The sequence below is a fragment of the Erinaceus europaeus genome, chromosome 6, assembly GCF_950295315.1.
Source record: "Erinaceus europaeus chromosome 6, mEriEur2.1, whole genome shotgun sequence".
Taxonomy (NCBI): domain Eukaryota; kingdom Metazoa; phylum Chordata; class Mammalia; order Eulipotyphla; family Erinaceidae; genus Erinaceus; species Erinaceus europaeus.
In genome coordinates, this window is record NC_080167.1 from 46,057,372 (window position 1) to 46,345,729 (window position 288,358).

Below are 288,358 nucleotides of genomic sequence, written 5' to 3' on the forward strand. Positions count from 1 at the left end.
CATGGGAAACCAATGCTAACAACAGAAACCAGAAATGGGAGCCAGCTATGATCCAGAGAGTGAAACAGCATAGTGCCTGCTTCCCCACTTCAATATCTTGGTGCACCCCCAGACGCGATCCCTTTTCAGCAGAAGGGCTAATGTGTGTGTGCTCTGGTCAAACCTGTCTTCTGCTCTCCTGCACAATCTTCCTTAAAATGATTATCATAGGTGCAGAAAAAAAATAGCATCCATACTCATTTGCCTGTGTTCACGAACATCTCTGCCAATGGGGTGTACCTTCACCGCTATGCAAACAGTCGGGTTAGTGCTCTGTTTGGTTTCAGAAAGAATCAAGACTCTTTCCCCCTCTCTACAGAGTTTATACTTTAAAGATGAAGCACCTGGGAAGAGACCCAGACATGACATAACAGCCTCAGGTGTGTAGACAGGCACATCCTGACAGGAGTCCCTGCTGGGCAGGAGAGAGGAGGGGCAGGTATGAGTTCAGCAGTGGAGCAGCTGGAGTGGAGGGAGTTAGTGCCTGGGGGGAGGGGAGAACAAACTCCTTCCTCCCTCCCCAAGCTCCTTGCCTTCCTAGAAGGCACTGTCCTCCACAGGTGTGTCTTTCCTGTCAAGGCTGACCCTGTAAGGAGCCAGAATAGATCATTTCTCCGGGACCCTAGGAAATCTTTTCTTTCTCTCTCTCTCTCTCTTTTTCTTTCTTTCTTTCTTTCTTTTTTTCTTTGCCTCCAGGGTTATTGCTGGGCTCTGTGCCTGCACTACGAATCCACTGCTCCTCCTGGCGGCTATTTTTCCTCCCATTTTGTTGTTGTTGTTGTTGGATAGGGCAGAGAGAAATCGTGTGAGGAGGGGAAGACAGAGAGGGGGAGAGAAAAGATAGACACCTGCAGACCTGCTGCACCACTTGTGAAGCGACCCCCCCCCCCCATGGGTGGGGAGCCAGGGCTCAAACCAGAATCCTTACAGCCAGTCCTTGTGCTTTGCCACATGTGTGCTTAACCTATTGTGCCACCACCAGGCCCCCTGACCCTGGGAAATCTTACACAGCATGCAAACTTAAAAAGGAAGATTATCAAACAATATAAAGCAGTTTCACGATTTTATTGACCATGGCAAGCAGGTAAAAAAAAAATTAAAAGTGTGGCTAACATTAATAGTGGTTATTTCTAGGCAATGGAGGTATGAATAAGTTTTAGTTTGTTATATTTTGAAACACGATACTCTATTTTCTCATATATAAGTTTTCTGCCATTGCAATGTTACATTTATCTGCCGATGAGCATCCAATAAATTAAAAAAAAACTGTTTCAAAATAAGCTAAAAATTTGTAAAGCAAAATCAAAGCTTTTAATTCCAGAACAGAAGTTAATTCCAAAATGACTGTGCCCTCATAAGTTAGCTTTTAAAGAACTGAGCACCATTTCAAAAAGCAGTTCATTATAGGGAAAAACTTTCTTTGCTGTTTCTCAGCCTGAAAGGGCTTTTGTGTGTGAATGAGAGAGAGAGGAGAGAGAGAGAGAGAGAGAGAGAGAGAGAAAGAGAGAGAGATGGTATATATACACATACACACACACACACACACACACACATATGTTTTGTCCTGGTAAGAGATGATTTTATTTTTACTGATTTATTTATTTATTTTTGCCTCCATAGTTATAGCTGGGGGCTCAGTGCTGGCACTATGAATCCAGTGCTCTTTTGGTAGCCATTTTCCCCCACTTTATTGGGTAGGACAGAGAGAAATTTAGAGAGAAGAGGGAGATAGAGAAAGAGAAAAAGAGACACCTACAGACCTGTTTTACCACATGTGAAGAGTTCCCCCCAGCCAGTAGGGAGCTGGGGACTCGAACCCTGATCCTTACGCGAGTCCTTCGCTTAGTATTATGTGTGCTTAACTGGGTGCACCGCCACCTGACTCCCTAAAATTCCCTGTAGAGACTTTGGAAGTTGTTTTTCTAAGTCAAGAGTAACAGTGAACACTTTGGGATAGAGTGGAGAAATATAAGGGAAGGAAGATGGAAATGTAAGGGAAAAGTTTAAGCACCCCCAAGTTGCAGTTGTTTGTGGGGCTCACTTGCTTTAGCCCTGGTGCAGAAAGTGGCTGGCTCATAAAATGCCAGGGATTGAATTTAGGACTTCATACCTGAGGGTTCGACATTTAACCCACTATGCCACCTTCCAGGCTTGTTTTCCAATTTTCTTTTTTTTTCAGGTTTTATTGTTTATTTTTTTAGTTCTTTCTTTTTTATTTATATATTTTTATTTATAAAATGGAAATATTGACAAGACCATAGGATAAGAGGAGTACATTTCCACACAACTCCCACCACTGGAACTCCATATCCCATCCCCTCCCTTGATAGTTCTTTCTTAGCGGTGAGTGGAAAATAGTCTTCCAAAAAAAAAAAAAAAATCCCACCACCTTTGTATAATGTTTGTTATACCACACACAGTTTAAGTTCTGAGTATTAGCTGTATGTGTAGATTTGCTAATAACACGTAAATGGAATTATAGGAAGTCTAGATAATATGATCATTCAGTTCTGTAAGAACTGTAACTTAATAGTAGTAAGTTTTCAACACTTTTTTTGCAATAGTAACTTTCCATATCCAATTTCAGGGAATTCCATTTATCAGAGCCACCTCATATGACTCCAGTCAAAGTTTAACACAATAGTTATTATTTCATAACGAAATATATAGGCATTACTTTAGATTGGCTACTAGCTGATGTTTAGTAAGACAGCTTTACTGTATGCATGTTAACATTTACTTGATGCTTTCTTTCTAAGTTTACTTATTTTTCTTTTATTCTTATTTTGCCATCACCTGGGTTTCACCACTCTGTGATGACATTTCTAGATAGATAGAGAGAGAGAGAGAGAGAGAAAAAAGGAAAGACCAAAGCACCAAAGCTTCCCCCAGTGTGGTGGGGGCTGGGTTTGAACTTGCGTCGGTCGTATGGTAAAGCAGATACCCTCCCAGGTGAGATATCTTGCTGGCCCTGTTTGTTTGTTTGTTTTTGTGGAATGAGGATATGAGTTCACGACTCTGGGCCAATTTTTTTATTCAGAAGGACAGAGATAGAGAGACACAGAAAGAGGGAGGGACAGCACAGCACAAAAGCTTCCTCCATTGCACAGAACTTCCCAGCCAGGTTAGAACCTGGGTCCCTGTAGGTTCATGGCAAGGGACAACCCATGCCAGCAATCTAGCTCTGGTCCCTTCACTTGGCACTTTATTTAGTTATTTTTATTTAATTTATTTATTTATTAAAACTTTTAAAGTTTTTTTTTAATTTATTTCCTTTTTTGTTGCCCTTGTTTTATTGTTGTAGTTATTATTGATGTCATTGTTGTTGCATAGGACAGAGAGAAGTGGAGAGAGGAGGGGAAGACAGAGAAGGGGAGAGAAAGACAGACACCTGCAGAACTTCCTCACTGCTTGTGAAGTGACTCCTCTGCAGGGGGGGAACTGGGAGCTCTAACTGGGATCCTTACTCTGTTCCTTGCACTTTGTGCCAAATGCGCTTAACCCCGACTGCTGTGCTACTGACTCCCTATTTTTTTAAATTTTTAATAAATACTTGTTTTATTTCAATGAGAGAGAGGGAGAGAGAGGAAGAGAGAGAGAGAGAGACACCAGAGAGTACTGCTCTGTTCTAGTTGTGGGTGGTGCTGGGGATTGAACTTGGAACTTTGGAGCCTCCAGCTTGAAAGTCTTTTGCAGAACCATTGTGTTGTCTCTCCAGCCCTTTACTTGGCATTTTATATACACTTACAGACCCAACACTCGAAAACTAAATTAGTTGCAGTTGGAATAAATAAAGCTGTGATGGGTTATTACTGAGTTTCTTATATTTTAAAATTTAGTGTTTCCTTCTCAGCTGTGCATTTTACTATCCATAACCATTATCTTACTTTTAAAATACTTCAAGGCTTTTTGTTCTGCATTCTTTCACTAAAATCAAAGGCACATTTGAAGACTACAGCAAAAAGTTAATGCTAGCATATAGGCCCCACACCAGCTAAGTTTAAGCATGACTTAGCATGAGTTGGGAGACTTACATATAAAAGAAAAGGGAAGGCCAGGGACTCTGGTCATCCTGAGGAGCTCAGACAAGATTTTCCGGAAGGTTCTGAGTTGAAGAAGCCTTTTGATTCTCACTATTCTTCAAGCAGATACAGCTGAGGGAAGATGGTTAAGGAATGACACAAATCGCTCACCTGTTCTCAGTTTTATTCTGGCTATCCTGTCTCTTCTCTCAAGCAGCAGAGAGATGTGTGCATGTGTCTACATGTGTATGCACACACACACACACACACACACACACACACACATACACACACTACCCTGGTTCTGGAAAGCCCCTGAGAATGAGTGTTCTTACAGATGGCCCCCAGAGAATAAACTCTGCCCATGCAGAGGAGATAGTCAGGGTATGTGACATACATATAGCCCAGCCATTCTGAGCAATGAGCTGGAATGAGTAGAAAGGTGACAGGAAGCCTGCTCCCTGGGGAAGGCCCTGGCATAGAGCCCTGCAATGGGACCCCAGGCAGAAATGACAATCTGGGCTGCCATTGGGAATGGTTCATCTAACTCCCTCCTGTCCCTACAAAATGGACTGCTTCCCACATCGATGGCCCAGCTAACCATCATAACTATGTGCTCGCAGAGCATGGCCACTGTTTTCTTTCACACAATGGAAAGTGAAAAAGAACTCTAAGAGGAATTGCAGCCTGATATAGAGCCAAAGCTGGTCCACAGGAAACAAACAGAAATGAAAACTACCAGGCTAGAGACACATGCGCGCGTGAGAGAGATGACTCAGGAGCCAAGCTCGTGGCAGCAAGGCTGTTCAAATCTTTATTCATTGAGCACCCCAGAGTCAGGTGGTAGCATACCTGGTTAAGCCACATGGTGCGAACCACAATGGTCAGCATCTGCCTCCTGGTCCCCAAGCGTGAGCTCCTCAAGGGCGGAAACCGGAAGCCCCCTAATCAGAAACAGAAGTGGCTTGACAATACCAGACATGGTTAGGAAAGGGGCAGAGAAAGGTAAAAGGGGCTGGGAAAGATAGGGACTTCCTTAGCAACTGTTGCTAGGGGTTTAACTGGTAAGATTAATAAAACCCTGTGGGGAAATAAGGAGGAGACTTTTCAGGCAAAACAATGATTATGTAGATACTAAGGGAGCAGGCCATAGTATCAGGAATGCAGGGTGCTTTGTGAGGCAGGGAGTCTAATAAGACAAGGCAAATCTTGGGGGGGTCGTGTCCCTCCTCACTTGACCTCTCAGTAGAGAGAGAGAGAGAGAGAGGGACTGACAGGATGGACATGCCCCTCGGATCAAGCTCTGCCAAGCTCAACCACATCCTCACAATTTCCCTACAGAAAACCAGATTCCTGGAGAAGCCAGTCCAAAGCACAGTCCCCAACCCAGGTTTACACGAGTACACCCCAAACCAGCTCAACAAAGAAACAGGGTGTGAGGGGGTTGGGGGGGAGAAGCTAGCCACCTAAGAGTGCAGGCAGGCCTGAGCAGACCACCACACATGTATGTTTGTCTTTCCTGTTTTTAAAAGTGTCATCAGAAATAGAAACAGACTTGGGGGGCACTTCAACTGTCCTTTGCTCTGTTCATTGCAGGTTTTGTGTAACCTCCAAAGAGGGGCACAGACCCAGTGTTTGTCCCCAAGCAGATGATTTGAATTTGCACTGACTTCCAGTGTGCTTAGGAAGAGGACCTGGAGAAGAGGGAGCACCTTTGTGTGGTCTTTTTCTCCCCCATCTCCCCCTACCCTTTCAATTTCTCACTATTCTATGAAGAAAAAAAGAAGGGAGGGAAGGAGGGAAGGGAGCAATTGATTTGTCATGTAGGCACTGAGCCCAGAGATAAACTTGGTTGTGAGAGAGAGTGTGAGAGAAAGAGAGAGAGAAGGAGAAAAGAGAGAAAGGGCCCAGTTATCTCAGCTCTGGCATAAGGTGGAGCCAGAGATAGAATCTGCAATGTTTGGGGCCTCAAGCACACAAGCATGTGTTCTCACAGGCTGAGCTATCCCAACGCTGGTCATTTTTATTCAGGAAGAAAACCCATTAGCTCTCTCTAAAAATCAGCAAAATTTATCCATAGAAAGTAGTGACTATGACTTACATTCATTTGCTTACTTCTCTGAGCCAAGTGTCTACAAATAGCAGTCAGCCACTCTAAGAAGCAGGCCAGAGGACTCCTTTTTTCTTTCAGAGTGCAGATAGGTTCAGTAACTTGCCTAAAACTGCACAGCTAAATCAAAGGAGATGCTGGAATGACATGAAGTATGGATGGCAGGATTTGGACAGGAAGAAAAGGAAAGGAAAAGAAAGGAAAGGAAAGGGAAGGGAAGGGAAGGGAAGGGAAGGGAAGGGAAGGGAAGGGAAGGGAAGGGAAGGAAAGGAAAGGAAAGGAAAGGAAAGGAAAGGAAAGGAAAGGAAAGGAAAGGAAAGGAAAGGAAAGGAAAGGAAAGGAAAGGAAAGGAAAGGAAAGGAAAGGAAAGGAAAGGAAAGGAAATAAATGTAGAGAAGAGGGAGTTGGGAGGTAGCGCAGCGGGTTAAGCGCAGGTGGCGCAAAGCACAAGGACCGGCATAAGGATCCCGGTTCGAACCTCGGCTCCCCACCTGCAGAGGAGTCGCTTCACAGGCGGTGAAGCAGGTCTGCAGGTGTCTATCTTTCTCTCCCCCTCTCTGTCTTCCCTTCCTCTCTCCATTTCTCTCTGTCCTATCTAACAACGATGACAGCAATAACAACAACAACAACAATTTAAAAAAGGGCAACAAAAGGGAATAAATAAATATTAAAAAAATAAAAAAAGAATTGTAGAGAAGAGAAGAGGAAGAATAGGAAGAAAGAAAGAAAAGAAAGGAAAAGAAAAGAATCAAAGACTCTAAGGGCGGAGAGGTCGTGCCAAGGGCCCTGGGGTGTTAGCAAATGAGTCCCATTTCAGATAATGAAACTGAGACCCAGAAAAGGCCCACAACTTCCCCAAGTCACTTGTCTAATTAAAAACTGAACTGGGACTGTACATCATGTTTTAAAAAAGTTAATTGAAGGGCAGAGAGCTAGCTCATCAGAGAAGGCATGTGCATAGCTATGCGTGCAGCCTAGGCTTGAGCCCAGCTCTCAGGCAACTGGGGAAATTTTTGGTGGTGTCTTTCCCTCTCTCCGTCTTGGTCTCTCAAAAAGAAAAAAAAAAAAATCACATCCAGAGCAGTGATGCCCTGGTAATGCAAAAGAAAAAAATTAAAGTTAATTGAATTTTTTTCTCATCATGTCCAATTGGGAAGACTCTCCCCAAAGGGTTTGTTGGTTAGATAATTGTGGGATCATAGAGCGCAAACACTGGGCCTGGTCCAGGGATCCTCCCTCACCTCCTGCACACTCGCACCCCGCCCCCAATTCCTGCCATCGGCCCCTGATGGAAACAGCATCACACCTCATCTATCCGGCCAGAGGAGGCCAGAGTTTAAAACCTTCCAGATGTCCATTCCCGGGGTTCTTCAGGATTTCCTGGAGGGAAGGAACAGAGTTGGCGAGACAGCCTGGGGTGCCTAAGCACTAAGCTGCATCCCAACCCCAAGACTCAGCTCAAGCTTGGTGGGACAGAAGCTGAGCAATGATAGTCGTATGCCCATTGGCCTGGGAGAGTGACTTCCAGCAGTAATGCCACCACGGGTCACCATCATGTGTACTCTGAGTTCATCTAGGCAGGCAGTCCCCAAGCTCAGAACCTTGTTCATGACCAAAGGGAACTTCCCTGCCCCAGCCAATAACTTACACTCTTGGTTTCCAAACATCCTGAAATGTGACGCTGTGGATGGTTAGAGTTTCATGCTTTTCTTCTCCCTTAGACGGTTGTCTTTTTTTTTTTTTTTTTTCCACTAGGGTTATTGCTAGGGCTTGGTGCCTACACAATGAATCCACTGCTGTCGTAACTTTTTTTTTCCTTTTGGATAGAGACAGAAAGAAATTGAGGGGGGAGATGGAGGGGTGGAGATACCTGTGGGTTTGCTTCACAGAAATCTGCCCCCTACAGGTGGGGAATCCAAGCTTGAACCCTGGTCCTCAGGCATGATAATATGTGAGTTCTATCATTGTACCACTGCCTGCCCCCCACTTCCTTAGTTTTTAATTATTTATACACAGAAAAAGGGTTTCTTTCACTGTAAGGTGCATTCTATCCATGTTAAGCTGCTGGGAGTAAAGAGTTGAGAAAAGACCTCACAGGAGTCAATCTGTAAAATAATCACTTTTAAAAAGTATCCAGAGGGAGTCGGGCTGTAGCGCAGCGGGTTAAGCGTAAGCGGCGCAAAGCACAAGGACTGGCATAAGGATCCCGGTTCGAACCCCGGCTCCCCACCTGCAGGGGAGTCGCTTCACAGGCGGTGAAGCAGGTCTGCAGGTGTCTATCTTTCTCTCCTCCTCTCTGTCTTCCCCTCCTCTCTCCATTTCTCTCTGTCCTATCCGACAATGACAACAACAACAATAATAACTACAACAATAAAGCAACAAGGGCAACAAAAGGGAATAAATAAATAAAATAAAATATTTTTAAAAATGTATCCAGATTAGCCAAATAGCTCACTTGGATAGTATGCTGTTTTGGATAGTACTCAGGTTTGAGCCCTGTTCCTACTGCCTTGGAGGAAGCTTTAATGGTATGTTCTCTCTCACTGTCTCATTCTCTATCAATAAATAAACAAGTAAATAAATAGTACCAATATACTTAAAAGCCTAACCAGTACAGGCAAAACAATTTTAACAAAACAAAACTTGGATAAGTAGGCCCACTTTATATACTGTTGGGTTGTCAGAAAGGTCATATCATATTTTTCTGTTTTTCTATGTAATACAACAATCTTAGAAACTGCAATCATGACAGCTCTTATTTTTTCTCTTCAAATTTCTTTATTGGGGGATTAGAGAGCTGGAAATGTCACTGCTACAGCTCTACAAGACCCTAGCAGTAAATATCACACCTTAGTAGAAACTTTAAAATTGCATGGACAGAGGTACCACCACAAGGTCCACTCATACACTTGAGGTCAAATGTGCTAGAACTTCAATATCCAGAGCTGAGTGGTGCTCTGGTCAAAAAGTTAAAAATGGAAATATAAAACGAAGTCCTTTCTGCAGGTCCCCAACTACTATACCTGTAGCATCTTCCCTATGCTCATTGGTGCTTAATTCATCCATCAACCAGCTCTGCGCCTGCCGATGAGGCCCTTTCCAGAGACAGAAACCAAGCATCTAAATGTACTGCCAATGTGCTGTTTCTATGGTTCATGCTCCAGTCGTTTTATGTCTCTATATCACTGAGGAAACAGAGAAGGACCTTGAGAGCTTGTTTGGAGGTTCTAGTAGGGGAGCGCAGCTACTCTTATACCCTCGAAGACCAGTCCATCTCTACTCAGGGAAGGCCGTCCTCTTCGACCCAGCACGCAGCTTCAGGAGAGACACACATGGAGCAGTGAGGGAGGAAGGGGAAACCCGCCTAGCCAGCCAGATCAGCCGAATCAACCCTGGCGATCAATGGGATGACAGATGTCTCAGCCAGATCGCCCTCACATCCAAGGAAACAGAGAAGGAATGACTCCACAGAATTCAAATCCAGTTTCTAATTCAGTAGCCAATAACTTCCTTTGATTATCTTATCATACATTTTTTGTATCATTTGCGATTTTCCAAAAGAATTTTTTTTCAGATGGAGACTAAGAAGCAGAGAGAGAGAGAGAGAGAAAGGGAGAAAGGAAGGAAGGGAGGGAGGAAGGAAGGAAGGAAGGAGGGAAGAAGGGAAGGAAGGAAAAGGCCACCAGGAGTGGTGGAGTTATCAGATAGGTACTGAACCCCAGTGATAATCCTGGTGTGGGAAACAAAGAGGGAGAGAGAGAGAGAGAGAGAGAGAGAGAGAGAGAGAGAGAGAGACTTTAGAACTCTAGATTACATATGAGGTTATTCTCAAAATCAAAAGATTGACTTTTTGCTGGGTGAGGGGGTAATCTATAACAAACACCCCATGAGACCCACTGGTTTGGGCTCCTAGAGAAGTCCATATTGAGATGGGCAGTGATCAGGAGAAACATTTGCTGAATCACCCCCATATTTCTAATACCCCCAAGTGGTCCCTGGTTTGATGTCTCTAGCAACTGGGTAAGAAGTGAAATCTATTAAGTCTCATCAGTGTTGGAGAGACTGATTTTCAGATCCTCTTGTGCTGGCCTTGCTCTTCTGTTGCAGGTGTGAGTGGGCTGGGGCCATACCATCACTCTGTGTGTGAGGGGTGGGGGTGGGGGGAGGTCGGACAGATTTTCTGAGTCTGCTTGTAGTATCTCCTTGGCGTGCACCTGAACACCAGCTTCATGTCAGTGTCAGCACCTGCTCTTTCCAAATTCATTCATCAGATGGGATGGGCACGAACACGTCATTAACCAGCATATTTCTGAAGCAACTAGCACATTTCTAAGAGTGAGATAACTGTATTCTGTGTTACCACTGCACAGAAAACAGGCTGTGAATGCTGTGTGGTGAGGGGGAAAGAGGCAGCCATGGCCAACAGCCTTAGCTTTGGAGAGGGAATGCTGGAGAGAAGTGGAACTTAGAAGAGAGCTAGTTTATATTTGTTTGTTTGTTAGTTTAGTTTAACCAATTAGTTGCTTATTTAGCACAGCTCCAAGAAATAAACACAAAGCCTCATCTCTGGGTTGAGCGCACATGTTATAATTCACAAGGACATGGTTCAAGCTCCCGGTCCCCACCTGCAGAGAATGCAGAGGACGCTTCATGGGTTGTGAAGCAGGGATGCAGATGTCTCTGTCTCTTTCCCTCTCTGTATCCTCCTTTCTCTCAATTTCTGGCTATCTCTATCAAATACAATGAAAAAAAAAACTTCCGCTCTGTACAATACCGCAAAGTGACCTCCCAGGTCAATATTTTCCTTTAGTTTCTTTAGAGAGTGAGAGGAGAGACACCACAGCACCACAGCACCACAGCACCACAGCACCATCCATGGAGCTGCCCCACCCCAATCCAGTGCTGTCTGTGGTGCTTCCATGTGGTGCTGGGACTTAAACTAGGAACTTGTGCGTGGTGAGGTGCCAGACTCTAGCTGCTGAACTATCTCTTGGCACCAACACTTTGTTTTTCCACATATAAGGGGATGAGGGGGGACTAGAGCCTCCCTCTGGCATATGTGGTGCCAAGAACCACACTGGAGACCCAGCTGAGAACCAAGCAGAAAGACTTGAATCCCAAGCAGAAAATGTCTCTGCTGAAACAGACAGAAAATGTAAGCAATTAGCGAGTGTGAGGTTTGGCCTTTGATGTCTCTCCCCTTTGGTCTAGGGCCATCACTACCCACAGCAGCTGTGAATTTTATTAACCTAAGGTGCCATTAGTTGAAAAAAAAAATTACACAGTTCCCCCAGAATCAATTCATTTGGACAACTGAAAGGACATTTCCAGTCTTTGAAATGTAAATATGTCAGAATTGGGCTGCATTCTGCAAGTCCCTCACATCAGCCTGCCAAGGACAGAGTAATTCTATCACTGAAGAAGGAACTGGAGGCTTACTTGTTGAAAGCGACCTCCAAAGGGAATTGTGTGAAAGGCAGGCGAACAACATCTGCGGAGGCATCGTGTTTGTTTGCTGCTGTGAGATCCTCATCCTTTCGAAGTGGGAGCATAAGTAATATCTCAAAGCAATATGACACTTTTTCTTTGATGTGATGGAAGATATTTATACTGCTCCAAAGATGAACTCAGCTTATTAGGCAATACATAATCCAGATCTGGCTAAGTCATCTTCCCCATAAGTCACTGGTGAGAACATCTCCTGACTTGAAAAGTGCCTCAGGATGTCTTCTTTTGACACACACACACGTACACACACACACACACACACACACACACACACTCACTCATGCACTTAAGATGTGAGTGATGGAGATGCAGTCTCTCTCCCTCTCTCTCTCTCCTTTTCTGTCTGTCTCACCAGAGCACTGCTTTCCTCTGGTTTATAGTGTAGGGAATTGAACCTCAGATTTGTAGGGCCTCAGGTATGAAAGTCTTTCTACATAACCATTATGCTCTCTCTCACCCTCAATTTCATTGTATAGATAAGGAAATGAAAATCCCAAATTAAAGAGGTGTGAGAGATTTCCAGAACATAGGGACTGCTCTGGGGACACAGTTTTCTTTTATTTCACCTTTACTTATAATTTAACTATTAAATTATAAGTAAAGGTGAAATAAAAGAAAAAACTATATATACAGTTTGTTTTAACTGTAGATAATAGTTTTAAATATATATACATAGACACACATACAGAGAGAGACAGAGAGAGAGACAGACAGACAGAGAGATAATGAGCCCAGGGGCCAGGCAGTGGCACACCTGGGTAAGCCCACACATTACAGTGCACAAGGACCCAGGTTCAAGCCCCTGGTTTCCATCTGCAGGTGGAAAGCTTCATGAGTGGTGAAGCAGAGCTTCATGTGGCTCTCTGTTTCTCTCCCTCTCTCTATCTCCTCCTCCCCTCTCAACTTCTGTCTGTCTCTATCCGATAATAATAAAATATATTTAAGAGAGAGAATGAGCCCAAAGCACTGGTCTGGACTATGTAATGTCAGGGATTGAATTTGCAACCTCAGGTTTGCATAGTATGAGCTCTACTCACTGAACCAACCCCTCCTTGGCTGCTGTGCACACACTCTCCCCATAACCAGCAGGTGACAAGTGCATCCAACCTGAACCCTGTATAGAAGGCAGCTGCTTCCCTGACTTTACAACCTGACTCCATTTGCTCAGCCACTGGCCAGAAGCTGGGCCCAGGAATTGGGAAGCAAACTTCCCGCTCCCTGCTCTATCTCCCCTATGGACTAGACCTGGGAGAAACCCAGACCCTCTCTGAGTCTCCCACTGCCAAGAGTGACGCTTGGGCTAGAGTGATGGATCTAACCAGGGACCATTCACTCAAGAAGCGCGCTTCTTCTTTCCAACCCAACGAGATGGACCCCAGTATCTCATCTTCACTGGGAAGCTGGCTGGCTCTGGCATGTGGAGTGGAGTCTCCTGGGAGGTGCCCAGGTCAGTGGGTTCACACATGGAGGCCTAAAGGAGAAATTCTCAACCAATGGACAAAATGCCAGGGAAGTTCTTCTCATGTCCTTAGCTCCCACCCCAGCCTTCGCAGGTGGGCAGCTTTACAGGCCACATCATTTACAAGGGAGGAGAGGACAGCCTTACTATTTCCATTTTAAAAGCCCTTCCGTGCAAACAAACAGAATTGCAGTTAAGGGGTGATTAAAACGGAATGGGGTATGCATGGTACTTGCCAGCATGTAATCTAAGCGCGCTATTCATTTAGCCAGCAGTCCAATTACTAGCTCTAATTACACTCCTCCAGAAAATTGTTTTAGTGATGGTCTTATTAAACTAACTTGAGACAATTTCTGTGCCAATGTGAGCAGAACAAATGGAGTTCCATTTCCAAGTGGGGGGCAGAGAAAGGTTACCCCAGAGAAGCAGGCTTCAAGAACTGGACAGAGGGGAACTTGAAGGGACACAGCTGGCAAAGGGATGGGCTGGCAGTGCAAGGGAGAGGTGACAGAGTAGATCTGCTTTTAATATTCTGCAAGACAAATGAGGAAGCAAGACTATTCTCCCACATGTCAAACTGGAGTGAGTGCCATTCATCCTTACACTGGTCCTTGCACTTTGCGCCATGTGTGCTTAACCCACTGTGCTGCCACCCTACTATTTATATTTTTTAATATTAGTGACAGAGAGATACAGAGAGAATGATACTGAGAAAGAATGAGAGAAGGGGGGGCAGGTCTTGGCACAACTGGCTGAGCTCATGTTACAATGTGCAAGGACCCAGGTTTGAGCCCCCAGTCCTCACCTGCAGCAGAAAGCTTTGCAAGTGGTGAAGCAGGGCTACAGGTGTATCCCTTTCTCTCTCCCTCTCTCTCTCTCCCCCTACCCTCTCAATTTCTGGCTGTCTCTATCCAATAAATAAAGATAATGAAAAGGAGAAAAGAGACGTCATTTAGAATTTCTCCTTCTTTAAAAAAAAAGGAAGGAGAGAAGGGAAGGGTAGGCAGTGGTACACCTAATTGAGTGCACATATTACCATGCACAAGGACCCAGGTTCAAGCCCCCAGCCCCTGTTGGGCAGTACACCGGCTCCCCCTGCTTAACTCTGCGGTCTATTTACATAACCACTAGAACCGCCCTGCCTGCAGGGCATTGGTTTAATCCCCACTGGTTCATACTCCCTTTTTGCTCCACCCCCTCTCCTAGACACACCCTGATTTCCACCAGTCTCTTTTCTCCACCCTCTCTACGTCACATCCTGTTTCCACTTTATACTTGGCGAGTATATATACAGCTGCTCTTCTGATTGAACACACTTGGGATTGCCTTCTGGCTCTGAGAGTCCCAGAGTCTTTCTCCTGCAATGCTAGCCCAGCACGAATTCCTGATCCCTCTCCCACGAAGCAGCCTAGGTTGGATCCAGTCGAGTTCTCTCCAACCTAGAGAGCACTTACTCAGGAAGAAGCACCCTCAGGCTATCCCCGGCAAGTCCCTACCTGCAAAGGGGAAACGTCATGAGCAGTGTTGCAGGTGTTTCTTTCTCTCCCTCTCTATCTTCTTCCCCTACCCTCAATTTCTCTCTATCTCTACCCAAAAGAAAGAAAGTACTAAAAAGAGAGAGGGAAAAAGAGAGAAAGAAGAGAGAGAGAGAGAGAGAGAGAGAGAGAGACTCTAAAGCACTGCTCAGCTCTGGCTTGTAGTGGTGCTGGGGATTGGACTTGGGACCTTGGAGCCCCATCCCTGGAAGTCTTTTTGCATAACCATGGTGCTAACTCCACCATCTTGAAGTTCCATTCTCCTCCCACCATATCCAGGCACATGTCAGTTGCACCTGTCAGTCTTACTCACACAGCTGTCACTTACTCTCTTTAAATCATTCTTTGTGAAGAGACAACCTAGATCTTACAGTGTAAGCACCCTCACTCATTCAGGTTATAATCTACTCAATCAAATTTGGACTTTTGTCTGCTTGTTTTGTTTTTCTCTCCCCTCCCCTTTTTTTATTGCCACCAGGGTTATCACTGGAGCTTGTTATCTGCACAAAGAATCCACAGGTCCCAGTGGCCATCCCCCCTTTTTCTTTATTTGATAGGACAGAGAGATATTGAGAGGGGAGGGAAGACAGAGAGACAGAAAGATGCCTGCAGTACTTGCTTCACTGTTTATGAAGTGTCCCCCCTGCAGGTGGAGAGCAGGGGCTTGATCCTGAGTCCTTATACATGCTCAGCCAGATGCACCACCACCCTGCCTCATTTTTTCTTCTTCATTACCTTGATTCTTTAATTTTTATTCAGTGGGGTGGAGACTATTCCAGCTATGTTATATTTCCTGTATACATGGTGAATTTCCTTTGATATACAGCTAGGTTAGCTAGGTCTCCCTAAGGAGATGTTAACTATTATTATGACAACAATAAACTTTCTTTGTAATTTTTTTTTAGGTAGGGAAATACAGAACTAGCCTCTTTATGTTAGAGAGCATCTAGATTAGAGGCTGTCTCTCATGTGCTGGGTACTGATAGGCACATGGCAGCTCTTTGAACAGTGGGCTGGTGTTCTAGGGCACATTCAGATCCTTCAGGATCCCACTATGTAATTATTAGTGCTGCTTCCCTCTTGAAATCTAACCTTACATTCTTAGACCAGCTATAAAGGTGAGGTGGACAGTCATCAAACTGATTTAGTAATAGCTGCAATTGTTCCTGGTGCCTTCACATCACTCATTCTTTCATGAGTCAGATAAGCCTAACAACATGCAGATTTGAGGGCTGTGCATATGATGTGGTAATTAAACATGGACCTTTGGAATTCCAGGTGATTTGGTGCTCTGCTTTGGGAACTGTCACTGCACTCTGACGGCAGTCACTTCCTCTCAGGATCCTTTAAGCCTGAACATGGAAGACCCCCCCCACCAACTTGCTAAGGTATGGAAGCCTCAGTCCTCCTCACTGAGGGTGCCGAAGCTAGGTATTTGTGTTTTTTTCCCTTTTATATGTAGACTTTTGAAATCTGAGCAGTGAATTAGGGATTATAAATCAAATGCCTTACTGGAGGAAACATGCCCCCTGAGTGTTTGGGAGAAAGATAGTTTTGGGAATGTGGAGGCAGATGTGCAAACTAGAACAATCTGAAGAATTTAGAATGTTTTCAAACTCACTCTCTTGTAGGGACTTGTACACATAAGGTCCTGAGATCAATTCCCAGTTCTGCACATGCCCAAGTGATGTCCTGGTTCTCTTGCAGTCTCCCTCTGTTTTTCTTGTTAATAAATTGGTGTTTAAAAAGTAATAGTAGGGCGTCGGGTGGTAGCATATATGGTTGAGCACACATGCTACAACATTCAAGGACCCAGGTTTGAGCCTCCAGTCTCTACCTGCAGGGAGTAAAGCTTTGCGAGTGGTGAAACAGTGTTTCAGGCAACTCTGTGTCTTTCTGCCTCTCTATCACCCCCTTCCCTCTTTCTGACTGTCTCTATCCAATAAATAAATAAAGATAATACTTTTTTAAAGTAGTAGTAAACTTAAATAAAAGGTAAATAAATAAAACCACATCCTTTAAAAGGATGACCAACTCAGCTGGACAAGTGAAACCTGTGTTTGTTTTTACCAGAGCACTGCTCAACTCTGGCTTCTGGCAGTGCTAACTTAACATGATTCCTTCTAGCTCCATCCAAGATGGGTCAGAGAAGGTGGGTTCATTATTCTTAATAGTTGAGTGGTATTCCACCACAACTTTCTCAGCCATTCATCTGTTGTTGGGCACATGGGTTGCTTCAAGGTTTTGACTATTACAATCATTTATCTGGAACCAGAAAACACCTATAATCACCAAGACAATCTTAAGGAAATGAAACAGAAATGGTGGCATCACACTCCCAGATCTCAAACTATATTATAAAGTCATCATAGTCAAAACAGCCTGATAATGGAACAAAAAATAGATACACAGACCAGTGGAACAGAATTGAAATCCCAGAAATAAACCCCCACAACTATGGACACCTAATTTTTGATAAGGGGCTCAAACTATGAAATGGAAAAAGGAGGCTCTCTTCAATAAATGGTGCTGGGAAAACTGGGTTGAAACATGCAGAGGAATGAAACTGAACCATTCTATCTCACCAGAAACAATAATCAACTCCAAATGGATCGAGGACCTGGATGTTAGACCAGAAACTATCAGATACTTATAGGAAAATATTGGCAGAACACTCTCCCACTTAAACCTCAAAGACATCTTTGATGACAGAAACCCAATTGCAAGGAAGACTAAATCAAAAACAAATCCATGGGACTACATCAAATTGAAAAGCTTCTGCACAGCAAAAGAAACCATCACTGAAACAAGGAGAACTCTCACAGAATGGGAAAAAATCTTCACATGCCATACATCAGACAAGAGCCTAGTAATCAATATATATAAAGAGCTCACCAAACTCAGCATCAAAAAAGCAAATGACCCAACCCAAAAGTGGGGAGAGGATATGAACAGAATATTCATTACAGAAGAGATACAAAAGGCCAACAGACATGAAGAATTGCTCCAGATCATTGATTTCAAAGAAATTCAAATAAAGACAACAGTGAGATACCACTTCACCCCTGTAAGAATGTCATACATCAAAAACAACAGTATCAATAAATGCAGGAGAGGCTGTGGGGACTAAGGAACCCTCCTGCACTGCTGGTGGGAATGAATCAGTCCAACCCCTGTGGAGAGTGGTCTGGAGAACTTTCAGAAAACTAGAAGTGGACCTTCCCTATGACCTTGCAATTCTGGAGAACCCTCAGAAGGCTTGAAATGGAAATGTTTTACATTCAACAGTAAATACAATAGGTTGTACAAACATCAATGCCATTTTAAATATGAACTTTGTGCTATGTACTCTTTTATAGGAACTTTCATTTGTCATCACCGGGACTTCATCATTCTGAGTTGACTTTTTCAGATAGGGAGATGCAGTCAGAGAGAGAGAGATACCACAACACTGAGACTTCCTCCAGTGTGATGAGGTCCCTTGTTGTAGGATCTTAGGAAGGGCAACCAGGTCTATTGTGGGTCTCAGAGAGAGAAAGAGAGACAGAGAGATGCCTGTAGTACTTGCTTCATGGCTCATGAAGTATCCCCACTGCAGGTGGGGACCAGGGGCTTTATTCTAAGTCTTTATACTTGCTCAGCCAGGTGCACCACCTGCCTCCTTTTTTCTTCTTCTTTACCTTGCTTCTTTTATTTTTATTTTGCAGAGTAGGGACTATCTCAGCTATGTTATATTTCCTGTATACACTCTGGCAGTGGAAATTGTGTGGAATTACCCCTCTTATCCTATTGTCTTGCTGGTATTTTTAATTTTATAAATAGAGAAAGAGAGAGAGAATAGAAAAACAAAAGTAACAAAACAAAAAAAAAAGAAGAAAAGGAAAAAAATGGCACCAAGGGCAGTGTATTCATTGTGTGGGCACATTGATAATCTTGGTGGCAATGCAAGAGAGAAAGAGAGTGGAAGGAAGGAAAGGAGGAAGGAAGGAAGGAAGGAAGGAAGGAAGGAAGGAAGGAAGGAAGGGAGGAAAAGAAGGGGTCAATTTCTGTGCTGAGGACTGTAACCTCAAGCCTGTTGCTGTGACTCTGAAGCCTGGGCACAGTGTGTGATACTTAAGGCCTGAGTCTGGAACATGTGGACCAATTTATGGGAGAGAGCTGGGCAGGGGCACCTGTTGGTGGCGAGACTATCACAGTTCAGATCTTCATTAGGCTCAAGGCTCAAGTTGGCTCATTAAGCAAATGCAAGGCCTTTAAGAATTCCCCCCACCTCCCCCCACACACACATCTCCAGTGGGGGTGCTGGAAAGGTGGATGGGGGTGCTATGGGTTCCCTGCCTTTAGAGCAGGAAAGGATGAAAGGGAAATGGTGGTGAAATACAGAGGTTCTGTAGAACACACTTCTGGTAGCTCTCTTTGTATCTACCTCCCAAGCCAGAAGAGTAACTTATCAGGAAGAGCTAGGACAGCAGGGGTGTTCCTGGTTTTTGAATGTGGAATGGCCTACAGAGAGGCCCTTGGCGTGCTTCCTAGATAGCAAACAGCTCTTACAAAACCAGTCTGATGAGCTCAGTGCAAGTGACTCAGAAACATAGGGGTTCCATCGCCCTGGGAGCACAAGGGCTCTAACAACTAGACACCCAGGAGACCATCAGGGAACAGAGCATGAGAGAGCCCAGACTGTCCAAAAATCCAGAGCCCCAAATCCTGTCCAAGCGCTTTCCTGAGTTACCAGGGGAGCCTTCCTTGGGGAACACAGGGCTTCCTGTAGCCCTGGTGACAGGAAATAAAGCATCTTTTTCTAATTGTAACAGGTGGGACATTAGCAGTTACTCTAGCTCTGGAGGCAGAGGTGGCTTTTTTCCAGTTCTGTGGTTGGCCTCCCCCACCCCCACACACCTCTCTCTCTTATTCTCTATAACTGAATGAAAAAGTCAGCCTACTGGGCGGGGAAGGCAAAGAGAAACTTCACCAAGTAGGGTGTCTGCTTTGCCAAATGTGAGGCCCAGATTTGAATCCCAGCACCACATGGGAGTACCTCAGCACCAAGGGAAGCTCCAGGATTCCAGTCCTGTGGTTGGCCTCCTATACCCACCACCCCACACACCTCTCTTTCATCCTCTATAACTGAATAAAGAAGTCGTCAGCCAGAAGCAGTGGATCACTTATGTCACACCCCCCCGCAAAAAAAAAACACCAACCTGATAAGTGGTGGAATGGCCAAGAAATAGTGGGTAGAGTAAATGACTTAGTGTGTGAGGCCCTGGGTTCAAACCCCAGCACTTCATGAGAGCACCATGGATAGTACGGGTGGCAGGGGTGGGGAGGAGGGAGAAGGCAGCTCCCTGGATGGAGGTGTGTTGCTAACTCTCTCCTTTCCTCCTCCCTCAGGTATGTAGAATACAAAACTGGGCCCTGAGAGATTGCTCAGTAGTTCATTCCTGGGGGCTACTCTAGGTTCATCATCCAAAGCACACATAGTATAAATAAATTATTCATGCATAAGGACCCAGGTTCAACACCCCAGACCCCACCTGCAGGGGGAAGCTTCATGAGTGGTGGGAAGTGCCATAAGGTCTTTTTTTCTTTCTCTTCTTCTCTGTTTCTCTGTCTCTGTCAGAGAAAAAGGAGGGAATTTATACCAAATAAATAAATATTGAGGGGGCTGAGTGGTGGCACACCTAGTTAATCACACATAGTACTATACATAAGGACCTGGGTTCGAGCCCCCACTCCCCACCTACAGGGGGGCACTTCTCAAGTGGTCTTCTTCTTCTAGCGTTTGCCCTTCTTCCGTAGCCAGTCAACAGCGTCAGGTTGAGCCTGATGTAAAGTTTCGAGACCTCCTTTGAATCTGGAGAGGTGGCAGTCGTTGACTATGTGGGTCATAGTCTGTCTGGAGCCTCAGGGGCAGTGGTAAAGCAGGTCCTCTCTATCTATCCTACTGCTCGCAATTTCTCTCTGTCCTATCAAGTAAAATAGAGAAAAGAAAGAGAAAGAGAGGAGAAGGAGGGGGAGGAGGAGGGGGAGGAGGAGGGGGAGGAGAGGGAGGAGGAGAGGGAGGAGGAGAAGAAGAAGAAAAAAAGGAAGAAGAAGGAGGAGGAGATGGAGAAAATAAAAATGGCTGCCAGGAGCAGTGAATTCGTAGTATAGACACCAAGCCCAAGTGATAGCCATGGAGGCAAAATAAATAAACAAATATTATTATTGATATTTCTTTGCAAACAACTCACTTTTTTTCTCTTAAGAACATAAGTTACAGTATAGTGTCAAGCTAAGTCCCTTCTGTTGTTTTTTTTTTTTCTTTTTATTTGCTTCAACAGAAAGAAATTAAGAGGGGAGGCAAGGGAGAAAGAGAGACACCTGCAGCACTGCTTCACCAGTTGTGAAGCTTCCCCCTGTGAGGAGTGAAGACTCAGACCCAGGTCTTCATTTATGGTAACGTGCACTCAGCCGGATGAGTGACCACCAGGCCTCCTTCTCTCCTTCTGTCTTACTCTCCATTCATTCAACAGTAACTGAGCTTGACTCCATGCCAGACTCAAACCATGGCTCCAGGAATATCACACAGAAAAATCTAGATCTCATTTGCGAACTGCCCTTTTCAAAGCCCAGCTTTGAAAATAGATCTGTTAGTAAGACTTCATCACAGCCACCATTCACCCTCACAGCTGCGCTAATATAATTTTACACCCCTGTATCTGCTCATGTTTCATTAGTTCATTATAAATACAATTAGCTAGACCATGTCTCTTCAAGAAAACACTCTTCAAAGTCCAATTATTGAACTGCTGGAAGGTCAGACATAGATGTCTGAGAACAAAGAGAGCTTTGGGGTAGATGTAAGAAGATTTGTGGGGCTGGGGATGGAGTGAAGTGGGAGAGCACAGGACTTGCAAGAGCAGGGGTTCTGACTTGGAGTACTGGCTCTATATATACCAGAGTAATGCTCTGATTCTCTCTCTGTCTCTGTTAATACTAGCTTATTGGAAAAGTCATGACACATTTTATTTTATTTTTTTCCTGTTCAAAAGAAATAATCTTCTATAAGAAAATGTAAGTCTGTTCAATAACAATCAACATATTTCAGGGTCAGACATTGACAAAAAGATTTTTTGAAGTAGGTGTATTTATTAACAAGAGAAGAGGGACATCACTCTGGCACATGCAGTGCTAGGGAAAACCTTGGCATGCCAGTTCTGTGCTGTGCCACGGAGCCACTTTCTGGATGGTGGTGTACCTGGTTGAGCACACATGTTACAGTGTACAAGGACCCAAGTTCGAGCCCCCATTCCTCACCTGAAGGGGAAAAGCTTTGCAAGTGGTGAAGCAGTGCTATGTTTGTCTCTCCCCCTACCACTGGGTTTGTAGTGTAGGTACCAAGCCCAGGTGATAACCCTGTTGGCAAAAAAAAGGAAAGAAAAAAATAGAAAGTTATGTCATGACTTTTCCTACAATGTGCTATACAAACAAATCTTTAAAAGATTAAAGAATTTCACCAAAACAAAGGATGCTGGATTAGGAAAGGAAGATAAGGAGTGGGAAAGGAGTTGAAGGAGTTCTGGAGCATGATGGTGAAGGGGAGCCTAGCTTGGGGGAGAGAGCTCTGCAGGCTCCTATCAGGGAGAGATGAGAGATTATAACCATGCATTCACAATTGTACTGTAAACCATTCACCCCTCAATATAGTGATTAAACAAGAGATTAAAGACTATTCTAGCAGCCGAGAAAGTGGCTCTGTGGCACAGCACAGAACTGGCATGCCTGAGGTTCCCAAGGTTTATCCCTAATACTGCATGTGCCAGAGTGATGTCCCTGTTCTCTTGTTAATAAATACACCTACTTCAAAAAATCTTTTTGTCAAATGTCTGACCCTGAAATGTGTTGATTGTTATTGAACAGACTTACATTTTCTTCTAGAGGATTGTTTCTTTTGAACAGGAAAAAAAAAACACATATGTATCAGATGAAGTGAGAGCTACCCACAGCATTAGAACAATACCCACCTTCATAGCAAGATGCAATTTTGACACTTTTCTTAGGAGTTGCTGTTCCATTGTGAGTGGGTTGGCATGGAACATTTATCTGATTTGTGTTCATGGCTGTCTCCATTCTCTTCATCGCCACACAGATAACCAGTGAACCTGGTCTAGTGATGTGTGTGATCTTTGCTGAAATGTTTTGTTGACCTTTCTTCTCTTTTCTCCAAGCACTCACCCTGCCTGCTCTTCACACATCTAAGAGTGTGTTTAACCTACCCAATGCGAGAGTCCTTAAGGCTTCTTGTAAGCAGTGACCACCAAGCTGTAGTATGTTCATATAGGCACTTTGCAAGTATTGGGGTGTGATTTATTTGATTTTATTAGTGATTTAATATTGACTTACAAAATTATGAGATAACAGGGATATAATTCCACACCTTTCCCGATGGTCCACACTCCCAGAGGGATAAAGAATAGGGAAACTTCCAATGGAGGGGATGGGATATGGAACTCTGGTGGTGGGAATTGTATGGAATTGCATCTCTCTTATCCCACAATCTTGTTGATCATTATTAAATCACAAAAAAAAAAGGGAAAGAAAAGGGGAGGAGAGGAGAGGAAAGGAGAGGAGAAGAGGGGAGAGGAGGGGAGAGGAGGGGTGAGGAGAGGAGAGGGGAAGAGAGGAGGGGAAAGGAAAGGAAAAGAAAGGAAAGGAAAGAAAAGAAAACTGCAGTAGTTCTCCCAACGTCACAAATATGAGTTGACTGTTATTTCTATAACTATCTGTATTTATATATTTGCCTATTTTTTCTGCCTTCTTTTCCTTTATAAGTCATATCTACACCTGTTACTACTTCTAAATGTCTTTCTTTTTTTTTTCCTCTTCTCTCTCTGGGTCCTGATGGAATTGGAGTTCAGAGCCCTCTGGTCATCTTTCCCTAATACTTCTCCCCCTCTAGGAGTATGGACCAAAATTCTTTTTATATTTAATTTTTTATTTATAAAAAGGAAACATTGATTAAACCATAGGATAAGAGGGGTACAACTTCACACAATTCCCACCACCAGAACTCTGTATCCCATCCCCTCCCCTAATAGCTTTCCTATTCTTTAACCCTCTGGAAGTATGGATTCAAGATCATTGTGGGATGCAGAAGGTGGAAGGTCTGGCTTCTGTAATTGCTTCCCCACTGAACATGGGCATTGACAGGTCGATCCATACTCCCAGCCTATCTTTCTCTTTCCCTAGTGGGGAAGGGCTCTGAGGAAGTGGAGCTCCAGGACACATTGGTGGGGTTGTCTGTCCAGGGAAGTCTGGTTGGCATTATGCTAGCAACTGGAACCTGGACCAAAATTCTTTATGGTGTGCAGAAAGTAGGAGTTACGACTTCTGTAATTACTTCTCCACTGGACATGGACATAGGCAGGTTGATCCATACCCCCAGCCTGTTTCTATCTTTCCCTAGTAGGGTAGGGCTCTGGAGAGGTGAGGTTCCAGGACATATTGGTGAGGTCGTCTATCCAGGAACATCAAGATGAAATTATAGTAGAATCTGCAATTTGGTAGCTGAAAGGCAATAAGATATAAAATAGGATAAAATATTTAATAAACAGGAACCAAAAGGTAGGAATAGAGCAGATGAGAATAGGGACGTTAGGGGTGGAAAGAAGCTAGGAAGTTTATTTTAGGAATATTTCAAGAGGTCTGTGACTTTGGTAATTTTCACCTGATCCTGACAGCTAATATGGAGGTGGATTAAAAATATTGTCTGGAAAGATGGTGTCAGAGTTGAGAATAGGGCTAGAAAGTTGGATTAGGACAGACAGTAGCTCCTAAAACTGAAGAAAGTATATAAATACAATTAAAAGTTAACCCCATCGATCTGACCTAGGCCTCAGAGGTTACACAGACTCCTGTGTTAAATATGAATAAAGTATGGTCAAATTTACCTTTTTAACAAAAAATTATTTGTTTTTATTTTATTCAGTAGGAACAAAAAAATCAAGAGGGAAAGGGGAGAGAAGCATCAGCAGCACTGATCATCACTTGTGAAGCTTCCCCCTTGCAGGTGGGAACTGGGGGCTTGAACTCAGGTCCTTGAGTATGGTAATAAGTGTGCTCAACCAGATGCACCATTGCCTGGTCCCAGCAAGGTATGATTTTCATATGCTCCCAGAAGTTTGCTCTCATTGTGCGTGTGAGATCATAAAACTGGAAATTCTACCTAGTGGGACCCAAGAGAAACACACACCACCATGGGTTTTTGTTGTTGTTGTTTGCTTGCTTGGTTTTTTTTTTTTTTTTTCACTAGGATGCATATTAACAAGCCCATAGTCATGTTTGCAGGAGCTGTGTATGTAGACTTGCAGCTTTGGTTAAATGAACTAGCTCTGGGCTTGCAGAGTCTATCAGTCAAATGGAAATATTCATTTAAGATATAGAGAAATGAAGAGAGTTCAGCACAGTGAGGTGAGGTTAGCATGTCAATCTGCTAACCTTCTCTGCTTCACACCTTCCTATTGCTTCCAGCTGAATGGTGGAGTTAGTGAAATAGCTCTTGGTGCCATATTCAAGAACCTGTGTATGAGGCCCAGATTCAAGCCCCCCCCCCCCACACACACTGCATTGAAAGAAGCTTCAGTTCTGTGGTCTCTTAAACTCTCCCTAGCTGTCCTTATCTTAAAACATAAAGATAAAAAGATGTGGCTGGCTCAGCTTCAGTGTCCTTGCATTTAAAAATGAGGATTCTATAATAAGAAGCTAACACCACAGGGCACTGTGAATGCTTGTTTCTATCGTCTTTCTTTCTTCAAGGGGGAAAGGAAACATGTGTTTAAAATATGTGCTATCCACCCCCCCAGGAGACAGGAATGATTTGAAATATCAAAATCAAGGCTGATCTCTTGCGGGGCTGGGAGAGAATGAAGATTATTAAATGTTCTTATCTGGAGCAAATATGATCAATATGATCTGCTTGGAATGCTCATCAGGCCAGATTCACTTCCTGGCCCTGAAATAATGTGTGAATTACTGGTAAATTGTCTTATGTCGATGCTTAATAAAAAAGAAAGTGGTGTTTTCCTGGTGCTTAGATGCTTCTCAAGCTCAATGTGTGCCCTTCCCTTTGACCCTCAGCACCACATGCTCCAGAAGGGTACACTGATCTCCATATACCTCCTTTTTGTCCCATGCAAAACACCCTCTTTTTTAAAATTTATTTTTATTTATTTTTCCTTTTGTTGCCCTTTTTTTAATTGTTGTTGTAGTTATTATCGTTATTGTTATTGATATCGTCATTGTTAGGACAGAGAGAAATGGAGAGTGGAGGGGGCAGACAGAGAAGGAGAGAGAAAGATAGACACCTGCAGACCTGCTTCACCTCCTGTGAAGCGACTCCCCTACAGGTGGGGAGCCAGGGCTCAAACCGGGATCCTTAACTGGTCCCTGCACTTTGTGCGCAAAACACCCTCTTATGTAATAAGTGCAAAATAAATATTTAAAAGAATCCAACAATACATCAGATTAAAAAAAGCTTCTGCACAGCAAAAGAAACCACAACCCAAACAAAGAGACCCTTCACAGAATGGGAAAAGATCTTTATAAGCCACACATTAGACAAGAGGCTAATAAACAAAATATATAAAAAGCTCACAAAAGTCAGCAACAACAACAAAAAAATGATCCCATCCAAAAATGAGGAAATCATTGAATAGAATATTCACAACAGAGGAAATTCAAAAGGCCAACAAACATATGAAAAAATGTTCGAAGTCATTGATTGTCGTCAGAGAAATGCAAATAAAGACAGCAATGAGATACCACTTCACTCCTGTGAGAATGTCATGCACTAGAAATGTAGCAGCAACAAATGCTGGAGAGGGTGTGGGGACAAAGGAAGCTTCCTGTACTCCTGGTAGGAATGTAAATTAGACTGCTCTGTGAAGAGCAGTCTGGTGAACTCTCAGAAGGCTAGAAGTTGACCTTCACAGACCCTGCAAATCTTCCCCTGGGGATATATCCCAACAAACCAAACATACCCATCCAAAAAGACTTCTGTATACCTATGTTCATAGCAGCACAATTTGTAATAGCCAAAATCTGGAATCAACCCAGGTGTCCAACAACAGATGAGTGGTTGAACAAATTGTGGTGTATATATACACACAATGAAATACTAGTTAGGTGTTAAAAATGGCAAATTCACCTTCTTCACCTCATCTTGGATGGAGCTTGAAGGAATCATGTTAAGTAAGATCAACCAGAAAGAGAAGGAAGATTATGGGATGATCTCACTCATAGAGAGAAGTTGAAAAACAAGAACAGAGGGAAAACACTAAGCAGAACTTGAACTAGAGTTGATGTATTGCACCAAAGTAAAAGACTCTGGGGTTGGGGGGAAAAGTTCAGGTCCTGGAACATAATGGCAGAGGAAGAGGTAGTGGAAGTTGAATTGTGTGGAAAACTGAAAAATGTTACAAGTGTATAAACTATTGTATTTTACTGTGGACTGCAAACCACTAATCCCCCAATAAAGAAATAATTTTTTTAAAAGCCAACAAAACAAGGCCATTAGTCCAAGCTCTTATAGATTGTTCCAGTGACCTCCAATGCCTCAGGGCATTTTGTTTGTTTACATGGTTGTCTGTTTTACAGCCATGCCAACAGCTTGTTAGGTGACACTGCAGACCCTCCCAGAGATGCCACGGTGATATATATATATATTTTTTAGATGACAAAGTTATCTTTGTGGAAACCTCAGAGGAATATTTATTTTGCTATGCTGACAAACAGTTGCTACAATGACCAGTATTATGTGAATGAGTGTTTACAGTAAACAACTTGACTTTATGCATTACTACTCAAGGAAACTAACTCTTCAAAACTCAGGTCTGTATTTTCCTTTCCCTTTTCTTTTTTTTTTAATTTTTATTTATAAAAAGGTGATATTTATGGGTCATTCCTTTTTTGAACAGCTCAAGTCCCCAGGGATTGACGAGATTCCCCTATACAACTGTGTGGAAGTGTGGAGAAACACAGGCTTTATATGTATGGGGCACTGGGTCCAATCCCAAGCATCCTGCCCTCAAATAGTACCTCTCTATAGTAAAAATTATATTTAACCCTAGTGAAGTAGATATCCATGAAAGAAGACATAGAAATAGCCAGAATCTCATGAAAAGATGTCCAGTGTCACTAGCCATCAGACACCACAAAATTCAACCACGGTTTGCCAAGTAAACAACATCAGAGGAGAGTACACCTTGTGTGATTTTGTTACATGTAACTGAAGATTAAGCAAAAGGAGTGTCCTAGTGACAGCAGACAGAGTAGGGAACAAGGGAGCACAAGGCTAGGGACCACCCTCACCCAGTGAACTAGGCTTTAAAAGCTGCTTCCGGGAGAGCAGCCAGCATGATTGATGACAGGCTATGAAACTGGGGCTGTGGCACCTTCATCTCTTAGCACACAAACAATACCTCCTCGGTATTTAAACACAAGGAAGGGAGAAGTTATATGCTGTCAAATGGCAGCTTCTGACAATTTCACCAGGAAGTACAGAGTCTGGTCAGGCTAGGTGCCCAGTGAGCAGTGGGGACCGGAAGTCATCACAATGGGACACCCGTGAGTGGAATTCCTGGAGACTCTTCCAGAGGCCCCTTGGCCACAGGCCCACCAGGCATTCTCGAAGTAACAGGAGCATTTAGCTCTGCAGATCAAGGTGCAAATGAAGCATGGCAGCTATACAAGGAAGGTTCAAAGAACTGGGTTAATTCACTTGGTGAGAAGAGAATTTAATAGCTGTCTTGAAGAATTAGGAAGCTTATTGTAAATAGGCTGTTTCCCAGCTGTTCACAGTACCCAGAGGGGGAAGCTTTCCATGCCGTAAGAAGAGACTGAAAAAGACATGCTTGAGAACGTCTTGATTCAACACTGGTTATGGGGAAATCCTCCTTCCTGGGAACCTTTCCAAGGAGGGCAGAGCAGTCACAGTTGATTACCTGCATTCAGTCCAGCTGAACCGAAGAGCAAACTGAATACTCCTTTACCTCCTTCCAGATAGGGGTGCCATTCTTCCACTTCAACCAGCAGGTGTGCAAGAAACTCAGAGTGGCGCACAAAGTGCCTATGTTGATTTTTTTCGAAGTGTGAAGTGGATGGATGACACGAATCAGACTTAGAGCTCTAGTCATTGAGTGTGTGTGTGGGAGGGGTGCTATTATATTTAACAAACATGGCCAATCGAAACCCTTTCTATTGCAAATCATGCCTCACCACCACCACCACCACCCAGTACAGGGGCCTCACATAAGTGTGATTTCTTCTTCCTATACATAGATCACCAGAGCTTCCTCCATTGCCACGGCACCACACATGTGATACTGGAGCTTCAAACCTAAGCAGTACTCATGGTAAACCACACATGCCCCCTTTTTGGTGTGCAAAAAATTAGAAACAAAAACAAACAAACAAACAAACAACACCAAACTATCATACATGCTTTTACCCTGTAAGATTTCTGAGTACACTCTCACCCACTGCCACCCAACACCAAGCACACAAGCAGCTAAATAGTTGTCAACCACAGGCAATAAATCAGGTGAGTTTGTGCACCATTCAGGAGAAACGTGTTTTTCTCTTATTCTGGCCCCAAACAACAAAAAGGAAAAAAAGAATTGGGGAAAAAAGAAAGACTTGGGAAATGTATTGATATTCCCCCTGAAACCATTTGAAAATGTCACTCTTTGCTTGGATTTATTCCAAGACCTCAGGAGCAGTGAGGGCCCAATAGTTAAAGCACTCCACAACCAAACTTGCAGTGATTGGGGTATTAAGCAGGCCCTGTGACATTATTCATCTGTGGAAACAGGCTGGCAGCCCTTTCAATGAAAACAGCCTCCCCGTTATTTAAGACTCAGTTCCCGCCAGAGTCCCCCAGGCTTCAGCTGTGAATGGCTTCCTTGTGCAGTATCCCAGACTGTGGCCTCAGGGTCCCCAAACACTCTGCCACAAGGCACCAGAGTTGAGGGAACAGGCTCAGGGGGCCAGCGGCTTGTTTGTTTTTCTGCAGCGGAGTCTTGAGGAAAGCCAGCTGCCAGCAGACCTTTATACCCAGTCCGTTTCCAGGCTCCCAGAGCCGTAATTACCAATTAGCCTTGGCACTGAAATAAAGCACCCGTGTCTTTTGGCAAAGCGGCAGCCACAGCAAGGAAGGCATTTAGCATCCATTAATGCACAATTATTAATTAATCAACCCGCAAGTAAATAGCCATCTTCAGTTTTGTCGGAGACAAGTTACTTCCAGAACCTTCCCTCCCTGGCAGTAATGAATGACCGATTCAAGGCTGTCTTATTGAATGAGTTGTGCTAGTGTCACACTGGAACGGGCACGATGACAATCAAATGGTGCAAAGACATTAAAAGAGTTCTCCTGTTTGTTAACAATAGGTTCCTGACATATTTTCGCGGCGTTTTTTTTTCTTACTAGAACACTGCTCAGCTCTTGCTTATGGTGTTGCTGAGAGTCTTTTTGCATAACCGTGTTGCTTTTTCCCCAGCCCTGATTTTAAATTTCTATGGCTTTGACATTAGTGCCCTGCTTATAGGACTTGCAGTGAGGAAGCTATCACTCCTAACTCTTCTCAGCATAAAGACAAATACCACCACCACCACCTGCATCTCGAAAGGGCATCAGAACACGTTAAATTACCATTGTAAGTGAGCAAGCTTTGCAAACTCCATCTTGTTTTCCAGAAACCTGTCATGTAGGTCTCCAGGGACAGATGAACCTGTTATGCAGACTTCAGGGAGGAGGGATTGCATAATGATTCTGTCTCAGAATTTAACAGACCACTAAGCTTCCTGAGATCCATTCCCTGTACAGGACTTCCGCCAGCCAGATAGACAGGCTGTGTGTGACAGGACTATTGGGGGAGGAAAGGACACCTAGGAGTCTCTCCCCCATGGTGTCTCATTCATCACAGGATGTTCCATAAAGAATCGGGAAGACCACGGTCTGAGGCATTATAAACTTTATTTAGAAAAATTAAAGCATGCATACAGAGATACATGGTAACTTGGGCAAAATGGCATATGTTGGTTTAAGCTTAGCTCTTTACACACTTGTAAAGGCCCCCGTCTTCTCTCTAAGCTGCACTTACATCTATTACTACTACCAGTATTCTTCCTTTTTCTTCCCTCTAGATAGGGGATACAAATGGCCTGATTTTCTCCTTAAGTGTTCTCTAAATTCTCTTCCCTCTTAGTGACAAGGCCAAAAACAAAGTTTCCTTGTCACAAAGGTTCCAGGTCCTAATCTTCCCCTAACAGGACCTTTACATCAATCAGCCAGATGGTTATGTGACTGAATCCCTTCTTCTCCCCACTGATGCACTACCTTGATAAGCCCTCAACCCTAGCCTCAGATGGCCTGAGTCTGCCATCTTCCAGGCAACCTGAAATAGGCTCATTTCCGTTGATTAATTAATTGGTATTTTAAGTGGATTCAGTAACACTGTTACCAAATATTCATTATGATGTGCTAACTTGCTTAATCATCCATCTCTTTCTCTGCATGGTCTGTGGATCTTCTTGAAAGGGGATCGAGACACTGCCTTTTGGTTTATTTTTTCCAAGTTTGGTTCTTTTTTTGGTTCTTTAAATTTTAATTGTTTATTGACTAGAAACGGATAGAAATCAAGAAGGAAGACAGAGATAGAGAAGCCAGAAAGACACTCCTCCCCCGACAATGGTGGTGACCACAGATGTTCCCAGATAGGTCTGTCCAAGTATCTCCAGGGGACAGTGTTGTCACTTGAAAAATCACTAAATCTCATACTTTTAAATTGCAGAGTAGTGTTCCACTGTGTGTGTGTGTGTGTGTGTGTGTGTGTGTGTGTGTGTGTGTGTGTGTATCCATCCTACAACTTCTTTATCCAGTTGTCTGTTGTTGGACATTTAGGCTGTTTCCATGCTTTTGGCTATTGTAAATAATGCACTTGGAAGGGCTAGGGGGTACAGAACCTGTGTGTGTGTGTGTGTGTGTGTGTGTGTGTGTGTGTGTGTGTGTGTGTGTGTGTATAATTATTTGCACACATTATGTTTAGGTATGAAAATACTCCTGAGTTCTGTTTTGTAAAATAATGTTTAAAAAAAGAAAGAAAAGAAAACCACAGGAGGTTGGGTGGTGACACATCTTGGTTGAGTACACAAATTATACTATGCACAAGGGCCCGGGTTCAAACCCCCAAGGCATCTTCACAAGTGGTGAAGCAGGTATCTCTCCTTCTTGTTCCTTATTGCCCCCACCCCTTCAATTTCTGTCTTATAGAAAGAAAGATAGAGAAAGACATGGAAGGAAGGACAGGACAAAGGGAGGAAGGGAGGGAGGAAAGGAGGGGGGAGGAGGGAAGGAGGAGGAAGAAAGGAAACCACTGAGCAGCTACTTTCTAGAGAGACAGACCAAATTCTGTCAGAACCATGACAATGGGTTTAGTCAACTTGGAGAGCAAAGCCAGCTAGTACACAGGCCAAGTCCTCACAGGCCCAGGCTGCCTACTACCACCATCTTCTGAACCCTCAGATGCTGTCTTAGGGGGCAAATAGAGGCCTCAGCTAAATGGGTGATGCAGGAAAGAATTCCCAAAGGACCACATAGCACACACACACACCCAAGACACTGAAGCAAGTCATAGCATCCACCAAGTGGCACCAAGTGAGGGCATGTTAAAGTGGCTTCACAGACTACCATACCTGACTGTAACTTTGTCACCTGTTCAGAGAACCTCTCTGCCAGACACTGAGGGACACTTTCAGCTTAGAAAGTTCTATCCTGAGGCATACACAAAACTGTGCACCACACTTGGAATATGCAAGTTCATAAACCCAGGAGCCCTGAACTTAGCAGATCTCAGCAAATGGGCAGCTCACTTCCTTCTCCCTTCTCCACACTCTCTCAGCCAGAGGGGCCTTGTAGTCTTCACCTTCCTTCTGTAAGAGGCGGCTGAGAGGAGGCCAGGTGGTACCACACTGGGCTAAGCACACATAGTGTGAAGCACAAGGATCCCAGTTCGAGCCCCCGGTTCCCCACCTACAGAGGGTTTGCTTTGCAAGCAATGAAGCAGGCCTGCAGGTGTCTATCTTTCTCTTCCCCCTCTCTGTCTTGTCCTCCTCTCTCAATTTCTCTGTGTCCTATCCAACAACAACAGTAGCAACACAACAACAGTTACAGCAACAACAGCAATGGAAAAAAGTGGCTGCCAGGAGCAGTGGGTTCATAGTGCAGGCATCGAGCCCCAATGATAACCCTGAAGACAAAAAAAAAAAAGAAAGAAAGAGAAAGGAAGAAAGAAAGAGAAAGAGGAAAGAAAGAAAGAAAGAAAGAAAGGAAGGAAGAAAGAAAGGAAGAAAGAAAGAGGAGCCTGAGAAGACCACACTAGAGGTACTGAGTGAACATGTGTCATAAGCTGCCCAGCACTGTAAAAATCTGCGTCATAAGTGCTGTGTCCAGCATACCCTGGATTCTAAATGGATCCTCAATAGTAAATAAGAGATCATGCTGCCTTTTGATTCTGTGGGCTTTTTCAAAATGGAGCTTGTCGTGGTAGAGAAAATGGAGACAGTCCTGAGAGAAGAGGTGGGATGCTGTTTCTGTGTTTCAATATCTGAAGCCTTTAAACACAGTGGCCAGGCCTCACATACCAGAGCTGAAAAAAAAATCACAGAGACGTCACCCGAGCTCATTTTCAAGGTCAGCACCATGTGTGTGTTTTCCTGCTCCAGTGGCCTCTCAAACACTTTTTTTTTTTTTAAGTTTCAGAGATTTATTATGAGAAAAGATGAGGGGTGTGTGAAATTGACCATAGCACTACTCAACTCTAGTATAAAACGGTGCCAGGGCTTGAAGCAGGGACCTCTGGACCTCAGGCATGCAAGCTGGTGCTCTACCAGGCTGAGCCAGTTCCTGGCCCACAATGTCATTTTATCAGGCCCTTTCAGAGAGAAAACTAAACACCTATAAGCCATCGAGCATTGACCTTCATGGAATCCAAATGCATTCTTGTTGTGTTATCTCATCTGGTCCTGCACAATGTGGAGGAAACTTTATGACCAGCCAGGAAATTAGGTTCAAATACATATGCAAGAGGGTGTGGCATGTTCAGGGAAGGGAAAATCACGCTGTGAGGCTCTATCTCTAGCGCTTGAATGTTACTGAAGAAGTCTACAGTTCTCAGTAAGAAAGCAGGTGGGGACACTCATTTTACAGCTTTCCTCAAAGACCAGACATCGTAAAAAGGGTCTGGAGAAAAAAGAAGAAAAAAAAAAGTGAGGTGCTTCCAGGGGCATGGCCATGGAGTAGCAGCAGACTTGCTTTGCTTTCCTCGGTCAACTAGGAGAATAACAAAAATCACCTGAAAATTCAATAAAATATGACCAGGATTTCTTCAGAAACTCACCAAGCCACAGGTGAGTACAGATACATGTGGCTTGTGGACAGAAAGGGGTGAGAAAGCTATTCCCAGGCTAAACTGTAGTGTTCAAGGACAGCTGGCACCAAACTGGGAGATCGGCCAGTGGCTGAGCCACAGCTCTTCCAGTTCCAAATTAAGAAACAAAAAGGGGGCTAGGCAGTGGTGCACCAGGTTAAGTGCACATAGTTCGAGGTGTAAGGACCCGTGCAAAGATCCCAATTGAAGCCCCTGGCTCCCCACCTGCAGAGGGCTCACTTCACAACTGGTGAAGCAGGTCTGCAAGTGTCAACTTATCTTTCTCTCTCCCTCTCTTCCCCTCCTCTCTCAATTTCTCTGTCCTATCCAAAAAAAAAAAAAAATGGCCATAGAAGCAGTGGATTCGTAGTGCAGGCACTGACTGAACCCCAGCGATAACCCTGGAGGCAAAAATAAATAAATAAATAAATAAACAAACAAACAAACAAAAATGGTTAAAAAGAAAAAAAATCACCTAAAAACTCACCAATTTACAACTATGACTTCTTGAGTTTCCAATACTGTTGCCCCACAGAGGCTGGAACAACAGCAGGGGGACCCTATATTGACATGAAGGACACCGACCCAGCCTGATGACTCAGGATAAAATCTCCCCTCCCACACCAAGATGTATAAACAGGGAAATCAAACATCTTAGCCACAGTGCATCCTGCTGGCACAACGACAAAAGACACTAAATGCAGAGACAGAAATACACAGACAACAATGACAGAAAACCTAAATGACCAGTCAGGCGCAGATCTAGAAAAAAAAAAAGTTCAGAAAACTCATTATGAAATTAATTCAAGAAAATAAATTTAAGATTCAAGAACTCAGCGATCATTATAGCAATGAATTACGAAGTACAGAAAAAAATTCAACCAGAATTGCAGGACCTAAAGGCATTTTGAATGCAGTTCAGATTGGGGTAAGAGACCTCAGAACTAGACTTAATAAGGTAGAGAGAGAACATCAATACTAGAAGACACATCCAGCACACTCTGAAAACACAGAGGAAAGGGTTAGAAAAAATGAGCACTTATCTATGAAATATCAGATTCCATAAAAATATGAACATCAGAGTTATTGGTATCCCTGAGCAAGAAGAGAGAGAGAGAGAGATGAATAGAAAACATAGTCAAAGAAATTTTAGCAGAAATTTTTCCATACCTGTGCAATGTTCAAAATATAGAAATCCAAGAAGGTGAATGTACACCTAAATTTTTGAATCCAAAATGACACTAACACACACACACACACACACACACACACACACACCACATCATTATAACTCTATCCAAAGCCAGGAACCAAGAAAAAATATTGCAGGCTGCTAGGGAAAGGAAGAAAGTCACATACAAAGGCAGAACCATCTGGCCAGAAAAAGACATGTGAGACTTTCTGATGTGAATTGAGGCTACCCATGGGTGCCAAAGAGATGAGCCAAGCCTTGAATCCAGTCCCCAGCACTGTATTAAAGTGCACTGGATTTTCCCCCTTTCTTTTTCTTTGATTAAGGGTTAGAGACAGAAAGAGAGGAAAGACACTGTAGAACTGTTCCATCACATGTGAAACTTCTACTCCTTTCACCCCCCATCCTCCACTCCCCACACACAGACACCATTCAGGTGGGAACTATGGGCTTGACCCTGAGTCTTCGGGCATGAGAAAGGTTCATTCTACCAGCTGTGCCACCAGATTATGCCCGCACTGGTTTATTTTAAAAGCCTCTTCTACCTAAGAGAGTCCATGGTTTTAGGGTTTACAGGGTATAAGCAAGAGAGATGTTCTCACTGACAAATTACAATAGAATAGTGCGTATGAGAATGAAGCAGGCCTGATCATGGGTGAGGGGCCAGGCAGGGGAGGGACGGCACTTTCATAAAGTCAGCATTGTGCAAGCAGTTTCCACTTTATTTGTGTGGTGCCTTTCCTTTTGGTTTTCTCTTTTCTCCATGCTGGTTTAGTGGTAATGGGTGAACTTAGCTCTCTTTCAAGCCCTTGTGGACCATCCCAGGAACTCTAACAGTGAGGGAGAGAAAGGCTTGGTGAGAGATGAATCTCAATCTCTCTCTCAGGCCCTCTGGCTCCATGCTGGCTTTCTCTCTGTTCCTCTGCTGGTTTTTTCAAAAGTTCAGCTCTGAGCATCAAGATTGTGCATGTGCCAACAGCTGCCTGTAGGTGGCAGCAGACTTCTGAAACAGCTGCCAGGGAAAGGGATTTCAACCTGTTCTGGGGCTTTGTGGCCAAGAAGGAGGCATTTCCCTCTCCAAAGAAAGGAGAAGACACTGTGCTGCTCTGTAAGAATAGACTGGGTAGTGGGCGGGGCAGTAGAGGACTGGGTTAAGCGCACATAGTGCAAAGCAGTTTGAACGCCCCCACCCCCAACTGAAGGGGGGTTGCCTCACAAGTAGTGAGGCAGGTCTATAGGTGTCTGTCTTTCTCTCCATCTCTGTCTTCTCCTCCTCTCTCAATTTCTCTCTATCCTAGCCAACAACAACGATAACAAGGGCAAAAAAAAAATGGAAAAAAATGGCCTCCAGGAGCAGTGGATTTGTGGTGCAGGCACCGTGCCCCAGCAATAACCCTGGAGGCAAAAAAAAAAAAAAAAAAAGGAATAGAACGGGTAGGGCCTGGGCAGTGGTGAACCCAGTTGAGCACGCACATCACCTGGGTTCAAGTCCCCACACCCACCTGCAAGGGGGAAAGCTTCACAAGCAGAGGAGCAGTACACAGGTGTCTCTCCCTCTCTTTCCACCTTTCCTTTCAATTTTCCTCTATCAAAAAGAAAAGAATAAGAAAAAGAAAAAAGAAGGGGAAAAAATGGCTGCTGGGAGCAGTGAATTCATCATGAAGGCACCAGCCCCAGTGACAGCCCTGGTGATAGTTAATTTTAAAATAAATGAGTAGGGGCCAGGCAGGCGGTAATGCAGCGGGTTAAGCACACATGGTGCAAAGCACTAGGACCAGCATAAGGATCTGGGTTTGAGCCCCTGGCTCGGGTAACTTCACAGCAGTGAAGCAGGTCTGCAGATGTCTATCTTTCTCTGTCTTCTCTCCTCTATTTCTCAATGGCAGCAATGACAACAATAACAATAACAACAACAACAAGGGCAATAAAAAAGGGGAAAAAAGGCCTCCAAGAGCAGTGGATTTGTAGTGCAGGCACTGAGCACCAGTATAACCCTGGAGGCAAATAAATAAATAAATAAAAAGTGACTAAATTGGCATGCCATACATCAGACAAGAAACTAATCACCAAAATATATAAAGAGCTCAGCAAACTTAGCACCAAAAAAGCAAATGACCCCATCCAAAAATGGGCAGAGGATATGAACAAAACATTCACCTCAGAGGAGATCCAAAAGGTTAACAAACATATGAAAAACTGCTCTAGGTCACTGATTGTCAGAGAAATGCAAATTAAGACAACACTAAGATACCACCTCACTCCTGTAAGAATGGCATACATCAAAAAGGACAGCAGCAACAAATGCTGGAGAGGTTGTGGGGACAGAGGAACCCTTTTACATTGCTGGTGGGAATGTAAATTGGTACAGCCTCTGTGGAGAGCAGTCTGGAAAACTCTCACAAGGCTAGACATGGACCTTCCATATGATCCAGTAATTCCTCTCCTGGGGTTATACCCCAAGGACTCCATAACACCCAACCAAAAAGAGGTGTGTACTCCTATGTTCATAGCAGCACAAATCATAATAGCTAAAACCTGGAAGCAACCCAGGTGTCCAACAACAGATGAGTGGCTGAGAAAGCTGTGGTATATATACACAATGGAATACTATACAGCTATCAAGAACAATGAACCCACCTTCTCTGACCCATCTTGGACAGAGCTAGAAGGAATTATATTAAGTGAGCTAAGTCAGAAAGATAAAGATGAGTATGGGATGATCCCACTCATCAACAGAAGTTGAGTAAGAAGATCTGAAAGAGAAACTAAAAGCAGGACCTGAGCAAATTGTAAGTAGGGCACCAAAGTAATAACCCTGAGGTGAGGGGTAGACATGCAGCTTCCTGGGCCAGTGGGGGGTGGGAGTGGGTTGGGAGGGATGGGTCACAGTCTTTTGGTGGCGGGAATGGTGTTTATGTACCTAGCAAAATGTAGACATATAAATCACTAGTTAATTAATATGAGAGGGGGAAAATCAATTGTATGTCTCAAAGTTTTTCAAAACACAAACTGAATCTTTTTAATATATAGGCTGTGTATTTGATATGCAGACTCTCTCAAAAGCCTAGACCAAGTAGATTAGAAGCATCCAATAGCACAGCTATACACAAGATACTGGATACTGTACAGCAAACCATAACAAAAGGACTTTTCAAAGTTAACCCAATTACCAAATAATGTGATGATAACATTAACTATTGATTGTCTTTTTGAACCCTAAGACAGCAGGAACCTCACATCTCCACTATAGAGCCCCTACTTCCCCCAGTCCTGAAACCCTTGGATAGGGCCCACTTTCCCGTATGCCTCTCCCAATCCATATCAAATAATATTGCATCCGCCGACCACAACCTAATCAACGCAATGATTGCCACCTCAACATGCTTCACTTCAGACTGTGTCCAGAGACTTCACGTGTGGAATGACAACCCTTCAGCTTCATTACTCGGGTGAGACCTTTCCTTTCATAGTATACTCTAATTTCATCTCAGGTGGTTCACTTTCTAACAAAGTCCCAAAACCTAGATATACACCAGTTTCTGTGAGAGAGAGCATATGTTCACACGTATCTATAAACTATTGCAAAATATATACCTGAAAGCAGAAGTACACTAGAGTTTGCAGTGAGTACCTCCCTCCCTAACACTTCCTCTCCACTATTCCAAGCTTTGGGTCCATGATTGCTCAACAATTTGTTTGGCTTCATATGTTAACTCTCTTTTCAGTCACCAGGTTCCAGATGCCATCAGGATGCTGGCCAGGCTTCCCTGGATTGAAGACCCCACCAATGTGTCCTGGAGCTCAGCTTCCCCAGAGACACACCCTACTAGGGAAAGAGAGAGGCAGACTGGGAGTATGGACCAACCAGTCAACGCCCATGTTCAGCGGGGAAGCAATTACAGAAGCCAGACCTTCTATCTTCGGCAACCCACAATGACCCTGGGTCCATGCTCCCAGAGGGATGGAGAATGGGAAAGCTATCAGGGGAGGGGGTGGGATATGGAGATTGGGTGGTGGGAATTGTGTGGAGTTGTACCCCTCCTACCCTATGGTTTTGTTAATTAATCCTTTCTTAAAAAAAAAAAAGAATCACCTTTAACACTTCTCCAAAAAAAAAAAGTGAGTAAATATTATATTGAAAGAATAAATTCTAAGTTAAATAAGTTATGGAGAACTGGTTTAGTGGATTTTTTTCCTTAAATTTTTATTTTCATTTTTTGGATGGATAATTCATGCAATTAATTGAAAAATCTGAACGTATGCTAAGAGGAATACAATTAGAAGGCTCCCTCAAATATCTGCTCCCCCTGTGGAGGTTACCCCAGGTGGTAAATTTTTGGTGGAGCCCTACAGGCAGGAGTGCATACAAAGAAATGGAAATAGAGAGCTTACTTCCTTCATTTTTTAACACACAAAGAAAACTCTCTTCACATCACTGTAGCTTGGCAATCTTAATCATGCCAACGTGTAGCAAGATCCTTTATTCAAGCTTACAGCTACCTAAAACATTTTCTGTAAATCAAAGTAGGTGCCAAATTCCTTCAATCACTTCTCCCTCTGCTAGTGTTTGGGTTATTTCCCATCTTCTGCCATTACAGTCAATGTTGTATGAGTGATCACGTGATACATCTGTTTAATGTCTGCCTGGACATTCATTGCTGGAATAAACAGCAGACAGGGCTTTGCTGGGTCTAAAAGTCAACGCCTTCTTTGGTGTGTGTATAATGGACTAAGTGTCTGTATCCTCCCATTGAATGATATGGTGCCATCACATAATGTCATTCTAAACTTCCACATCCAGAGCTGTTTTTGCAGTGATCTGTTATGATTGAAAGAAATGAATTGAAACTTTTTAGTGCTTTTGTTACAAGGAGACTTCACATCCCACCCCCCCAAATTAACCTGAGCCTTTTGCCTCTTTTAGTGTAAACATGAATATTAGAGGCCATCAATTGCTAGGGGATACCATAAAACTGATTGATTGAAACTAGCATATTGATTAATTGAACGAAAATGGGGTCTTATTGTCTTCAGTTAGAAATAAATATCCGTGGTATCAATCCCGCCTCCCACCTCCAATCATTGCTTCTTCCTTACTAGTCCAGAGCAGGTCCATGCTCTAAGTTCTGTTTAAGTCTCTCCTTCTCAAGCTCTTCCTCCTTGCTGCTTCTCTCCCTCACTTTGTCTCCTGGTATTTATGGTCCTGAGTTCAAGGTCAAATTCCAGGTTTCTCTCCTGTCCAATCATTTACCTTGCATTCTTTAGCCACCCTTTTTCCTTTCTTTGTCACTCTGCACCAGGAATTCTGGGAAATGTAGTTTTTCTATATGGAGTTAGTTACACAACTTATTTTTTTAATTATCATTAGTGATTTACAAGATTATAAAGTAATAGGGGTATAATTTCACACTACTCCTATACCAAAGTTCTGTGCCCCTACCCCATTCCAGTGGTAATATAATTTTTTGCTCATTTTTATTCACTTAAACAGCACTGCCTTCACTTCCTTTATAAACCACACCTATTGCGACTTCTGGGTGTTTTCTTCCTTCTCAGATAAGAAAAGCAGCACCTGACTTCTTCAAGTGTTCTCCAGAGTCTCTTCCCTCTCAGTGATGGTATAAAAACAAAGGTACCTGTTCACAAATGTTCTGGGTCCCAGTGGAACTGGGTTCAGAGCCCTCTGGTCATCATCTCATTACACACCCCCTCAACCCAGGAGTATGCACCAAAATTCTTTTTGGGATGTAGAAGGAAGGAATTCTGACTTTTGTAATTGTGTATCTGCTGGACATGGTACAAAGGCCAATCAACCCATACCAACCAGCCCGTCTCTATTTTTCCATAGGAGGGTAGGGCTCTGGAGAGGTGAGCATGTTGGCAAGGTCATCTTCTTAGGGAAATCAGGATGGGACCTTAGTAGCATCTGCAACTTCACACTTTAACTCTTTTTTAAAAAAATATTTTATTTATTTATCAATGAGAGGGATAGGAAGAGAGAGAAAGAACCAGACATCACTCTGGTACATGTGCTGCCGGGGATCGAACTCAGGACCTCATGCTTGAGAGTCGCTCTATCTACTGCGCCTCCTCCCAGATCACCACACCGTAATTCTTTAGGTAAGTTTCAGTGTTATCTGCATGAGTTAACATCTGGAAGGGCCCTGCCTCCTGATCTGACCTAGATTCTACCTCGCTGGGTATTCAGTGTGGAAAACTGAATTCCACTGGCACACCTCCCTGTGCTCTGGCTCTCTTCCCCCCCCCCCATCCTTTCCTAAGCACTGCTTTGAGTGTCATTTTATTGAAAATGGCATTGTTTATATTAGCAGATGAGTTGCATTTCTTCATACTCATTAATAAGAAAGATGCTTCTGGCTTTGGTTATACTTATTATTTTAGGTTTCTTTGTTTATGACTTTTTTATTGTTGTAGTTTATTATGTAGTTTTATTGTTGTTTGTTGTATGCTTTACATTGGGTTCTAGTTCTCCCCCGCCAAGAGAATTAGATCAGTCCTGTTAATTTCGCCACCCGCTTGGCCACGCCCCTAGGAACCCCGCCAGAGGGTCAGAGTTCCAGAGTGACAGAGTTGCAGAGTTCGAGAGTGAGAGAGGGTTCCTGAGTTCGAGAGTGCCAGAGTTGCAGAGTTCGAGAGTAAGAGAGGGTTCCTGAGTTCCATAGTAAGAGTGAGTGCTTGTGCCGCCGCAAAGAGACAGCAGAGTTCTGTTTGGTGATTAGTTTGTCTTAGTTTATGAATCGTTGTTCCTGAATAAAGAAATACAGCTTCCCTGCCCAGCCGTTGTCTCCGCGTCTCTGTTACCCGCCGGTGAAGCTAGCCCGCCCGGCAGGAGCCGTCCGAATTTTAACAACAGTTGTTGTTATTGATGTTGCCATTGTTGAATAGGACAGAAAGAAATGGAGAGAAGAGGGGAAAACAGAAAGACACCTGCAGACCTGCTTCACCGCTTGTGAAGCAATTTCCCTGCAGGTGGGGAGTCAGGGGCTTGACTCGGGATCCTTACGCCAGTCCTTGCACTTTGCACCACCTGTGCTTAACCCGCTGCACTACCACTCAACTTCCGGTTTATGATTTTGTAAAGGTCTTTTACTCTGGTCTGTTGACCTCATCTGTGAGTAGCACTTCCTTCATGTCCAGAACCATAATATTGTTTTTATGTTAGTCAGGCTGCCTATATAATTGCAACTTTGTATCTTATGAGGAGACTTCCAGGCCCTGCTATCACGGCCACTTTGCTTTTCATGAGTCCATTTTAGTTAATGTTGTGAAGTTGTAAAGTTCATGTTACCCTTCTTAGGATTTAACTGTGTACTATTAAATGTGCTAATGTTCCCAGTTCCTGGTTTGTGAGCTAAACGATATTTTTGATTTCTGACTAGAATCAATACTGAGATCCACAAACCCACTCCATCCTTCCCCTCTCCCACTGCTGTTTCTGTTTGTAGCATGCGTGCCATGTCTGAGACAGGCTGCCTGACATATTATCCTGTCCATTTAGACCAAAGGGAAACAGGATAAATGTAAATCTCACAGCAGTGCAGTCCTAGTGACCATTGCTCTCAGTGGCACTGTTTCTATGATGAAATATTTCACACTCCCTGCAATACTTTGCAGATATTACTCCACTTTCTTATTGGTAATATCCTTTTTTATTTTTACTAGTCATCATTCAGAAGTTGACTTTTCCTGACCAACAATTAGCAGACTATTTCTCAAAGTGCAAGCGGGAAGAGGAGCTATGTGAAGGCTCCCCATGACAGTCCCACCTCCCCTCTGTCACAGAGATTGGCTTCTGCTGGGAAGGTCTCTTTCCTCAGTGATCTTATGTTTCCATTTCTCCGCTCACAACTAAACTGTCCGTGTCCACCGTGTCTTCTACTATCCTGCTCTACGTGGCGTCACATACCCCTCCTGCTACAACAGGAGCTCTCAGCTGGCACTCAGCAATAGCTCTTTGCATGGTTCTTCCTAAAATAGACTTTTTTCCCGTTTTTTTGTTGTTGTTGTTGCTCTTGTTGTTTATTACTGTTGTTGTTGCTGTCATTGTTGGATAGGACAGAGAGAAATGTAGAGAGGAGGGAAAGACAGATAGGGAAAGAGAAAGACAACTGCAGACCTGTTTCACTGCTTGTGAAGCGACCCCCCTGCAGGTGGGGAGCCTGGGGCGCCAGCCGGGATCCTTCCGCGTGTCCTTGCGCTTCACACGCCATGTGCTCTTAACCCATTGCGCTACCACCTGGCCCCCCTAAAACAGACTTTTGATGGCTCTGATCCTGCTCAGTGCTTTCATTTCCACTTTACCCCATCTGCTTGGGGACTAATTCTGGGTGTCCAAAAGGCCAGCAGGTGTTTTGAAACCCACAGACTACCTGCTTGTCAGTTCAGTTTCATCTGCAGGGTTGAAAGCATTTTCTTGGTTGCTTCTATTTTCTTCCTCAGGAGAAGAGATGGGGAGCACTGGTGCACTGAGTCCTGCTTGTAAGAGATCTCTGATGGCTTTTCCTGAGCCTTTGACACTGCCTTGATGGGCTGTCTTCTTGGGAACGTTTTTCCCCCTGAAAACCATGTGTCTGTCCTCTGACATCTCTGCTTGGCAAGAATGTGCCTCTGTTTTATTCTGTCACAAGTATGAAAACCCACCACAGGTGGACTGTCTGGTAACTTAGTCCCCACCATCTGCCCGGAGCCCAGCATTGGTGGCCACTGACTCTACTCAGTGCGTTGCGTGTTCCCAGCCTCCCCCGACACATTCGTGCTCAGTGGGCAGAAACAGAGGTTCCTTGACTACAAGGATATCTGTGATCTGCTGAAGCCACCTGCCTCCTCCCATCATCAAGTAACATATCAAACAATGGAGTGAAAAATGGCGGTAGGCCATTTTGAAGCTAGCTTGAAAATGGCAAAGCACCTCTAAACAAGTGACTACTTCTCTGCCATGAGACACAGTGGTTCCTCCATTTGTGACAACATGGGTGGAACTATAGGGGGTGAAGAAATCATCCTCATCAGTGAAATAAGTCAGACAGAGAGCACAAACACTGTGGATTTACTTGGTAGTTAAAGAAACAAACCATTGAACCAAACAGAAGAGCAGACTCTCAGACTATATGAACAAATGTTGGTCACCAGAGGGAGAGAAGGGAGGGGACTGGGAATGTCATGTAAAAGGGTCTGTTGTGGGGCCCATCGATGGCACACGTGGCTGAGCACTATTACCATATGCGAGGACCTGGGTTCAATCCCATGCTTCCCCCTCCCTGCAGGGAGGTGGGGAGCTTCACAATCAGTGGAGCAGAGCTGCAGGCGTCTCTCTCTTTCTTCTTCTCTATCCCCCTACTCTCTCAAAAATATATAAAAAATTATGTAAAAAAAATTTAAAGGGTCCATTGTGAGGTGAAGGATGGAATTAGACTTTTGGTGGTGACCACAAGGAGTCTTTGCAGGTGGTGATGTATTATGGGATGTGTCTGAGGCTCTGTGATGTCAGAAACCAATGCTGTTTCCACTAAAACTCCAAAAAAGAAAAGAAAGCACACAGCACACCAGCCTGCAGCTGTTTTCATCCAGACAGTCAGGAAGACAGAAGGCAGTCATGGCTCCAGTTCTCCTTTCCTGCAAGAGCTCACATGAGTCATCTGCCCTTACTGCCTCCACTTCTCCAAGGGAAGCATGACTCCCACCCACCCAATGAGCTATTTCTCCAGCCCACAAGGGTATTAGAAGTTGAGGGGATGAGTGGGAAAGTCTACTGCCACTGGAATTGGGGACAGGCAGGAAGGGCTCCAAGGCCTTCAGATCTCCCTGTCTCAATGAACATCTTTGACCAAAGGCCATCACCAGTCCTAACTATTTTTAATAGTTTTAAAAGGCCTGCATGAGTGGGGTGGAGACTTAAACTCTTGATGCTATCACTTTCCTCTCTCTCTCTCTCTCTCTCTCTCTCTCTCTCTGCCACCAGCATTATTGCTTGGACTTGGCACTTGGATGATGAATCCACCACTCCTGTCAGCCATTTTGTTGTTGTCAATTTTGATAGAGACAGAGAGAAATTGAGAGGAGATGGGGTAGAAAGGGAGAAAGGATGAAAGACAACTGTACCACTGTTTCACCACTTGTGAAGCTTCTCTATTGCAGGAAGGGACTGGGGGCTTGAACCTGGGTCCTTACTTGTGGCAATGTGTATGTGCTACCAGGTGTGCTGCTACCCAGCCCCTTTTCAGTTCACAAACTGTGTTTTAGCAGACAGTTAAATTTAAGCCCATTTAACAATTTCAGATCATCTCTTCCTTAACCCCCAGAGTCTGATCCTACACCCTTGGCCTTTGGGCCCTGGGTTTCACCTCTCTCTCTCTCTCTCTCTCTCTCTCCATCTCCCCTCACTAACCCCTCCCCCACCACACACACACAGAAGCTGATACTTGTCCCGCCTACCCTCCAGAAGCAGAGGTCTGAGATGCATTTGCTTCTGAGATTCCTCCACCAGGAAATATGTGTGCACACCCCACCCCAACACCTGTCTCCTCCTCACCTTTTGCAGGTACAAGTCACTAACCTGCAGAAGTCAGAGCCCTCCAGGCAGGAGAGTGCATCTCCATGGCAACCAGGATGCCTGGATGCTCTTCCAGCTGAGTGGGTTTCCTTCACTCCGCTTCATGGACAAAACAAAGTTCAAAGGACAGCTTCCAACACCCCGCAACTCGATGTTCATGGGGCCAATGTTAGGATGTGAGGCACCCTAGTTTGGATTCTCTGGGCTTCAGGTCCCCAAGACCTGGGGCCTCTAGGTTGGGTTGTCTTTACAATACACGTTATTGGGGCTTTTAAGAGAGTTGAGGACTACTAAGAGCCCCACTGCCCAGCAGCTAGCTGTAAGGTTTACAGATTCATTTCTTCTTTTATATGAGTTTTCTTATGGAGGAATCTAGAAATTCTACCTCAAGAGATCATGTGAGACAAATTACCCAGGGTACCAGACTCCGGGAGGGGTTCGGACCTACCCCCCTCCCTCCTGCTTAGTCTCTCCCCCGCTGGCTTCAGGTCAGGGTTGCCCCTGCCTCCTTGGTCCCCAGAGGGGAAGTGTCAACACGAGGGACATTTGGACCTCTTGTTCGTTGGTGACCTGTGTGTACCTTTAGCACAGAGAAACCTAGGGTTCAGGCAGTGGCGAACCAGGTTGAGTGTACACATTATCATGCATAAGGACCCGGGTTCGAACTCCTTCTCTACACCTACAGGGAGGAAGCTTCATAAGTAGTGAAGCAGTTCTGCACATGTCTCTCTTTCTCTCTCCCTCTTTATCCCCCCTTCCATCTCAACTTCTCTGTGCTCAATCTAAGTTAAAAAGAAAGAGAAAGAAAGCAAGGAAGGAAGGAAGGAAGGAAGGAAGGAAGGAAGGAAGGAAGGAAGAAAGAAATGACTGCCAGGAGTATACACTGAGCCACAAGGAGAACTCTGGTGGTAATAAAATAAAATTTTAAAAGAGAGAGAAAAACCTATCTTCCCTGAGCGAGGAAGGCAAGTGCACAGAAGAACCTGCTGGCTTCAGACCTTGACTTCATGTTGTGGGAAGAAAATCTACACTTTCTACAAAGGAGGCTCCCTCTCATGTCTGGGAGGCATGGGTGAAATGGAGTGGAGTGGAGCTGCCTGTGGACCAGAGTTTCGACCAAACACCCGATAGGGGCATCTTTCCAGCAAGTTCTCCACCCTGAGAGTGACTAAGAGCCTGGACCAGCTGCCCAGTGCCACAGGAAAGCAAACTGTATCCCATCAGAATTTCCCTCCTGTGATTTCCACTGCTTCCTATGGACTCCTTCCCTCACTCTTTTTAATTTGAGAGGGACAGAGGGGAGTGAGGAAAAGGAAGAGGTGGAGGATGACAATGACGACATCAATGAAGAGACGACAGCACCACTTCGCCATTCATGGAGCTTCCTCTGGTGTCATGTATAGTTCCTTTGTGGTGTTGGAACTCGAACCCAGAGCCCCAAGTGTGGTAAAATGTGTCCTTATCACCAGTATTCTGCCTTGGACCAATGAAATCCCAAAAGAACAGAGCAGGGTAGCTGCTCCCAGGAAGGAGTTGCCACACCCTCCCATCTACCAAACTCAGGCCTGTTGGAGCTTGCTTTTTTTGTTTTTAACCCCAGAGAGTCCATCTCTGCTTCACTGGAGGGGGAAACAAGGAAGGGCACACATTTACAGAAAGTTTTGATGGTTTGATTATATGAGGACCCCACTTCTTTTCTCCCCCACTTTTCTTTTCTCAGATCCCTCTACACACTCCCACAGCACTTGTTCTTGACTCAGGAAATTCTACTGAAGTAGCTGTCTAACTATGACCTGGGAGATGGGGAAAGCATTAAACTCTCCAGCATAAGGTCCTGAATTCAACCCTTAGCACTGCATGTGTCAGAGCAATGCTCTGTTTCTCTCTTTCATAAGTAAATAAACAAATCTTTTTCTTGTACAGAAGTCTGTCCAGGTGCTAAAGCAGGAAGAGGCTAGAATTTCTACTTCATGTTAGCTTCATATGGTAGTTTCCCATTTGTCTTTTTTCCTGGTTGAATTGATTGACTGTGGTACTTTAGAAATAGATGACTTCTTTTCAGTTCTGATCCACAGCTCAACTCAAACCCCTCTACGGGAATTCCCAGAGATGTTCTTTACCTTAGAACTTCAGGAAATGCTCTTAAATGTGAATAGTTTTCAGAGCTAATTAATCCACTTGTCCAATTCTCCCCGGAACACTTTACTCTCCCACTGTCCAATCTTCTTTAATTTGTGTTCTAATTTCTATTTCTTCTTACTGACCCACAACTCATGTGAAGAGCTCAAGCCCACATACGTTGTCCAGGAAACCACCATTTGGGAAATCTCTGACCTTTCTGTATTCACTTACTCACTATTCGATTAAAAGAGAGGTTCAGTCCTTCCCTTGTCATTAGAATTTAGGATTTAATTGCATTCTTAAGGGACAGAGTTGGAAATTCTGTAGTGTATCACAAGAATTGACTCACCTAAAGAAATGAAGCACGTTAAGAATTTAATTAGGGCATGGGGGGTGCTAAAAGGCATGCCAGTCTAGAAATTCAGTTCAAGGTAAAATGTGATTTCATAAAGGAATGCCCCCTTTACACACATACCACCATCACAACCACTACTGCCACCACTGCCACTTCTTGTAATTCCTCATGCTGGGACAAGATAAACTAAGCCTGGTACATAATCCACCTAAGCTAGGTGTTCAGAATTTACCCAGTATTTAATTTGGTCCTTCAGTGTGTATCCCCCTTCCTTTCTCTCTCTCTCTCTCTCTCTTTCTCTCTCTCTCTCTCTCTCTCTCTTCCTCTCTCTCATACTCTGCTAAGAGATTAAATTAGGTCTAATCTTGAATCAGTTCTGTGGTCATAGAAATATTTTTGTGTCTGTGTTATCCCATGTAGTAATCATTATCAAGTATATGAAAGACATGAAGGCAGTTAGATTTTAACTTTGATACTGATGGTGCTAATGGCCACCATATTAAATATCTCAGCTATAGGCAGACAAGTGCAAATAAGGAAAGATTCCTGGCCAAGAAATCTGTGAGTAGACACCTTTGTGAACTTGCTGTGTTTGTTGTAACAGAGTGGTGTGAAACAGGTGGAGTAATCAACAGAAAATAACTTTTTCTTTGTTTTAAAATCTAAACTTCAAGGGGGCTGGGTGGTGGTACACCTGGTTGAGTGCACGTTACAGTGCGCAAGGACACAGGTTCGAGTCCCCAGTCCCCACCTGCAGGGGGAAAGCTTTGCGAGTGGGGAGGCAGGGCTGCAGGTGTCTCTGTCTATCTCCTTCTCTATCTCCCTCTCCCCTTTCAATTTCTGGCTGTCTCTACCCAATAAATAAATAAATAAAGGTAATTAAAAATTTTTTAAAAAATCTAAAAGTCAGGGCTGGGTGGTGGCACACCAGTTGGGCACACATGTTAAAATGCCCAAGGACCTGGGTTCAAGCCCCCGGTCTCCACTTGCAGGGGGAATATTTTGTGAGTAGTAAAGAAATGCTGCAGGTGTTTCTCTGTCTTTCTCCCTCTCTATCATTCCTTTCCATCTCAATTTCTGGCTGTTTCTATCCAATAAGTAAAGATAAAAAAAAATAACTAGGGAGTCGGAAGGTAGTGCAGTGGGTTAAGCGCACATGACATGAAGCACAAGGACCTGCCTAAGGATCCCAGTTCAAGCTCCCAGCTCCCCACCTACAGGGGAGTCACTTCACAAGCAGTGAAGCAAGTCTGCAGGTGTCTATCTTTCTCTCCCCCTCTCTGTCTCCCCCTCCTCTCTCCATTTCTCTCTGTCCTATCCAACAATGATGGCATCAATAACAACAACAGTAATAACTACAACAACAGTAAAAAACAAGGGCAACAAAAGGGAATAAATAAATTTAAAATATTTTTTTTAAAAATAAAATAAAATTACTTTAATTGATGAGATAATTTTCCATCACTGATACTTGTTAAGCTTGTTCCCAATTTATTTTCTCTGTAAAAAGAGACCTATCAAAGAGAGAGAGAGAGAGAGAAGAATAATAATAAATAATGTGAGGACTAAGCAACACTCTCTGAAACAGACTATGGGTTAAGGAAGAAATGAAAAATAAAATAAAAAGATATCTTGAGACAAATAAAAACGGAAGCACAACATGCCAAAACCTATGAGATGCAGTAAAAGTCAGTTTTAAGAGGGGTATTTGTAGCAATACAGACATACACTAATAAAAAGGAATGATCCCAAGAAAATATATTTGATATTTCAAGGAACTAGAAAAAGAAGAACAAACTGAGTCTAAAGGTGGTAGAAGGGAGAAAATAGCTGAAATAAAGAACACAACAGAAGGGTCAGCAAGATAACTTCTCCAGGAGCACACCTGCTGGGTGTGCAGCTCAGGGTGAAACCCTTGTTTCCGAAGCCCTGGGGGAAATAACATACTTGGTGGCTGTCTTTTTTTCTGTCTTGGTCTCTCTTTTCCTAGCTAAAAAAATAAAAAATAAAAAAGGCTGAATATCAGTTCTTCTCAAACTCTACTAAAAAAATAATAATAATAAAAGGAAACACTCCCAAATTGATTTTATGAGGTCAGCATTACCTTATCCCAAAACCAAGCAAGAACATACATACACACACACAAAACAGTATCCTGAGGAGCACTGATGCAAAAATCCTCAATAAATAGTAACAACTCCAATTTAACAAAGCATTGCAAAAATTCAACATTATGATTCAATGAGAGTTATTCCTGAGATATATACCATATTAACAGAATAAGCAGATATTATTATAAATTATTATTTTTTGTACATGTGTAACATTTCTCAGTTTTCCATATAACAATACAACCCCCACTAGGTCCTCTGTCATCCTTCTTGGACCTGTGCCCCCCCCCCCCCCCCCCCCGCCCAGAGTCTTTTACTTTGGTGCAATATGACAATTCCAGTTCAGGTTCTACTTGTGTTTTCTCTTCTGATCTTGTTTTTCAACTTCTGCCTGAGAGTGAGATCATCCCATATAAATTACCCCTTTAGATGCAAACAAATGATTTGACAAAATGCAACATTCTTTCATGGTAAAAATTTTCAACAAACTAAGAATGGAGGGAACATACCTCAGCACAAATGACAAGCCCACAGTTCACATAACAATCCTGTAATGCCTGTGTGCTCTCACTCTGTCACATTTCCATTAAGTGCATTGAAATTGTATGATAGAAAATCTAAAATTAATTTGATTAGATGCAAAAGGACATATGGAATGGGCATGGGCTCTGGAACTAAATATATTCCCCTGGCATCCATTCCCTTCAAATTAAAAAAGGGGGAAAAAACCCACTTTAATTCTAATACTTTATAAAACAGACTTCAGAAAAAAAGGTTTGGGTCCAGCCCACAGCAGCCACAGAGCACAGGACTTGTATGTGAGAGGCCTCAGGTTTAAACCATCAGTAGCCTGGATTGAGTGGTGCTCTGATTTAGGAAAAAAAAAATTCTTCGCATTAGCTAAGAGAAGACATGCAAATTGCTCAGCATTGTAGCTGCCACTTGAATACTATTTAGATGTTAGCTATAATTTGTTTTTTGTCTTAGATATCTTTGCTGGTAGACAAATAAGAGAGGAAAGTTGCATAGTGAGGTCAGACACACCGAAGGAGGAGGGTTATATAAGAAGAGATCATCTGAAAGACCTTTTAACAAGACCTGTCATGTTTTTAAAGGCCACCATCCCTTCACCTCACCATTGGCTGAGTGGTGATAGAATCATAGCTTCAGAAACACTGCTCTTGGGAGAAATGGCATTCCAAAAGCATTTTTAATTTCCTAGCAGGTATTCTTTTCTAGAAGTCTCCAAGCACCTGTGCATCCAGCATTTCTTTCAAGAGAGCAATTTGGTGTCGCTGAGGCAAATCCTTCTACACCAAGACTGCCACAGCGATTTTTGCCTGATCCCACCATATTTTCTCATGCCGTGTCTCATTTAAGAAAATTATAAGCAGCGATCAGCCCAGCTCCCACCTGGATTTTTCATAATTTATATCACTGTGTCAGGCATTAGATGTTTTTGCACTCTCGGCTTTTAAAAATATTTCTGATGACCATTTCTGACTCGCCAAAGCCAAAGATTGCTTGTTTTCCAAATCTTTCTCTTTTCCTAAATTGTTGCTAATGTTCCATGAAATGACTTTCCCAATGTCCATCTCCTCACAGACTTAAGATCTATCAGGCAAATTCCAAGTCTGCATTATTTGCCACTGTCACCCTCAAGTGATGCCTGAGATGAACTCACCCTCAAGTGAGTTCATCTCAGGCACTTCTAGTGACCTGTTAAATTTCTTTGAACTGCTTGAGGAAAAGCAATGTGAGCAGTCACAGGCAGAAGAACCAACAAAGACTAAGACCCTCCAGTCCTCCTACATGGGCTAGTAGACCCTACTGCTGTGATTACATCAGCCCCACAACCACCCCATGACTCTACAGAGGGCATCTGGCATGATCAAATAAAGCAACTGATATGCTCAGCTGAGATGGGAAAGTCCAAAGTACTAGGGTGATTTTCTTCCTACACATCTATCCTTCTCATAGCCTAATGTGAAACAGTGTGGGAAAAGGGCCCACTGTCTGTGAAGTCCAAGCCATTATTTCCATGAGAGTCTGAGCGGGTTGACCCAGAGCCCCCTCCCTGAGGGTTAAGCACACGTAGTGTGAAGTGCAAGGACCTGTGCAAGGATCCTGGTTTGAGCCTCTAGCTCCCCACCTGCAAGGAGGTCACTTCACAAGCAGTAAAGGAGTCTGAAGGTGTTTGTCTTCCTCTCTCCCTCTCTATCTTTCCCTCCTCTCTCAATTTCTCTCTGTCCTATGCAACAACAACCATAACGGCAACAACAATGGAATAAAGATGGCTGCCAAGAGCAATGGCTTCGTAGCATAAGCACCTCATCCCAGTGATAATCCTGGAGGCAAATATATCCCATGCTCAGTTGCAAAGTGGAGCAAATACTTGTAGAGAAAGAAAAAAAATTTCTCTTTAGCCTGAAGCTCTGCTCCAAACTCTAATTGCAGGTACAGTAGCAGGTGTGTGGGTGTGATCACTAACTAAGAAAACCAATTCCTTGCTTGTACTGTTAAGCTCTCTGCAGGAATATGACATGTCAGTCTCTGTCACTACTAAGGACATTAATCTCCGCTTCAGGGCCCCACCCTTATGACCTCTTTTTAACCTAATCCTTGCCTATGCAGGCCTCAGATGCTAGTATTTTGGGGAAGTTAGGGTTGCAATGTAAGAATCAGGAAAGGGTACCTTCCGTTCATAACATTAGCTAGATTTGCAATCTTGTGTAGTGAGGCTCTCCAACAGTCTATCAGGATTGTAGACAGAAATGGGCCTTTGATTTCTCTTTGTAGTGATTCCTTTCTTCTTCCTCTCCTTGGAGGTTTGGGCAGGAAATGAGTGAGCAAAAAAGAAGCTGGAAGAGCATTTGTGGCTGAAAGGCAGGGAGAAAACAGACCCAACCAACTTGCTCGGGGCCCCACCAGCTGACAGCTGACCTCCAGACTAAATCAGGATTGGCTCTAGTGGCAAACTCATTGTAGACTCAGAATTCCAGTTCCTTTATAATGACATTAAATGACCTTGAGGCCCCCTTACACAAACACACACCCTACACACATGTACACATGCTATGTACATACGCACATAGAAACACACAGATAACTTTTGTTGCCAGAGCATTGCTTCCTGGGTTCTTTATATTTTATACTGTCATGTGATATTTAGGAACACGATAAAATAAAGATCAAATGGAGGGGCTGGATGGTGGCGGCACACTGGTTGACTGCACATGATACAATGACCTGGGTTTGAGCCTCCAGTCCCCACCTGCAGAGGGAAAGCTTTTCAAGTGGTGAAGTAGCGTTATAAGTGTCTCTTTGTTTCTCTCCCTCTCTAGCACCCCCTTCCCTCTCAATTTCTGACTCTCTATCCAATAAATAAATAAATTTATATAAAAATTTGAAAAGATCAAATGGAAACCTTAAAACTTGCAGAGATGAACATGTTTCCATGACAAAAACACAAGCAAGAAAGGACAAAATTGTTTAAAGGGGAAAGGAAAAAAAAAAGACATCAAAACAGACCTGTGGCACTTCATTTGGCATCAGGGTGAAAAGAATCATTGAACATCAGAAAATTCCCCAACTATCATCTCACCCATTCTGCACAGTCCTCCTCCTCCTTCTTTTTAAATTAGTGACTTAATAGTGGTTTACAAGATTATAAGATTATAGGAGTATAATTCCACATCACACACCCCACCAAAGTTCTGTGCCCCTGTCACCCCAAACCCACCCCACCCCACCCAATGATAGCTGTTATAGTTTTCACAAAGTCTGAGAGAAAGCTTGGTTATTCTTGTTTGTTTGTTAAGTAGTAAGTCTCAAATCTCTATATTCCACATATGAGTAAAGCCATCCAGTAATTGTCTTTCACTTTCTTACTTTCCTCACTAAGTATAATCACCTCCAGTTTCATCCATTTTGTCCCAAAGGGCACTATATGAAATGGTCTATTTGAATCTTCTGCCCACTTTCTAACTGGGTTATTGGTTTCGGTGTTATTGAGCTATATGAGTTCTTTGTAAACGTTTGCTATCAATCCCTTGTCAAATAAGCTATGTGCAAGCATCTTCTCCCAGTTGCTGGGTTGCCTTTCTAGCCTTGTGAATTTTTTTCTAACTACTGGATCTGCTTTCCGAGAAGGATAAATGTAATATCATCTTCTCTTTCTACCCCCAACAAGACAACATTCTGAGAGCTGTTAAATTCATCTTATTGGTGTGCTTTTTTTTTTTTTTTTTACTGTATTTGGTGTACTTTTTATTCCAAATACTTTTACATAGTGGAGAATGCAAGCTTCATATTCACTCAGAAGAGGAAGTATGAGATGCTGACCATGGGGTATCAGCAGCTGCTGTAGGCCATGGTGTTTCATGTCTGCTAGGCTCTGAATTTGTAATCTTCTGAGATAAAGTTAGAAATGCATTCTCCAGGAGAGCAAGAGGGCTGGGGGTGGGCACTCATATAATTCCTTACCTAGAAGACAGGAGAAGAACAGAGATCTTTACACCGGTCCTTGGGCTTCCCACCATGTGTGCTTAATCTGTTGCGCTACCTACCACCTGGCCCCCAATCTTTGAAACACACATGCACATCTGGTAGAGTCTTCTACAAGCTGCCTTTTCACTATAATACATGTATATGACTTTTGACCCACTAGTAAAATATATGGCTACATAAACAAAAAACAAATTAAATAAATAAATAAATCCAACGTGATGGACTGTAAAAGCACAGGACAATCTAAATGTTCATCTATTCAAGAACACTCAGGTCAGCTTATTACAGACAAGGGATGTCCAAATATCGCTCAGAGGTACATGTGCTGAGAACAAAAAGGGTGACTTTGTGGTTCTCTGTTATTTCCACATTCTGAGTCAGAGGGAAATTTACACACACACACACACAAACACACACCACACACACACACACACACACACACACACACACACCATCACTAGCCTTCCAGACAAAAGAAATAAGCCTTGCTCAGCATCTAGAGTTTTGAGGCCATGTACACAGCTGTTGCTAGAAATTGCCTCTTAAGCAGTAATTCAGAAATTTCCTTTTGCTGACAGTAAAATTAGTTCAATGCACAGAGGAAAGTGACTTCCAGGAGCAGAAGTGCCTCAGCCTAACAGGTACAAAGCAGACTTTAGGATGAGGCCGGGGAGAGACAGGGACAGAGAAGTGACTAGCACCATCCTCTTTAGCTTAGGTTTCTGGCATGCACCTGGCATAGAAGGGATAAACTCAGGAGCATGCACAGCTCGAGCTAATAAGCAGAGGTGTTGTGTGCTTCAAGCAGGCAAGCACACCTCTTGTCAAACCTCACATCCCCCTGCCACAGAGATCAAAAAAGCCTCATAGCTCAGACTCCCAAGCTGATAAGCCTGCATTGGAGAAGGTTGGCCCTGTGGATGAATGCAATAGTCCTGTCTCTCTTTTTCGTGTCCCCTTTTCCTAGCTTGGCTCCCATTGCCACTCTGGTTTGTTTGTTTGTTTGTTTGTTTGTTTTTAATAATTTTTGCCACCAGAGTTATCACTAGGGCTTGGTGCCTGCATTATGAATCCCTCCCCCCCCCACACCTTTTTGTATAGAAACAGAAATTGAGAAGGAATCGGAGGAGATAAAGAACAAGAGAGATTTGTAGCACTGCTTCACCACTGTGAAGCTTCCCCGCTTGCGGGTGGGGCTTAAACCTGTGTTCTTACACATAGTAACATGTGCTGTACGCACCACCCAGGCCCAGCAGCCCTGGTGTGATCTGGAGGCTTTCTCCTCTCTGTAAGGAAGACCCTACCTGGGCAGGAGAGCACGCTCTGAGCCACCTTCCTGCAAAGTCATTTTCTCATGGAAATGGGATGCCAAAACTTGATGGAGCTTAACTCCTCCTGCTTGAAGCCCAGGGCTAGCAGGGTCTAGAGCCAGGCTGGGTACAGGCCTCCCTGGTGCACTTGCAGGGGTCAGAAAAGGGGTTCAAAGCTATGTGGCATCAAAGGGCCCTATCCCAAGCGCAAACGTGGGCGGGGCACTGTGTACCGGAAGGCTGCCTGAGCACATGCTTCCTTCTAACTTTTCTCTTTCTTTCCTTTACTCTTCTTCCTTCCTTCCTTCCTTTTTTTTTTCTTTGTTGATTGTTTATAGCAATTTTTTTTTTTGCCACTAGGTTTATCACTGGTGCTTGGTGCCAGCAGTATGAACACACCATTCCCGGTGGTCATTTTTTTCCCCTCTTTTTGTCCTTCTATATTTAGAGAAATTGAGAGGGGAGACAGAGAAAAGGAAAGAAAAATAGACACCTGCAAGGCTGCTTTACCACTCATGAAATATTTCCTCTACAGATGAGGAGTGGGTGTTTGAACCCAGGTCCTTGCCACCATCCACCCCCCTCCCCCTTCCTTCTACCCTTTAAGCAGGGGGAGGGCTTTGTCATCCTCCACAATGACAGATGTTTGTGCAGAAGGAGGAAACCCTTTGTAAAATCCAGGCAACTCAAACCACCCTACTAGCTGCTTGGGAAAGGCTTCCATTAACCCCTCAGTTTGCCATCAACTCTGCCTTGTGGGAGCTGGACTGATTTATTAGTCTCAGTGTTTGTTCAAATGCAGAGCAAAACAGCACAGAGCCTGAGCCTGACCCCAGCTAACCTCTGGACTTGCAGCTTCACTTAGGGTGTGGGGGTAGGGGAAGTTTGTGGGAGTTGTTTTGTCCTTAGCAGAGAACTCAGGGACCCTGACTCCTCTCTCAGTCCTCACTTGGCTCTACTCACATCAGCGTCACAAGCATCTTCTAAAATATTCCTGGCATTAGTCAAGTGTGAACTGTGTGGAGTTGTACCCCTCTTATCCTCTGGTTTTGTCAATGTTTCCTTTCTATAAATAAAATAAAATAAAATAAAATAAAATAAAATAAAATAGCAAATGTAACTGGGAACCTAGGATCTATCTATGTTGAGTGAACAAATGAATGAATGAACAACTGAGTGAACAAACAAATGAAACAGTGAACAAACTTTCTCTGGGGTGTGGTGCTCAGCAGTGGAAACAGGTGGTGGGAGGAGTTGAAGGTGACTCCTTCCTCCAAACAAAAGATCTTGAAACTAGTGTCCCCCACCCCACCCCACCCCTCATGATTTGGGTTTTATTGCTCCTATTTCATCCTCTTTTGCTTCATCCTGGGATTGAGCTAGGTTTGTGAAAACCACATTTTTAAAACCGTATTATCCTATATTTTAGACATCTAATCCCTAACATGGAAAAAGTTACTGATTCGGGAAAACAGGCAAGTTCATCTTTCTAGTACTCACTACGTTAGGCGTGTTTAAAAATCAGTTTTCTTGGGTGGTGGGAACTGTGTGGAGTTGTACCCCTCCTACCCTATGGTTTTGTTAATTTACCTTTCTTAAATAAAAAATAAATTTTAAAAAAATCAGTTTTCTTCATAAGGATCCCGGTTCAAGTCTCCGGCTCCCCACCTGCAGGGGAGTCGCTTCACAAGTGGTAAAAACAGGTCTGCAGGTGTCTATCTTTCTCTCCCCTTCTCTGTCTTAAGCTTCCTCTCTCAATTTCTCTCTGTCTTATCCAACAACAACGACAACATCAATAATAATAATGACCACAACAATAAAACAATAAGGGCAATGAAAGGGAATAGATAAATAATTATTTTTTAAAAATCAGTTTTCTGGACTAAGCAGAACCTGGATGGGAGTTGGTGTGTTGCACCAAACTAGAAGACTCTGGGGTGTGTGGGGGGAAGAGTACAGGTCCTGGAAAAGGATGACGGAGGACCTAGTGGGGGTTGTATTGTTATGTGGAAAACAGAAATGTTATGCATGTACAAACTATTGTATTTACTGTTGACTGTAAAACATTAATCCCTCAATAAAGGAAAAAATAATCAGTTTTCTGGGAAAGCAGAAAGCACCACAGCAGACGGAGCCATCTCTAATCACCAGAATATCCGATTATTAGAAACTAATGCCCTTCCTCTGGTGGCTGTCATTTCTTTACCATGGTGTCACTGAGTCTTATTCTCCAGACTGTAAACCACACACTGAGTTTATGCACCGCTGAGAAGAAAACAATCTGCAGATGCAGAGTTTTCTGACTGCCTAGAAGTTTCACGTCAGACTTCTCAAAAGAGCTCTTTTTGGTTGATCTATGCATTTACCATGACATGCCAGTCTTATGCATCGTTCCTCCAGCAGGAAGTAACTTAGTCGAGCAACTGAGTCACAGGGTTTTTAGAATTTCAACAACCTCTGATGCTTTTCTATAAGCTTTGAACTGTGCAGGGCCAACAGCCTTCTCCACCATGCGGTCAAAAGCTTCATCAAACATCTGGATGGTATAGCTTTGTCAATAGACAAAAGATATCCTCCACTATTTACTCATTTATTTGCCACCAGGGTTATCACTGGGACTCGGTGCCTGTGCTACAAGTCCAGCACTGCCGGTCGCCATTTTCCTTTCCTTTCCTTTCCTTTCCTTTCCTTTCCTTTCCTTTCCTTTCCTTTCCTTTCCTTTCCTTTCCTTTCTTTGTTTCTGACACTTGACTTGGTGGGAAAGAGAAATTGAGAGGGTAGGAGTGGGGGAGAGAGAGAGAGAAGAAAGATTTTTCACTGCTTTAGCACTAGTGAAGCTTCCACCCTGCAGGTGGGGGTCAGGGGCTTGAACCCTCGTTGTTGAACATGGTAATGTGCATGTTCTATTGGGTGGACCACCATCCAGTCCAGTTTTTTTCAAGATAGGCTCCACTATTGTCTCAGGTGTTCTGGAAAACCCACTAACCTGTCTATGTGTTGTCAGGTTGGTCCTTTCCTGCCTGGCTGGTGAGACAGTGACAGATGTGCTCTGTCTTAAGGGAATGCCAAGACACCTCTTGGGGATGTCCCAAAAGAGCATGAAAATTGAAGTCATTCTTCTGGTGACAAAGAATTGCCAACCTGATCGCAAACACCCCTTAACAATGAGCCCTCACCCATCTTTCTATGCAGTCAATAACTTTACACTTAATGTTCTAGTGTCATCTTGGGAACACTGTAAGCACTATCAAGGCAGTTCACACCACACCATTGAAACAGCTGTGACTTACAGTAGACCCGAGAATGCATGTAACGCTGATTCCTGGGCCTTCTGCTGCTGAACACTGAGATGATGGAGTGATTCAATGGACTGGAGGACATGTGGCCCAAATCCACAGACACAGCTGCATAGCACAGGAGGGCTCCTGGGGATGGAACTCAACTCCTAAGTCAGGCAGTGAGTCTGGCCACCATAGGCTGCAAAGCCAGCTTCAGAAAGAGGGGAAAGGACCTGTAATGAATAGCATTAGGGTGACACGAGTGGAGCTTTCCTGGAAAAGTCATGCAAGTTGAGGAAGAAAAGATGAGAATGGGCAAGGGAGAAACAGATGATGACCACATAGTGCGCAGACAGAAAGTGATAGGAAGCATCCTTGGGGTTGTCTTTGGAGTGGATGTAGGTGACTGTTGGCTGCAGAAGGTGCCATTGAGCAGCTTTCACTGGCCACCTCTCCTCAGCCTGGTGCCTGGGGCCACCACAGGGAAGGCTCTATCTTGATCCACTTGAAGCCAAAAGGAACTTAACAATGGCTACACCAGTGTGTGTGTGTGTGTGTGTGTGTGTGTGTGTGTGTGTGTGTGTGTGTGTGTGTGCTGGTCACTTTGTTTACTTCATTCTAGAAAGCCTATCTCAGGTTTGATGAGAAGGCAAGGCACAGCATTTTGGTTATTTGATAACAGACACACCCAGATTTCTGCTACATTCAAATGTAGGGGTGGAGGGGAGCAGTACAATAGCTCACTTGTATAGTGCACAGCTTTGCCATGTGCACAAGCCAGGTTTGAGTCCTGTTCCACTACATTGAAAGAATCATGGTGCTGTACTCTGTCTGTCTCTCTATCTAAAAGAAAACAAACAGAAAAGAACAAAATGATGGAATGATGTGCACTCTCAGAATTAAGAAACACAGAAGCAGCTTCTGTTTGCTAAGCCTTTTGCTCCCCCTCATCCCCTCATTCAGATGGGTTTCACCCTTTCCATCTGCAGTGTAGAAAAGAACCTCAGGCCTCTTCAAGAAAAGGCAGGCGGGACAGTTCTTAAAAGATGTCTGCTGGGCTGGGAGTGTGGATCAACCTGTCAACGCTCATGTTCAGCGGGGAAGCAATTACAGAAGCCAGACCTTCCACCTTCTGCACTCCATAGTGATCTATACTCCCAGAGGGTTAAAGAATAGGAAAGTTATCAGGGGAGGGGATGGGATACAGAGTTTTGGTGGTGGGAATTTTCTCAAGACAGGCAAACTAGGTGTTTGAATAGGAAACAAAACAAAACAAAAAATCTGTTACCTGGAATTACTCTACTCTTTCCTGCTCTGGTTTTTAAACAACCCATAGCTTCAAGTAGAGACCGTAGTTCTTGTGAGTGAAATTCACTGAGGACTAGTTTGCAAAGAATTATTTTTAAAAATTTTAAGATATCTTAAAAAAAATTAACATGTGAGGTGGATCTGGGAAGTTCTGTACCCAGAAGAGCATACACATTACCATGTAGTAGGACCCGGGTTCAAGCCCAGTTCAGAGCCCTGGTCCCCACCTGCAGAGAGGAAGTTTTACATGTGGTGAAGTAGTACTGAAGGTGTGTCTCTCTCTCTTCCTGTCTGCCTCCCCTTCCCTCTCAGTTTCTGTCTGCCTTTATATGTATATAGATCATCAGGAATGGTGGAGTTGTTACACAGACAACAAGTGATAGCCCTAGTGGCAATAAAAATAATAACAAACTAAAATAACATGGGGCATCCTGGGAGGTGCACATTGTATAAAGCATTGGGCTTTCTGGCATGAGGATCCCAATTTCCATCTCCAGCATTGTGTATGCCAAAGTGACGCTCTAGTTCTTACTCTCTTTCATGAATAAATACATCTTTAAAAATTAACCTGGGGGAGTCGGGCTGTAGCGCAGCGGGTTAAGCGCAGGTGGCGTAAAGCACAAGGACCGGCATAAGGATCCCGGTTCGAACCCCGGCTCCTGTAAGGGAGTCGCTTCACAGGCGGTGAAGCGGGTCTGCAGGTGTCTATCTTTCTCTCCTCCTCTCTGTCTTCCCCTCCTCTCTCCATTTCTCTCTGTCCTATCCAACAACGACAACAACAATAATAACTACAACAATAAAACAACAAGGGCAACAAATGGGAATAAATAAATAAAATAAATATTAAAAAAATTAACCTGGGTTTACAATATTATAAGATTTTAGGGGTATAGTTTCCTACCTACATACGTATGACTAAACACACCCACCCATAGTTCCAGTGCCATCTTACCAGAAAGACTCCTCTTCCTATTCTTCCTCTACTTTCCTTATCTGTTCCCTCCAATAATCATCAGTTTTCAGAATCTAAGAATCCTTTTGGCTTTTATTATATGTTTTGTAAATTCATCTGTTTTAGGTATTTCTACTGCACAGATGAGTGAGACCATCTGGCAGTTGTCTTTCACTTCCTGACTGACTTCACTTAACACAATTGCCTCCATGCCCATCCATTTTGCCTAGAAGGCACAATGTCATCCTTTCTTGTGGCAGAGTGATTTCCATTGAGTACATACTCTAGCTGTCTGACAATGGACAGAACAATGTAGCTGTGACCGAGGAATGCAGAGACTCTTTAGAATTGGATAAATGTCTAGGACTGGTATAACAATGAACTTTTTTTTTGCCTCCAGGGTTATTGCTGGGGCTCAGTGCCTGCACCATGAATCCACTGCTCCTGGAGGCCATTTTTTCCCCCTTTTGTTGCCTTTATTGTTGTAGCCTTGTTATGGTTATTATTGTTGTTGTTAATGTTGTTTGTTGTTGGATAGGACAGAGAGAAATCAAGAGAGGAGGGGGAAGACAGAGAGGGGGAGACAAAGTCGCCTGTGAAGTGACTCCTCTGCAGGTGGGGAGCCAGGGTCGCTAACCGGGTTGCGAACCCAGATCCCTAAGCCGGTCCTTGCCACGTACGCCCAACCCGTGGCGCTACCGCCCAACCCCCAATGAATTTTTTTATAAAGATTTATGTATGAGAAAGAGAGGCAGTGCTTCACTCTGCTATACATATTGCTACTGGGATTGAACACAAGACCTAATGTTTCAGGGTTTGACACTTTATTCACTGCACCACCTTGCAGGTCACTATCACACAGACTTCTTAGCAAACTATATGGTTATAGGTGATGTTTTCTAGGTAGAAAAAAATCAAGTCAGAGTATGTGTGTTCCCACTTATTTTCATTTTATTTCATTTCATTTCATTTTATTTTTTTTGCCTCCAGGATTATCGCTGGCGGCTTGGTGCTTGCGCTACAAATCCACTGCTCCTGCCAGCCATCTTTTTTCCATTGTTGTTGCTGTTATTATTGCTGCTGCTGTCGTTGTTGAATAGGACAGAGAGAATTTGAGAGAGGAGGGGAAGACAGAGAGGGAGAGAGAAAGAGACATCTGCAGACCTGCTTCACCACTTGTGAAGAGACTCCCCCTGCAGGTGGGTAGCCGGGAGATGGGGGGGCGTTCAAACTGAGATGGGATCCTTGTGCTTTGCGCTATGTGTGCTACTGCACGGCCTCTGTATGCCCACTTCTTGCAGTGTACAGTTGAGCACATAGTTTAGTCTGCTTGGGGCTTGGTTTTCTTGTGGACTAGAGGAAATACTACTATTACCCACTTCAGGAGGTCTTTGTAAAGAGAAAAAAAGAAAATGGAAAGCTCCTTGCTGGGCACACGGTTTTGTACACAACGGAAGGTAGAGGAAGAGGCTGGATAGGGCGCTGCTTTGTCATGTGCACGGCCCAGGTTTGAGTCCCGCCCCCAGAGCATTGAAGGAAGCTTTGGTGCTGTTGTCTGTTTTTCTCACTCTCTGCATCTCTAGTTTCTCTGTCTCTATCTTAAAAAACAAAATAAAGGAGTATGGTAGCGGCTTTGGGAAGGTCACTATTATGTTTTAACTACCTACTAGGCTGTTTCTCCCTCACATCCTATTTCTGTCGTAAGTTGCTACAAATAAGAAGAAAGTAGGGAGTAGACTCACCCACAACTTTAAAACTTTCTTTTTAATGATGCCAGTCTAATTTGACTTGGGAAACTCATTGACTTGACCAACCTACTTTTATTAACTAGCTATCCTTAATTTGCTTTACTACACTCTACCCCAAACTCCTTATTGTTTGTGGAACCTGGGCCTTCTGTACATGTGATTTTACTGCTACAGGCCACTTGTTTTCATTCTGACACACAGAGAGAAGGATGACAGGACAGCATTACAACTTCCTCCTCTTGTCACAGTGTTCCATGTGACACTGCGGCCGGCCCCTGGCTCACACATACAGCAGTGCAGATGCACTGCCCAGGGAGCTAGCTAGCCGGTCCTGTAACTTAAAACTGACCTTCTCAGTGCAGCAGTGAGATCCAGCAAAAGATAATGCACAACCCGGTTGAGCCTCCCCCTTGTTCTGCTCACACTGTCTGCTTTGATACAAAGCGCCAAGGGGTCTGGAGGCTTTGGAGGGTTCCCTTGGATGCTCTTAGTAGTATCCCTTTCCAAATCCAGATCTCCCCAATCTCTGGCAGTACCTCCCTTTCCCATTCACATCGGTTGGTACGTCTCAAGTACTGACCTGCCAACCTTACAGCAGTCAAACAAAAGGCTAGAAATGTTTGTCACCAGAGAAGTGAAACAAACTGAATGTTTGGCAGACCTGGTCCTCAACCCTGAGGAGAAGTCAGCCTCAGTTATCTCAAGGACACAGTTCAGGAAAAAAAAAAAAGCCTCTGCCTTGTTCTTTATCTCTGTTTTTACCAGCGTTGCTATGGAGACACAGTTGCCTGCAAATAGGATTTCACTGCCTGTCTGGTGCAGCCCAAAACAAAATAGAGTAGATTCCACAGAGGGTTCCAGTACCTATGTGACCTGAAATAAAATACCACCATTGCATGGATTAAAATATTTATTTATTTATTTATTTACTTATTTATAAGAGAGAAAAGCAAAACATCGTTCTGGTATATGTGTTGGCTGGGATCAAACTCAGGACTTCATGTAGTCCAGCAGTCTAAACATTGGGCCTGAGCTCCCAGGGTTCTAGATGGTTTCTTTTTTATTTTTTCTTCTTTTTTAAAAAACTATTTATTTATTTATTTGGTAGAGACAGAAATTTAGAGGGCAGGGAGGTAGACACCTGCAGCACTGCTTCACCTTTCAAGAAGGTTTCCCCTGCAGGTGTCTGTCACACCTAGTACTGTGCAGAAGGGCCTGCACAAGCCCTAGCTCCCCACCTGCAGGGGGGTCGCTTTACAAGCGGTGAAGCAGGTCTGCAGGTGTCTCTCTCTTCCCCTCTCTACCTCCCCCTCCCCTCTCAATTTATCTCTATCCTCTTGTATAAACTGGAAGGAAAAAAACAAAAAGGAAAAAATGGCCATCGGGAGCGGTGTATTCATAGTGCTGGCACTGAGCCCCAGTAATAAACCCTGGAGGCAAAAAGAAAAAAAAAGATAAAGTGGGCAAGAGCATAATGGGTCAGACCTAAGTGGGCTCTTCCCCTTAACTATGCTTGAAAGCTCCCCTGTGCACTGGGTTTTGACCCTGACAGCAACCATTGTCTCCAAGGCTCATCAATAGGACCTTTTCCCAGATTCTGGGCAATCTTTCTCCTTTCCTTTTCACATAGTTTGTTTTATTTTATTGAGAGAGAGAGAAAGAGACAGAGAGAGAAAGAGAGAGAGAGAGAGAGAGAGAGAGAGAAAGAGAGGACTGCTGAGCTCTGGTGTATGGTGGTGCCAGAGACTGGACCTGGGACTTCAGAGCTTCAGATGTGAGTCGTTTTGCACAACCATTATGCTGTCTCCCCCGCCCTAGCCTTATTCTTTTTCTTGAATGGCGCTGAGAAGAGAACCCAAGGCCTCGTGCATGTGTGACAGCACTGACTAACCCAGATTATTTTATTTTCATCCTATATACTTAGAGAGAGGGATGGAGAAGAGAGGAGGAGAGGCAGAGACAGAGGAGATATAGCATGACACTTCTTTATCATCCATGGCGTCCCCATCATGCTGTCCATGGTCCTCTCACCTGGTGCCAGGGCTCAAGCCTAGGACCTCACACAGGATGATGCGTGCACTCCTACTGCTGAGCTATCTCCCCCAGTCCCCTGTCCTCCTACATCATACATGAGAGCCTCAAGCCTGGAAGACAAACCCTGTGAGCCATGTGCCTCCCTGGACAATATGCTCTAAAGCTGAGCCCATCAAACAGAGAAGCAACAGACAAAAATAAACAAATAAGTAAATAAATAAAAACAGTACAGGAAGCCCCTGCTTTTGCTTTGCACTTGCCAAAGTCTAGATGAAATGGTGGTGTCGTAGAACTTGAAAAATAAGAACAGACGGGAAAACAAAAAGCAGAACTTGAACTGGAGTTGGTGTATTGCACCACAGCAAAGGTTGTGGGGGGGGGGGTGGCGTTCAGGTCCTGGAGCATGATGGCAGAGTGGGGGTTGAACTGTTCTGTGGAAAACTGAAAAGTGTTACACATGTACAAACTATAGTATTTTTACTGTTGACTGTAAACCATTAATCCCCCAATAAAGAAATAAAGAAAATAGGGGGTTGTCGAAAGAGCAGAGCTGAGTACACAAAGGCAAGGCAGGGTAAGCACCCCAGACTCTGGGGGCTTGTCTGAGCTAGTGAGGGTTCTGTGAGCAACACAGGTTGGGGAGCAGGAAGAAGCACCCCTTGCCTATGCCCTCCATCTTCACCTTCCGAGGAGAGGTTGTGTGAGATGAGTGAGCATTTATTTCACAGATGTTTCTCCTTTCTTTTTCAAGGTTTCCTTGCTCCACAGGAGAGAGTTCCATAAGAGGAAGAGGAAGAGGAAGAGGAAGAGGAAGAGGAAGAGGAAGAGGAAGAGGAAGAAACTGGACCTTCACAGCAGCATGCACATTGGTCAGGTTCAGACTGGGACTCTTGGCCATGCCTGTCCTGCTTCCCAGCAGGTGAGCTGCTGCTCTGCCCCACTAGTGTTCCCTCAGCACTTGGCTATAAATGTTTCGGGGGGGGTGCAGGGGGGAACCTTTGAGGGTTTACTGTATAGGGGGACCTTGGGCCCATTCATCTGAGAGCCCAGTGATTTAGAGATTGGGGACTGTGGACATGGCGTACTGAAACTGTCCTCCAGTCTAGCAGTGGCTGTGGTGTTGGGTTGAAGTCTCGTATCATGGTTAGAGCCACAGTTTGAATGAAGGGGGGGGGGCATGAACGTGCAGTTGGGACGGCCAGTCCCTTCTCTCCAAGCTGGAGAGAAAGCTCCAGGACAAAGCAATGGCTCCACTGAGCCCAGACCACCGTTTGCTGCCTCTGCTGGGGAGGACCTGCCCTCACTCCAGCCTCCACCACTTCTACCCTGTGCCACACCAAAGGATCCTGTGGGCTACCCTGGGCCTCAAAGCTGGGCCTCCAGTGCAGAGGCCATTGACCCAGGCTGGGACGGCCACAGGGTGCCTCCTGGTTCATCCACTCTCCGCCTCCCACCCTCCCCCTGCAGCTGTCCCTTGTCACTCTGTCCAAGGCAAAGTGGCACTTCCCTCTGTCCCCAAGGGAAGAATGTGCCAGAGTGTTTTTTAAAGAAGTTTCATTAATTTTTTAAAAAATATTTTTCAATTTATGATTGGGTAGAGACAGAAATCAAGGGGGAAGGTAGAGATAAAGATACCTGTAGCACGGCTTCACCACTTTTGAGGCTGCCCCCCCACACCACAGGTGGAGACCTGGGCCTTGAACCCAGGTATTTGCCCATAGTCGCACATGCACTCAGCCAGGTGCACGTCTGCCCAGCCCCATTTTATTTCTTTCCATTGTAGCTGTGCAAGGAAGACTCCATGTTTAGGTTCAGCTCAGCCCTCCGCACTGGCCGTAGCCTTTGCTCTGGGTCTTCTGGGCAGACCTCTCCATGGCTGCCACTCCGGGCTTCCCCAAGTGATTTCTACTAATCTGTGACCACTGGGAGTGTGTTTACTGACTGACTCTGTTTGTGTGTCTTAGACCAGTGGCCAGCCCCCAACAGCCAGGAACTGTCCTTGGGGAGCAGGGGGTACCTGAGCCCCAGCACAAAGCTGCCTACCCACCCCTGCAAACCCAGCACCAACTCACTACCCCCTTCTCAAACTCCCCCTCCTTCCCTTCCTTAGAAAATCCTAAAACCTAGGGCCAGGTGGTGGCACTCCTGGCAGAGTGTCATCATAGGTAAGGATCCAGGTTCAAGCCCTTGGCCTCCACCTGCAGGGGGTACATTCATGAGCAGTGCTGCAGGTGTGGGTGTCTCTCTAGCAAAGAAAAGGGGAGAAATGTGGCTGCCAGGTGTGGGGGAATACAGGCACCCAGCTCTAATGATAACTCAGGCGGCAAGAATAAAACAGCCCTAAAGCCCCAGCCTGAGGGCAAGATGGCTTCTGGCTCAGAGTCTGCTCCTTTCTCAGATAAGCCTGTTTTTCCTCTCCCCGACCCTTGAATAATGAATGACTTTCTGGTGGACAGCACTGAACTTTGGCATGGGACTGGGGGGAGGGGTGCAGGGGTCACACCAGAGGCCTCAGGTACTTGAGATTTGTGCTTTGCCCCTGAGCTCACCCCCAGAGATGTTTTTAGAGACCACTGCTATAGCAGGGAGGGGCAAACAGGCAGTGCATGGGACTAGCGTGTGTGCTTGATCCCAGCCCCCAAGGCTGGAGTGATCTCTGGTTCATTCCCTAATCTTTCAGTGATTGGAATGAATGTTACTTTTGGACTTTTTTTTTCTCTAGAGCACTGCTCATACTTAGCTCTGGCTTACAGGATTGAACCTGGGACCGACCCCAGAGCCTCAGGCATGAAAGTCTGTCATGTAAAGGTTTTCTACATACTTTTCAAAACCCAAGGTGGGAACTGGCCTCTGGGGAGGGGAAGCTTCAGTCTCTGAAGTCCCAGCTGGTGCCAGGTCCCTATGAGGTCATCGCTGGGTCTCCTCTTAGCTGCCTGCAGCCTGTTCTCGTCACTGCTGGCTAGGGAGCAGGCTGATGGAGCTTCCATCCTGCCTCCCCAAACCTTTCCTTTCCTGGCCTGAGAAACACCCACCTGTGCTCAGTTTCAGCACAGCCCCACCCCTTCTCTCCCTAAGCATGGGGGCTGCTGTGGTTGAGCTCACCTGCAGAAAGTTGTTAAAGGGGACGGGGAGGGGAGGGGAGGGGAGGGAGTTGCGTACAGAGCTCACTAAGAGCACAAGATTCAGTCCCTGGCCTGGCTAGCCTAGTATGAAAGAGAGACTTGTTTTCAACAGTCAGCCTAATGTGGGCAAATAGCTCCATGAATACGCACTAGTCTCCCATGCCCCAGGTGAAATTCCACTCACAAAGTGGAAAATTTTAACTCTCCTTTAATCCCTGGCCGTCATAGTTTAAGATACTTGTGGTCAAAGGCAGCCCAGGGTGGGAGGGTGGATGAGTAGCCCTGTGACTGTGCACCAGCCTCAAACATCCCAGGTCTCAGGATCGAGCCCCAGAGAAACTTCACTCATTTTAACTCTTGTCAAAAGACAGAGTGATCCTTGGCAGTCAGAATGTGATAAAGATGTTGTTAAAAGGCAGACAAGGGTGGGAGGGAAGGCCAATAGCCCCACGAGTGCACACTAGTCTCCCATGCCCTAGGTCTTAGATTCAAGCCCTGGGAGAAACTCCAGTCATGAAGTGGAGCATTTTAACTTCAAGCCTTGGCCCTCACAGTATGGAAAGACTTGTTTTCAAAAGCCAGCCCAGGATGGGAGGTTGAGTAAATAGCCCTATGGTAGTTTGTTAGTCTCCCATGTTCCAGGTCCCAGGTTTGAGCCCCAGGAGGTACTACACTCACAAAATGGAACATTTTAAAATCATGTTAAAACACAGAGAGGGAGCAGTGACCATATACACCTGAGGTCCCCGGTTCAACCACAGACACCATCATATGTCAGAGCTGAACAGTGTTAAGAATCTGTACTTGGTAAAAGTAAAAAAAAAAAAACTTTTTTTAGGAGCAGGGCAGTGATGCACATTCCCATGCTCAAGGACCCAGGTTCGAGTCCCTACTCCCCGCCGTCAGAGAGGACACTTTAACAATGAAGAAGCAGGTCTGCATGTGTCGGTCTGCATGTGTCTCTCTCTCTATCTATCTATCTTTCCCTCCCCTCTCAGTTTCTGTCCTTTCCAATAACATAGGAAAGAAAAATGAGAAAAATGGGAGCAGTGGATTCATAGTGCTGGCACTGAGTCCCAGTGATAATCATGGCGACAATTAAAAAATATATTAACAAAGTAGATGATGGCATAGATGGGTGACTGGTGTGTGACCAGAGTTTTAATCTAGGCCCCTAAGAAACCTGTTGTAGATCTTGATATAAACACTTACAAACCATAACAAATCTCTCAGATTCCTGGAGTTACTGTGTGGCCAGTCTTCAGTTTCCAAGCAGGAATTATGAGTGTCGGCAGGTGTTCCTTTGCAGCTTTGTTTGAGCTTCATCTTGCTATATTGCTACTAGTGATATGGAAAGGACTTGGAACTTGGGTCTCAGGAATCAGAATACAAAAATGAAGGAAAATGCAAGTCTGTTCTGTGAGCAATCAGAAACAAATCTTCCACAACTCTAATAATATTTTCATTTTTCAACCCAAATGCAGAAGGAAAGGCTGGACCAGGGCAAGGAAAGTGGCATCCCAGAATAAAATTACACCTGTCTCTACTTTTAAGTGGGTTCCAATATGCTTATTGAATAAGCCAGCCAATGAATTGATACCTGAGTCTTGAGCACAGGGAGAGAAAAGGCACTTGGAGCTTTTCTGAGAGTGGAAAGATTGAAGGGGGGGTGGTCAGGTGGTGGGGCACCTGGTTAAAGCACATATCACCATGCACAAGGATCCAGGGATGAGCACCTCTCCCCGCCTGCAGGGAGGATGCTTCATGAATGGTGAAACAGGTCTTATCTTTCTTTCCCCTTCCTCTCAATTTCTCTGTCTTGTCAAATAAAAATAGAAAGGGGTAAAAGAGAGAAAGAGAAGGAAAGAAAAGAAGTAAAGACTGAAGGAAGATTCAGGAGCGTCAAGAGCAAAATTTATCCAGGTGTCGAGAGCTTATAAGGTTCTCAAGTTTCTGTGTGATGGAGGAAAGAAAAACAAGTGGAGACCAGTGTTGGCCAGTGGAAAACTCAAGTGATCCTGAGACAGCTGGTAGACCTTCAAAAGCCCAGGACAACTTCGCCATCTTTTTGTTATTACACAAGATTTCAGAGATACAGAAAAATGCAGAGGATGAGCTGTTACACATTAACACATAGATAAATCTTAAAGGCAACTGGGGAAGCATCTGCTTTGCCTTCCCTAAGCCTGTCCCACTGCCTGTTGAGAGCAACCACTAGTCAGACATTGGTATTAATCATCCCTAGGAATTTTGTAAAAGTTACATTTACTAGCAGATCTGTGTACCCACCAATTATATCTTTTTACTTGTACTTGTACATAAGGCTTCCCTGAGCATTTCTGTTTACGTTTCCTTGAATCGACAATCAAGAGCCTTAGGTGCTGAGTGTGCTCAGGGAACATTGCCACCTGCCTCTTTAACTAAGAATCTGACTGAATAGGTATGAGGGTCTGTCTCTGGTGACTGAAAAATACAGTATGGCTTAGAAACTATCTGATAGTGCTAAGAGACATCAGAAAATAAAAACAGGCAGTGATAGAGATCCTGGGTCTATAGAGGAATGTTCCATTGGGGGTGACCTTGAATCTAAGCTGAGTGGCTAGGGGTCACTATGTGAAGACTTCAGACAGTCCCTTGCTGGAGGAGGATTTCCTGTAAGAACAGGAAGTTGCATATCTGCCAGCTGGTTTCAAGCACCTGTGGGCTGGGGCAGGCACTGAGGAGACCCACATGCCACATCCCTGACCACTTAGCATCACAAAGCAAGCACACAGTATTACATACACATGGCCTATATTCCTACCTTAGCAAATATGACAAAATCTAACAACATGGGAAAACCTATGTGACAGAAAGTTATCAAAATGCTAATAACTGAAGTTTATTGTGCATGTCCTAGAGATGGACCAGTGGTGCTTGAAGGAGTCATATATATATATATGTTTTTTTTTTTCTTCCAGGGTTATCACTGGGGCTTGGTGCAGGCACTATGAATCCACTGCTCCTGGTAGTCATTTTTTTAGGCTAGAACAGAGAGACATTGAGAGATGAGGCGGAGCTAGAGAGAGAGAAAGATAGACACCTGCAGACCTGCTTCACTTGTGAAGCGACCCCCCCCATAAAGATATTAATCATAAATTATTTTTCTGTTATTCCATTAATTTTGGCTTCAATAAACAATTGGCATTATATATCAAATAGTTCCTCTTAGTACTCATGTAATTCAGTTTATTGCCAACAATAATCTGGAGAACTAAAAAAACAAAAAGCAAAGTACAATTTGAGTCTGCACGATTTAAACATATTTCCATTAAAAACAAAATAAGCAGCAGGTAAGTGGCTCAGCAGGAGTTGCATGTGTGAAGTCTAAGGTTTGCTCCCCAGCATCACAGATACCAGAGCTGAGTAATGCTCCAGTCTCTCGCTCGCTGATTAAGTGGACAGAACCTTTAAGAAAACCCACCCCTTTCTGACAGACTGTTGAAAGTTTTAAGGATGACATAACAGCAATAACCAGTCATTAAAATTCTGAGAACATTTTTTAGAAAGTCAAAAGACCCTATGCCAAAGTCTTTTCAGTTCTTCTTCTTCTAGCGTTTGCCCTTTTTCCGTAGCCAGTCAACAGCATCAGGTTGAGCCTGATGTAAAGTGTCGAGACCTCCTTTGAATCTGGAGAGGTGGCAGTCGTTGACTATGTGGGTCATAGTCTGTCTGTAGCCGCAGGGGCAGTTCGGGTCGTCTCTGGCTCCCCAGCGATGGAACATAGCGGCGCACCGGCCATGGCCTGCTTGATAGCAATTGAGGAGGGCCCAATCATAACGTGCTAGGTCTTTTCAGTAGAATGCCACAAATGCAATCCACTTTTGTAGCTGTCCACTCTGTGAAACCTCAATCTGGAATTAGTTTGAAACTAATCTAATATTAAGCTGTTTTCTTGATAAGAAGAAAGAAAATCTAAGTTCAAGTTGATCCTTTTTTTTCTTTTTTTTTTTTTTTTTTGCAAAATGCTGCTATGCAGAATAAACGCTGTAGAGAGTAGTCATTCATTTTCAGATGTGAAATCAAGTGGCTTGTTCTTCAGTGACACTATACACTATGTGCCAGAGAAGCCAACAACTGTATTGGTCTTTCTTTTTTTTTTTTTTTTTTAACTATTATTGGATAGAGACAAAGAGAAAAATTGAGAGGGGAAAGGGAGATATAGAGGAAGAGAGAGACACCTGCAGCCCTGCTTCACCACTCGTGAAGTTTTTCCCTTATAGGTGGGGACCCGGGGCTTGAACCCTAGATCCTTATACACTGTAATGTGTACATTTAATCAGGTACACCACTGCCTGGACCCATAACTGTACTAGTGAAAAGAAATCTTTCCTATCAGTAACTGAATAAACATGCACATTAAAGCATGTATGTTAAAAAAAAGAAAAGAAAACCATATAGTATGCGTAAAAAGTTTTACAAGTCAGTATCTGTTCCATATACTTCCCAAAAGGTTATGTTTCTTCCAAAAGACTAATTAAAATGAATCAAAGACATTAAATAACTGCTTAAGATGAAGCTGTAAAACAAACTTTAGGGTATTTAAAGCAATCTTTTTTGTTTCTTACAGATTTTATTTATTTATTGACGAGAAAGGAGGAGAGAGAGAGAGAATGAACCAGACATCACTCTGGTACCTGTGCTGCTGGGGACTCAGGACCTCATGCTTGAGAGTCAAGCGCTTTATCCACTGCACCACCTCCTGGATCACCATTTAAAGCAATCTTAATCAATATACATACATATATATATATATATATCTTAAATATATATATTTTTCTTATTTTATTTTATTTATTTATTCCCTTTTGTTGCCCTTGTTGTTTTATTGTTGTAGTTATTATTGTTGTTGTTGTTGTTGTTGTTGGATAAGACAGAGAGAAATGGAGAGAGGAGGGGAAGACAGAGAGGAGGAGAGAAAGATAGACACCTGCAGACCTGCTTCACCGCCTATGAAGCGACTCCCCTGCAGATGGGGAGCTGGGGTTCGAACCAGGATCCTTATGCCGGTCCTTGTGCTTTGCGCCACCTGTGCTTAACCCGCTGCGCTGCAGCCCGACTCCCATACATATATATTTTTAAGTGGGTGTGTAACTGGGTTTTCCACATGCATGATTTCACTCTGGGCCACTTTTTTCAGAGAGAGAGAGAGAGAGCACCATTTCTGTTGCTGTAGTAGCTCCCAGGTGCTATGACTTGAACCTGGGCCATGTTTATGGCAAGGCACATTCCTTCCTGGTGAGCTAGCTCTCTGACTATAAAGATTTTCATAAGAATAAAACTAGTCCCCAGAGGGATAGAGAATGGGAAAACTATCAGGGGAGGGGGTGGGATATGGAGATTGGGTGGTGGGAATTGTGTGGAGTTGTACCCCTCCTACCCTATGGTTTTGTTAATTAATCCTTTCTTAAATAAAAAAAAAATTTTTTTAAAAGAATAAAACTAGTGGTGCACTCAGTTGAGCATCTATGTTACCGTGCATAAGGACCTGAAGGGGGGAGATTCATGAGTGATAAAGCAGTGCTACAAGTGTCTCTCTAGCTTTCCCCTCCCCTCCCCTCTCAATTTCTGTGTCTCTCCAAAATATCCAGAATAAAATATAAAACATATATCAAAAGAAATCAAACCAGATGCAATTCAGGAGTTGGCTGCACACCTATGTGGTAGTGTAGGACTGGCACTGCTTTTCACTTTGCCTCTAGTGCACACTGCTTTAGCCTTCAGGCTGTGCTCTCATTTAGCTCTGGTGAGGCTAACTGGTCTATAGACGACTATGGCTGAGAGACAGAATGTTCGTGTTCTACTCACAGGGCCACTTCCAGGGCCACTCAGGGCAGCACTGGTGTCTTCAGGAGCAGAAGACATGAGGGCAACAACCTTCCGTAGGGGCTCTATGAGGCAGGATGACCTGAGTGAAGAATGAACAAAGGAATTTCATGAAAAGAAAACTTCAACATGTTTCTTCACAGTGTGAGTACAGTAAGTGACACTGCTATGAAACTCAGGTACTGAGTGACAATCTCCCTAGACATCCAGGTCTTTTCAGATGGTGGGAGATGGATCGAAGGGAAGGAGACTGGAATACATATTTCCTTGAGTTCATAGAAAGGAGGTCTGGGGGCTTATTTTTGACATGATTACAATGAGTTGTTTTTAAGAAAAAATAATAGACATGTTCACGGAGTCTGAGGACAAACCTCACCACTTCTCATCAGCAAAGAGTGAAAGTGTGTTTAGTCTTTTGGGTTGGCATGAACCCACTTCAAGCAACTTGAACTCTACAAAATCATTCAGGAGTGATTTCACAAGGAAGTATATACTCCATTCTCCTTCCTTTGAATCCATTTCCTGAACTGAAAAGAAACATTTCCCAAATTCTGGATTTGAAGACTGAATGCAAAACAAACAAGTCTTCTGTTGCAGTCTGGATGAAATGAACAAAGAGTATTCAATGCCCACTCTGATCTGATTGTCATAGTTTGAACAAGAGCTAAAAACAGAAGTTGTCATCCCACACTATAATGGACAGAAACACAAGGGTGTTGGAAAGGATGGAAAGGGAGGATATTACAAACATCTTGAAAATAGTCAAGCTAAAAAAAAAAAAAAAAAACCACGTTCAAGGTTCTGCGTGAACAGCTGCTTTTCATTACAAAACGTCACAGCCTGTTCAAGGATTTATGGTTGAACACAGAACACAAGGCTTGACACTGTCATCTTAGAAACAAAAAAAGAAAAAAAAAATTTTTTAAAAAGGAATTGTCAGAGTTCCATGCTCTGATCCAAACAAAGCCTGAGTTACAAAACAAAAATGCATAAACCCTGGCATAAGGATCCTGGTTCGAGCCCCTGGCTCCTCACTTGCAGAGGTCTATCTTTCTCTCCCCCTCTCTGTCTTCCCCTCCTCTCTCCATTTCTCTCTGTCCTATCCAACAACAACGACATCAATAACAACAACAATAAAATAAAAAGGGCAACAAAAGGGAATAAATTGTTTTTAAAAATGCATAAACTCCATATTGAAGTTAAAACAGACAAAATAGATGCTTCTCATTTACATACCAACCATCCCATCTCTGCTCTTAGTTTCTGCTGTGACCTTATGACAACAGTACATCTGGAAAAATAGAGAAGGATCCCCTAGATTTCTGGCAGTTGACTCCTCTCACTCAATCCATTTCTCGCTTATTTCCGCAGGCCAGGTGCACTGACGTGAGTTCTGCTCTCTACTGGGAGGTCCCTGGGGACAGCAAGGCTCGTCTCTGAGTCATCTGCACTCTTAGACAGAGCCTGAGGCTGCAGCTGCCAGGCTGGAGGAGATGTCTCTGCCCCTGGCCTGGACTCCAGCATTGGAACTTGGACAATGGCTGAGTGTCAGGGTGTCTTGGTCCTGCCAGGGACCCTGAGCTCTTCATTGCATGACCTACACTGCCACAGGCCAGGTGAGGCAATAGCTTAGAAAGCTCGGCCCCAAAAGAAAGCTGCTTTCCACCTATGAGGTGAGATCTGTGGGACCATCTGGCAGGCTGGGTGGGACCTAGGGACTCCCCACTTGGGGCTGGCTTCAATCTTAGTCCCTGGAGTTAATTGGCAGATCAGCATCCAGACTCCTCACCCGAGCCCCAGTGCCCATCAGGTCCTGCTGGTTGTAGGCAGAGGCTTGCCCAGGGGCACCACTGGAAATCTGCCATTTGGATCTCTTTCTGTTGTTACCTTTGAAATCCCAAGGACTATACTTCTAGTCCTGGCATTTTCCAAGGTTAGTGGGGAGGAGGGCACACCCCTAACCCCCCTCCCTCATCTTTTCTCCAGGGTCCTCCAGGAAGGCACAGCTGGGCTGATGTCACAGGAAAAAGGAAAGTTACTAGGCTGAGCTTGGAATTGCATCTGGAGGAGAATGAACGAGGCCAGGGAGGGCTGGAACTAAAATAGGAAATGTAGAAAAAGAAGTACATGTATTTGGACAGTCCTGTTCTGGGAAAGACTTCATTTCTTGGGCTGGGGAAATGTGGTTATGCAAAAAGGCTTTCATGCGTGAGACATCAGAGGTCCCAGGTTCAATCCCCAGCACCACCATAAACCAGAATTGAGCAGTGCTCTGGTAATAAACACGTGATTTCTATTTTGATGTCAGGATTTTCTCTGGGGCTTCACACCTGCACTTACTCCATTGCCCCAGGTAGAGTATTTTTTCAAAGAGGATGAGAGAGAAGGAGGGGCAGAGAGACCAGGAGAGACACCCCAGCACTGCACCACCACTCATGAAACTTCCCCCCTTGCATAGTGCTCCTCTGTGGAGCTGGGGGGTTGAACCTGGGTCCTCATGCATGGTAAAGCACGTTACTCACTCAGACACCTACCTACCTTTGCACCTAGCCCAGATGATAAAGCCCCAAGGGCCTACTGTCAAGACACCCGTCATTGCCCTACTCTGGCTCTGAGTGGCAGGAGACTTCTGTCAGTGACACAGATGGCAGACCCCCACCTTGGTGACCTTGGCCTGAGGGGTCAACTGTGGATATGTGGGATTTTGCTGACCATGTAGTCCCTGTGACAACCAGTCATTCCACAGGGCCCTCGCCACCTGTTCTGTACACAGTGTTGGGTCACACAGTGCAGTGCACACACGCCCTGCTGTGCACACAAGCGTCTCAGCACAGAGTGGTCTCTACCTGCAATGGGCTACGTACATCCAAGTCTGTACATTCACTGGTCTCTACACACTCAGTTGTCTACACAAACCCTTCAGAGAGTGAGCACCACATAATGGGGAGCCATCAAAATGATTATTTCTTGCTGCTGCTGCTGCTTTTACTATGAATCCCTCCCGCAGCTCATAGATTTATTTTTATGAGAAAGAAGAGACCAGAGCACAGCTTTTCTCTAGCACACAGTATCAGAGAGGATTGAACCTAGGACCTCCTGGCTGCAAGTCCTGTGCTCTACCATTGTACCTGCTCCTGGGCCCTGCCAGAGGTATGTTCTTCACCAAAAGCATCTCATGTGGGCTGAGCCTGTGGTGGGGTTCATGGCACACTGCACACCTGAGGTTTATGCGGTGATGGCTGTCAGCCATTTCTCAGTAAAATGACAAGAGGAGGATGAATTGCACATTTTGGTGTGAAATGCAGCAGCGATGAGAAAGCTTGTGGAGTGCAGCCCAGGTTTAGTTGTCTAGGGCTCCTGTGAGCATTTTATATAACAGGACTGTCAGAGAGACACAGGCAGTCACATCACTTGTTAAGTACTTTTCGAAGCACTTGCTCACATGAACACCCGGATCTTTTCTGCTTCCAGTGTAATTTCTTGGCATTCATCTGAAAAGGCTGGAGTATAAAAGGATCGGCATTTTAATGCACTTTCCTCTTTGCTTTGGTCATTAAGTTTCTACGCCGAGGCTCTCGGAAGCTTCAAATGTGCACTCGATTTAATGTCATCAGTTATGGGTAACCTTCTCTTCCGTAGCACCTGCCAGGGACTTGGAGCAGTTCTTTCAAGATGAAGATTCAAAGGCAGATCTGCTGGCTGTGGGAGTTGGGATACAAAGAACCCATTAGCAAACGTGAAATGTGTAAATTACACAGCAGGCTCTGAGCTGGGGTTTACATCACCACACGTGGGGGGGGGGAAGGCTTCTCCCTGAGGTTTATGCCAAATGGGGGTGTTTGTTCCCACAGTGGGCTGACCACAATACCCAGGAGGCTGCCTCCGAGATAAAAAGATGGACAGCTTTGCAGAGCGGATGTGTATTGTGGCATCGATGGCTAAAAAACTCTTTATTCATCCTGGCTGCCATCTTTTTGGCTGACAGAGACTTAAAACAGCTCAGCAGGCATCCAGCAGCATCTGCACTTAGTGCTCCGACTCAGGATGGAAGGTAAGAGTTGCCTTCGTGAGGCCTGTGTGGGGGCTTTCAGATCTTATGACATAATCAACATTAGCGTCAGCACCCGATATGCTGACAAATCAGCAATGGGCCCTGAGAGTCACAGATAAAACAGAAGTGATGGCTTACTCAAAACCATCATTGTGGACAATGGTCTTTTATTTTTCCTCCCTTGGAGGAAGAAAGATCAGAAAGAGGAGGGCATGTGTCTTACCCTGTGTGTGTATGTGGTCCAGGTTCAAGCCCTGGCACCACATGCAAGGTCCCATGAAGGGGGTGGGGGTGGGGAGATCCGCTGCTGTGATCTCTCTCTCCCCCTTTGTCTCTGTCTCTCAATGCAAAGTCAACCCAGAAGTGGTGAAATCATGCCTTCCTCGGGCCCCTGATCTGCCAAAGACAGAAGTCAGCCATGAGCTTACCAGAACTGTAGACCCTGCCAGCTTTGAGCCCCTCTCCCCCTGCCTAGTTCCCACTGTGGCCAGTTTCTTCCCAGGGTGCCTCTCTTCCAAGCAGGCCCACCTGCCCATGAAGCGTACTGGGATACCATTTTGATGAGTGAGAACATGAACTGACATGGGCTGAGTGGTTTCTTTGCCAATCCATGGACCTTGGATCAGTTGTCTCCAGGGAAAACTGGAATCCCACCAAGACAGAGCAGCACACTCATGGTGAGACAAACAGCACAGCCCACAGCTAGGTGTGGCCAGATGCACCCTGCCTTCCCCATGGAGCTGCCCATCTGAACTCAGAAGTCACACACACTCTCCTGACAATTTATTTGGCTGTAGAAAAAGTTGTGACATATTTTTGTTAAACTTTCCTGACAGCCCAGTATTATGGGTCACCTCATCTGTCTTAGAGGTGATGCCACAGTGGGGCTGCTGGTTGCATCTGATGACTTCTCTTGACTCTCTTGTTGCAGTGGTAGCCAGGGCTTCACAATTCCAGGCTTATCTTTCTGGACAGATGGAGGAAGCAAGGGAGCCAGCTGCAACAGCACAGGGCTGTGAGAGCTAGGCTTGAACAATTGGCAGACATGGCAAAGCAGGCACCTTCCCAGGTGAGCTCTCCCTAGCATCTTACCCTGACTTTCACTAGGTGTCACCACCATCCATTGGTGCCTAGGCAGGGCTGAAAGCTGAGAGGAAGAGAAGAGCCTCCAGCAAGGACAGCCACCTGTGTGCACCAGGGGGCACCTCCCCATATGTGGACCCCTCCCCGTCTGAGGACCATACCCCTTTCTCCTGCAGGGTGCTTTTCAATGTCACAGACAGCTAGGCCCCTAACCAGGGTAACTATGAACTTGCTCGGTCCTACAACACAGCACCCACCCTCTGAGGACATTAGAAATAGCCTTGAGCTGGAGGAGAGGACACTCCGGTCTCAGAGACGGAAGCCAGAGGCAGGAACTTGGCTGAGAAACAGATTATGCCTAGAGCAACATGCTCATGTGCAGTGCCAAGCATCCCAACTCTGTGTCCTAAGAGTTTCTGACAAAAAGAGACCTGACTGCATGCTTTTCTCAAGTCATACCAACTGATACAGCATCTGCTGATCCCAACCTAATCAATGCAACCAGTACCACCTCAGCATGCTTCACTTCAGACTGTGTCCAGAGATGTCAGGTGTGGAATGTCAACCCTTCACCCTCATAACTCGGGTGAGACCTTTCCTAGATCATAGAACTCCTTAATTTCATTTCAGGTGGTGCACTTCTTAACAAAACCTCAAAATCTAGATATAGACCAGGGCCCATGAGATACAGCATATGTACATGTATCCATAAATTAAGAGAAAAATGTATACCTTAAAGCAGAAGTGCACATTAGTTTGCAGTGAGTCAAAAACCGAAGCAAGCAAGTAGAAAGATCTAAAGAGACACCTTAAAGTACCTGATGAAACAGTTTCTACTTAGACCTAGATACCCTCCTCACCTACCTCCCATTACACGTCCCTCAATCACTCCAAATCTAACCTTGTCAGACAAAGTAAGAACTACAAAAGCTGAATAAGGGCGAGAGACTGGCATACTTTAATGATGGCTCTTTAGTCACTACCAGGCCACCCCATTACCTGGGGCCCTAGTCAGGGAGTCCTGGGATTCCCACAGAGATATGATGGGCCTAGACCTCTAACCAGTTCCTCCTCACCACTGTCACTGGTCATCTCCATCAGGAATAACTGAATGGAACCCTTTTGGGGGCTCCCATAGGACCTTGCCCTCAATGTGGATCAACAATGGTAGAAACTGTTCCATTCTCCGAAGGGAGGTTGGACAACATACTCTACATATTACCTGAGAAAGATGGGTCCTAAAATTAGTGCAGCCTGAAATGTTTCTAGCCGTGACCACAGAATGCGAGCTCAGACCTGCAGGGACGCAGAGGTTCCATAGGCTCCTGTGCTGAATATGGGCCCCAGATCAAATCAATGGGGTTTACAGTTAACAATATTTATATATTTTCCCCATATTTGGGAGCTACTCTCTTCCCTGATCCAGCTTTATAGTCCTTTTTCCAACTGTGACACCATCTTCCCAGACAATAACCTGGGTCCGCCTGCATATTAGATGTCAGGCTCAGGCAAAAACTAATAAAGTCATGGGCCCTTTAGAATATACCTAAAATAGACCTACAAGTTTTTTCCAAAATGGAGACCCCAAATCTTCATCTGCAATATTCTTGCCATTAGGTTCATGATTAGTCAATTTGTTCTGCTTTATATCTTAACTCTTTTTCAGCCTCCAGGTTCCAGATGATACCATGATGCCAACCTGACTTCCTTGGGCAGATGACCCACCATGTGTCCTGGATCCCCATCTCCCCAGATTCCTGTCCCACTAAGGGAAAGAGAGATACAGGCTGAGAGTATGGATCAACCTGCTAATGCCCATGTTCAGCGGGGAAGCAATTATAGAAGCCAGACCTTTCACTTTCTGCACCCCATAATGACCCTGGGTCCATACTCCCAGAGGGATAAAGAATAGGGAAGCTATCAAGGGAAGGAATTGGATATGGAGCTCTGGGGGTAGGCACTGTGTGGAAATGTACCCTTCTTACCCTATAGTCTTGTCAACATTTCCATTTTATAAATAGAAATTTTTTAAAAGAGACCTAGGATGTGTCATAAATGATTAGAGAAGTTGGGCACAGGTTGAGTGTACACATCACCATGTACAAGGACCCACATTCAAGCCCCTGCTCCCCACCTGCCTGAAGGAAGTGAAGTAGTACTGCAGGTATGTATCCTCTCTCTCCCTGCCCCCTTCGTCCTGTTAAAAAAAAAAAAAAGGAAAAGATGGCCATCACAAGTGGTAGATTAGTCATGCAAGCACCAACCCCCGCCCAAAGTCATTGTAACTATCCTTGAAATGGCACAGAACAATAAGCAATGTGTTCTAGCAGATAGTGAGCTACAAACACACCAGCAAGTTCTGATTTTCAGTTTGACAGCATGGGGAGGTTGGTGAGAAGGGGAGCAGGTGGGGCTCAGTGGTAGGGCACCTGGTTGATCACACATGTTGCAAAGCACAAGGACCCAATTTCGATCCCCCAGGCCCCACCTGCAGGGGGAAAGCTTTGCTGGTGGTGAAGCCCTGTTGCAAGTGTCTCTCCCTCTCTCCCTCTCACCCTCTTCCCTCTCAATTTCTGGCTGTCTCTATCTAATAAATAAACATAGTAAGAAGAAGGAGGAGGAGGAGGAGGAGGAGGAGGAGGAGGAGGAGGAGGAGGAGGAAGAGGAGGAGGAGGAGAAGAAGAAGAGGAAGAAGGTGAGTGACTTGGTCAGACGCAGACAGTACCTCTTCAGGAAGGGGCCTCCCTGTGGCTCAAGGCACCAGACAACCTTAGGAAGGAGGGACCTTGAGAGAGAAAGGGACATCTGATATCTGGTGACCCTACATATGGCCCCAGTTCCCTGGAGCACATGTGGAAATGTGTGACTGTCCCAATATCTATGAATGAAAAACCAGTGGCAATAGCAAAGCAGATTTGCAAGAGGAAAGTAAAGGTTTGTTTCCGTAACAACCTGTTATAAACTCAAGGAACAAGCCAGCCAGCATCAGCTAGAAAGCCACTTTGGGGACCAAGGGTGGTCTTGATCTCAACACATTCAAAACTGTAATGACAGTGGGGTTCTCTCCACACTCATGGTGCAGTTGACAGTCACATGGCTGCAAACAGGTGCCTGTGAGGAGACACCATTCTCCCCACAGCACAGTGGGCAGAGAGGGGTCTGAGAACAAGCACAGGGCAGAAAACAGAAAGGGGGCAGGGCCTCTTGGGCCACAGGCACTTAGCTCACACGGGGTACTTCTGCAGCCAAGGCACCCTTCCTCCAGTGAGACCAGGGCTCTTCCTGAGGATCTAGTTTTCCACCCCTACCTACCCATCCATATCTGTCTGTCTATCTATCTATCTATCTTTCATCTATCTACCTATCATCTATCCATCCATTTATTCATTTATCTATATCTATCCATTCATCTATCACCTACTATCTATCCACCCATTTCTATCCATATCCATCCATCCATCCATCCATCCATCCATCCATCCATCCATCCATCCATCCATCCATCTACTTACCTATCTATCCATCCATCCATCCCTATCTATCACCTGTTTGCAAATTTTCAAGTTAGGTTGTCAGTCCGCACTTTGTCTGCTGAATAAGTCCTTAGACTGTACTTTCACTTTCTCAATTACTGCTTTTCCTTATAGTGATGAGTTTTCCCTAAACCTACCGATATAGTAGGGAAATCTGTCTGAGGTCAGTGTTTTCCTAAGTGACAGATTGATTGCTGGTGAGAAGACACTAGCAACTGGCCATGCAGTGGGTGACATTGGAGCTTCTAAGGGGACATGGATGGACACATTTCATGTGCCCCCCCTTTCAGCTGGAGCAGAAAGGGCCAAAGCATAAAACACAAGCATTTCAACAGACGGCCTCCGAGAACCACTTTCCCAAAGGCCTGAAGCTGGCGAGAAGAGGTGAAAGAGATGACACACGCTTTCTATCAGAGGTTTAACCTGATGTTGCCAGTCACTGATGTACACACTAAATTCTCCCTCCTCCCTTGGCATGCCCACATCCTTGATCAGAACCCACTCGGTGTTTCTGCAGAAGGGGGTCAGATAAATGAGGTAGAAGACCAGCACTATCAAGGTGGGATGTTTTAAAGGGGTCATGGGTACGGGCTAGGTATTGCATGTAGACAAGTGCACACATTATCATTCAAAAAGACTCAGGGTTGAGCCCCTGCTCCCCAATTGCAGGGGGGACATTTCAAGAACAGTGAAGCAGGTCTGCAGGTGTCTTTCTATCTGCAGGTGTCTTTCCCTATCTCCCTCTCCCTTCTCAATTGCTCTCTATCCTATCCAATAAAACAGAAGGGGGGAGCCAGAAACTGGATTTGTAGTACCAACACCAAGCCCCAATAATAACCCTTGTGGTAATAAAGAAAAAGAAGAAAGGAAAAAAGGGGGGAGGAGGAAGGGAGAAGGGAAGAATGAAAAGGAAAGCAAACATGGGCTTGGTGATCATCTGTCTGTCAGAAGCAGACAAACTTCCTCTGTCCAGTTTCCCAGCACCTGGCATGACAGTGGAAGCTTCCATCATTTAAGAGTTTATTTAAAACATGGCTTATTAACCTTCAGTGCAGCAAGTAAAAGCAATCTGTCGCCCAGCCTTGGAATCTGACTGCAAAGTGCCTCACACCATCACCCAGCTGCAGAGACATCAGAGCTGCGCCCTGGTGTCATAAAAGACCCAAGGAATGTGTGCTGCTTCTCCCATCCCAACCACAATTGAAACAAGGAGTGACAGAACATATTTTTGTGAACTGACAATGTTACTAAGAAATACCAACGACATCTGTAAAACATAGCAGCCAGCTGGCTTCCTCTGCAAACCTGATATGTCTGCACTTTGGGGTACAGAGCTGTCCACTGGGGGAGCGGTAATGGGGTACTCTAGACTATCATTTGATCAAGACTCCCTAGGGGAAGGGGAGATGACATAATGGTTATGAAACAGACTCTTATGCCTGAGGCTCCTAAGTTCCAGGTTCAATCCCCCACAACATCATAAGCCAGAGCTGAGCAGTACTCTGGTGTTTCTCTCTGCATCTCTCTCAAAAATAAATAAATAAAATATTAAAAAAAAAAACATGATGAAGACTCCCTGGGCTTGGCAAACCCAACATAGCCAACTGTTCATTGCTTAAAACACACACACACATAAACACACATTTTAAAATTTATTTTAGCTAAAGACAGAGCGAGAAGAGGAGAAAGAGAAAGGTGAGAGAGACACCTACAGCACTGTTTCACTGCTTGTGAAGCTTTCCACCTGCAGGTGGGGACCAGGGGCTTGAACCTGGGCCCTCGCACACTGTAATGTATGTGCTCAACATACCTGGGCACCATGGCCCAGCCTCTGTTAACTGCATTTTAAAGAGAATCATACAGCGCTTAACCAGCCACATTTCTTCTTCCAGAGCACTTGGGCTAGATGCTTTCATTTCTCTGATTTGTCTTCCTTTGAGCTCCAGGCCCCTAATTGCTTATAAACCACACTGTTTGTAGAGTATCGATGCTGGCATAGTTGTTTATTATGGGGGTACGGTTATTGCTTCATGCCTTTAAAAGTAAAGGCAGCATGAACAAGTTATCCTGTGTCAGGGGTGTTGCCCACTCCCAAAGCCAGCACACATGCCCTCACACCAGCTCTTGGAGCTACGGTGAGTTCTGGAGCTGCAGGTGGCAGGCGGCAAGGCTGCTGGCAGAATTATGCTGGGTGAAGCCCTTGGCTCTGTGTTGCTTGGCAACCAGAAAGTCCACTGTGGAGTCCCCCGGGGTGTCTGCCGACCATCCATTTTCTCTGCACATTACCTACAATGAAAAGGTCAGTGACCCAGGGAAATATCAGATTAAACCTAACTATTAAGTGGACAAATGCCTTCAGAATGGCCTGGCTGTGTGTGATTAGTGGGTATTTGCCACGCAGACAGGAGAAAGGGCAGGGCAAGGTTGCAGGGAAGTGCAGTAACTCAGAGTACTTGGGGGCGCCTTTAGTCACTGGCATCTGGTGGGAAGTGCCCCCAGCTCCTGGATTTTTTCCATTAGGGAGGCAGATTTGTAATTTCCTTCAAAAGACAGATAGCTATCCTGGGGGTGTGGGGAGGGGTGTGAGGGGGATAGGGGCAGAGCTGGGCTGTAAACCAATGCCTTCCCCTGGTTTGGTGTAGCCTTTCTGGCCTCCTAAGCTTGGATGTCATGCCTCACTGGCCTCTGCCTGTAGAACCAGGAAGAAGCAAGCAGGTCCAGAAGCTTCCTTTGCTGGCTACCTAGTTGACTGGGGCAGAAGAAAGCACCTGCCCAGAAGATTCTGTTTCCTTCCCTAGTTGCTGGAATGAGAGCTGGATTCTGGGGCTCCTTACCAATCTTTCTACTCTTCATTCATTCAGTTTGTTGTTGAGCACCTAGAATAAACTCAGAGCTTCACACAAGTGCAGTATTACCACTGCGCAGTCTCCCCAGAGGAGTTTCTTCATTAATTATCTTTTAGAAAAAGAGGGAGTGACAGACAGAAGTAGAGAAGAAACACCATCACACTGCTTCACCATCCATGGAGCTCCCTGAGTGCTGCGACTCGAACCTAGGGCCTCACACACTCAGACCTATACTCTAGATGGTAAGCAGCATGATTCCTTTCTGGGGAGTTAGGATCGAGCATTATTTTGGGGCAGTGGAAAAAGGAAATGCATGAGACCCCAAGGGCACAGAATTCTGCACTCTTAACTGAGTGACAATGGTGTGGCCCTATGAATGGGCCAGGGGACATTGAGTTTTGCATCTGTCTCTACAGAAGTGACCATAGCTTTGAAGGCTGTGGTGGTCACAGGCCCCCACTGCATGAGGAGAACCCAGCTCCCGCATGTCCTTCTCTGCTCCGTGGCTTGTGTGATTCACCTTTCCTTCCAGAAATGTCCCTGTCCTTAGGGGTCTTCTCAGTAAATCAGCACCAGAGTCACTGTTAGGGACAGAACTAGATCCCCCCCACCACCACCACTCAAAAATACTCATATGCTACAAGTCCCAGTCCCGACACCCTAGAATGTGACTGTATTTAGAGAAAGGGTTTTAAAGAGGTGGTCAGTTAACTGAGAATAGGGGAAATGGGGATCAGAAGATAGGTCACCAAATCAAGTGTACCCAAGGCCATGCACGAAGCCCTGGGGTTGAGTCCCTGGACCTGCAGTGCTTCACATGGCTCTCCTCCTCTCTCTGTCTCTGTCAAAATGGGGGGGAAATGACCATGAAGAATGATGGGGCTGTGTAGGTACTGAGCCCCAATGATAACCCCGGTGGCAAAAAAAAGAGGAGGAAGAAGAGGAGGAGCAGGAAGAGGAGGAGCAGGAAGAGGAGGAGCAGGAAGAGGAGGAGCAGCAGGAGGAGGAGGAGAAGAAGAAGGAGAAAAGAAAAAAGTAAGGAAGAAAGAGAGGGAGGAGGAAAGAAAGAAGGAAAATGTGTGAAAACTATACTGTGACCTGGAAGATGGAACAGTGGATAAAGCATAGGAGTCACAAGCATAAGGTCCTGAGTTCAATTCCTACCTAGCATCACATATACCAAAGTGATGCCTTTCTCTTTCTCTCTCTCTCTCTCTCTCTCTCTCTCTCTCTCACTCACTCTTTCTCACTCATGGAATAGATAAAATAAATCTTTTGTTTTTTCAAACTGTGTGCTTGACAATGATGAATTTTAGATCAGGAAAGGTGGCAAAAAAACAAAAGAAGGTAATGCCTCCTTGTCAGCAGATCCAGTTCCATGTCCCTCTCCATCTTAGCTACACCACACAGCCCTGCCCGGGCGATAGCTGCTAGAACCAGTCTTTTATCTCTTTGGAGTCACAATCACCCCACAGGGGCCCAAGCCCCATTTATTTTATCATTCCGGCAACACAGCACCACATTTTGCTGGAAAATAGAAATGCCACTGATGCCTACTCTTCCAGCTTTTCTCTAGGGGATGATTCTGATAGTGAGAGCACTGAAGACAGCACACGGCTAGTCTTCAATAAATGTCACCAGTGGGGAGTAAATGTCACCAGTGGGAAATAAATGTCAACAGCCAGGAAAAACAAGAGAGGTAAAAGCGTGCATCGGAGGTACGCCGTCTGCTTGGCTGTGTTCTGTGTCCATGGCTTTTATAGAGGTGGTGGCTCTGAACAGAGGTGCCAACCCAGCGCCATGCAGACATGAGGATCCTGTGGGCTGAGGCAGCCTCAGAGTCTCAGCTCAGCAGGCAGACTTTCAGTTCCACTTTAAGAAGGACTCCATGGAGAAGATAGTGGGACTACCAGTGGCACAGCACTGGGCACCAGTGTCACTCCAAGGGATCGTCTTCCTAAATGTGGCTCAGATGCTGCATTTGTGGCCTGGGGATTTTATACTGTGATACAAGTGGGAAGGAGAGATTGCTGCAATGTCTCAATGATGCAAGAGAAGTAGCTTCTGGGGGTGGAGAGCACAGAATCGTGACTATGTCTGCCTTGCTCTTTGTGGAGAGGGTCTTAAATGTTCTCAGCATATTTATTTACTTACTGGTGAGAGACAGAATGAAATCCAGAGATAGAGACACATATATTCAGCATAGCTTCACTACTTATTAAGTTTCATGGAGTCTGGGGGTTTAAACCTGGGTCCTTGAGCACTGTAACAACTGCACTCTACATGGTGTGACCACTCAGCCTCATACACAACTTTTCATTATCAATTATTCCTTAGTAAAATTGAAAAAAAATGGCACCATGTTTCTGTACATGCAATTAATCTCCTGTTAAACTGTGAGCATCTTCAAATTATAAGGCCCATTTTATAAGCCAAGAAAGACAAAAAAAAAAAAAAAACCAACAACAACATGGTGGCAGCTTCACACAGGATATGCAATAACACTTTTGAAATTTCAGTTCCATTTTCAAAAGGGCAGGGCGTAATTTTAAACAGCAGAAGAATTCCAAGAACATAGGAGCCACTGTGCTCCTAATCCATTCTCCCTAAAGCAAAATCCACGGAAGACCAAAGGTCTCTGGCACTGACCAATAGCTGCTCAAGTTACAGCTCTGCAGAGTGTCATAGGTAGCTGCAGTTCAGAGATTTCTGGAATTACGGCTCCACTATCATTGAACTCAGGGCTTGCAGAAAGCACACTGAAGATGGGACGAGCTCTTTTTTACGGGTGGAACAGTAAAAGTTTATAGAAACCCATTTCCAACCATTCTGTCTCTCACTATCCTCAGACCTCGTGGTATAAGTCAGAATGTGGAGTCAGCCCAGTCATCAAATCTCCAATCCTTCCTCTATCCCACTGATCGAGTTTACAATAAACACAAATCTTTTTGGTCACTTGCTCACCTATAAGATGAAGGAGATGTCACGCTACTTTTCAGTGGTTGTGACTTGTGATGTTGACAAATACACCCCTATGCTTCCTACTGGGTCCTCCCAGTCAGTGGTATCCAATCTAGGATCACAGATGAGTCCACTTACTCCAACCACTGAACTGATTGCCAGGAATGCAGAGTCCTAGGAATAGGAGAACCACCTGTGTCGCCATAATATTTTGTTTACAGCAGTTCTGAAAATAATTGAGGGGAGTGAGAAGTGGTTGTAGTGCCCTAGAGACAGCGCTTCCTGAAAATTCCCCAGAAAAAATATCTCCCCCCGCCACCCTCCTAGGGACCATGCTTGGGGTAGTGCTCTATTCAGCAAGCCAGGCTCATATTGTCTCTGGAGTCGCCACACAGTGAGCCTTCTAATACCTTTCTTTCCATGTCCAGCCTCTTGCCTCTGTTTATTTCTTATCAAACAACAGATCACATGAAAATAAAACTAGGGCAGAAATCAACTTCCTACAAGTGGTAAGTTCAAAGTCAGTAACTTACTATGTATCTAGTATCAGACTTTTATAACACACAGTAAGAGTTCTTTGAGAGGAAAACCAAATTGCTCTGTAACCGAGCAAACCCCCTCCCCCCCAAAAAAAAAGAAAAAAGAAAAGAAGAAACAAACAAGTAAAAATCTGTTAAGGTTTGAGTCTGATCCCAAACATTGGGAGAAGGTTGATTGCTGTGGTGTCTCTCCCTCTCTAAAGATGCCTGCCTAGGATGATGAAGTTATATATATAATCATATAATCAAAGCTATAGAAAGTCTATTTTAGCCAACTCGTGTGTGTGCACAGGCACACACATCCCAGAAAGCAAATATTATGCTCTACTGTTTACACACAGGACTTTACTATCTAACCTCAAAACCTCACAGAACAATTTCAAGCTCTTGGCCGATCTGACACAAATCCTGAGCCTGTAATTGACACAGGGAGACTGTGAGACTATGAGACTGGGGGGATGGGAAGTGTCTCTCTCCTCCTCTCCCAGCAACACTCCTCCCTCCACATGACTGACTCACTATTACCCACCCAGTGTCATGATGAGGAGAGGAGGGGCAGGTCTTTGAGTCACAGCAGAACAGTGGCAGTGGTGCAGGTGCAATCAGTGGATGATAAGGAGTTCTCACTCCTGGGCACTCAACAAATGCTAAATTCTGATGTGCTCGGTTGTGCAGCTATAGAAATCTAAAAACATCTTTCCTGAGAGAGGTAATTCAACCTCTGCAGAGTTTCACAGTGTCAAGAAAAACAGAAGAAGCAGAGAGGTATCTCCAGGCAGTGTGAATGGGGGGCAGGGAATGTTAGCCTGGGCAAGAAGGGATGTGGGAACTGAAATACTCACCACACAGAGGTGGGAGGCACAGGTAGGCCACTCCAAGAACCTGGGGGTTACCAGTAACCCCAATAGTACCAGAGGCTGAACTAGGGGCCGGGGGTGGGGGTTTCAACAAAATGAGGCATGGCAGGTAAAAAGAGGGGAACAGCCTCTCCATCTCTGTAGATTCATTTTCTCTTTTTATTACTTTTATTGCCTCCAGGTTTACTGCTGGGGCTCAGTGCTGGCACTACGAATCCAGTACTCCTGATGGCCATTTTTCCTTCCACCCCTCTATTTTTGACAGGACAGAGAGAAATTGAGAAAGAAGGAGGAGATAGAGCAGAAGAGAGAAAGACACCTGCAGACCTGCTTCACCTCTCATGAAGTGAACCCCCTGCAGGTGGGAAGCGGGGGCTCAAACCCAGGTCCTTATGAATGGTGATATGTGCCCTTAACCAAGTAGGGCACTGGGCGGTCACTGTAGCTTCATTTTCTACTAGCTCCCAAACGCCAGTGACTATCCACTATGCTTGGTTGAACTGCTGCACATTGATTTTAAAATTTGAGACTTTTTTTTTTAAGATTGAGGCAAAGAGAGTGAATGAGAACACAGCACTGAAATTTCTTTCAATGTGGTAAGGACTGGGCTTGAACTTGGGTCACCACATGGCAAAACAGAGCACTTTTTAATTTCTTTAAAAAATTTCATTATTTTTATTTATTGTATAGCGATAGCCAGAAATCAAGAGCAAAGGAGAAGATAGAGGAGAGAGACAGTGACACCCCTGCAGCTCTGCTTCACCACGCACAAAGATTTCCCCCTGCAGGTGGGGAGCAGGGGCTTGAACCCCGGTCCTTGCACACTGTAATATGTGCAGTTAACCAGGTGCACCACCACCTGGCCCCAAAACAGAGCACTTCTGAGTGAGTTATTTCACTGACCCTTGCAGACAGTGTGACATTCATTGGAGGAGAGAGGGAAATCAGCGGCAGGTTTTCTGACTATTGTCTCAGGCTCAAAACTGCTAAATTTTTAAAGCACAATCAGCTGGTCTCAGAAAGGAGCATGGAGGTCTGCCTTCCCATTAACTGAAGAACTGGGGGCTGGGGGCCAGGGGGATTAGCTAACTCTTTGTACTGAGAGCGATTTGTCATTACAGAGGAAAGAGGAAAGCTCTATTTTTAAAAATTGTTTCTTAAAGCAGCCAGCAAGAGCACTGCTTGTGGGCCTGTTTATATGTTTGGTTCGGGGGCATGCTAAATTCTCCTGAAAGATACAGCTCTAAACAGATGGAGGTGGAGGGCAAGAGGACAGACAGGTGTTCCTGATTTCAAGTAGGTGTTTTTTTTGTTTGTTTGTTTGTTTTCTTTCCCTGAGACTATGGACACTTTTATGCCATGGTCAGAGAAAGCCTGAAAGCAGTAAAAAACTATCCTATTTTTTTTAATAATATAATTTCTAAGGACAGGTAAAAGTCCTTTTATGCCTTCTGGATAGAATATCTGGGGTGCACTTGAAGGAGTCAGATCTCTACAGAAGTGGATAGTATTGGTCTAAGAAAGAATGTGCCTTATTTAGGTTTGTGTCTGGACAGGCCACCCAGCAAAGACAAAAGCCAGTCTCATCCCACAAGCCTCATTCACTCTGCCATCAGGCCATTTGTTTCCTCTGCTGGGACCTGCTCAGGGCCTAACTCTAGCTTAAACCCTGAAGGCAGTAACTAAGTCCTAGCAAATTCGAGTGTCTGCCTGTAGTGCAGAGCCACTAGCGCAGTGTAAGTCACCAGCCTTTCCCCTGGGGCTCCTTCCCAGAAGCCACCAGAGGCAGTTTCTTGTTTACGACAGAATCCCTGGATGCTTTATATTCATTGAGCTAAAATTAAGTCAAAGAGCACTCATTTTCACTCAAAGTGAAAATGGCCCAGTAATTAAATGAGAGGGCCTGGATGCCTCCATTTCAAGTCACCAAAGATTACCACCTGGGGAGTGAAATCATCAAAACTGTGTCTTGCTGAGAATTCTGGGGTATCTCAATTGTAGGTTCAATTAAGTTGCAGAAAGCCAAAGAACCCCCCATCTTTTTGCTGTATGTTTGAAAGAACACATATAACACCACCAGAGTGGATTTGAACTGGTATCCTAAAGACAGAATGACATGTAGGCCTGTATCTTGCTGGAGAAGCAGTGAGGAGAGTGGGTGTGGTTTGTGGTCTGTGGCAGAAAAACCAATTCAACAAACAAGGGTGCAGTAAACAAGAGATGCCCTGGGAGAGGAATCAGCTTTAATTTGAGGGATTTTGAAAACTGAAATTCCCATAGCCAAGACCCACCCCCACCACCCCCAACAAACCTCTCTCTTCAGAAGTGCCAGACTTCAGTGACCAGAAGGAGGCAGAGTGAGGCTCTCAGCTTCAAATTTCTGGGAGACAATTGCTTATGTCACCCCAAACCCTGCATCTCCCCAGACCCTTACAAGGGGACTTTATGTACTTACTCACTCACTGTTGTGTCACTGCCGTGCTCACATCTTCCTCCAAGACGGGAGTAGTTAGAGCTGACAGAGGAGTTGCCCTTCCTCTCCAGCTGGCCTGCTCTCTCACCTGGGTCCTCAGCACTGAGGTGCCACCCCTGTCTTCTGTCCCTTCACCTGGACACTACTTTCTGGAAATATCATCCTTCGATATGGGCCACCAGGCCTTCTAAAGTGGGTCTTCTTTTTTTTTTCTTTTTAAAAATATTTATTTTATTTATTCCCTTTTGTTGCCCTTGTTGTTTTATTGTTGTAGTTATTATTGTTGTTGTCATTGTTGGATAGGACAGAGAGAAATGGAGAGAGGAGGGGAAGACAGAGAGGAGGAGAGAAAGACACTTGCAGACCTGCTTCACCGCCTGTGAAGCGACTCCCCTGCAGTTGGGGATCCGGGGTTTGAACCGGGATCCTTATGCCGGTCCTTGTGCTTTGCGCCACCTGCGCTTAACCCGCTGTGTTACAGCCCGACTCCCTAAAGTGGGTCTTCTAAAGGCACTTCCTGCTACCAGATAGTTACTTCCTGTTGTCAAGCAATTCCTATAGTCAGGCGGTTACTTCTTGTTACCAGGTCTTTCCTCTTTCCAGATACTTGCTGTTGACAGGCAGTTACTTCCTTTTTTAAAAAATATTTATTTATTTATTCCCTTTTGTTGCCCTGGTTGTTTTATTGTTGTAGTTATTCTTGTTGTCATTGTTGGATAGGACAGAGAGAAATGGAGAAAGGAGGGGAAGACAGAGAGGGGGAGAGAAAGACCTGCTTCACTGCTTGTGAAACAACTCCCTTGCAGGTGGGGAGCCGAGGGCTTGAACCAGGATCCTTATGCCGGTCCTTGTGCTTTGTGCCATGTGTGCTTAACCGCTGTGGTATCGCCTGACTCCCCAGGCAGTTACTTCCTATTGTCAGGCTGTTGAGGGACAGGATGGGGCAGAGTGGGGTCCTGGAGAGCACAGACACTTTGTGTTTCACTGAGTTTGCACACGTGGAATAAGGTGATTTGCACTGCACGTACGAAGTGGGAAATGTTTCAATAAGCTAACCTCACCTGTTGGTTTCAGTGGGCCAGTGAAAAGCTGGCCCAGGTGTGCCATAAGAGGGGTATAAAATGAGGAATTCTGCATGAGAAGGCCTTTTTGAACTTATTCCAAAGGCCCTCAGGAAGCCTGTCCCCACAGCAACCTGTCACCAAACTTTAACTCTCTGATTTCACTTCTACATGAATCTGCTTCAGAACAAAGCAAGAATTTAGAAGCTGCATATGTCACACATGTTCTCCTGTAATTCTTTCAAGCAAAGCCCACATTGGAGCCTCGAAGGGAGCTCTGTCTCTCTTCATCACTATTCAGGGCTCTGTAAACACTGCCAAGATGGAGCCCAGAGTAAGCTTTATGAGCTTCCTGGTCGGATCTGTTTCAGCATGGTGGAGCTGAACACTCCCTTGTTCTGCTTCCAGTTCACTTCCCCTTGTAAGACTGATCTTTATTTGATGTCTCCTGGGTAGAATCCAAACACAGCTTTGAGGCCTGGCGTCTCCCTGATTCTGGTGACTTCGTGCCCACAGCTCATATTCTTAGAATCTGTTTAGCAGTATTTCAAGTGAAATGTTTGAAAATGGCTGCTCTCCTAAGCTCATTTCTACCCTAGGCCTCTTGACCCACCTAGGCATCCAAGCTTGGCCAGAACAGACCACAGAACTTACCAGGGCTATTAACTGCTGATTCTAGAGCAGAATTTCAGTCTGTTTTTACCAGGTCTCCAGACTTCAGAAGCTTCTGCTGGAATGAGAGGCCACCTTTGTCAACAGGTGGCACAGTGGTAGAACACTGGACTTGCAAGTATGAGGTCCTAAGTTTGATCACTAGCATGACATATGTCAGAGTAATGCTCTGGTTTTCTCTCATTAATAACAATATCATTAAATACATATTTTTGTTTTATATTCATTTATTTCTTTTGCCCCCAGGATTATCATTGGGGCTCAGTGCCTGCACTACAAATCCACTGTTCCTGGAGGCCATTTTTCCCCATTTGTTCCCCTTGTTGTTGTTATTGTTACCATTTCTCCTGTTGTTGTCGTTGTATAGGACAGAGAGAAATTGGGAGAGGTGGGGAAGATAGAGAGGGAGAAAAATAGACACCAGAAGGCCTGCTTCACCGCTTGAACCTGGATCCTTGCCAGGTCCCTGTGCTTGGCACCATATACGTTTAGCCCAGTCTTTAGAGGAAAAGTCGTGGAATACCTGGTTGAGAGCACGTTACAATGCACAAGGACTCGGTATTCAAGTCCCCATCTATAGGGAGGAAGCTTTTTCTTTTCTTTTTTAATATTTATCTATTTATTTTCCCTTTTGTTGCCCTTGTTTTTTTATTGTTGTTGTAGTTATTGTTGTTATTGATGTTGTCTTTGTTAGACAGGACAGAAAGAAATGGAGAGAGGAGGGGAAGACAGAGAGGGGGAGAAAAAGATAAGACACCTACAGACCTGCTTCACTGCCTATGAAGGGACTCCCCTGCAAGGGGGGAGCCGGGGGCTTGAACCAGGATCCTTATGCCAGTCCTTGCACTTTGCGCCACATGCACTTAACCCGCTGTGCTACCACCCAATTCCTGTGAGGAAGCTTCTTGAACTGTAAGGTAGTGCTACAGGTGTTTGTTTTTCTCCCTATCTCCTTCTCCCTTCAATTTCCCTCTGTTTCTATCAGATAAATAAATAAATAAATAAATAAATAAATGTATGTGTGTGTATGTCTTTTGGGTGCCAGGCAGTGGTGGCACTCTTGGTAGAGCATATATATTATAATGTACAAAGACCTGGGTTCAAGTCCCAGTCCATACCTGCAGGGGGGAGAACTTCATGGGTGGTGAAGCAGAGGTGCTGGTGTCTCTCTCTCTCCCTCTTCCCTCTTTATTTTGCTCTATCACTATCAAGAACAAAAAGAAGGAGGGAAGGAAGGAAGGAAAAAAGGAAGGAAGGGAGGGAGGGAGGGAGGGAGGGAGGGAGGAAGGAAGGAAGGAAGGAAGGAAGGAAGGAAGGAAGGAAGGAAGGAAGGAAGGGGGAAGGATGGGTCAAGGAAGGAAGGGTCTTTTAAGGACTGAAATGATAGCTCACTGGGTGGCTTGCCTACATGCAAGGTGCATGGGCCATGTTCCAGCCTCAGAATCATGGGCAGCTCTGATGCTGTGGTCTTTCTCTGAGTGAAAAAGCAGCGTGGGAGCATGAAAGTGGACACACTCAAGACCTGAGCTCTGCAAGGCCCGAGCTTTGTTTTAAATGTCCCAAGGGTCTGGGTGTTGGTACACCCAGTAGAGCAAACATTTCCAAGCACGAGGACCAGGGATCAAGTCCCTGCTCTCCACCCACAGGAGGGAAACTTCACTACAAATATCATTTGATATGTCAGCTATACTAAGGCAAGCAAGGGTTAGCTTGTAAAGGGTTAACATTTTTGTCAAAGAAAATGGCAGTTGGTGGCAATCTTCCCCCATCCTCCCAGCATAAATGGCTTTCTGCTGCTGTCTTCAAAGTGTCCTTAGAATCTGCTGCTTCTGCCTAAGAGTCTGCTTATAACCCAGACAAGTTGCACTCTCTGTATACACAAAAGAAAAGAGTAGCCTGGTAAGCTTGTCACTATGGGGAAGTTGACAGCTGTATAAAAGGGCAAGCACCAGCACCAGTCTTTTGTGAACACAAGTCCGGCTGGATCTGCTGGCATAAAAATACTGCTTCCTGCACTCAAGCCTCAGTGTGTCCCATCTCTCTGCCTGAGACTCCGATAACATTCTCTTAATAAACTTATCTGGGAAGCTGATAAGCAAGAGGCTTCAGCTTCATATGGGAAGAAACCGAGACACACACAGCTCTGTAGGAAACAGGAAAACATGAAATGGCAGTTACCAAGATAAAAGTAAGCAAGGAGGAGTTGAACAGTGGCACACCTCATTAAGTGCATGTGTTACCAACAGCAAGCGTCTGGGTTCAAACCCCCAGTCCTCACCTGCAGGGGAGAAGCTTCATTGGTAAGGCAGTGTTGGAAGTGTCTCTCTCTTCCCTCTCAATTTCTCTGTCCTACCAAATAAAATAAAATATTTTTTTATAAAAAAGATTTTTATAAAAAAAGTTAAGGAAATCTACACACACACACACACAAAATATGACCATTCCTGGTCACCCATTTATGCTCAGTTTTCTCACAGCCACATGGATGTGAGCTCCCCTCTCTGTGTGAACTTTCACTATGAGGGGACCAGATGGGCAGTGACACTAAGACCAAGCTTGAGCTTCTGGGGAAATAGCTTAACTGAGGGAGGATCAGATTTGCATACCTGGTATTTTTAGGTTAATTCCCAGTACCACTTTCCCTCATAAGCAGTAAATTTAAAAGGAAAAACAAACTAAATCTTAAAAAAAAAAAAAAACTCCAAAAAAAAATGGGTGTTGAGCTGTGTGCGCCTGGTTAAGCATACATGTTACCATGTGCAAGGACCTGAGTTTGAGCCCTGCTCCCCATAAGTGGGAGTACATTTCACGAGTGGTGAAGCAGGTCTTCAGATGTCTCTCTTTCTCTCTCCCTATCTGCCCCTCCCCATCCACCTTTTCTCTGTCCTATCCAATAAAATAGAAAGAAAGGGGAAAAAATAGCCATTGGGAGAGGTGGATTTGTAGTACTGCCACTTGAGCCCCAGTGATAACCCTAGTGACCAAATATAAATAAATTAATTAATAGACAGACATAGATAAAATGCAGCCCCAGCAATGGCTCAGTGGCTAAAGCACTGGACTTTTAAGTACAAGGCCCTGAGTTCTGGCATTGCATGTGTCAGAGTGGTGCTCTGGTTCTCTTTCCTATTTCTCTTATTAATAAATAAATAAGGGGGATCTGGGTGATGGAACACCTGGTAGAGTGCACATATTCAAAGACCCAGGTTTGAGACCCCAACCCCATCTGCAGAAGGAAAACTTCATGATCAGTAAAGCAGTGCTACAGGTGTCTTTTGCTCTCCGTCTCTATTTCTCCCTTCACTCTCGACCTCTGTCTCTATCCAGTAAATACATCAAATAAAAATAAATACGTGGCCAATTGGGGGCTCCCCCCATAAAGTGTGCATGTTACTAAGTTCCTGTGTTCAAACACTCCTGTCTCTCACCTTCTCTCAAAAATAAACCTTAAAATGATAAATGTTACAAAAACCAAAATATAACTCAGAAGATAAGTCAGGGCCTGGGGAAGATGAATAAATTGAAAAACCAAGAGCTAACTAAAGCCACTGATCTTACAGTGAAAACTAATTTGAGAGCATGAACCGGTTCTGCCTTCTATTGAAATGATTGAAATCCCCTTCTCTCACTACTCCCCAAATCCTCCTGAGCTCCAGGTCAGGTGAGAACACTCAGCCAATGAATAAAGACCGAGGCACCATCAGGACCCATATTGCCACACTGCCGCACTGCCGCGGGAATTCCCAGCACATCCCCAGACAAGTCCACGGATCTTACTAAGATCCTGCCCAGCATGTCACAGCATTTCAGCAGAGCTAAAGTTTTCTCTGTTAGGAACAAGATTTCTACATACAGTAACAGGCGACAAAAGATCAGAACAAACTCCAACACGAAGAAACCATAATGCAAAGCAGTGTCCTCAACGGCTCTGCATCTCCAAGAGTTCCTCATGGCACTTGGTACAAAAGCCAGACTTTCACAGAATGTCCTGATTGGCTTTAAGCTGAAGTGAGTGCCTGCCTTATAAACTGCGAAATAGAAAAGCATGATGAAGGAGCTTGCCAACAGGAGCTGCCAGAGGAATGTCACCGGCCCTGCTGGGTTATGTACTTGGTCTTCTGCATGTTGCATGGACTCTGAGGGAAAATACTGTGATTTGTCACTTCCATATGGCCAGATGATTGCTTACTCTCCTGTGATTCCCCTCTCTATTTGTTTAAAGGCTGTCAACTTCTGCATAATTTCATAAGACAGTTTGACTTCCCATACACCAGAAGGACCTGCAGGGTGGCATTTCCATTGAAAACGGAAGGAGACTTAATCAGGTCTTAATCAGGAATATAAGCCGTGTGTGTGTGTGTGTGTGTGTGTGTGTGTTGTGCTCCCTCCCCACGTCCTCTCTCCCTCCTCTGGCCTGAAGCCTAAGTACTGGATTTCATCCCAGCTACACAATCTTAAATATTATTTTAATGCTGAAGCCTGAACCATAGGTAAAACATCTCACATGGGTGTGCTATGTTGCGAGGGCATTGAGAGTGTGGACCATCACTTGCCAATATTCAAAACCAATTTTCCCAACTCTGGAAATAGTTTTCAAAGATCACTAAGCTGAAAAAAAAATCCTTTGACTCCAGCCCACCGTATGTCCACACTTAGTGTCCTAAGTTCCCTTCTTGCCCAGTAGAGGTGTGCATTTTTTTTCAAGATCAAGAGTACTGCTCAGTTCTGAGGGTGGTATTGGGGGTTGAACCTAGGACCTATAAGAGCTTCAAGAACTTCTGTTGTTTCACCGGCATAAGGATCCCGGTTCGAGCCCCCGGCTCCCCACCTGCAGGGGAGTCGCTTCACAAGCGGTGAAGCAGGTCTGCAGGTGTCTGTCTTTCTCTCCCCCTCTGTCTTCCCCTCCTCTCTCCATTTCTCTCTGTCCTATCCAACAACGAACAACAACAAAAAACAAGGGCAACAAAAAGGAAATAAACATAAAAAAAGATAAAAAAAAAGAACTTCTGTTGCATAATCATTATACTCTACCCTGCGTGTGTGTGTGTGTGTGTGTGTGTGTGTGTGTGTGTGTGTTTTAACACCAGAGCACTGCTCAGCTCTGGCTTATGCTTATGCAGGGGGTTGAACCTGGGGTTCCAGGGCTTTAGGCATGAAAGTCTTTTTTTTTTCTTTTTGTTGCCCTTGTTTTTTATTGTTGTTGATATCATTGTCAGATAGGACAGAGAGAAATGGAGAGAGGAGGGGAAGACAGAGAGGGGGAAGAGAAAGATAAACACCTACAGACCTGCTTCACCGCTTGTGAAGCAACTCCCCTGAAGGTGGGGAGCCGGGGGCTCGAACCGGGATCCTTATGCCATGCCGGGCCTTGCGCTTTGCGCCACGTACGCTTAACCCGCTGTGCTACAGCCCAACTCCCTGAAAGTCTTTTTGTATAACCATTATGTTACCTCCTTTGCTGGAGCTGCCTTAACCAAGCACCACGGCCTTCACAAAGGCCCACTGAATGAATGTCCCTTTGCTTCATCGCTTGCTGCTCTCAAACAGGCTTGGCAATGAGCTAGGCGGCAGGCCTCCAATCTGCAGGCTGAATTCCACCATCAGCAAGTATTTGGCAAATGCCTCAGCACAGTTTGTGTGCTGAAAATACCCTTTCTGGAATATTCTAAGTTTCTGATTTATTGGATCCTCTAAGGATTCTCCTTTTGTAAATTAACTCATAGAATGAGAGAAAAGGAGAGAGACAGAGAGAGAGAGAGAGAGAGAGAGAGAGAGGGAGAGAGAAGAGCAAAGCACTGCTCCATCATCTAGGGAGTTCCCACTCATTTTGTCTGTTGTTTAAACCCAGGGAGGGTGTCTGGCAGGTAAGGTCTGTACTCTACCTAAGAGTCACCTCCCCAGCTACCTGGATCCTCTACTACACTTAGGAGAGGGAGAGACCACAGCATAGTGCTGCCATCCAAGAAGCTCCTCCTGGTGCCCCACATGATGCTTCCAGGTGGTGCAGGGTTCAAACCCAGGGCTTCGGGCACAGTTGAGACCTGCACTCAACTGTGGTGGTACACCCAGCTAAATGCACACATGATCAAGTGCACGGACCTGGGTTCAAACCTCCTATACCCACCTGCAGGGGAAGCTTCACAAGCGGTGAAGCAAAGCTGCAGGTTGTCTCTATCCCTCTCCTTCCTCTTCCCCTCGCAATCTCTCTCTAACCTATCAAATGAAAGAAAGAAAAATGGAAAAAATAGCCCCTGGGAGTGGTGGACGTGTGGTGCAGGTGCAGAGTTCCAGTCATAACCCTGGTGGCAAAGTGAACACTTAAGAGACAGTCATCCTGAGGTGCCTGCTCGGCCATGACCGCGATCTTTGAGTCTGTACTCAAGGCCCTGGGAGAAGCTTCAGCACACCTTTCCTTCTCTTCCTTTTCTCTCTCCATCTGAAAATCAACCTGTAGCAACAAAGTCCCAGAACCACAACAAAGAAGACAAGCACTCAACCTTCTGTGTCATAATGAACTATTTTCTATCTGAACCTCCACATGCCAGCCAGTTAGGAGTGTCCATCACTCCTAGAGGTTAGCAACACCCTTGGCACATAGCAAATGCTCAAAAGATCATTTTGGTGATTATGGTGTCATCCCCACCCTACATCTCTCTCTCCTTTCTTTTTTGATAGAGGATGAGGACAGAAGGAGAGACACAACAGCACTGCACCACCATCCACGGAGCTTCCTTAATACCACACACGGGGTGGAGGGTAGATAGCATAATGGTTATGCAAATAGACTCTCATGCCTGAGGCTTCAAAGTCCCAGGTTCAATCCCCTCGCACCAACATAAGCCAGAGCTGAACAGTGCTCTGGTAAAAAACAAACAAACAAACAAACAAAAAAAACCCCACACATGGTGCTCATATGTGGTACCAGGGAGCAAACCTAGCATCTAGAGCATAGTCAAGGCATGCACTCTACTGTATGAGCTATCTCAAAACACTGTACTATGTTTTATTTGCAGTAAACTCCTACCAGGACAGCACAGATGAGTCCCTTTGGATGCTAAGGACGCTGTGTTTTAAGTGGGTCTGATCTTTGGTGGCACTTGGTAAAATGCCTATATACAGTGTTTAAGCACTCAGGTCTAATCCAGGGCATCAGCAGAGGGGGGGGCTCTGCCCTGGGGGGCAGATGAAGCATGACTAGCATCCCCTCCTACACATACATACACTCTGTAACAGTGCCCCAAGGCCACCTCTCAGCCACAGAGCTAATGAGAAGTCAGAGAGTCCAGGCAAAGCAGTTGCCTTGAACTATTTGTAGAAAAGCAAGGTTCTGCAAAGAGCTAAACTATGCAGAAGAGACATTTAGAAATGTCAGCTCTTGGGAAGGGTAACAAGTGAAACTCATGCCAAGATGCATTTTCAGGGGCTGGAAACCTCATTTTTTTCTTTTTATTTATTTAGGGGTCAATACATTTCAGAACAGTTATTGATACATAGGAAAGATCTCAATTCTAAATAGTCCTGATAATAATGCAAAGTTTAGTTTCATTCTCAGAACATGTGCGAATAGCATCTGCTGCTGCCTGGGAGAATTTTTTTCAATGGTAACACCTGAGAGTGTTCATGCCAAGACGGCTCTATGCTGAAACATGCAGACACAGCCTCTGCTCTCAACACAGAACTAGGATGAGACAAAGGAAAATCACGAAATGGAAAAATAAGGTGGATGGTCCCATGGAAATGCCAACAGTGGTATGGACAAAAGTGCACCATTAATTCTATAAACACAAGAGGAAAAGAGAAACAGGTGCAGAAAGTCCCACTCAAAGTGACCTTGAAAAATCAAATTTCTAAAACTATAAAAAAATGATCTAATGTGGGTCACTTGGATAGGACGCTGCTTTTACCATGTATGCAACCCAGATTCCAACCTGGCCCCCATCCCACTGAAGAGAGCTTCAATGCTGAGGTCTGTTTCACCTTAATTATAATAAAAGACTGCGAATGCTAGGGGCCAGCGAGTCAGCTTACCTGGCAGGGGACCTGCCTTGCCTTGGGGGCGTCCTGAGTTTGAGCCCTTGGTACTGAGTGTGCAAGAGCACTTCGGGAAGAAGCTTCTGTGCTGTGTCTTCTCTCTCTGAGTCGCTCTCTCTCAAAAAGTTGGCTCATAATGGTGAAGCCTTGACTATGATAAAAAAATAAAATAAATGGAAGTCGGGTGGTAGCATAGCCGGTTAAGTGCACGTGGCGCAAACCGCAAGGATCGGCGGAAGAATCACAGTTCGAGCCCCTGGCTCCCCACCTGCAGGGGAGTCACTTCACAAGCAGTGAAGCAGGTCTGCAGGTGTCTGTCTTTCTCTCCCCCTCTCTGTCTTCCCCTCCTCTCTCCATTTCTCTCTTTCCTATCCAACAGCAACGACATCAAGAACAATAACAATGAAACAAGGGCAACAAAAGGGAATAAATTTCTTAAAAATAAATAAAATGAAATAAATATAAAATAAACTATGTTAAAAATTACTGAATGCTAAAGAAACCATTCAGGATGGAAATTCCTTTCAGCTGAGTTCACTGGAGTTTCTGGATAGGATGCTAGTATATGAAAAATCACAAGCTCTCAGTAACAGTTAATAGAACAGTGTTGAAAAAAGCAAAGTTATTAAATACATGGAGATGATACTTAACAAAATATGTACACTACTTGTATAGGTAAAGACATCATAAACTTATGGAAGGACTTAGAAACTGCATAAGTAAATAAAGACAGCATTTTCTGGTTAAAAGACTTTACAGGATAGGTCATGTCTCTCCGGCTTTCCCATAAACCTGATTCAATTCTACTGAATACACTAACAGCATTTTCTAAGGAATTCAGCATGCTTAGTCTAAAATGATGAGACCAGAGTCTGGGAGTTAGTTCATCCTTTTTAGAGCACCAACTTACATACCTGAGACCCCAGAGGTCCCAGGTTCAATCCTCAGCACCAGTATCAGAGCCTCTCTCTCTCAATGCTCTTTGAAATTCAATGGAATGTTACTTAGCAGTGAAAAAGAACGGGAAGGACAACTATAGGACGATTTTATTCATATGTGGAATACTAAGGACTGAAACACATGAACTTGAAAATAGAAATATATATATATTCAACCCATATCTCTAACCTTGGGAGACCTATGTTGGTTACTGTGTGTGGGGGGGTACAGAACTTTGGTGGTGGGAATGATGGGGAATTATACCCTGTTATCTTATAATTTTGTAATTCGCTATCAAATCACTACTAAACATTTAAAAAGTAAAATGGCATTATTAAAAATGTTTATATACTTTTTTGGGGAAAAATGGGTCACTTGGAACAGTGGAGTCACACAGGCACTCAGCAATAATCCTGGTGGGGAAAAAAGCATAAAAACTCCTAAAGGAAAACCCTACCACTAGATAAAAATATTGTGAGGAACATTATTATTGCTACATATACAGAGATGTACTGGTATAAAAAAAAATCACATTCAAAATTATAAGAAAGGACTAGCAATATAGCTCACCCAGAAGGAGTCTGTTTTGCCATATACACCACCCAGGTTCAAGCCTCCCACCCCACCCCACCCCTGACTCTGGGGGATGTTTGAGTTCAGTGGTGTCCTTCCTTCTGTCTCTTTCTGAAAAAGTCAGTGTGGAGTGGTTGAAGGCACAGTGACAACAACAATCAAAAATCATATCAAAATCAGAATTGTGCTTACCTCTGAGTTAGGCGAGAAATAGAATAAATAATAAATGGTGTTTCAATTCCATCTCTAAGATTTTATCAAATGTGTAGATATGAAAGCAAATACAGAAAAAATATTTTTAGAAGCCAAACGGGTAGCACTAACATGTCACACTGACTGACCTTAGAATGCATGGAGCCACTTAAAATGAAAAGTATTTGTGGTCAGCTTCCAAATTTTCTTTTTTTAAAATCTTTATTTATTGGATAGAGACAGCCAGAAATTGAGAGGGTAGGGGGATATAGAGAGGGAGAGAGACAGACACCTGCAGCCCTGCTTCACTACTCACAAAGCTCTCAGAGACTTGAACTCGGGTCCTTGTGCACTGTAGTGTGTGCACGGACCAGGTGTGCCACCGCCTGGTCCCAGCTTCCGAATTTGCTATCATGTCCACACACTGCTTTCAAGCCAGAAAGGAATTTTTCACTTTGAACATCCGACCTATATTGTAAAGTAACTGAGATAGGTTACCTGAATGTACAAGAAGCTGGTAGGTTTCCCCCACTCCAGATGATGGCTGGACATCACCAAAATATATTCCTAAGTGCACAGTGCACATGTGAATATAGTAATGGCAGCCCCCAGGGCAAAGGGAGGCCCCTAGAAATATCTTAAGGATAAGGCTACATACATAAGTTGACATTTTACCCAGTGGAATTCCAGGTTGAGGCAACTTCAACATGGGAGGAGGAAAAACAAAGCCAAGTACATCATAAACACCTCTTGAAATCATGCCCTAAGACTTGAGAGGTGGTTCAACGGGTAGAGTGCACACCTTACCAAGCATGGGCGCCTGGGTTTGAGCCTAGGCAGTACATGAATGGTAGAGTACCATGAAGGGCAGAACAGTGCTTTATTGCCTCCAGGGTTATCACTGGGGTTCATCGCCTATGAAGCCACTGCTCCTGGTGGTCATTTTCTTTATTTTCTTTCATTTTATTGAATAGGGCAAAGAGAAATTGGGGGGTGGGTAGAGAGGGAGAAAGAGAGACATCTGTCAACCTGCTTCACTGCTTGAAGCTTCCCCTCTGCAGGTGGGGGAGTCAGGGACTCGAACTTAGATCCTTGCCCAGGTTCTTGAGCTTAGTACTATGTGCACTTAACCAGGTGCACTACCACCCAGTCCCCATGGAACAATGCTTTATTATTCCCTCCCCCAACTCCCACGAAGGACAGCTTTAAAAAAAAAAAGTGGAGAGGGGCTCAGGAAGCAGCTCTGCTATATTACACAAACTTCAGGCCCTGGGTTTATTCCTGGCAACACAAAACAAAAGCAAAATAAAATAAAGCAAAGCAACAGTAAATTATCCCTTTTAAAAAATCTCTGTGGTCCATCTACATAGTATTTTTACTTCACTGATAAAATGTCATTACATCAGAGTGACCCATGGTCACATCCATGTAAACAGCATTTTTTAATATAGTCCTGGACTTTCTAGTTTAAGCAGACAACATCTCAGACTTGAACTAAAACATCAGGACAAAAAGGCAGGAACTCTGAAAGAACTGAAAGGCATCAGCAGTCCCAGCTGATCTCCGAAGAATTACAAACAGCTTTGTAGTGGTAACATAGAGAAATGTGGATATCTTCTTTGCCTGGGTCCACTCAATTTCAAGGTCTGGCAAAGTGTCCAGTTTTCATTGTATTTCACAATACATTCAGCTTTCAAATTTCTGCCTCCAGAGGTATTCATGCAGAAGCAGGAATCACTCACGCATCATTAACTAAAATCACTATGAATGGAAGCACGGAGGTGGCCAAGTAGGATAAATTATGGTGTTTTAATAAAAAGAATGGACACAAGTGCTTTGAATAGAATGTTCCAGAGCCAGATGTTCTCTGAGAGGGCACACAGGACTTTGAAAGCAGGGTTATTACTAACCTGTAAGTATGAGATCTTGTTTCCTTGTCAGGAAAAAAAAAATATGAATCAGATAACCCTAATGCAATTCTGAAAATATTAAAGCATCTTCCACACAAAGATTCTGAATACCACCACCAAATTTATTTCTGCTTTATTAACAATGGTGCTTACACTTTTTTTTAAGTAAAAAGGGTGTTTTTATTTAGAATAAAAATTAAAATATAACTCTGATAATAGACTTCCACTTATTTACATGAAGACATATATACAGGATATAATCTTACAGCAAACCAACCACATGCCCTTTGACCTGCAAATCTCAAAAGCAAAAACATGAATGTTTCCCCTTTTCACACACCAAAACATATGCACAAGATAGGAATCAAACTTGAATGTAGACTATGCAAACCGGAATGCAGGGTGGCAAAGGGCTTCTGCCCTTCACTGCCAGGAAAAGTTTAGGCTTTCTTCACATCACGCCAACTTCTTTTTGGATAATGAAACAAACCAATTTTAGTTTTTCTGTCATTTCCAAGATTTTTGCCTCTGATTTCCTATCTGAAGGTGATTCCTAGTAAGCGACTGCTCCAAAACTTTACCTTTTCTTTAGTGTGGCTGTGTGACAGACAAACACTGGTACTATACCCCAATCAGACCATTTGAACCAGAACCAGCAGTCAGGAGACCCACAGCTCAGGAAACTGCTGACTCATGAGTATCAGCTCAGCAGAAACTGAGACCTTTTCAACCATAACAGAGGCAGCACCTTGTTTTGGTTTGTTTAGGCAAATAAAATGGTCTGAAATAGCACGATTCCATTTTATCCATCCTGTTTGGATACTTGTAAGCCACCTTGAGTGACAAAAGCAAGAGAATTAATCGACTTCAAAAATTCAACCTCCTTAAAGAGAGTAAAGCAACTTCTGAAAAACTTGTGAACAGAAATACTGAATGAGTAAGAAAGCCGATGACTTCTAAGAGTTGCCAAGGGTGGCTCTCTCCTGCTATTTGGTTCTTGAATCCAAGAGACCACACGCAAATCCGTTAACAATGTCTTCCTTAAAAACCATGGATCTCTTAACTTTAATTTCCCCTTCAACCAGCTGCACACTCCAGCATAGCTTTCTAAAGACAAAAGAATACTGCAGCCTAGACTCACCATTTTTGCCCAAAGACAACTGTGAAGCTCAAACCACAACAGAGAGGTTTTTAACAGGACTGAGTTCTCTGAGCTCTATGTACAGAAATAAATGAGTAGTTTAACAAGGAAGCATGAAACCTCTAGTGCTTCCAAAACAAGGGCACACAGCTCTTAGGAAAGGGTGTTTGGTAGCAGATAAAGAGGCAAATAAACCTCAGAGCTTGCCTTTTCTTCAACACGCTCTGAATGAAATGGAGAGAGACCAGTCTCCCCCAAAAAAATCCACCTTCCAGGAGGGTGGGAGGTGGCAGCAATGAAGGTATGAGGTGTTTTAACTCGAAGAACAGATCAAAGCGAATATAGGGAGTCAACCTGAGTGCAGGGATGACCACCTGGGTCCAGTGTCTTCCATTCTAACACCGGCAGGTGTTATCCGTGCTATGTGATCCCCTGGCAAGAGATTTGTTTCTTTTATTTTTAAAAAGCAAGTATGATCTCCTGGGATGCCAGTCATGCGTTGCTTTTTTTTTTTTTTGGGGGGGGGAAGTTGGTATATTTTTGGCGTGTAGGACATTCCCCCAGTGCAGTATAGTCAAGGATTGACAAGGCTGAAACTCCCTGGTTTTGGGTGCTGTTGTGAGGGATGGCTGTCATTAGCTGAGGTGGTATTTCTGCTTCTCAAGCCAAACACACTGCACAGGCCAAGGGGTATCCGCCCGGAAGGAAGAGGGTATGATTCTTCTCGGCTGGTTGCAGGAGTCATGCCATCTGCAGGACCTGGGATCCAGAAGAAGGGAGTCTGGTCCCAAAGTGTCATTAGAGAGGCAGTGGGGATGCAGGGGGTCACATGGTGCTTTTAGGGTCCAAGCAATGTATCGCTCAGAGCTGCGGTGGTATTGGGGTACATGTGCCAAATCAGGTATACTGTGGTAAGAGGCAAGGACACAGCCACACACTCCAGGGACCCAGCCCTATTTCTAAGCCAGAAGTTGGGGCGAGGGGGGACCAACAGTGAGCATCTCCTTCCTTTCAGGAGAGGACCTACTGTTGACACCAGCCACAGGGGAGTTGGAATTCCCAAGAACTTCAAGTTGAAGGCAAAAGCATCTTCTCGTCATGTTTCCAAGTCTGGCGCAGTGTGTGAGCCCAGGGCCTTGTGCACATTGAGGTGCACGCTCTCTCGGGTGAAAGAGCATCTTCTTGCTTCTGAAATGTCTGAGCTCCCTGGAGGATGGGTAGGACACATGAAGAGGTCCCCAATGACAGCCCTGGCTGGCCTCTTCTCCTGACACACGCAGAACTGATGACATGCCTGGTTTCCACAGAGACTGAGCTGGGGGAGGCACCGTCAGAGAATCTGCTCCAACTGGGTGCTTGGTTGTCTTTCCTTAGTTGCCCGGGGGCCTCCTGGATGGCCTGAAAGGTTCTAGAGATGGCCAAAAGAGAAGGTACCAGTCTCCCCCTGTTCCTTCATGCCATCACAAGAATGGGCAGAGGATGGTATTAGTTGGCAGCCACCAAGTTCCCTGTCTCTGTTACAAATGGTTGCAAAGGCCACAGCAGAGATTCGGAAATGAGGCAGTACAGGCAAGATGCTCACCCCCAATTCTGACAGACACCCCCTTTCCAGTGAGGGACAGAGCTAGAGACACAGGGCTCAGCCCTTTAGAACAAAAGCTGACAGATGGAAACATTTGAGCTTCAGAGAGAAACCTGAAGGGACCACAAGGGCACTGCTGTTCCTCATGGCCACACACCCAGTAGCGCTGTCAGTCCACCAGATGCTGAGTGTCTTTCCTGTAGGGGAGACACAAACATCTCAGCCACACAACACGCAGCCTTGAAGGTGAGTGTGGGCACTCAGACTGGGTGCATCCAAGAAACAGTTCCAACTTACAATGGGTTGAATCTGTGAAGGAGGTGAGTACGATGTCAGGTCCTGGAGCTTCCAAAACTGATGGAAGGGCACTAGTGGGGCACAGCCACTCCTGTAGGGAATAGTATCCAGGCGTCTGGACATGGCTCTCAGGACAGTGGAGGGTGTGTTGAATGGAGTTGAACCTGTGACTCAGACACAGGAGCGTCTGGTTCCAAACAGCCACCACTTTGCAGAGCTGACACGCAGCTTCTCTGTAGGTGGCTTCCGAATTCAGGAGATGGCAGCAGAGACCCCAAATTGAAATGAGCTGCAGGAGCTCCAGGGTCAGAAGCCCCTGGATACACTCTGGCAACCACTTACCCCCTTCTCCTGGGGGTCCATAGTGAACCCATGTCCCCTGACACCACAGAGCTGGCAATCAGCTGAGGCATGTGACTCAGACTGTGTCCCATCATGTCTCTCAAGAGATGGGGGCCCAGAGGGAGACCCTCCCCAGCCTGCCTGCTACAGGGACCTTGCTGGTTTGTGCCAAACTCCTTCCTACCACATCCTTTCCACTCTGAGGCTTTCCCAAGAGACTCGAGGTGTGTGGGGGGGGGAGCATCCCAGATCTGCTCACAATTAAATCACGGTATTGAGACACTTGAGCTCCCACAACACCCTGCCAAGAGGAGGCCTCTCCAGATGTCCTCACCCTCAGGAAGCTGAGTCCCTACATGGTCATTCTCCCCTCCCTGGCTTTCTGCAATGCAGACTGACCTCTCTGTGTGGACGTGAATCACAGCCTAGCAATGTGCTTGAGAAAGGTGTCCCCACCAAACTCCACTGTGGACACAGGATGGAGGGTGGGTGGGAAAGTGGTCTCAGGAACAGTTCCTGAGCACAGCAGAACCCACTGCTGGCTGTTCTTCCAGGACGTTCCAGAAACACCCACTTCACCTTGGTTCTCAAAGACTGCTGCCCGAGCAGAGAAGACCCTGCTCCAAGGTCAGTTGGCATACTGGGCATAGAAGGCCACCTTCACCCGCTCGATCTGGTGGCACAGCTTGATGGCGGGGCCCAGCTTCAGCTCCATGCACTCCTGAACAGTGGGCAGCGTCAGCAGCAGGAGCGCCTGGCCGTCGATGTCCTGTGGGAGAAAGACCTGTTAAGAGGCCAGGCGGTGGTGTGTGGGGTGGAGGCCCAAGCCCATGTCACTCTCCAGCCCCACTGAGGTTATGAAGAGAGCAGGCAGGGATGCCTGTCTGGCTCAAGGGTGGCCAAGGTCATCAAATCTCTTTGCAGAGAAAATTCTCACTGCCCCCCAAAAACCCACAGGCCCTGGCTTAGAGAGCTGATGCTGGAATGGGAGCTGTTGGATCTGAATTGTCTCCCTGGCACCTTCCCCCTTGCTGGGAGGGGATATGCCCTGGATTAGGCCTCCCTGGCTCTGCTGTGACTTCATTTCTGAATCAAAGAAAAAGCTGTCTTACTCTCTTCCCTGCCTTTTCACTTTCAGAATGCTGAGGAGGCACCAGAGAGATAAGCCAGGCACACAGCACAGCTCTCCCCAGAGAGAGGAAAATGGCTCGGGTGATCTTATTTATGTTGAAGGAGACCAAGGTTCCACTCAGTTCTGACATATGGCACTGCTGGGGATTGAACCCAGGGTTTCAGGTGTGCAAGGACTGTGCTCCACTGCTGACCTACCCCTGGTTCAAATACACAGGTTTAGACACACAAATGCTTGACTATGTTAGATCCCTGCGGTATCTTCTAGAGCTCCCTCTCTAGGTTTTATCTTAACTTAGTTCTGTATCTGTACACAGGAGTCACATAATGAAGGTGTTTAAGAAGTTGGGTGATGTGGGAATCAGGCTATAGCACAGTGGGTTAAGCGCACGTGGTATGAAGCGCAAGGACCAGTGTAAGGATGCTGGTTTGAGCCCCCAGCTCCTCACCTGCAGGGGAGTCACTTCACAGGCAGTGAAGCAGGTCTGAGGTGTCTATCTTTCTCTTCCCCTCTCTGTCTTTCCCTCCTATCTCCATTTCTCTCTGTCCTATCCAACAAAGATGGCATCAGCAACAACAATAACAACAATAAAAAGGGCAACAAACGGGAAAATAAATAAAATTAAAAAAAAATTTTTTTAATGTTTAAAAAGAAGTTGGGTGGTGGCACACATACTACCATGAGCAAGGATCTGGTTCAAGCTCTCAGTCCCCACTTACAGGGGGGAATCTTCACAATTTATCTGTTTCTATTAATATATATATATATATATATATATATATATATATGAGAGAAAAAAGATGTTTGCTAAATGACTGCTAAGTTACATCCACCGCAGGAAGAGGGTGCAGAGAGGGCCATCCCAAAGCACTAAGAGGGCCAGACTGGGTATCGCCTCCCCAGCTTGCCTCTGGCAGTAACAGGGTTTATTCATATAGGCCTCATTTGATGGGGTGATTAAGTATAACTGAACCCCCTTTCTCTTCACCAGGGAATTATTCTATTTCCAGAGGAAAGAAATGAGGTTCTGAGGGGTCATAGCCCAAGGACAGAGAATGTGAGATATGTGACTGGGCCCCAGGATCCCATGCCAGAAGGGCCACAGAAATAGCTTATTTTTTTCTTTCTCTCTTCCTTCCTTCCTTCCTCTCTCTCTCTTTCCCCCTCTCTCTCTCAATCTCTTTCTTTCTCTCTCTCTCTCTCTCTCCCTCCATGGTTGTTGCTGGGGCTCGTTGCCGGCACTATGAATCCACTGCTCTTGGTGGCCATTTTTTCCATTTTATTGGCGAGGACAGAAAGAAATTGAGAGGGGAGGGAAAAATAAAGAAGCTTAACCTGCTTGTTAAGTGACCCCCTGCAGGTAGGGAGCTGGGGGTTCAAACCAGGATCCTTGTGTGTGTGTCCTTGCGCTTCATACTCTGTGCACTTAATCCAGTAGGCACCCCCAAATAGCTTATTTTCTAAGCACAGAGACATAGTCTCCCACTGTGGAAGCTGCCCCCATTCTCCCAGCCGGACTGTGTGAAATTGCAAAGTTACACACAGTGCTCCTCAGGCCACAGAGCACCAAACGATGATGTGTGGGCAACTCGGAGTGGCATCCTGTGACCTTTGTCCAATGAGGGTTCTACTGGGCTTGGTGTGGAGGTCACACTATAGGCTGGGGAAGAATCCAGACTCTGTGGGGCAAAGCTTTTTAGTTCAAACAACCTGCTATGGGTAGAATCAAGTCCGTGTCTTTGAACTTGTTTGCAGCTGGCTGGACATCTCCTGGGGCTCTCAGTGGCCCACATAGGAGCTCCCACAAGGGAATGGAGGGGGTGGGTAGCAAGGTGCAGCCTTTCTGCAGTTTGGGAGTGGACCCAGAGCCTTGCATATGCACTACTGCTCAGTGGTCTTCCTGGTTCAACTGTTGAACCCCCCCGACTTTTTGATGTTTGAATTATAATACCTGTAACTGACTGATACATTGTTGGTTTCTCTGCTAAACTAACTTCTCAATTACTAACGAGTTATGTATAGAACAATAAGAATGCTCGACCACCTGTGATCACTCATGTCCCTCTCTAACTATAAACCCTGTTCTCTGATGGGCATCTGGTGAATGTCTTAAGCTAATAAGCAGTTTGGGCTAACAGGCCCCAAGGAAAAAGGCCTAAAACTGCACACTGTGACAAAGACTGCTGCCCTCACAGACTATGGGATGCATGATGTGGACATAATGTGTACCTACTGCACAGTCAGGGGGGCGACATGACAATGCCATGGTGGTCTGGCATTCATTGTCATCACCCGTGCAGCCCTGCCAAGATGCTTTTGAGGTTCCTCGCTCCATGCTCTGATGTAATGCAGATTTCTGAGGACAAACACCTATTGATGTTCTGGTTGGGGTCGAACACATGGCATAGTCCCACTGTGGGAGGTGAGTGGACCATTCCCAGGCATCTCCAGGCTTCTTCCTACACTAGTGAGGATGTTTAAAGCAAGTCTCTCCCAACCATGAAGTGCAACAGAGCTCAGGGGCCTGGGTTCTGGTCCCCTATATCTGGTGCACCCTACTTTCCCAAGATCCAACATTTCTCACGCTTTCATTTATTTATTTACATAACAGGAGAGAAAGCAGAGTGTCACTGTCATGTATGCACACCCACAAGTCCAACACCTTACTTGCTGCAAAACCTCCCAGGCAATGTGGCTAGTTATTCACTCTTTTTTTTTTTTTTGGAAAACAAGGAAGAGAGAAGAGAGAAACAGAATGACAGAGAGAGCAGAGACCAAGGCACAGATCCCCCATCTGTGAAGCGTCCTCTGATGCTGCCACGGTGCTCACATACGGGGCCAGGGCTCAAACCCAGGACACAGAGCAAAGCACATGCTCAACCAGGTGAGCTGGCTCCAGGGCCCAAGGCCAGGATCTGCTCTGCACAGATGCTGCTGTGTGCTCGTGGTGGAGGCTGTGAGACGGATGGGGGTGAAATGAGGCCAAATGAGCTGACGGCAGAGGTTGCTTTCCCGACCACTGACCTGGGGACAGCAGGTGGGTGAGAGACTGGAGCTGACAGCTGATGACCGCTGACCTGGCTCATGGCCACCCTCCCTGCCTTGAACCTCTCCCCCTCCCCTCATGATATCACCACTTGGAGAACAATGGTGCCAAGAATGAACTCATGCCTCTGACTTCTGAAAGGCAGCCTGCTGTGCTGCCTCCTGAGAGGCATCAGATTTAGCTCCCAGACCATCAGCCCCTGGGGAGCCAGCACAGGGCAGCAGTTTGGTGACACCGTAACAGAGAGTGATCGACATGGGTCTCTTCCTGCTCTCGTTCCCAGAGGGGATCAGAGGGCGCACTCCCAGCCTGTCCAGCAGGAACAGCCATCCCGCCCCTCATGAGTGTGGGGCACTAAGGCCAAGTAGAGTGCTGGCACCTCTCCCCACCAGGCCGCTGAGTGAAATACTCCCAGGGACTCCCAATGTTCCTCCAGTAAAAAGGAAGCATCCCTTTGACTGATACCAAGTCCAGAGAGCTTTCTGCAGCCCCAAAGTGGGAGTGGGAGCCAGGACCCCCAGAGCACGGGAGCATCCCCACCTGCTCCTGGAAGATCTTGGCCAGAGGGGCACAGTCCGTCAGCTTGATGAAGCGCACCACATCTGTCACCGACCACTCCAGTGGGTTGCTGTCCAGGACCAGCCTTTCCTCCTCCTGTTGCTGGGCATCCTGCAGAGGAAGGGCAGGGGCCACCTGTCAGCATGGGGACAGAGGGAGGGGCATGGGTCAGCTGTCACTATGGGTAACCTGTCACTATGAGGATGGAGGAAGGGGCAGGGGTCACCCATCACCACAGGGACGGAGGGAGGGACAGCAGTCACCTGTCACTGTCCTGTGACTTGTGTGCTGTTAGAGGTTTAAAGACAAAGGTACAGGGCTGGGCAGTAGCTCAGCAGGTAAGGTGCATGCCTTGCCACGAGTGTGGCCTGGGTTTGAACCTGGCACCACATGGGAGTGTCATAACCAGGGGGCACTCTTGTGTTGTGCTGTCTTTCCGTCTCCCTGAATGAGGAAGTCAGTCTGGGAGTGGTGAAACCACACATGTGGGAGACATGGTAACAGCAGCCATTCACCTCTCAGCTGCTTCTGTGTAAGTCCCTTTGACAGGAGAGCTGTGATATAAGGGGCAAGGGGGGAGGCCTCCATGCCACAGATTGCCAGGGTCCCCTGGGTGAGCTCCATGCTCTGACTGCTTATGTCCCAAGCTGCCCTGTGGAGCCCCCACTGGCTGTGTGACAGTGACAGGACACTGGTCTGGGGAGCACACACAGTAGTGGAACCCCACATGAGGCAATCACCCCATAGGAGGTGAGCTCACACAGGATGTGATCTCACATAGTAGGGTGATCCCCAAATAGGAGGATGACCCCATAAAGAGTATGACCTCACACAGGAGGGTGACCTTCACATAGGAGAGTGAAACCTACTAGGAAGTGACCCCACACAGAAGTCAATCCAAATAGGAGATGGCCTGACACAGGGCATTGAGCCCACACAGGAGTGTGACCCCCCCACAGGAAGTGACCTCATACAGGATGCGACCTCACAAAGGAATGACTTCACAAGGAAGGCAGACCTCATACAAGCGGTAGTTCTCTAATCAAACAGAGCAATGACCCATAAAGGTTGGGGAACCCACAGACTGGCTTCAGGCCACAGATTGTACCTCAGTGGTATCTTGGTCAGTTGCAGGCCCCTTGATGACCCCCTGGGTGCAGGCAGGGGGCTGGACTCTGCGTCCCCGGCGTGTCCTCTCAAAGGGTAGCTGGTGCTCGGGTTCAGTGCTGCCCCTCAGAGTAACAGCCCTCCGTGGCCTGGAGGAGGGGACCTCAGCAGAGGAGGTGTCTGTCTGATCATCCCGGAGCTCAGAACCAGTCTCCTCACTGGCACTGTCATCATCCATTGCATCTGCATCGTCCTCCTCACTCTCCTGGGGAAAGAGACAGCATGGGGAGGCTGACGCAAGGAGGGGACACAGGGGGCTCCCTGGTGTCCTATGCCTGACCAGTCATGTCCAATTATGGCCTTTCCTGCAGAGGGTCACACCCTAGCCAAGCCCCTGGGTCCCTGCCGGGCATGGGAAGGTGCCATCACATAGAACATACCTCCCCTGAGCCCCCGGCAAGGTCCGAGGTGGATGACCTCCGCTTCTTCTGCACAAATATGGATTTCCGCCGCTTCCGTCGCCGGGCAGGCTTGGGGTGTCCACTGTCCACGGTGAGCTCCCCAATAGGGGGTTTGACAATTCTCTTCCGCTTTCCATAATAATAGGCTGCAAAGATGGGGACCATCCAAATTTTGTTTGCTTTATTCTATTAAGATTCACTGTGCAGCCTGGGAGGTGGTACAGTGGGAGAGCAGTGGACTTGTGGGATGAGGTCTTGACTGCAGTCCTTACTGTCACATGGGACAGAGTGATGCTCTGGTGTTTCTCTCTCTCTCTAAGTAAGTAACTATAGAAATAGATTTGTTGGGACCGGGCGGTAGCATACCGGGTTAAGTGCACATGGTGAGAAGCACAAGAACTGGCTTAAGGATCCTGGTTTAAGTCCCCCACTCCCCACCTGAAGGGGGATCACATCACAAGCAGTGAAGCAGGTCTGTAGGTGTCCATCTTTCTCACCCCCTCACTATCTCCCCCTCCTCTCTCGATTTCTCTGTACTATCCAACAACAACAACAATAGCAATAACAATAATAACAAGAACATGGGTAACAAAAATGGGAAAAAATGGCCTCCAGAAGTAGTGGATTCAAAGTGGAGGCACCAAGCTCCAGCAATAACCATAGAGGCAGGAAAAAAAAATAAGAAGAAGAAGAAGAAGAAGAAGAAGAAGAAGAAGAAGAAGAAGAAGAAGAAGAAGAAGAAGAAGAAGAAGAAGAAGAAGAAGAAGGAGAAAAAGAAACCCATTTGCTGTGTTTACCCCATAAGAGAGAGAGAATTTCACATGAGAGAGAAGCCAGGGCAACACTCCAGTGCATAAGACAATGAGGACAGAACCAAGAACCCCAGAAAGACAAGTCCTGTGTTTTCACAGATGTATTAACACCCTGGCCACTAAAATACTGAAGGTTACACACACAAGTTTGCATAGACACAGAGAGAGTAGAGACAAGAAGAAGGAAAAGAAATTATAAGCAAGAAAGATCACTCTTCCAACTGGGGAAGCAGGCAGACATCTTGATTATACCTCAGGAAATAATTCTGAGCAAAAACTGGATGGAGACAAATATTCTCCAAAACCATCATGTTCAGAAAATGTCGTGGGGGCTCCAGAACTGGTTCTCCCAGTATACAGCACAATTTACTACACACAGGACCCAGTTCCAACCCCTCAGCACCAAGTGAGGGGAAGCTTCTAGGGTGGTGGAGTGGTGCTGTGCTATTTTTCCTTTCCCTCTTCCTGTCTCTAGCTCAGATTTAAAAGGGGAGGGGGTAAGAAGAGAACAAGAGGCCACTGGGAGCAGTGGAGTTTGTGCAGGCATAAAGCCCTCACTTCCAGGAGAAAGACGAGGTGTTATCAAGAGAATGGTCTCATCCCTAGTGCAAATGTCGAAGCTCTCACTCTGGCTGCCTGACTGCAGCTGGAGATGACGGGGCCTCAGTGTTTGGCTGAGGTGAGATGAGGCCCCGAACACTGATGCCAAAGGGACTGATGCCCTTCGCAGCAGAGGACAGCAGGTGGTGGCTACAGGGGGCCAGCCACAGGTCACAGCATCTGCACACCAAGGAGAGGAGCTGAGGAGACCCTGTCCACACCTCCAAAGTGTGAGGCACAGGTGTTTGCTGTACGTCCCATATGTGCTGTGTGATTCTGGGAGGGAGGTGAGGCCCCAGGGCCTCCTGTTGCCCCCTCTTTTGGCCCAATACCTCAACCATAGCCATTTCCCACCTTCTCTGACACCTGCTCCCAAGACTGGGGAATCCTGGGGAATCCTGGGGAGACCGGTGAGTAAGCGCAATGTGCTCCCATACATTCCCCCTCAGGCAGGAGTGCACCCGGCCCACCCACCACCCCCACCAGCACTCACTGTACTTGGTCTTGGTGTGGACAGAGCAATTTTCTGGGCAGCGTTCAGAGACCAACACGGGGCTGAAGAGATTGGGGCAGCACTCCAGCCTGGCACACACCCGCCGGCAGAAATCAGCCACCTGGTCAGATGTGCGTACAATCTTGGCGACGGCCCTGTAGGTCTTGCCTCTGTACCTAGGGACAAGGAGGAAGATGTGATGGCACCTATCCATGGTCACAGAGATTCCATGAAAGGGGCTGTGACATGTCAGGGAAACCAGTCCGAAGCCTCCATGTTCCTTGGGCAACAGTGGGAGCCAAAAGTTAGAACTGAGGAGGGTCTGGTTCTGAGAAGACACTGCTCCCCAAACCTCCAAACTCTGTGAAGGAGCAGAAGAACTGGGACCTGAGACATGACCCTCATCAGTCATCAAGGGCACAGAGAGCAGCTGGTTCAGGATGACCAGCTCAAGTCCCCAAGAAAACTGGTTTAACAGGGGAGATAGAAAAATTAAAAAAAACAAAAAAACAACCAACACTATAACAAGCCAACTTACATGGCTCCCTCTGCTTCTGGGAATTTCTACAGTATTTACTGTGGCCCCTCATGCATTCACAGTGCAAAAAACCCTGGCACCAGGACCCCTCTCTGGACCAGTGCTATCAAAGTGGTCTGTGGGCTGTTCTGGATTCAAGTTCCTCCTGAGCCCAAGTCATCAATCTGATTATTTGCTAAACTTACACCAAACCCAATTTTTGTTTGTTGTATTTTATTCTTTATTTTTACCAGAATACTGCTTAGTTCTTAATACTGCTTATCGTGGTGCTGGGGATTGAACTTGGAACTTTGGAGTCTCAGGCATGAAACCATTTCTTTATAACCATTATGCAACTTCTCCTGCAAAATCTACTTTGTGAATCGGACATCCCAAGAAGCCCCTTTCTTTGTTCCAACAGAAGCAGGCTGTGTGTGATTCACATCTCAAAGGTGGCTATTGTTGTCTGACTCCCAAAGCTTTCTCAGAAATAGGCAGGGACTGAGTCAAGAAGGTCTGAGATCTGAGCTCCACATCCTAACTTTAGAGCTAGAGAATCAAGCTCCGTATGAGTGACAGAGATGGCACCTTCTGACTCCAGGGTCCCATCACTGTCCCAAGTCTGGCTCCTGGCTCAGGACTTTGTGTCATGGTACTAAGGTGGCTCTTGCAATTCTAGCATTGGAGAGAGGGTGCAACCAACAAGATGTATGGGTGCTTTTGGGAAGAGCCAGACTGTTCCTGGTGGCCGGGAGAACACTCCTGCCTTCAGCCATCTCTCTGCAAGCAGGTACATCTGCTGGCCTTCCTGGAGCGCCAGGGCAGCAGCCTGAGCTGGGGAAATGAACAAATGAGCCAGAAACTAAGTCTTCTGTGGTGGGGGAAACTCTCAGGTTGGGGATTCTTTCTCACAGAAATTCCCTTGGGCGGGGTGTGGCTGGGTGGTAGTGCACTGGGCTATGTGCACATAGTGTGAAGTGCAAGGAGTGTTGCAAGGATCCCAGTTCGAGTTCCCAGCTCCCCATCTGCAGTGGAGGTCAATTTGCAAGCAGTGAAGCAGGTCTGTGGGTGTCAATCTTTCTCCTCTCCCTCTCTGTCTTCCCCTCTTCTCTTGATTTCTCTCTGTCCTATCCAACAACAACAAATGGAAAAAAGATGGCTGCCAGGAACAGTGGATTCATAGTGCAGGAACTGAGCCCCAGCAATAGCCCTGGAGGCAAAAAAAAAAAAAAAAGGAAAGGAAAGAAAGGAAAAGAAAGGAAGGAAGGAAGGAAGGAAGGAAGAAAGGAAGGAAGGAAGGAAGGAAGGAAGGAAGAAAGAAAGAAAGAAAGAAAGAAAGAAAGAAAGAAAGAAAGAAAGAAAGAGGAGAAAGAAATTCCCTCTGGTGGGTCAGCAGAATAGCTCACTTGGTTAGTGCGTTGCTTTGCCATAAGCAGGTGAGCTCAGCCTCACTGAAGGAAGCCTCTTGTACTGTGGTTTTTTCACATTCTCTCTGTGTCTTAAAATTTTTATTTTAAAAAGAAATCTCTCAGTATGAATAGTCCATTTTAATGCTCACAAAACATAAGCAAGAGTAAAAAGCCAAAAGTAAAATAAGCAAAAACACAGAATTAGTCATTGCTCATGAAAAAGAGGAAACAATGATAATTTCCATGGAGCTGAGCAGAACTCAGTCATGTGACTTGTTCTCGTTTCTGCCCGAGTGATAATGAAATCGAAGCCACTGGAAATCATCTCAGGAGAGCGCTGAACTATTCTGACTACCTGTAACGGGACTGGAGAAACACATTAAGTTTGGTTTTTATAAAGATCATCAATGAAAGCCATGTGAGGAGGAGTTTAGCATTTTCTCAGCCTCACAATCCCAAATGTATTGGGAAACCCGACTGAATGTCCTTAAATGTATAAATAAGATCCATGGGCAGATGAGCGGTGAAGTAGGTCAGCAGGTATCTACCTTTCCCTCTCCCTCCCCCTCTCAATTTGGTTCTGTCTTAACAAATAAAATTAAAAAAAAGGGAAAAATGGCTGCTGAGAACACTGGATTTGTAGTGCTGGTACTGAGCCCCAGCAATAACCCTGAAAATAAAAATAAAAAATAAATGTATCGAATCAGAACTTTTTAAAAACCCCTTAAGATATAGCCCAAATTTCTCTTCTGGCAAAATATATACACATATATTTATGTATATATGTATATTTTAATGTATATATGTATATATATATATTTAATATATATATATTTTTTTTCAGAAATCAGGCTCAACTCTCAATCAATAGAGAGTAAACTTTAACATGTGTGAGGCCTGACTCTGAACACTGGCTCCAAGGGAAACTCCATGGTTAGTGAAGTGGTGTCTATGAATCTGTCTGTCTCTCCCCCTCTGCTCTGTCACCGCCCCCCCAACACACACATACACTACATTTCTCTAAAACAAAGAATAAAAACACAGGCCTGGGCAGGCTGCTCAGCATCAGTACTTCATGTGTGGAGCCCCAGCACCACATATAGTCGGCAAAAATGCTGACTATTCAACTGGACACTTTTCTGCAGTACAGGTGATGACTGTTCACATATTTATTGATTGAGAAAGGAGAAGTGTGAGCCGTGGGACCAGCTTTCCCTGGCACACTGCCTCCTGCTAACACACACTCTCCTGATCCCCAGCCTTTGTGACCTGGATGTCTTCTTAGAGCATAAACGACTTTTCTTCAATCTCGAATGACAGAACTTAGTAAAAGACACAAGCTGGGTAGATACCTACCTGGTGATGAACACCAAGGAAAAGGCAGGTTCTGGCATCTCACTGGGTCCCCACTTAACTTACCAGAGGCAAATAGCCATTAGACACATTATTTGTTAACCCTCACCCTTTACCACACAAACAGGAAAGCCACTTGCATTAAGGAGACAAGAGGGAGATTTAAGCCATCCAAAAAGCAACTCATGGGAGTCGGGTGGTGGTGCAGTGGGTAAGCGCACGTGGCACAAAGCACAAGGACCCGTGTAAAGATCCCAGTTCGAGCCCCCAGCTCCCCACCTGCAGGGGAGTTGCTTCACAAGCGGTGAAGCAGGTCTGCAGGTGTCTATCTTTCTCTCCCCCTCTCTGTCTTCCCCTCATCTCTCCATTTCTCTGTCCTATCCAATAACAACGACATCAATAACCACAACAATGTTAAACAACAAGGGCAACAAAAGGGAAAATAAATACAAAAACAATTTTTTTAAAAAAGCAACTCACTCTAAGCAAAGCAAAGCTTCATTCTGTAGCTATTGCCTCTGTGTGTGTGGTTCTAGGACACTGTGATTCCAGAATATTCACTTGGGCATTTCAGATAGAAAAGATGGACAGGGTGTATTCTGGGGACACTGTGTCCTAGAATCATGCGAGGGACCATGGTCAAGCCCCCACCCTCATCTGCAGTGGGGAAACTTCATGAGTGGTGAAGAGGTACTGCAGGTGTCTGTCTCCCTCTCTACCCCCCTCTGTATCTATCAAAAAGAAAAAAAAAGTGTCTGCCAGAAGTGATGGATTCCAAACACAGCACTGAGCCCCAGCAATAACCCTCATGGCAAAACAGAATAAAAGAAAAACATAGGGAAAAAAAAAACTTCTCAAAAAAACAACCAATTAACAAATATAAAGTCTTGAGTCTGTCTCCTCCATGACTGAGAAAGGTTCCCGCTCATGCTTTTAATCCCAGATTGCAAGACTTAACAATCACCTCTCTGATCTGGCCCTTCCCAAAGACAAGGAGTGGCCAAGTACATATCACACATCCAGCCACAGCCCATTAAGGCAATAGAAGGGTCTGCTTCATCTTCTGCAGGGGCCAGCTCTCAGAGCCTGGGCCTCAGGCTGTCAGATACCAGGAGCTGTTACTGAGCACTGTAACAGCCTCTCCTCTGCACCTCTTTACCCCTCCTGACCATGACCTTGAAACTGTGTGTTTATTCTGAACTTTTAACACAGTAACTCATTAGTTAAACTGAACTGCCTTCACATCCAGAATCCTTAGGCTTAAGCTAAAGCATCTCTAGCATCTGCAGGCAACACAGGGCCAGGCAGAAGGCGGTCATCTTGTCTCTGGGGGCAGTAGACTGAGCTTCCTGCCTCCCAGCATGGAAGACTTACTTGGCTTTGAGTGTCTCCTCCTGGAAGTTCCAGTGGGGCTCACCCACCAGCTGCAATTCCCGGAGCACACGGCCGGGCTTGTACGCTGCGTTGATCAGCAGACTCAGAACCTGGGGGAGCAGAGAAGCAGCTGTGAACTTGCATTTCTCAGCAGTACTCCAGTCACATCCACCCACAGGAAAAAAAGCTGGGAACTCCCAAGCTGATTCTGGGGTGACACGGGGGTCAAGCCATCCCCTTGGGCTGAGGGTTTGAGCCCTGCCTGGGAGAGAGGAAGGCAGAGTCTCCTTAATATTCCTGGTCATGGACAAGCAGATCCACATCCTGCAGAGAACTGCGGATTAGTCTCCAACAGGATCACCAGGATGGGCTATGGAGAATTTCCTTTTCTTATTTAATTTTTTGCCACCAGGGTTATTGCTGGGGCTCAATGTCTTCACGATGAATCTGTTGCTCTTGGTGGTGGTCTTCCTTCATTCCTTTTTTTTTTTTTTTTTTTTTTTACCAGAGCACTGCCCAGCTCTGGCTTTTATGGTGGTATGAGGGATTGAACCTGGGACTTTCAAGCCTCAGGCATGAGAGTCTCTTTGCATAATCATTATGCTACATACCCTCTTTCTTTCTACTTTTCTTTTTGAGATAGAGGGAAATTGAGAGGGGAGTAGGAGATAGGAAAAGAAAAAAAAAGATACTTTCAGCACTGCTTCACCACTCATTAAGCTTCCTCCCTGCAGCTGGGAACTAGGGGGTTGAACCCGGGTTCTTGGCATATGAAATCTGGTGCATGACTGCCTGACCCTTTGCATCTTAAGTTACAACACAGAGACAACCAACAGACTGGCGCCAGCACTACTGTAGGCTCAGTCACTGGGCTCTGAGGAGGCAGAAGGTTGAAGCTCATAGGAGACACAACACCCGGATGACCAATGTCATCCATGTCACAGGCCCCAGTCACCCCTTCCCTCCTAAGTCCCACAGAACAGGCATTCTGTCTCTGACTACTGTGGTCCTCCAAGAAACACTAGATCTGGCCCTCTTGAGCGCCACCTGCAGGCTACAGGGAGACCTCCCCAGCTGTCATTCACAGTGAACACACACTGGCAGCTCTGGCTGAGCTCAGGGAAGGGCAAGGGGACTTAGGGCTTCATGCCAGCAGATACCCACTTGCTGAGACTCTACCATGTGCCTAGGAACAAATTCACAGCTGGGAACAGGGATGTCTTCACTACGCCTGAATCCCCTCCCCCCCACTTAGACACAACATAGGAGTATAGAGCACCGAGTTCACAAATCATGTTCTAAGCTGAGTACCACAGAGAGGGTGGGAGAAATCCTAGGAGAGGGAAGGCTGGCATCAGAGCCCAGGCACTTCTGGCTTCCCAGAGACCTGCCTGCTGTCTGGGGAAGAAGGTGTATTAGCAGGGATTTCTGACCCTTGGCAAGTGCCAGAGGGGTTTCTGGAAGTAACTCACATAGTGTGTCACCAGACTGAATTCTGAGTAACTACAAAGCTTTTTGAGTTCTAATCAAGGATTTATTTTTATTTCCCCACAGCACTGCTCAGTTCTTTATGGTGGTGCTGGGGATTGAACCCAGGACCTCTGGTGTCTCAGGTATAGAAGTCTTTTTGCAGAACCAGTATGCCATCTCTCCAGCTGTTGAGGACTTAATGAATTATTTTATGCCATGCAGCCTGCCTGGCTGCTTTCTCCCTCTGCCTGGGCAAGGCTTCACTTTGCCTCAAGGGTCTTGGTACAACTATCCCCCCTTCCCCCAGGACACAGATTACATCAGGCACACACAGGCCACAGTGAGGTGATGCACATGGCCTCAAGCTGTTTCTGGTTTCTGCTTTAGAATAATCACCTGCACCCACTGCACAGGTGATCTCTGGACCAGGTGTGAAAGTGAATCTCATTACAACTAGCTAGACCAATGCACTTGATGTTTACAATAGATGGTGAGGTGTCACCTGATTCTTTTCATTGAGTCTCGTGCTGCCTACCCAAGATGCACTTGGTGGCCATGGACAGGCAACACCTTCCAGAATGCACTGGAAGAGGTAGCAATTAGGCACTGAAGTGTTCACTGCACAATCATTTTCCTGAGGCTTTATCCAATGCCACACGACCTACCTCCCAATTCAGTAGGCTTTCTGTACAATTGTGGAACTTTGAGCTGACTAAATTTCTGCGGACATGATTTCTCTTTGCATTAGAGTGACCAACACAGATATAACCAAGGAGACAGCCATTAATTATTTGCCAGAGTTAGGATGATTATGGTGTCAGGGGTGCGATTACAATTCTGACACTTTAGTTTCCATTGTGTAGTGGTTATCACGTTCACCTAGTGTAGTGGTTATCACAATTCTGGTACTTTCTATACAAAATGGAAAAAGTCAGTAAATCATGTCCTTGATCAGACAGGATGGTAGGATTCAGCCACCCCCCTCCCTCCCCAGTAATCAATCTGACAGGTGAGCTGGGGGCACGAGATGGCTCACCCAGTAGAGGACAGACTTCACCATGCACAAGTACCAGGGTTCGAGTTCCTGGCCACTACATAGGAGCATCTGCACAGGGAAAGCTTCACAAGGGGTGACACAATGCTGTTCTGTTTCTCCTTCACTGTCTCTTTCCCTATAACTCACCCTTTAGCAGTAGTGCAGCGGGTTAAGCATAGGTGGCACAAAGCACAAGGACCAGCGTGAGGATCCTGGTTCGAGCCACCGGCTCCCCACCTGCAGGGGAGTCGCTTCACAAGCATTGAAGCATGTCTGCAGGTGTCCATCTCTCTCTCTCCCCTTTCTGTCTTCCCCTCCTCTCTCCATTTCTCTCTGTCCTATCCAACAATGATGACACCAATAACAACAATAATAGCTACAACAATAAAACAACAAGGGCAACAAAAGGGAATAATAAAAATATATAAAAGAAAAAGAAAAAATGCATAAACATGACTGTTTTGCGGTTGGGGAAATAACTAGGAGACCACTGGACTCTCATGCCTGAAGTTTCTGGTCCAAGCCTGGCATTGTACAATTCTCTCCGCCCCAATCTCATGTAAAATTACCTCTCTCATGTAATAAATAAAATACATCTTTTATAACAAAACGAACCAGACATTAGGTAGAAAGTCAGTGACCACTCTTCAATAAGCTGGTGGGGTGGGGGTAACTCAAGGAGGAAGCTCATTGGAGAACAATACCACACTGGGTTTCCTGGAATCCCAGAAAGGTGTTTGGAGTCCATACAGTTGGCTGGATCTGGGCTCCAACCCCAGCTCTGTCCCTTCACCAAGGAGGTGTTAGGCCACATCACATCTGCTTGACTTTTCCATGGTGCATATGGTGTATGATGGCACTGCCATCTCTCTGGTTTACAGTGACGGGGCTCACCTCGCTGCCTGAGGTGTCACACTGGCATGGGGCTGTTTTGAGCTGAAGACAGTTGAGAAGCCAAGGGCAGGACTAGCACACTCACTGTCAGCCCCCTTTCTGCCCAGAAGTAGAGCAGTGCCCCCTTCTCTCTCTTGTCCCAGAAGGACCACCTTCGTCACTGGGGATGCATTCTCACTAAGACCTAGCCCTTACATTCCACAAACTCCCCCAGAGAGTTGAAGTCCCATCATTTATGGCCCAAGAAGGAGGCCTCGTCTGAGCACAGAAGCCATATTGAAAGGTGGCTGCTTTTGCAGTTCGGATGTGTCCTGCATAGCCCATGCACCAAGCCCTCTCCTGTGCTCTCAGTCCCTCACAGCCTCATTGGGCCACACTCATGCTTCTGTCTGTCCCCTTCACGAAAGAAAATGCCCTCCCTCAGAATCCTGGCCTGACTTTCTGCTCCTGCCTCCTTTCAGAACCAAACATCTCAAAAAAGTCTGACCCTTCTAGGTTATCCTCCCTTCAACTCTCCACCTGCCCAAACCCAGTGCTCCTCTAGACATGACACAAATGTTGGGGACATCTGACACAATTTTTGGGGCACCTGATGGCCTGATTATCAAAGATGGCAGGGAAAAGGTTTTCTATTCTTGATTGAAAATCTTAACATAGGTCTGACTTTTTCCTTGGTCCTCTATCTAGAATACCTAGGAATATACCTGGCAACAGTAGGCAATTATATATATATATATATATATATATATATATATATATATATATATATATATATATTTCCCCTCCAAGCACTGATCAGCTCTGGCTTATGGTGGAGCTGGAGACTGGGTTCTCTGGTGCTGCAGGCATGAAAGGCTTTTTGCATAACCACTGTGTTAGCTCCCCAGCCCAATGAAAAAAAAAATTTTTTTTTTTTTAAATCTTATTCAATGAATTTCAATGGAGCCCTGAATCTGAATTTGATTATTCTGTGCATCTAGAAATGAGTCATCTGTCCTCTGGGAAGTCCCATCCTGTGACAAGATGACAGAATTCAGCAAAGGCAAATCAGAAGTTGTGGGCTTGAACAAGGAGATGGTTTTGCATTTCTGAACCTCGTTCAGTACCTGCTTGTTCCAGCTTCCAGGTGAGTGGTCTGGCTGCCCACACATACCTCCACTGCCTAGATGGCAGCCAGGCAGGATGCTTCAAAGGTCCCTGTGGACTGCCTAAGGTCCCTGTCCCCACAACTGCTCCCCTCCAGTAACTCCAGGCTGCCTCCCCTCCAGTAACTCCAGGCTGCCTCACGGAGGAAGAACAGCTCACTGCTGGTGTCAACAGTCAAAGCTGCTTGGTTCCTACTTCTGGGGTTCCATGTGTGAGTGTTCTGGTTGCAGACGGAAAGTTGCTGGGACAGAAGTAAGTATGTGCAGACAAAAGCAAGGGAAACCCAGGCCCATTGTCGGGGAGCAGTGCTCCTTGTGTGGAAAATAGACAGTCCTCAAGTCACCCAGGTGGAGGAGAGCACAGCCCACGGGCAATAAGGCTGGGTAATACCAGGAATTTCTCCACTAGAGGTGGGGCCAGAGGCAGGGGCAGTTCCCACCAGTGTTACACCTGCCTGAGTGGTGATTTGGGTGGGGAGGGTGCACTGGCTTGTCGGGGGGGGGGGTCTGAGAATTGGTGAGCAAGACAGGGTCCAGCCTAGTGAGGCTCACCAGGACTTTTGGGGACCTCTTGCTCACATCCACGTCACATGCCAGAAAGGAGGTTTGGTTGGGGGGAGGGGATGATGTGGAGATGGGTGGTTGACACCCAGCTGGGAGAGTCTAGCACTATTGGGGCAGAGGAGAGGGACACTGCAAAAAGTGGGGGTTAGAGAGGACAGGAACACACTGCCTTACAACTGAGTGATCACTGTCCCCATCCCTGTAGTGGGTTTCCTCTCCAGCTGGGTAGTCAGGGCAGCCAAAAGAGACCCCTCCCCACTGTGCTACCTGACTCTGATGACCAGACTGGACCATCTCCTGCTCTGGCTCCAGACCCTTAGGGGTCACCTTCTGCTGCATGAAGTCCAGGCCATTCACAGATCTGGGTGCCTCAAAACCCTCCAGTCCTCCAGAATGTGAACACAGACTGCACAGTGACTTGCCAACAGTTTCTCCAGAAGCTTCCTCCACTCTAGTCCCCTGTGCTCAGAGCTCAGGCCACCCTCTGGGGCTTGGACTCTGCCTCTGAGGGGTCCTGGGAACTCACACACCCCAGGACCCTAGACACTGCCCACTGCCAGCAGCCCAGACTAGAGAAAGTGCGTCATTTTACAGCTGTTGAAGATATGCAAGCCTGCAGCCAGAGCACCGCCTCCCTGTCCCCCAGCTTCTGCAGTGGCCATGACCCCCTTTCTCTGTAATGGAGAGGAAAGCTGAGTCCTCCCAAGGCTCTGGGGCCCCAGGACCTGTGTTAGCACAAACACTGGCTCAGTGGGGACCCAGCATTCTTCTTCCCTCTCAAGCTTGCCCCTTCCTGTCTCAGGTATTTCCCAAACATCAACAAAAACAAACAAAAGACCAGAACAAACAAAACCTATCCCTGGGGTCCTGTGCTTGCGTAATCCCTCTGCTCCCAGCCCTTTCTTAAATAAAGAGTGAGAGACTGAGAGAGGAGACACCACAGTGCTGCCTGTACAGAAGCTCCCTCTGTGCTGGTCAGGATCTTCATGCTTGGACGTGTGCTCGCTACCCACTCCCCGGCTCTATTTGTTCTTTTCAAGTGTCATGCTGGGGGATGAACCAAGAGCCTTCTGCATGTGCAGTACCTCTGGATGTCCTTGCTGGCCTCATATTTGGAGAGTTGGAAGAACACACACCACAGCACCCCTCCACCATCCACGGGGGTCCCCATGTGGTGCCGTGCATGGTGCTCCTGTGTGGTGCTGGGAGTTGAACCCAGGGCCTCAAGCACAGCAAGGCACGTTGGACTCACCTCTTTAAGGACCAGCACACACTTGCCAGGTCCCACGGACTGTGGCAGCTCGGCGATGCGGCCTTTGTTGAGGTAAGGACCCGAGAAGCATCGGTGGTTGAAGAAAAGTTGAGGGCAGCAGTATTTCCCATTGCCTGGACCTGTAGGGAAGACAGTGACCCCCCCAGAACATCTGAGTCCATGCTCCCCAGTGTCCCCAGCCCTGCCTCCCATCTGATTATGTCCTAGAGCACTCCCACGTATGTCTAGAAACCTCAGCACATGCACACACACACATATACACACATGTGTGCATGCTGGTGAATGAGTGGGTTGTCAGAGGGTAAAGATAATTCAGGATCTGGAAGCTAGTGCAGTTTGAACACACTGGACATTCATGCTTGAGTCCCAGGTTCAATCCCTGGTACTACCACATGTCAGAGCAAGCAGTGCTCTGATCTCATATTCTCTCTCTCTCTCTCTCTCTTTCTCTCTGCCATATATGAGGACCCAGATTGGAGTTCCTGGGAGCCCTGTGCAAATGAGAAGCTTCACAAGCAGTGGAGCAGCACTGTGGTGTCTCTCTGCATCTTTATCACCTTCTGTGGGGTGGGGGAAGTCTGCTGAGCTAGCAGCAAATAAAAAAACAGAAATAAAGAAGCGTCGCTTAACTGGGTGTAAGATGAAAGAAGTAGGATAATAGTGGCAGACTTGGAAAATATATATATAGCTGATATCACTTTTAAAACCATGCTCAATATTGAACTCTATGCAACAGGTAAAAAAGTGAAAGTAAACAAACAAAAATAGTGTGCACACAGGTGCATCTGTATGGGAACTGGGGTAGGATTCACCCGACCAGAGCTTTAGGGGGAAAAAAAGCCTTAAGTCTATGCACAAAGTAACCCCAACCTATAAGATTCTTCCCTGGGCTTATAGATCTCATCCTGAAACCCATAGCCAGTTTTATTTGGACTCTGAACTAGAATTCTGAAACAAATTACATTTAAAAAATCTAATAAAGGGGGGTGGACTCCAGGTCTTCACTGTGCTGGGCTGACTTTTCTCAGATGGAGACAGAAAGGAAGAGCAAGAAGCTGCAGCTTGGAAGATTCCTTCAGTGTGGTGGGGTTGACTTATTTTTATGGAGAGAGAGAGACAGACAGACAGAGACAGGCACGGAAATCAGACAGAGTACTGCTCAGCACTGGCATAAGGATGTGGGCTGGGTTATTGAAACTGGGGCCTCTGCAGCCTCAGGCATGCAAGTCTGGTGCCCTAGCAGGTTGAACACACACACACACACACACACACACACACACACACACACACACTACACTCTCGCCTTTAAAGGACTTAATATACAAAGATGTCTATAATTAGATCTGTGGTGTTCTCAAAGATTATTTTACACATCATAAAGTATATGTTATTTATGTGCAGAATGTTTAAAGGAGCAATTCAAAGGTGCAGGCTAAGGGTTAGCCACTAATATGAGAACACAATGGGAGTAGGCAGCAAAGACCAAGAAAGGAATGAACTTTCCAAAGCTTCCTTTTCCCCACACAATCATCCATGACAGAGGATCCTAGATCGCCTCATAAATCTTAAGGAGCACCTGGGTCCTTTTCCCGAAGGCCTAGAGAACTCTCTAGAAAGACAGCAGAGCAGAGGAGGCACAGGGAATGTCATTAGGAAATTCGGAAAGTAGAGCTGGCATGTGTCAGTGCACAGCAGCAGGGAAGAGACTGGCTGGCGAAATGTTCTCCTACTGACCCACGATGACAGGCCCGTTTACCTGAGGTGTCCAGGTGAGGAAATAAGCACAGGTCGTGAGGTATTTTCTCAGCAGTAGGCACTGTGGATGGCACTCTGACAGGAAAGAAAAGAGAAGGCTCAAGGTCACAGACTTGAAAAGAGGCTGGAGCATTCCAGGGTTTCTCCATAACTTACAGAGCCACTCAGAGAGCTTAAGTGAGAGGAAGGACTGGGGGGGGGGGGGGGGGGGCTAGGAACCGGAAGCTCTTCTGGGGCCCTACTGAGGGGTATCTTACATATCACCACAAGGCCCTGAAGGGTATCTTAGACTATAAGGAAAATACTAACATGTGCTTCAGTTATAGTCGGACTCTTCTAGGTTTCATTGGAAACAACGTTGTGCTGAGCTTGATTTCTGGGGTCAGTGTTCCTGTGGGTCAAAGAGCACACTATTCTTCCAACACTTTATACAAAAGCTATGTGTTGATGGTTTTTCATGAGTGAAGCAGGTTTTGTCTGGGACAAAGTTCTGCATCAGAATTCAGCAACCAGTTGCCAAGGACACAGTTAGAAAAGTATAGCCTTGGAGGAACATGGTGAATGGACATTTTGGGGGAATCAGCTTGCTTGTGCAGAGACCACAGGGTAGAAAAGGACGTGGACACAACACAGGTTATCTTGAGAGATCTCTGTGCGAATGACAGCACTGTTTCTCAAAGTGGGGTCCCCCACTTGGTACCCCATGGACCCTGTCAGATATCCTAAGTCAGAAACTGGGAGGCATAGGGCCCAGAAAGACGTATTTTCACAAACTCTCCAGTGAAGTTGCTGCCTGCCAGACCATCACATTGGGAGTTGTGGTTCCCATCTGGATGCGAGCATGGGATTCTGGGTCTATTACTCATTCACCCCCACCCAGCATGGCCCAGATAACACTGGAACCCAGTGAGCTGACCTGGCCCCTGCATCTAGAAATGAACTTGCCCCCCAAAGCCCACAAAGCTGTCATCCTACTCAAATCACAATGCAGCCGATCATCAGTTTAGATTTCTGTACACTCAACCTCTCATGGGAGCTGCCAGCCATTTCTGTTTTTCTTAAGAAAGTGGCACTCACGAGTATATTTGAGCCTTGTTTTGATCTTTATAATATACTGAAATGTCCATGGCTACACTTTTCCACAGACAGCACTTCCAGATGTCATGCCCAGATACCCTCCCTTCTCTCAAGGGCTAACTGAAAAGGGGGTTCTAACCCCCATTTGTTCAATAGTTTAGGGCCTACAGGCTTTTTTGTTCCTCTCACATGGCATCTAATGAATCTCCACCAAAGGACTTTTATAAATGAGGATCTTCAGAAGAGAAAACACAACTAGAACCTGAACTGGAATTGGTGTATTGCACCAAAGTAAAAGATTCTGTGAAAGACTCTGGGGGGTGGGGGGGGGGGTGGGGGAGAACACAGGTCCAAAATGGATGATAGAGGACCTAGTAGGGGTTGTATTGTTATATGGAAAACTGGGAAATGTTATGCATGTACAAACTACTGTATTTACTGTCAATGTAAAACGTTAATTCCCCAATAAAGAAATTTAAAAAAAAAGAAGTGAATGGCAATTACCAGATGGTTTCATTCATATGGGCAATATGAATAACTGAAGCAAAATGAGCTTTCAAAATAATAATAAACAAACTGGATCTTCTAAAAAAATTTAAAAAAATAAATGAGGATCTTGCGAAGCAGAGTGAGAATAGCCCAGGTCCAGCTCATGGAGCCATGTGGGCTGGGAATCTGGACACAGAGGGCACAGGTGACAGGTGACTTCAGTGTGTGGCCAGCACTGTCATAGCACTGAGTGAGGACAGGCTGCTGGTGTGTGAGAGGTTGAGATGCCCTTCCATCCATGGCAGGGAGCACGAATAGGGTTGAAACTGGGGCCTGAGAGCTGGCTAAGCTGGTCCAGTGTCCAGAGCACAGATGAAGTGACTCCCAACCCCCAGGCCCGGAGTGGGGTCCCAATGTCTCCTCCACACAGCTCTGCTCCCACTCCAGCTGACACCCCACACCCATCACCCACTGTGGGGAAGTGGGGGAGCAAGCAAGTAAAACTTACTGTTTCTCTGGTTGCACAACAGCAATCTTTTTTTTCTTTTGTGCTGGAATAAAGGCAAAATGGGGGGGTAGATCAGCCTCTTCTGATGCAAAAGCATTCCCAAAAGAATGATTTAGTATAAAATAGGGTGAACTGTTTTTGTTATTGTTTATTTGTTTTGGTTATTGCTGACTGAGGCTTAGAGCCTGCACGACTTCACCATCCCATCATTGCTTCCTGGTATCCTCCTCTTTTTTGATAGAAGGTAAGGGATAGAGAAGTAAAGAAAGGAGAAGGTGGAGGAGGAGGTACCTGCAGCACTGCTCCACTACTTGTGAAGCTTTTCCCCGCCTGCAGTTGGGGGCCAGGGCTTGAACCCAGGTCCTTGAGTATGATGGTATGTATACTTTACTGGGTGCACTAACACCCAGCTTCCAAACAGAGTGAGTTTTGAAGTCACCATCTGAAGCCTGCAAAGGTATTTCACCCGCACCACAACTGTACATTAATGTCTACTAGCATGAAAGAGGGATGAGGTCGAAGCAGAGTCTAATGCATTTCGTCTGAGAGCACACCCCCTGATGGCTGCATTTTAAAATATGTTTTTAACAAGAGACCTCACATGAACTCAACCCATGTGGTAAGATAAACCGAGCAAAATTTTCCAGAATGGTGTCTGTCCATACCTGCTGCCCCCAACCACCTCTGAGAAAGTGTCAAATGTTACCATGACAGCATCCACGTTAAGACTAATGTTATGTTTTTAAACTCTGTTTATCTTATGACTAAAGGATGTATTGGTGCCAAGACAACACGTCTGTGAAAGACTGGCATAAACTGGCCAATAAAGCTCTTTTTATTGGGGGGGAGGGTTAGGAACATTTGTGGTTTATGTTTATAGCTGGTTAGAAGGACCATAAAGCATAAAGCCCAGATCTTTTGGCACCTATTCATTTGGGCATAGACAATTGTGCACTTTCCAATGTAAGCATAAGTTAATTCCAACAAAACGTCTGGGGCTATTGGGAGATTGACGGGCTTCAACTTAAAAGCTGGGCTTGTCAGAGCATGGTGGATGAAAGGCCAGGCTAACAAGGGAGGAGGAGTAAAAGCTACTGAATGCCCTCACCTGACTTGGTCTGGCATTCAACTCAAGCTGTTACCAGAGGAGTGAAAACATGGGATCTCCAGAGAGAAATGTGGATAGCGGGTAATTCTCTAAGTGAGACTGTACTAACAAGGACAGAGAGCCCTGAACTCTGTGCCATTTTGGGAAGGGGCCAACCACTGCAGATGCAGGTGTCAAATGCAAACCAGGTGACGGACATGCTGATCGGTTTACCTTAAAACCAGCAGGTACTTTTGCTACAGGAAACCTAAAAATCCCTGCCTCTACCATGCCCCCAATTCAGGCAAAGATGAGATTGGAGGTGGAGGAAGGGCGACGGGAATGAGAACATGGACACGAATTTGTTTTGAACACAAGTAAGATACAAGGGTCTCTACTTAGGACCCGGCACTGACTATGCTGGCTCAATGGCTAGGATCTGAGGTAGGGGGGTGGTGTGTGTGTGTGTGTGTGTGTGTGTGTGTGTGTGTGTGTAAACCTTGAGACTGAAATAGTTATTCTAAGTCCAAACTATGAGAAATACTCTATGAGGTAGGGAGGTGGTGTGTGTGTGTGTGTGTGTGTGTGTGTGTGTGTGTGTGTGTGTGTGTGTGTAAACCTTGAGACTGAAATAGTTATTCTAAGTCCAAACTATGAGAAATACTCTATGAGGTAGGGAGGTGGGGTGTGTGTGTGCATGTGCGTGTAAACGTTGAGACTGAAATAGTTATTTTAAGTCCAAACTATGAGAAATATTCTATGAGGTAGGGGGGTGGTGTGTGTGTGTGTGTGTGTGTGTGTGTGTGTGTGTGTGTGTGTAAACCTTGAGACCGAAATAGTTATTCTAAGTCCAGACTATGAGAAATACTCTATAGCAAGGGCAAGCTTGTCCCCTCTGGAGTAGGACAATGTAAGGAGAATCTCTCTGGCCTACCACCAACTCTAACCTGAGCCACTCAGGCCAGCTCATTAGAGTCTGTCATTAGAGTCCCTAAGGGACAATGAGTGGGTGCTCACAAGCTGTTCCAACTTTCTGACATGTGGGCTGAGAGGCCAACTACGGGCTGGGGCTTTCTGACTGCAGTGTTCTGAGAATGAACCCAAGTATGTCAGTTTCTTTTGCAGGAAAAGAAGAAAAGTCTGCATAGGTAGTTATATAAAGCAGTGATGGGAAACAGACTATTTCACACAAAAGTTACACTCTCCTCTCTTTAAAAATTTGCAATTGTAATAATACCTACTTTATCCCTTAGTGTGGGGCAGTCAGCACCAATAGGTGTTGGTTTGAAGACTGTTCAACATTACAGCTTCATGATCATAACTCACAATAACATGTTAAAACACACTATGTGTTTGACATGGGCATGCTGTTTTATTAATGTAGACCATTTCCACTTAAAAAGATGCATTTCTAAGTGAGAGCAGTTATATGTTCCAAACACCACTGCACATCTCCAGCTAAAATGAACACCGCTTTAATTTGGTACTTTTGTGATCAGAAAGACACGGTGGGATGCGCTTTTTCAAAGTACAGTTGAAGTCACGCTCCAAGTTCTTAAAAATAAAGGCTCAGAGCCAACAGTCTCCTTGGAAAAGAATTCTTTTAAAAATTAATTAATTAGTTAATTAATTAATTTTACCAGAGCACTGCTTGGCTCTGTCTTATGGTGGTATGGGTGACAGAAGCTGGGACCTGGGAGCCTCAGGCATAAAAGTCTGTACAACCTACTATGCTATCTCCCCTGCTCCACTGGAAAAACCTTGAGTTTGAGTATGAATCCTTCAGGGTAAACCTCATGAGAAAAATTAGCTCTTTCAGACACACAAAAACAGAACGTTTACCTGTATTTGCTCCTAACAAAATAACGAGCTGTATACAACACTGGGAGTAAGAGTCCAGATGTTTAACCTCTGCCTCTCTGTGACCTTCAGCTGTCTGGTCCCTGTGGGTTCATGTGCCAACCTGTGACATGTTTCCATACACCTGTGACATGCAGACATCTCCCAGAGCAACATGACAAGTGTGTATGTGGGGTGGAGGGTGAGGAGGAAGCTTGAACTTGACAAGTCTGTGTTTTCACAAACCTTCCTTCACCCACATCCCAGATGCAGACCCACCCCTGCTCCCAGACCCAGGCACTTACCAACAGTCTTGTGGGGTGTGGTCAGAGGGTAGGAATTGGCTTCACACCAGCCCACGGGGAAGATGTCCATGGACTCCACGTCAACTATGAAATCAGGGACAGGGGTCTGCAGGCCTGAGGGGAGAAGCCGGGATAAGAGGTACAGACAGGCATTACTGGCTGGACAGGACAGAAAGGACAAAGGCAGAACACCTACAGCTTGAAGAATGTTTTCTCTGAATCTCAGAAACAACTGGAACCGAGGGTGCTCTGGCAGGGTGCCTGCACTATGTGCTAGGTCCTGGCTGAAGCCCTGGCACTACATGAGAGGTACTATGGCACCAGAGGAAGCTCCTGTGCTATAGTGTTTCTCCCTCATTCAATCTCTATATTAGAATGATGAAAGTGGCCCGGAATGCTTATATCACACATAGGCAAGACCCTGGTTCCACTAAGACAAAAAATCAGAAAACCAGAAACGACCATAGTCTGACACTGGTCCAAATGCCTTAAGTATTAAAAAAAAAAAAAAAAAAGAAAACAAAATTCTTGAGGACAAGGAGATTCAAAATAAAGGGGGGATTGAAATGAGAGAGTGTTCACTGGAAACAGGAGGAGGAGGAATCCAGGGGTCCTGGCATTGGCACCAAATCCCCTGGAGAAGGCACTGGTCACCCTCACTTTCCAGGAGAGCTTTGAAGTGAAGGGCATGCAGGGAGTTGAGCATGGGGGCCACAGAGTGCATGGTCAAATCCCTGAGACCTCTTCAATCAACATTAAATAAGGTCAATCTTCAACTAAGACAAGTCAGCAACCTGTTTGAAAGCTACAAAGACGACCCAGTGGAGCCAACCATTCCAAGGTAACAGCTTCTCCAGGAGCTTGTTCATGCATCACTTTGGCTTGGTCACTTATTCTGAACTTCTCTGGAACCTGTAGGCTTTCATCCTGCCACCCAAAGTCAACTCTGCAGCGGTCACATGCTAGTAGGACCCTACCTGACTGCCCCATGATCCTGTCCTCTGATCAGGAAGACACTGTGAGAGGCATTCAGGATATAACCAGAGCCCAAGTGTCATGGAGTGCTGGATTCTGAGAATAATTCTGGAACCCAGCACACCGGGAAAGAGAAGAAAATTCCTTCCTGAATCCAGAATTCTGAGAGAGGAAGCACTCATCTTGGAAGAAACTTAAAGGAATCACATTAAGTGAGATGAATCAAAGAGAAGGTCAGACACCAGGTGGCCTGACTTATAGGTAGAACTTAAGAAACAAGGGTAGAAAGGGAAAGCCCAGAGTGAAACTCGGAACTTGGTGGGGTGTATTGCACTGAAGCAAAGGACTCTGGGAAGGAAGGGGGTGGAGAGAGTGTTAGGGTCCTAGTGTATGACAGTGCAAAAGGACCCAATGTGGGGGTGAGAATGTTGTGCAGACACCTATTTACAGGGAGATGAAAAACTGTACCCAAGTATCAACAACTATATTATAAACCATTCTCCTTCTTTCCCTCATCCCCATAAAGTGATTTGAGGGAAGAGAGAGAAAATGCTTTGAAGGAAGACTGTTGAACTCAGCATTGAAAGAGAAGAGTCTGGTTCAAATCCTTCTTGCTACTTTGCTTTGGTTTCTTCCTGAGAGCCAGGACAGCAAGAAAACACACACACACACACACACACACACACACACACACACACACACACACACACACACACACACACACACACGCAGATACACAGGTTCCTAATTCAGGCTAATCAACAAACCAGAGCACTGACAGTGGCTGAGCAGTGGCAACAGCCTCCAGGGTTAGCGCACTGCTGTCACCTTTCTTTACTTGGCATTTTCAATTGTTTCTTGAAGAAAGCACTTGCTAAGCTGATCAGTCCTAACTGCTTCCTCACCCCCAATTCTCAGTTTTTGAAGGGTATCAGAGGGGTGCCAGATGTCCACAGGAATGCTTCTCCAACATGGTTCAAAGAACAGAAATCATCTCTGTCTCATATCATCTGACTCAGCCAAGACGGAGCTTCGTGACCAAAGAATTTTTTTGTAAATTAACAATAAGATGCTCAAATCAGACAAAAGGTAAAGCAACCTTCCAAGTAGCTTCCAATGTGGAAATGATTTTTCTTGCCCGAAAGGGGACAGACAGGGTTCTCAGGGGAATCTGAGGAAGGTGGCTGGGCTTCCACCTCAGCAAACAAGGCCATTTCTCACCTTTAGACTTAAAAAGAAGTGTATTCCATAGATACTCAACAATTCACTAACAGGTTAACTACCTGTACTCAATGCACTTGTATTTCAGATTTATGTTTAGGAATAAGTAAGGTTTTCAAGAACGAAACAGCACTTGAAAAGAAAGCTTAGAGTGTCCTTCTGACTTATTCTATGATGACTTTTGCCTGCCAGTGCCTGCTGGCTCAAATGTCACATCAACGTCATGTGGGTGATTCAGTCCATGTGGCTGGCATCAGTGCAGTCAGATGCTCTTCTCTAGCTTCCCCGGTAACGTATACACGATTAAGCCATGGATGTCTTTGATCTTGGAGGCCGGGTGGTGGTGTGCTGAGTAGCACTCACAAGTTACCACACACAAGGAACTGAGTTCAAGTCCTCCATCCCCACCTGCAGAGGAGAAGCTTCACAAGTAGTGAAATAGTGCTGCTGGTGTCTCTCTCTCTCTCCCTCTCCATCTCTCCCTTCCCTTTTCTCTGTCTCTATTCAAAAATAAGTAAAAGAGAAAATATTTTTTAAAGAAATTCTTTGATCTGGCTCTCCATCCAACTGAACATTTATGGCCAGGGCCAGGTGGTTACACACTTGGTTAAGTGCACACACTACAGTGCACAAGGAACTGGGTTCAATCACCTGATCCCCACCTGAAGGAGGGAAGCTTCACAAGTGGTGAAGTAGGGCTGCAGGTATCTCGCTCCCTCTCTGTCCCCCCTCTCAACTTCTCTGTCTCTATCCAATAATAAATATTTAAAAATTATATTTAAAAAACCACTTATAAAGAATAGGGAAGCTATCAGGGGAGGGAATGGGATATGGAGTTCTGGTGATGGGAATTGTGTGGAGTTGTACCCCTCTTATCCTATGGTTTTTGTCAGATTCCTTTTTATAAATAAATTTTTTAAAAAAATTATGGCCTAAGACATGTCAGCTATGGCATCTCCAAACAAGTTATAGGCCTGCTATCCTCCCAGCCCTGGATCTAGCTATGAAGGGATCTCTTCAGCAAGAGCTGATGGAACAGTGGGCTGTTTCACATCAGGACAACTTTTCTGACCCTGAGACTGGGGCAGCCCTGGTCTGAAGGGTGGGGAAAACAAGCTTTATTTCCCTTCAGCAACTTATGAATCTAGATACAGCTGATTAGATTCAGACTCAATAAAAACAGGATCCATTATTTTCTAAGATCTAAGATTTAGTAACTTACAAAATAATCCATAAAATAGATGTAACATTCTTTCTCTTTATTTACTTCATTTCCCCCTTTTCCTTCCTACACAGACAGAGAGCAACATAAAGGAAGAGAGAGGGTAGAGAGGGAGAGAGAAAGAGACACACGTGCAGCACTGCTTCACAGCTCATAAAGCTTCCCCTCTGAAGGTGGGGCCTGTGGGTTTAAACCTCACTCGCGGTAACTTACATGTTCTACAGGGTGCACTACTGCCTGTCCCCTGCCCCACCTTACAATGTTCTTTCTTCATTACTCTAGGCCTGTTAAAACTCTATGCAAAACTAGGTGTACTTCTGTGGATCAAAGCAGTGTTCTGTCAGCTTACAGAAAACTCTACAAGACACGCTCAGTCTCTGACGCTGTCTCAGCTGCGATGCGACAGCATGGATTCTGCTGACTTGCTCTCTTCCAGCACTTTCTCCCAAAAGTCATCAGGAAGAGGAAGCACATACCTCTGTCTATAAGGAGTGCTCAAGTCAATCATGGTGCATTCTCGTGATGGGATATTCTGTGTGATTAAAAAGAGTGCTGCTTAATGAGGACTATTCCTGGGCAGGTGCGTGCGGGCTGAAGCAGGTGTACTGCAGGGATCAGAGCACCGTGTGAGGAGTGTGCTGCCATCTGTGTCAAGTGGAGAAACCACAGCTACTGAGATGCGCACTCTACGAAGCTCAAAGGTAAGCAGAACACTCCAGCAAAGAGAATGGTGTGGGCTGTGTGGGCCGGAGGGAGAAAGAATCTTCTGCAAGAACGTCCATGTGTTGATCTTTGTGAGTGAAGGACTAACCACAACCTTGTTACCACAATAACACAGCATAAGACACTTGAGGCCATGCAGGGATGAGAGGAGAAGGTGCATGCGTGGGTGACTGGCAGGGTCAGAAGAATGAAGGGCGGGTAACGGAAAAAGAAAGAAAACTCAGCTACAAGGACTCATCTCACCCAGTGAGATCAAGACCTCCCAAGCACACAGCAAATGCACAACTGCGAGAATTTGTGAGAATCAATTCAGAACCTTAAAATAGTGCTACAGGATCACTTCACTAATATGTTCTCACCTCTCCAGAGCTCTACCCCACTAGGGAAAGACAGAAACGGGCTGAGATGTGGATCAACCTGTCAACAGAGATGTGGATCAACCTGTCAACACCCATGTCCAATTGAGAAGCAATTACAGATGCCAGACCTCCCACCTTCTGTGCTTCATAGAGATCTTTGGTCCATACTCTCAGAGAGAGAAAGAACAGGGAAGCTTCCAATGGAGGGGATGGGACACAGAACTCCAGTGGTGGGAAATGTATGGAATTATACCCCTCTTATCACACAGTCTTGTCAATCATTATTAAATATAAAAAAGTTTCTGTTTTATAATTTTCACAGCTACTATTCATGCAAATAAACTAGTCAGATTTTTTGACTTTGTGATACAATTATTATATTTCAGGGTATATAGTCTTTACTCATTGGCAGTATGAACTTCCCAGTCAGTCATTCCTTTATTCATTATTTGATCTGGTATCATAAATTCAGATGTAACCTTTTAATGTTTGAAATTTTAAATCCAGGTAGTTATCATTTATCAAGATGCCTTAAATAGTGAGAACTGTATTTGCTTCAAAAATCCATTCTTTCAAAGGACAATTAAAGGAAACAAAAATAAGATCTTTACCCATTAAAAAAATGGCTCTGTAGTTCAAGCTTCCTCGCTCCTCACTTATAGGGGGGAAGCTTCACAAGCAAATGGTGAAGCAGGTCTGTAGGTGTCGTTCTCTCTCCCTCTCTACCTCTCCATCTCCTCTCAATTTCTTTTGTCCTACCCAATAAAATAGAAAGATATCGAAAAGGGAAATATGGCTGCCAGGAGCAGTGGATTCAAAGTGCCAGCACTGAGCCAAATAAATAAATAAAACAGCACTGCAAATTCATCTACCTTGAAACTGTGTCCTCAGACCAGTAGATAGCATTCTCTCCAGAACGTTCTACTGACCCTGCTGATTGCAAAAACTGTGTCTGCTTGATGTAGCACATGGCAAAGGGTAGCCTGAGAGCAGACAAGTGGGGGCTGGGGGATGGACATGGCAGAATTCAATCAGGTGCGAGGGAGGAAAGGCTCTTCTTTAACTTCAGGAACAACATCACCAGGGCCCCTTCCTCTCAGCTAAAAGCAGGATGGGAAGGAAGGATGAAGGTATCTGAGGAACACAGTAACTGTGCTGGGTCCCCTCACTAACAGCTAAAGTCACACCAAACCATGAAAGCACGTGTGTGCAGTGAGGAGGGAAGACAAGGCGATGGAGCCAGCTCAGACTTGGAATACAGGACTTCTTCAAGTCCTGGGTTCAATCCCTGGCCTCCCATATTCCAGAGCCAAGTAATGCTCCAGTCTGTCCCTCTCACAGAAATAAAGTGATGTGCAGATACCTGTCATGGGGAAAAATGCATGCACGTGTCAGGAACTGTCCTATAAATTATTATTTCCACAGTAAAGTGATATAGGGACAAAGGGGAAAAAATACTCTTAAATGTAAAGCAGAAGACAAAAAGGCAGTTGCTGGGGACCCTGGTGGCCACCAGAGCAAGATCCCTAGGGACTCCTCTGCCAACCCTGGAGCTCACCTCCTAAGAGATAAGGAGGTGAGCAGAGCAGTGCTGGCAAGGTCAAGGTCAAGCATGCATACCACAGAAGGAAAACCAAAGGCCCAAGATGGGGTTTGCCTTTATTTATCTGTTAAGTGGGCATGGTTTCCACGTGGCCAAGCCCCAAGTTCAAAGCCACATTCTGAAGCTCTCTTTGACAATTTCCATAGTAGCAACAACTAAAGGAGGTGCCGAATTTTGCAGAACTGAAAGCTGCTGAGCCATCAGACTGTTCATGGCCTGAAAGGAGCTTCTGCCTCAGCTCCAAGCCAGAGACGCTTGGACACTTGCCGATGTGGAGGTCCCACCTCCACCTTCACACAGGACGAAAAACAACCCTGGTGTCAGGAACACCACATGGTACAAGGCAAGAGTGTATCCCTCCTGGGGAGCAAAGGCTCCGAGAAGAGGGCAAGAACCCTCATATCCTATCTCATGCCCCTCCAAAAAAATAAAAAACGTTCTGAAATGAATGCAAAGTGAGGTGGCTGGCAAGAAGGCAAGTAAAGGGCACACAAGCCAGTGTGTAGTGTGGACAGCAGTAAGCAGGGGTAGATGTGGCCCGAACTGCAGCGAGAATCATCCAAAGTAGACTGTTAAACACAGAGAGAGCACTGCTACTTGCTCTCCAAACCACAGGTCCCAGCACCATAGGGTCGTTGCTCACAGTGGGCCAGTGGGCAGCATAGGAGAATCTGAGATCCATCTGGAACAGGCACTGGATGTCACCACACTCATCTCACACCTAACTTTTAAATTTTTATTTTATTTTAATTTTTAATTTTTTAATTATTTTTATTTATTTCCTTTTGTTGCCCTTGTTGTTTTATTGTTGTTCTTGATGTCGTCACTATTGGATAGGACAGAGAGAAATGGAGAGAGGAGGGGAAGACAGAGAAGGGGAGAGAAAGACAGACACCTGCAGACCTGTTTCACTGCCTGTGAAGCGACTCCCCTGCAGGTGGGAAGTCAGGGGGTCGAACCGGGACCCTTACACGGGTCCTTGCGCTTCCACTGTGCTACCATCCAATACCCTATTTTTATTTTTTAAAGATATACGTATTCTGGGGCCAGGCAGTGGCACACCAGGTTAAGTGGAGGTGTTAACCATTCTCAAGGACACAAGTTCAAATGCCCAGTCCCCACATGCAGGGGGGAAACTTCACAAGTGGTGAAACTGCTGCAAGTGCTTCTGTTTCTCCCCCCCTCTCTATTGCTCTTCCCTCTCATTTTTTTTTACCTCTGTCCTCTCAAAATAAATACTTTTTAAATGTTTTATATATATAAACTATTCCTTAAGGAGAAAGAGAACCAGAGCCTCACTCTGTCATATGCCCATATGCAACACCAGGGAGCAAACTCAGGTCCTCGAGCTTGATAGTCCAACACTCTATCCACTGAGCCACCTTCCAGGCCATTGACCTCAGAACTTTCAACTGTTCTCTTATTCCTCTGCTCCTTTGCAGACATACAAAGCTGAGCACTACTGACTTCCAGAGCAGTCCAACATTCAGTAAAAAGGATCGCTTTAATTATCTATAAGTGGCTGATTAGCCATGTGTTGAAAATACTTCAAGTCAATTTAATGCACAAAGAGAACCAATAAATCGTTTTTGAAGTGCTTTATAAATTTAAAGTGTCACATGAACGACTGCAATCAAAAGCAGCATTGTTGTGAAGGTAATTTAACAGCCACAAAGTGACCATGGTACCTTGCTAACATTTTGTCCCCGGAATGAGAACAAGAAAACACTATACTCATAAAATGGTAAAGCAGTGATAAATGAGGACCATTACATTTACTGTCACATTAGTAGGCCAGTATTCCATAAAAGCCCAGAACAGAATAGTTTTAAAAATTTAGGGGGGCATGTGGTAAAGCACACACATGACCCAGGTCCTTAGCTGGGTTCAAGCTCCTCTGGTAGGGGAAAGGCTTCACGAGCAGTGAAGTAGTACTGCAGGTCTCCCCCCACCCCTGCTTTATTTTCCCTCCTCCTCTCAATTTCTCTCTGCCCTATCAAATAAAATAAGTAACTAAATGAATAAAGGTCACTGGGAGCAGCAGATTCATCGTGCAGGTACTAAGCCCCAGCAATAAATGGTGGCAATAAAAATAAATAAATAGTGGTCTGGGAGGTGGCGCAGTGAATAAAAGCATTGGACTTTCAACTATGAGGTCCTGAGTTCGATCCCCGGCAGCACATGTACCAGAGTGATGTCTGGTTCTTTCTCTCCTCTCTTTCATAAATAAATAAATAAATATTAGGGTTGGTGAAATGGGTCACCTGGATAGTATGTTGCTTTGCCATGTGCGTGACCTAGGCTGTAGCCCAGTTCCAATCATACTAAACAAAGTCTATGTGCTATGATCTCTTTCACTCCCTCTAACCCTCTGAGGGTTAAGTAATAATAATAAGTAATAATAGCAGTAGTAATTATTATTATTCAAGTAATATCAGGGATATTAAATGCAGTGCTATTTGTGTGTACTGTACTTTTTAAAATGACAAAGGCTTAAATTTGACCAATAGCTCTGGGTACAGTATTTTTCAGCTTGTTGACAAAAACTATTTTCTGGTAAGATCAGAAAAAAAATGGTAGACCTTCTAGATTCTGATTTGTTTTCTAGTACTTTTTATCAGTGCTACAGAGCAGAACCTGGGAGGAAAAAAGGAGCCAACTCAAGTAGATGCAGGTTTTTTTAAATCCAGAAATTCATATCCAGGGGACAGAGATAGCTCACCTGGTAGGGTACCTGCATTGTTATGCACAAAGCCCATGTTCAAGCCCCGGTGCACCATATGGAAGTACTGTAGCACCTGGGGGAGGCTCAGGTGCTGTAGTGTCTTACCTCTACATCTCTCTCTTTTTAAAAACTTTTTTATTTTATTATATTTATTTATTTTCCCTTTTGTTGCCCCTGTTGTTTTTATTGTTGCTGTTGTTATTGATATTGTTGTTGTTGGATAGGACAGAGAGAAATGGAGAGAGATGGGGAAGACAGAGGGGGAGAGAGAAAGTCACCTGCAGACCTGCTTTACTGCCTGTGAAGCGACTCCCCTGCAGGTGGGGAGCCGGGGGCTGGAACCGGGATCCTTACTCTGGTCCTTGCGCTTTGCCCCACGTGTGTTTAACCCGCTGCGCTACTGCCCGACTCCCTCTCTCTCTCTCCTTTTTTAATTGCCACCAGGATTATTGCTGAGGGTTAGTACTTGCACTACGAATCCACTGCTCCTGGCAAGGGGAGACAGAGAGGGAGAGAGAGAGAGGGAGAGAGAGAGAGAGAGAGAGAGAGATACCTGCAGACCTGCTTCACCGCTAGTGAAGCAGCCACCTTGCAGGTGGGGAGCAGGGGCTCGAACCGAGGTCCTCGTGCATGGCAGTATTTGTACTTAACCATGTGTGCCACCACCCGCCCACTTCCTCTCTTTCTCTGTCTTTGTCTCTGTCTCTATGTCGCTACCTGAAAACACCACCCTGGAATGCTCAGTGAAATAGTGCATGTGTGAGAGACCCTGGCAATGTTAAAACAATAAAAATTTATATCCAAAGAGAAACAGTGCAAAGAGTAAAGGCTGTCAGATGTGTTAAGTACACAATACATGCTGCTGTCACTCTTCCAAACAGCTGGGAAGCTGGAGGGTGTGATGAATGAAGCAACAAAGATGTCAAGAGCAGAGAGGGGACCGCAGGCGTCTCTTAATGGATCAGAGCGTCTCCCCATCTATGAACTCTGGACACTCTCACTGCAGCCTGCATTTGGTGATTAACAGCTGGGAAACACTCTGGGCATCGGAACTGCTACATAAATCGTAACAGTAGAGCTATCCCCACAACAAGCTAATAAAGAGTAATGGTGAAGCACGGGCTTGGAGAACTTCACGTTTTGGGTCTTAACTGAATCCTGCACACCACACTCTCGCTTTGTGACAGAGCTTCGCAGTTACTTGGGGGCAAGTTCTGCCTCAGGACTAGAAATCACAGGTGGCGTCTTGTTTACCCCTGAGCAATTTACTCAACTTGACACAGTCACAGACACAAGGTCAGGTGCATCCAGCCCAGCAGACAGCACCCTGCTTGCTGTCTGTGTCTGACTTTGGTTACCTACAACCAGAGGCTGTTCCAATCTAAAAAATCCACCTTATAAAAAGCTATCGACTTGGGGGTCAGGTGGTGGTACACCCTGTTAAGTGCACATATAACCATGCTCAAGAATCCGGGGTTGAGCACCCCCACTCCCCAGTTCCAGGGGAGAAGCTTCAGGAGTGGTGAAGCTGGTTTGCAGGTGTCTCTCTGTCTCTCTCCTCTATCTGATCCATTCTTTCTCAATTTCTCTCTATCCTGTCAAAAAAGAAAGAAAGAAAAAATGAAAAAAACCTGGTGGCAATAAAAATAAATAAATAAGCAATTAATTATTTGAGAATTCACCTTGATATCAAATTAACTTGGAAATCTGAAACTATGGTGGTTTTTTTAAACTCATTCCCGAGAATCAGCCATGAAAGAACATTCAACTAGAAGTAGTTTTTCCCACCCTTCTCTCACTCTGAGACTATAATATTTATGCGACTATATTCCTATTAAAGAAATCCAATTCCCTTGGGCCAGTGAAATAGTTAAATTTGATCCATGTTCAAGCCTAGCTCCTACTGCATTGAAGGAAGATTCAGTGATGTGGTCTCTCACTTACCTTCCTGGGTGGGAGAGGAGGAGCGGGGAGGGGAGAAAAAGGGCTGGGGGAGGATTTATTATTCCCTTTCTGAGGAAACAAGGATGAAGATATTAACAACAGTTTTCCTGACCTTCCCAAGTTTCCATTATAACGGCAGTATGAACATAGGGCTTCCAATACACATCAGAAGAAGTATCATTGCTGAGCTTCCTCACATATGTGAGAAGTAGACTAACTACTGAGTGCTGTGGTGCTGTGGAACTGAAAACCAACCAAAAAGTACCAGATCAGGGAAAGGTAAGAAAACCTTTGAGATTAGATTCATGTGACTGCTTTCTCATTAAAAGGGTAACACTGGGGCCAGGCAGTAGTAGCACAATGGGTAGAGGGCACAAGGACAGAGTGTAAGCCCAGTCCCACCTGAGGGGGAGAAATCCCGTGAGCAGTGAAGCAGTGCTCTAGGTGGCTTATGTCTTTCTCTCTCTCTTATCTCTCCCCACACACACCATATTCCTGTCTTTATCAATACAAGAGACAATAAAAGAAAATATGGCCACTGGGAGAAGTGGATTCACTGTGCAAGCACTGAGCCCCCACGATAACCCTAGTGGCAATAAAAAAAATTTTTTTTTTAAGCAGGAAATAAAAGAGTAACATTAGGGTGGTGGGAGACAGCTCACCCAGTAAAGCGCACTTTTTATCATGCCCAGGTTTAAGCCCCAGCCACAGCATGGGAGCACCACGTACAGGGGAAGCTGCATGAGTGCTGGATCAGTGCTGTGGTGCCTCTATTCTCTCTCTGTCCGCCCCTATTTAAAGGGAGAAGTGGGGCTGGCAACAGCATAATTATGCAAAAGACTTTCATGCTTGAGGCTCTGATGTCCCAGGTTCAATCCCAGAACCATCACAAGTCAGAGTTGATCAGTGCTCTGAGCAGTGCATGCGCTCATGCTCTTTCACACACACACATTTTCTCTCCATCTCTAGCATTCATTAAATAAATAAAATACTTTTTTAAAAAAAAGAAGAGAAGAAAAATAAATGGAAGAATCCATAGGGAGTGGAAGAATCATGTAGGTACGGAATCTCACTGCTAACTGCTATCAATCAATAAATAAAAAAATAAAGGTAACATCCAGAAAATATAGTCGTCTACCTAATCCCCAAATCTAATCAGGGTTCTGTTTACAAATCACATTGTTCTGTAAATTGTCCATACAATTATAAATATAATGTAGCTATAAAGAGCAACTCAAACATCATTAAACAAACAAGCCTAAATCCTGTTTATCACAGATTCCGAGAGCAAAAACGTCCATCTCCAGTTACTATTTTAAGGCAAAATTAAACATCTGCAAGAGAAAGCAAAGGGGATTATTCACATTAAAATGCAAATGTATAATTTTACCTTCCTAATAACCAAGACCTCAAATACCAGTTTTAGTGACTCACATTAATTTAATTGTGGCATTAGTCTGCATAATCATAGCTGTGAAAAGACCACTGTGTTCCCAACATAATTATCACACCGGTGGCTCATCTCTGACATCAGGGAAGATGCGCCAGCCTGCTCCTGATTCTGTTTGATTACTTTTGCTTCTTTCAGAACACTGAATACATTAAGCTCCGTCGAAATCAAAGGATGGCAACAGGGTGCTTCTGAGACGTGCTAGGAGGCCCCAGTCTGAGAGGGATCACAGGATATACCTTCCAGGTGCAGCCACATCAATCTCCCCTTCACGCTGACCACGGAGGCCACGCAGAGCTCCCTGGGATTCCTGGGGTTCACTGCCTCCAGTTTCATGTTCTTTGTGAAGCCCCGACTGAGTGCCGTCTAGAAGAGAAAGGCATGAGCTGAGTCTGCAGCTACAGAGGAACGTTCGGGGAGGTCAAAACCAACACAGCACATATGCATCACGCATGGACATGTCTCATCATGAGACTATGGTCCCTCCTGTGTGCCAGCAATTAGAGGCCGGTGCTGGGTGCACAGCGGGTGCATAATAAAAGCTGTCCGGTGAGCGAGCGGATGGATGAACTCTTTCTCTGTGTGTCCATGGGAACTTCTAGGGAATCACAAGGTGCACTCCCTCCCTCACCTCCCTGAGCCTCCTGGCTCACACCTGGCATGGGTGGGGTGATTCAGGAGGGAGAGCAGCCTCTGCCTGGAATCCATGAGCCCCCAAAAAACCCCTCAGTGCAGGTCTGCGGGTGGTCCTGGCCCCTGGCTTCCTTCTTTCTAGAACTATCCATACTTTTCTTTGGTGCCTTACCAACTGGGTATTTTTATGAACTTTCCTAAATCCACTTTTTTTAAATCTGCAGATGGGGTCAGTCACAGAAGGGGGAAGTGCAGTTGCATAAGATTGCCAGGAACAGGCAGCCAGCCACAGAGCCACAAGTTGGTCAAGACTGAGAACAGCACCCTCGTTCTCCTCTCTTAGCCCCACCCCCACTGGGACCTCCTTGGTGAGGACCTTCCATAATCAGGTCTGATTAGCTAATGCCCAGTCCCTGGACCACCTATCTTTCTTCTCTTTCTAGAATATTACCTTTTTAAAAAACATATTGTTTGTTGTTTAGTAAGAATGAGAAATACAGAGAGAAAGGCCAACTCACTGTTCAGCTCTGGCATAAGGTGGTGCTAGGGGCTGAACTTGGGACCTCTGAGCCTCAGGCATGAGTCCTTTTGTATCACCATTATCCCATCTCCCCAGCCTTTCCAATGACATCACTCCCATGGCATCTTACACTAGGGCATCTGGCTGGCCTCACTGGGCCACGTGACTTTGAAATGGTGGCCACATGGCCACATACAGCTTGAAACTGGACCACAGCCAGTCTGTACACTGACAGGCTGAATCACCTGAGTTTTCTCCAGTTCTTAGTGACTGTGGGTGGAGCTGCTGTCTATCTGAGTACAGAATTTTGTGTGACCATGAGGACGTCAGTCTGCTGTTCACTCGTTTGCTATAAAAAAACTATCACACCCTGGATGGTTTAACCAAAAGAAATCACCCAGGATTAGAAGTTCATAGAAAATGTTTGTGTTTTTTTTTTTGGTCTGGTCCAGGCAGTGGCATACCTGGTTAAGCACGTACATTACAGAGAGCAAGGACCTGAGTTCAAGCCCCTAGTCCCCACTTGCAGGGGCAAAGCTTCATGAGTGGTGAAGCAGGGCTGCAGGTGTCTCTTTCCTTCTCTGTCTCACCCTCCTCTCTGAATTTGTGCCTTTATTCAATAATTAATTAATTAATTAATTAAAACATTTAAAAAAGAAAATGGGTTTTCTTTGGTCCCACAGATAAAGTACCTACTATGTCATTACATGGAATGCTGGACATAAATTTATTTCCTTAGAATACTAAACAAAGTTCAAGGTCAAGTTCAAAGGAAGCCTTAAATTTATTTTCTTAGAATACTAAACAAACAAAAGTTCAAGGTCAAGTTCAAGGGCAGCCTGGCTCCCCCAGGGTTCTCTCCTTGGCTATGTCTCACGTGCTCCTCCTCCATGCATGTGGCCTGTGTCACAGTCTCCTCTTCTTCTAAGTCCTATTAGTTCCACAGATGATCTCATTATACTTTAATCATCTCTTCAAAATGCTCACTGCAAATGCAGTCACAAACTGAGGTCCAGGGAACTAGAAACTCACAGTGCATTAATTTGGGAGGGGTACCATTCAGCCTTTCACACCAAGTTTTCATTTCTCCAGAAATAAGTCTACAGGGTCATATGCTGAATGCACTAAATCTGTCATGTTCCATTCTTGTCAACAACATGTGATATTCCAGTTGCTACACAGCCTCAAAAGCATTTGCTTTGGTGGTATGTCCAATGTCAGCCGCCTTGATAGGTTATGCTAACAATACCTCACTGTGGTTCTAACTTGCACTTGCCTGACGTGTGATGTTAAGCATTTTTCGACTGTGTCTTTGCCACTTGTACATTGTATTTGGTATGGTGTTGGATTTTTAAAAAATATTTTTTCCTGGGTGCTGGGCAGTGGCACAATGGGTTAAGCACACATGGATCAAAGCACAAAGACCAGCATAAAGATCCCAGTTCGAACCCCTGGCTCCCCACCTGCAGGGGGGTCGATTCACAGGTGTGAAGCAGGTCTGCAGGTGTCTGTCTCTGTCTTGCTCTGTCTTCCCCTCCTCTCTTGACTTCTCTCTGTCCTATCTAACAACAACAACAATAATAACCACAACAACAATGATAAACAACAAGGGCAATAAAAGGGAAAGGTAGCTTCCAGGAAGCATGGATTTGTAGTGCAGGCACTAGCAATAACTCTGGAGGCCCCAGCAATAACTCTGGAGCCCCCCCCCCAAAAAAAAAAATCCTTTCTCCTTTTCTTAATCTTTTATTTATTTATTATTGAATAGAGACAGAGAGAAATTGAGAGTGGACGGGGAGATAGAGAGACAACTACAGACCAGCTTCATCACTCATGAAGCTTTCCTCCTGCAGGTGGAGACCAGGGGCTTGAACAAAGGTCCTTGTGCAATGTAATGAGTGTGTTTAACCAGGCGCACCACTGCTTGGCCCCAAGGTGTTAGATTTTATCTTCATTCCAGGAATTACATTTTTGCTGAACACTGAATTCTAGAGCCCCCTCCCACCACGTGACATTCTAAAGATGTTGGTTTACTATCTTCCAATGTTTCTAATCAGAAGTTTGTTGTCAAATTATTGGAATGTATCCATTTTCCTTTGTGTGTTTGTTATCAGTAATTTGACGCTGCTGTGTTTCTTATATTTGTGATGGTTGGTTTACTGTCTTATCTTCAAGGTCATAGCATTTTCCTCTGCCATCTCCATTCTGGCCCAATGAATTTGTTTACCAGATATTACACTTTTCAGTTCTAGAAATTCTCTTATTTTTGATTTTACTCCACTTCTGAGTAAAAACTTTGTTTTATTGTTGTAATAAAACACTTTTGTTGTAATATTGCTCTTTCCGCCAATGGTTCCCAAACTTTTAAGATTTTTCAAAATCGCCCGGACAGCTCTTTATAAAAACACAGACATCAGGCTGGCAAAATAGCTCACTTAGGACACTGCTTTGCCATTCATGTGACCCATTCATGTGTCTGACAACTCCAGCATCTGAGTTATATTCTAGGTTGGTCTCTTTTTTCACTGAGAATGAGTCGAATTTTCCTATTCCTTTGTGTACTGAGAAGCTCTAAATGTCTGAAATACTCTGGGTTGTGATACATTCCTCCTAATAGTGTTCATTTCTCAGTGTTCAACAAGGAATAATACCGACTCAAAATGTAAGCTCCACTTCTAGAAAAGAACTCAAATCTCAGTGCAGGTCCTTTGTCTTCAGCGAAACTACTCAAGGTTTGCTGGTGCATGGATGATTTATGAATCAGCAAAAGATGTAGGCAGTGTTTGTGCACAGGCTTTGAGGCTCCTCTCTTGCCTCACTCTGAGTCTCCCCTCTCGCCTCGCTGAGTCTCCCATAGCTGTGGCTGTACAGCTCTATCAGGAGGCAGAAAAGACTGAGAATCTTTTATCACTATTAATCATCCCACCTGCTGCCAGCTGTGGCAGACCTCAGGTCAAAACCAAAGAAAATCCAGGACAAACACCCCACTGCTCCTTCCTGCCCGTTCTGGCCCCTCCCACTGCTTCCTGCTTTGCTTCCTCCCCTTAGTCCCTAGAAGCTGTTCTGTGGTTCTGCCCAGGGGTCACACTTCCTGTCTGCAGGATGACCAGTTTAGTATGAGCTTACCAGTCAACACTGGGTGCAAACTCCCTTCCAACATTACATTTTAGTAAATATAGAATTTCTCAAATCACCCACTACCACATGTGTTATCAGTTCCTACAATACTGTATAAATATATCTAGTCTGAAATGTATAAATGGAGACAGACAGGTTCCCATAAATGGGGCTGCTGCATTACCATACTCAGAAAGCAAAAAAAAAAAAAGGAGGTTCCAGGAAGCTGTTGCACAGTTGAGTGCACATGTTCCCAGGCACAAGGATGCTGGTTTCAAGCTCCCAGGTCCCACCTACAGGGGGGAAGCTTCACGAGTGGTTGAAGAAGTGCTACAGTTGTCTCTCTTTTTCTCTCCCTCTATCTCTCCTTCCTCTCTCAATTTCTCTCCATCTCTATTCAATAAATAAATAAAATATAAAAACAAAAAAAAGGAAATCTTTATTTTCGTGTCACTTTATATATGGCAATTTAAAGATGTAATTACATCTTTACTTAACCAGAATAAAGTTAGCCAAGGCAGGTTAAGAAATCAATTTATTCCTTTCTTTTATGCTTCTTGGGAATCAGGATTCCCAGGGGTCCGTGGCAGGTATGTCTCTGCAGGTCACCCCGCCTACTCCCTGTGATTATGTGCCGAACGTCTATCTGATCACGCACCTTGTCTGACAGCTTAAAAAGCCCCTAAGCAAGTCAAACTGTGTTTTATCCTACTTACAGAGGGGCAGCTACAGCCACAAAGCCCATTTTCATTTCAAATCACTGTGTGTGGGTAGTTTATAAAGGATCAGTAGCCAAAGCGTTGCCTGTGGGGTGATTGTACTAAGTGTTGGCTCTGTCCACTCATCGGCGCTGCCTCTGGTTATTAGATATCCTCAGGCAAACTCGATTCCCCATATCCATCCCCACCATCCTTCCTTTCCCACGAAAGGTGGTAAACTGAAAAAGTAAATCTATGATAAGCGTCCCATGACAAAGCATTCCCAGTAAGCTGGCAAAACAGAGCTCACTTGGGTAGTCCACTATTGTCATGTGCCCCCTGTGGGATGTATCTGTCTCCCTCTCTAGCCCACCTGCCTTTCTCTTCCTTTTAGCCTTTCTTTTTTTTAAAAGTATTTATTTATTTCCTTTTGTTGCCTTTGTTTTATTGTTGTAGTTTTTATTGTTGTTATTGATAGTCATCGTTGTTGGGATGCATTGGATCGACCTTCTCGTGGTGCATCCCATGAGTACCCATTTATTGGGGAAACTGACGATCCTTCCTAGCCGACTGAATCCACATGGATCCCAGTCACTTTCAAAGCCAGCAACAAGCAGCTCCTGACAGCTTTGACTGTTGACTGGCTACGGAAGAAGGGCAAGCGCTAGAAGAAGAAGAATCGTTGTTGAATAGGACAAAGAGAAATGGAAAGAGGAGGGGAAAACAAGAGAGGGGGAGAGAAAGACAGACATCTGCAGACCTGCTTCACTGCTTGTGAAGTGACTCCCCTGTAGGTGGGGAGCTGAGGACTCAAACCGCCATCCTTATGCCGGTCCTTGCGCTTTGCACCACGTGTGCTTAACTCACTGCACTACCGCCCAACTCCCCCTTTTAGCCTGTCTTTACCTTTAAAAAAAATGCAGCTGAGCACCAGCCACACAGCACATGCCAAGATAGGAGGCAGATCAACCTGTGGGTTAAACAACTGGAGAGTCAGAGAGGCTGGCGCATGGGCACCAGAGACATGTATGTGCATCCCAGAGGCGTGCTCCCTACAACAGATTAGGCCTGGCCATTGAGTTCCAAAAACTCAGCTGCTTTCTGGAGGTAGCCACTGGCCCTGCTATTAAAATCTATGTGGACAAGTGGTGGCTGGGTGAGAACAAAGGACAGAAATTATGTCTCTGGGGCTAGGGGCTGGGGCTCCCGGTTAAGTGCATATGTCACTAAGCACAAGGACCTGAGTATGAGCCCCCGCTCCCCACCTGCAGGGGGTATGCTTCATGAGCAGTGAAGCAGGTCTGCAGGTGACTATCTTTCCCTCCTCCTCTCTGTCTTCCTTTCCTTTCTCAATTTCTCTGTCCTATACAATGAAAATTAGAAAGAAAGAGAAAATAGAAGAAGAAAGAAATGAAGTCCCAGAGGAACCCCACTATCACAATGCGTCTCCGAGCAATGGTCTAAGGGTACACACTGAGTACCTGGTACAGAGCTGCTTCAGGCACTGAGGCTGGCTGCTCTCCATGCCATGCCTTCCTTCCCTGGTGGGACTCTAGCCAGGCCGGCAATGGACCATGGGTCCATTCTCCCTGTGGGCCTGGTGCACCTCAAGTGCTGGTCAGAAAGAGCTTCCACCAAGCAAAGGAGCCAGGACTGCGTCAAGCACAATGTTTAGAACTAGAGAGAGACTGTGAGTTCTTCTCTGGCCTGCTAGCTTCTAGGTCTAGACAGACCGAGGTGGAGGCCAGTAGTCCCCACTCATCAGAAAGACCCCGATCCTGCGGGCCTGGAGCTCATGCCACAGCCTACTCAGTCACCGTATGGACTGAAAGAGAAGCTTCCAGAATCCACCAGTTTCATGAAGCCATGGGAGCTGGCAGCATGCCAATCACACTCAACGAGTAGAAGCAACTCAGCTCACTGGTGGCATTCAGCAAGTATGCTGGGAACAATAGGTGTGAACGGGCAGAGCAAGTAACCAGCCACTTACATTCCGGAAGCAGAAGGGTGGCGCCTCCTCAGAGCCCTGCTGCTTGTGATAGTCAGCCCAGTCGAAGTCCTGGCCAGAATAACCTGTGTGTGACAGGACACAGAAAGGACAGCATGAATCCAGTGATACCTCAGGGTCCCCAGACAAAACAGGGGTTCATGTAGACACCCTCAAGAATGATGGCTTTTCTTTGGCCTGATGAGAATCAAGGCCACACTCTACAAATTCCCACCAGATACAGCATCCATCCTAATGGGAGCAATGGGGTGGAGGATTCACACATCTGCTTTGGGGGAGACCAGATGAGGCAAGATGGGACCGACACTCAGTCCACTCCACAGAAATATCTACACCCTCCACCACCCCACCTCATATTATGACTTCCCATTCACTAACTTCTCAATAATCGTCCTGGAAACCAAGCAACTCTATCAGTATAAAATACTCCTGGTGGTGACCTGGCAGGAAAAACAGGAGGTAGCACTGATAAGGAAGCCAGAGATAGAGTTCTCCTGAGAAAGTCCCATTTTGGAGGGGTTTTTGGAGAGAAGAGAAGTGAGGGTGGGGAAGATGGTTCCCCTCTGGGGTTAGCCCTACAATATGGAGGGGGAGAGCTGAGTAACCTCTCACAGAAATCCACAGATGTGGGCTTGGGAGACAGGTTTGTGGTTATGCAGACCGTCATCCTCAAGGTTCCAAAGTTTCAGGTTCAATCCCCCATACCACCATAAGCCAGAGTTGAGCAGTGTTAAGATAAAAAAAGAGAGAAAGGAGGAAAAATAAATTAAAGAAATCCACAAATCTACATATGCTAAATTAAACTTAATCCATCCAAGCGATTTCCCCTACCCTAGCTGTGTGTGTGTGTGTGTGTGTGTGTGTGTGTGTGTGTGTAAGTATACAATGCATATCCATCCTGACTGCTCAGATAAGACAGTAAGACAGAAGGGAAGGTGAGAGAGAATGGCCCTGCACCATACAATAAGAAAGGCTTAACCCGGAGAGGAAAGAACCTCTTCCTGAGAGAACATCTGTACTTCCTGCGCACAAAGGCTGGGGGTGGAAATGAAAGCTACAGCGTGAGTCACGACTGTGTGGAAAAGCACAAAAGGTCAGCAGAGTCCCTCTTTAATGCTGAGTTTCCTGGTGTAGGCATGTGGCAAGTAAATCCAGAAAGGTTTCAGAGTCTATTTTCACTCATGCCCTCGGGATTCCCCAGGCTAGTGTAAATTCTGCACCTGCAAAGCCACTTGACCATTTAGTTCCTAAACCCCGCGGTGGCAGAGTAATCACAGGAACTCTACTAAAGAATCCCAACATAGGGGGCCAGGCGGTTGTGCACCTGGCTGAGCGTATCCATTACCATGCTCAGGGACCCAGGTTCAAGCCCCTGATCTCCACCTGCAGGGGGATGTTTCACAAGCAGTGAAGCAGTGCTTCAAGGATCTTTCTCTCTTCCTATCTCTCCCTTCCCTTCTCAGTTCCTCTTTGTCCTATAAAAATAAATAAAAAGTAAAGTAAAGTAAAGTAAAATAAGAATTGCAAGCTAGCACTGCCTCTTATCCTCACTTGGATGTGCAAAAGTGGTCACTGTTTTAAGTTAGTAAATTCAATGAAGACAACTTATTATAAGATAGGAGAGGGACTGAACCTGGAGGCATCACCATCACATATGCTAAGCAGCCATAACAGTAGTGGTCCAGCCTTCTCAGACATGCCGGGCATTCTAGAAGGAGCCTTTATTTCTTTCCGAACAAGGGGCTACGAAGTCTCAGAGTCTGCATACTTTCTTGGTGCTTTTCAAGAGGTTGGATGCGGTTGACACCTACCCCTGACACCGGACCCCGACCCTTCTCTCTAGAGTTGACCCTGCAGCCAAATGGCTCTTGAGTCAGAAATTTCAGAAAGGGACCAAACCAACTTCCTTCTAAACATTTATAAACAAAGCAGAACATGCCTTAAATAAGCAAGTTATCCAAGCTGGGTGTCTCCTCCCACTCCAATCAATGTAACTCTCTAGTCTAAGAATGGCTCCTCTGAAACTGTTTTTGGGGTTAAACCTATAACTGAAGGTATATGAACAGAAGACTTCACCCAAAGGCACCATAAACTGGTGAGAAGTTAGCCAGCAGCAGGGAGGAACATGGAGCAAGACACCTGGGCTTCATAGCAGCCTGGCCAAGAGTTTAGTGAGTCAAGAAAAAAGGAACTGAAACTTTGGTGCCCAGTTCCCCTTATCAACATAGGCCCCAAAATAGAGATATATTTTTTCAAAGAAATGTATTTTCTTTTCATTTTTTCTGAAATAAAAAGAACAAAGCACAGCTTAATTGTGGTATACGGTAGTGCCAGGGATTGAACCTGTGCCCTCGGGCGGGCAGGTCCTGTGCTCTTTCTGAGCTATCTATCTCCTCAGCCGAAAGAAGATCTGCAAGACCCCTCCCCCGGCGCATCAGCCACCATCACTGATTATTTGCTGGGACTATTCAGACCTGTTTTCCCCCTTTCCCTTCCCTGAGAGATTAAGACCTCTCTCTCTTCTCCTAGGAGGAAAAGTGTGATGGAGTTGGAGGAAAAGAAGGCACTGAAGACATGTGAGCCCCAAATCAGAAAAACAGCTCTGCCTAGAGCTGGGGTGGCCACCTCTGAACACTCTGCTATCCCCACCCCCCAAAAAAGAAATCATCAGTTCATGACTGCTTTAATTCTGTGAGTGGAGATAAAAAGCATGAAGATTGAGTATGAAGGGATAAGATGGGAGGGGGGTGGGGAATCTTCTATAGAAAAAGCAACCACCGTGGGGCAAGGCAATGGTTAAATGCATGTCACTAGGTGCAAAGACTCAGGTTCAAGCCACTGCTCCCCACCTGCAGGGGGGAAGCTTCATCTTTTTCATCACCTTCCCCTTTCCCCTCTCAATATCTCTATCCTATCAAATAAAAAAAAAAAGTCGGGGTGGGGGATGGCCATCAGGAGCAGTGGATTTGTTTTACAGGCATCAGTCCCAGTGATAAGCTTGGTGGCAGAATGGAAGGAAAGAAGGGAAAGTAAGAGGAAGAAGGGAAAGTAAGAGGAAGAAGGGAAAGAGGAAGAGAGACGGAGGAAGGAAGAGAGAGAGAAAGGAAAGAAGAGAAATAGTAACCTCTCTTCTGCTAGAACAGAGAATATCTGTGCAACTGAGGCATTCTACTGAGAAAGCATATCCACTCCCTCTTAGCTGGGCCTTCCATCATCACTTCCATAACCACCAGCTTCCAACTTCCATCCTTAACCCACAACCTCATGGACCAACCCTCAGTCCCTCTTCGCCCCTCCTCCCGAACTCTCCTTTAATCTACTGATGTCATGATGGAGCCAGGGCTTGCTGGGTAACTATGGAACTGTGAATGGTTCTGCCTTGAGAAAGCTCTTGTTTCCTTGAACAATCTCAACAGTCCACCCCCTCCCCCTCCTGGCACTCTCCCTCCCCCCTCCCCTTCCCCCTCCTCAGAGGAACCTTTATTCACTCCATCACTTAAAACCCCTTTCTTCCAGGCTGATAATGAGCTCTTTTTGTAAGGCTGTTTTGTGACAGCTTGGGGAAAATAACTGCCACATAAAAAACAAATTGCGCTGGTTTGTATAATGGAGACAACAGGGGTCAATTATGCTCATTAATCAACAAAGACAGAACAAGAAGTACTGGGGCTTAACTAGAGCCAGGAAAACATGTCTGTGAACCAGGAAGGAGGGAGGGAGGGAAGGAGGTTAACAGAAGAGAAGAAACCAACCCTCTGAAGGCGTTTGCAATCTGCAAGGAGCTGCCAGGGCAGCTGTTGAACTCTGGCTGCTGGAATTCTTCAAACTCTTATCAGGGTTTATTCGGAAGGAGGGTCCAGCTGCTAGAGGTTGATGCCCATTCCCTCCTGAAACAGAGGAACTATTGGCATAAAACTGCTTCACTCTCTCACATGTCAGTTGCCAGTGCAAGAGGACACAGGTTTTTGAAAGACCATTTGGTGTGTGTGTGGGGGAGGGGGGGAATCGTGAGCTTTGGACACAGCCATTTCACTGTTGGGAATTCATCCCATAAAAACAACCCTGCAACTTGAAAGAGTTCTACATTCAGATACTGCTGATACTGGGATAGGAGCAATTTCTCACCCCAAATTCAGAGAAGACATGAAACTCATCCAAGACTGGGAGGGTCGCAGAAGCATGTTTTGTTTTGTTTTTAAATCAAGTCCATATTAAGATGCAAAGAAAAAGAGAAGAGAAAGTGTAAAAAAGAAAAAATTCAATAGTAAATACTGAAGCAATTATCTAGGTGGTAGAAGCTCGAGGCCCTCTATTCCTGCTACATCTTGGTATTTCCAAGTTTCCAATAATGATTGTGCATTATTTTAGTAAAAAAGGTGAACTGATTTAAGCCCCTGGGCCCCATCTGTGGTAGAGAGGAAAATTCAACAGCAGTGGTGCTGCAGGTCGATCTCTCTCTCTCTCTCTCTCTCTCTCTCTCTCTCTCTCTCTCCCCTCCCTTTACTTCTTATGTCTCAATCAAGAAAATAAAAATTAAAAAAAAAAAGCCACCAGGAATGATGGAGTCATTGTGCAGGCACCAAGCTCTAGCAGTAACCCTGGTGGCAAAATAAAATAAAAAAAAGTAAAACAAAAAAAGTTAAAAACTAACTAAATAAAGGTTACTGGAAGGCAGAGCTATCTCTGTCCTGTCTCAGAAGATAACCCAGGCCCTGGTCAGTCAATCCACAGCTGGTTCAGCAGCCAGACAGTCTGGGATCCCCAGAGACTACAGCTCTATCCTTGCTTCTCATTCTACTAGAATCCTGACTGTATTTTGTCCCCACAGGAAGTCAGGTCTCTTGGGTGCCAGGAAGTGAGGGACTGTGGAGGGAGGCTAATGGCAGAGAAGGAGGAGAAGGGACAGATCAGGGCTCCCAGCACCCAGCCCATGACCCAACATGGAAGCTGCTGTGAACTGCAGGTTTCCCGAGCAGCCTTGCCAGGGAGGAGGTAGTTCTGCTCCAAAACAGACAGAACACCTAGTGCATTGTTGCTTTGCTTATTTACTCACTTGTTTCATCTTTTATCAGAGTGCCTCTACTATGATGTTTGCCGTCCAATTCATTCATTCATTCATTCATTCATTCATTCATTCACTCACTCACTGAATACTACTCAACTATGGCTATCGGTACTGCTGGGGATTGAACTTGGGAGCTCTTGCATCGAAGTCCTGTGTGTTGTTTCTTCCCTGCAGGATTTGTTTATTCAATTTAGTAAACTAATAGTGTAAAGTCTCCAAGGTTCTGTCCTGGCTTTATCTGGAGTACAGCTGCTCAGAGACACCTCTAAACAATTCCTCTCCTTCTATCTCAGACAACTGATGGCTAGTCTGGAAACAGAAATTTCCAGTGTCCAAGCAGCCTAAGGGCCTAGGTAAGTAAGATACCCTCAGATGGCTTCTATTTCATCAACAATTTACTCTATAAAATGAGAAGGGTGCTGGCACTTCTAGGGACCCGGCCACACTTACAAGATCTAGGGTTCATGGTCATCACAGAAAACTAGACCATGTAGTAATCACATGCAAGAGCACACTCAAACTCACCTCTCAACAGATACTACACATCCTATATAATCTATACAGCTCAGAATTAAAGTTAGAATTTACATTTATTTTCAAAGAAGGCAACTCTTTCACACAGCACTACAGAGAACAGGCTGTGGGGGGGTGTGGGAGGGGACCAATTCTACTGTGTGATTCCCAGCCCTGGTGCCCACACCCAACACTTGAAGCAAGTCTGCTCAAAAAGAAACCATCCACTCACTGGCCACTATAAAAATCACCACACCTCTCAAGGTTCATTTCTTTCTGCCACAAAAACAAATGCATTCCACTCAACCCAAAATGGTAAGGGAGCTCCCTAAATGAAGTCATGAATTAAGAGTAATTAAAAGTAATTTCCCTGGAAGGGAAATTCCCTCACTATCTGGACACTGACACCACAAAAATCACACTCCATTAACATCAGCAGATCCTGAGGAAGGCAGGCAATAGAGACTCCCAGAGAACTAGTGAAAAGGGTGGACTTTATGGAGAGGTCAGCAGGGAAGCATAGTCTTGCTTGTTCAGAAAAATGTCCCGGGGACCGGGCGGTGACATACAGGGTTGAGCACACATAGTAAGAAGTATAAGGACCACACAAAGATCCCAGTTAGCCCCCAGCTCCACATCAGCACGGGGGTTGCTTCACAAAGAGTGGAGCAGGTCTGCAGGTGTCTATCTTTCTCTCTCCCTCTCTACCTTCCCCTCCTCTCAAAAAATGGCCTCTAGCAGCAGTGGATTCATAGTGCAGGCACCGAGCCCCAGCAATAACCCTGGAGGCAAAAAAGAAAAGAGAAAGAAAAGAAAAAAATGTCCCATTTGGAGTGCAAGTCTGGGTTGTTAAGACTGGGCCTCAGAACTGAAAATAAATAAATAAATAAATAAATAAATAAATAAATAAAGCCTTCCACCACTGAGCCTCCATTTCCCGTTTACAAAAGACGCCATCTTTAAGCTTCCTTTCAGTGAAATATATACCCTTAACTATGTACTATTCATTCACCTCTTGTTCTAACCCTCACACATCCCACCCCATCCTCCACACAAAAGCCAGAGTTTCCCCCTCATGTCTTCTGTGACCTTCCAGAGCTTTCTAGAAATATGTTCTTAATTTGCCTGCCTTCTAGCAAGAAAGGCATCGTGTTGTGACCCATTGATCTCTCTCACTCCCAGGCCAGCTTGGAGAATTTCACAGAACTGGATATAGAACTTTCCTTCGTTCCTTTTCTGCAGACTTTCCATGATACAAATACCACAAATCTAACTTCAGTGCACAGAGAGGCACTGGACTTTTTTCCCAGAGTTTTTCCACTATACATTGTGCTGTGCCATAAAATATTCTACGCACATTTCTGTCTGGCCTATCCCAAGAGAAGTTTCCAGGAGTGAGTGGAACTGCAGCATCTACAGATAACCCCATCTATGGTTTTAGTCATATCTGCGCAGCTGCTGGCTCAGCAGGGCTCACTGGCCTCGTTCTCCCAGGTCTCCCTGTCCCCTCATTGTTGAGCTGTTCTGCCTTTCCTCTTTGGGACTGAAGCCTCCTCTGATGCATCCGAGCCATCTACTAGAATTTAAACTATACTGTGTCTCTTTCCCTGTGAGTGACTGCTCATATTCTGAACTTCTGCCTACACTTGCTGGTCATCTTCTTACCTATGTATAAATAAAAAAGTTCTACCATTTCAAGAAGTAGTTTCCTAATCAAGAAAACAACCCCTCTGGATAATCAGTGAACCCCTAATTAATAATGCTGACGACTTCTTAAATTTCCAGGGTATAAAAGGGACTATGAAGGGCTGGGGAGACAGCATAATGGTTATGCAAACAGACTTTTATGCCTAAGGTGCTACGGTCTTAGGTTCAATCCTAGCACCACCATAAGCCAGAGCTGAGCAGTGCTTTCTCTCATTAAAATAAATAAATAAAAATAAGAAAATATTATAAAAGGGGCTATCCTGGGTTTGTTTTTTTTTACTTGAACATACCAATATGTCACCATTACCTAATATGCAGCAAATAACATACAGCATCCAAGAAGAAAGTGCCTTCCTTTGAGCACTTTTCAAAAATTATTCCTTACTTTTAATGGAGAAAGGAGTCTTTTGTAAGACAATCTCACTTCACCAAGTGCCACGAATTCTTGGGGAATAAGGAAATGATTACCGCGCCACACATTAGCCCGTCGAGAGCCTAAGGTGTGGTAACACTGAGCACTCTGAACGTAGTTGCAGTCACCTCACTGAGCATTGCAAGCTCAGTATAATAATGCAAAAAGCACTTCTCTTAATCTCACAAACTGTAATTATCAGGTAGGCATCCCCATTTTCCCCAATAAATATCCAAGTCAAGAATCTTCTGGCTGACATGAAACAAGGACAGTAAACAATTAGACAAAACTCCACCAGACAACCATAGCTGCCAAGGACTGAAATAAATGTCATAATAGAACATCACAGCAAAGCTATTATAGAGCTGGGGTCTCATTCATGCAGTTTCACCATTTCTAGGTGTGCGCGTGTTTCACTCAGAGAGACAGAGATCCACAGAAAGACATGATAGCATCAGAACTTTTCCTGGTGCTGTGGCACTCTTCTTCTTCTAGCATTTGCCCTTATTCCATAGCCAGTCAACAGCGTCAGGTTGAGCCTGATGTACAGTTTCGAGACCTCCTTTGAATCTGGAGAGGTGGCAGTCGTTGATTATGTGGGTCATAGTCTGTCTGGAGCCGCAGGGGCAGTTCGGGTCGTCTCTGGCTCCCCAGCGATGGAACATAGCGGCGCACCGGCCATGGCCTGTTCGATAGCGATTGAGGAGGGCTCAATCATAACGTGCTAGGTCAAAGCCGGGTTGACGCTTGCAGGGGTCTGTGATGAGGTGTTTGTTCTTTACCTCAGCTGATTGCCAACTGTTTCCAAGAGACTGGAACAGAGAAGTTCAGTGTAGGCGTAGGGGACCAGATTGGGTGACGAGACGTCAAGCGTTGGACAGGGTGGGCGAAGATATCCGTGTATATTGGCAGGTCCAGTCGAGCGTAGACGTGGGAAATGAACTTAGATGATGCCGCATCCCGACGAATATCTGGTGGGGCGATGTTGCTAAGAATTGGCAGCCATGGAACCGGGGCACTCTAATGTGGTACCATGGTTCGAAGCTAGGCAAGACGCATGGCCTACCTACCTGGTTAGTTACTTCTCTGACCTCATCACCGCAGAATTTTCATGAGAAAAACCAACAGCAGAAATGAAACCATTCCAAAACACTGTCCACAGTTGGGGGCAGGGACTATAAGGGGGCTGTGAAAAGATAAATGAGGCTCAAATCCCAGTCTGGTCACATGTGGCATCTGATCATGGGTTACACGTGGTCACAAATCCTCAGTCACAAGAGCACACCCCCTACTCCCTCAGAACCCATCTCTCCCTGGAACACTCACCTTCAGGCGGGGTGAGGCTGACCCCATTCTTCAGACACCACTGCACCGGTAAGATGCCCACAGAGTCTGCGTGGCAGAGCATGGAGAGGCCACTGGGCTCTGTCCTCAGGTCGTCAATAGTCACTTGGAAAAAATGGTTGTTGAAAACCTGGAAGAGAAGCAGAGCAGCAGCGCCCAGGTGAATGCCTGGAACAGACAAACTGGATCCTAGCACGGGAGATGGGCAATTCCCAGGCACAGCAAATGAAGTACAGAAGCCCAAGCTGGTGGCCACGGGTGTCACAGGCTTCAGAGAACTGGTCCAGTCAGTCACTGGAATGACCATGGTGGGTGGGGACCAGTAGGGAGATAATCTAGCATTGAAGATACCAACCACAGACCAGGCAGTGGCACATATGGCTGAGTAGACACGTTACCATATGCAAGGACCCAGGTTCAAGCCCCTGCTCCCCACCTGCAGGGGGGAAGCTGCACAAGTGGTGAAGCAACTGCTGCAAGTGTCACTCTGTCTTTCCTTTTCTCTATCTTCCCCTTCCCTCTCAATTTCCTTCTGTCCTATCAAATAATATATACACATGTATATATTCATATATATTCTTTAATTCATATATATATATATATTAAAAAAAACACCACCACCAACCAGTGGTCTCAAGAGCAAGTCAAGACCCATGAGCAGAAGAATAACCAACTGCCAAAACCAGACACGCTGACCCCAGCTGAGAGATGCCAGTGCAGGCCTGTGGCCACACTGGTGTCTAGTGGCCACAGTAGGGACCCAGGCCCTGGACAGAGACAGCCCAAGAACCTCCATGGACTGTCCCATCTTTTCCCCACCCCACAGCTCCAAGTCCCTCAAAGCAGTAATTCCCTCATGCGGAATGACAGTCTGAGCCACACACTCCTGTCAGTCTCTTTGCCAAGGCACATTTCCAGAATCAGTGTTGCTGGGATGGTTTCCCAGCCACTCCAATGGGAAGTTACCCCCCAATTCTGTGACTCCCAAGGCATCAGGCCAGCACTTCTACACAGGAAGCCTCAGTCCCTTAAGGCCCACATAAGACCTCATGCCATTTAGGACAGCAGTTTCTGTGTCATTCCTCACAGAGCTGGCCCCCACACATGGGAAGTGCTTCATACCCAGGGCCAGTCATTGGATCTAAGACTCCCATGAAGAAGCAGGATAGAGGTGTGGGGATGGGGAAGCCACAGGGCAGTGGGTGGCCCTGACACTGAAGAGAATGGCAGATGGAGGGTGACCAAGAGGCCACAAGGAAGATGTCACTCTCCCAACTCGATAGACAAAATCTGGCCCCTCTAAGGTGACCTGGGTATTCCCATCAAGCTGTGCTCCTTCACCAAGGAAAGATTCTAGGAAGTAGTCAAGTGCAATGGTGAGAGCTGGGGAGTGATCTTACTCCTGGTCCTCTGCTAACTCTAGTGTGGCCTTAGACTCCTGTGGCTATAGAACTTGAACAAAAGACTCCACAGTCCATCTCAAATGATATGGTTTGCAAGGGGCAGTGTGGGACAGACAGACAGTGCTTTTCCACCCTGAGTCTCTTAACTTTTTCTTTTAGTTTAAAAACTATTTACTTATGAAAGAGATGGGGGAGAGAGAGAACCAGAGCATCACTTTGGCACGTGCGATACTGGAGATGGAACTCAGGGCCTCACGTCTAAGAGTCCAGTGCCTCATCCACTGAGCCAGCTCCCGGGTCACTATGGGTATTCTTAATCCAAGCGACTTTAGTGATCACAAAAGTAATATATAGTCACAAAAAGAGATCATGGCTGGGGGGAGGAAGGCATTTCATATTTTTAGAATAATGCCACCACAACTGTATTTCTCAAATTTAATGATTCATATATATGTTTAAAAGTATGATTTGAATAGTCTTAAAAGAGTCCCTCAGAGAAAGAAATCAAAAGGGAACTGACTTTGGGACCATTCATTTGGGTCCCTCCATGAAATGCACCAGAGGTCACCAGCTCAAACACACTCTGATTAAGAACTCGAGTCTGCTGGTCTCCCCACGACCCAGGTTCAAACCTAGTCTTCAGCATACCGAAGGAAACCGTGGAGCTATAGACTCATCCCCCACCCCCGCCCCTGACTCTATCTAAATACGTGTGTGTGTGTGTGTGTGTGTGTGTGTGTGTGTGTGTGTATGTGTGTGTGTGTGTGTGTGTGTGTGTGTGTGTGTGTGTGTGTATGCATGCATGCATAAAGAAAAAGATGACACTTAAGGGAGAGGCAACAGCTGTCAATGTTGGTGACGTCATGAAGATGTCTTTATTGGGGAGGGACAATCTTCCAGGACTAGCAGACCATGACACAGAAAGCCTTTCCAAAGAAAAAGCAACTTTCCTCTTAAATCTACAATCTTGAATGATTCTCTCAGCCAAGGAGAGATGGCGGGAAGAGGAAGCAGACACAGTTTGCTTTCTTGGGCCTTTCAAAATAGATCTTGACCCCCTTCGCTGGTCTTCTCACAGTAGGAAACACACATTGCTGTTGCTGTCTGAGGGGTCACAATACGTGTTTTTTTGTTTTTTGATGAGCAATCCATTTAGCTCATAAGAGGCTTTCTGCTTGCTGTGTTCTCACAAGGTGGAAGGGAAAGGATGGTCTCTGAGGACTCTTTAATAAGAACAATAGTCCCATTCCCGAGGACTCCATTTTAATGACTTACTCATCTCCCCAAGGTGCCCTCTCCAACTACCATGACTCTGGAGATTGGATTTCAACATTCAAGGCAGACCTCAGACATTGAGCCTATGCCACAAAGTCTCAGCACAATCAAGATACACAGCATCTGTATTCCCTGAGGACTCCTTCATGTTATCCTTCTACAGCTGGAGCAATTTCTCTCCTTTCCTCATTACTTAATCCCTGACAACTCTCAATCAGTTCTCCTTTTTTTTTTAATTTTTATTTTTTTATATCTATTTATTTTCCCTTTTGTTGCCCTTGTTGTTTTTCATTGTTGTTGTAGTTATTATTGTTATTATTATTGATGTCGTCGTTGTTAGGACAGAGAGAAATGGAGAGAGAAGGGGAAGACAGAGAGGGGGAGAGAAAGACACTTGAAGACCTATTTCACTGCCTGTGAAGCGACTCCCCAGAAGGTGGGGAGCCGGGGGCTCGAACCAGGATCCTTATGCTGGTCCTTGTGCTTCGCACCGCGTGCATTTAACCCGCTGCTCTACCGCCCGACTCCCAGTTTTCCATTTTCTATATGCTGCTAAAAATAATTCATAAAGAAATTATTTTGTCTGCTCCCCAATGAAAAGTAGCCTTTCTCCTCTAATGCTGAAGACAAATGCTGTCATATTAATACTTTCTGCAGAACCTGAATCTGTGGAGCTGGGTGTTTGTGAAGAGTTGACACATTCCTCTTTAGGTGGTAAATTCAAGTTCTGAACTCTATAAAGAATTGAGCTGTCACCTGATTCTGTCCATCTTCCCTGTCATTGGGAAACTTTGTTTTGGAGCTGTGTTCCAATTTATTCATGATCATACAGCCAGTAGGAGGAAGCATAAGTTTATCTCTGATGGTGAGTTCCTTGAATTGATGGCAGGACACAGGGCAGGGCCAGGGAGTGGTGACAGCAGAGCCTGCCATTCAGGGGCTGAGCTCCCAGCTACAAACTCCTTTGTGTGTCTCAGTGTTCCCAAAGTCACTAGCTCACCTGCTGTCTCCCCTGCCTCCCTGCACCCCCCACCCAACATCTTCTTGCGCTGCTTCGTGTGTCATCTGCACGGGGCACATGGGGTCCACTCACCTTGGTCACTGAGGCAGGACAGATGTGGTAGGGATCACTTGTCCTCACCATCTCCAGCTTCATCCCAACTGAGAAGAAATGGCTGCGCAAGTCCGCATGGTCCTGCGGGGAAAGAGGAGCACTGAGTATGGGGTCTCATGTGGAACTGCCCTCTGTTCTGCACAATAGGCCTGGGAGTTTTCAGGGAACATTGAAATCATCACCCTCTTTACCTACCCCCACCCCAAAATACTAATTATTGCCAGATGTGGTGGAATTCGCCCCTTTCTGAAAGGCTGAATCTCAAGAGAGAGAAATTGGGACTTTGTGGCCTTGGCTGAAGTGAACGCTGAGCAAAATGTGCCCAGGACTGCTCTGATCTTCCTGGGTGCTGTGGGGGCTCACGTTGTAAGGGATCGGCAGCACAAGGGCCTCTTCCTGCAGCAGCATTGGGGAGACAGTGTCCCTGCTTCCAGTTCTGAGACCCTGGGAACAGCCTGCTGGTTCCCACAGTAAGCCGGTGGTGACCCTGGGGCTGGAGTTAGTGCAGCAGATAGCCAGCCCTACCCAGAGGGGAGAGCAGACCCTCCGATTTAACAGGAGGCTGGCAGTTTGCTTTCTTTCTTTAAGTTTGCATTTTAATATTTTCAATTTCTTTCACCACTAGGGTTTTGTACCTGTCTGATTCCACCACTCCCAGCAGACTCTTTATTACTTTTTGATCTCTGGTTTTTCAGCTAGACAGAGACAGAGAAAGAGAGACACCATAACATCCCTCCATTATTATGGAGTTGCCCCTGTGCATGGTGCTCCCAAGTGGTGCTAGGGGCTCGATCTGGGATCGTGCTTAAGTGTGTGCTCTGTGGGTGAGCCACCTCCTGGCCCCTGGGTAAGAGGCTCACCACATCTCACACCCCTCCTGCTCAAGAGCACACACTTCAGTCTTCACTTCCGCACCAGTAACAAGACCAGCTGAGAAGAGGTGTAAGATCTAATGCCTGGAGAGTCTGGACAGAGCACACAGGCAAGGAACATGCTGGCCAGATGTCCTCAAGACATCATAGGGTTGCCTGCTGCTTTGCCACACCTGGGCAAAGGTAAGAAGGAAAAATTCTGGGAGAAGCAAGCATGCAGCCCATCAGAGAACTCTGGAATACTAGCCACTGGTGAAGAAGCAACAACCCCCCACACTTCTGGGTGGGGTGAAGACACATCAGAGAGGAAAGAGAGATTCTCTAGTAAACAAACAACCAGGAGTACTGTCTGCAGAAGGAGCTGGAAGCTATAGCACTGAGAGGCAGAGAAGAGAGAAGATGGAGACAGAGAGCAGCCTGGCCACCTGAAGTACCTGTCACCCCTCACAACTGCTTGAACTGGGATGTTCTCTGTTCAGAGGCCCAGCTGTGGGACTCCTGTCACTTCCAAGGTGGGCTGTCACAGGCTGCCTGAATGGTCAGAGTATTTCCCCAGTTCTATACCATGAGATGAAGCCAATTTGAGTTACGTAAAAGTACCTGGTAAAGTGCACACACATTACCATGCACAAGGACCCAGGTTCAAGCTCCCAGTCTCCACCTACAGGGAAGAAGCTTCACAAGTGGTGAAGCAGGGCTTTGTCCCTCTCTATCTCCTCCTTCCCTATCAATTTCTCTGTCTCTATCCAATAAATAAATAAAATTATTTTTTTAAGTAGGAAGAAAGTGGCACAGAGGGCAGGGGATTTAAACTAATTCACACAAGGCAATTACAAGGCATTGGGTCCGGGGCAAGGGGAAAGGGGCAGAGCCAGCCTGTCCATGTGCTTAGATCACATTCTCTGCCCAAGCTCCCGGACCAAACCCCGCAACACTGGGAATCCACCATGGTGGGAAGCTGAACCTCACTGTCAACTCTCTGGTTGTTCCTTCTTGCTGTTACAAATGGGGAAAACAGTAGCAGGAAACTCAGCCCCCTTTGCACCTCTTCAAATCCAGAAGCCTTCTAGTGGAATGGACCTATACAAAACCAGCTGCCCACAACTGATTTTTTAGCTTCAAGGTGATCTGCTTTTGATTTTGAATTTTAGCCACAAGGAGCTCACATTCTTCTTTTTTTTTTAACTATTTATTTATTTATTCCCTTTTTGTTGCCCTTGTTGTTTTATTGTTGTAGTTATTATGTTGTTATTGATGTCTTCGTTGTTAGATAAGAGAGAGAAATGGAGAGAGGAGGGGAAGACAGAGAGGGGGAGAGAAAGACAGACACCTGCAGACCTGCTTTACCGCCTGTGAAGTGACTCCCCTGCAGGTGGGGAGCCAGGGGCTCAAACCAGGATCCTTGAGACGGTCCTTGCGCTTTGCGCCACATGCGCTTAACCTGCTTTGCTACAGCCCAACTCCTGGGAGCTCACATTCTACATCTGCGTCTTTCCAAAGGCCCCTGTTCCTTTACATGATTCCTTTATTTAAAAAAAGTTTTTATTTTGGGCATTGACAGAGAGAAATTGAAAAAGAAAGGGGAGGTAGAGGGGGGAGAGAAAGAGAGATACCTGCAGGCCTGCTTCACCACTAGTAAATCTTCTCCCATCCCCTGCAAGTGGGGATGGGGGCTTAAACCTGGATCCTTGTGAGCTATAATGTGTGCACTACCACCCAGCCCCCCTTATTTGGGTAATTTCTAAGCATCATCTTCATTGAAGCCAAAGAAGGTTTTAATTAGTATTGCATTCAAATCAATCTATAACTAAGGCTGAAATCCTGAAATTAAATCACCATGACACATCATACTTAAAAAAAGATTCAGTACCATTTATCATCTAGTTCTTCCTGTTTCACCTATGAACTAGAACTCATATTTTCATTAGAAAACAACTCTTGTTATATTAATTTCATCTAAAATTGGACATTAGGATGTCAGCAGGTATTAAAGCAATAATAACATTATGATATTCCAATCCCACTGGCACTGAATTAGCTTTAGCAATGTGATATGTCTAAAAAATAGGCAGTGAGATCTATGATGGGAACATTACATCTTGTTTCCATTTGTTACTTAGAGTTGTAAGTAACAATTTTTTTTTTTTTTTTCCTCCTCCAGGGTTATTGCTGGGCTCGGTGATCCACTGCTCCTGGAGGCCATTTTTTTCCCCCTTTTGTTGCCCTTGTTGTAGCTTCGTTGTGGTTATTATTATTGCCCTTGTTGACACAATTCGTTGTTGGATAGGACAGAGAGAAATGGAGAGAGGAGGGGAAGACAGAGAAGGGGAGAGAAAGACAGACACCTGCAGACCTGCTTCACCGCCCGTGAAGCGACTCCCTTGCAGGTGGGGAGCCGGGGGCTCGAACCGGGATCCTTACGCCGGTCCCTGTGCATTGCGCCACATGCGCTTAACCCACTGCGCCACCGCCCGACCCCCGTAAGTAACAATTTTATCACAGTCTGCCATGCACTAAATCAATTTTTTTTTAAAAAAAAAAAAAAAGAGGAATGAGAAAAGCAGTGTTCCATGCTTCCACCTGCAGCACGAGATGATGACAGCCAATAGGGGCAGAGTCCCTGAGCGGTGACACTCTGAGGGCGGTGACACTCAGCGGCTTCTGAAAACAATGGCAGGCTCCATCAAAGATGGGTCGGTGAAAGCGAATTCATTATTCTTAATAGCTGAGTAGTATTCTTTTAAAATTTTTTTTTAATTTCTTTATTGGGGGATTAATGCTTTTCATTTGACAGTAAATACAATAGTTCATACATAACATTTCTCAGTTTTCCACATAACAATACAACCCCCCCACTACGTCCTCTGTCATCCTTTTTGGACCTATACTCTCCCCGCCACCTATCCCAGAGTCTTTTACTTTGGTGCAATACACCAACTCCAGTCCAAGTTCTGCTTTGTGTTTTCCCTTCTGTTTTTAGTTTTCAGCTTCTGTCTATAAGTGAGATCATGCCATATTCTTCCTTCTCTTTCTAACTTATCTCACTTAACATGATTCATTCAAGCTCCATCCAAGATGGGGTGAAGAAAGTGAATTTATAATTTTTAATAGCAGAGTAGTATTCTCAGCCATTCTTCTTCTTTTTTTAAAGATTTATTTATTTATTTATTTATTTATTTATGAGAAAGATAGGAGAGAGGGAGAGGGAGAGAGAGGAAAAAAAGAGAGAGAGAGAACCAGACATCACTCTAGTACATATGCTGCTGGGGATTGAACTCAGTACCTCATGCTTGAGAGTCCAACACTTCATCCACTGCACCACCTCCTGGACTACCTCAGCCATTCTTTTGTTGTTGGACACCTGGGTTCCTTTCAGGTTTTAGCTATTACAAATTGTGCTGCTAACTTTTTTTTTTTTAATTCACTTGTAATAGACCAGGGAGACCAGAAACAACCAGTCCTGTCAGTATCTAAGACATAGCTATTTGTAAATAGCTTTAAATAGCATCAATCATGGTGAGACCCCCTATGGTACAGTAAATCCTAACCATGGGATTTTCAAAGTGAACCAAGCTCCCAAGTAACTTGGCTACAATAATAACTATCTATTGCCTTCCTAAACTCTAAGACAGCAGGAATCTTCCTCATTCTCTTTAAAATCCATATTCCTCCTGGTCCTGGAACCTCTGGGGCTTTGCTCATTTTTCTTCATGCTTCTCTTGATCCACACCATTTGACACTGCAGCTGCTGATCTCAAGCAAATCAGTGCAACCAGTGCTACCTCGACTTGTCTCACTTCAGACTAGTCCAAAGATGCCAGGCCTGCGATATCAACCCTCTAGCTCCAATACTCTAGTGAGACCTTTCCTAACTCAAATGACTCCTTAGTTCCATTCTGGGTGGCATAACTCCTAACAAAGTTACAGAACCTAGATATAGACCAGGGCCCAAGAGACAGGGAATATGTCCACAGGTATCCATAAGTTAGGGGAAAATATGTATCTTAAAGTAAAAGTGTGTGATAGTCTGCAGTGAGTAGACTTAGACTCAATAAGTGCAGCAAGCAAGTGGAAAGACCTAAAAAAGACACCATAAAGTGCTTAATCAAATTATTTTCTACTTAGGCCTAGATATCCTCCTTTCCTACCCCTGCTTTATCAGGTGACCCAGGTTCAAGCCCTGGTACACCAAACACAAGTGCTAGGGGGCTGAGGGAAGATTTAGTGCTGTGTGTAGGATTCTCTCTTTCTTTTTTTTATATAATCTTTATTTATTGGATCGAGACAGCCAGAAATTGGGGAGGGATGATAGAGAAGGAGAGAAACAGACAGACACCTGCAACACTGCTTCACCACTCTGTAGGTGTGGACTGGGGGTTTGAACCAGGGTACTTGTGCAATGTAACATGTGCTCTCAATCAGGTGTTCCATCACCTCTGACTCTCTCTTTCTGACAAAGTTTGTCCAGAGTAGACAAGCCCCAGCCCTGATCCAAAAAATAGGAAAGAAAGTTAGGCTGAGGATATGATATTTCCCTAGGTATCACCTCTGTGTCTTATTATTGGGTTGTCAGAAAAGTCATGACTTATTTTTTCTATGCAAAATTGTGTCAAGACTTTTCCAACAACCCAATATTTTTCAAACATAAATCCATATCCACATACAGTCTGAGTAGATCTAGTAAGGTTGGCTTTCAAGGTAATTTTTATTTCATAATAAAAGGACACCTGGGCAGACACACAGAGGAGAAGGCTGGGGCAGATAGATATGGCAGAGGTTAGAGAAACACCACCACAACCCAAGAAGGACCAATGCTGAACCAGGCTCTCAGGGTCTTTCTCCCAAGATGCAGGGTTCTGCCAATGCTTTTCAGCCTCCTGAACCTCAACTGTAACAGACACGTCCTCAAGGTTTTCACCCATCCAGTGGCTTTACCTTGTGATTTATTAAAACCCCCTCAGGGACCTAGCACAGTGATTGTCATCAGGACTTCAAAATTAGATGTACAAACATTCACTCTACCCAACATAGGGTAGGTCACCAAGCTGAAGTAAGAGCAAACACACAGAAAAGTGCGTTACAACTGCCAAGAAAGTGGGATTCTCAGGGCAGGATGGTAGTGCACTTGGTTGGGTACATATGTCACCATGCACAAGGACTGGGGTTCAAGCCCCTGGTCCCCAACTGCAGGGGGAAGCTTCACTAATGATAAAGCAAAAATATAGGTCTCTCTCACTTATTCTCTCTTCTTCTCTATATCTCCTTTCCCTCTCAATTTCTTTCTGTCTCCATAAACAAACCAAAGCAAAACACACAGAAAAAAAAAACCCACCAGAAGCAGTAAATTCATCATGCAGGCACTGAGCCCCACTGCTAACCCTGATAGCAATTAAAAAAAGGGGAAAAAAAGAAAAGAGAAAAATGATTGTCAAAGAAATCAGTTTTTATTTATTGAGTTCTTTATACACTGCTTCCCTGAAAAACATCAGACTAACACTCAGTAAGTAGTTAACACTCTTCCCTCTTCTGAAAGTGTGGAAGAAGGCTTCACATAGACATGATTTCACCATTCTGGGCCACCATTTCATTCATTCAGAGAGAGACAAAGACCTCCCTTCAGAGAGAGAGAGGCACCACAGCACTGGCAGTTCCTTTCATGCCAGAGTTCCTCCCACTAGATGCCAACCATCAAACCTGGACAGGCTTCCTAGTTCTGACCACAGCATGGCTCATTCTCCAGTAGTCAAAACAACCATCTGATTTCTAACAGAGAGACATCAAAGTGAGGGGAAAACGTGCCTATATTTTGGAAATTGTAAACACATCATTAAACTCTGGAATCAGGTCAGCAACATTCTGCAGAGTAGACGCTCAATAAATGTTTAATGAGCTAGTTCACTTCAAATTAAAAACAGATGAAGATTATCAGAGTCTAGACTTCAAGTCTGAGTAGTCACAACACTGAATTGCAGTATCAGATATCTAGTAGGTCAAGCTGGAGAGATAGCACAAAGGTTATACAAAAAGAGTTTCATGTCTGTGGGCCAGGTGGTGGTGCACCCTTAGTACACATAGTACGAATCGAAAGGACCCGTGCAAAGATCTTGGTTCGAGCCTCCAGCTCCCATCTGTCAGGGGGCTGCCTCACAAGTAGTGAAGCAGGTCTGCAGGTGTCTCTCCCTATCTTCCCCTACCCTCTCAATTTCTCTCTGTCCTAGCCAAAAAAAATTTTTTTAAAAAGCCATAGGAGCAGTGGATTCATAGTGCAGGTATCAAGCCCCAGAGATAACCCTGGAGGCAAAAAAAAAAAAACCTTTCATGCCTGAAGCACCACTACCTCAGCACCACCACAAGCAAGAGCAGAGCAGTGCTCTGGTAGTAAATAAATACATCTGATTGGTCTATATGAACTCAAAACTTAAAATGCAATGAGTCCGATATATACAAGCATTCAAGAACTTGTGCACTGGGCCACTTGAGTAGTTCACTGCTTTGCCATGTGTGTGACCCAGGATCGAGTCCAGCCCCCAGTGTGTTGAAGGAAGCTGCGGTGCTGTGGTCCCTTTCATTCTTCCTCTGCCTCTCTTAAGAAATGAACTTGTGCACTGACAAACAAGGACTGAATCCTACTAGTTATGTTAGAATGAACAGATTGGATAAAACAAAGCAGTAACAATAAAGAATGAGGTCCTGGAGCTTACAAGTGTGGTCCGTAGAGATGACTATGACACAGAGAATCACTACACAGACCCAGCAGCCACTAGAGTGTGAGAGCAAAACTGTGGGTGAATGAGCAGGGACTCACAGGAGGACACCAGTTACACCTGAACCTGCAGGTAATGGCAACAATCAAAATAAGTGAGGGAACTATTTGTGGTACAAACAATAGCTATGAGGAAATCAATATACACAAAAGTGTCCCCAACCCCCCTCCCCCCAGCATGGACCAGCCCATGATTTTCAAAGCCTTCTCACTCAAAAACACAATTCAGGGGCACCACTCAAGGTGCAAAAACTGAACAGAAGCAGGAAGCAAAAGTGACAGGGAGGAAACAATGATTAAGGGAAAGGAAAAGAAACTTTCAGGGGCTGGGTGGTGGTGCATCTGGTTGAGTGCACATGTTAAAATGCATAAGGACCCAGGTTTGAGCCTCTGGTCCCCACCTGCAAGGAGAATGCTTCACAAGTGATGAAGCAGTGCTGAAGGTGTCTATCTCATTCTCTAACACCCCTCCCCTCTTGATTTTTGGCTGTCTCTATCCAACAAATAAATAAAGATTTGTAGAAAGAGAGAAAGAAAGGCAAGCTGGCAGGCAGGCAGGAAGGAAGAAAGAAAGAAACAAAGAAAGAAACCTTTAAAAATAATTGCAACAAGTGGCCTGGGAAAGAGCTCAGCTGAGGCGATCCAGCAGTAGCGCAGAGGGTTAAGCGCACAAGGACCAACATAAGGATCCTGGTTTGAGCCCCTGGCTTCCCACCTGCGGGGGGGGGGGGTCGCTTCACAAGTGGTGAAGCAGGTCTGCAGGTGTCTTTCTCTACTCCTCTCTGTCTTCCCTTCCTCTCTCCATTTCTCTCTGTCCTATCCAACAACGACATTAATAATAATAATAATAATAATAATAGCAACAAAAGGGAAAAAATAGCCTCCAGGAGCAATGGATTCAGCAGTGCAGGCATCCAGCCCCAGCAATAACCCTGGAGGGGAAAAAAAAAAAAAAGAGCTCAGCTGATAAAGCACTGTTACTTGCATCCCTGAGGCTCACTGTTCAAATCTCAATGCCACATATAGCAGGCATGGTGCTCAGGTCTCTCTTTCATTTGAAACGCTCTCCTGCATATGGAATCAATAAACTAAATAAAAAAGAACTGCTGTAAGATAAACATAAGTCTCCAAGTGGCAGGAGCAGGGGCTCGTCTATACAGCACAGAGAGAAGACCAGAGAACAGTGTTCTGGAAAGAGTGCAGCAGTGCTGAGAACAGGAAGGGGAGATGGCACTGAGAAGACAAACCAAACTGCAGGCAGCCTACGACTCACTATGTCACCCCATGCAAGTGTTCACAGAATTGTTAGAGACTTGGGGAGGGCGAGTCCCGTTTCTGACATAGTCTGCACTTTCAGACATGGAACAGGCTCCAGAGCCATTGAGAAAATAGACCCAGCCAGAGAAGCATCACTTTCTCTCATGTCCACCAAAGACCCAAATTAGAGACATTATCTTTCCACTGGTTTCTCTGGGAAGAGGTTGGGGGAGGGAAGAATGAGCCCCACAAGATTTTCACAAGCTCTTGCTGGTGATTATGGGGGAAGGACTGGGGTGCTAGTCTGGTGGGGAGGGGGACACACTGAGGGGGCTGGTGGGGGGGTACCTGGACTTTGATAGCCATCATACTGCAGCACCTACAAGTATCTGATTTTCATCCTGCAAGCCTGAAACCTACTGATAAGTATAAAGTTTTGCCACTTGGATGTGACTTTTTATTTACTGGGATTTTTTTTTCTTTATTTGTTAGGTATTTTTTGTCATGTTTTGTTTCATAGAGACAGAGAGGTGTAGAGGCAGAGACAGTGAAAGACACCACAGCCCCAAAGCTTCCATCAATGCCATGATGGAAGTCAGGCTCAAAGCTGGACCCCACACATTGGCAAAGCAGTGCACTATCACGTGAGCCATTATGTCAGCTCTGTAGACAATTTTCTAAAAATGATTTTCATCATGGCCTTACAGTATGGGCAGCTGTGAAGATGATCAAACACACCAAACTGGGGCCGGGTGGTGGGTGCACCTGGTTAAGCGCACATGCTACAGTGCATAAGGACCCGGGTTTGAGCCCCCGGTCCCCACCTGCAGGGGGAATGCTTTGCGAGTGGTGAAGCAGGTCTGCAGGTATCTCTCTGTCTCTCTCCCTCTCTAGCTTCCTTACTCCTCTAAATTTCTGGCTGTCTCTATCCAATAAATAAATAAAAGATAATAAAAAATAAAAATAAAAAAACACACCAAACAGGAAAAATTAATGTGTCAGCCATGCAGCCCAGCCCAGAAGGGGGCTCTTTTGCATTGCAAGGAGCCATTTGCCCCGGGACCTTCTTGTAGGTCCCATTTCCAAAAGAGGAGGGGAAGTGACAGCTTACCTTAAATACTTCCACAGGAAGGGGACACTTGGCAGCAACGATAAGAGCTTTTTCAAGAGCACATTTCCACTCAGAGGCCATCTTCAAAGGATAGATTTCTGTACCAGTAGTTTAAAGAAAAAGAAAAGAAAAACATGACAAGTTGAGGAGGAAAACACTTAGGAATAATCAAGAAGCACACTTAGCAGCCCTAAGAATTTACACCCTGCCTGCCAGAAAACACCACCTGCTTCAGGGCTTCCTGAAGTTAAAAAGCAACCATTCTGCTTCTAGAAATGAAGAAGGCACTTAGTAGGGCTCCTCAGCAGGGAGGAGTTGTGAGTCAGCTGATCACATGAATCGCATCAGCACCACTGCCTGTCATCCATCCACCAGTGGCCAAGCTTCCCCACCTCACCTGGGAAGTAACACCCACAAAGAGCTTATTCAGGTCACAGTTCTCAAGCAGGAGAGGCTCTAGCCTGGCATTTGGACAGACGCAGGAAGCAAAAGTGACAGGGAGGAAACAATGATTCAGGGAGAGGAAAGAAACATAAAAATAATTGCAACAAGAGACCTGGGAAAGAGCTCAGCTGATAGAGCATGTTACTTGCATCCCTGAGGCTCCTGGTTCGAATCCCGATGCCATATATAACAGGCATGGAGCTTATCACAGCCTGTTTCTTACTAAGTCTCTCAGCTCTTGTAAGCCGAAAAGAATTGGCACTGGCTGGGCAATGACTAAAAAGGTAAGTATGAATTTACTAACCAAGTTTAATGTTTACACTTGACATGCTGTAAACACATCACATGTTGCTTTATTTTCTCCCAGGCTCTGTGTGTGTGTGTGTGTGTGTGTGTGTGTGTGTGTGTTTGTGCTGGGCTTGCACATAGAGGTTACAATGACAAATGAATGCAATATTGAAAGAAAAAATTATGGAGCACTGTTTCAGGGGAATTTTAATGTTTTATTTATTTCAACAAGAAAGACACAGAGGGAGGGAGGGAGGGGAGGAGAGAGGGAGGAGGAAGGAGGGATGGGGGAAAGAAAGAGAGAGAGAGAGAGAGACCAGAGCTCTGTTCATCTCTGGCTTATGGTGGTCCTGGGGATTGTACCTGGGACTTCAGAGCCTCGGGCATTAATGTGTTTTGCAGAACCATCATGCTGTCTCTCCTTATGGAAAGTTTATTGTGGGCTATCAACTGATTCAACATGCTATCAAAACAGGATCTACAGATGGTCTCCTTGAATGGAACAAGTCATTTCATTTCCCACATCAGCCTGAGGTGGCTCAGATAGACTGTGGACGGATGTGAGAATCTAAAGGCAGCATGAGGACTCTGGTATTGAGGCTGTCTTGCTAATTTCTGGCATGCCTGCATTTTATCATCTGACCACAGGTTGTATTCCCCTAGGTTTTGGGATTCACCTTGAGCTTGACAGCCTGTGCTCAGTAGCTTGGTGACACCAGCTCAGAATTCATGACAAAAGGGCCAGGAGTTGCCAGTGGCTGTGGTCACAACATCCTATATAGGGTGGGAAGGGACACACCTGGCTACTGTGTATGTTGACTCGCATCCATTCTGGCCTATCTGTGCTCCTCTACTTCTGGGGGATCCCCCTCCCCAAAGTTGGCACTTGTACAAAAATCAAACACATTTCTCCTAAGGTCTATAACACGTATGAGGGAATCCAATGGGAACCCAATAAGCAGTATTCCCCTAGACTTCCTCAGGCAAGGAGAGTGATGAGTGATTGCTTGTCACAGGCACCCACAGAGAAGGAGAGGAGGAAACTGTCCCCCGAGGTGAGGAGAACCCCTGCAATATGGCATTCTGGACTCTGTCAAGATCATGGTATAAGAATTTTAGAGAAAGGGATAGAGACTCCTTGAATTTTATTAAGACTTCACTAGCTAGTCACTTTCTAGTCCTTGAGAAATATTGTGCCCTTTACAAAGTAGAACAAGATGCCAGAGGATGGTTTCACAGGCCATGCTATTCATGAGGACCCTGGTTCCAGTCCCTGGGACCATATGAGAGTCCCAAGAACACACTGGAGGAGCTCCACGAATAGTGAGGCAGGACTGTGGCATCTCCTCTCTCTGTTACACTTTCTTTCCCCGTCTCCAATTAATCTTCCTTCATCATCACCAATTCAAGGTCAAGACTTCTCATGACTTAGAGCTATCCGAAGATAAGAAAAACAGCTCATTTTTTACTATTTCTTAAGGAAACAGTGCTATCTTATAGCTCAGTAAGTCACAGCAGGGCCTGTACTACTGATTGACACCAACCCAAAGTGTGTTCCCACATGTGACACTTGGATCACTGTAGCTTCACAGGTTAAATTCTGTGAAGGGGGAACAGAAGCCAAGTCTTCACTAGCTTCCACTTCCACTTTTGAAAATATAAAAAGACTTGAGCAGGGAAGATACCTCAATGTTTATGCAAAAAAGACTTTCATGACTGAGGCTTTGAGGCTCTAAATTCAATCCTCAGTACCACAATAAGCCAGAGCTCAGCAGTGTTCTGGTCTTTCTCTCTGAATTTAAAAAATAAATTTTTTTGGTATTATCTTTATTTTATTTATTGGATAGAGACAGCCAGAAATTGAGAGGGAAGGGAGAGATAGGGAGAGACAGAAAGATACCTGCAGTCCTGCTTCACCACTTGCAAAGCTTTCCCCTTGCAGGTGGAGACTGGAGGCTCAAACTTGGGTCCTTGTGAACTGTAACATTAGTGTTCAACTAGGTGCACCACCACCACCTGGCCCCTGAAAAATTTTTTTTCACTAAAATATACCTAAAAGTAAAATTTAAAAAAAAAAAACTCTCCAGAGTTGTCTTTTTGTCTTTTATTTTCTTCTCCTTCTATGTAACTCTCTTATTGGTAACTTTTGTCAAGAAAAATAACTTCTTGATGATGAGGCCTTTCCCAAAGTCTGTAAGTAACCCCCATGAGGTCTGCAGTGAAAGGGACAACACATGTCCAGAAAATCCCAGACAAGTTATTCCTGACACCCTGCATTCCAATACAGATGTCACAGTGTCAAGGAGAAGAGGGAAGGTTCTCAGAGGCAAGCTAAACAAAGACACTTGCCACTCTTGCTTTAGAGAATGAGTTCTAGGACTCCACAGAAAACAACAACAACAATAATAATAGCAAAGCAGACACTCTGAATCCTCTGCTATGGATTTTCACACTGGAAAATACGTCCAAGTATTTTTATCTAACTAAACACTTCCCTCTCCAAGGACCTCTGTTCTGCTGGGTTAGGAGCCTAAGGCTCAGGAGAGAACAGATCTCTGCTCATAACTGGCAGGACTTTTGTTTGTCATCAGAATCCAAAATCACTTGGGGGAATAAATGGGTTTCTTGGCTGTCTCTCAAAACGCTGTCAGCATGGAGCCTAATAAAATGCCATATATGCTACAAGTCTCCCAGGCTGTCAGGTCTGCCATGGATGCAAACGCAGGATGCTCAGAACCAGGAAGAGTTTCCAGTTAAAGCCCTGACATTCCTCAGCTTCACATACTCAACACTCACTGGTAAGAAACATCTTTGGTCATATTAATAAAGCAAAGAGCCAAGTTTTTGCTTCCCATATACCTACAGATGGAACAGACTCAACAGCAGCAAGTTTCACAAGAAATGATCAGTTCCTCCTTGACGTTTTTAATTTCTTGGAATCTAACATTTCTGTTTATAAGTTACCGATCAAAAGGTAACTGTAAAGGAATTCAAGGGGAAAGGATGGTGGGCAAGAGGTCTGGGGCTTCGACTGCAGCCTCCCCTCCAATCAAGGAGGCTCAGGACCAATAGCTAAACCCCAGCCTCAATTTTCTCTGCTATAGGGGAGAATAATCAGACCAGACAGGCAGTGCATTTTTAGAGAATCAAAATAAACAACATGGCAGGTAGGAGATGACCCAGCATAGAATGAAACAGTCAAGAATGGTTGTTTTGTAAACACTGAGGGTTGTGGCCAGTTGAGTTCCGTCAGCATAAAACACTATGCTACCCAACTAAGCCTGTGGCAAGTCATTTGGCAGGGAATCTGAAGTGAATTCAAATGTATGATGTGCCAGGGAGTGGGGAAACATGATTGTATTTTCTTTATTATTTTAAGAATGAATTACATAATGGTGCGCATTGGGTTTGGCTATTCGGGGAGGTGAGTAGGTGGATGGATGGATGGATGGATGGATGGATGGATGGATGGATGGATGGATGGATGGATGGATGGGTGGAAGAATAAATGGATGAAGAATGAAGGGATGGATGGATGGATGGATAGATGAATATATAAAGGAATGGAAGACTGAGTGAATGTATGCCTAGGTGTGAATGGACAAGACAAGAGAGAGATAAGAGAGGGAGAGAGAGAGAAAGAATGGAGGAATGGGGGCGGGGGTAGATAGCATAGTGGTTATGCAAAGAGACTCTCTGACCTGAGGCTCCAAAGTCCCAAGTTCAGTCCCCCGCACTACCATAAGCCAGAGTTGACCAGTGCTCTGGTAAATAAAAGAAAAGAAAAAAAGAAATGGAGGAATGGATGAAGAATGGATGGATAAAGGGATGGATAGATAGAAAATGGAGGAATGAGCACAAGGATCTGAACAAGGATCCCGGCTCAAGCCCCCGACACTGCAGGTGTCTTTCTCTCCCCTCTCTATCTTCCCTTCCCCTCTCAATTTCTCTCTGTCTTATCCAATAAAATGGAAAAAATGGCCACCAGGAGCAGTGGATTCATAGTGTGGGCACAGAGCCCCAACAATAACCCTGCAGATGAGAGACAGAGAGAGAGAGAGAGAGAGAGAGAGAGAATGGAGGAATGGGGGCAGGGGTAGACAGCATAATGGTTATGCAAGAAGACGCTCTGGCCTGAGGCTCCAAAGACCCAGGTTCAATCCCCTGCACCACCATAAGCCAGAGAGTTTATCAGTGCTCTGGGGAAGAAAAAAAAAAGAAAAAAGAAAGAAATGGAGGAATGGATGGTTGATGAATGCATAGATGAATGAATGTGTGGGTGGGTGGCTGAGTGAGTAAGAGGAAGAGTAACAAGATGAAGAACGAAGAGTTGGGTGGATGGAATATATCTGGATGAGGGGTTGGTGACTGAGTGGGAGGATGAGGGTAGGGGGATGATGCCTGGGTGAAGACGAATGGCTGCATGGAATGGATGAGTAAGCAGATGAAAAATTTGACCTACGAGTCAGGCTGTTGCTCTCCCTAGAGTAAAGGGGAGCATGTAATCTTTCCAAATCAGTGATTCCAAAGAAACTACAACGACTTCCTCGAAGTCTTCAATACTATTTTCTCCCTTTATAACACTATGTTATTTTTGTTTGTTTTTATCTTTATTTATATATTGAATAGAGATAGCCAGAAATCGAGAGGGAAAGGGGTGATAGAGAAGGAAAGAGACAAATGCAGCTCTGCTTCACCACTTGCAAAGCTTTTCCCATGTGGGTGGGGACTGGGAGGCTCAAACCCAGGTCCTTGTGCATTGTATCATTTGCACTCAACCAGGTGCACCACCATCTGCCCCCCCAACCTGCCCCTTTAGAACACTATGAATGGAGATTTGAGTATTATCTTCCCTAGAGAATATTCTGAAATTAAAATATGCATGGTTTTCACATACACCAATGTAAATGGTACCACAGAGAGGATTCTTTTTTTATAGACATTCAGAACAACATGACTACATCTTTTTCTGAAACACTTCCCAGCAGCAAAATCTCCAGTCCTTACCTGAAGGTGGATCCATGCTGTATTTATTCTCTTGACACCAACCAACTGGTCGAAGTCTGTAATCCAAGTAAAACAACCACTGGTCATAGGATTCAGTGTCCTCCAATCCCACATAGCGAAGTCGTAATCTTCCTCCAACATTGTCAATCACACTAACTATCCAGTACTGAAAAGGGTTCTGAGAATCCTGAAGTTCTATTAAGGAATCAACTGTAATGAGGTCTATAGGGCCTTTCCCTCGCAGAGGCTGTTTAAACAGAAGCAAAACTCCTTATTTTAAACTTTATTTTAAGGTTCTCATGGAAACAGATGACAGCAGAAGATAATATAATTTTTTTTTTCACACCATCATCCAAGCGATTGGCAAACAGTCTGGTGGTTCCCCCCACCCGCCTCCTGCCCCCAGTCATGCCCCCACCCCCTCCCACATCCATCATCTTTGCAAACTCTGAATCCAACAAACACAAGTCACAACCACACAGAGAATCACAGTTTTGGTGGGGTTCTCACCAAACAAATCACCCTTTCCAGATAAAACTGTACTCATTCCAAAAGACAAATCAGAGCCGGGTGGTGGAGTACTGAGTAGAGTGCACACAATACCACAAGAAAAACTTGGTGCATTTGAAAAAGAAGCTAGACCAAATTTGCCTCTAGCTGCAACCGTGTGTGAGCAAAATGCCTACTTTTCCCAGCTAAGGGGCTATGAATGCCATTCAAGAGGCACCTGCCCCCACTCCCATCACCCGAGTCCACTTGTATTTGGATCATGTGAGCCTGTACTCAATGCACATTAATAATCAGCCAGATCAGACTGTCATGTGGAGTTATCTCCACACTTAACCTAAGAGTCAGTGGAGAAACCATATAAAATGACTTCCCCATCTAAAGCAACCTCCTGTGTCAGGACACAAAAGAGGGTTTGCCCGGCCAGCCTTGGAGGCTGCTTCTTAAGAAAAAAAAAAAAACAAACAAAGCAATATGAAGAAAAAAAAATCATCATTTTCATTTGTTAACTGAACAGCTAAATAAGCAGCCATCAGACTAAGCAAATACATCAAGCAGAATCTTCACAAATCAAGACCAATCACTGGAGATTTGGCGGTGGGGTTCAAAGTACCAACATCATTTAGAGGAGGAGAGAGAAGGATGGTGAAGGTGACAAGAATAATGATATTGTGGAAATCCACACTACGATCCTCATTATTCACTGTCCTGTCCCCTTCTGGGGGGACATTTTTCACCTAGATTTGATAACTCAATGATTATTTATGGTACACTTTATTTATTTCTCTTCCTGCTTTATTATCGCACGATCAGTCTTAACATACTTTATGATAAAATAACTCTCAAATGAAATGTCTAGATTTCAGATTAACCGTGTTTTTCTTTCACGGCCTTAAATTACCTTAGCCACACCTTTAAGTATGCTTAGCTGTCTCTCGGATCTCAAAGAGAGGCTAATTCAATTATTACTCAGCACATGTGTGCGCTGATCTGGGGTCTTGCATACAGAGTGGATAATTCACAGAGGCTGTTATCACCACTCCCAGAAACTGAAGCACAGCACAGATACGGCTGGCTGGAATCAGCAACATTAGTCTAAGGAATCTATTTACATGTATTTACATAGGATAGTGGCTTAAAGATACAGGCCAGGGAGAAGATTTGCCTAATAATGAGATTATCAAATGTGTTCATATAGAGGCCAATTTCCCACAGTTGATGGGAGCATGAGTGAGTTTCTCCAAGGCAATCTATGGGACTCAGGGACAATAAGGGACCAAGACTCTGGACACAGAGATTCCATGAGTACGTGAAGAAGGATATATGCACGGGGCCCCGAGGCTTGAGTTCATGTAAGCAAGGCGCCAGACACAGAATAGTGGTATAAGGGCAATACATACACCATCCAGCAGGCTAGCCGGGGCCGTCCTCGAGCCAGTCAGGTCCCGGATGAGGAACTCTGTCCAGTCTGAGTACTTCTCCTTGATTGCTGGAGAGACAAAGGAATGAGAAAACAGACCTTAGCACAGAAACCAAGTATTCCCAGCACTGCCCTTCCCACTGGTGTGGTATTTCAGCACATGTTCATTTTAAAGGCAAGGCTTGAGAACTCATGTTACAACAAACCAGCCAACAGCAGGTGACTTCCCACCTGCCATGTCCCTCGATTTTGCTGGGAATCTAGCAGATGGGAGAAGCTGAGAGCTTACAGCCCTAAGAGCTTACAGCCCACGTAGAAGTATCTGGGGAGACGGGGTGGAATACCTAGTTGAGAGCACATATTACCATGCCAATGGCCCAGGCTCAAATCTCCACTCCCCACCTGCAGGGGGAAAGCTTCATGAGCAGTGAATCTGGTCAGCAGGCGTCTATCCTTCTCCCTCCCTCTCTATCCCCTCTCCCCTCTCAATTTCTCTCTGTCCTATCAAATAAAAGAGGGTAAAAAGGAAAGGAGGGAGGGAGGGAGGAAAGAAGGAAGGGGGGAAAAAAAAAAAAAAGAAAAGATGGCTGCCAGAAGCAGTGGATTCACCATGCAGACACTGAGTTCTGGGATAACCCTAGTGGCAAATAAGAAAAAGAAGCTTCTGTGGACAATGAGGATGATGCTATAAGGAATTTAATTGAGATGCATCCAAGATACAGGAGATCGATGAGGACTAGAAGAATCACAGAAAGTTTACATTTGGAAAACAGAACAGGGTTCTGAATTACACAAAAGGTTTATCTACCTGTGCCCTCAATTTTACCTTCTAAAAATCCAAACCACAGTCTTTATTACCTAAGTTTCACAGACAGAAACAATTGTTGCAGAAAAAGGAAACTCACCTCACACACTCTTTCTTCACTCACTTAAAAATGTCATTTCAGGGGGTCGGGCGGTGGCGCAGTGGGTTAAGCGCATGTGGCGCAAAGCGCAGGGACCATGTCAGGATCCCGGTTCAAGCCCCCGGCTCCCCACCTGCAGGGGAGTCGCTTCACAAGCGGTGAAGCAGGTCTGCAGGTGTCTGTCTTTCTCTTCCCCTCTCTGTCTTTCCCTCCTCTCTCCATTTCTTTCTGTTCTATCCAACAACGAACAACATCAACAATGGCAATAATAATAACCACAATGAGGCTACAACAACAAGGGCAACAAAAAGGGGGGGAAATGGCCTCCAGGAGCGATGGATTCATGGTGCAGGCACTGAGCCCAGCAATAACCCTGGAGGGGAAAAAAAAATGTCATTTCATTTACTTCATATGAGGGGTGGAAAAGAGAAACTCATGAAAGAGAGGAGGAAGAGGAAAGATGAGATGAGACGAGACACCAAAGCATCACTCCACACATGCAATGCCAAGAATCCACTGCTCCTGCAAGTCCTGCAATTTCAGGCCTGCGAGTCCTGTTCTCTACTGATTGAGCTATCCCCCTGGGCCCCTCAGTCACATACACCTTTTAGGGAAGGCCCCCAATAGTTTCATTCGGTCCAGAACCATGAGATTCAAAATTCCTGTAGCTTTTTATTTTCCCCAGACATTGAGGAAACTCCACATGGGCAGGATTTCCAGTCCCACCAGAAACAGAGTTCAGTGATTTGCCACTTGTCAAGGACTTGACTTTGAAGGGACATTGGCCTGTGGATGCACAGTTGTCTTTCTTCCAAGAAAACAACTCATTTCCAGGTACCCAGTCTTACAGTCCTTCTTCCCCTTCTCCTTCTCTTCTTTTTCCTGCCACTAGGGTTATCACTGGGCTGTGGTGCTAACATTACAAATTCACTATGCCTGGTAATCATTTTTCAATTTATTTTTTCTATTTTGATAGGACAGAGAGAAACTGAGATCAGAAGGAGAGAGAAAAAAGAGAGAGAGAACTGTAGCCCTACTTCACCACTCGTAAAGCTTTTCTCCTGCAGGTAGGGGTCAGAGGCTCAAACTTGGATCCTTGAGCATGGTAACATTTGTACTCAACTGGGTATGTCACCGACTGGCCCCCTGGAACTGTCTTCTAGACCAGTTCCTGGCCTCCCAGGGGTTGAGAAGTCTGTCTTCGCCCCATTCCAACCTTCTCTGCCTCCTGGGTTGCTTTGGGTGTTCTCTCTCTCTCCACCTGCTGCTCTGTTTCCTTTTTCAACAGCTCATTCCTGGTCCCGGGTCAGACTCAATCTGGCAACCACAGTGTGGGGCTAGGATTGTGTGCTGGGCAGTTGGGGGAGATTACAGAGCTCAGACAGCAGGCAGTAGGGGCATTCCCATCTATAAAACTCATTCCAAGCTGAGCCTACCCAGGACAGCCTGAGCCCACAGGGTTCCCAAAGCCCCTCCCCAGTGAATTTGTGCACACACACCCCCCCTACCCATACACATACACAATGACTTTGGCAAACACCCAGCTTTCAGGTCAGGCTGGCGAACACTTTGGATTATTTTGTCTGTGCTCATCCTTTTTCCTCATTTTCTGTTGTTGGTTTATACTTTTTTTTTTTTTGCCTCCAACTTCAAGCTTGTGAAGTGTCCCCTCTGTAGGTGAGGAGCTCTTACCCAGATCCTTGAGCAAGTCGTTGCACTGAGTATATGTACGCTCAACACACAGTATGAAGTGCAAGGACCCGCGCAATGATCTCTGTTCAATCTGCTGGCTCCCCCTGAGAGCAGAGGGAGGGGAGGTCGCTTCATAAGCAGTGAAGCAGGTCTGCAGGTGTCTATCTTTCACTCCCCGTTATCTTCTCATCCCCTCTCAATTTATCTCTGTCTTATGCAATAAAATAAACAAACAACAACAACAAAACACGACCACCAGGAGCAGTGGATTTATAGTGCAGGCACCAAGCCCCAGCAATAATCCTGGAGGCAAAAAAATATATATATATATATCTCCACACACGCACACACACACACACACGCACGCACGCACGCACGCGCATATGCTTAATCGGGTATGTCACCACCTGCCCCACCTTTTTTCCCCCTCCTTTCCTATTAATGTAATGGGTTCTCTGAAGGAAGAAGAGATAAGTAAGAGCTGTATCCACTGCCAGACATACAAGAGGACCAGAGCCTCCCAACACAAGGGCAGGCAGCATCCTTTGACTCAACAGAAGTTAATTCTTAACACCGGCTTTGTTCAAGAGACACCAGTGGACCCTGAATTATAAATGGAAGCACTTACGCTTCCTCTTAAGAAGAAAAGACTATAGAGTTATTTCCCTGGGAGATCTTTAAAGAAAAGATGCTACATCAATTTTTCATGTCGAGTCAAATTAACCTATTACTACAATTGAGCCCAGACCATAGAATGAAGAATGGGACTGAGGGGCCCCTGTCATGTGGAATGGTGACATCACACACTACTGGGGCTCAAACATGTTCCTCAGAGCATCCTGTCTCTTCAATAATACATACAACCTAGATAAAGGCGTATCTTGTGAAAAATGTCAGAAAATCTATTCCCCACCCTCTTTCTATACCTTAGGCTCTATCATGTATACATTGTAGAAGAATAAGAAAGCTATCAGGGGAGGGAATGGGATACGGAGTTCTGGTGTTAGGAATTGTGTGGAGTTGTACCCCTCTTATTCTATGGTTTCTGACAGTGTTTCCTTTTTATAAATAAAAATTTTTAAAAAGATGCTTAGAAGTTTCCATTCTACCTTTTTGGAATTTTTCAGTTGTAAAAATATGCTTAAGTGAAAGAAGTAAATAACTGAACTTAGAATAACAACCATCCGCCATATAATAGGTCATTTTAAAAATATATACAGCAAATATTTTTAAAAAACTGAAAAAAAATAAGAGCCAACAAGAGCATCTGTGAATTGCTGATGAAAGGTTCAGGAGACAGTTCAGCATTGAAGAGCTGACCTTGAATGCCAGAGGTCCTAGAAGCCGCTAGTTTGATCCCTGGCACCACCTCCAGAGCTAAGCAATGCTCTGGCTCTCACGCAGTCTTTCTCTCCTCCACCCTCTCTCTTTCTTGAATTAAAATAAATGGATCTTTACCATAAAAGACTGTCGAGAACACATGCCAGAGAAAGTTGCATTGGTTGAAATGGGAAAAAAATAATCTGTGGTTTGATTTAAATATTTGCTATTTATGGCATAATCATAAAAAGCCATGGGCTGCACTCATGTTACGTCCTCAAGACAAAAAGCCTTTTTGCTGCTTTATAGTCTGCACACTGCTTGGTCCCCTCTGTTTTGGGACTGAGGACAGGAAAGTTTGTTTTTGTTGCAAAAAGCTAATTTTCAGATCAGATATAACCTTAAATGGTGACTGGTTTGCTGGGAAGTTGTAAGGGCCAACTGAGGAAATAAACATAAGCTCTCTTAGCAGTGGTAACCAATATGGTGACATCAGTGTTTGATGTCCCCAGCAAGGACAACCTATACAAATTAAAACTAAAGGAAAGGAAGTGAAGTAGGAAGCTAGACAGAAAAAGAGAGAGAAGGAAGGGGAAATGATCTCCAGGAACAGTAGATCTGTAGTGCAGGAACTGAATTCCAATGATAAATTTGCTTGTAAAAGTAAAAATAAAATAAAATAAAATGCCCAAAATTTCTTAGCACTAGAAGCCACTGGGTTTTTGTTTGTTTGTTTTTAAACCACAATAATAAAAACTGGTGATGACATCCTCAGTTGTTTCAATGACAATCTTATTACTCTGCACTGTAGCTTTTAGTGCCTTGAAGAACATACTCTAAAACCATCAGAAATTAAAGACCTTATTATTGTTCTCAGGTTAGAGGTTTTCATCTAGTAAAAAAGGAATTCCTCTTGTTCCTGCACATCTTCTTCAGTTCTTCTCTAGCTGCCAATATCTGACCTTGACACACATTCCTGTTAATAATTGAAACATTTTCCTGCTGTGAAAGAAAACCCTTCCAAAAGAGTTGGTCACTTTTATTCTCTCTACTAGAGAGAAAAAAAAAAAAAAGAAGAAGAAGAAGAAAACACTGCAGAGAAATTCTACAGACTGAACTGACTTATCAAAAAGATGCAAGACTCCAGAGTCAATGGAGTAAGACAACTGCTTGCTAGAGAGTTTATTTCCATAGGGGTCTGTCTTTTCACATATTTATTGCTTTTTATAAAGTGAATTTCTTGGTTACTGCTAATCACTTCTATTCAACTTTTCCATGGTTGCCCCCACCCACTTAGGTATATGCTTGAAAAAAGGATAAAGGAAATAAACTTGCATAAAAACTGTATTAATACTCCCTTTGTAATGTTAGTATTGCGGTAATATATATACTTTAGGAAAGGAGTCAGCATAGTTTGGCCGTAGTCTATGAAAGCTAATCTTCAGAGGAACATGGCTGGACCACAGTGCCATGTATGTGGTCAGCTATACCTCTGGATGATCTGGGAGGAAGTTTTGGGATGAGGTTTAATCTTGAATCTACAGACTTTGAGAAAAGTCCACTGAACTCCTTAATGTGTGTGTGTGTGTGTGTGGGGGGGTCATTAAATGAGTTTAAGGCCTAAATAAAACAAAAGACTTGCTTCCCTAAAGCAAGAGGGAAGCTAATGAAATCAACAGAACTAAGTCAATGGAGAGAAAGGTTGGAAAGAAAGATATTTCAGTGTTAAGCACAGGATTTGCATGCTTAAGGTTCTGGGTTCGATCTCCAGCACCACATGTACTAGAGTTGACTGGCTCTGCTGTTTCTTTCCTTTTCTCATAAAGACAAAAAATAAGAAGGGGCACCTGGTTGAAAGCACACATTCTATGCACAGGATCCCGGTTCAAACTCCCCCTCCCCACCTGCAGGTGGGAAGCTTCACAAGTGGTGAAACACTGCTATAGGTGTCGGTCTCTGTTTCTCTTCCTCTCTGTCTTCCCCTAACCAATCAATTTTTCTCTGTCTTGTCAAATAAAGATTAAAAATAAATTTAAAAAACTAAGAGAATAAGAAGACAAGACACAAGCACAGGGAGCTAGCACTTGCAAAAGATGCATCTGCCCAAGGCCAAGACACCACATGGGAGTACCAAATCATCAGGAGAAACTCTGGTGTGTCTCCCTCTCTATCTCTCTATCTGATAGGAGCAGTGAAATTGAATATGTGTGGAGGACCGCAACAAGGCAGGACTAGAATGACTTCAGGAACCCATCAAACCACTGGTGAGTGCAAACACATGTGGCTCATGGACAGGGAGGAGCCTAAGGAAAGATTGAGCAGCTGGTAACAGTCCGGCAATTTACCAGTTGAGGCACCACCTCTAGGGTGTTTCACCAACAAAAATACTGCTGAAAGGAGGAGAGGACTCCCCTAAGACTCACCAAATGTAACTTTGAGTCTCCAGTCTCCTCAGAGGCTGGAGCAGCAGTGGGGGAAGCCCTGTGCTGACATCTGGGAACAGAGAACTGACCAGGAAACTCAGGGGAAAAGCTACACCTTGGTGGCCTGGCAGTGGGGCTGTATAGTGGGAGACCTTCCACATTGTTCTCCTGATGATAACATGGTGAGTAATTGCCTTAGAACCTACAGACTATAAAGGGGACTTGTTTAGAAACTCACAGGGCCCAGCAGTGCTGCCCGGCTTGGCAGAGAAGCTGAATTGAGCCCGGAGCTTTGGATCCTTGGGGTGTGAGAGTGTCTTTGAATAACCACTGTGCTATCTCTCCCCCACCCTGCTTTATCTTTTGGTCAGGAGTGAGGGATTAAGCTAAGAAGCCTACTTATAGTTTAAAAGCCCTCAGGCTCCCATAACCTACAGGGAAGAAAAAGCACAAAAGAGGCTTTAATAGGCACTGTGCTCCAACTCAGGGATTGAAATAATATTGAAACAACTGTTAATTTCCACAACTGTGAACTCTTTAAGTACCATACTTAGACACAAGTCAATCCATGCAAGAGTGATCAGTAATTGAAAAGTAGTGAGAGAGGGACCTCACAACATACTATATTAGAATGGTTAAACCAACAAAAGAAATATTGGAGAAATGAACCAGGATAAGAGTCCAGCTTGTTGTTAAAATTCGTAGGCTCCAGCCGGCCGGACTAGCTTCACGGGCGGGTAACAGAGACATGGAGACAACGGCTGGGCAGGGAAGCTGTATTTCTTTATTCAGGAACAACGATTCATAAACTAAACCAAACTAATCACCAAACAGAACTCTGCTGTCTCTTTGCGGCGGCGCAAGCACTCTCTCTTACTCTGCAACTCAGGAACTCTGGAACTCAGGAACCCTCTCGCAAGCACTCTCTCCAACTCTCGAACTCTCCAACTGTCTAACTCTCTCTCTCTCTGGAACTCAGGAACTCTTCAACTCTGGAACTCTGAAACTCTTCAACTGTGGAACTCTCTCTTACTCTGTAACTCTGAAACTCTGGAACTCTCGAACTCAGGAACCCTCTGTCGGGGTTCCTTGGGGCGGGGCCAAGCGGGCCCGCGAAATTAACTGGACTGATCCAATTCTCTTGGCGGGGGAGGGCTAGAACAAACCAATGTAAAGCATACGACACCAGCTAAACGCCCCCAAAGGTTGAACCACAAAATAATGAGGTCAACATGCAAATTCTTGTTAAGCAAATAGTCACAGAAGTGAGTAAAGAGTTTGAAAGAATTGTCATCAGAAATGCAGAAACAACAAATGAGACTCTGGAAGAAAACACTAATTATCTCAAGGTTATTAGAGAGCTGAAAGCTGAAATAGCTGAGCTAAGAACACAACTAGCTGAACAAGCTAAAACAGTATCAGAACAGGACAACAAAATAGATTAACTACAGAAAACAGTAGAGGGGAGAGAGAATAGATTAAATGAGGCTGAAGACAGAATAAGCAAGATCGAGGACGAATTAGAGACAACTAAAAAATAAGTAAGAGGTCTCAATAAGAGGTTAAGAGATACTAAAAACAACAACAGAGACCTATGGGATGACTTCAAAAAATATATATATGTTTTAATATATGCATTATTGGCTTACCAGAGGAAGAAAGAGAGGAAGAAAGCATTCTTCAGGACATAATAGCTGAGAACTTCTCTAGTCTAGACAACATCAAAGACATAAAGGTTCAAAAAGCCCAGAGGGCCCCAAATAGAATTAGCCCAACTTAAACACACCAAGACACATCATATTTAGAATGGAAAGGAATAAGGATAAAGAAAGAATCCTGAAGGCTGTAAGAGAAAAACAAAGAGTCACCTACAGAGAAAAACCCATAAGATTAGCAGCAGACTTCTCCACACAAACACTACAGGCCAGAAGAGAATGGCAAGATATCTACTGAGTGCTCAAAGAGAAAGGCTTTCAACCAAGACTACTGTATCCTAGACTGTCATTTAGACTAGATGGAGGCATAAAAACCTTCTAAGACAAACAACAGTTGAAAGAGTCAATTCTATCACCAAGCCTGCCCTGAAAGGAGTTCTAGAAAACCTCCTATAAACCGTCAGACCACCATAAATATGTCATCTATCAGAACACTCTAAAAATCTACAAGAAAAGCATTAAAATATCTTCAATCTTTGATATCAGTAAATATCAATTATATTCGCCTGAATTCACCTATTAAAAGGCAGAGTAGGAAGATGGATCAGAAAATACAATCCAACAGTATGCTGTCTATAGGAAACCCACCTAACTCAACAAGACAAACACAGACTCAAAGTGAAAGGATGGAAACTATCATACAAGCCAATAGCCCACAAAAAAGGGCAGAAATAGCTATTCTCATATCTGACATGACAGACTTTAAAATAAATAAAATTTAAAAATATAGGGATGAGCAGGCAATTCTTATCTGCAGACTGGCTGTTCCTCCACTCACAGGGAGGGCACAGAGAATGAGACAAACAGCCCAAAGGGTGTTCCTACACACAGCTTCTCCAGATGCTCCTCTCCAAGGATAAGTTCCCTAGGGGCTCCGCATGTGTGCTTTTAATTAACAATGTGACAACTTTTATTATAGGACTATTCATGTATGGAGCAAATTAATGCTCTCTCCTTTCAAAGAGGGGAAGTTAAAGAGTGCTGAAGCAAGGGGCTGGATGGTGGTGCACCTGGTTAAATGCGCCTGCTACCATGTGCAAGGACTCAGGTTCAAGGACCCAGGTTCAAATCCTGGTCTCACCTGCAAGGGACAGGCTTCACAAATGGTGAAGCAGGTCTGCAAGTATCTACCTTTCTTTCTCCCTCTATCTCCCCCTGCCCCTCAATTTCTCTCTGTCCCATCAAATGAAATAGAAATTAAAAAATAAATGACTTCTCATTAATTCCCAGCATCTCAGTGGCCCTGTATTGAATTTGGAGAGCTAGTCATCGCACTCACTTAATGGAATACTGCTGGATGATATAAGGTGATGTCAAGGATTTGTCTCCAAATGATACAAACTGGGGATGCAGTGAAAGTGTTGCTTCAGCCACAGTGGGCTGGAAAAGAATCGAGCCTTTTCATACTTTCCTTGTGACATCTTTCCAGAATGACACGGTGATTCTGAAACAATTTTTGGTAACAAAATGAGTAGTAGTACATATAACTGTCCCTAAGGATCTCTTTCCCCTTCCTTCCTTCCTTTCATAAAAAAAGGAGTGGGTGGGATGGGCAGTAGTGCACTGGGTAAGTGCACATAGTGTGGAGTACAAGAACTGGCACAAGGATCCTGGTTCAAGCCCCCGGCTCCCACCTGCAGAGGAGTTGCTTTGCAAGCAGGGAAGCAGGTGTCTATCTTTCTGCCCCCCACCAGCCTTCCCCTCCTCTCTCAATTTCTCTCTGTCCTATCCAACAACAGTAGCAACAACAATAACAATGGAAAAAAAGAAGGCCACCAGGAGTAGGGCAGGCACTGAGCCCCAGCAATAACCCTGGAAGCAAAAAAAAAAAAAAAAAAAACTATTTCCCTTCAGCCTTTGCAGCTAGATGCAGCCAGGAGTAAGTTCAGGTACATGGATGGAAGAGGAGTGGCCAGCCCAGAGCTTCTTCTTGTTGGAAATGTGGAGGGGAGCCAAGTGTGTGCCGCAGAAAACACACAGCAAAATGCAGACACGTGGTGCCTACAGAACTGAAGGGGACAGAGGGCTGCTGTCCCCAGCACTCACATAGGACGGGTGTGAGAAAAAGTGATACTCCTGGCAATGTGGGCAACAATACTTAGGGTCTTCTGCAACAGCTGACACTGTACCCACAGGCTTAGTACTGCAGCCAAGGCCCTCTATAACTCAACTGGTAGACCAACGCCTCTACCAGAGTGATGCTCTGGCTTCTCTCCTTCCCCCACTTCCGCCCTGTCTGTGTGTGTGTCTCTCTCTCCCCCTCTCCCTACCTCCTTCATGGGAAACTCTCTCTGTCATATGTGATAATATAGAATAAAAAGAAACTCAGGCAGGGATGTGCAAACAGGCAGGGATGGTTATGCAAACAGACTTTCATGCCTGAGGCTCCGAGGTTCCAGGTTCAATCTCCCGCACCATCATAAGCCAGAACTGAAAATAAAATGAAATAAAATGAATAAATAAAAATTTAAACCCCCGGAAAAAGAAAAAACACTGAAGGAAAAAAAAATTAGAAAGAGGATCCAGGAAAGGTAAAGCGAAATCCGGAAAGAATAACAGGCTCAGGAGTCGGGCGGGTAGCAGGTTAAGCGCAGGTGGCGCAAAGCACAAGGACCGGCATAAGGATCCAGGTTTGAGCCGCCGGCTCCCCACCTGCAGGGGAGTCGCTTCACAAGCGGTGAAGCAGGTCTGCAGGAGGTCTCTCTCTCTCTCTGTCTTCCCCTCCTCTTGCCATTTCTCTCTGTCTTATCCAACAACAACGACAACATCAATAATAACAACTACAACAATAAAACAAGAGCAACAAAAGGGAATATTTTTTTAAACAAAGAAAGAAAAACAAGCTAAAAAATAAGCAATATCCAGATCTCTCTCCTTAAAAAACTGCTCAAAAGTCTTTACAAAAATGCAACATGTATTCAGAGTCTGCCCCAAAATGTGAGCTTTCTTTTTATAGTAGAAAAATGAGTTACACTGGGAAATGAAGCAGGCAAGCATTTCCAAGAAATTCAACTTAATCTAAATATACAGCACTTAAATATTTAAAGGGCCGCTGCCAGCTATGCTAACAGGATTTTTAATGGCTGTTTATTTGCTGGTTCATTCTGTGGACATCCTGCCTGCATAGATGTTTCGCAGCAACAGCCTGCCCCCAAGGCCACTCAAGCACACAAACACAGTGGCAAGAACCACTAACAAGACTTACACATCTAAAACCTACACACATTAGCAATCTACAATTAATTTTAATGGGCTAACGGACGGTGGCTCCAATGTATAGATGAAGTATGTAAAAAGCACTGCTTTCTTCATCTCACAAAACAAATCTGCAGGCAGATAGGACTGCAGATGACACTCATCAAGGCAGATGAACCAGCCCCAATCTCAATGCAACAGTCAAATATTCATAGCAGACAGTCCGTCTTTAAATCAGTGCGATTTTTCTCTCGAATTTTTGTTTTTTGCTTTGGGGTATGTGAGTGTGATGGGAGGGGGGTGAGTTGTGACTGGGGGGAAATGGTTTGTCTTGTGGTGGTCTCAAAAGCTATTCATCATATAATTTCCTAACAAGTGAGCTGAACAAATGGCAATGGCTTGCTTGTCTAGAGTAGCGAAAGGATTACAGATGATGTCAACTTGTTTCAATAATCCACAGTGGGCTTTGGGGGTCAATTAGTCACCCCTGTATAAGTAAGTCATTACAGGCTTTTTGAAAAGTTTAATCAATTCTGCTTAAAGTTTCTGTCAATTGATCAGAATAATTGTGAACTCTTTAAAATCCTAACCCTCTTCCATCCTGTCACACTGCCCTGATTAAATCTCATGTACAAAAGTCCTATTGTTGGCTACTATGAATTCTTGGTATGTACCTAGGAACGTTTTAAAAGAGGAATAGCAGCTAGGGAAATAGTAAATGGAAGAGCACTGGACTTGCCTGCCTGAGGCTTCTGGTTCAGTCCTCGGAGGCTCACGTACCAGAGTGGTGCTTTCTCACTTCTCTCTCATATGAAAAGATCGCATGTGAAATAAATAAATCTTTTTAAAAATAAATAACTAGTGGGGCCAGGCCGTGGCACGTCATGCTGAGCACTTACATCACCATGCACTGGGACCCAGGTTCAAGTCTCCAGTCCCTACTTGTAGGGAGGAAGCTTCATACATGGTAAAGCAGTGCTATTAGTTTCTCTCTTTCTCTCTCTGTCTCCCACTCCCTACTCAATCTCTCTCTGTCTGGTCAAATGAAAGGGGGGGAGAAAAAAGGATAAAATGACCCCTGGGAGTGGTGGATTAGTTGTGCTGGCACTGAGCCCCAACAATAACCCTGGTGGCAATGACAATTTTTTTTTTAAATAATAAATAAATAACTAGACCATCACTTAAGACCAAAAGTTAATTATAAAATGAGTTAAAGGGGGCCAGGCAGAGGTGCACATAGTTAAGCGCACATAGTACCATGCACATGGATACTCGCAAGGATCTGGGTTCGAGCCCCCGGTTCCCCACCTGCAGGGGGGGATGCTACACTAGCAGTGAAGCAGGTCTGCAGGTGTCTTTCTCCCTCTCTATCTCCCCTCCCCTTGTAATTTCTCTCTGTCCTATCAAATAATTAATTAATTAATTAAATTAAAAGGGCTGCCAGGAGCAGTGAGTCATACTGCTGACACTAAGCCCCAGCTATAACCCTGGAGAAAAAAAAAAAAAAAAGGATTTCCCTCCTCTCTCAATTTCTCTCTGTCCTATCCAACAACAGCAGCTATAACAACAATGACAGTGACAACTACAGCAAGGGCAACAAAACAGGAGAAATAGCCTCCAGGAGCAGTGGATTTGCTGCCACTGAGCCCCAGTGATAACCCTGGAGGCAAAAAGAAAGAAGAAAAGAAGAGAGAAAGAGGGAAAAATTGGTTAAAGACATGAAACTAAAATTCATAGAAGAAAACACTGGTGAAACATAATAGGACCTTAACATCAAAGATATATTCAGAATATACCTCAAATAGACTTCCTAGCTTTTTCCAAAATGGAGACCCCAAATCTCATCTGCTATATTCTTACCTTTAGATTCCTGATTATTAAACAATTTGTTCTGCTTTATATCTTAATGCTTTTCAACCACCAAGTTGCAAATGCTACCATGATGCCAACCTGACTTCCTTGGGTAGATGACCTCACCAATGTGTCCTGGAACCACACTTCTCAAGAGCCCTACTCCACTAGGGAAAGATAGAAACAGTCTAGGAGTATGGATTGACCTGCCAATGCCCATCACCAGCAGAGAAGCAATTACAGAACAAGACCACCCACTTTCTACACCTCATAATGATCCTGGGTCCATACTCCCAGAGGGATACAGAATAGGGAACCCTCCAATGGAGGGGATGGGATACCGAATGCTTGTGGTAGGAACTGTATGGAATTGTACCCATCTTGACCCACAATCTTGTGAGTCATTATTAAATCAATTAAAAAAAAAGATGTATTCAGAGACTCAACCCTGTGAGCAAGAGAAACTAACACAATGTTAAATAAATGGGCCTATGTCAAATACTTTTTCACATGGAAAGAAAATTCTAAAGAGTAAAACAGCAACCCAGTAATTGGGAGAAGATACTTCTAATATCACAATCTGACAAGGGATTAATCTCAAACACCTGTGTGATGCTCTAATGGTGGACAGGCGTCATTACATATGTGTCTAAACCCACAGAGCGTCCAGTACAGTGTGACCTTCATGCCAACCGTGGATGCTGGGTGGCATGTCCCGGAGGCCCACTGGCTGTAACAGGTGATGGGGATACTGACAGAGAGGGCAAAGGTGTCCGGAGATACAGCATTCCCTCTCAATTCTGCTATGAATCTATTACTACTCTAAAAACTGAAGCGGTTTGTTTGTTAAAGCACTAAATCCAGTCTGGGTCTCTGACTCTGCAGAGTCTGGGACTCTGAATTTATGTGGAGCTTCTGTTAAGCCGATGCCCACCTGCTTGTGCCACCCTGAGAAGAGAGCTCTGTAGGACTCAGGGGATAAGCAAAAAGAACCTCGAGCGTGGAGGGGTCAGGCTGGCTGGCCTGGCGGGCAGCGTGAGAGAGTTAACATCAGGTAGTGAGTTTGACTCCAGCCTTGGGTGCATGTGTGCTGCTGAGGGTGGGGAGGGGTTAGACAGGAAACCAAAGAGAACCGCAGATCAAGCACAGAGGAAGCACAGACTTAACTGACGGGCAACCAACCTGATGCTGGTTTAAGGCAAGAACTTGGCCTGATGACAATGTTACATTACCATGCACAGGGACCTGGGTTCAAACCACACTCCCCACCTGCAGAGGGAAAGTTTCATGAGCAGTGATGCAGTGTTACAGATGGGCATCAGCTCAACTAGAAGCTCCACATAAATGCAGAATCCCAGGCTCTCAATTTCTTTGTCCTATCAAAGAAAAAGAAAAATAAGTGGAAAAATGTCTACTGGGAGTGGTGAGTTTGTCATGTGGACACCAAGACCCAGAGATAACACTGGTGGAAAGGAAAGCAGGGAGGGAGGGAGGGAGGGAGGGAAGAAGGAAGGAAGGAAGGAAGGAAGGAAGGAAGGAAGGAAGGAAGGAAGGAAGGAAGGAAGGAAGGAAGGAAGGAAATAAAGAAGAAAAGAAGAATGGAAGGAATCTTTAGAAACAAACGTAAAAAAGAGCACACACTCTAATTAACAGCTGTCACACAGAACAAGGCCCCATGTTTTGTATCGTCTGTTTTCAAGAGATGTTTTTAAGTCAAACTGTTAAGCAAAGAGATGGCATGAATGGTATGCAGATTATTTCAAAATATAGTAGATTGGTGTAGATTAAAACCTACACATACATTCATGCACACACACACAGGCTAACGCACTCATACACCAAGCCTACAAGTCCACTCTGGTCTACACCAAGTGATTACATAGTCACTGCATTGGATCAAGTGGGGCTCAAAACCCATGGGCAGGGTGGGGTGGGGCAGGGCGGGGTGTGGTGTGGTGTGGTATTTATGCCACCAGGGTTATCAGTGGTGCCAGTACTATGAATCCACTGCACCTAGAGGCCACTGTTTTCTGTTTTTCTTTCTACTGTAACTGATAGAACAGAGAGAAATTAAGAGGTATGGGGAAGATAGTGACAGAGAAAGAGCTACGTGCAGACCTGCTTCACTTCTTGTGAAGTGTCATCCCTACAGGTAGGGAGCAGAAGCTTGAACCTAGCTTCTTGCTCATGGTAACATGTGCATCAGCCAGGCATGCAACAGCCCAACCCCACATCTATTACTTTTAATTAAAGGGGTCACAGAAAGACTACAGAAAAAAGCTAACTATCCCCCTCCCTGACATTCCTTCTTTTTTACACCATTATCAAAAAGGGCTTTACCAAGAGGACATTAATTCACGCTTTGTCACCAAGGTTCCAACTTTATCTGTATATTCATATCAGCCAAATGCCTCCTCCCTTTTCCTGTAACAAAGTTTTTTTTTTATTTTCCTTTACATTAAATGATAAAATATTTGCTGAATCTCTGTGTTTCACCCCCACTTCAAGAGGCAGGCTGGGGTTACCAGTGTTCTTTGAGGCTACAGCATCTATACTTAACTTCCCAGCTGAGAGATAAATAGAACTCGAGCTATGATTCAAAGGGCTGGCCATGGCAACAACGTGGTAATTGGAATCTCACTGCATTTCTGTACAGTGATGATGTATTTGAACATAACTTTGAGTCCTGCGTACAGACCAACACTGGGCTCTGTTTTATAATCTTCCCTGAGACAAACAGCATTTCCCAAAAATGTAGGGCCATGTTCAGGAGCCTTCTCCAGCAGAAGGCCAGGTTCACATGTCCTCCTAACACTTCATGAGTCAACATCTGTCTTCAAATAAGTGGCATATTAATTAACTCCAGTCCTTCTGATTCAACTCAACATAGTCAATAGACTCGCTCTGGCAAAGACTGCAGAGTTTGCAATTCAAATGGCAGGCAGTTTAATAATGGGGAGAATAAGAATTAGTGGCAAGGTGCCAAAGGCACCATCACTTCCAAGATGCTTATAGCCACAGTAGAAGGCACACTTGAACATCACCGTGTGTGTGTGTGTGTGTGTGTGTGTGTGTGTGTGTGTTGGTGGTGGTGGGGTCCCAATGCAGATGGGGGTCTTCATACACTTATCCGCAGCCCCACAGGCACCTACACTCCAAGGCGACCGAAGCTCAAACACTCCAGAGCAGTGCTGTCACTATTCAATCAGGGACAGTGACAATTGCCACAGCTTCAACGATTTCTTTACATCATCACCATAAACCAAGATCCCTTTGCACACGCTGAGGAACAGCTCAGGCCTTACTGATTCACTGGCCCAAGAGGTTTCAGTTTGCTCCTCTGATAAGCGCGTGTTCTTGGCACTTCCGAACATGAAAGATCAGGGGCAATTAGCCGATGGCGGCTCTGCACACTCAGTCCTCGGTCCTGCCCTAAGTCTCCACTGTGAGTCTGTCCCCATCATGATGAGGCCATCACCATGGACAGTCCCACCCTCCCTCTCTAAAAACTAATAATAATCATGAAGACTGATTATCGGGGCCAGGCAGCAGCGCACCCAATTAAGTGTACATAGTACTATGTGCAAGGAACCGAGCAAGGATCAGGGTTCAAGCCCCCATTCCCTGCAGCAGGGAAGCTTCATGAACGGTGAAGTAGGCCTGCAGGTGTCTCTCTGTCTCTCTCCCTCTTCTCTCAACTTCTCTCTGTCCTATACAATAAAATGGAAAAGGGGGTGGGGTGATAGCATAATGGTTATTCAAAGAAACTCTCCTGCCTGAGGCTACATAGTCCATTTCAATCCCCTGCACCACCATAAACCAGAGCTGAGCAGTGCTCTGATACATACATACATACACATAAATACACACATACATACATGCATACATACATGCATATAAGAAAAAGAAAATAAAAAAGGGAAAAACTGGTCACCAGGAGCAGTAGATTTGTACATAGGGCTAGCTAGCACTGAGCCCCAATGATAACCCTGGAGGAAAAATAAAATAAAAAATAAAGACTGAATACATGGGCCAGGGAGGTAGCACAGCAGCTTCACACATGGACGAGACCCTGGTTTATCCAGAGCTGTGTGAAAAAATAATAATGAGGGGGCCAGGCAGTGGTACACTGGGTTAAGTGCACATAGTACTAAGTGCAAGTACCTGCACAATGATCTCTGTTCCTAGCCCCCGGCTCCCCACCTGATGAGGGGTCACTTCACAAGTGAAGCCGGTCAGCAGGTGTCTATCTTTCTCTCTCCCTCTCTCCCTCTCTGTTTTCCCCTCCCCTTTCAATCTCTCTGTCCTATCCAAAAAATAAAAATAACGGCCATAGGAGCAGTGGATTCGTAGTGGCAGGCACCAAGCTCCAGAAATAACCCAGGAGGCAAAAAAAAAAAAAAGATAATAATGAAAGTTCTCTGTTCTACTGCTTTCATGCTTTCTACTTCTTTTCATTCCCTTTCTCCCTTCCTTCCTTCTTTCCTTCCTTCCTTCCTTCCTTCCTTTCTTAACAGCACTGCTCAACTCTGATTTATGGTGTTACCTGAGACTGAATCTGAGACCTTAAAGCTTCAGGTGTGAGAGCATTATGCTGTCTCCCCCACCTTCAGCCTTGACTTCAGAAGATACAAGGCTGTTTCGGACAAACACAAAAGGTCGGAAGCTCTGGAGTCCTGCCACCAGACTAATCAGGAAATAATCTCTTCCTTCCCCCATTAACAGGCAAGCTGACCTGAGGCTAGATGGTAGATCACTGAGCAGGGCTGGCGCTTTGTCACGCACACAGTACCCAGGTACAAACGCTGACACCCTGCATTTGGGGAAGGCCCAAATCTTGCTTTTCCTCCCACCCCACTTCTTTCGGGGGAAAAAAAAATTGTTGCCACCAGGACTGTTATTGCTGGAGCTCTGTACCTGCAGGATCAATCCACCACTACTGGAAGTCACTTTTTTTAATAGACATAGAGAGTAACAGGGAGGGAAGGGAGACATAAAGTGAGAAACACCTGTAGCACTGTTTTGCCACTTGTGGTGCTCCCCTCCTGCAAGTGGGGACCAGGGGCTTGAACCTGGGTCCTTGCACATGGAAACATGTACACTTTACCAGGTGAGCCACTGACCAGACTCTGAATTTTTTAATTTTTTATTATCTTTATTTATTTAGTGAATAAAGACAGCCAGAAATTGAGAGGAAGAGAACAGACAGAGAAGCACAGCGACAGAGAGACACCTGCAACACTGATTCACCTCTCATGAAGCTTTCCCCATGGGGACCGTGGGCTTGAACCTGGGTCCGTGAGCATTGTAACACATGCGCTCAACCAGGTGCAACACCACCACCTGGCCCCAGACCCTGACTTTTTTTTTTTTTTTTTGCCTCTAGGGTTATCACTGAGGCTCAGTGCCTGCACTACGTATCCACTGCCCCTAGGGGCTATTTTTTCCCATTTTTGTCGTCCTTGTTGTTGTTACAGTTGTTTTTGTTGGATGGGGCAGAGAGAAATCAAAAGAGGAGGGAAAGACAGAGAGGGGAGAGAAAGACACCTGCAGGCGTGCTTCACCGCTTGTGAAGCAACCCCCCTGCGAGTGGGGAGCAGGGTGCTCAAACCGGGATCCTTGCATCAGTCCTTGCGCTTCCAGCCATGTGTGCTTAACCCACTGCGCTACCGCCTGGCCTGGCCCCAGACCCTGACTTTTTAAGTCCACCCTGGAATAGTGAAATTGTGTTAAGTAGGGCGCTGGCATCACTCTCCCTTCTACTTGGGGGGGGGGGGTGGTTGGGGTGGCAGGGGAAGTCTCCAAACTTCTATCCCTTGCTTAGTGCAAAGCCCCTCTCCTGCGAGAAACTGTCATCCACAGACTGATTCAACAGCCCTTCTACAGATCTCTCCCTTGGGGATTGATCTCTCCAAGTCCCCTGGGTCCCATGCGGGTCTTCACTGAGTCCAATTCTAGCCATGGCAGTGGGGCTGAGCGGTGGCACACCCAGCGGAACACACATGTTACAAGATGTAAGGACTCAGGTTCAAGCCCCCAGTGAGCTGTAAAGCAATACTGCAAGTGACCTTCTCTATCTCTTTTTTCCTTCTTGATTTCTCTGTCTCTATCCAAGAAGTAAATAAATAAAAATGATTTAAAAAAAAATTCTTACATGGCAGGTACCCTAGTACCCAGAAGCTCTCAGTCACTCTCCTTCCCAGTGCTTCCCCATCCACAGAAGCGTTACCACCTGAACAGGAACAGAGATGCTTCTAGGCTCCATCACCTCCAAGGCTCCCCAGACTCGAACCCCTGCCTGCCTGCCTGCCTGCCTGCCTGCCTGCCTATGTCCTTGGTTTGTGATCCTAGGAGCTAGTGGTTCTTTAAAGATTCTAAAGAAAGTTCTTTAGAGGTTATGCATTGGAACTTCCTCATTTCCAAGACAGAGAAAAACTGAGAGGGACTCAGGAGTGCAGCAACAGTAACTGCAGAAGCCAGAGGACACTGACCTCCTAGCTCATGCTCCTGCTCACATTCCACAGCGCCTTTCAAGTGTGAACCCAACACTAATCAGCCCAGTTTGCATGCAGAATTTACGATGCCACTAAACAGAGAACCTCACAGACAAGAGTCCTAGCTCAAAAACAGACCCTCTGACCACCACCACCACCCCCTACCCAGAATGGCAGCCCTGCCCACAGCAATCAATAAAGCCCACAGCCCCCACAAGCTGCTGTTTCCTGACTTTGTTCTCGTGCTAGAGATTTCCAAGCTCTATTGATTACCCACTAAATTTTTGTTCAGTTCTTTGGCACAACCACTCAAGAAATCCTTGGGCTAGCATCACTTGCTATTGTCTGCAGGGACTTCGATCTCACCCGTCACATTACTGGGCTCCCCGCCTGCCAGGCTGTCCCATTATTCATTCCCAAAGTGTCACTTTAAGTGTGTCTGTGCTTGGCCTAATGGCATGAGACAAGGGAATACAAATTTGATGGTGTCTCTAAAGCAGCGAGTGCTGGCATATTTTTCACCCAAATTTGACAGATGGGGTGATTAATAAACTAGGCTCCTTCCACAAGCTACAGCATAGCTTTTATTTTTATTATTGTCTTTTAATCAAATGAACCCATTAGCTCTTGGGGTATTAAAATGCAGTGCCCTGGAACTTTGCTCTGAAACTGTCTGCTACAGGATCAAAATCAAAGGGAAAGCCTTGCATGGCCCTTCCAAGAACTCTTGGCCACGGCAGACAGCAGCTTGAACATTCAGTGAGTCTTCTGTGTGAGCAGGTGAGGGTGCAAAAAGGCAAGTGTTCTTGCTGCACCCCTTCTCAGTGCCCTTGGAACTGCCCCTCAGGAATCTGGACACCCCTAAGTAAAGATGCCCCTGGCACAGCTAGGGGATCTGTGTGCAGAAAGGGTGGGGAGTCTCCCCAATCTAATCACAGCTGCAGGCTCCCAATATTCTAGCAGGGTAATTCATCCACAAAGACTGGCTTACTTATAACGAACCGGCAATCTTAGGAAATTAAGTAACTGTATATGCTAGCCTATGCTCTTCCCTGAGCGTCCTCCCAGCCATGGGCCTTCATCTCTGACCTCAGTGTATTGGGGTCCTTCTCAGGGGAACACTGGCCAGGCTTTCTTTCTGACTCCTGGCTGGTTCTGCATAAGCAAATATTAGACAGGTACAAGCTCTACCCCTAACGCTTTGGCAGTGACCCAGCTGAAACTATGCAAAAGCAATTTTCATTTATTCACTTACTTTGACCCTTTTTATGAAGATTGTGAGTACAGCAGAGTTATCAATAGCTATAAGCACAATGTACGTTAGATGTTGCAAACACCCCCACCATGAGCGCACACGCACACACACACTTCCCAGAGGAGCACCACTTCAGATGCTTTCAGATAGCTGCCCTGCCATCGCCTAAAAGGCAAGGTTGGCCCAACCACTAGGCTCAACTTTCACACCTGTATACACCCGGCTCCCCAGGCTCACATGCCCCCCTTCAAGTTAATGGGTCCCCAGAAGCAAGCCTGACAGCACTAGGTGGCCTTGCTCCCACAGCCGGGTTGCCCTGGACAGTCCTGAGGGCCTGCATTTGGCCAGGATGAAAGAGCTCACCATCCGGGGGCATCAGGGCCTTGTTGTTCTGCGTGCACCACCCCACAGGGTGCAGGTCGGCGATCACCACGTCACACCAGAAGTCTGCACGCCGGTCCTCCCCGTAGCCACAGTAGCGCAGGAGCAGCAGCTGCCCACACGTGGTAATGACTGTGGCCACCCAGTAGGTGTCGGGGTTGCTCTTGTTGGCCACCTCCAGCTTCATCCCCGGCTGGAAGTTGCTCTGGATGCTGATCTCGACCTGCAGGAACCAGAACCACAGAAAGGACATCACTGAACTAGACACGTGCATTCAAAAGACACAACCCTTGAATTAAAAAAGTATTTCTGGAGTCGGATGGGGCAGGTGAGGTATTAGAATTACACCCATAGAGTGCTGACTTTGATCTCTGGAATCATGTGTTCTAGTGTGAGACTCCAGGTTTCTCTCTCTCATAAATAAATAAATAAATAAATAAATATTTTGATTTTTTTAAATTTGATACACCAGAGATAAATTGAGAGAGGAGGAGGAAGAAATAGAGGAGAGAGAAAGAGAGACACCTGAAGCCCTGCTTCACCACTTGTGAAGCTTTTCCCCACTGCAAGTGGGAACTGGTGTCTTGAACCCAAGTCCTTGTGCATGGTAATTTGTGCACTCAACCGGCTGTGCCACAACTCAGCCCTGTAGAGAGATTTAAAAAAAAAAAAAAAAAAAAGATATTTCTGGGACCTAAGAGATAGAATTTATAGGGGAGGTCCTGTGCATGGTGACCTTGAAGTAAGTGTCATGAGACCAAAGGAAACCTAGAGCCGTGGTGTCTCCCTCTCTGTCTGAATGAAAAAGCCGCACAGAGGTAACATCATGCACACAGGATGCCCCAATTCTACAAAAAGAAATACCAACAATGGTATTTCTGCTGCCCTGCTGATACAGACATGTCGTTTTTTTAATTGATTCATGGATATTGCACCATCCCTATATTCTTGGGATGAATCCTACTTGATCTTAAAAAATTAGTCTCTTTATATATTGTTGGATTCAATTTGCCAAGATTGTATTGAGGCTCAGTCTATCTTTGTTCATCAGGGATCTAGGTCTAGTTTGCTTTCCTGGTCGAGTCTTTTCCTGCTTTGGAAATAAGAGTGGCGTTAGCCTTGTAGGATATGTTTGGGAGTATTCTTCCTGCCCACCGCCTGGCCTCACACACACACCCAAAATCAATCTTTTGGAAGCGTCTGAGGAGGACAGCTGTTCATTCTTCTATGAAAGTTTTATAGGACTCAAGAGTATAACCATCTGGACTGGGCTTCTCTTCTTAGGAAGACTTCGGTTCACCACTTCAGTTTCTGCACTTGTGATTGGCCTGTTCAGTTCTCTCTGCTTCCTCTTGTGACAGGCTTATGTGTTCATCTCATACAGGTTGTCCAACTGGTTTGTAAAGAGCAGCTTGTAGTATCTGGGGTGATACTTTCTACCTCTGTATCATCACTTGTCATTTCCCCCTCTCTAGTTTCTTTGTCTCTAAGTAGAGATATCTGTCTGCACACAGATGTAAAACTTTCAGGTGTTCTTTCAAACTGAAAAAAGACTGATTTGAACCACCCCACTGCATGCACAGACACAGACACACACACACACACACACACACACACACACACACACTTCCCAAAGAGGCACCACTTCAGATGCCTTCAGATGGCTCCCTGCCATCACCTAAAAGAGCACATCCCACATGACACCTCCTGGCTGAGTTTGCTGGATTTTCATCACCTTACCTGTCTCAGCCATGAGCCCCTGGGTGGTAAAGTCCACAGGGTTGAGCTGGACATTTTAGGTAAAAAGCAAGGTTGAAAACACAAAATGCAGCACCCACCCTACCCCAGCCCAGCCCTGCTTTGCTGGGAAAGTCCATTATACAAGCAAGTAGCCGTACAAGTGAACTCCTGCCCCTCGGTCTCAGCTGAGTTCCTGTCCTGCTCACCTCCCTCCCCCGCCCTCCACAGGTGGGCATCTGCCCGATGACTCCTTGCCACCCCTGCAGGCAGAACAGAGAAAAGCCACATACGTGTCTGAAGGAGGTGTGGGGTGCCGCACTGGCACCCATCTCTTCCAGGTACTCTCCCCAGCTGAAGCCAATTTCTTCCATGCTTGACCCTTCCTCTGTGACAAGACACAAAAAAGAACAGCCCAGTCAAAGGCAAGACAGAGTGTCCCAGTGTGTCAGACCTGCCACTCGGCCTCAGAGTCCTCACGTGGCTCGAAATACCCCGACAAAAGCAAGGGCCAAGTTAAGGCCCAGAGGCCAGGGGGTGGCGCACCCAGTTAAGCACACATATTACCAAGTGCAAAGGCCTGGGTTCATGCTACTGCTCCCCACCTGCAGGATGTCTGCTTCAGGAGTGGAGAAGCAGATCTGCAAGTGTCTATTTTTCTCTTAGTTTTTCTATCTCCCTGTCCTCTCTCAACTTCTCTCTGTCCAGTAAAAATTAGAAGGAAAAAAAAAGAAAAAGGTCACCACGAGTGGTGAATTCATAGTGCCAGCACCAAGGCCCAGTAATCTCTCTGGCGGCAATAAAAAATAAATAAATAAATAAATAAATAAATAAATAAAGGCCCAGACTCGGTCATTTGGCTGTGCCTGCTGCCTGGAAGGAGGGTCACTCACAGCAGAGGGGACTAGCTGAGTGCCCAGCTTCAGCAGAGGCTCAGCCCACTCCCTAAAGCTCTTTACTCTTCACACAGCTAGAAAATAATTAGCTCCCAGAGGCTGAGTGGTGGTACACCTGGTTGAACAGATATGCTCCAATGTGCAAGGACCCAGGTTCAAGCCACCAGCACCCAAGTGCAGGGGGTGGGGGTGGGGTTTTAAGAGCAGTGAAGCAGTGCTGCAGGTTTCTTTCTTATACCCTCTCCCCCTCATCACTTGTCTCTATTCTAAGTAAGATATAAAATAAGGGCCTGGGTGGTGGCACTCCTGCTTGAGCACACATTATGTGTGTAAAGACACAGGTTCAAGCCCCTCAGTCCCCATCTATAGAGAGGAAGCTTCACAAGTAGTGAAATTATGCTGGAGGTGTCTCTCCCCCCCCATTTATCTTCCCCTTCCCTCTCAATTTCTGTTTCGAGAGACAGTCTGGGAGTATGGACCAACCTATCAATGCCCATCTTCAGTAGGGAAGCAATTAATAGAAGCCAGACCTCCCACCTTCTGCACCCCATAATGATCCTTCCCTACTCCCAGAGGGATAAAGAATAGGAAAGCTATCAAGGCGGGGGATTGGATATGGAGTTCTGGGGATGAGAACTGTGTGGAATTGTACCCCTCTTATCCTATGGTCTAGTCAATATTTCTTGTCAATAAATAAAAATTTGGATGCATTGGATCGACCTTCCCGTGGTGCATCCCGTGAGTACCCATTCATTGGGGAAACTGACGATCCTTCCTAGCCGACTGAATCCACATGGATCCCAGTCACTTTCAAAGCCAGCAACAAGCAGCTCCTGACAGCTTTCAAGCTGTTGGTCCTGCTCTTCGAGTCCTCCAACTTAATGTTGAGGGGCTGTCCTTCGCCAAACACGTTATCTTCGCCCACCCTGTTAAGCACTTGACGTCTCGTCATCCAATCTGGTCTCCTGCGCCTGCACTGAACTTCTCTGTTCCAGACTCTTGGAATCAGAGTTGGCAGTCAGCTGAGGTGAGGAATGGTCACCTTGTCACAGACCCCTGCAAGCGTCAACCCGGCTTTGGCCTAGCACGTTATGATTGGGCCCTCCTCAATCGCTATCGAACAGGCCATGGCCAGTGCGCCGCTATGTTCCATCGCTGGGGAGCCAGAGACGACCCGAACTGCCCCTGCGGCTACAGACAGACTATGACCCACATAGTCAACGACTGCCACCTCTCCAGATTCAAAGGAGGTCTCGAAACTTTACATCAGGTTCAACCTGACGCTGTTGACTGGCTGCGGAAGAAGGGCAAACGCTAGAAGAAGAAGTAAAAATCAAAAATAATATATAAAAATTCTCGAGGTCAAGTGATAGCACACCTGGTTGAGCGCACATGTTACAAAGCACAAAGGCCCAGGTTTGAGCCCTTAGTCCCCACCTGCAGGGGGAAAGCTTTGCAAGTGGTGAAGCAGGGCTACAGGTATCTCTCTGTCTCTCTCCCTCTCTATCACCCCCTTCCCTCTCAATTTCTGGCTGTCTCTATTCAATAAACAAATAAAGATTTAAAAAAAAAATATATATATATATATCTGTTTCTATCCAAAATATTTTTACTATAAAAAAGAAAATGTAAAAAGAAAGAAGAAAGAAAAAGAAAAAGAAAATATATATAAAATAAAAATCTGTCTCCACCACACATTTTAGAGGGGTGTGTGCTGGGGCCTCTCATCTGAGCAGTTTCACCACTGAAGGCTGACTTTTTCAATAGAGAAGAGAAGCAAACACCACAGCACCAAAGCTTCCCCCAGTGCTGCAATGCTCACAAGAGGTACACTGGAGGCTTGAACCCAAGTCAGGTGCACAGAAGGCAGGTGCTCTACCCAGTGAGGTATCTCCAACACACCTGAACCCATTACAGACTAAGCTTCTGTTCTCTTCTGGAATATAACAGTGTAGTTGCTTTTGTGTTATTCATTCAAGTCAACCTAGAGATGACATGTGACCAGTGTGACCCCCACCACTGAGTCATTCAGAACACTGCTCAAGAAAGCTGTTCCTCTGTGTGTTCTAAAACAACTGCAGCTGGAGGCTGGGTGGCTGTGTGCCTGGCTGAGTGCACACAGTGCCATGTGCAAGGACCCAGCCCACACTGCCTAAGACAGCAATGATGATTTCAAAATAAACTCTGCCAAACGCTGACTTATAGAAGACAAGATAGATAGAAGACAAGTCCTGGGGGCAGGAAGGAGCAACTTCCAGCAATCGCCCTACTGTCCCTGACCCTTCTGGAGGTGGGGGACATTGGTGATTGATTCACAAAGCCCAGCAGTTCCAGAAATCCAAACCAACCTGAGTCAGGGTCTCCACCGCTCCTGGCTGAGCGTGGCTGCCTCTCCACAGGCACGCAGGGGCCCTGCACACCGGACACAGGCAGGCGAGTCTCCATGCTGGTGGGCAAGAGTCTTTTCAAGCCCTAATTCATCCTGTGGGAGGATCACCTAAGGAAGGAACAGAAATTCAGAGCACTTCAGTAATGGGTGCATGTTCTTAAACCCAGCAGAAGTAGCTGTATCCCCTACCCTACCTAGCGCATGGGATGCAATGTGACACTGACATCCAGAAATGGCAAAGTCAGAGGGGGCACGTCCACATGCTGTCAACAGGAAGGTGGCACACAGCAGAGCCATCATCCGCTGTCACCCTGTCACCCACCAGGAAGAGGGGCTCAGAACCATGCTAAAGTCCCTAATATGTCTGGTACTAATCACCCAAGTATGTCTTATGCCCTTCTCCTGGCTTAAAGCAACCAGGCCCCTTCACCCTCTCCTACACACACACTTCAGAGGACCAGCAGGCCTAGCTAAAGTACCACAAACACTATGCTTTTCGACTAGTTAAGTCTCTTTCTGTGACTGCAGGGGTACTGTCACCTGCTTTCTACTGTGACTGAGGGAAAGAGGTGAAATCCCAGCTTCTTCCCCAGAATCCATAACCCAGCTCCACTGTGTCTCCACTTGTGAAATACCCAACACAGCCTCACTGAGGACCAGCCTCGGTGGTTCTGTGGTGGAGTGTGGCTTAGTGGAGTTTTTAATCACCCCTTAACTCAGTGGGGACTTTCATGTAAAATTACCAGACACCAATGGCAGAGAAGAGGAACACGGCCAGAGAAGTAACACAAGGTCATGAGTTCAAGCCCTGAAATCACACTTGCCAGAATCAGGCCCTGGTACAACTCCCACCCCCATTAATAATAAATCTTGGACAGTGGTGGCAGCACATAGGGTAGAACACACGTTACCACGTGTAGAAGCTTCAGAAGTGATAGAACAGTGCTACAGGCATCTCTCCTGTCTGTCAGCTTCTTCATCTTATTCTCTACCGTAAAAAGGAGCAATGGGGGGGCAAAGGGGGGTTAAGAATGCATGGCGCGAAGCACAAGGAGCGGTGTAAGGAACCGGGTTCAATCCCCCAGTTCCCGACCTGCAGGGGGGTCACTTCACAAGTGGTGAAGCAGGTCTGCAAGTGTCTATCTCCCTTCTTTCCCTATATATCTCTGTCCTATCCAACAACAACAACAATAACAACAACGATAAACAACAAGGGCAACAAAAGGAAAAAAATAGCCTCCAGGAGCAGTGGATTTGTAGTGCAGGCACCGAGCCCCAGAATGACCCTGGAGGCAAAATAAATAAATAAATAAAATGGAGCAATGGAGTCATGCAGCTGCCAAGCCCCGGAGATAAGCCTGGTGACAAATTAAATTATTTTATTTAGTTATTTAGTTATTTATTTGATAGGGACAAAGAAACAGAGAGGGGACAAGAAGCCTGCAATGTTCCTCAGATGTGACCATGAGCTATAAGCTCAGACCAGTAGGGACTTAGGACAGAAAGAAATGGAGAGAAGAGGGGAAGACGGGGGAGAGAAAGATAGACACCTGCAGACCTGCTTCACCGCCTGTGAAGCAACCCCCCTGGGAATAAAAAAAAAAAAAAAGAATGGTGTCAGAGTAGAGAAAAGGGCTAGAAAGTTGGATTAGGGCAGGGAGTAGCTCCCGTTCTTGGAAAAAAAAATTCTATGGCTAAAATTAAGTATTTATCTCCATCCACCTGCTCCAAGACATGCATACGTGTGTGTGTGTGTGTGTGTGTGTGTGTGTGTGTATTTATATATATATCCCAGCCTGCCTTCAGTTCTCATCACATTCCCTTTGATCATCCTATTCTGCTCCTGTTACATGAACACAAGACGTCCTACTCTATCCCTGGTGCCACTTACCATCCTGTGAACAAGTTTCTTTTTCTCCTTCATATAGGATTTTTTTTTTCTCTATTCTGTTACCTCTGTTTCTACTCTCTTTATTAGCTATCTCCCTTGGAAGTCTGGTAGTGTTTGGTGGTTCCCATTTTGAAGAGTGGGGAATGAGTGGTGTATACAAAGGGGTGGGAGGTGGGGGCAGACCCTTGTTCCACAGGGAAACCCCAGTGACACACACACTCCTCTCCAAGAGAGAACAAGAGTAGCACTCTGGTACACACAGTGCCAGGGATTGAACTCAGAACCTCATGCTCGTGAGTTCAACATTTTTCCCATTGCATTTTCCCATTCCATTCCAGCCCACCCCCAGGTCACTCTTAAGTCGTTACTCTTAGGTTGACCCAACTATATGAACAAGGCTTCCCCAGGGATCTGGTATAAGGGTGGGGAGTCTCCTGCCTACTACCCTTCACTTAGAATCAAGCAGCTCCACAGAAACACATCTGGTGTCCTCCCTCAGACTAGGCAGATGGACTCTTTCCAAGGATCCTCTGAAATCCAAAGCAGTAAGGTTGTGTTCCAACTGTCACCTGGGATTTCCAGTTAGGGAAGTCACCAAGCTCTCTTCTGCCCTTAACCAGATGCTGGATGACACCCTGCTTTTTCATCACATCGCTGTTTTATAAGACAATGCTAGATTAATCTTGTGTAGATCAAATTTGGAACTTTGAAATAGAAATGCCCCAATCTCAAGTGAAGCAAAACATTATACTGCAATCAGAGAGCTATCTCAGGGGCCAGTGGGTGGTTCACCAGGTAGAGCACATGTGTGACATTGAGTGAGGACCTGGGTTCGAGCCCTGGGCCGTGGCAAATTGGTGGGAGGTGGGGTGGAGCTTCATGAGTGGTGGAGCAAAACTGATGTGTTTCTTTCTGTCTCTCTTCCTCTGTTTAAAAAAAAAAATGACTACAAAGAGCAGTGGAAGTCATGCAGGCATTGAACCCCAGTGACAGTCCTGGTAGCAAAAAACAAAAAGCAAGCGGCCTGCAGCTCAGAAACCATTCTCAGTCCCATTCACTGAAGGGCAGGGCCCCAAAGGCCCACTACCCAGACTTCACTGACACAAGTCTTTTCATCATAACAATGAAAGAAGAATTACATTGCATTTTAGGTTACCCAAATATTCAGACCTTTACAATTAAGCTGCCTTAGAGGCTGAACAATGGTGTGTACACAGCACAGTGTGAAAGGACACAGGTCTAAGCCTCCAGTTTCCACCTGTAAGAAGTTTCACAAGTGGTGAAGTAGGGTTGCAGGTCTATCTCTTTGTCTCCCTCTCTATCTCTCTTTCCCTCTTGATTTCTCTGTCTCTATCCAATAAATAAGTAAATTAAAATCTTAGAGAAAAAAACACCACCTTAAAGTAATGTGGGGAGAAGGAAGGGACAGGCAGTGGCACACTACATGAGTATACATATTACAAGGCACAAGGACTGGGGTTCCAGCTCCTAAACCTTACCAGCAGAGGCAAATTTGGCAAGCGGTAAAGCAGTGTTGCAGGTGTCTTTCTCTCCCCATCTCTATCTTCCCATTCCCTGTCGACTTATCTCTCTCTCTCTCTCTCTCTCTCTCTATCCAATAACAAATAATTTGTTTAAAAAAGTAATGCAAGGGACAAGTGGCTAGAAAAATTGCTCAAATAGTAGAGTGTCTGCTTTTCACACCTGAGATTCCCAGTTTGACCCCCAGCACTGCACATAGCTGAATGGGGGTCTGGTTTGTCTCTCACTCTCTCTCTGCCTCATGTGAAGCTCTCTCTTGTATGTATTAAATAACATTTTTTTTAATTTTTTTCTTTTTCTTTTTTGCCTCCAGGGTTATCGCTGGGGCTCGGTGCCTGCACTACAAATCCACTGCTCCTGGAGGCTAAATTTTCCCTTTTGTTGCCCTTGTTAATAATATCGTTATTATTATTGTTGCTGTTATTGCTGTCACTGTTGTAGGGTAGGACAGAGAGGGGGGAGACAGAGAGAGAGACACCTGCAGACCTGCTTCACTGCCTGTGAAGCGACCCCTGCAGGTGGGGAGCCGGGGACTCGAACCAGGATCCTTACGCCAGTCCTTGTGCTTTGCGTGCTTTGCACCCTATGCGCTTAACCTGCTGCACTACTGGCCAGCCCCTGCATTAAATAACTTTTAAAGTAATTCAAGAGACCCATATCTTGAGTGACTAATAACATAATCATAAGTCCAAGGAAAAAGTTGATCATTGTTTACATCTTCTTTCTTTTAAGATTTTTTTTATTGCCACCAAGGTTATCAAAGGGGCTCAGGGCCTGCACGATAACTCCACAGTTCTGTGCAACCATTTTTCTCTTTCTCTCATTAGATAGGATAGAAAGAAACTGAGAGGGAAGCGGGATATGGAGGGGAAGAGAAAGACACCTGCAGCACTGCTTCACCACTCATAAAGCTCCCCCCTGGGGGACCGTGGCTTGAACCCAGATATTTGCACATTGTAATGTATGCCCCAGCCCACAGTACTCATTGTTTACTTTTCTATATGGCTTGGCGAAGAGAATATACACCAGACTAGAGGATAAAATGTGAGCTGGAAAGATACATGACCAAGTAGAGTACAACCCGGGTTTAAGCCCCTGCACCAGAACACTGGTGAAGTGCCAGAACACTGGGGAAAGCTCTAGAGCTGTGGTGTCTCTCCCTGCCTCTAAAAATAAAAAAGCTGGAAACCTTACATGCATGAAGCTTGGGGGAAGAATTGAAGGAGGGAGAGAAGGAAACTATGAACCATGAAGACCTAAAGTAGACATTCCCAAGATGCCAGGAATGCTCAGTCTGCCCTTGGAAATCCATCATGTCTAAATCACAGAGAAAAGGGCTTCAGTCCACAATCCAGAAAACCCAGAACCAGCACAGGACATCTAACCCAAGCCAAGACTGCCCCAAGTATTTCAAAATGGAAACATCTCAGAGTTTCTGAGAAGGCAGACACCACGCAATGCTCCACCAGTGCTTAATCACAAAGAAGAAGAAAAAAAGCCACTGCCCCCACCTTCAAAGAAGTCACCGCCTTGCATCACCAGAGGACACGCAAGAGGCCTGTTTGTTAATGGCCTTGAAAATGAAAATCCTTGTTAAGTGCTCAGCGCTTTGATCTTGATGGGCTAGAGCTCCCTGCTGTTTCTGTCCACTCATCACCCAGGTCCTGGCTAACCATGTCCAAGCCCATCTCCTCTCCTTTCCACCTGCCAACTCCCAACCCTTCCAAGTGGAGACAGGTCCTGGCTGGCTCCCTCCCCCAGCAAGGTGAGCCCAATTTCCAAAGGCAGATGGATCATGGCATCCTGCACCACCCTCCCATGTGCTCCAAGATTGGCCGACCAGAAATTCACTGGTTCTGTCAGAACAGATGGAAGCATGGCACAGCTGCAGCTCCACTGAGAAATGCTCATTTTTTCCCATCCAGGTTCGCATTTTAAAATTTTAGGCAAGTGGGCTAGCTGGTTTAGTGCACACATTACAGTGCACGAGGACCCGGGTTCAAGCCCCGGTCCCCACCTGCAAGGGGACAGCTTCACAAATGGTGAAGCAGGACTGCAGATGTCTCTCTGTCTCTTTCCTTCTCTATCTCCCCCTTCTCAATTTCTTTCTATCTCTATCCAATAACAAACAAACAAATAAATAAAATACTAGGCAATGAAACTCCCCAGGGACAGCAGGTGTCAAGATGGGGTTGCCAGGGAGCTGGTGGCCCCTGCTCCCATGAGTACTATGTCTACATGGCTCTGAACCGTCACCTCTGAACCCCCATCAGATAGCAAGCAAGAGACTCGGGAACAGAAGGGAGATAAGGCAACTGTGCAGAATGGCTGAAGAGCTAACAGCAGCCAGCCAGCAGCCAGCAGCAGGCCTCTCAAGACCCCAAGGAAGACTCCTGCTCAACGCAGCTGTGTGCGGCTCCATAATAGAGAGCTTCTTGGGCCAGAAAAGTCACTCCCTAGCCAAAAGGAGACACTAGCCTCATGTTAAAGAGCACACGTTACAATGTGCAAGGACCTAGGTTCAAGCCTCTGGTCCCCACCAGACTCATAAGCAGTGAATAGTGCTGCAGGTCTCTTGGTCTCTCTCTCAATTTTTTTTAAATCTTTATTTACTTATTGGATAGACACAGCCAGAAATTGAGAGGGAAAGGGGTTACAGAGAGGGAAAGAGACAGAGAGACACCTGCATCCCTGCTCCACCATTTATGAAGCTTTCCCCCTGCAGGTGGGGACCAGGGACTCAAACCTGGCTCCTTGTGCACTGTAACACGTGCGCTTAACCAGGTGTACCACCACCTGGCCCCAGTCTCTCTCTCTTTCCATCTCCCCCTTCCTTATAAATTTATCTCTGTCTCTATCAACAAAAAGAAAGAGGTAGATTTGTCATGTAGGCACTGAACTCCAGCAATAGCCCTATGGCAATAAAACATATTTTTTAATAAGTGACTTGATGGGTTGCTGGGTGGTGGCAAAAAGAAGAAGGAGGAGGAGGAGGAGAAGAAGAAGTAGAAGAGGAAGAAGAAGAAGAAGGAGGAGGAGAAGGAGGAGGAGAAGTAGGAGGAGGAGGAGGAGAAGGAGGAGGAGAAGTAGGAGGAGGAGGAGGAGGAGGAGAAGGAGGAGGAGGAGAAGAAGAAGGAGGAGGAGGAGGAAGAGGAGGAGGAGGAGGAGAAGGAAGCATGACTAGGAGACCACTGGGCATATCATGAACCTTGCCATGAGAGCAGTCCAAGCTGAACCCTGACACCATGTGTGAATCCCAGGACACCAGAGGAGGCTCTAGTGCTGTGGTATCTCTCCCCGTCTCTACCAGAATGACAATGTCCATGAGTGGTAAAATCACACATGCATGAAAACCTGGCTCCACAAAGACTAAGAAAATAAATAAAAATCATCACTGGACTGGGGCTCTAGCACAGCAGCAATGCAAAAGACTTGCATATAAGAGGTCCCAGGTTCAATGCCCAGCGCCAACAGCCAGAGCTGAAGCATGCTCTGACCAGAGGAGGGAAAAGCAGGACTTTGAGAATTAGCATCACACCTGGTCCTGGTGCAATAAACTGAAAACACAGGACTTTCCGTTGCTGACAGATACTAAGAGGAGCCACTGAGAGAATCAACCCGATTCTGCAACCAAGTTAAGCACCTCCTCCTCTTTCTCCGCCTCAGAACGGGCCACATGCTATACACCTGGTACAGCAATCATTTCCTACCAACCAGCCCGTGTACTGTGTGTCACCTCAAGGACATAAAAAGTATAGAAACCTGGCATGGGGTCATTTCTGCCCAATCACGAGTCTTCCGAGGAGATCACACACAACCATCAGTGCCACCCTTGGTGAGTTGATGACATCAAGCAGCTAAGAGGCAGCAATACTTGCAGGGTGGCACCCAGCTGCCAGCGCACAGAGGGAATGCACCACAGTCACCCAAGGCACAGCAGGGACTCGAGGGGCCCGCTCTGAGCAAGGCTGCCAGTGGCCACCCCACGGGTGTGGGGGTTCAGGCAACTGAAAAGCATTTTAGCTGCTTGTTTTACCTGAAGCCATCAACAGGACAACAACAAAAACAAACAACAACAACAACAAAACAGGGGTATAGATTTAACTTTATCAGTGTTACGACTGAACACAGGGAGGACTCGGACTGGAGAAATCCAATCCCGCCAGGCAAAGCCAACAAACACACCTGGAAGGCTGTGGTTTGGGATGTGCCCAGGCCACTGTGGGATGACAGGGGACCTGTCAACAGCACTGTCACTCTCCAAGTGCCCCTGTAATCAATCACATGCCACACTACTCTTATTTAAAAATGCCAGAACCATTCTGGAAGCTTCCCAAAGTCTCATTTTGCACTCCAAACAATTTTTTTTCTTAAGCATATTTAGATGTTCTGCTGACTTGATATGGATTTTTGTTTGTTTGTTTGTTTTTTGTCTCCAGAGTTATTGCTGGGGCTCGGTGCTGGCACCACAGATCCACTGCTCCCAAAGGATATTCATTTCCCTTTTGTTGCCCTTGTTGTTTTATCATGGTTGTGGTAATTATTATTGTTGTTATTGATGTTGTCGTTGTTGGCTAGGACAGAGAGAAATGGAGAGAGGAGGGGAAGACAGAGAGGGAGAGAGAGAGAGAGACACCTGTAGACCTGCTTCACCGCTTGTGAAGTGACCCCCCCCCTTGCAGGTATGGATCCGGGGGCTTAAACTGGGATCCTTACGACGGTCCTTGTGCTTTGTGCCATGTGTGCTTAACCTGCTGCACTACCACCCAACCCCAAATAATTCTAGATTTTCACTAAGGTTCCTTGATCAAGCCAAGTGTTGCTGGGGGAGAGAAAGCAACCACCACTGGAACCAAAGGAAATACTCACCCTGGGCTAAGCCAGGTCCCCCAAGTTGTCATCAGTGTGTTGACGACACCCTAAATACCTGGCTGGCAGCGCAAAGACCTCGTGACAGGTGGCATGAAGCTGGGGAGCTTAAAGTGTGTTGAAGCTCAGGTTCAAGGCGAGGAGCAGCTCTCCTGGCTTCAGTCTGCTGTCAGACTGCCACCTGCACAGGGGCTTCATCAGAAGTGTGACAGTGACACCTGAGCCCCAAGCCCAGAGGTGCATCACGCCTGAGCCCCTTCCCAGTGACTGCATCACAGAATAGATCAGGGAGAACAGCAACAGAGAGAAAAAAAGAAGTTAGTCACATTGTCTGCTCCTAGCAAAATGATAGCAATCAACTGCTCACACCTCCCACCTCACATCAGGAGGTGAAAGGGTGGGGACTGGCCACTCTGGGGTGTCTCAGCATCTGCCAGCTCTGATCTGGAGGTCCCTGGAGGGCACCCACCTCTTTTCATTAGTGCGAGACAAGTGAAAGTCTGGCCTGCCCCAGGTCCCCTCCCCTACTCAGCTAGGAAAACTCTCTCTCGTCCCAAATGCCTGAATAAACACCAAATCCCCAGGGCACACCTGTTACCAAAGAGACATCTGGAAAAATAAACAAATAAACAAACCTGGGGCCTTCTGACTCTCAGAACAAACATCTCTTCACACACTAGGGATGTCAAAGAGCCTCAGCTTACTTGAGTCCACTGATCACCCCAGGCAGCGAGTAGGAGAAACAAGGACTAGAAGCACAGAACAAGAGCAGAGCTCAAAGATCACAGCCTAGCAGAACTGGAGCCCCCCACCTCTGCCTGCAGCATCTAGCTGAAGGCCATGAGTGACTTTACAGTTATAGGTAACCTGAGAGCAAGTAAGATGGAAAACAGGTGAAGTTTAACACTCTGTTCCTCAAAACCAATGGTGACATCCATCAGCCAGTGGGCTGCCTGCCCAAGCCTACACCTGCAGCCCTGGCCAGCCCCCCATCACTAAGATCCCTGCCTGCCCTAGTCACCACCCTCTCTTGACAGACCCTCAGCATCATTCACCCACTTGGGAATAGGGGGGAGGCTCCTCTGCAGAAAGGAACCCAAATACCCCTAAGTTGCAGCTTAGATCTGTCACAGTCTCCACGGAAATTATTGCTCCTAGCTCCCCTGATGCCGGAGAAGCACCTCTTTCAGATGGTAGTGCGGGTAGGCTGCCCACGACAGTTTCTGGCCAATCCATCACTTCTGAATAAAAAGCCCTAACCTCAGCCACATAACAAGCCAGCAGCGTCATTCCTTTCCAGTGACGGGTCCTCCTCCTGCTGCATGTCCAGTGTGAGGTCTCACTAAGACAAGCTGACAGCTACTGATGGGATAGCATTTTTTTAAACATTTGTTTTATTTGATAGGACAAAATTTGAGAGGGGAAGGGGAGAAAGAGAAGAGACACACCTGCAGCACTGCTTCACCATCTGTGAAGCTTCCCCCCCATGCAGGTGGGGACCAGGGACTTGAACTTGGGTCCTTGCACATGGTAATATCCACACTCAACCAGGTGCATCACTGCCTGGTTAGCATTTTTTTAAGGCACTTGGAGGAATGTAGAATCCAATTTAGAAACAGGGAAAAGAAATGGCTACAAGCAGAAATGCTTTCTCTGCGACTGCTAACCGTGTATTTGATGTGAGAGCAGAAGGGGCCATTTTCTAGTAAAAAGATGGCATATGGGAGTCGGGCAGTAGCACAGCAGGTTAAGCACACGTGGCGCAATGCACAAGGACTGGAGCAAGGATCCCAGTTCGAGCCCCCGGCTCCCCGCCTGCAGGGGAGTCCTTCACAGGAGGTAAAGCAGGTCTGCAGGTGTCTATCTTTCTCTCCCCCTCTCTGTCCTCCCCCCTCCTCTTTCCATTTCTCCCTGTCCTATTCAACAATGATGACATCAATAACAACAACAACAATAACTACAACAATAAGACAAGGGCAACAAAAGGGAAAATAAATAAATATTTTAAAAAGACATGGAATATGTGTCACCAAGCTCGGAAAGCATTTGTGCCTGTTGCCTTGTAGAGCAGATCTTCCATGTCAGCACCCAGCAAGAAGGCTGTTCCTGACATTCCTCTCTGGAAAAATCAGCAAATGGAAGGTTGGAGATGGAAAGACAGATTGCTGGTCAAGTAAAGAAAAAAAAAAGTCCTCAAAACTAGGGCGCGCACCCGATAGAGCACATGTGGTAGAGCACACATATAATCACTTGAGGAACTGGCTTCAAACCCCCACTCTCCACCTGGTATGTAAAGGGAGCTTTATAGGTAGTGGAACAGTGGGGTCGGGCGGTAGCACAGCAGGTTAAGCGCATGTGGTGCAAAGCGCAAGGACTGGTATGAGGATCCCAGTTCAAGCCCCCGGCTCCCCACCTTCAGGGGGGTTGCTTCACAAGCAGTGAAACAGGTCTGTAGGTGTCTGTCTCTCCCCCTCTGTCTTCCTTCCTCTCTCCATTTCTCTCTGTCCTATCCAACAACAACAATATCACTGGCAACAGTAACAATAATAATGACAAGGCCAACAAAGGGGCAACAAAATGGGAAAAAAATGGCCTCTACGAGGAGTGGATTCATGATGCAGGCACCAAGCCCCAGCAATAACCCTGGAGGCAAAAAAAAAAAAAAAAGCAGTGGAACAGCACTGTCTCTAGCTCCCTCTCCACATATCTGTCTCTATCAGAAAAAGAAAAAAATGTAAAAAATAAATAGGCCACTGGGAACAGTAGAGTTGTCATGTAGACACTGTGCGTGAGGGATAATCCTAGTGACCAAAAACAATCCCAGAATTAGAAAAGGAAGGTTTCTCAAGTTCGAAGATTGGTTCTAGCCAGTCTTGACTTCATTTATTCCCTATTACTTAACATTATCAATGTTAAAAGAACACACAGAGCCAACTTCTATGAGAATCCAAACACTTGGATTTGGAACAACTAAAGTTTTCTGGAAGGGAAGAAAATTCAATCAAAGACAAAAATTTGAAGTTGAATCTAAAGTATCCATGGCCAACACTATTTATTTTCCCTTTTGTTGCCCTTGTTGTTGTTGTTTATTGTTGTTGTAGTTATTGTTGTTATTGATGTCATCGTTGTTGGCTAGGACAGAGAGAAATGGAGAGAGGAGGGAGAGAGGGGGGAGAGAAAGACAGACACCTGCAGACCTGCTTCACCATCTGTGAGCGAATCCCCTGTAGGTGGGGAGCCCGGGGCTGGAACCGGGATCCTATGTCGGTCCTTGTGCTTCGCGCCACAGGCGCTTAACCCACTGTGCTACCAGACTCCCTGACAACACTATTAAAAAAGGAAAATTCTTGGAGGCCAAATGGTGACACAGCTGATTAAATATACACATCACCATGTGTAAGGGCCCAGGTTTAATCCAAGACTCCCCACCTGCAGCGAGGAAGCTTTACAAGCAATGAGCAAGGTTTGCAGATGTCTTTTTCTTTCTCTATCTCCCTCCCTCCTCTCAATTTCACTCTATCCTATCCAATAAAAAGGAAAGGGGAAAAGAAAATATGGTAATGAAAATTAATAAGTAAAATAAATAAAAAATCTGGCTCTCTTCCCAATCTCTCAACATTATCACTGTGAAGTCCACTTTTCACTTCTTTAACCACTTGAGCATTTTTCAAACACATCTACTTATGTTGGTGTGATAGCCTCTTGCCTAGCTGAAGGGGGAAAATAAATCATGTGTTTCCATCAAGATGAAATGTGAGAAGTGCAACACTTTGAAACCTTCATGGCCTGGCCAAGTAACCAGGCATGAAGAACACCCTATCCTGGAAGGCTGGGTAGTTTCACTTCTACTTTGAGATTAAGGGTTCATTTAGTAGCCCTGAAAAAGTCAATATAGAGTAAAAGAGAGGGGGGAGTGAAGAAGGAGAGGGGTGGAAGGGAAGAGAGGAAGAGGAAGGGAAGATGGAAAAGAGAAGAAAAAGAGAAGGAATATGGGGGAGTTGGTGAAGACATAGCTCATTGGAAAGGGCACCCACCTTGCCAGGCCTGCAGTCCAAGTTCAAACCAGGGCGCTGCAAGTACTATGATGTCATTTTATATACCTTGCTATTAATAAATGTATCTGGAAAAGTCCACTCAGCACTGTGAAACTAAGTATGCACTAAGACTCTGGTACACCAAAGTAATAAATAAATACCTTTATTTTACAGATTTTGCATTTTATTTAATTTTACTTTACAGAGGCTCTGCTTCATTTGAGTGGGCAGCCAAAGACCCCATGAAGTGGGATTGAGACAGACAAGTGTCCAGACCCAGAATACCAGAACTGGGGACACCAAATCCCACGGCAGATCCCTTTTGCTGAAACTCCTTAACTTTGATATCCCCACAGGAATTGTGGGGGTGCAGAGTGGTCTACCGACCTGCGTTTTCACTGATGGGGGGTGCTAAGCCCCCCAGAGCACCCTGCTCTCCAGTGGAATCCTCATCCAGCACTGCTCAGAACCAAGTCCCCATCACCCAGCCTCTGCCCAGGTGTGACACACAGAGAAAGGTGAAGATGCCACGGATGGAGTGGGTAGAATAGGCGCTTGAGGAGCTGCCACACTGACTGCCAGGGTAGCGGAGGCACAAGAGAACAGCGCAGAAGACAGCACTTGGCTCCTCTGTATGCTCCTGATAGACAAGGGAGGGGTGGGTATTATGCCTCGCTGGGCTGAAGACACATCATTGCATGATCTCCCGCAGGAAGCAAGCACAGGGGGAAACTCTTCCCGGACCAATCACTCCTGCCATTATTGAGGGCAACTCGTGCCCCAGTACAAGGGCCCGCTACAGGTGGAGCCAGTGTTTCCCAAGGAGGGGAACACAGTTCTGCTCTCACTATTGGCACTTCTCAAAAGCCACCTAATAAAGCAGGGTAGCTCTCTACACTACGACGGGGGGCAGCTGAGTCTCCCTCCACCCCCACCCCCCCACCCCCGCTCGGTGACTGGCCTTGGCCAGAAGGTGCCCCTCCCTCCACAACTGGGGGATGGCTGGAGGGTGCGCCCCACCCCTGCTCAGGCGACTTCTGGACCCCAGCAAGGGGCAAAGATTGTGAACTAAGACTGTTTATTTACGGAAGAGAAGTGGAGCGCCAGCAAAGGCAGTGCTTAGCAGAGAAAGTAGCAGCTCGTTCAGCAACGCGGAGAGCCCAGCCCCCGCCCCGCCTCTGGCTCCACCTTCCTCCCCCCCACCAGGAATGAGGCCGCCCCCAACCCGCTAGTGCGCACTCCTCAGCTCTCCTGGGCCTTCAGCTCCTGGCGGACACTCCAGTCAGCGTCCCAGGCCCTTCAGATCCGCGATGGCTGCGGACCCCCGTAGGGTCCGCCCTAGCCGAAAGCACTTCTCCGGGTGGGCTCCGACCCGCCGCGGTGCGCGGGCTGCGCTCTGCGGGTCCGGGGGCGCCCTGGAGCCCCAGACCCTCGCGCCCTCTTGGGGTGCAGCGAGGCGCAGCCCCCGGGCGAACGATAACACTGACTACTGCAGCTACAGAGAGACAGGGTATGCGCGCTGCACGCTCCCCACCCCCCGAATCCCACTCCCTTTCCCAGACCCAAAAATGCCAAAAGCGAAACTGCCAGCAAGTCTCCAGAAGTTTGGGGACAGGCTCCCCCGTGCCTGTCTCGTCTCATGGCCCTCCAAGCGCCGTCCTGGACGGGCGCCAGAGGGGGAATGACATTCGCTCCCCGCGGTCACCTGAGCGTGTACGCATGAAGGTGCGCAGCCCCAGGCCGCGGGGGCACCCTGATTCTCCCCAGTCTGGGCTCCGGGGCGGCGGTCAGTTGGGCTCTGGCCTCGGCTCGGCTCTTCACTACCACCCTACCTCTCCACCACCACCACCACCACCACCACCACCACCACCACCACCACCACCACCACCAGCCCCCCCCCCCCCCCGCCAGCCCAAGAACGGGAAGCTTAGAGCCAGCGGAACCACGGCCTTGGTGGCCGCTGGTGCAGAAGCCCGTACCAGGCATCCGAGGTAACTGTGGCTGGACACGGCGATGTCGGGAGGATCAGGAAGGACTGCACTCAAACTGCAGTTTACTCGCACGGAGCCTCTGCGGGTGGCTTCGCACCCGGACCAAGCCTGCTCGAGCGTCTTTGGGTCGCGGAGCCCGCTTGAGGGGTGTCTTTGGAGGTGTGTCCAAGAGACCCGCTCAGGCTAAGAGAGTCTGGGAAACCTCCCCCGCTCTGACCCGATGCGCCGGGGTGTTGGCACATGGTGCCTTCTCAGCGGGGACACACAGGGAGCTCAGACCCGCCCAGCCCAAGGGTGACAGGCCGCGCGGCCTGGTAAGAATGACCACCAGGCCCGGGGCTCGGATCCAGGGGTCGGTTCCAGGCCTCCTCCCCCAAGACCCGCCCCTCCGGCAGTGCGGCGGGCGGCTGGGAAGCCCACTGAATCCTCTCCGGCTCCTTCTAGGTCCCGCAAATGTCCCAAACCCTGCGGCCATTACAACCTCACCAACACGTCGCTTTAGCCCTTTGACTTATCAGCGTCTCCGCACACCCTCGAGGTCACCTGCTCGGAGAGCGCCCCCAAAAAAGTGCTCTCCCCGTGAGTCACGGGGTCTCTGCCCGCGGGGTCCACCGTGACGCAGGACCATCCCTCGGCGGCTGCATCCTGATTATTAGCGACCTCTGTCGGGTACTTCTTTCCCAATTAAGCGAGCTCAGAGTTGCTCACTTTTCCCAGAGACTCGGACTTTGGGCCGCGCACCTACCCCCCCCCCCTTCCTGTTCAGGAAAACTCCACTCCCAAATGTTTACCATCCAAGGGGCCAGCCTATCCCTTGCACCTCAACGCCCACCCACACCCCCTGGGGCCATATGAACACTCCCCCCCACCCCCCGCGGCGAGGGGACGCCCTTCTCCAGCCCAGCCTTCTCAGATTGGGCTCCAAGAAAGGGGACACTCCTCCCAGAGCATTTCCCCACCCCATCCCCCATCTTCCCCAGAGCGCTAGTCCCAAAGCAACTCCTTCGTACGCTGCCCCCCCCCGTCCCTCCCACCCAGCGCTGGGGACAGCACACCCCAACTTGCAGAACATTCCAGGCACGGGCAGCCCCTGGGCCCAGCACCCTGACAGCCAGTCCTCAGCACCTCTCCGCTGCACCTACTCAGCGCCTTCCCGCACCGGATCCTGCCAATAACGCGCTCCACTCCTCGAAACTCCCTCTGGGGCCGGGCACCACGTGCCAGCACCCTGGCGCGTCGGATCAGCACTGGGGAGGTTTTTGAGAAGCACTCAGGCTGGGCGGGTCTCTTGGACACACCCCCAAAGGCACCCCTCAAGCCGGCACCGCGACCCAAAGACACACAAAGCAGCGGTGGCGGGTCGGGCTCTTCTACCCTCCAGTGGCGCCCCGGACGCGCTCTGACCGCAGGCAAAGCCAGGCCAGCCACTGCCCGCCCGCCTGCGCGCCCGCTTGACTCGCTAAAGCAGATGCCGAAGGAGCCGGAGAGAGTGGAGGCTCCGGGGTGGCCGCTCAGGGTGGTTTTTTTCTCACCTCAAAAGCTTGATTTTCGGTCTGCGGGAAACCACCTTGGCCCGCCATGTTGGAACTGGCTCCTTCCCAGCAGTTGGGGTGCTTCTTCCGCGAAGACGCGAGGCCTGATCGGGCGCGGGACGCGAGGCCCGCCGCCACCAGCCACCCGCATATCCCAAGGTCCCCTAACGGGGCACCCCCCCCTGCACCTCCCGCCTGAACCCATCACGCAGCCAGCAGTGCATGTAGTTTGCTGGGGGCGGGGAAGGGGGGGTGAAAGCATCGCCTCCCAAACCCGAGTCGATGAGCAATAGTGAAAGAGGTGAGGCAAGCAGAGGGCAGCGAAGCCCCGAGTCACAGGATATTACTTTACAGCGAAAAGAACACAAAGACCGTCCACGCCGGGGCTCGCTCCCAAACTACTCCACAATTTCACTGCCACTTGCACGTCCCCGCCTCCCCCAGACTCCCACCCATTACTGGAGCTCGCCCCCCCCCACTTCCCCTATCCGATCTCTCTTCCCGACACCCCCCCAAAATGGGGGGACTCCGGCGAGGCGGCGGCGCGGGCACACGGGGTGCAGGGACAGCGACGTCGCCAAAACAGAGCACAGAAGAGGGCGGGCACCGCGGGCCCAGGGAGAGGACTCGGCACTGCGGGGGACCCCGGCGAGGCCGAGCTTTTCCTGGGTGCAGAGGCGCGGGGTGCGGGGGACCCCCGGGCGAGGCAGAAATGACAACCCGGGGCACAGCGCGGAGTTTGGGGCTCTGCTCAAGTGGCTCCGCCGCCCTCCTCTCCCGCGCCTCCCCGTCCCCCGCCCAAAACCCCTTCCTCCTGCCCGCCCACCCCGACACCCCCACCCCGACTGGCTCGCGCGTCCCTGTTTCCCCTCCGAAGCTGGGGAGAAAGCAGCCGCCCCGAGCACTCAACCTGCGAGCGGGCGGCCCGGGGACAGCGGCGAGCGCGGCGTCCTACCTGGTGCAGTGTCCCACCCCGAGGCTGGAATGGGGGCCCCCGGCGTCGCGGGGGTGACCAGCCTGGCTCGCCCGCCGCGCCCGCCCCACGCCGCCTGCCGCGCGCCCCCGGCCCCTGCGCCTCCCGCTCCAGCCGCGTTCCAATATGGCATCCTCGCTGTGCGCATGCCCGACGTTCGGAAGCTGCCCCGGCTCGTGTGTGCAGCCAACTCCGCCGGCGACCTCCGCCGGCGCCCGGGGGCTCCGCGCCGCCGCCTACGGGGCGCCCTCCACGCCCGCCGCGGCCTGGGCACCAGCGCCACGCACCAGGCACCCAAGCCCGGTCCTCCTCCCCGGCGGGCTGGAGTCGCGCTGCCCTCGGCCCCCAGCCTCCGCCCTGACTCCCCCCCAAGCTGCAGAAAGTTCGCGAGGCGGGCGCTTCCGCACAGCTGGCACCCCCGGGCCAGCCCGCACCTGGCGCGCGCTTGGGCTCCTGCTCCGCGCTCCCGCGTGGGCTGCTACACCCCGGGACTAATTCGCCCCGCGCTCCTCAGTCAGCGGAGAGAAACTCCGTCCTCCGTGCAGCCTCCGTGCAGCCTCAGCCCCGCCCCGCCCGGCGCCCAACGCGGGTCTTTCAGTGGAGATGCGGACGCCCCGGGGCCTGGGCGGGGGGTGTCCCCAGGAAACCTGCCCCAAGGAGGTGGGCAGGAAATGAAGATGGGACTGCTGCGGCGACCCGCCGTTTCGGGGGCTCAGAGGTAGCCGGTGTCCCAGCTGAGTCCCCTGGGCTCCCAGCGAGGGGCCCCTGCGGGGCGGGGACGGAAACCCCCCAGGAGGGCGGCCCGGGGATCTGCGGGCGCGCGGGGATGGGGGGTGGCGGTAGTGCATGGCGCTAGGGTACGCGGAGCCAGCTGGATAGGCGGCTCTGGGTGCGGGGCCCCGGGTGCGGATCCGCCGCCGACGCTCGAGCAGACGGCCCTGGCACCGCCCGGCGCCCCGCTGGACCCCGCAGCCAGTCCGCGGGGGCGCCAACCTGGGCAGCAGGACTGACATGTCTCGCGTCTCCCAATGTGAGGTCCCGCTCAGTTGGCAGCACCCCGCCGCACCCCGTGAACCCGGCACTGCCCGCAGACCCGGAGCGCCGGCCCCACCTACCCTCGTCGCCCGAGGGCCACGCGTCCCGGAGGGCCCAGAGCTGCGAGCCAGAGGCCCGGAAGGAGGGGGACGCCCTGGGGAGCGGGGCGGGGCTGGACGGAGCTGGATCCCCCGCCCCTGCGCCCCTCCACCCGCACTGAGCGTAGAGACCTGGCGCCAGGGCACTGGTGTCCTCTGCTCCTGGGCGCGACGACTCCAGGAGACTGATCGGCCGCCCAAGGCCAAGAGGGATCCAGCGACCTATACCGTTCAAAGCGCAGCCTGAGTTGTCCACCTCTCCAGCTCTCCCAGTCAGTCCCCCCCTCTTGGGGACGCCCAGCTGGAGGTCATTGATCCTCATACCCACCGCACTCTCTTTCCACACATTGACGCTCCCGCCTGTACCGGGGAAACCCGCGCCCTCTGTGCCCTCGAAGACTTCAAGGCGGAAATAGAGGAGGGGACCTGGGGTTCTAGGACGTAGGCTCCATCATTGCCAAGGGCTCCGGCCCTGGTCACCTCTTTCTCAGACCTGGGAGAAGGCGAGACAAGGGGCGGGGAGAATCCGGGGTGCGTGGGTGGGGCTATGGGGCGGGGACAGACCCCAGGACCCTTCTCCAGTGATCCTGCTGCCTGGGCGTCCAGCTAGGGGGACCTGCGTGCGACCCCCAAGTTCAGCAGCCCCACTCCTTACGCAGTGGTGGCGGTGACCCTGCCAGCCATGTATTCCCAAACCAAGGAGCTTCGAGCAGTCCCTGGAGAAAGTCAGGGCTCACCCCCACCCCCCCTACACACACATCCAAGCTCGCGCGCGCATGCGCGCGACAAGAGCTACTCTGTGCCTCTGTAATGGAGCCAAAATATAAACACCTTGGTGTTCGTTTAAGTTCCATTATGTTATTTGTTCTTGGAGAATGTTAAAAAAAAACAGAAAATATGAGCTGGGAGGCCATTGAGTACACACATTACTATGTGCAAGGACTCAGTTCAATACTCCAGTCCCCACCCTCTCCCCCCAGGGGGAAAAACTTCACAAGCGGTGAAAGAGTGCTGCAGGTGTCTTTCCCTATCTTCCCTCTCAATTTATTTTTTAATGTATCTTTTTATTATTCTTTTTACTTTTTATATTTTTAATTGTTTACCAGAACACTGCTCAGCACTGGTTTATGGTGGTACGGGGGACTGAACCTAGAACTATGGAACCTCAAGCATAACCATTATGCTATCTACCCCCACCCCCTGGCCATTTCTCTCTGTCTCTATCCAATAAGTAAATCAAATATATAAAAAGTGAAGATCTGTTAAATAAATCTTTAAAAAATAGAAAATAATTGTAAAAATAGAGACATTGTATAATGTGCAGGCAGAAATAGCCTATCCAAAATCTACCACACCCCACCAGTGTTCTGTTTCATTTTGTTTTTTAAACCGCTTTTAAGAATTTTCCAGGTCTCTCCCGGGAAGGCCAGCCCATTCCATGTCCCTGTGTAAAGTACTTCTTCACTGGTGTGAAGATTGGGGTGGAGACCTGGGTCACTAGGAGGAAGGGCCTTTTCAGTCCTTTTTTGCACATCTGTTTCCAAGCCTGAAGGTCCTTGGTTCTTTCTCTGAGTGTCCACTTCCCCAGGGCACTGACATCCCTGCTCCTTTCCTATGAATCACTTGTTTGCCCAGGTGCTCAGGTGAATTGGCAATGCCAGTTCCCCAGATCAGCAGACTGGCTCCTCCCCTATCAATCACTTTCCTTTTTTTTTTTTTTTTCTTTTTCTAGCTGTGGGACTTGGAAATGCCAGTTTCTAGGCCATCAGACTGAAGAGGGAGGGTTTTTTTTTTTTTTTTAATTCTTGCTTGTACAGCTCAGTTGCAAAGTTCCCAGACTTGTTTCCTCAAAGTAATAATAATGCAAACTGACTCCTAATTCCTATTTTTTAAACTAATTTTATTTATTTTAATGACAGACACCAGACCACCGCTCAGCTCTGGCTTATGGTGGTGCTGGGGATTGAACCTGGGGCCTTGGAGCTTTAGGCATGAGAGTTTTCCTTTCTTTCTTTCTTTCCTTTTTTTGTCTCCAGGGTTATCACTGAGGCTCGTGCTTGCACCACGAATCCACTGTTCCCAGAGGCCATTCCTTATATTTTCTTGGCTAGGACAAAGAAAAATTCAGAGAGGAGGGGAAGCTAGAGAAGGGAGAGAAAGATACCTGCAGTCCTGCTTTGTGAAAGTGACCGCCCTGCAGGTGGGGAGCTGGGGCTTGAACCTGAATCCTTGCACAGGTCCTTGTACTTTGTACTTTGTGCATATAAAACAGCTGGGGCATGAGAGTATTTTGCAGAACCATTATGCTGTCTCCCCAGTCCATGAGTCCTAATTCCTAACTCACTGTTGGGTGCACATTGTCTTAGGATTCCTCCAAAGTAACTGAAATCTGTTTGGGGAGTTGAGAGCCATGTATCCTGAAAATTGTGGGGAGCAGGGACAGGGGGTGGGGTGGGTGATATAGCTGTCACAATCAAGAAATAAAGTCCTTAAACCACTGCACACAAAAGGCTACACCGCTGTCACAAAGACAGGAGGAATTTCTAGAAGTTCAGTAACCTCCTACTTTCCACCCCCCACCCCACCCCCATGTGACTGGGTGAAGGTTCCTGGCTTTTTTCTGTGCCCTCCCTTCCTTCTCTTTAATCCAAGGACATGAAGGAGGCACAAGAAAATTGACTAGAACATTCCCTGAGGCAATTACGATGGCCCCTGTGTCTCATTCCAATACCTTCCAACACTAATTTTTATTTCTGAACTAGACACTTCAGGGCCGTGGGAATCCAGATGCAGAACCCACCCTAACTTAATTGGAGATGGAAAAAATAGTAAATCCAGTGGGGTAAGCCAAGCCCTGGCAAAAGCTGTGAATGTTTGAAAGGAAAGAAAGTACAGTCCTTTCCAACTCAGATACACTGAGCCATGTAAATTTTGTGATTGACACCAGGACCTATTTCTAGGTATCATTACCATTTATTTAAAAAAAAAAAAAAAAACTCTTGGTAGGCCAAGTGGTGGCGCACCTGTTTTAGTGCACATGCTACAAAATGCAAGGACCAAGGTTCAAGTCCTCAGTCCCCACCTGTGGGGGAAAGCTTCACAAGCAGTGAAGAAGAGCTATAGGTATCTCTCTTTCTATCCCTCTGTTTCTCCCCCTTCCCTCTTGATTTCTCTGCCTCTATTCAAATTAATTAATTTTTTAAATAACACAAATACAATTAAATTGTTTAATCTATGAAATTAATCACTTAAGAACTTTGGCATGAAGCCTCACAGGAGAAGAAAGAAAAAAAAAACCTTGGTGGCAAAATAATAACAACAGTTGAAAAGTCTACCATATTCTCTCTCTCTTACTAAATAAGCATTCACAAAAAAGCATTGCACAAGAGTGGAAATTAGATGCATATTATGTGTATTGTATGCTATAAACATGTTTACAATGATTGTATTGATACTTTTAAAGACCTAGCCAAGACTCAGATATATTGCACAGGCCCAGAACTCGGCCACAGGTTTGCTTAAAAGCACTTCATGTTTAAGATATCATTTTCCACTGGAGGAATGCACAATCCTATTATCATTATTTATTTATTGGATAGAGACAGAAATTGAGAGGGAAAGGGAGTGAGACAGAGAGACACCTGCAGCCCTGATTCACTGCTCACAAAGCTTTCCTGCAGATGGGGACCAAGGGCTCGAACCTGGGTCCTTGTGCATTGTAATGTGTGCTTAGTCGGGTGTGCCACCACCCGATCAGGAAAGCACAGTCTTAAAGTCAAAAGTTGATGCTTTTTTAATATAGGGAATCTCTAATAAGACATGAGGTGCACTGACTTCAACCAAAAGCAAGAGGAAAGGAGTCAGACTCTCAATTGGAGGTGGCACTTGAAAAACAAGAAAAGAAGAAGGAAACCAGGGTGAAACTGGAACTGGCTGGGGGGTGTACTGCAAAGGACTCTGGGAGAGAGAGGACCATGAGGACCCTGCATGATGGTAAAGTCGGACTTAAGTTGGTGATGGGAGTGGTGTGCAGACACCTATTATGGGGAGATGAGAAACTGTACCTAAGTAACAACTGTCCTGTCAACTATCATTTCTCCAGTGAAATGATTGGGGCAGGGGGTCAAGTATTCGAATAATCTGTTGGGCCTTCCTCCTAGAGTCTTCAAATGAAACATGTCTCTTGGGCTACAGAAAATGTCAACCTAGGCTCCTATATGCCATTGAAAGACATGCCCTTTTTGCTCGCCTTTCCCAAGATTTGCTAGTTAGTTCGTTAGTTTTACCAAAGCACTGCTCACCTCTGGCTTATGGTTGTATACGGCATTGAAGCTGCAACTTCAGAGCCTCAGGCATGATAACCACTAGGCTACCTCCCCAGCCTTTTTATTTTGTTCTTACCCTCGATCCCCAGTTCAGGCATTTAGCTTTTGACTGGGAGTCAGATGAACTGAGTCGCTTTATCAGCATTAACTTACTTTGTGAACCCTGTCAATTCAGTGACCTCTCTGACCTGTTCTGAAATAACAGGCTAAATGAAGTGCTTGGACTAGGTGATCCACAGGGCCCTTACAAACAATAATGTCTGTCTGCTTACCCACCTCCTCAGCCCCAAACAGGGATCTCTAGCTGTGCTACTCTAACACCATCTCTTGAAATAGTCAAGGTATAGACACTGGGGTCATGGGGGCAGGTGGGCGGGCAGGAGGGCTAAATTCAGCAGTGCTGCAGGGGAGGGGCACCAGGGCTTTGAAGGTTTCACACCCCTGCCTGCCTGCTGTAAGTGACTGTGGTGTTCTATGTTCTCCCTGAGGGACTCTGGGTACCAGAGCCAAGTAGCTCTGAGAAAAGCCAGGGTAGTGAGAAGACTCTCTGAAGAGTAGAGAGGTGTGGGTGAAAGTAGTGTGAGAAGCAGGCCAGAAAAGTAGCATTTGACAGAGTTATATAACTTCTGAATTTCTAGAAACCCCAGACACCCCTACTGCTTCCTACAACCTGGTTGATTTGTTGTTGTTGCTTGTTTGTTTTATTTCCTGATAGAAACCGTATGTGGATGTTAAGAAAAAAGAACAAATAGGGAGTCAGGCAGTAGAGCAGCAGTTTAAGCGCAGGTGGCGCAAAGCACAAGGACCGGCATAAGGATCCTGGTTCAAGCCCCCGGCTCCCCACCTGCAGGGGAGTTGCTTCACAAGTGGTGAAGCAGGTCTGCAGGTGTCTTGCCCTCCTGTCTCCATTTCTCTCTGTCCTATCCAATGACGACAATAATAATAACTACAACAATAAAACAAGGGCAGCAAAAGGGAATAAATAAGTGTTATTTTAAAAAAAGAAAGAAAAAAAGAACAAATAAATGTCATTTTGGACAAAGAAAATGTAGTGTTTTACTTTGCTATTGCCACGCAGAAGATTTCCCCAATAGATTGCTTTACTCTGCTGGAGACAGCAGAAATATATAGTGTGCTTTTGCTTAGCTTATTAACAACTAGGCAGAACAGCTAGATAAAAGAAATACTGTTTAGCTAGCAAGAAGTAAGAGTACATACAGGTCATTCCTTAGAAATAAAGCTAGCAACCACAAAACATGCCTTCAAAACAAGGCAAGTGTAACCACAAAACATACCTTCGAAATAACAAAGTATAACTTCAAAACATGTTGATGGTAAGATTCTGGTTCAAGTAAATATGGGTCAAAAATTGAGGTCAGGGAGTTCGGTTGTCCAGTTTGTCCTGTTCCTCTACCAAAGCCTCAGGTAAACATTCTCCTTAATAGCTGCTGGTCAGAACTGGGCAAGACAACAGCACGACAGAGAATGAAAGAGACCACAGCAACGAAGCTTCCTCCAATGAAACAGTGCCTGGACTTGAACCTAGGTCACACACATGGCAAAGCAGCACACTATTCAAGTGTCACTTCACTGGCCCTGCCTCCTGCAGTCTGAAGGCACCCCAAGCTTCCTGGACCAGGAGTGAGAGTAGAGGTGCACAGGGCCAAGAGAGACTCTTGCAGTCTGAACCTGCTGCGACACAGAGCGCAAGTGCAGACATGGCTCATGTGGACCTGCCAGTTCTGACTGGTGGTCTCTTCTTCCCATGAAGGTGACGCTCTGGCAAAGCTGAGCCCCCCAATATCTGAGGCTCCTGGCAGGGCACATTTCCTTTCTCAGTTGATGTCAGGCTGCTGTCCTTTGGAGAGGGAGAGGTGTGGCCCTAGGTACTGGCTTTTTGCACCACCACCCCCTTTGTAGAACAACAGCCAGAAGAAGAGGGCTTACTTAGGGGTTGTTTTGTGCCATGTGCTTTTCTGGGTGTTTTTACAATATTTAATATGAATGTGTTCTGTGTGCATTATCCTGATTTAGTGGTTTTATTTTTACTTTATTCATTTTATTTTAATGAAAGACAGAGAGATTCAGAGAGGAGGAAAGAGAGACAGAGAGACCAGAACATTGCTCAGCTCTGGCTTAAGGTTGTCCTGGGGATTGATCCTGGCATCTTTAAGTTTTTTGTTTTTATTTAACCAGAGCACTGCTCAGCTCTGGTTTATGGTGGTGTGGGGGATTGAACCTGGGACTTTGGAGCCTCAGGCACGAGAGTCTCTTTGCATAACCATTATACTATCTACCCTCCGCCCGATCCTGGCATCTTAAGAACCTCAGGAGTGAAAGTCTTTGCAGAACCATTATGCTATCTCCCCAGACCTGTTTTAGTGTTTTCTTAGATTTATTATTATTATTTTTAAAAATATTTATTCCCTTTTGTTGCCCTTGTTTTATTATTGTAGTTATTAATGACGTCGTTGTTGTTGGATAGGACAGAGAGAAATGGAGAGAGGAGGGGAAGACAGAGAGGGGGAGAGAAAGATAGACACCTGCAGACCTGCTTCACCACTTGTGAACTGACTCCCCTGCAGGTGGGGAGCTGGGGGCTCGAACCAGGATCCTTAAGCCAGGCCCCTGCGCTTTGCGCCACCTGCGCTTAACCCACTGCGCTACCACCTGACTCTCTGTTGTTTTTTTTTTAAAGGAGTGACTTATCATTTGTACCCTCTCTGTGCTGTTCCTAGAGCATAGCAGAATTCATTCACACAAATATATGGACTGTGGGATGAATTATGACAGAAACTTTACCAAGCATGGACAATGGATGTATTCCTTTAACGGTGCAAGCATCAGTTCACACATGCATGTTAAACTCTATTTATTATACCTGTTACCTCCAGTCCAGAATGTCCTACTACTGAATGCAAATCTGCAGGCATGAACACATGAACTGACAGCAAGGGGACTGGATGTTGGCACATTCAGTTGTACAGATTACCATGCTCAAAGACCCAGGTTCAAGCCCCCATACTCCATCTATAGAGGGGAAGCTTTACAAATGGTGAAGCAGTACTGCAGGTGCCTCTCCTTCTCTGTCTTCCCCTTCTACCTCAATTTCTCTGTCTCTTTAAAATAAATAAATGAGTAAAATATTTTTTAAAAACTTGGAGCTAGGAGAGTAGACCAGAGTGTCCAAGAACACTCAGATTTAATTACACTTGATACATTCCCTTTTTCTGAAAGTTGGTATTTTTGTTTGGTTTTCAAGGGTTTATTTAGTGAGAGAGCAACTACACAACTATTCCTCTCTGGCATTTGGTGGCCCCAGAGATTGAACCCAGGATGCTCTGGGGCCTTGGGTATCCATGTCCATATTCTCCCAGGCTGAGCTAGCTCCCCAGACCTATCTGATATGTTTTTGGTGGGTGTTTAGTGTCTGAGCCCTCAGTGAATTTTTTTTGCTCCAAGGTTATTGTTGGGGCTCAGTGCCTACCTGCACTACAAATCCATTGCTCTTGGCGGCCATCTCCCCCCCACACACATTGTTGTTGCTGCTGCTGGATAGAGAAGAGAGAAATTGAGAAAGGGAAGACAGAGAGGGGGAGAGAAAGACACCGGCAGACCTGCTTCACGGTTTGCAAAGTGCCCCACCCTGCGGGCAGAGAGCCATTATCCTTGCACCAAACTATTATCCTTGCACCAGTCTTTGTACTTCACACTATGTGCGATTAACCCAGCCGCCCTTTGCTTGAAACCTAACTTCCTTCGGACACCTCGACTTTCCACCTGTGGCAGCGTACTCAGCCCATGTGTGAAGCCCCAGCAGCTCTAGAATCAATTCACAGTCCCAAGCAAGGTCCCTCTGTTCCTTGTCCACGGACCCAATATTCTTTATTATTTCATTTTTTATAAATAAAACTCATCACCCTTCTCATACCCCCACCTTGCCTGTAAATGATTTCTGAATGTTATGAATATATCTCTGTAAATAGAGCTGGATTCTGCCAACTGTCACTTGACCATTTGCCTGTATTATTCATTCATTCATTTTTGTTTCTTTCTTTCCCCCTTTCTTTCTTAGAACCAGGGATTTCCAAATTTGTAACTTCACTCCTGGACCAGAGAGAGAATGAGAGCCACCACAGCACCAGGGGTCCCCCCTGGCAGTTATGGCACTCCTATGTGGTACCAGGACTTGAACTTGGACTACAGAGCTGGCAAGGTAGGTGCCGTGTCCAGTAAGTCATCTCTCCAGCCCTGAGTTGTGTGACAGCTGGAGGTGTCCGGCCCCTCATTCATCCTCTTGTCCAACCTCCTTATGAACACACACACACACACACACACTCCCTTCTGTCAGGGACATGGTTAATGACTCCAAAACAGTCTCTCCTCTGTGCCTGCATGGAGTTGAATTCAACATCCTACATATAAAGAATCCCATTGGAGGGGGTCGGGGGGTAGTGCAGCGGGTTAAGCACAGGTGGCACAAAGCACAAGGACCATCGTAAGGATCCCAGTTTGAGCCCCCAGCTCCCCACCTGCAAAGGGGTCGCTTCACAAGCGGTGAAGCAGGTCTGCAGGTATCTATCTTTCCCCCTCTCTGTCTTCCCCTCCTCTATTTCTCTCTGTCCTATCCAACAACAATGACATCAATAACAATAAAACCACAACGATAAAAAAGGGGGACAACAAAAAGGAAAAAAAAAGAGTTCCATTGAACTCTTAGCAGAAAACAACTAAATTAACGCACAACACTGAAGACTCAAAAGTGAGCTTCATGGATAAGCAACTGAACATGTTGTTATCCACAGCCCCAACTTGGGTAAGTGCCTGCCATGTTAAGCAGAGAAGAAAGCACAGTACAGGGACATCTTACACTCCAGCTTGTGTGGCCTCAAAGCTCCCAGTCTATATAAGTCCTCCCAGATGGCCTTGCTACAGAGGAAATAACTACTAACAGCAGGCTGGAAGAAGCTACAGCTAACAGATGGGAAAGACTTGGATTGCAGCGCCGTCTGCTGGACGCAAACATTGGTTGGTTTATAGGTTTTTGTATATAGTATTTTTGCTCCGTTTTTCCTTCTCTTTATTCTTTTCCTCTCTCTTCCTTCCTTCCTCCCTCCTTCCCTCCCTCCCTTCCTTTCTTTTGTGAGGCAGTGCTGGAGGATAAAGAAGGCAGTAGAAAGGGAATAATTAAACCTGTCTGATTATAGATGACGATTTAGAAGCTTTAGTTTTAAATACACTGAAATCCATTCAAATCAAATTATGAATTCCAGAATGACACATATAGACATGTGTTCCTGGGAAAACACAACCTCTTCCATTTAAAAAAATATTTGTTTATTCCCTTTTGTTGCCCTTGTTTTATTGTTGTAGTTATTATTGTTGTTGTTATTGATGTCATCACTGCTGGATACGACAGAAATGGAGACAAGAGGGGAAGACAGAGAGGGGAAGAGAAAGATAGACACCTGCAGACCTCCTTCACCGCCTGTGAAGCGACTCCCCTACAGGTGGGGTGCTGGGGTCCTTACGACCGTCCTTGCGCTTTGCACCACCTGCACTTAAACGCTACCGCCCGACTCCCAACCTCTTCCATTTTTTTTTTTTTTTGGCTTCAGGGTTATGACCGGGGCTCGGTGCCTGCACCACGAATCCACTGCTCCTAGAGGCCATTTTTTTTCCTTTTGCTACCCTAGTTGTTTTACCATTGTTGTGATTATTGTTATCGTTGTTATTGATGTTATTGTTGGATAGGACAGAGAGAAATGGAGAGAGGAGGGGAAGACAGAACGGAGGAGAGAAAGATAGATACCTGCAAACCTGCCTTACCGCCTGTGAAGCAACTCCCCTGCAGGTGGGGAGCCGGGGCCCGAACCAGTATCTTTACACCAGTCCTCACCAGTCCTTGGCGCTTTGCACCACGTGTATTTAACCCATTGCGCTACCACCTAATCCCCAACCTCTTCCATTTTTATTTATTTTATTTTATTTTATTTTATTTTTTTATTAAATTTATTTATTCCCTTTTGTTGCCCTTGTTGTTGTTTTATTGTTGTAGATATTCTTGTTGTCATCGTTGTTGGATAGGACAAAGAGAAATGGAGAGAGGAGGGGAAGACAGAGAGGGGGAGAGAAAGACAGACACCTGCAGACCTGCTTCACTGCCTGTGAAGCGACTCCCCTGCAGGTGGGGAGCCGGGGGCTCGAACCGGGATCCTTAAGCCGGTCCTTGCGCTTTGCGCCATGTGCACTTAACCCGCTGTGCTACCGCCCGACTCCCCCTCTTCCATTTTTAAAGAACAGTCATTACTGCCAGCTTCTTAACAGAGCACTATGATTTTCCTTCTCAACACCAGAGACGAACTTTTACACTTTCAAATGTCTTCAAAATAGATAGTTGATAGATTATTGAAAGGTTACCTATTTATTTTTAATTAATTAATTTATTTTATGCTATTGGATAGAGACAGAGAGAAATTGAGAGGGGAGGGTGAGATAGAGAGGAAGAGAGAAGAGAGGCACCTGCAGCCCTGTTTCATGGCTCATGAAGATTCCCCCTGCCGGTGGGGGGTGGGGGCTTGAAACCAGGCCCTTGCACTTGGTAACATGCACTCTATGTGTAGGGTGTATCACCACTCATTCCCTATTTATTTATCTCTAAAGATTGATTAACTAATGAAAGAGAGAGAAGAGAGTGCAAGAAACAGAACACTACAGTGGCACATGAAAGGCCAGAGGTTAAACTCAGGGCCTCATGCTTGAGAGTCCAGTGTCTTATCCATTGTAGCATTTCATAGTCTGCAAACTGGAGCTTTCAATTTAAAACTTTTTTTTTTAAAGTTCATGCTTGTTATTCAATATTTTTTCATCCAGGCTCTTAAAGAAGTAGATACTTCCAGATACTTTTCAAACAGATATAAAAAATTAACTAACAGAAAGAAACATTCTAAACTTGTTTGCATTTATTCATTCAACAAATATTCATGGATTCCTTGCTTGTGTCAGACACAGTTCCAGGATCCAACTCACGGTCTCACTCAACAGTATTTCTTTTTTACATCAAAGAGAGATTAACAATAAACAAGTGAATATGTGAAGTGTCATGAGAACTTGGTACTACAGAAAAGCAATGTGCCGGAGAAAGTATAGAAAATGAGTCATTGGCTCAAGAGGTGGTTCAGTGGCTGAAGCATAGACTCTCAAGTACAAGGTTCTGAGTTTGATCCCCTGCAAAGCCTGGGGATTCTCTGTCTCTCCTCCTTTCTCATTAGCAAATAAATTTTTAAATAAATAAAGAGGGGTGAGAAAGGAAGGAAGGGAGGAAGAAAGAAAGGGGAAAAAAAGGCAAGGAGGGGTCAGGGAAGACCTCACGGAAGATGAAGTTTGCACCTGAATGAGAGAGAAGGATAGACAAAGGCCCTGGGCTTGTCTGGACTCCCATTCCCAAAGAAGAATTTTCTTGCTCAACAAATTGTTTGGCTTCGTATGTTAACTCTCTTTTCAATCACCAGGTTCCAGATGCCACCAGGATGCTGGCCAGGCTTCCCTGGATTGAAGACCCCACCTATGTGTCCTGGAGCTCAGCTTCCCCAGAGACACACCTTACTAGGGAAAGAGAGAGGCAGACTGGGAGTATGGACCCACCAGTCAACGCCCATGTTCAGCGGGGAAGCAATTACAGAAGCCAGACCTTCTACCTTCTGCAACCCACAATGACCCTGGGTCCATGCTCCCAGAGGGCTAGAGAATGGGAAAGCTATCATGGGAGGGGGTGGGTTATGGAGATTGGGTGGTGGGAATTGTGTGGAGTTGTACCCCTCCCACCTTATGTTTTTGTTCATTAATCCTTTCTTAAATAAAAAATTAAAATATATATATATATATATATATATATAGAAGAATTTTCTCCAAAAATCTCCATTTGGCAACTGAAAGAAACCATCTGGCTGAAGAGAAAATGCATATCATCTAAACCTTAGAGCCACAGAAGATGGCTCACCCAGTAGAGCACATACTATACTGTGGGCAGACTCACACCATCGCAGAGGAGCACCTGCAGGAGGGAGTTTCATGAGCAGTGGAGCAGTGTTGTGGTTTCTCGCCTTCTCTCTCTGTCTTGATCTTTCTCACCTAAAATAAATAACAATAATAATAATAGCCAACCCTGCCAGAAGTGATAGACCCTGTAGGCATGGAGTCTCAGCCATAACCCTGGCGGCAAAAGTAAATGATAGAAATAAAGCTTAGAACCTGAGCCCTGCTGGGGCCCTAGTTTGGGAGTCCTGTGATTCCCACACAAACACGATGAGCCTAGACCTCGAATAGATCCCTCTCTCCATTATCACTGGTCATCTCCATCAGGAACAACATCAGGACCCCTTTGGGGTCCCCCATAGGATCTTGCCCTCGATGTGGATCAACAATGGTAAAGAATGTTCCATCCTCCAAAGGGGGGCTGGATAACATACTCTATCTACCACCTGAAGAAGATGGGTCCTGAAATCGGTGCAACTCGGAATGCTCCTACTCATGACCACAGAATGTGAGCTCAGACCTACAGGGATATAGAGGTTACATAGGCTCCTATGCTGAATATGGGCCCCAGATCAAATCGATTGGGTTTACAGTCAATAATTTTTATACACTTTTCCCATATTTGGGAGCCATTCTCTTCCCTGATCCAGCTTTCTAGCCCTTTTTCCAGCCATGACATCATCTTCCTAAACAATAACCTGGGTCCACCTGCAGATGAGATGTCAGGCTCAGACAAAGTCATGGACCCTTTGAAATATACCTAAAATAGACCTACTAGCTATTTCCAAAATGCAGACCCCCAAATCTTCATCTGCAATATTCCAGCCTTTAGGTTCATGATTAATCAATAATGTGCATAGCCTTATGTGTTAATTCTTTTTCAGCCACCAGGTTCCAGATGCTACCATGATGCCAACCAGACTTCCCTGGACAGATGACCCCACCAATGTGTCCTGGAGCTCCACTTCCTCAGAGCCCTGCCCCACTAGGGAAAGAGAGAGACAAGATGGGAGTATGGATCGACCTGTCAACGCCCATGTTCAGTGGGGAAGCAATTACAGAAGCCAGACTTTCCACTTTCTGCACCCCATAATGACCCTGGGTCCATACTCCCATAGGGCTAAAGAATAAGAAAGCTATCAGAGGAGAGGATGGGTTAAGAATAAGAAAGCTAAAACAACAAGGACAACAAAAGAGAAAATAAATAAATAAATAAATAAATAAATAAAATATTTTTTTAAAAGAGGGGGGGATAAAGAATAAGAAAGCTGTCAGAGGAGAGTATGGGTTACGGAGCTCTGGTGGTGGGAATTGTACCCCTCTTATCCTATGGTCTTGTCAGTGTTTCCATTTTATAAATAAACACATTAAAAAATTGTTTTAAAAAAGAACCTGAGCCCTACATTTAGCCCTGCCATTCATGGAAGTAGCTCTGAGAACATCCATATAATTTGGTCTCAGCTTTGAGCTTGGCCTGAACTTAGACTATGAGTATGGAGTCATGAAGAGGACATGCTTGGAAAAAGTATAGTAAAGTCATTACAACTCAGTCACTTTGTAGCTCCTTGGAAGAAATAGCTCAAGAAGGATTTTGTCCTTTTGGGATGGGGAAATTGGGTATCAGTGGTGCAGGAGATGTGCCTGCCTGAGGCCTCAGAGGCCCCCTGTTTAATCCCCAGCACCACCACATACCATGGTTGAACAGAGCTGTGCTTTCTCTTGCTCACTCATGAAAAAGAATAAATAGAGAAATATATATATATATATACACATATATATATATGTATGTGTAGCTATGTAAAAGTAAGTATATATACATACATAACTATATATATATTTTTTTCGACTAGAGCACTGCTCAGCTCTGGTGTATGATGGTGCAGGGGACTGACTCTGGGACTTTGTTGCCTCAGGCATCAGAGACTCTTTGCATAGCCATTAAGCTATATCCCCAGCCCTGGGGGAAAAAAAGATATGTAATGGTTTTATATTTTGAAAGCAAAGGCTGTTAGCATATCTTCCAGACCACTGCTGTGTACACAGTGAGTTTATTTACTCTGTGTTCCCTCATTCTGGGATGGAGGACATTTCACTGGGCAAAGGCCCCAGTGCCCAACTGGTCATGCTTTTAACAGGTCACTGTTTCCTTCCTTCCTTCCTTCCTTCCTTCCTTCCTTCCTTCCTTCCTTCCTTCCTTCCTTCCTTCCTTTTTCTTGTAATGCACTGTGTTGGTTTATGCAGAGGACCTGGCTTGCAGTACTCTAAGTACGATGGGACAACAGTCCTGCCTCTTGAGATACATGTCTCCACACTCCAGACACAGCCGGAAGCCTAAACCCACCAACACCAGAAAGCAGCTTCTGTGACCTGAGTGTCACTGGTGTCACCACTCAAGAAGCTGAGGCCTGCAATGAAGGCTCCCCCTCCCCCATTTTTAAAATTTAAAAATGTGTTTTACTTAGGAGCAGGGTGGTAGTAAACCCAATAGAATGCATACAAGAGGAGGCGGGGCTATGAGCAGCAGCAGCTCTGTTTCTCCTCTCTTCTCTCCTCTCCAGGATCAAGTAGGCATACCAAAGGAGACCACCTGGGACTGAAACAAGACAGGACTAGAACGACTACAGGAACCCACCAAAGCACCGGTGAGTGCAAATACACGTGGCTGGTGACAGAGAGGAGCCTAGGGAGAGACTGGTAACAGTCTGGGGGTTTATCAGTTGAGATACCACCTCCAGTCTGTTCCACCAACAAGGGGAGAGCTGAAAGGAGGAGAGGATTCCCTGGAAACTCACCAAGTGCAACTCTGAGTCTCCATTGCTACTGCCCTCAGAATCTGGAGCAGCGGCAGGGAGGGACACCGGGGGACAGAGATCTAACCAGGAAATTCAGGAGAAGACCTATCCAGAACCGGAGGCATCACACTCCCAGATCTCTGATTGTATTATAGGGCCATTGTCATCAAAACTGCTTGGTACTGGAACATGAATAGACACACTGACCAGTGGAATAGAATTGAGAGCCCAGAAGTGAGCCCCCACACCTATGGGCATCTAATCTTTGACAAAGGGGCTCAGACTATTAAATGGGGAAAGCAGAGTCTCTTCAACAAATGGTGTTGGAAACAATGGGTTGAAACATGCAGAAGAATGAAACTGAACCACTGTATTTCACCAAATACAAAAGTAAATTCCAAGTAGATCAAGGACTTGGATGTTAGACCACAAACTATCAGATACTTAGAAGAAAATATTGGCAGAACTCTTTTCCACATAAATTTTAAAGACATCTTCAATGAAACGAATCCAATTACAAAGAAGACTAAGGCAAGTATAAACCTATGGGACTACACCAAATTAAAAAGCTTCTTCACAGCAAAAGAAACCACTACCCAAACCAAGAGACCCCTCACAGAATGGGAGAAGATCTTTACATGCCATTCATCAGACAAGACTTTAATAACCAACATATATAAAGAGCTTGCCAAACTCAACAACAAGAAAACAAATAACCGCATCCAAAAATGGGAGAACATGGTCAGAATATTCACCACAGAAGAGATCCAAAAAGCCGAGAAGCCGATCTTGGATGGACCTTGAAAAAATCATGTTGAGTGAAATAAGTCAGAAACAGAAGGATGAATATGATATGATCTCACTCTCAGGCAGAAGTTGAAAAACAAGATCAGAAAAGAAAACACAAGTAGAACCTGAAATGGAATTGGCATATCACAACAAAGTAAAAGACTCTGGGGTGGGTGGGTGGGGAGAATACAGGTCCAAGAAGGATTCAGAGGACCTAGTGGGGGTTGTATTGTTATATGGGAAACTGGGGAATGTTATGCATGTGCAAACTATTGTACTTACTGTTGAATGTAAAACATTAATTCCCCAATTTAAAAAAAGAGAAGAAAAAAATCCATTAAAAGAAAAAAAAATGCATACAATTCCATGTGCAAGAACCTAGGTTTAAGCCTCTAGTCACCACCTGCAGGAGACAAGCTTTATGAGTGGTGAAGCAAGTACTGCAGGTGTCTCTATCTTCCTTTCCCTCTTGACTTCTCTCTGTCCTATCAAAAAAATAAATAAGTAGTGGGAGTCGGGTAGTAGTGCAGTGGGTTAAGTGCAGGTGGTGCAAAATGCAAGGACCGGTGTAAGGATCCCGGTTCGAGCTCTGGCTCCCCACCTGCAGGGGAGTTGCCTTATAAGCGGTGAAGCAGGTCTGCAGGTGTCTGTCTTTCTCTCCCCCTTTCTGTCTTCCCCTCCTCTCTCCATTTCTCTCTGTCCTATCCAACAATGATGCCATCAATAACAATGACTACACCAATAAAAAATAACAAGGGCAACAAAAGGGAATAAATATTTAAACATAAATAAATAAGTAGTATAACAATTTTTTAATTTAAAAAAAATTTTTATTTATAAAAAGTAAATATTGACAAAACCATAGGATAAGAGGGGTACAACTTCACACAGTTCCCACCACCAGACCTTCGTATCCCATCCCTTCCCCTAATAGCTTTCCTATTCTTTAACCCTCTGGGAGTATGGACCCAAGATCACTATGGAATGCAGAAGGTTGACGGTCTGGCTTCTGTAATTGCTTCCCCGCTGAACATGAGCGTTGACAGGTCGATCCATACTCCCATCTTGTCTCTCTCTTTCCCTAGTGGGGAAGGGCTCTGGGGAGGTGGAGCTCCAAGGCACATTGGTGGGTTTGTCTGTCCAGGGAAGTCTGGTTGCATCCTGCTAGTATCTGGAACCTGGCGGGCCTATCCAGTCGCTGTTGTCAGAGCTCACGCCAGCAGCTGCCTCCAAGTTGCCATCTTGACTCCGCCACCCCAATTTTTTGAACAATGAAAAAAAAATTAAAAAACAGGACATGAAAATGAAAGGGGGTCGGGTGGTGGCACATCTGGTTGAATGCACATATGTTACTATACACAAAAATCTGGGTTCAAGCCCCGTGTGCCCACCTGTAGGAGGGATGCTTCACAAAGGTGAAGCAGTGCTGCGGGTGTCTCTCTCCCCAGCTCCCCCTTCCTTCTCAATTTGTCTGTCTCTATCCAAAACAAATAGATAAAAATTAAATAATACTAATAAATAAATGAAATGAAAAGGCAGGGAAACTGGGAAATAGATAGTATTATGAAAATATCAAAACAGAATATTTTGAGATTCAATTCCTCAACACCACCACGAGCCAGAGACGAACAGTGCTCAGCTAAAAAAAAAGGGGGGAAGGAAATTAGAATGTGTTTAGAAGTGTGTGGTCAGCCTTCTTACATTGCACAGAGTGCCTTCTTGGAAAACTGTAAAAGTTAACCCTTGACAGAAAGCACTGACAAAGCCTATATATTATAAACTTTTTTAAATAAACTGTTTTTTTTTCTCCTCTCTTCTTTCTCTCTCTTTTTAAAAATTTTTTATTTATAAAAAGGGAACATTGACAAAACCATAGGATAAGAGGGGTACAACTTTGCACAATTCCTACTACCAGACTTCCCTATCCCATCCCCTCCCCTGAGAGCTTTCCTATTCTTTAACCCTCTGGGAGTCTGGACCCAAGATCCCTCTCTCTCCAGGGTTATTGTTGGTGTTTGGTACCTGCAAGATAAACCCATTGCTCCTAGTGACTATTTTTACATTCCCCCCCCTTTTTTTTTTACCAAAAGACTGTGACCCATCCCTCCACCCACTCCCACCCCCCACTGGCCCAGGAAGCTGCATGTCTACCCCTCACCACAGGGTTTTTACTTTGGTGCCCTACTTACAATTTGATCAGGTCCTGCTTTTAGTTTCCCTTTCAGATCTTCTTACTCAACTTCTGTTGATGAGTGGGATCATGCCATACTCATCTTTATCTTTCTGACTTAGCTCACTTAACATAATTCCTTCTAGCTCTGTCCAAGATGGGTCAGAGAAGGTGGGTTCATTGTTCTTGATAGCTGCATAGTATTCCACTGTGTATATATACCACAGCTTTCTCAGCCACTCATCTGTTGTTGGGCACCTGGGTTGCTTCCAGGTTTTAGCTATTATGAATTGTGCTGCTATGAACATAGGAGTACACACCTCTTTTTGGTTGGGTGTTATGGAGTCTTGGGGTATAACCCCAGGAGAGGAATTACTGGATCATATGGAAGGTCCATGTCTAGCCTTGTGAGAGTTTTCCAGACTGCTCTCCACAGAGGCTGTACCAATTTACATTCCCACCAGCAATGCAAAAGGGTTCCTCTATCCCCACAACCTCTCCAGCATTTGTTGCTGCTGTCCTTTTTTGATGTATGCCATTCTTACAGGAGTGAGGTGGTATCTTAGTGTTGTCTTAATTTGCATTTCTCTGACAATCAGTGACCTAGAGCAGTTTTTCATATGTTTGTTAGCCTTTTGGATCTCCTCTGTAGTGAATGTTTTGTTCATATCCTCTGCCCATTTTTGGATGGGGTTGTTTGCTTTTTTGGTGCAAAGTTTGCTGAGCTCTTTATATATTTTGGTGATTAGTTTCTTGTCTGATGTATGGCATGTGAAGATCTTCTCCCATTCTGTGAGGGGTCTCTTTGTTTAATAGTTTCTTTGGATGTGCAGAAGCTTTTCAATTTGATGTAGTCCCATTGGTTTGTTTCTGCTTTAGTCTCCCTTGCAATTGGGTTTGATTCATCAAAGATGTCCTACATTTCCCCCTTTTTAAATTCATTTTCTGACAGAGAGGGAGACAGACAGACACCTGCAGCACGGCTTCACTGCTTGTGAAGCGTCTTCCCTTGTATGTGGGGACCAAGAGCTTAAACCCAGGTCCTTGCTTATAGTAATATGTGTGCCCTACTGGGTGTGCTATCACCCAGACAGACCTCATAAACTCTTTTTTTTTTTTTTTGGAAAATAAAATGCAGAAAATGGTGCAGTCAGGGTTCCCTTGGCCCCATGTCAGCTTCAGAAGTCAGTTTATGCCCATGTCTTCCCTGAGCTCCCCAGGAACCCACATTGCTCTGTATATGACTTCATGCTTAGAACAATAAGGCTAGTTTTGTTTAAACAACAATAATAACAGTAATAGTAATTTCATGACAGTTAAAATTAAGTCTCTGGTATAGTCCAATGAAATGAAGAAACAGAAGCAGCCACAGAGCAGAGGGCAGGGAGTATTACACTTTTGTTGTTGTTTTTATTGGCTGGAGAAAAAGAAAAATCGAGTAGGAAGGTGAAAATAGGGAGAGAGACAGAGAGATACCTGCAACATCGATTCACTACTTATGAAGATACTCCCTGCAGATAGGGAGTAGGGGCTCAAACCCAGGTCCTTGTGCTTGGTGATATGTGTGCTCAACCAGGTGTGCCACCAGCTGGCCCCCACACTTAATTCCTGACTAGTTGGTAGGATTTTGTGATCTCTTCACAATTACTAATATGTATGTCTTTCTTTTCCCACCCCACCCTCCACAGCACTAAAGACAATAAAGTCAAGTCATTAAAATACTGTTTGAATTATAACCTGTCTGATTTATTCAGATTTTATTAGTTACATGGTTGTGTTAGAGATTATCGTGACAGATAAATGACAGTTTGTAAGCAGCAAGCAGGAAGCCCATGTCTGTTCAGCATACAGAAGTGGGTGTGGGTGTGACCTGCATGAGCCTGGGGTATGCTCTGAGGGCAGCGATGGCAGTACCCGCCCTGGGCTGTCACATCCTGATGGACACTAGCTCACTTCATCTGAACAGAGCAGTGGAAATGGTCCCCTCCACAGATAGGGAAGACTCAGCACAGAGGGAATAAGTTGTCCAGGCCAGGTAGTGGCTCACCTGGTAGAATAGGTATATTATCAAACAGAAAGACCTGGGTTCAAGCCCCTGGTCCCCACCAGCAGGGAGTTGGGGAAGGAAGCTTCATGAATGGTGGAGCAGTACTGCAGTGTCTTTCATTTGCCCTCTCTCTCCATTCTCTTCCTCCTCTTCCTTCCTTCTCTCTCTCTCTCTCTCTCTCTCTCTCTCTCTCTGTGTGTGTGTGTGTGTGTGTGTGTGTGTGTCCCCTTCTATCAAAAAATAAAGGAAGAAAGGAAGGAATGAAGGGAGGGAGGAAGGGAAGAAAAGAAAAGAAGACTGGCAAGATAGTTCACTTAGGGGCCAGGTGGCAGTGCTGGTTAAGTGCACACATTACCATGTGTAAGGACTGGGGTTCAAGGCCCCAGTCCCCACCTGAAGGCGGGAAGCTTCATGAGCAACAAAGGAGTGCCTCAAGTATCTCTTTGTCTCTTCTTCTCTATCCCTCTTTCCTCTCAGTTTCTCTCTGTTTTATCAAATGAAACAAAGTTTTAAACAATGACAGCTCACTTGGATAGTGTGCTTGCAAGACCCAGCTCAAGCCCAGCCCTGACTCCACTGAGGGAAGCGTCAGTGCTGCAGCACTATCTCTGTGTCTCTCTATCATGGCCTCTGTCTTTCTATCTGGAAAAGTCATCCTAGAGTGGAGAAGTCTCAGTGATGACAGAAAGAAGTGGAAAGAAGGAGATAGAGGAAGGGGGGAGGGAGGGAGGGAGGGAGAAAGCAGAAAATAGCCACAGGGAAGTAGTGGTAGAGTCCTGCAGGCTCTAAGTCCCAGTAATAACCCAGTGGAAGGAAGGAAGGAAGGAAGGAAGGAAGGAAGGAAGGAAGGAAGGAAGGAATGGAGGGAGGGAGGGAATCAGTCACCCAAGATGGCCACATGGGCCATCTGTATGTGTGTTTGTGCTAGTAAGTCAGGACTTCTCAGATAAGCTTCTGATTTCATAATAGATGGAAAAGAAGAAGGAGGAGGAGGAGAAGGAGAGGAAGGAGGAGAAGAAGAAGGAGGAGGAAGAGGAGGAGGAGGAAGAGGAGGAGGAGAAGAAGAAGGAGAAGAAGAAGGAGGAGGAGGAGGAGGAGGAGAAGAAGGAGGGGGAGGGGGAGGGGGAGGGGAGAGGGGAGGGGGAAGGGGGAGGAGAAGGAAGAAGAAGAAGGAGAAGGAGAAGGAGAAGGAGAAGGAGAAGGAGAAGGAGAAGGAGAAGAAGGAGAAGAAGTAGAGGAAGAAAAAGGAGGAGGAGGAGGAGGAGGGAGTTGCCCTGTATCGCAGCAGGTTAAGCGCACGTGGCGCAAAGCTCAAGGATCGGTTAAACTGATCCCAGTTCAAGCCCCCGGCTCCCCACCTGCAGGGGAGTTGCTTCACAGGCGGTGAAGCAGGTCTGCAGGCATCTCTCTTCCTCTCTATCTCCCATTTCTCTCTCAATTTCTCTCTGTCTCTATCCAATAACAAGTAAAAAAAGAGAGAGAGAAAGATTAAAAGAAGGAGAAGGAGAAGAAGAACCCAGTGCTTTCACAGAGCCCTTCCCATTATTGCTTGTGCTATGCCTATGATCACATTGCAGTGGTACTGAGTAGCTGGATCTCAGTATCACTAGGATGACAGCCCAATGTCACTGATATTAGTGCTCTCTCTAATAGTCCACAACCGCCTTGCCCCCAGCCCGTGGAGCCAGCTCTTCACTGAAAGTTGCTCCCTTTTCATCCTCTGGTGGCCGGTCAAAGCCAGAACATTTGTTACTGAATGGGGTGTGGGTTGAGTTTTTCTGGAACACGGAAAGGCATTCGATCTCAGGAACGTGGCTGGAAAGGTAGTGTGCCCATGAGCTGAACTCAGTCCTCTCCAGCTTGTAGTTTAGGTTAAAAGTTGACGAGTGGAGCCTTTGAAGAGATCCTATAAATAACCGGAAGGAAAACAAGCTGATCCTGAGGTGGCAAGAGAAGGTAAGACACGCAGAGGACTTCTAGGACTCTGACATGAGCAGCAAGGGGAGGGAATCAGGACCCCTTGGCAAACTAAGAAAACTTCCAGAGCATCTGGGGAGGTGGCTTAGCTGGGAGAGCACAGGACTTTCGTGAGACTCAGAGTTTGAGGGTGGGGTAGATAGCATAATAGTTATGCAAAGAGACTGTCATACCTGAGGCTCTAAGTCCCAGTCCCAGGTTCAGTCCACTGCACCACCATAAACCAGAGCTGAGTAAAAAAAAAAAAAAGAGAGAGAGAGACTCAGGGTTTGATCTCCACCCCTGCATGGCAGGTGCTCTAGCCTCTCTCTTATAATAATTTTAGAGAAAGAAAAAAAGGGGCTGGGTGGTGGTGCACCTGGTTGAGAGGTGCATGTTACAATGCTCAAGGACCCCAGTTTGAGCCCCTAGTCTCCACTTGCAGAAGGAAAGCTTCACAAGTGGTGAAGCAGTGCTGCAGGCGTCTCTCTGTCTCTTTTCCTCTTTATCTCCCCCTTCCCTCTTGATTTCTGGCTATCTCTATCCAATAAACAAATAAATACAATTTAAAAATTTTTAAAAGAATGAAAAAAAGAAGAGGAGAAGCCTTTGGATTCAAATCTATGTGTCTGTTCGTTAACTATCTTTTCCTTTTAATTAATTTAATGAGAGAGATACAGAGGAGAAAGATATAGAGAGACAGAGCCCAGAGCGCTGCTCAGCTCTGGCTTATGGTGGTGTGGAGGACTGAATCTGAAACCTTAGAGCCTCAAGCATGAAAATCTTTTTAAAATATTTTTTTATTTATTATCTTTATTTATTTGATAGAGACAGCCAGAAATCAAGAGAGAAAGTGAGAGGAGAGAGACAGAGAGACACCTGCAGCCCTGCTTTACCACTCATGAAGCTTTCCCTCTGCAGGTGGGGACCAGGGGCTTGAACCTGGGTCCTTGTGCACTATAATGTGTGCGCTTAACCACATGCACCACCACCTGGCCCCAAGCATGAAAATCTTTTTGCAGAACTATTACGCTGTCTCTCCTGCCCATGAACAAGCCCCGTACAGGGTACCAATGCAAGTTCCAGTCTGAGAAGCACTGATCAAGATTAATCCTGGTACATTATAGGTGAAAAGCTATAGAGCTCAACAAGAGCCCAAGTCATAAAGTCCATGCCTGATAGACAAGCTAGAAATCAGAAAGAGCTAGGAATTGATACAAAGCCACCCACCGGACACGCTGAGCTATAGTTGCTAGCGATGGGTGTGGCTTCGCAAGTCTGTTCCAGCTGGGAAGTGGCAGGAACAACTGGTTCTGTAGCCACTACACACCTAGCCACACTCAGCCCCACACTCTATTCCCTGGACAAACTGTATTTCCTCAGTGAGGCTAATTTCTTAGCATCACTTTTTTCCCCATCTTCAGGTGCAACTACCAAAAAAAATTTTTTTTAAGCTGTCTTCTCCACGATACAATAATTAGTGCCACATTTAAAATGCAAACCCTCTTCTAAAAATATCAACGTGAAATGCAACATCTTAGCTGTACTCTATGATTATCCATCATTTCAATTTCTCAATTGATTCTCCAAACAGTATCCAATCAGCTAGGTATTTATTAGCAGGATTTTTTTTTTTTTGGAGGCAAGTAACATTCAGATTCTCTTGTAGAGAGACAGAAAGCAATTCTAGATGATTTCAACAAGGCTGGTCTCAGTTGTAAGTTCTTGGGTGAGTGATTAATTAACATTTTGAATTGATTAGAAATTGAAAGCTCTAAGAATACTTAAGAGAGAGCAATGCACAGTAGGTGAACAGAACAGAATGCAGAGGGGCTGGACCACCAGATTGTGTCCACAGGGACTAAGACAAGGACACTGTGGAAAAGATACCCTATTCTGCATGAGAAGAGGAGACAGTGTTTAGCACCCCCCCCCACACACACACACACACACACGTGTCCCTGCAGAGGCTGGGCTGCTGTGACCATGGAGCTGAATGGCCATTTAGACCCCACCCCTAAGGCCTCCTTCAGAAGCCTCCTGTTAGCTGTTTCTTGATAAAAGTCAACATGGCACCTCTTTGACTTTAGCCTCGTGTGTAATAAAAAAGCCACATCATTTTGTCATTGAGCAAGCTGTCAGGCACACAGTGAAGAGGAGAAACAGAGGCTTGTTTGTTTTTCTTTTTTCTTTTTTCTTAATATACAGTGTTCATTCTTTTTTTTAAGGTTTTTTTTAAAATTTATTCCCTTTTGTTGCCCTTGTTGTTTTACTGCTGTTGTTATTATTGTTATTGTTATTGCTATCGTCATTGCTGGATAGGACAGAGAGAAATGGAGAGAAGAGGGGAAGACAGAGAGGGAGAGAGAAAGATAGACACCTGCTTCACCGCCTATGAAGCCACTCCCCTGCAGGTGGGGAGCCAGGATCCTTATGCCAGTCCTTGCACTTTGTGCCACGTGCACTTAACCTGCTGCGCTACCGCCCAACCCCTACGTTTGTTGTTCAAAAGATGTATTTCTTTTCTTTCTTTCTTTCTTTCTTTCTTTCTTTCTTTTTTTTTTTTTTTTTTGCCTCCAGGTTTATTGCTGGGGCTTGGTGCAAATCCACTGCTCCTAGTGGCCATTTTTTCCATTGTTGTGTTGTTGTTGCTATTATTATTGTTGTTGGATAGGTGGATAGGACAGAGAGAAATTGAGAGTGGAGGGGAAGACAGAGTTAGAGAGAAAGACAAGACATCTGCAGACCTGCTTCACTGCTTATGAAGTGATTCCCCTGCAGGTTGGGAGCCAGGGACTCCAGCCAGGATCCTTGTGCCAGTCCTTGCACTTCACACTATGTGCACTTAACCTGATGTGCTACCACCTGACCTCCAATATTTCTTTATTAATGAGAAAGAGAGGGAGAGAACCAGAGCATCACTCTGGCACAAGTGATGTTGGGACTGAACTCAGGGCCTCTTGCTTGAGAGTCCAGTGCTTTGGCCAGTACACCATCTCTTGAGCTACTAAAGTGTCTCGTCCCTTCCTTTTTTATTTTTACAATGATTTAATATTTATGATTTAAATAGTGATTTGGGGGCTGGGTGTTATGTGCATACAGTACCTAATGTGCAAGTACCAGGGTTTGAGCCCCCACTCCCCACCTGTAGGAAGAAAGTTTCACAATTGGTCAAGCAGGTCTACAGGTGTCTATCTTTCTCTTTCCCTTTCCCCTCTCAATCTGTCTCTGACCTATCCAATAAAATAGAGAAATAAATAACTAGTGATTTACGTGATTATAAGACAACAGGGAGACAGAACAGTGACTCACCCAGTTAAGCATATGCATCACTATACATGAGGACCTGGGCTTGAGCCCCTGCTCTCCAAATGCAGAGGGAAGCTGCAGGTCTGCCTCTCTCTCTCTCTCTCTCTCTCTCTCTCTCCCTCTCCCTCTCCCTCTCCCTCTCCCTCTCCCTCTCCCTCTCTCTCTCTCCCACCCCTTTTTCTTCTTCTCTCAATTTCTCTGTCTTATCAAATAAAATAGAAAAAAAAAAAAACACCAAGATTATAAGGTAACAAGGTATAGTTCCCCACCACCAAAGTTCTGTGGGCCACCCTTCCCCCCAAAGATAACCACCATAATTCTCACAAAAATCTCTGAGATGGTTTATTTCAGATTAATTCTGGTTTTCTTTTGCTTTCTTTCTTTCTTTTCTTTTTTTACAAGTTCATGTACTTCATTCCCTATAGTCCACATGAGCGAAGTCATTCTGTAGTTATATTTCTTTTTAAAATTTATTTATTTATTTATTTATTTATTTTTGCCTCCAGGGTTATTGCTGGGATTCAGTGCCTGCACGACAAAATCCACTGCTCCTGGAGGCTATTTTTCCCCCTTTTGTTGCTCTTGTTGTTTATTGTTGTTGTTGTTAGTGTTGTAGGACAGAGAGAGATCAAGAGAGGACAAGGACAGGAAGACAGAGAGAAAAACAGACACCCACAGATCTGCTTCACCGCTTGTGAAGCGACCTCCCTGCAGGTAGTGAGTCAGGGGCTCAAACCCGGATCCTTACACATCCTTGAGCTTTGCGCCATGGTGCGCTTAACCTGCTGCACCTACTGCCCAGCTCCCCTGTAGTTATCTTTCATCTCCTTACTATTCTGAGATTCCCCCTTCCATCTCGGTTTCTGTCTCCATCTAAATAAATAATACACAAATAAAGCATGTAAGCATCAGTCATGGCGTGTAAAAGAGGGATTAAAGGCATGAAGGAAACAGAAACCACAGCACAGTGGGTGGTGGGAATACTAGGAAGCCCACATTCTATGTTTAGGTGATCTCATTTCATCCCACCTTCTCTATCACACTTGATTTGTTTTTACAACGAGCCAAGCTGCAACCATCTTGCAGCTGAGATGGTGCCAAATTCCCCTCCCCAAAGACTCCACCCAAGTCCCCTTCACCAAATCACCTTGTGGAGTTGAGTTGTGGCACATTTTGTAACTTCTCTTGAAAGCTAATCATATCACTCTGGCTTTCTCTTCCTCCTTCAACAACTACTTCCACTGTGTTTGAAGTCTATGGTCTTTGCTCTTTTCATCTCCCACAGCTTAACCTTCTCCCTCGCAAAGACTTCTTTCCTGAAGGGATCTTAAAGTTAAGAATTCATCCGCTCTCTAGGAACTTCCTCTTTCTATTCCACATCCTTGGGAAACGAAGGCAGAAAAAGAAGTGCCACACTGAAGTCACGAAAAAGCATGATAGTAGAGCTTGAATTATTATCCAGCAGCTAGTACTGTAGCATTCATTCCCTTTGAAAGAAACTGCCTACTGAAGTAGAGTTGAATACAGATTATGAAAAAAACTCAAGTCACAAAGCAGAAGGGATTGGCGTGATTCCATGTCACTCACAAACCAACCTGAAGTTCAGCTTTTTCTCACTGTAAATTCAGCGCCCTTGGGTATGTTTAAAACTCCTTACCATGTACCCCGTCTCCCACAGCTACCCCTAGCAAGACTCTCAGTGTCTGACCACAAAGTGTTCTTTGAAATCATTACAACTCAACTGCACCTGTCAAAATAAATCAACCAATGTATTTAGTGAGTCAGACTTCACGAACTGTCTCTCCTACACACTCGTTAATTCTTCATATTTCCCTGTCATTAGCATTTAATTTCCAAGTCCTCTTAGCCTATAAAAAAAGTGCATTAAAGCCAAATGGGGAACTCAGAGCAAGTTTTGCCTCTTGGTTCCTGGGGTTGAGCTCTGTCACACAGCAAGGGCTTAGAGGGCGGCTATAAAATGTTTTTACAGCTTGATGCTGTAAAAGTCACTCCTGCTGACAAATCTTGACTGCTGCCTTTCTGTCTGTCTGTCTGATTTAACACGCTTCTGGTTCACAATGGGGCTTCCTGACGCTGTCCCACTAAGGAAGGTCTGAACTGCCTTTTCAGAAGTGAGTGTTTTTAAAAGAGAGATTAAGCAAACACGCCATTCCTGCTGGTAAAATAATTGATTATACTTCGGACTGTGTAATATTTACATTGAACATAAACTCCCAAGGGGCAGTTTACTGTATTAACATAAACAAAAAGCACGAGGACTCAGGCCTTGGAGCCTAGAAGGCAGGAGAATGAGAAAGAATCAGGAGGGAGGGATGTGTCTTTGTAGAGAACAAATGGTTTCTTTGTTGAAGTAACAACAAACTGCATACACACACACACACACACACACACACACACACACACACACACGGGCTGGAGTGTGTTTCCTGCTTGCTCATGCCATGTTAAAAATGGATCTGGCTGTTCCATTAATTACTCCTTTTTATATTAAAACTTTATTTTTTACTTTTTTATTTAAATACCACCAAGTTTATCAATGGGGCTCAGTGCCTGCACAATGAATCCACTGATGGCAGTAATCACCACCCCCTTCTTTTCCTTCTTTCATTTTGATAGAGATAGAGAGAAATTGAAAGGAAAGGGGATATAGAGAGGGAAGGGGGAGGGAGAGATAGGGATAGCGAGAGTCCTACATCTCTGCTTCACTACATGTGAAGCTTCCTCCCTGCAGGTGGAGACTGGGGTCCTAAAGCGAGGTCCTTGTACATGGTAATGTGTCCCCTGTACAAGGTGCAACACTGCCCAGTCCCCTATAAATAACTCTTTTTTTTCATGTATAGTACTATCTTTAAAATTTTCTTTATTGGGGGATTAATGGTTTACAGTTGACAGTAAAGTACAATTGTTTGTAAATGCATAACATTTCTCAGTTTTCCACATAACAATTCAACCCCCACTAGGTCCTCCTCTGCCATCATGTTCCAGGACCTGAACCCCCACTCCCACCCCAAAGTCTTTTATTTTGGTGCAATACACCAACCCTATAAATAACTCTTAAGTCTTTTAGTGAGCCATGCAATCAAGAAAATAGTTTGACTGGTAAAGTAGGAAGGACTCCAGCCATTGTTTTTGTCTTGATTTTTCTTCACAGCCATCCAGCTTGACTTCCAATGCTTTGGTTACACGTGAGAGGATCGAATGCCCTATTTCCCTCGAGTGGAAGTGTCAGAAGGAGAAATAGATACACTCTCCAAGTTGTCCTCCATGAGTTAGGCATAACAAGTATTATGAAGGGTTGACACAGTAGCTCACTTACTTAGTGCTTTGCCATGTGTGCAACCTACATTCCAACCTCAGCCCCATGGCATTGAAAGAATATTTGGTGGTATGGTGTCTTTCCCTCTATCTCTGTGTCTAGCAAAAAAAAAAAAAAAAAAAAAAAAAAAAAGTCAATCTAGAATAGTGAAGCTCTGGAGATGACAACAAAACTGTTACTGAAAAATACTGGTTTTAGGGGTCACATAGTACAAAGTGCAAGGATCCACACAAGGATCCTGGTTTGAGCTGCCAACTCCGCACCTGAGGGGAGTCACTTCACAAGAGGTGAAGTAGGTTGGCAGGTGTCTATCTCTCTCCCTCCTATCTACTCCTCCCCCTCTCAATTTCTCTCTGTCCTATCAAAAAAAAAAAAAAAAGGCCACAGGAGCAGTGGATTCATAGTGCAGGCAACGAGCCCCCGTGATAACCCTGGAGGCAAAAACAAACAAGAAAAAATTATTTTTTAAAATTTCTTTATTGGGGAATTAATGTTTACATTCAACAGTAAGTACAATAGTTTGTACATGCATAACATTTCCCAGTTTTCCATATAACAATACAACCCCCACTAGGACCTCTGTCATCCTACTTTGATCTGTATTCTCCCCACCCACCCACTCCAAAGTCTTTTACTTTGGTGCAATACGCCAATTCCAGTTCAGGTTCTACTTGTGTTTTCTTTTCTGATCTTGTTTTTCAACTTCTTCCTGGGAGTGAGATCATCCCATATTCATCCTTCTGTTTCTGACTTATTTCACTTAACATGAATTTTTCAAGGTCCATCCAAGATCAGCTGAAAACGGTGACGTCACCATTTTTTATAGCTGAGTAGTATTCCATTGTATATATATATATACCACAACTTGCTCAGCCACTCATCTGTTGTTGGACACCTGGGTTGCTTCCAGGTATTGGCTATTACAAATTGTGCTGCCAAGAACATATGTGTACACAGATCTTTTTGGATGGGTGGGTTGGGTTCCTTAGGATATATCCCCAGGAGAGGAATTGCAGTCTTTTGGTGGTGGGAATGGTGTTTATGTACACTCCTATTAATTTGTAGTCATATAAATCACTAATTAATATGAGAGGGGAAAATTGATTGTATGTCTCGAACTTTTTAAAACACAGACTGAATCTTTTTAATACATAGGCTGAGTCTTTGATATGTTGACTCTGTCAAAAGCCTAGACCAGGGAGAACAGAAGCAACCGGTGGTACAGCTATATACAAGATGTTGGGTATTATACAGCAAATCCTAACAAAGGGATTTTTCAAAGTTAATCCAATTATCAAGTAATGTGATGATAACAGTAACTATCCATTGTCTTCTTGAACCCTAAGACAGCAGGAACCTCACATTTCCACTATTGTCGTATGATTTACATTGGTTTGTTCTAGCCCTCCCCCTGCCAAGAGAATTGGATCAGTCCAATTAATTTCGCGGGCCTGCTTGGCCCCGCCCCAAGGAACCCCGGGACAGGGTTCCTGAGTCTGAGAGATGCGCAGGTCAGGTCCACGTGGGCGCCATTTGTTGTTAAAATTTCCGGACGGCTCCAGCTGGCCGGGCTAGCTTTTAGTTAAAAAGAAAAGGGGGAATTGTCTTATGCTTTACATTGGTTTGTTCTAGCCCCCCCCCAAGAGAATTGGATCAGTCCTGTTAATTTCGCGGGCCTGCTTGGCCCCGCCCCAAGGAACCCCGGGAGAGGGTTCCTGAGTTGGAGAGTGCCAGAGTTCCTGAGTACGAGAGTTCGAGTTCGAGAGTTTCAGAGGGCTCTCAAGTACGAGAGTTCCAGAGTGCCAGAGTTGGAGAGTGGCAGAGTTCCAGAGTAAGAGAGAGTGCTTGTGCCGCCGCAAAGAGACAGCCGAGTTCTGTTTGGTGATTAGTTTGTCTTAGTTTGTGAATCGTTGTTCCTGAATAAAGAAATACAGCTGCCCTGCCCAGCCGTTGTCTCCGCATCTCTGTTCACCACCGTGAAGCTAGCCCGGCCAGCTGGAGCCGTCCGGAAATTTTAACAACAAATGGCGCCCACGTGGACCTGACCTGCGCATCTCTCAGACTCAGGAACCCTGTCCCGGGGTTCCTTGGGGCGGGGCCAAGCAGGCCCGCGAAATTAATTGGACTGATCCAATTCTCTTGGCGGGGGGAGGGCTAGAACAAACCAATGTAAATCATACGACACACTATAGAGCCTATATTTCCCCCAGTCCTGGAACCTTAGGGTGGGGCGCACTTTCCCGCATGCTTCTCTCAACTCATATTAAATAATATTGCATCCACCGATCACAACCTAATCAACGCAACTAGTGCCACCTCAGCAAGCTTCACTTCAGACTGTGTCCAGAGACTTCAGGTACGGAATGACAACCCTTCAGCTCAGTGAGACCTTTCCTTTCATAGTATTCTCTAATTTCATTCCAGGTGGTTCATTTCCTAACAAAGTCCCAAAACCTAGATATAGACCAGGTCCCCTGAGATAGAGCATATGTTCACACGTATCCATAAACTAGGACAAAATATATACCTGAAAGCAAAAGTACACAATAATCTACAGTGAGTACCCCCCAGCACTTCATCTGCACTATTCCAGTCTTTAGGTCCATAATTGTTCAACAGTTTGTTTGGCTTTGTATGTTAACTCTCTTTTCAGCCACCAGGTTCCAGATGCCAGCATGATGCCGACCAGACTTCCTTGGACAGACGACCCCACCAATGTGTCCTGGAGCTCCACTTCCCCAGAGACCCACCCTACTAGGGAAAGAGAGAGGCAGACTGGGAGTACAGACTGACCAGTCAACGCCCATGTTCAGTGGGGAAGCAATTACAGAAGCCAGACCTTCCACCTTCTGCAACCCAAAATGACCTTGGGTCCATACTCCCAGAGGGATAAAGAATGTGAAAGCTATCAGGGAAGGGGATGGGATACAGAGATCTGGTGGTGGGAATTGTGTGGGGTTGTACCCCTCCTATCCTACGGTTTTGTTAATGTCTCCCTTTTTAAATAAATAAATAATAAATAAATAAATACCTAATATGTCTTCCCCATCTATTTGTGAAAGTTAGAGGAGTTTTTGTAAAAGGTTTTGTGATTTTTTTGCTAGGTTTTTTGTTTGTTTGTTTGTTTGTTTGTTTTTTAACCAGTGCACTGCTCAGCTCTAACTTATAGTGGTGTAGAGATTGAGCCTGGGACTTTGGAACCACAAGCAACTTTTTGCACTATACTATTTCCCCAGTTCTTTATTTTTGCATTTTCCCAGGACCCTAGTGGGCAGTCACTATCTGTATTTTTTCACTGGATGAAGTCAAGCCTGAGTGAGATTCAGTAATTCCCTTTGGTTCACATTGCTCATGAAGGGCAATGTATAGTGAACCCAAGTCTAAGACAAGGATATTTCTGGGATGGGAAGGTGCTGCCTGCCAATGCAAACTGTAGCTTCTGTGTCCACACAATCCCTCTCTGTTTTACCTCAATTGGGAGGATGGTGCTAGGAGGAGGTGGGGGAGAGGCCCAAGGAATGAGCGATCAGCAACAAACTCAACAATGCCCAAATGCATACCCAACGACTGATAATGTGCACTTGACCTAGTGCACCACACCCAGCCCTCCTGTGTTCTGTCTATTTTACAACTCTTTGTGTACACTAAGAAAAATCCCTCATTTATCAGGGGACTAAACAGACTAACTGTATGGCACGGAGGCTTTAAAAAGGTATAACTCCCACTCATGCTTAAATTTAAAAGCAGGGCTAGCAGCTGTCTTTTTGCCTCTCTCCCTCTCTATCTCCCCACTTCCCTCTCAATTTCTGGTTCTAACTAACCAATGAATAAATAAATATTAAAAAATTAAAAAGAGATTTGTTCTGGGGGGCGGGCGTTAACGCAGCAAGTTAAGTGCACATGGGGTGAAGTGCATGGACCAGCCTAAGGATCCCGATTTGAGCCCTCAGCTCCCCACCTGCAGGTGTCTATCTTTCTGTCCCCCTCTCTATCTTCCCCTCCTCTTTCCATTTCTCTCTGTCCTATCCAACAACGAACAACATCAACAATGGCAATAATATTAACCACAAGGAGGCTACAACAACAAAAGGGGAAAAAATGGCCTCCAGGAGCGGTGGATTCATGGTGCAGGCACCGAGCCCAGCAATAACCCTGGAGGAAAAAAAAAAAGAAAAAAAGAAATTACATTTCTCTATTCTTTAATTTTTTATTATTTATTTGTCCTTGGATAGAGATAGAGAAATTGAAAGAGGAGGAGGAGATAGAGAGGGAGAGAGACAGGGAGATACCGGCAGCCCTGCTTCACCATTCATGAAGTTTTCCCCCTGCAGGTATGGACAAGGGGCTTGAACCTGGGTCCTTGAACACTGTAATGTGTGCACTTAGCCAGGTTCGCCACTGCCTGGCCCCAGAAATTACATTTCAGAAGTCTTGCTTAAGGGGGCCAGTAGAGCCCACACATTACAATGCACAAGCACCTTGGTTCAAGTCCCCAGTCCCTATCTGCAGGGGGAAAGCTGCACAAGTCATGCATCAGCGCTGCTGGTCCACCCCCCACCCCTCCACCTTCCCTCTCAATTTCTCTCCATCTCAATCCATAAAAGAAAGAGAAAAAAAAAGGCTGCTAGGAGCAGTATTTTCAACATGCAGGTACATAGCCCCAAGCAATAACTCTGAGTTTTGTTTTTTTTTAAATTCTTGCTTAACATTTTTCCCCTTTCTTTCTTTTCTTGCTCAACTCTGATGATCAGGGCATCTTGTGAAATACAGCCAAAAATTTTGGTCAAGTGATTCTGAGAAGAAAGAGACCTACAAGTACCAAGGCCATTCTGATTAAGTTAGAAAAGGTTCACACATGGGTTACTTGTTGGGAGAGGGATGCTTTGTGCTTTGGAAGATACAGCCTGGACTAGGAAAAAAAAAATCTCCCTGACAATGTAATAGAAAGGCAGCTGGGAGAGGCAGAAGATATGAAGGTTGAGGCTGTTTCGGGCTGGAGACTGGGGAAGTGTAATGGGGTCCCCCATTTACCTGGACTGTTCCTCATCTCCACCCCATCCTCTTTCCTTTCCTTCCACCCATCCATGCCCGGCTTTCCACAGGATTTAGGAGGTGCAGTGAGCGTAGAAATAAGTGAGAAGTATGGGAAGTGAGAACTGACAGTAGTTTAGAAAAAGGGAGAGATGGCTGGGATGATCCCTGGAATACCAGACAAAAAGACAAGACACCAACAAGGAGGGGCCCTAGGGAGGGCTCGGCGGGTACAGCCCCCTAGTACCATTTGGGGGCATCACGGACAGCACGGGGGAACACCATGGATGGTGGAGCAGCTGACGGATGTTGCGTCCCTAGTCACCAAAATCTGGAAACAGCCACACAGAGCTAAGTCAACTCGGGCACATAAGAAAATGGGTATTCATTCAGTGGTATTCAGTGTCTAAAGGAGATGAGCTTTCAAGCCATGAAGAGACGTGAAAGAGCCCTCACTGCACATAGTTTTCAGTTGCCTCCAGGGTTATCTGCGCATACTCTATTTAGGGTCAGACGAGGTAACTGCAGGTGCCCTGTGTTCACACCTCACCTCTCACCTGGTTGGAGAACTGGATTCTCCTCCCGGGCAACTGGGCCACGAGAGCCTCTGGCTCCTGATGGAGGTGGCTGTCTGCACACGGCCAGTCTCAGAGAACAGTGGTATCAGGAGCACAGCAAGTCAGGAGCTCAGCTGCTGAGACAGTTCCCCCCCCCCTTTTGTTGCCCTTGTTGTGGTTATTATTGTTGTTGGTTATATCGTTCGTTGTTGGATAGGACAGAGAGAAATAGAGAGAGGAGGGGAAGACAGAGAGGGGAGAGAAAGACAGACACCTGCAGACCTGCTTCACTGCCCGCGAAGCGACTCCCCTGCAGGTGGGGAGCGGGATACACTTCTACAGGACACCCATGGATCAAGCAGTAGGTGACTCCGCTACCATCCCCACCCTTATGCCTCTTGACCTGTGGGCCTCCCCTTTCTTTCTATTTTTTTAGAATGAGTGAAAGGGACCACAGCACTGAAGCGACATTCCATGCGGCGGGGGCGGGCCTCGAACCTAGGTCGGGCACAAGACGAAGCAGTGCACTATTCATGCCACCTACTTTGCTGGCCCTTTCTTTGGGTGTTTATGAGTTTGCCTGTTTTGACCTTTCAACAATTTACCTCCTCCCTTTACTTGTTTGTCCGTTCGCCGCTACTTCACTCACTTGAATGGACTGAGACGCAGGCGCATTGGCCATGATTGGCGAGAGGGACCCTTATAGCTGCCTAGCGTCCTCCTGTACAGAGACAGCACAATTTGACGAGTTAACTCCTTGCTAGTTGGTGACTCTGAGGCATGTTTTCTTCAATATTTAAAACAGTGCTGCAAATAACACAGCTGTAACTCAATCTCTACTAACATTTCCTTAGCCTGAAAGATTGGAGCAGGAAGGCAGGAATTCAGGTCACTGAGCTTCAGCTTTAACAGTATCTGTTTGCCCTCCTGTTCTCTGCACCCTTTACCAATAAACAGTAAGATACACTCGGGGGTCAGGCAGCACACATGGCGCCAAGCCCAAGGACCCGCACAAGGATCCCGGTTTGAGCTCCCAGCGGTGAAGCAGGTCTGCTGGTGTCTATCTTTCTTTCTCTCCCCTCTGTCTTTCCCTCCTCTCTCTATTTCTCTCTGTCCTATCCAACAATGACATCAATAACAACAACAACAATTCAACAACAAGAGCAACAAAAGGGAAAAAATGGCCTCCAGGAGCAGTGGATTCATGGTGCAGGCACCGAGCCCCAGCAATAACCCTGGAGGCAAATAAACAACAACAAAAAATAGTAAGCTACACTTGAGAAAAAACCCTAGCCACTGCCCAGCCCCACCAGCTTCCCAAACAACCCATCGTGGATACCCAGCCAGTTTACTCAGCTGCTAGAAAAGACGACTTCCCTGGCACCTTCAGGATCCTGAGAAGCAGCAGTGCCATCATGCATGTTTGAGAAATAGCACGTGTGAGACATAGCCCGTTTGAGCCCACGGACACCCCCCACCCATGTTCTTGCTTTCACACATTTTACTTCTATGTCTGCCAGACACCCTGATCTGCATTGTGATGATTTCTTCTAAATCACCAAATACCTTTTTTTTTTTTACTGGTTTGTCGTCAATGGTTCACGACGAGACTATTGAACTCCAAGGGTACAACTTCACACTCTGTATTTATATAAGACTCACTAGGGGCCAGGATGTGGCATATCCAGTTAGGCACACACATTAGTATGTACAAAGACCCAGGTTTGGGTCTTCAAGGGTGGGGGCAATTCATGAGATGTGAAGTAAGTCTGCAGGTATCTATCTTTTGCCTTCTCTATTTCCCTCTCCATTCTCAACTTCTCTCCTATCTAGTGGGGAGGCGGGGAGAGAAATGGCTGCCAGGAACAGAGGAGTCATCGGAAAGTTGCCAAGCCCCAGCAATAACTCTGGTGGTAATAAAAATAAATAAATAAAATTTAAAAATTAACAAAGTGACTTATCACACATGTAACCTGGGAGGTGGTCCAGTGGATAGTGTTGGATTCTCAAGTATCAACTCCAGAGTTTGATCCCTGGCGTTCCATGTGACAGTGTGATGCTCTGGTTTATTCTCTCTGTCTCTACTCTCTCTCATTCGTTAATAAATAAACGTTTAAAAAAAGACTCACCATACCAAAGTTCCAGTGTTCATTCACTGTCAAAATGATCCTTGTAGTCTTTCCATCTAGTAACTGCCACAGTGTTCACCAAGTCTGAGTTACTTTTCCTTTATTTTATTTTAATGAGAGAGAGAGAGAAGCACTCCAGAGCACTGCTCAGTTCTGGCTTATGTGATGCTGGGGATTGAACCTGGGACCTTAGCACCTCAGGCACGAAAGTCTTTTGCATAACAATTATGCTATCTCCTCAGTCTTTTTTTTTTTTCCTTTCCGCACACTGTTTGCTTTCACCAACCTCGTAGCTGCCTTCCATTTCCTGACTTATTTCACTCAACAACACTGCTTGGGAAAGACTAGGGGATGCTAGAGTTCTTGGGGCTGAAAGGGTTACCTGCAAGGATGGTCTGCAGCCAGAAAGCCACACTGCCAGCCTCTGGCCAGGAGCACCTGCAGACAGCCTTGAACGACTGACACATCTGGAGCTACAGAAACAATTTGCCTTTGAAGGTCATTGTCCTTAGGAGCAGACTGTTCTCACAACAAGGACTCACTTGGGGTTTTTTTTGTTGTTGTTGTTTTTAACTTGTTACTCTCACTGTTTGTTTTGTTTTGTTTTGTTTTGTAAAGCTGGCACATTCCAAGTTATGACTCTCAGACTCTGGGATGAAGAGGGAAGGAGGCAATGGACCCTAGAATGAGAAGTATCAAAAATAAAGATTAAAAGAGCCTGGAACCTGCCCCCCAACCCAACTCTGGGCCTATCAATCTTTGAGCGGCGGCTGCCAGTTCCTGGTCTGCTTTGAGCTCCCTTTCATGTACTTTGCTGGTTAATGAGCTATGTACCTGCTTACTTAGTAAACTGCTTACTTAGTTATACTCCTGGTATAATAAAAGTTGGCTTAATTTTATTCTTTACCCATTCACCTCTGCTGGCTCCCCCAGACAACCTCTCACACAATGTCATCATCTCCAGTTGGTTTTGTCCTAAAAGGCACACTGACACCTTTTTAACAGCAGAGTAATATTCCATGGAATCTAGGTTCCATAATGTCTTTATCCAGTCATCTGTCATTAAACCACAAATGGCTTTTAAAATGTTTTAGGCAAAAGGAAACAGGAAACTTTACACAGCAAGCAGACAAACAAAAAGATAACGTCTCTGCCTTTCCTTTACAGCAGCTCTGACCTATCCCCCTGGTATCCTCCCACTGAAAAGCTCTCCTTGGAGAAGCCTTGAGTTGCCTCCAGACCAGCTGTTGAGAATAATATTCCTCAGCTAGAAATTCTTACAGCCTGTCCCCCCCTCCTCCCGCCTGGTGCCTGGGCTGGCTGTACTGGGTGCCCTGCATAGAGGAGACCCCAACTCAACTTCATCAAGAGCCCCACAAATGGATCTGCAGCTGAAATGAGTTGGGGTGTGTGTGTGTGTGTGTGTGTGTGTGTGTGAGAGATTGGTGTGGGTCTTGGGGATGGATGCCTCATTTTCAAGTATTTCTTGCCTATTTTTACTGTTATGCTTAGTATTGTGGGTTGTTTTTTTTTTTTACTTTGTTAGTGGCTTATAAGATGATCAGATTGTATAGATCCACACCACCAGGGTTCTGTCCCCCTAAGCTCCACTGATAATCACCGCTGTTCTCTCGTAAAGTGCCAAAGGAAGTTTGTAGTTTGGCTACTTTGTTTGCTGTTCTAAGTTCATGTGTTTTGGCTCTATATATTCTGCACATGAGCAAAAACACTCAGTATTCCATGGAACACTGCTCTGTAATCAAGGAATATGATACTGTGTCCTTTGGGACAAAATGGATGCAACTGGAGGTGATTATTCTTAGCAAAATAAGTAAAGAGATGAAAGAGGGGGCAGTGGTAGCACACATGTTACAATGTGCAAGGACCTGGGGGGTTCGAGCCCCCTGTCCCTACCTGTGGGGGAAAGCATTGCTAGTGGTGCAGGTGTCTCTCTGTCTCTCTCCCCATCTCCCCTAGCCTCTTGATTTCTGGCTGTCCCTATTCAATCAATAAAGATAGTAAAAATGTTTTTAAAAAAGAGAGAGAGAGATGAGAGAGATCAGACAGATGGCTCCACTCATATGTGGAATCAAGGGATCTGATCCACATGGACTTAAAAAAAAAAGCCAGCAAACTATTTCTAAGACTTGTGAGAACAGCAGTGGTTATCTGTGGGAGGTGGGAGGGTGGGACGCAGAACTCTGGTGGCGGGTATGGTGTAGAAATCCTTGCAGCCTGCCCCGGCCAGCTGTACTAGACGCCCCACACAGAGGAGACCCTAACTCATCTTCAATAAATAAAAAAGCAAAGAAGACCCTAAAGATAAAGAAGAGCCAAGATGGAACCCATGAAAATCCTCACACTCCCATGACAGCCACACCTGGATGTGAGAAACCAGGACTCTGGGCCTGTGCCTTCATTCCCCCCCCCCCCCCTATCAACTGTCCTTTGAGAGCATCAAAGGACCCATCAGGGCCTGGGGAAACAGCATAATGGTTTGATTTTCATGCCCGAGGCTCTGAAGACCCAGGCTTAATCCCCTGCACCACGATCAGCCAGAGTGGAACAGTGCTCTGATCTTTCTCTCTCTGTATCTTTCCTTCTGTACTGTATCTCTCTTTCATTAATATAAATAGATAAACAAAAATATATTTAAAAAATACTTTATTCCCTTTTGTTGCCTTTGTTGTTATTATTGTTGTCGTCATTGTTGGATAGGATAGAGAGAAATGGAGAGAGGAGGGGAAGACTGAGGGGGAGAGAAAGACACCTGCAGACCTGCTTCACTGCCTGTGAAGCAACTCCCCCTACAGGTGGGAAGCCGGGGGCTCAAACTGGGATCTTTCCGCTGGTCCTTGCGCATTGTGCCATGTGCGCTTAATCCACTGCGCTACCGCCCAACTACCACAAAACATTTTTTTAAATGAAGCCATCAGTGACCCAGGAGGTAGCCCTGTGGATAAAGTACTGGGTCCTCAAGCATGAAGTCCTGAGTTGAATGCCCAGCATTGCACATGCCAGAATGATGGCCACCCCCCACTCTCAATAAACAAATCTTTAAAGAAAAAAAAAAAGCTAAAAATTAACCTGTCTGAATTTGACTGTTTTGGGTGTGTTTTAAAATGCAGATCTGTAGAACTTTGAGAGTTCCAGCGCTTCTCTGAGAGTCAGTTCTGGCAGACGGTTACAAATGCAGCAGTGTGTGCAGAGCCGTGCTTCTCTGCTACGGGGGTTTATGCCCTCCATTGGAAATCTCCCCAGCAGAGACCACAGCCAACGACAGAGCAGAGAGTGTCTCTGGCTAACTGGGGGGGGGGGGGAGAGAAAGCACATATGTGCGTGTATTGGGTGGGTTGCTGGGAGATAAGGGTTTGCAAGCTCCCTGGCAGAGCGTAGCCTCCTACCTAACTGTATGCTCTCTCTCCTAGGCACAGCACACAGGGACCTGGCCATTGGCAACCAGGAAAGACCAGAAAGATTTTAACGAGGCTAGGAAGGACAGACACAACGCCAACTCCTTGCCTCTGGGAGGTGATGATTAAATGCCATCAGCAGAACTGAGCCTTGCAATCCCATGAAAGCAGGAAATGAACCCAATTATTTGGCACCTCACTTTATCCCTCAGATAAATGAAACTGCTAGGCTGTCACAGGCCAGCTGCCCGAGCCCTGACAGGGGTTCACAACTGTCCCCCAGAGGCATGATTTAAACCCAAGAAGCTGTCTTGGGCAGGTCAGCAGGGAGAGCCTGAGCGATAGCTGGGAAGTGATGGGGACAGGGTGCCATCTCCCTCTCCAGCCCGTGAAGCTGAGGGGAACTGAGCGTTGATTATAACCGAGCGTTGATTATGAAATGCCCTGTAGTCCATGTAGGGGGCAGTTGGCTAATCAAATCTGCCTCCAAGTAGAACTGTTTCAGCCAGACTCTATGGAGGGAGGGCTGGTGGGGGGGCTACTCAGAGACACAGATAACAAGAAGGAAGCCATCGTATTTATCAAATGGGCACAGCATTAGAGCTTTAAAAAGACAAAAACAATTAATTAGTTAAGGAGCTACTGGAGGTGTTGTCACCTGCAGCACAGGCAGGGGTTGGGGAAGGAAGAAATGGGAACAAGGATGAAGCCTTCTCAGTTCTCAAGAGGTGACTCTTAGCTCCTATATATGGCAGAGGCAGAGAGAGAGAGAGAGAGAGAGAGAGGACAAGCTTCTCACTTGCAAATGGATCCTTTGAGCTTCACGCTAGTAGATGCTAGTGTGTTCCTCTTTAGTTCCCCCAGGTTACTGCCTTTCTCACTGACATTCATTTGGATTTTTTGTTTTTGTTTTGTTTTACCAGAACACTGTTCAATTTTGGCTTATGCTGGTGTTGGGGACTGAACCTGGGACTTAAAAACCTCAGGCATGAAAGTCTTTTTGCATCACCGTTACGCTGACTCCTCAGCCCTTGGACTTATTTTTTTTTTATATTTCAATATTTTATTTATTTATTTATTTTGGACAGAGACAGAGAGAAACTGAGAGGGAGGGGGAAGATAGACAAAAATACCTGTAGACCTGCTTCACCACTCATGAAGCTTCCCTCCAGCAGGTGGGGACCTGGGACTTGAACCTGGGTCCATACACATGCTAACATGTACACTCAACCAAGTGTGACACTACTCAGCCCCACCGTTGGACTTCTTAATGGATCTTTGCACACTGCTGCCTTACACCTTGACATTTCATATAACTAAGGAATCCTTGTCTTTAAAAAAAAAAAAAATATATATATATATATATATATATATATGATCCAAAGGCATGAGCAGGGTGGATTAGAAAGGCCTTGATTGACAAAGGCATGTCTCCTTCCCTTCCCCCACCTCCCAGCCTCTCCCCCCACTCCATCTCCTGTCTACCTGGGGATAAAAGATGATTACCTTTTTGTTCAGACTCCACTAAACTAACACAGTGATTCTGTTGGTTGCTAAGCAACAGAGCAGGGTTGCTCAGAAGAATTTCACTCCCTGCTCAAACCAGAGAGAGAGTTAAAGAGAGAGGGGGAGAGAGAGAGAGAGTGAGTGAGTGAGCATGCGCAGTGAGGATGAGAAAGAGCTTGCTGAAACCAAGAGATGTGGAATGAAGAAATGTCACCGTCCCAATTTTTGTCCAAAAGGGTTCATATCTCAGATAATCAAATATGGTGATATGATATTTAGTAATAACTGGAAGGAGCCACTGACACACAGCACAGGCGTCACTTGCACACCCCAGAAAGAAGGCAGACTCACAAGAGCACAGCATGCATTTCACTCCTTTAGATGAATCTCTAGAGACACCTGCAATGACACAGTAGGGGTGTGGCTGCTGGAACGTCAGGTGGGGCGGCCCAACATGGGGCACAGGGAACTTGAAGGGGTGATGGATATGCCAGGTCAACTGCCTCGTGGTGGGGAAATCACACAAATGCAAACAGACACATTTGGTTGTATGAGTCACAACTCAATGAAGAAACTCCGGCTACCAGACTTTGCTGTCGTTTATTAAATTGAGATATAGTTGTGCTTTTTCTTTTAGGACTAGAAATGTCTTCTAACAAGAGTCAGACTTTTACAGGGGAAGCAGATGAATGTCCTGTAAGTAAAAGGCAACTTTTTTTTTTTTTTTTTGTCTCCAGGGTTATCACTGGGGCTCAGTGCCTGCACTACAAATCCACTGCTCCTGGGGGCTATTTTTCCCATTTTGTTGCCCTTGTTGTTGTCCTTGTTGTTGTTATTGTTGCCATTGCTGTTGTTGTTGGATGGGACAGAGTGAAATGGAGAGAGGAGAGGAAGACAGAGAGGGGAAGAGAAAGAGAGACACCTCCCATGAAGAGACCCCCCTGCAGGTGGGGAGCCGAGGGCTCGAACCAGGATCCTTGTGCCAGTCCTTGCACTTGGTGCCACGTACGTTTAATCTGCTGCACTACCATCCAGCCCCCAGCAACTTACTTTTTAAAGAATATGTTCTCACTGATGAACTAAGAAGGATGTTTACTTGAGAGATACTGCAAATGCCTGCCTCTCTGGATTTCTAGACTGCAATCCGTGTTGAAAGCTAGACTCACTTCTCTGTCACAGTCTTAGCTTCAGTGTTGCTCTGGGATGTCCTCACCATTCTGACACAGGTTGGCAGAGGAGACAGTTTTCTTTCACTAGGAGAGTCTCATGCTTCTGAATCATTGAACATGAATGTCCCTGGTTACAAGCTCTGTACATCACATCTTTCATGCAATTGGATTTGTCCCCAAGGGTAGTTCCAGCACACTCTGTCACATTCCCCTGCCCAGAGGCCCCCAGGAAAGCAGCCTCTGGTCCCTGGAGGTTATTTCTTTAGCATGGGTTCACAGTGTTCTTCTGGGTTTTTTTTTTATCTTTATTTATTTATTGAATAGAGACAGCCAGAAATTGAAAGGGAAGGGGGGAACAGAGAGGGAGAGAGACAGAGAGACATTTGCAGCACTGCTTCACCACTTGCAAAGCTTTCCCCCTGCAGGTGGGGGTTCACAGTGTTCTAAGATGTTACAGGTATGATTTCACCCATAGATGTGATGGTGAGATTCACCACACCCACCACCCAAGTTCCAAGGTCATCATCCAGACCCCTCCACCTGCCAAGAAGGTAACCTTGGCCACTCCTACGGTGACCTGGTACCTCTGGTTTGAAGACTCTCTTTGCTGCCAGTTGGATGTACTAATAATATCACATCACCTAGAGAGCACCCCACAGAGGAAGGGATCATCTTTTTTATTTGCACCAAGAATCTGCACATGATTCTATTGGTCCCATAGACTTTCCCCCCTTTTAATTTCAGATACAGAGAGACACAAGAGGGAGAGGGAGACAGAGAGAGAGGGGAGACACCACAGTACTGCTCCACCATTAGTGGAATACCCAGTGGTACCATGCATGGTGCTCCCTTGTGGAGCCAGGAGCCTCAAACTTGGGTCCTCAGGCATGGTGAAGTGTGTGCCCTCTTCTGTGAGCTAGCTTCTGGGGAAGAGTGTGCCCAGTGGGCAGAGGGGCAGGCACCCAGGGGCCTGCCAAGTCAGAAAGGCAGGCAGCACAGGTGGGTGACAGGTGCACTCCACCCAGCCTGTCTGCCACGCCACCCTAGATCTTCAGAACCTCACGCCCTTTACCTCAGGAACCTGTATGACCCCCTGCTAATTATTATTTTGAAACTTGAGAAGACAGTGGAGAAATCCAGCTGGTGTAGCTCCACCAGGTGTGTCAAAACACCAACAGAAACAGACCAAAACCCAGAGGGTCTTCGTCCTGGAAAAGCAAAGTACTCTTAGAGATAGCTTTTTCACTCAGCTGAAGTGACAGGGAGAGAGATAGGGAGGGAGGTACCACAGAACCAAAGCTTCCCTGGTGCCAAGCCGTGCTGTACACAGAACAACAACCTCCTGCCCATACATTAAGCATCTCCCCATGACCACTTCAGTGAAGAGTTCACATGCTGCATTTACCAGTCTCAGGGAAACCCCTTTGTAAAATGAATTTATACGAGACGAAGAATCCTGGGACCCACTAGCCTTTTGAAACTGCATGTCTTCTGGGAAGATTGCTGTGTGTTTCTTCTTTCTCTCTTTACCAAACATGAGCAAACAAAAAAAGCTACAAATCCTCTACTTGGCTCTTCAATTGAGCTACCAAATCCTATCCCTTTAGTGTGACATTTATATCTCCTTCTCCCTCTTCTTGTTCACCAGTTCCGAATTTTGAATGAGCGGAAATGTACAAAATGTCTTTAGGAAGATGGTTGGCAGAAATAGAGTAAATACAAAGGGATTGAATGAGCCGAGCTGAGCTGTGTAAAGTAAGGCAATATACAACCTACACCAGGGACTTCCTTCACTCTTCTCAACATGCTCAAAACCAGGCATTTGGCAGTCCCTAACTGGACTCTGAGTACCAGCTGGGCCACGAGGTCAAGAATTCAATATATGCACAGGGACCCGAGATCAAAGCCCCGGTCTCCACCAGCAGGGGAAACTTCATGGATGGGGAAGCAGTGCTGCAGGTGTATCTCCCCCTTATCAACCCTCCATTCACCATGCCTTAAAAAAATGTTTTTTTTACCTGAGCCCTGTTCAGCTCCAGCTTTGGCTTATGGTGGTGAGGAGGGATTGAACCTGGGACCTGGGAACCTCAGGCATGAAGTTATCTTTGCATAACCATTATGCTGTCTTCCCCATCCACTCTCCTTCCATCTGGATTTCTGTCTTTATACAATAAATAAAACAATTATTTTAAAAAGGAGAGAGAGACACTATAGGCCCCTGTGCTAGGATGACAAGCAAGTTCATAAAACATTCCATAGTTTTATGACTGAAGAGTTGTTTGAAAAATAAGTAAAACATGGGGCCAAGTGGTGACACACCTAATTGAGTGCACATGTTACAATGCTCAAAGACATGGGTTCGAGACCCCAGTCCCCACCTGCAGGGGGAAAGCTTCATGAGTGGTGAAGCAGTGCTGCAGGTGTCTCTCTGTTTCTCCCCCTTCCCCCTTGATTTTTGGCTATCTCTATCCAATAAATAAATAAAGATAATAACATTTAAAAAGAAATAAGTGAAACACAGTAATAACTACATAACACACCCCCGAGATGCTGCAGGAAGTTCGAGATAGGCATGGAAGAGCTGAGAGCTGATTCCATCTATAGATGTGCTTGGATGAGGCCCATGGGGAAAACCATGGAAACCAGGTTTGAGCTCTGCCCCCACCACATCAGAAAAAGCTTTGGTGCTGCGATCTCTTTCACTCTCTTTTTCTGCCTCTATCAGAAAGAAAGGAAGAAAGAAAGAAAGAAAGAAAGAAAGAAAGAAAGAGGAAGGGAGGGAGGGAAAAGTCAACTTAAAATGGACCAAAGGTTTGGGTGTTAACATCAGAAAACATAAACTACATATAAGACTGTACTGGCAGAACACTTTGAAAATGGCTTTGGAGACTTGAGTCCCACTGCAAGGAAAACAAAAGCAAAAATAAATCCAATGGGAGTTGATGAAACTGAAAATCTTCTGCCCAGCAAAAGGAGTCCTACAGAATGAGAGAAGATCTTTACATGTCATATATCAGACAAAAGGCTAATAGCATAAAGATCTCTAAATACATAAAGAGCTCGCTAAACTAAGCAAATAAAAACAAGCATCCCCATTAAAAATGGGGAGAGGACATGAACAGAATTTGCACCACAGAAGAGATGCAGATGCCATAAGATATATGTAAAAAATGCTCATCCATTATCAGAGAGATGTACATCAGGACAACAATGAAATATCACCTCTTGTCTGTGAGAATGTCATATGCTCTGCCTCACCAGGGAAAGACAGAAACAGGTTGGGGGGTATGGGTTGACATGTCAATGCATATGTCCAGTCAAGAAGCAAATACAGAAGCCAGACCTCCCACCTTCTGCACCCCATAAAGGTCCATACTCCTGGAGGGATAAAGAATAGGGAAACTTCCAATGAAGGGGAAGGGATATGGAACTCTGGTGATGGGAATTATATGGAATTGTACCCCTCTTAGCTCACAATCTTGTCAATCATTATTAAATCACGAAGAAAATAAAAAATTTAAAAATTAGGGGCCGGGTGGTGGCGCACCTGGTTGAGCACATGTATTACAATGCGCAAGGACGTGGCTTTGAGCCCCCAGTCCCCACCTGCAGGGGGAAAGCTTTGCGGGTGGTGAAGCAGTGCTTCAGGTGTCTCTCTGTCTCTCTCCCTCTCTATCACCCTCTTCCCTCTTGATTTCTGACTGTCTTTATCCAATAAATAAATATTTAAAAATTTTTTAATTTAATTTAAAAAATTAAATAAAATCAGATAGCAACAATAAAAAGACAGAAACAACAAGTGTTGGCAAAAGTAAAGGAAAAAGAACCCTCTACATCGTTGGTGGAAATGCAACTTGGTTCAGGCTCTGTGAAAGAGTCTGAAGATTCCTCAGGACATTAGAAATGAACCTACTTGTGGCCCAGGAGGTGGTGCAGTGGCTAAGAAATGAACACAGCGGGTTAAGCACACGTGGCACAAAGGGCAGGGACCAGCGGAAAGATCCCCATTTGAGCCCCCGGCTCCCCACCTGCAGGGGAGTTGCTTCACAAGCAGGTCTGCAGGTGTCTGTCTTTCTCTCCCCCTGTCTGTCTTCCCCTCCTCTCTCCATTTCTCTCTGTCCTATCCAACAACAATGACATCAATAACTACAACAATAAAAAAAACAAGGGCAACAAAAGGGAATAAATAAATTTTTAAAAACTTTACTTTTTACATTTTTTTAATTATCTTTATTTATTTATTGGATAGAGACAGCCAGACATTGAGAAGAAAGGGTGGGATAGAGAGAAAGAGACACAGACAGATACCTGTAGCACTGCTTCACCACTCGTGAAGCTTTCCCCCAACAGGTGGGGACCGGGGACTTGAACCTGGGTCCTTGAGCACAGTAACATGTGCGCTCAACCAGATGCGCCACCGCCCAGCCCCCTAAAACTTGATTTTTACTAAAGCCCTTTTGATTAAAAAATATTAGGAGATTAAATGGAAAAAGGAGAGTGTCTCCAACAAATGGTGTTGGGAAAATTGGGTTGAAATGTGCAGAAGAATGAAACTGAACCACTGTATTTCACTACACAGAAAATTCAACTCCAAATGGATCAAGGATTTGGGATATTAGACCAGAAACTATCAAATACTTAGAGAAAATATTAGCAGGACTCTTTTCCATCTAAATTTGATAGGCATCTTAAATGATACAAATCCAACTGCAAAGAAAACTAAAACAAAAATAAGCCATTGGGACTACACCAAATTAAAAAGCTTTTGCACAGCAAAAGAAACCACCACCTTACACAAAGAGACCCCTTTCAGAAAGGGAGAAGATCTTTATATGCCATACATCAGACAAGAGGCTAATAACTAAAATATATAAAGAGTTCACCAAACTCAGCAGTAACAACAACAACTAAATGACCCCATTCAAAAATGGGGAGAGAATATGAACAGAATATTCACCAAAGAAGATATCCAAAAGGCCAACAGATTATGAGAAAAATGCTCTAAGTCACTGATTGCCATGTGCCATTAGCCTCCAAGGAACAAAGAAAGTGCAACCTGGGCAACAACTCAGTATGTTGGACACAGGCCATGTGGATCTGAGGCCACAGGATGGAGCCCAGAACCTGCCAGAGCAAAGCAGTGCTCTGGTCTTCTGCAAAATAAACAAACCTTCAAAGATAAGGTCCAGATAAAGTCCACAGCACACATCACCATGCAGCCGGTTCAAGTCCATGTCCCCCACCTGCAGGGAGAAGCTTTAGGAGTGGTGAAGCCGGTCCTCTTGTCTCTTGTCAGGCGCCTCTTGTCTCTCCCTCTTAATCTCCCCCTTCCCTCTCAATTTCTCTCTGCTGAATCAAAAATATTACATAAATTAATCAAGGTCATTTCCTGTCCTTTACTTGTTTATAGTTCTTCTTCTTTATCTTTTTCATGTAATCGAGTCCCTGCCATCTATACACACACACCACACTTTTTTTTAAGCCAGAAGTCACTAGAATCGTGAGGATTAATGGGTAAACACTCACCGTAACTACTCACAGGCCAGTCTCTGTCGCAGCTGATGTCAGGAAATCTAATGATGCATGGTGACGCAGGGTGATGCATGGTGACGCAGGGTGACACAGGGCGACGCAGGATGATGTAAGCAACACAGGATGACGTAAGCAACACAGAATGACGTGAGCAACGCCCAAGCTCCTCCTCCGTAGTCCCAGGCCTGGAAAACACCTGCCTGTGTTCTACAAGAGAGCAGGTTGGAGGGACCTTCTCTCCTGTTGTCACCATCCAGTCTTGCTTCTCGCTGCATTTCCCTCCTATCCTCTCTCTATTTCTCCAAGTCCTGGGGCTGTAGGTGTGGCATCACCTGTGTGTGCGTCAGGGGCACAAACCTGAGTAGGGAGGGGGGTGGTCTCTGATCGTCTCCCCATACTCTGTGCTCCATGTAACAGCCACCAGCTCTCCAGGGTGTCGTTCCCAAGTCACTTGCGGCGTCCTGGGGTTTAGTCAGTAACCGGATAGCAATCTCCGTTCTAGGTGCTGTGCTCTGGGACCCTGAGATAGTTCTCTACTACAAGGAAATGGACTGCTGACAGTGAGACCCATCAGTCATCACCTTTTCTTTTCTGCCAGTTAAAATTCTGGGTTGTCTAATGACTGCATCCCGCTAGGTGGCGCTATTTGCCTGTTTATTTGTTCACCTGCGTGTTTGGCCCCAACTTGGAATTTAGAAAGCCAGGGGGCAAGATTCCCTTAGAAATCACATATCAATAAGGAAAATAAGGACCTCTCAACACCAAATACCCAGGAGAAAAGGTTTTACTTTTCTCCAAGCCTGCTTAGTTCACAGAGTGATTTTTCTGGAGGTAGGCAGCAAACTTTACAGACAAGCCCTCACAAGAGATGGGGAGGCTGTGGGGAAGAGGAGTGTAGACACCCTGAGTAACGGGATAGCCTTCTAGAATAAGTCACTTGAAGAGTCAACAGACTGTACTCATTTTTTAAAAAACTTTCCCCACCTTCTTTATTTCTTTCTTTTATGTTTTTTTTTTTTTTTTTTTTTTTTTTTTTTTTTTTTTAACCAGAGCACTGCTCAGCTCTGGTTTATGGTGGTGCTGGGGACTGAATATGGGATCTTTGGTGCCTCAGGTATGAAAGTCCTTTTGCATAACCTTTATGTTATCTCCCCAGCCCTCATTTTACTTAACCAGCAAGGGGATGATGATAAATACATAGATGGTAGGTAGATAAACAGACAAACAGACGATGAGAATAGATAGGTGTGGGGTTCAAGTATGGACCACCCAGTAGAACTTGTGTCTTAAGTGTATGAGCCCCAGGTTTCAGCTCCAGCACCACAGGAAGCTCCATGGATAGTGGAGCTGTCTCTGAGATACTGAGGTGTCTTTCCTTTTTCTCTCCCACTCTCGATCTGAAATACAAAGTGAAAGAAGGTGGCTTGTGAGTAGAGAACTCATGCATGCAACAGCAACAAGAAAGGAGATAGATAGAGGGGTCGGCAGTGGGTTAAGCACACCTGGCACAAAGTGCAGTGACTGGCGTAAGGATCCCAGTTCCAGCCCCCAGCTCCTCATCTGCAGGAGGGTCGCTTCATAATCGATGAAGCAGGTCTGCAGGTGTCTTTGTCTCCCCCTCTCTGTCTTCCCCTCCTCTCTCGATTTCTTTCTGTCCTATCCAACAATGACAACATCATCAGCAACAACAATAAGTACAACAACAATAAAACAAGGGCAACAAAAGGGAAAGTAAATAATAAAAAAAGAAAGGAGATAGATGATAAATATAGTAGATCCCAGATGGCAGTCATCAATGATGACAAATGATAGGTGTAGATGACAGGGAAAAAATAGAAGATGCATAGATAAATTTTATTTATTTATTTGGTCATCACCAGAGTTTCACTGCTCCGGGTCTACTTTTCAGATAGAAAGAGACAGAAAGGGGCTGGGCAATAGCACACCTGGCTAAGTGCCCATGTTACAGTGTACAAGGATACGGGTTCAAGCCCCCAGTTCCCTCCTGCAGGGGGGAAGCATCAAAATCAGTAAAGCAGCACTGCAAGTGCCTCTCTCCCTCTCTCCTTGGTATCTATCTATTAGCCCCCCTTCTCCTTGGTATCTATCTCTATCCAATAGATAATAAATAAAATATCAAGGAAGAAAGAAAGAAGGAAAGAAAGAAAGAGACAGAGACAGACACACCATAGCACCAAAACTTCCCTCAATGCAGCAGGGGCCAGGCTTGAACCTGGGTTGCGTGCAGGACAAAGCCAGTGCACTATCCAAGGAAGCTCTCTTGCCAGAACCTTTATAGTCAGTCATAAAGTTACACCTATAAAGATCACCCAAAGGAAAGGCACTCTGATAATTGCCCCATTTACTTCATAGAGAAATTCTGGTAAGAGTGAGTGAGCCTGGGGTTCCTCCTCTCCTTGGAGATAATCTGAGTGGCTGTCACAGAGCCAGTCCTTGGCTTCACCCCCAGAGGTCAGGGGACAGTGCTGAGGAAGCAGCTACCACTCTCTGTCACTCACAGTAACAGCAGAGGAAGATCAGAGGCTGAAGAAGAACCAATTCTGCGTCAGAAAGCCAAGTGGATGCCTACGGCACCTCCCTCCTACCCCCACCCCCCATCCTGCAGCTCCACTTGCTGGAGTCTCCAGGTCTGACATCAAGCTGTTTGAAAACCCTCTGACCCCTGCCCTCTGACCTGGACACCATGTTGATGGGTGGGCACAGTGGCTAGAGTTTGGGCCCTTTTGTTCAGAAAAGAAGCTATTCAAAGACTCCCTTAGAAATACGCTCTTATAAAATCCAGTGATGTGAGTGCCCCAGGGCCACTTCACAATCAGGAATGATCTAGAAACTGAGGCCCACCCAGCCCTCTGCTTTTCTAAAAGGCTCCCAAATAGCAGCTTCAGTGTCTTATGGGCTGATTCTGACATAACAGGACTCATCTGATGACAGCACCACATGCTTCAAATGTTTGTGCTGAAACCAACCAGCCTCCTAGGAGACCCCAGGAAGAAGAGGTTATACAAACACCCCTCTCTCTCACTCCAGAGGGTAAAGGGGGCTTGTTCAAAGGGTTGAGCCCAGCAGTTAGTAACAGTCAGAAGAAAGATGACACAGTTTGGTGGGGAGGGGAGGTGGTTCAGTGTTTTCATTTTGACATCTTTTTAAAAGTTTTTTTAAATAAGATTATACATTAATAAGAGTGTATATTAACACTGTTCCCACCACCAAAGTGTCCCCACTCCCACCCTCCTATAGTGAAGCTAAAAATCAACCCTCTCCCCTCACCCAGAGTTTTTTACTTTGGTGAGATACTCCAAACGCAGTCAAATTTGGTGTCACCTGTCTGTTCTTCTTTCTCAGTTTCTGTTTGTGAGTGGGATCATCCCATACTCATCTTTCTCTTTCTGACTTACCTCACTTAACATGATTCCTTAGTATCTTTCTTAATACTTTACTCACCACTGTGAATTTGGTGTGGGTTTCTGATTTTCTTTTCTTTGCTCTTCCATGGGACATTTAAAAAATATATTTATTTATTTATTTATTCCCTTTTGTTGCCCTTGTTGTTTTATTGTTGTAGTTATTATTGTTGTCATTGATGTCGTCGTTGTTGGCTAGGACAGAGAGAAATAGAGAGCGGAGAGGAAGACAGAGAGGAGGAGAGAAAGATAGACACCTGCAGACCTGCTTCACCACCTGTCCACCTGTGAAGCGACTCCCCTACAGGTGGAGAACCGGGGGCTCAAACCAGGATCCTTACACTGGTCGTTGTGCTTTGTGCCACGTGCACTTAACCCGCTGCGCTACCGCCTGCCTGACTCCCCCATGGGACATTTTTAAGGAAGCAGAGGAAAACAGTTATCTTTGGGGAATCCAGTCAGATGTCACCTTCAGTGGAGAACTGAAGCTGGGGAGTTTTTTCCAGAAGCTGCTGTCGGCCCACACCAGTAGCTTGTGATCAATCATATTGTCTTTTACTTCTGAATGTTCCCCAAACACGGCCCTTCTTTGGTGGTCTTTTTCCTTAGTTTATATAGCAACCTCTAACATGAAACAACTTGCTTTCATCCCGTTACACACTACATGTAAACATCAAATGCAGCAGTCCTAACACTTACAAAAATGGCACTCAGCAACATCAGAAACATACATAAAACTTAACTCCAAATTAGCTTTTATTATTATTTTTATATCTTGAATAGAGGCAGAGAGAAATTAAGAGGGGTGTGTGTGTGGGAGAGAGAGAGAGATATGGAGAGTTGCAACACTGTTTCACCATTCATGAAGCTTCCTCTCTGAAGTATATAGATATATTTCATATCTATCTCATTCACTTTTAAATATTTGCCTCTGGGAATGGGACCAAATCAAATATACCTGCAAACACATGCTTCAGCCTTTCAGAGTGAGGCCTAATAAAACTGTACCATTTAAGAAATTAATAAAGTCATGGGGCCCTTGGAATATTCCTAAAATAGACTTCTTTAGCTAAAAAAAATAATAAGTTTTTTTCCATAATGGAGACTCCAAGTCTCATCTGCTATCTCATCTTACCTTTAGGTTCCTGACTATTAAACACATTTTTCTGCTTTATATCTTAATGCTTTTTCAGCCACCAAGTTCTAGATGTTACCATGACACCAACTTGACTTCCACGGCAGACAACCTCACCAATATGTCCTGGAACCCCACCTCTCCAGAGCCCTGCCCCACTAGGGAAAGATAGAAACAGGCTGGGAGTATGGATAGACCTGTCAATACCCAGTGAATGGCCAGTGAAGAAGCAGTTACAGAAGCCAGACCTTCCACCTTCTACATCCCATAATGATCCTGGGTCCATACTCTCAGAGGGATAAAGAATAGGAAAGCTTCCAACAAAGGGGATGGGATATGGAACTCTGGTGGTGGGAACTGTATTGAATTGTATCCCTCTTATCAAATAGACTTGTCAATCATTATTAAATAAATTTAAAAAACCCTAAGGAACCCAACACACCCATCCAAAAAGATCTGTGTATACCTATGTTCATAGCAGCACAATTTGTAATAGCCAAAACCTGGAAGCAACCCAGATGTCCAACGACAGATGAGTGGCTGAGCAAGTTGTAGTATATATACACAATGGAATACTACTCAGCTATTTAAAATGGTGATTTCACCATTTTCAGCCCATCTTGGATGCAGCTTTAAAAAATCATGTTAAGTGAAATAAGTCAGAAACAGAAGAGTGACTATGGGATGATCTCACTCACGGGCAAAAGTTGAAAAACAAGACCAGAAGAGAAAACACTAAGCAGAACTTGGACTGGAGTTGGTGTACTGCACCAAAATAAAAGACTCTGAGGTTGGAGGGGGGGGGAGTGTTCAGGTCGTAGAACATGATGGCAGAGGACCTAGTAGGGGTTGTATTGTTATGTGGAAAACTGGAATGTACAAACGACTGTATTTACTGTTGACTGTAAAACATTAGTTCCTCAATAAAGAAATTTTAAAAAAAACGGTGCCATTTGTGCTCCTGGCTCCTGGCTCTTTACCCCACCTGACAGACAGCACCGTGTCCCCTGAGGGCACACTAGCTGGGCAACAGCCCTTGTTCTCAAAACCAGTCTCTCACCTTTTCATGTATATGTGCACTCTGTTTACCTGTTGTGAAGCTAAGAAGGGACTCAGACTGGCAGCCCTCAGCACTGAGGCTGACACTCAACCTTCCTCCCTGTGGTGACACTTTCTCAGCAAGAAAACCTGATGTGGCAATAGGCCTTTTCTTTTCTTTCTTATTTGATACAGCACAGAGAAACTGAGAGGAAAGGGAATGACGGGGAGAGAGAAAGAGAGACACCTATAGCCCTGCTCCACTGCTTGTGAAGCCAATAAATAGCCCTGGTGGCGATTAAAAAAATGATGATGATGAAATAAAAGCAAAGGTTGCATAGTGTTACATCTGGTTGAGCACGTTACAGTGCATAAGGACCCAAGTTCAAGCCCCCGGTCCCCACCTGCAGGGGGAAGGCTTTGTGAGTGGTGAAGCAGGGCTGTGTCTTTCCTTTTCTGTCTCCTCATGCCCTCTTGATTTCTGGCTGTCTCTATCTAAAAAAATAAATAAAACTAATTTTAAAATAAGTAAATAAAACAAAGGGGCTGTTGTGACCCTGGCCAGCCTGCGTGTTTCCCAGCAGTAAGAGTGCAGCTAAGCGGCCACGATGGAGACCAGCGGGGGTCACACCTGTGGGAATTGACATGGCAGCTACTCTACATCTGGATGAATCTGGTCTAGGGTCCCCCAAGAAAGTGGCACGTGACCTGGGGTGGGCCGGGTGGAATGTGGGGTCATTCCTGCTGGTGTTGGGAGAAGAGGCCTAGCCAGGCTGGGCTACACATCCCAGAAAGAGACCCCGGGTCTCCCTCCCACTGTAGGCATCTGGATGGGCCTCCCCACCCCTGAGCTCAGGGGTCTGGGTGTCCCAAGCTGTGGGCCTTTGCAAAGGACAGTGTGTGCCCTGAGGTGCTGCAGAGCAGGATGCAGCTGAGTGCCTTTTGGAATTTCTGGTGGGGCTGAAGAACCCCCAGGCCCTGCTTTCCAGCCTGGAGTTCAAGCCCCAAGCAATCGATTGCTTCTGTTTCTCTCCCTCTCCCTCCCCTCTGTGTGTTTTAAGATTATTTTAGATAGAAACAGAAAGAGAGAGAGAGAGATGAAAGAGACAACAGCACAAAGCTTCCTTTAATGTGGTGGGAGCCAGGCTTGAAGCTGAGCTGAGCACATGGTAAAGCAGCACACTATCCAAGTGAGCTCTGCTGTGGTCTAGTCCATTCCTTCTGACCGGTGGGAGGAAATTTCAGTCTCGTCTGTGTTAGGAGGCTCCAGAGGCATAGAACTGATGGGCTATCTGCCTACCCATCCATCCACATCTCCTCTATCTAGTCATCCATCCACACATGGATTGGGTTGTCAGAAAAGTCATGGCATATTTTTTTTAAATATTTATTTTATTTATTTATTCCCTTTTGTTGCCCTTGTTGTTTTATTATTGTAGTTATTATTGTTGTCGTAGTTGTTGGATAGGACAGAGAGAAACGGAGAGAGGTGGGGAAGACAGAGAGGGGGAGAGAAAGATAGACACCTGCAGACCTGCTTCACCGCCTGTGAAGCGACTCCCCTGCAAGTGGGGAGTCAGGGCTCGAACCGGGATCCTCATGCCGGTCCTTGTGCTTTGCGCCACCTGCGCTTAACCTGCTGTGCTACGGCCTGACTCCCGGCATATTTTTTAAATGTTTTTCAATGGAAAAAATGCATCATGACTTTTCTGACAACCCACTATTAGCTACTTTTCTGTCCATCCATCTATCTGAGGAGGAGGAGGGGAGTGAGGGGAGAAACAGGAAAAGGAGGAAGAAAAGAGGGAGGAGGAGTGAAAGAGGAGGAGGAAGTGGCAGAGAAGGAAAGAGAGAGAAGGTGAGGAGGTGGAGGAAGAATGGAAGAGAGGAGAGAGGAGGGAAGTTCACAGGGGTCTAGGGACTGGGCTCCCTGGCAAGTCGGCAGGGGCAGGCTAGGAGGGGGAATCTTTCTAGATGGCTGGGCTGGCAAGCACCTGCTGTTTTAGGTGGGGACTGAAAATGAAACAATCCCCAGCTTCCCACACAGCCCTCAGCCATTAGCAATGCCTCCACTAGCTTGCCAAAGGCCCTCCTTGGAATCTTGCTACTTTATTGTTCTTTAATGACCTAAGGCTTTGCTTAAGAGGTTCAAGATTACAAATGTTTGGTCACCAACACTTAACGAACATGGGAAGAGCATCCAGAGAAACAGGAAGGTTTTAAGTAAATGTCTAAGGGTCTTTCTCCAGAGAGTCATCTAAGATATAGGAAGCGACTTGCTTGAGAGATCACAAGTGGGGGACTTACACCCCATGAAGCAAACCAGACACACAGATGACCTCACGAGAGAGAGAGAGAGAGAGAGAGAATTCTGACCAGTCACTGACAAACAGTAGGCAGGGCTGAGGGCTGAGGGTGGGGACACCAGTGTTTAAGACCCTGCCTCAGAGCCAATCCATTTACCTCCTGAGAAAGAACCAGAGTAATGCTCTAGTTTGTTCTCTCATTAATGCATAAATACATAATAATAATAGTAATAATGATAATGGTAAAAGCTTTTACGACGAGCACAGCACCCAAGACCTTTGCTCTGGTGGCAGTGGGGGGTGAAAGTCCGGGGAAATGGACTCTGGCATCCTGTCACTGTGATGGGTATCACACTCTCTTCAAAGACAGACTTCTGTCTGTCCCAGGAAAGATAATCTTGACCTGCGCTAGCTAGAGTGCCTGTCTCTATTTCTCTCTTACTATCTTTCTAGACCCGTGCCACCCGCACGCTCTCCTTCTCCACATTCTCCAGGTCCTGGAAGTTTTGATTGTCTGTCATTGGAGGACCCTAGCTACTCTGACTTAGTTGTATCCTTCAGCTGGGCAGCCAGCCCCTGGCATCTGTGGCAGAGTGGGCAGGACTAGGTGGTTCTGAATCTGATGGCACACCCACTGCATCCCTGGGGAAGGTGGTCTCCCCAGGTCACACACCCACAGGGCAGAACCTGGTAGGAGAACATGACGGCTCACTCAGTGATGGGTCTTTGGAGAACGGGTGAAGAACCACCAGACCTGTGTGGTTTTGCTCTTTCCATGTGCTCGCATCTCTGGGGATAGGAAGAACTGGGTCGTCTACAGATGGCTTAAGATGAAGCATAAAAAGCTGAGGCCTGAGTGCTGGGGGTAGGTGTGAAAAGGCTGGCCTGGCGAGGTCAGTGCCTAGGGGGCTGGCAGGCACTCCCTGCTTGCTCCCTTCCTCCTTTTTTGTAGGGGCAAATGAAGAAGTGACTCCCTCCTTTCAATTGCTCCCAAAGTGGGTGAGGAGAAAGTCTGTCAGGCCAGCTAGATGTTGAGAGCCTTGGCATATGCTTGCTAACAAAGTTTGTAGAGGCAGAGACAGAAAGAGCAAGAAAAGTGAAAGAGACCACAACACCACAGCCTCCTTCAGTGTAGTGGGGGCTGGGCTCAAACCTGGGTCATGCACATGGCAAAGCTGAGTGCTACAAGTGAGCCATCCTGCCCACCCTGGTCAGAAGGGTTTAAAAGCCCTTCTCTTATTATTGTTAATTTAATAATGGTAGACAAGACCACAGGACAAGAGGGGTACAACTCCACACAGTTTCCACAACTAGAACTCTGTATCCCATCCCCTCCCATGATAGCTTTCCTATTCTTTATCCCTCTGGGAGTATGGACCCAAGATCATTATGGGGTGCAGATGTGGAAGGTCTGGTTTCTGTAATTGCTTCTTCACTGGCCATGGGTGTTGACAGGTCGATCCGTACTCCCAGCCTATTTCTATCTTTCCCTAGTGGGGCAGGGCTCTGGAGAGGAGGGGTTCCAGGACACATTGGTATCATCTTCCTAGGGAAGTCAGGTTGACATCATGGTAGCATCTACAACTTGGTGGCATTAAGATATAAAGCAGAACAAATTGTTTGATAATCAGGAATCTACAAGTAAGACTCTAGCAGATGAGATTTGGGGCCTCCATTTTGGAGACAGCCCAGCTTTCCAGTCCTATTTCCATCTCTGACACCATCCCACCAGGCAATATTTAGCCCATCTGCATGTTAGCTGTTGGGCTCAGGCAAAAAGTAAAGTCATGGGCTCTTTGGAATATACCTAAAAGCCCTTGTAACAGAATGCCCAGGGAACTTCTCGGGACCCTGCTGTCTTTGTCCTCCCAGAGCCCTGTCCCTTTCCTCCTGGGTGGAGCTAGTGCAAGGGGCCTGGGCTGAGTCACCCAGCTCCCAGCTGTCTGCAATCATGCTCCTGGCCAAGCGGGCTCCCACCTTCCCCCCAGGACTTGAAGAATGTGCCCTAGTTCCCCACCCAGCTGTGCCTGATTGTGTGGGGGTGGGTGTTGGCAGAGGCGAGGGAAGAACAGGCTTTAGCAGGCGGGTCTGGGGGGTGGAGGAGTGGATGCCCCGATTCTTCTGGCTCACGATATAATGTGCTCATCTCACTTCCAGTTTCAGCCCTGTGTGATCCTCAGTGTCTCTAGTGCCCAAAGCATGTCCCAATTAGTAGGGGAAGTTGGACCACCCATAGCATTCTAGGGTAGATCTGTAGACAGTGGTTGTTTTTGCATCCTTAGTTGACACTTCAGGACTGTGTGAATGATTAGAAGGCGACATGACTTCTGTCACATCGTGTGTGTGTGTGTGTGTGTGTGTGTGTGTGTGTGTGTGTGTGTGTTCTGAGGCTTAGCACAAACATGATTCCACTGCTCTTGGGCCATCTTCTTCCTTCTTTTT

The 288,358-nt window shown here is 45.7% G+C and overlaps 1 protein-coding gene across 8 annotated transcripts; it reads right to left on the minus strand.

Moving 5' to 3' along the window:
- Positions 1-106,436: 106,436 nt before the first annotated feature.
- Positions 106,437-230,378, minus strand: SFMBT2 (Scm like with four mbt domains 2). 8 transcript variants are annotated; one of them, XM_060192130.1, is made up of 21 exons: positions 230,248-230,378; positions 211,914-212,062; positions 208,963-209,057; positions 206,915-207,155; positions 185,682-185,770; positions 183,775-184,021; positions 178,036-178,133; positions 168,012-168,113; positions 164,223-164,370; positions 155,182-155,264; positions 148,463-148,589; positions 136,002-136,115; positions 132,771-132,813; positions 130,698-130,771; positions 128,921-129,060; positions 122,560-122,669; positions 117,907-118,082; positions 115,981-116,147; positions 115,542-115,805; positions 114,416-114,568; positions 106,437-110,466 (listed from the first exon to the last, which is right to left on the minus strand). In XM_060192130.1, the coding sequence occupies exons 2-21, from the start codon at positions 212,008-212,010 to the stop codon at positions 110,326-110,328; spliced, it is 2,709 nt and encodes a 902-aa protein (XP_060048113.1). In that variant the 5' UTR covers positions 212,011-212,062; positions 230,248-230,378; the 3' UTR covers positions 106,437-110,325. The 8 variants fall into 8 exon arrangements, with proteins under 8 accessions (XP_060048113.1, XP_060048111.1, XP_060048109.1 ...); XM_060192128.1 differs by lacking the exon at positions 230,248-230,378 and adding an exon at positions 229,902-230,237; XM_060192126.1 differs by lacking the exon at positions 230,248-230,378 and adding an exon at positions 229,221-229,336.
- Positions 230,379-288,358: the final 57,980 nt, after the last annotated feature.

Coding starts and splice junctions, on each gene's coding strand:
- SFMBT2 (XM_060192130.1), bottom strand. CDS start 212,010: ATGGAGACTCGCCTGCCTGTGTCCGGTGTGCAGGGCCCCTGCGTGCCT. Junction 178,134..183,774: donor CAGCATGGATCCACCTTCAG/GTAAGGACTGGA, acceptor CTACTGGTACAG/AAATCTATCCTTTGAAGATG. Junction 132,814..136,001: donor CACACCCCACAAGACTGTTG/GTAAGTGCCTGG, acceptor CCTTTATTCCAG/CACAAAAGAAAAAAAAGATT.